The sequence below is a fragment of the Carettochelys insculpta genome, chromosome 5 (assembly GCF_033958435.1).
Source record: "Carettochelys insculpta isolate YL-2023 chromosome 5, ASM3395843v1, whole genome shotgun sequence".
Lineage (NCBI taxonomy): Eukaryota > Metazoa > Chordata > Testudines > Carettochelyidae > Carettochelys > Carettochelys insculpta.
Window position 1 is genome coordinate 115,794,113 of NC_134141.1, and position 288,358 is coordinate 116,082,470.

The following is a 288,358-nucleotide window of genomic DNA, read 5'->3' on the forward strand; positions in this document are numbered from 1 at the left end:
TGGTATGGCACTCCCAAGTGTACCACCTTCCTCCTGGTACTGGGGTGGAGCCTGTATTTGGGTGCTTAAATGGGAGCAGAGTGTCTGGAAAATCTGGCCTCAACTAAAGGTGTTGAACAGCGTTCCCTCGAATTTTCCCACCCATGGGCGTAATAAATTTTGTTATGGGCACAAAAGCAGGGGTGCTCAAAGTGGGGGGTGCTCAAAGTGGGGGGCACAACATTTTGTAAGGGGGGCACAGTGCAATCCTCTCCCTGCCCCCCTACGGCTTCTGCTGCCTCACCAGCCATCTGCTTTCTCCTGCGCAGCCTCCGTTGCTGCTGTTGCCAAGGGAGTGCCTCTGCCACCACTGGGCCAATCACAACACACAGAGACCCTGAGTCAAGCGGCGGGGACAGCTGGCGAGTTCCCAGCTTGGTAAGGTACCTTCCCACAGTCCCTCCTTGGTGCCCTCCTGGGGTCCTCCCCGAACACCTCCCCCTTCAGAACACCCCCAGTGGACCCATCACCCCTCTTCCTGAGTGCCTCCCCTGCATCCTTTCCTGTGGTCCTCCCGCAGATTGTGGGCGGGGTTGCAAAAAATGGGGCCTGATGTAAAATGTTTGCTAACCCCTGCTCTAAGGCATGTGCAGGGGTGCACCACCAGCAGAAACACATGCTGCCTGCTGTGGGTGGCTGTGGGAGTTCTGCTAATCAGCTGGGCGGCACCAGAATCTCACCTGGGCTCTCAGCTTACAGGGAACACTGGTATGGAACACTTACCTGATTTCTTCTTAAAAATCTTTCAGGTGCATAGCTGGACACCAGAACATAGAGGGGTCAGTTCTGCCCTGCTTTGTACCCCTTGCAACTCCACAAATACCTGATTACTCCTTGGGGAATTCTGTATCCAAAAACTAAAAATTGTGCACACTGTATCTTGGAATTCTGTAAAATTCTGCATGTTTCATTTGTCAGAATGGCGTAACGTATTTGTGCCGGTTTCGACTACAATTCAGGCAACAAAAAAAGATTCGGGAAAATTTTTTTGACAGGCTCCGTACCAGGTTTATTAACACAGAACTCAGAGTAATAATTCACTTAAACTACAATACAGAACTGTATTTCCCACAGCCCTCAGAAGCAGTACAGAGACTTGTGGGAGCCAGGGGAAATGCAGAAGCTGAAGCAGAGGGAAGAAATTCCCAGGAGGGAGTGTGTGTGTGAACTTGGAAAGTGGTAGAGTGTAGATGAAGAAGGATAGAACAAGTATTTGGGGGAGGAAGCAGGGAGGGATGGTATGGAAGCCTCTCCCCCTGCAGACCTTGGTGGCCCCCAAGCCTCTCTCATTCAGTCAGGCACATCTGCCTCTGTCCCCATGTGTCCCTGCACCCCTACTCAGCCACCTCTGTCCCCCCATGTGTCCCTGCACCCCATCCCCACTTACATTCAGCCCCTGCTCTAGTCTGTCCCTCCACTAGCTCTTTTGAACTCCATTCTGTGACTGCCAGCAACCCCATGTACTGAATGATGTCCATCCCTCCATGCAACTGGCCTTGTGGGAAGGCTGTTGTGAGAAGACAGCCTCTTTCTCTTCCCTATCTGCAGATGGGGCTACTCCTGCCAGGGACTGGCTGCTTTCTGCTTTGGTGCCACAGTGGTCCCAGATGGGTGAAAGGAGGAACTGCAACACCTTTCTGTTAGAGAATATATATTATCTTCTGGAAAAACAATCTCCATGGCTTCTGAATTCTCTGCATGCACAGTGGCACACAATTCCCCCAGGAGGATTATCAGGTGGGCTGCATACACTGTGTGTGTGGACAGAATTTGTGTAACCCACACACCTGCCAGGTGTGGTTCACTGGTGGCCCAGAGTTCTTTCCTCTTGAGGGGTCATATTCTGCCTTCCACCTCAATGATCCCAATTTAAAAAATCCACTGTAAACTGGATCTAACTCTAACGGTCTCATTCTGAAAAGTTCTGATCTTTTATGGAAAAGTCTATTGAATTTAATATGAATGGTGTCAACAGGGCGTTATAGAAATTGCTTTGAAACTTAATCGAAATTGAGAGAATGGATTTTTTTCTATAGGGATTTTAGGTTTCAAACATCCAATAGAATTGTTTAGTGGGTATATATGTCTCCATTAAATTTCACATGATGATTAATTTAAAAAGCCAAGAGAAGGGTATCACATCTATTATATTATGTAGGATTTTTTTCATAAGAGGAGGGTTAACTAAAACAACTTCCCATTGACTGCTGTAGAAATTGCCACTGTTTAGCACCTGTCAGGATCAGCACTTATTTTAGGAGATAAGGAGTGTTACAGTGGAATGAAATTGATGGTGAGGATGGGTGGTGTTAGCATATAAAAAAGAGATCACCCCTAGGAGGGAATGTGTCAATATCTGCCAAAACTTCAAGAAGAAGGTGCACCACAGACAGAAGGCATGGGCTTGGTGATCTCAAGAGAGGTGTCTGATGCTTAATGGGGTGGAAAGCAATATCATGATGCATCCTTACAGCCAGATTCTGCACTAAAGAGCAGAAGGTACTGATTGTGCAATGTTATGCAGCAACCGACAAGGCAGCTGTGGAATGTAAAACAGACTTCTTTGAGAAACTACGAAGTGGTGTGTACCAGAAAGCAAAGAAAGATATCTTGATTTTGATGGGCCACTTCAGTGTGAAAATAGGAAGCATGAATACAGGCAGAAAACAGACCATGGGAAAAGAAGGCTTAGGCAACATGAATTAAATTGGAGAACACTTCCGTGACTTTTATTCCTTCAGCAGATTGGTGATAGGCGGTAGTGCTTTTCCCACACAAAAGAATCCATAAAGTCATTTGGGTTTCACCGGACCACCAGTCAGAAAACCAGATTGATCACATCTGTATCAGCAGTTCTTTCAGAAAGTAGATGCAGGACATCTGTGCTAGAAAAGGAGAAGGTGTAGATTCAGACCACCATCTGGTCATGATAAAACTCAAGTTCAAGCTTATGAGGTACACCACAAAAGTGACCACGCTGGGACTGAGATTCAACATGGAGCAACTGAAAGATGTAGAGACAAGAGCTAGTTTCCAAGTGGAGCTGTCCAACAAATAAGCACTTCTGACAAACTTCATCCTGAAAGAGGCTACCGGGGAACACAGCAAAACAGCCTTGAAAGAGACCTGCGATAAAACATTGGCAAAAAAGACAAGATGTCACAAAGAATGAATCACAGCAGAAACTCTGAGAAATGTGAAGGAATGAAAGAACAGAAAAGCAGTGGTTAACAACAGCAAAACAAGAGCAGCCAAGGTGGAAGCTCAGAGACTGTATTCAGAAGCCAACAGAGAAGTTAGAAAGGCCGTAAAATGGGACAATAAGAACTTTGTGGAAAACCTTGCATAACAAGTGGAACAAGCTGCAGGATGGAGAATCCTGAAAGAGCTGTATGACATCACATGGAAGCTAACTGGGCCACCATGTACAATAGATCAGCCAGCATAGGATAAGGAGTGGGAGGTGCTAACAAACCCAAGTGAGCAGTTCAGTAGCTGGAAGGAACACTTTGAAGAGCTACTGAACCGCCCTGCCCACGTGGAACCTCCGGAGTTACCACCTGCAAATATACTGCTGCAAATGAAGAGCAATACCAACAGACCTATAAAAGAAGAAATCAGAAAAGCCATTGCCTATCTGAAAAGTGGAAAAGCACCTGGTCCAGACAGCATCCCCCCAGAAGCAATCAAAGCGGGTAGTGAGACATCCGTCAACATAATTATAACCTATTAAAGAAAATGTGGGACACTGAGGATATCCCACAAGACTGGAAACGTGGCTACCTTACAAAGCTTCTAAAGGAAGGCAACCTGAAGGAATGCAAGAACTGGAGGGGCATCACGTTATTGTCTAGTCTAGGAAAAGTATTCAATAGGATTCTCTTGGAGAGAAGGAAGACAGAAATTGATAGACAGCTCATGGAAGAACAGACTGAATTCCAAAGCAAGATATCTTGGACTGACCACATAACAACTCTCATAGAACACTCACTTGAGTGGAATTCCCTGCTGTACATAACCTTCATAGACTTCGAAAGAGCCTTTTAGAGCTTTGATGGAGACACTTTGTGGAAGCTGCTGCAACACCGAGGCAACTCTTCCAAAATTATTAACCTGCTCTGTTCAGTGTATGAACATGCCAAGTTGTTCGCAATGGTGTCTTGACAAATCTTTCAGCGTACTCCCAGGAATGCGGCAAGAGTGCCTATTGTCACCTTTACTGTTCTTGATCACAATGGATTGGATTATGAACAGGACAGCAGATGGCCATCAATGAGGGATTCAGTGGACGCTTTTCAAACTGCTAGAGGACATTGATTTTGCTGAAGATGTTGCCCTCCTTTCACACCAACATGAAAGCATCGAAGAAAAGGTCACAACACTAGACAAAACCACCTCAATGACTGGACTGAGCATTAACAAGGGAAAGACAAAGACAATGAGGCTCAACCAGTTCAACAACACTACCACATCACTCTGGGATGGGATGTTCTGGAAGATGTGGAGCAGTTCACCTATTTCGGGAGTATTATGGGCACAGAGGGAAGAACAGATAAGGATATCAGTGCCAGGATAGAGGAAGCAACAGCTGCATTCAAGACTCTTGATCCCATATGGAGTTCACAAATAATACCTTTGAAGACAAAGCTGCAGGTGTTCAACACAAATGTGAAAAGTGTGTTCTTGTAAGGACGTGAGACCTGGCATATTAAAAAAGTCTTCAAATCGCAAGCTAGAGACATTCATAAACAGATGCCTCACATACATCCTTCACATCAAATGGCAAGACCTTGTCACAAATGAGAAGCTTTGGAACAGTGCAGGACAAGAACCACTTGACGTTCAAATCAAGAGTAGAAAGTGGGGATGGCTAGGCCAAACTCTCAGAAAACCATCATCCAGCATAGTCCATCAAGCTCTCCAATGGAACCCGCAAGGAAAACGCAAAAGAGGAAGACCTCAGATGATGTGGAGAAGGTCTACTGAGATTGAAGGACAACAGCTGTGATATTCCTGGAGTCTGCTAGAAATTTAGTCCCAAGACAGAATGAAGTGGAGGAGGCTCAGAGTACACGGGTTTAAGTCAAGGAATCTACCAACTCATGTTGCATTATTGTGTTATAGTCTATAGAGTATGTTAATACAACATGAGTTGGTAGGTACTGGTACAGATACACTCCCTCTAGGAATGTTCTGTTTTTTGAAAGGTGAAATATGGTAACCGTAAGGATGAGGATTTGGCTTCACAGTTCTGAATTGGCATCCATCAGTACTGCAAGACAGGTCCTATTCTCATTCTGGCACAACAGTATATAGTGACATTTCCAGATCAAGGGTTGAGGGTTTTGACTGGGCTGTGTTCTGTTTTCACAGCCTTCATTACAGATGCTGTGTGCTGTGTTGTTTTTTAAAAAAAGAAATTACAGGTCACTCCCTCGTAAATCATAGTGGGGAGAGGGGATGAAGCTTCCCAAACAGGAGCCTTGCTACAGTTTCCTGTGTGAAGAGAAAAGAGATGAATGCACGTTGAAAAGGGCAGAGCAGGGAAAGAGGAGGGGTCGAGGCAAAAGAAAGGGTGCGAGTCTGCATTAAACATCAGCTTTGCAATTAGCTATTCTTTCACATCCCCTTTCAGGCTTGGGATTTTCTTGAATTAAACAAGCAGCTAAATTCATTCGCTCTGTGTTCTTAATGGCTGCTTTCAAAGCTTTGAATGTAATTGACACAAAGATGTCGGAGGTCAGATGGTGGTTTTCCAATTGCCTGCTTTATTAAGTTGTTGTAAAATAATCCTCCTCACAGTGGGACTAAACCACAGAAGAGCTCCTCCCTGCTGTGTACATGCGGAGTGTTGATCTGCATGCTTTCAGCTACGCAGGTAAAGCCTCCTGCAAGGAGTGGGTTGCACAACATTTGAGCAGCAAATTCAGCTATAGGGCATTCCTAATTCAAAATAAGTGGCCACACAAAAGGTTTACACCAGTTTAACTAAATCAGTTTCTCAACCAATTTAGTTCCAAAGGCACAACTTTAGTAGTCCTCAGTGAGACCAGAACCAGGCCCCATATATGCAGGATGGAGGGTTAAGAATATCAACTCCATATTGAGGTAGATTGTATGTAACTCCGTTCGATTCAGTTCTTATCTCCTTTACACAGCCTTAACTCCAGAATATTTACAGCCATTCAAAAGCAGTCAGAATCAGAGCTTTTGGCTGGAAGTGGGTTCTTATGACTCAGCGGCTACGTCTACCCTAGCCCCAAACTTCGAAATGGCCACGCAAATGTCCATTTTGAAGTTTACTAATGAAGCGCTGAAATGTATATTCAGCGCTTCATTAGCATGTGGGCAGCCGTGGCACTTTGAAATTGATGCACCTCGCTGCTGCGCATCTCGTCCCGACGGGGCTCATTTTCGAAAGGACCCCACCTACTTCGAAGTCCCCTTATTCCCATCAGCACATGGGAATAAGGGGACTTCGAAGTAGGCGGGTTCCTTTGGAAAAGGAGCCCTGTTGGGATGAGCCGCGCGGCGGCGAGCCGCATCAATTTCGAAGTGCCGCAGCCGCCCGCATGCTAATGAAGCGCTGCATATGCATTTCAGCGCTTCATTAGTAAACTTCGAAATGGCCATTTGCGTGGCCATTTCGAAGTTTGGGGCTAGTGTAGACACTGCCAGCGTGTCTTAGCTAACAGATATTTTTGAGCATAAGCTTTCGTGGGCAAAGACCCGCTGCATCTGATGAAAGAGGTCTGTGCCCACAAAAGCTTATGCTCAAAAATATGTTAGTTTAGAAGGTGCCATACGACTTCCCTTTGTTTTTGTGGATACAGACTTACATGGCTACCTCTCTGATACGTGTCTTAGCTGCGGGCTGTATCCCCTGGCATACACTAGCTACAGCTCCATTTGTGAGGTGAGGATGTGGTCCTGTGTTTCCAGCCCATCAGAAACAACGGGCGATGCCTCCAGTTAAATGAGAACTCATTTGGGCCTTATGGTCAGAACTCTGCATTGTGGGGAAGAGGTGGAGGTGTACATCCCCCATGGGGCTGCTAGCAGGCACAATACCTACTGTTTACTGCTACACCTCATAAGCAAGTACCGTGTGCATTCCTCGCTAGAGCTGGCCATGACCCCTCCCTTTTTAATGCTAGCCTCAAGCCAGGTCTACATTAGACCAAAAATATGCAATTCTATATTAGATCTAAAATATGCAATTCTAGCTATGACAAATACATACCTGGAGTTGGTGTATCTCAGATCGATTTTTTTTTCTGGCCATCTGCACAGCAGGACGTCGATGGGAGAAACTCTCTTATCAACTGGCCTTACTCCTCGTGATAATGAGGAGTACCCGGGCCAACTGTAGAGCCATGGTGGTGTGATTTAGTGCATCCCCACTCGGCACGCTAAATCGAACCCTGGAAGGAGTCAGGTTTCTGGTAAGTATAGATATACCTTCATATTGGGATACCAGAACTAGGACTGAATTGTAGAAAGTGCCTAAGAGAGAGTGCAATGGGAAAGAGTCGACTTGTACCCTTCCCCCCTGCACTGGTGCAAGAACGGGCCACACCCGCCTCTTAACTTATTTCTGAAAGCAAAAGTGATTACATATTGCACAGCGTCAGCAGAGCCAGAGGCTAACCACACATTGATTCATGTACCTTCCGGGCTTTTAATGAGCTGTGCGATGTGACAAGACATTAAAAAAATCTCCCAGTGAGTGGAAACTGCATAGAAGGAACAAGGCAGCCTTCTCTTAGCCTCGCACCCCACAGAGCAAGTGTTGTGAGAGACGGCCACATGAACTGGACCTCCAGCTCTGCTTCTCAGAATTCTTCATGAGTCGTCGTTGAGACTTCAACACAGCCGATTATTCCTCAATTTGTTACAACCTGAAAATAAAGACAGATAAAGGCAAAATGTTCTGGGAAGAATGCCAAGCCAAAGGCATTAAATTATTAAGTGATCTGTATCTGGATAATGGATTTACACCCTTTAACTACTTTTAGGGAAAAAAAATAATGTTTTCAAGGCCAGTTTGGGAATTTCTTTAGAAACAGAACCATCCCTTCCTTTTTATTTTATTGGTATAATAATATATAAAACCCCTATAATGGAACCCTGTAAGAGAATATAATCTGCAAATGTCTATATAGGAACTGGAAATTAATAATGTGAAATGATCAACGTATTTTTAAAGGCACTTACAAGTCACTGTGTATTGGGAAAGGTACAACTATTCATCAAAGTAAAGGCTGGGGATAAAATAATTAGAAATCACACAACCATAGCAAGGGAAGATTAGTGCTAAAATTAGAAGCCGTAAAGTTGTTTTTAGACTATATTTCAGTCTGAGCAGAGTGTTTTATTGTATGGTGTTATTTAAGAACAGGCAGAGCAAGAGGTATGAATTGTCCAGATTTAGTTGTGGTAGGATAAGAGTTCTATTGACATTTTTATTTCAGATGATCTATGATTGAAATCCTGGGATGTCATGTAATTTAATTATTTTTCCAATGTTTGGTCTTGAGGGGAGGTAGAATGGTTTCTCTTGGCTTCAGGAGGGCTAGGTTCAGTGCTTGGTGATGCCACAGATTTCTTTTGTAACCTTAGGCAAGTCACTTAATCTCTTTGTACCAAAGTTTCCTCTGTGTAAAGACGGATGAAGATAATACATTATTTCTCCCACCCCTTGTGTATCTTTGTGCAGAAACTGCCACTTGCTGTGTTTGGACACCAGGAGATCGCTGATCCCATTTGAGTTTCTGTGTGCTATTGTAAATACTGCTACTGATAATGAGGCGGCTCTCATTTACATTGATTTTATATGTATGTTACTCCATGGACTTCAATAGACCGACATCTGATTTACACCAGTGCCAGTGGGCTCAGAATAAAGCTTATTGACTGGTATCGTGGACAGCTGTTTACAATGTTTCCCATTTCAGAAAGTTTCTGTTTCTTATAGCTGAATCCTGTGGGACAAGCCTTTAATTTTTGGGGACTATAAAACCTTTCATAGATTCTAGATTATAAAGCCAGGAGAAAACATTGTGATCATCTGCTCTGACTTCCTCCCAAACTCAGGGCATGGAACTTCCCCCAGAACAATTTCTAGAGCAGAACTTTTAGAACACAAAAGCCCGGTCTTGATTTAAAACTTGCCACTGATAGCAAATCTATCATGACTCTTGGTAAATTATTTCACTGGTTATGCTTGCTCTCAAAAATGTGTACCATGCTTCTAGTCTGAATTTGCCCAGCTTCACATGGGGAATTAGGTGTAACATTTTAACAAGAGGATAGACACTCTGCATTGGGAATGGTATTTCAAAGGGGTCTTAGCTATTTAGGATCCTGTCAGGTAAAGCCAGCAGAACTGAGTAGGTGAAAAGTCCTCCTCCACTCCTTCCGATGTAATGGCTTTTGATCTTTATATCCTTGCACCACTCCTTGTTTGTACACTAGGGAGTGGCACTAGCTTGTTAGTGCTGGGTGGGGAGGATAGATTGGGAGGGGTGCTAGGAAGTAAGGAAAAACTGCCAACTGGCATAATGCAGAAGCTAAAATCATAGCCTCCCAGTTCCAAGGTTAAAAAAAATCAGCAAAGAAATGCATGAAATCTTAATCTCCAGTAACTGTAACTTGTAGCTTCTTTTTCAGAGAGCCAAGGACTGATGTCCAGGAGCAGGTTCACAGGCATTTCTGTATCTACCTCCCATGCACAGTTACTGCAACAGCACATGCAGTCCCATGATTTGCACTTCCAGTTGGGGAGCGCAGACCCATCTCTGCAGAGCTGTCCTTAGCCAGATGCTGAATATGCAGTTGCGTAGGGCACACAAAAAATTGGGATACTACTGAGTCTTAATGTCCACCCACGCTCCTCTTCTGTTCTGTGGTTTTGCTTCCTCTGGAGGGGATCGAGTTAATTTAACAGTGAAGAAGCCAGCCAGACCTATTAGCAGAACATCGAACCTGTGAAAGAGCCATTGAAGTGGCAATGAAGCCACTTAACAGGTGTTTGCCAACCCCAGGTCTATACTGTCAGTTTCTGCATTTACTGGGTGGTAAGCCTCACCCTTCCTGACTGAGCTAACCTTGTTATCCCCAGCCTTGCTCTGGCTTATTTATACCTGGCCCTGCAGATTTCCATGACCAGCATCTGATGAAGTGAGTCTGTGCTCACAAAAGCTCATGCTCAAAACTTTTCTGTTAGTCTATAAGGTACCACAGGACCCTTCGTTGCTGCATTTACTGTGTTAGTCAAGAGGACCTTAGTCTAAAATTTGTTTTAAAACTATTTCATGAGTGTGTTGCTGAAGACTTTAAAATCACACCTCTAAAAATTGTGTCTCCCACCCCCTGCCCCAGCTGCCATCGGGCATGGGCACCAGTGTAGAGGTATTGCATAGGGCCCCATGAATCCTAGGGATGGCCCTGCATTTTATGTATGTCAGTCATGGTGTGTATGCGCAGTCCATCACAGTGTGCTTAGATTTCCAGAAAGCCTTTGACAAGGTCCCTCACTCAAGGCTCTTCAATAAAGTAAGTTGTTATAGGATAAGGGGGAAGGGCCTCTCATGGACTGACAATTGATTAAAAGACAGGAAACAAAGGGTGGGAATAAATGGTCAGTTTTCAGAATGGAGAGTGGTAACGAGCGGTGACCACCAGTGGTCTGCACTGGGAGCAATCCAATTCATCCTATTTGTAAATGATATGAAGAAAGGGGTAAACAGTGAGATGACAAAATTTGCAGATGATACTAAACTGCTCAAGACGGTTAAGAACAAAGACTGGGAAGGGCTTCAGAAAGCTCTCACAAAACTAAGTGATTGGGCAACAAAATGGCAATGAAATTTAATGGTGGTCAATGTAAAGTAATGGATGTTGGGAAAAATAATCCCAACTATGCATACAAAATGATTGGAAGTAATTTAGCTATAACTACTCAAGAAAGAGATCTTGGAGTCATTGTGGATAGTTCTCTAAAAACATCCACTCAACGTGCAGCAGCAGTCAAAAAAAGCAAACAGAATGTTAAACATCATTAAAAAGAGAGAGAATATCTTATTGCTTCTATATAAATCCGTGGTACGCCTACATCTTGAATACTGTGTACATATGTGGTCACCTCATCTCAAAAAAGCTATATTGGTATTGGAAAAGGTTCAGAAAAGGATAACAAAAATGATCAGGGGTTTGGAATGGGTGCCGTATGAAGAGAGATTAAAAAGGCTGGGACTTTGCAGCTTAGAAAAGAGGAGTCTAAGCGTGGATATGATAGAAGTCTGTAAAATCATGGCTGGTGTGGAAAAAGCAAATAAGGAGAAGTGATTTATTTGATCCCAGGATATAAGAACTAGTGGTCACCGAATGAAATTAATGGGCAGCAGGTTTAAAACTCACAAAAGGAGTTTCTTCACACAGAGCACAGTTTTTGCCAGAAGATGTTTGGAAGACCAGGACTTGAACAGGGTTCAAAAAAGAGGTAGATAAACTCATTAAGGTTAGGTCCCTCGGTGGCTATTAGCCAGGATGGGTAGGAATGGTGTCCCTAGCCTCTGTTTGATTTAGGCTGGAAATGGATGACAGGAGAGGGGTCATTCACTGATTACCTGTTTTGTTCACTCCCTCTGGAGCATCTGGCATTGGCCACTGTTAGAGGACAGGATACTGGATTAGATGGACCTCAGGTCTGACCCCGCATAGCCATTATATTTGTATTCATAAGGGTGTCACTCTGCAGTATGTGAACAGTCCCACTGAGTTCAGAATTCCATAAAACTGCTAAGTAGAATTATCCCTCACTGACTTCAATGGGACATCTCACCTCCCTACATGTGTCTTTATGCTTTGCTGGATGAAGCCCTTATGCTCTAAAAGGTAGACACAAAAAAGGTAGAGTTCAGTGGGAAAAGCCAGAGGTGGAGAAGAATTAATAGTTTGAGGAAAGAGAAGTTTTTGTTTTGCTTTTTTTTAAATGAAAGTTAGGTAACATGGAGAACAGCTAAGTGCCCATGTTGGTTGCATAGTGAACCAAACACTAGCCTGATGCTATCATCCACTGCAGTAGGTGTATATTTTGTTTTGTGTATAGCCTCTGTTGGAGAAGGGCAGGGGAACATATTAGCTAGATGGTCGCTAAGCACCAAGCAGTTGCTCTTGGCATTGGGCTCATTCAGTGAGATCCAAAACACAGCCTGGTTTGGAACGAGGGCTTGTGTAATGCGTGGCTGCCAGCCTGTGAGTTTCTTCGAGAAACATCGGGGCGGTCCTGCGTTAGCAGAGGGGAGAGCAGGTGTTTCTCCAGCCTGGCTGTGGTAAAGCTGTTGACAATGGGGTTGTGATTTATTTATTTGTTTTGCTTCACAAGAACTTGTCTTCCACCAGAGTCGGGCCTTCAGACTGTACGTATCTGATACAAAAGTTGCCTGTTTCCAAATTGAGACCGATAGCTGTTGTCAAACCCTCTCGACGCAGCTCACTTGTCTGCATTAGTAACTTACCTGCTCTCAGCCTCTACAAGCCCAGAACGTCAGGCGGTCCACTGACTATGCCCTCACACCTGCCTCCTCCCATTTGCAACTGGAGATTCATGGGAACATCTCAGCTTGAGCCAGTGATCCAGGAGGACAGTAGCAGCCCTCTCTAAGGTACCCTGGACGCCACATTCTTAGGGTGCTTTACATTAAACCTGGCCCATTGAATTGCAATGGACTGGAGGCCTGTGCAGAGGTGATGTGTGCCGTGGGAGATGCCAGGAGAACCCAGTGGCACTGTGCACCAGCAAAATGGTGTTGTTACCGACATTACTGTTTATTTTATTTGTTAGGTCTGCACTGTCCTGACTCATGGGCATAGGCATGGCTCTCCAGGCTACCTAGAGGTCACCATGATCCAGCTTTCTACCTGTTGGCTTACTGTCACCAGGTATCAGTGGGGTGCCTTGAAGCTCAGCTCAGATAGACATCACCAGACTTGGGCCTGAATTGGTTGAACACCAGAGCTCCTGACTGGTCTGCTCCCATTATTAAAGGCAGAAGGAGGAACAGGGAGCTAACCCAGTGCTGCCAGATCCTGTCTCCTGACCTGAGCCTCTGGCTTCCTGACTCGATCTGATTCCCGGTATCTCACTCTTGATTCCAGAGTTCAGCTCCTAGTTCTGAATCCCAGCAGCTGTGTGGCCCTACACAAACTATTAGGCCCAGCCACCTGTCTTCTGGTCCTGACAACAACCATGGGCTTATCTCTGTGGGGGTTGTGGCTCTGAGGACAGCCCCTGGTGTTGAAGGGCCAGATGGTGGCTGTTCCCTAAACAACTCTACAAGGGGAAGGACACTCTTCCTCTGCCCTCTTACATCCTCCAGCGGAAGACAGCTAGTGGCTTCAGTGGAGTAACACAGAAGAATCAAGACCTACCTGATAGTGCCAGTGGACGATGTAAAGCCACAGACACTTATTTTCATGAATTCGGGATGCAGTCACATACCTTTCAAGTGGATTACCACCATGCAGGCGTAGCAGCAAGTGTCAGGACAAGCAGCCTCATTGCAGGTCATCCAGGTGCTCTTTAACTCATCCTGCTGTGTTCTAAAAGCAGGTGCAGAGGCAGTGGTGTTAAGTATAAGCCAATCAATTTTTCCCTTGGGCGGAAGAGAGGAGAAGGTGCTCTGTGCAGAGCAAGTACAGCAAGGTTGCAACATTTGCGAGTTTAACATTCACGAATTCAATTATTCATGGATGCTGGATTCCTCTGTGTGATACCGGCAGAGGAAGGTGTCTCATCTGGCCCCTCCATCATGGGTCCCCCAAAGCCCCCTGCTGGCCATCACTCCAGGTGGGGGTCCCGCTCCAGCATATGTGGCAGTTGCAGTGGTGCCGACATGACCCATATCACAGTGGCAGCTGCCAGTCCCGGCCCAGCCTATATAAAGTGGGGCACCCGACCCTGCCTACAGCTAGGGGCACAGCCTGGCCACTGACCGACTTCCCACGGCCCCGCTGCCAGGCTCCTCCTGCCTCTACTGCTGCCTAGAGCTGCCCGGGAGCCTGCCAAATTCCACTCCCCCAGCCAGGGTAAAATGGGATAATATTATGTATGTGAAATGATATCCTCAAAATTCAGCATTGGTGAGGGTTTTCAAAACCAAACCCTCGCAAATGTTGCGATCCCACTGTGTTCACTAACAAACATTAGGGATGGGCTGAAGAGATGGATGATTCAGTTTAAGGCTTGGGTACAGATAAGGTAGAGTCAAGATCATCTGCAACCAAAACCTTGTAAGGGCACCAGCTAGTTCATGACATGGACTGGAGAATAGTCATGTTCCAGCTGTAATTCTCATTTAGACCATAGCCATCAGGGATCCATATGTGTGTATCAAGCAGTGACTTGATTGCAGTGTGTAAGTACTTTCACAGTGAGAAATATGGCATACTAAAAGACTCTTCAATGTAATACAGGTTGAACCTCTCTAATCTGGAACTCTCTCGTCGGCAACATCCATAATCTGGCATGATTTTACTTAGCTGGACAACCACTTATCATATGCGTGACCAAGTTTCCCACAGTCCCTAAAGTTTGTTTCCAGCCACCAGTCCTGGCTCTCAGTGGTCTGTGTTGTTATTTAGCTGTAATTTACCCCTAAATGTTGTCTAAGAGCCCAGTAAGCAGTGGAAATGTTGGTAATGTGCTAGGCCATACTGGCCTCCCATGGTCCAGCATATTCTTTCATCTGGCACCAGTTAGGTCCCACAGATGATGGATTAGAGAGGTTCAACCTGTAGAGAAATGCATAACAAGAACCAAATGGCTGAAAGTTTCAAGCCAGAGAAATTTCTGTTGGAAATGGCACAATTTTTTTTTTTACGCTGAGTGTGATTAAACATTGAAAGCTAATAAAGGGAAGTAGTGATTTTTCCATCTCTTGATAGCTTCAGCTCAAGACTGGATGCCTTTCTGGAAGATACGCTTTTTCAAACCACAAATTATGGGACTCAATGCAGGCATTACTGGGAGATGTTACTGGCTGCCACCGATATACAGAAAGCCAGATTAGCTCATGTAATGATCCCTGTTAGCCTTAAAGTCTGTGTATCTATGTATATTCACATGACCTCTGCATATCTTGGGCATCAACCTCTAGATAGCCAGTGTCCAGCATTGGCTTGGACAACTCATTTGATCTCTCTGCACTTTAGCACCCCACCTTGTAGAATAGTAACAATACCACTTTCCTCTCTCCAAACACTGAATCCTCCTCTGTGCCTGTACGAAGACTCCCTTCCTGGGCCATCATCCTGGTTGGTGTTTCTTGGCACTTTTGTCTTAGCATGATTCTCTTACGTACTTTTCATTGAGTTAAGTTTGACAAAATTGAGTTATTGCCACTCACACATCTCATAAAACTGGAAGAGAGACCTTGAGAGGTCATCTAGTCTAGTCCCCTACCCTCTTCGCAGGACCAAGCACCATCTGTGACTTCTATTTGCCCCGATCCCTAAATGGCCTCCTCAGGAATTGAGCTCACAACCCTGGGTTTAGCAGACCAATGCTCAAACACACTTGAAAGAATTTTTCTGCTAAGTGATGGCATAACCACTAAAATGGAATTTTAGGGGCCTTTAAAAAGTGGGTGTGGCAGAGCTTTGCTAATTCAAGCTAATGACTCCCCGCACAATACTGAATTATGGGAACGAGTGGATGCCTTCAAGAGATATAGATAAAAGAGACATAACAAAACACCCTGTATTGTAATATCAAACAGAGCAGAACTTGGTCTTATGGAATACCTTTCATATTCAGTGTATTTGAAAGCACTTTACCAAGTAATGAGCAGAATGCTGACTGTGTGGCCAAATGGAGCATTCATTATGCGTTTAACAATAGCGCACGCGCACCCTTTAGAAGAAAACCTGTCTCGCTGGGAGAGGGACTATTAGACATTGTGGTTATCCAGAGTACCTTTTTTAAAAAAAATACCATTAGATCCTTAGCATGCATTTGGACAGCCACCAGAGATGGCCAAAAGGGGCTTCAACTGAATGTCTTCCTTGATGGCTGTATGTACAAGGATATCAATGTACATGCATATCAGTGGATCCTTGTGAACATCCCAGTGTGAGAGGGGCTTAGCTGTGAATTTTTCAAGGTTGTATTGTCTCATAAAAGGATGAGACTGAAGGTAAGAAGTTTGTGCCAGGGTTGATGTGACTAAGAGAAGGTTGTGGATGTATGTGATACAAACCCGTAAACAGGCAGATGAAATGTCGGGAGTGGACAATGGAGGCTAGATCTTTTTTTGCCAGAAGCTGGGAGTGAATGACAGAGGTTGGATCACACAGTGATTTAAATTGGGCCAACAGAGGTTCAGGTTGAGCATAGTTAAAACTTCCTAATTGTCCGGGTGGCTAAACACAGGAATAAGTTGCCTAGGGAGGTTATGAAATCTCCAGTGTAGGATATCTTTGAGAGTAGGTTAGACAAACATCTGTCAGGCATGCTCTAGATGGTACATGGTCCTGCCACAAGTGCAGGGACTGAACTTGAAGGAATCTCCAGAGGTCATCTGGTCCTATGATTTTATAATTTCCTGTTCTGGTCATTTCCTCTGAAGCACTTGGCATTGGCCACTCTTGAAAGACTGGTTCCTGAACTAGGTGGACAATTGGTCTGGCCCTATAGGGCCATTCATGTATTGTTATGCTCTTGGGCTTAAACCATTGAGTTCTGTGTCCCACTGTGCCAAATTTGGGGGTTCCATTCCTTGGAAGGTACTGGACACTGGCTGTTTAATAACGCACAAATTCACGTCTCTGTTTAATTAATCCAATGTCAGTTTTCATGACAGGTGAATTGGCTTAACTCCTGGGTCTATTCAATATCTGTTCTCATTTCCGGGCAGCCTTGCAAAGCAGATTCTGAGACTGCATTTGGTGGTGCAGCTCAACCCTCAAAGTCTTTTGTGCGGAGCCTGATACTGTAGTGTATGGCCCTTTAAGAAGCTGAATATGGGAGTCTCATCTTGTCCAGCTGGTTCCCTTTAGACTTGCAGGTGGCAGAGCTGACCGGTCGATAGTTCCCTGGATTGTCCTTTCCTTTGTTAAAGATGGGCACTCCATTTGCCTTTTTCCAGTCATCCAGGACCTCTCCCGATCACAAAGAATTTTCAAAGTTCTCCAAGCACTAAATTCTCCTCTGTGATTGTATGGGGACTCCCTCCATGGGCTCTCCTCCAGGTTAGAGTTTCTTGGCATGACCACAACACAGATAACCACAGCCAGGAAAACCCCTATTTGCAGATATATTCCAACTCTGCATGGATCAATACCTTACATGGGACCCTGGGACTTGAGAGAAATTACATGTTTGGCTTGGAGTCCAAATACGGTCCAAGTAAATGGTCCTACTCTCCTACCTGTTCAGCACAAGGTCTGTAGGAAGGGATCCAGCAAGTTCCCTCCCAGGGATCCAAGGTTTATCCATGCCCCTTTAAAGAAAGGCTACTTCCTTAATGAGGCCATGCAATCAGTCCCTGCCCTCCTGGACTGACAGATTTGTACAGTCTCTTTAGGGTGTTGCGAAGAAGGCCAGGTCGTCCTGCAGGGTTCTCCAGCATTCCTTGGGGATGTCACGTGCCTGCAGGGTCTGGAGGACCCTCTTTGCCAAGCCCTCCCTGGAGCCGTTGCCCGAGCTGCCAGCCAGCCAGGCCTCCAGCCTGGGCAGCCAGCACTGGAGCCCCTCCTCCCGGAGCCGGCGCTCCACGAGCTTGTGCACCCCTCATAAATGGCCCTGCATGGGCTTCTGAGCCGGGGCACTGAGCCCCGGCTGTGGCTGGCCCTGCACGCTCAGGGGCTGTTGGCTGCTGCAGATGATAATAAAAGTGAAGGTAGCACCAGGGCATGGTCAGTGGGGTGGGGTGGGGTGGGGTGGGGCATTCCTCGGGCAGGTCTAGCCAGTACTTTTCCTCTTGGGCAGTAAATTAATCTTTTCTTCCCCCTGATGGGAGTGACAGACACCTCCTCCCCAGATATGGGGTCTGTTCACTGCCAGCTAGCCCAGTGCTGCACCTCGGCCCTCAGAGGGACGGTCTAGCCCCAGCAGGTGGGACGGGTTCATGGGCTCTACGCTGTCAGTCCTGTGGTTTCTCAGGCACCAGGCCAGGGGTGGAGTGCCCACCTGGCCCGCTGCTGCCCCCTGCCGTGTGCAGGGCTGGGGGAGCCAGGCTGAGGGTTTCTTGTTCCTGTGCCCCTGTGCCGGCTGCCCCAATGGGTAGTGATCAATGGCTCTGTGTCTGGTTGGGGGTTGATTCCAAGTGGAGTGCCCCAAGGAACGGTTCTAGGGCCAGTACTGCTCAGCATCTCATTAATGACCCACGGAGCCCGTGCTGAGGTAGTGGTGCTCCTTTCTGGGCAGGCCTGGCACTGATGCCCTGGCAGCCGGGCACCAGGCAGCACGGGGCCATCATGCTCACTGCCACTTGGGAGAGACCTTTGAGCGAAACAGGGAGGCTGGGCACGTGCCTCACCATGGTGGAGATGAAGTGCCCGTCCTGGGAGCCACGTGCCTGAGATGGGGTCTGGGCCCAGTGGGCACTTCCAGCCCGTTCCTGGGATTCTTCTGTCCCTAGTGCAGGACTCTGCCTTTGTCCTTGTTGAACCTCATCAGATTCTTTTGGCCCAATCCCCCATTTTATCTAGGGGCTCTAAAGAGGATGGAGGATGACTGTTGTCAGTGGTGACAGATGGCAGAACAAGGAGCAGTGGTCTCAAGTTACAGAGAGGGATGTCTAGGTTGGATATTAGGAAAAACTGTTTCACCAGGAGTGTGGTGAAGCACTGAAATGCTTTGTCTAGAGAGGTGGTGGAATCTCCATCCCTAGAGATTTGTAAATCCTGGCTTGACAAAGTCCTGGGTGGGATTTAGTTAGGATTGATCCTGCTTTAGGCAGGGGGCTGGACTAGATGACCTCCTAAGGTATCTTCCAGCCCTAGGATTCTTATTCTATGGGGAGAGGGAAGTGTTCTTCTTCCCAGTTTACAGGTGGGGAACTGAGGTGCAGAGAAGTCAGATGACTTGCCCAAGGTCACCCAAGGAGTCTGTGACATTGCTGGGAATAGACCTTTGATCTCTTTGGTCCTGGTCCCATAACAAATTCCATTAAAACCTCCATTCATCTGCACAGCTTCTGGCTGACACCCTGGTATTGCCTACAACCTGGGGATCTCTCAGCTTAATGTGAGTATCATATGATTGCTGGGAGGGATTGGTGTGGTGTTCACTGTTACAAATCACCAAGCAGGACCCAGACAAACTGCATTTCCATCACCACTCTGTCTCCATTTTGATGCAGCCAGTGTTCACAGAGAGGCAGGGATAAGAGTTTGCCGCATAGCCAGGGCCGTCTGCTGTGCTGTCATCCTGGAGCAGGATGTTGATGATGCACAGACTCTTTTCCTTTCTGTCTGCCTTGGCCTCCTGTTTGGTCAGGTTGGGTTGCTTCCCAAGCGGAGGTGTCTTAAAAGGCTGACATGTGCCAACAGCAGCAAATTCAAGCAGTCTGCCAGCCCCACGCTCATGTAGGTGTTTATGGGATGCCACTTGTAACTGAACACTTTCAGGAAAAGGGGACATAATCTCTTAGCTATCGCTGTGAGCCAATTTAAGAAAAATAGATCCCTGCATGTGATGGCACCGTGATTGATTGAAGCCAACTCAGTGAAGGTGGCAGGCTTGTCATATGTCATGTATTTGACCTCAGAGCCATAGCAAGTGTCTAGATGGAGGTCATCTTGTTTCATATTTGTCCCTTTCAGTTTAAGCTCTCTCCCACCTTACATCCCCAGGGGCTGGGTTCTGCTACCCTTTGCTGGCAGGACTGGCCTTACTCATTGTAGCAGCTGTTGTGAGCTTTTTGGTAGTTCTGGTGCAAGGAATGAATGCTCAGGCATGTAAGCATTCATGAGATTGGGAGCCCTGTTCACGAGACCAGGATACTGTGAAGGATTAAGGAGAGAGGGTGTTAAATCTAATGTCCATTGCAAGACTCCCAGTGACTGTTCTGGGAGAGGGTTCAGGGCCAGAAGTGAAGGTAATTTAGGTGCTCATGGTGGACCGGATAGCCCACCCTCCCCACTAGACTATGGGCAGAATCTTCACATCTGAATCTCATCCTCCCATGTGGAATGAGGATCAGCTGCTTCCTTGGCACTGTTTCGATATTGCCCCTGTACTTAGTGTAGATGTAGCCCTGGACGAGGTCTACATTGACCTGTTCTCACAGCAGCTTCATGCTAATGAGCAGTCTTGCGGTTGCAAACGGGTGCTCATTAGCACAATCCCAGGGCTAATTAGCATAGCCACGCAAGATCTCCCTGCTGGCAGAGGCTGCTGCCAGCATTAAACAGGCTGTATAGACCTGCCTCTGCTGGCTAAAAGCCCCTCTGTCACCAGCTCCTTATGCTCAAATTTTTAGCATGAAGCTGCCAGGAGAATAGGCCAGTGTAGACCTACCTAGCCTTAGAGTCTTGATAACTGTTTCTCTTCTGCAGCAGTTCTCAAGGACATGTACCTCTTTGCTGGGGACTGACTGCAATCCTGCTGTGTTTTCTAACACTCTTAAACATATAGCTTCCATGACAGCCTCACTATTACATATGCACAACTGATGACTAGGTGAGACTTTCCTGATTGGTGCCTATGTAACAAATATATCTCTGTCTATCAGGAGACGGAGAGAACAAGCTAAAGCTAGCATAAGTGATGGTTTAGATTTGATAGATTTATCTTCACGAGTGACAGGACAGATAACTCACCTGTAACGATGCCACTCATGAATTATCCTTCTGGTGTCTCTTCAAGAGTGAAGGTTAATGTTGCACCGTTGCTGACCCATCATTTTAGCTATAGGCTTTATTAGGTTTCTCACGCCTTTTCAGCAATGTTCTTTAGCTTTTTGGATTAGGGGTATTTATATGTTTTCTTGTGTTGAGCAACTGCCTCGTTGTCCATCTACCACCTGTGCTCTTGTTCACTATAAAACCAGAAAAATGAAGAATTATCAAACTTTTAGGGATTTTGTATTGTCACCTGTCACTGTCTTGTCTGAACAACGTCAATGGAAAATGGATGAGCAGGAGTGAAAACCTTAGTGGGATTCACGGGTGCTCTAGCTCATTTCCTTATTCAGAGAATAAAATCATGGCTTGAGGTGCAGTCAGTTTGTTTCTTGAAGCCTGCAGAGCCTCTTAAAGGTTTCTTGGCTGTGATGGCAGAAGCCAGAGTCTCTGTGACCTGATGCGTACATGGGATTAGCAGGTGCAGAGAAACTGTCCTCAAAGGGCAACGCACAGAAGGACTGGGCAGCTGGAAAGCAAAACACAACCTCACCCCAGGCTTGCAGAAGATCTACCCAACAAACGTGATTAGAATGGGAGCGGGGACATGGACCTGAAAGCAGAATCACTAATAGTTAAAAAAAATCAATAACTCTCACATTTTAAAATAAAAAAGCTGCTAACACAAGGGACATTTATACAGTATCAGATAGCAACACAACCTGAATTCCAGCAGGATAAGACATACGAAGCAAAAACCACTCAGGTGTTTCTAGATCCAGATAAGGAAAGCAATTCCCATTTACCCGTAGAAATAAAAAAAGAGGTCCTGATAAAGCACTCCATGACTGGACTGGATTAGGATTCTTGCTGTGAAAATTCATTACTGGCACGCAAAAGAATGTGTATCTCGTAGCAGAGCTAAACTGACTACAAAACAACATTCATCTGGAAAAGAGCTGATTCGTTCAGAATAGATTTCTTTCCAAAGGAGTTGTGGGGAGTTACTCTGTGGAAAAGCTGTATCTCTGCCCTGACATTTATTATGCAAACACGAGTACACCTCTTCAAAACTGGAAAGATTAGTGCATTTCCAAACACTGAATGTTGCTGCTCAAACTGAGTTCAGGCCAGATCATGATATGAGTCATTGTGCTTGATTCCACAAGTACTTACTGACTTTCGTGGACTTCTTGTGTGGTGAGGTACTACTCAATATGAGCATGTGTATTGCAAGCTGGCCCTTTGTACTCTGAGCTCCTTTAAAACAAATCCAGCACAGCATCAGGCTGAAATTTCCATACATATATTTTTGGTAATCTTTTTTGGCAACATAACCAAATGTTTATAACTTTGGAACAGATTTTTAAAGGTATTTAGGTGCCTAGACGGGTATGTAGACTCTTCTGAAAACACCAGTAGGTGCCTACCTGCCTTAAAAAAATCTGGCCCCTAATCCTTACTGAGAGACGAATTTGCCACTAAGTTGAATGGGAAAATTTGCTTCAGTCAGGGCTTTTCACCCACCAGTGACAAGATGTGACCCTTAAACTGAAATTAGTGCTCATCCCCAGGGACTGATGAACTGATCCCCGACTTTTGAGGCACTTAGGCATGTACCTGTGTTTACACAGAGCCCCACTGAATCCAAAAGGATTTGCCCACTGCAACAAACTGTACAGTTTTCTTTTAGCGCACTCCAGGCTGACGGACAGCAATCCCTGTAAGCTGAGCACTTGGGCGGCCACCCAGGAGAGATTCAAATGCCAACCAGCTAACTAGCAGAGTACCCAGAGCAAGCAGCATGTGTTTCTATTGCTGGTGTGCATCTGCACGTACTGTGGTGTACATAACAAAATTTATTCCACACAAGGGTGGAAAAAATAGAGGGAACGCTGCTGACAGAGTTCATGAACAGCTAATAGTGTTACTGTATTACCATGGGACAATGGTAATTATCCAAGGGAGGGAGGGGCTAGAGGGGAAATAGGATATATATGTAAATAAAAAAAAAACTTACATTACTTGGTATTTATCCATTTGCATGAACAAAAGTTCTGTCTCCACTGAAGCCAGTTGTGAAACTCCAGTTGACTTCAATGGCCCAAGGTTGCCCTGAAGATTTTAAACTGCAGCTGGGGTTAACAAGCTTTCCCAACATTTCTGTCCCCAACAAATAAACATCAGCTTTGTGCATGCAGTGAGGTTATTTGTGTGGCTGAATGGAACCATTCGCATACATAAAAGCTTGTTTGCCCCCAAAAATGGGGTAGGCACATGCTTTGCGTCTTCTTCACCTTCAAGAGCTAAACAGAGAGTAGCCGTCATTAATCTCTGTTGCTATTATTTATCAGTTGTGTTTTTATGGTAGTGCCTAAGACCCAGCCAGGAATACCAGCTTGTTGTGCTAGGCGCTGTACAGACACACAGTTCTTCCAGCCCTTATGACAGGATTGCAAAAATATCTGCAGATCATTAAGAAAAGAATAGGATTGGAGTCTCTTAAATGATAGGGACTGAGAGTGTCTGAGGCTGGTTACAGGCTGGGGGAAGGGAGGAGCTTTGCATGGCTTTTTTTGGCTAATACAGGAGCCTCTTGGGATACGTCTTCACTGCCCAGACGATCAACCTGTTTCGATTTCACACCCAGGTGGGGATGCATGAAATCGAACTCTCGGGGGTACACCTCAGTCTCGTGAGGAATAAGGGAGGTCGCTGGGAGAGTTTCTCCCCTCGATCTCCCTCTGTGAGGACAGCCAGTTAAGTCAATTGTAGATAAGTCAGTTCCAGCTATGTAATGGCCGTAGCTGGAAATGCATTTCTACAATCGACTGTAAGACCTAGTGTAGACCTGACCTCAGATTGTTTGTGGGCAGTCTGTGTTTGTTTTCCTTGTGTTGTCCTGTGCAGTGCATGGGGCCTACAGTGCTCCCCCAGGCATGGTTGCCTCGGCATTGCTCCGCTAAAGGGATCTGACCTGATGGTTTTGCAGGTTTAAACAAATTAAGCCCAGCAGCTAGGAAAATATAAATAGCCTGGTGGCACTGTGGTTTTGTTGTCGACATGATAATGACAGCAGCACTTGCTCTGGTTTGTTTTTAAAATCACTCCAAACCTGCCCTTCTATCAGTTGCTTCATCCCCTTTTCTCCCATCTCCTCTTCCTCATTCAGTGTTGAACACTTTTCCTTCTCTCCCGTCCTCTGCTTCCTTGTTCAGTTGCCCGTTTCCTCACCCCTCCTTAGCCAGGCACCTATGTGGGCGGGTTAGCAATCCGAACTGATCACAGAGTAAAACATGGCAATCCCCCTCTCCTGATCTGGGACTGAATGGATACCTTGGATCTCCTCCATTAGTGCTGAGTGTTGCCCTCTAGTTTATAGAATACAATAACAACACCACTGATCCCTTCTAGAGCACTTTTCATCAGTAGATCTCAAAGCCCGTCACTGTCTTTCATGTATTTATCCTCCCAATACCCCTGTGAAGTAAGGAAGTGCTGTTACCATCATATCCTTCCTCTTTATCGTTCACTTGGCAGTTCAAAGCTGACAATAACCCCACTGAGAATTGAAGGACTGACTGTACGGTCCCCAGAGCCAAATTCTGTACAGTTTTGCATCTATCATGAAGACATTTCAGCAAATGGATTGCTAGAGATACTTACCTGAAAGCATGCTGATTCTCCTATCATATCCTCCCAAATAACTTCACGCTCGTTCATGATTTTACATGCTTTGCGCTGGTGGCATTTCAACAAGGAGCATTTGTATAGGGACCAAAGCTAGAGGCCTTATGATTTTTCCTAGTCAGTCTCTGTGTCACATCCCTATTTGTCAGGACAGACAATCAAAGATGCTACATTTCTACCAGAGCCAGGCAACAGCCTTGCAAACAAGCCGCTGGCCTAGCAGCTCATGCCTGCTTTCATTATAAAGGTGCACCAGGTACATTGAAAGAGCTACTAAGGTTTGACCTTTCGGAGCAGAGTTACGCTCAGTGAGATGAATTATGGTTGCCTATCAGAACCCAGAGTGCAGCTCAAACTGGCAAATTTCAGACAACTTTATGTAATGGCAACAGGCAGAATGCAACCTGGGATTTAGGGCATGAATCTCTCTATTGATTGATCTGAAAGTCACCTGGCTCTCAGCTAAGGCTGTAAAAGCAACTCATTCTTTCTCTGTAAGTACTCCAAGTGCCACTACAAGGGACAGTGAACCACACACAGTAGGTGTGTGGGTTACATCTGTACCCAGGGCTGAAGAATAGGGGAATTGGTGTTTGGATTGAAATTTTTGTTCAGGCCCACGTGCAATGTGCACTTTCAATCCAAAGGCCCAAGCGTGTGCTCACTTTCTCCAGTTACACCCACTTTGCAACTCCATTGACTCAGGCTGTGTCTACACTAGAGGGGTTTGTCGACAGAAGGGGCCTCCTGTTAACATAACTCCGGGAGCATCTACACGCATGAAGCATTCTGTTGACAGAGTCTCAACAGAATTCTGCATTTGTCTCAGCAGTGTTATCTCTCGAAAATTTGAGGAATAATGCTTCTGTCGACAGAAGTGCAGCGTAGACACTTGTGTCTGTCAACAAAGAAGGCTTCCAGTTCACCAGGCAGCCCTATTTGTAGAGCTTCCGGTCAGCCGTTCTGTCACAGAGGATTGGGCAGTCTGGCTGCTCTTTGTCGACAGAGCAGATTGCTCTGTCCATCTGATTTTGTGTGTAGATGCACTCTATCGACAAATGCTTCTAGTGTAGATGTAACCTCGGTGTCTCAGAATGGTGTTCAAGGCCTGCTAGGCAGGTAGCTGGAAGCATAGTTCTGACTTAATGGACTCAGGCAACCATGGCTGGTGAATCGTGCGGCTGTACTTGTCCAATTCTGAGGATGCTTCTAACAGCCATGTAATTGTCAGTACAGTTGTGTGGATGGAGATGACTGTGGGCAGATCTCTTGTTGTATTGATCAGATTTCTGCTTCTGTATGTTGTCTGCAGCATCTGTATCTGCTTATATATGATCTGCTGACATATATCTACTTTGAGTTGCTAAACAAACATCTATGCATTCAGTTGGCTCCAATGAACTGAGTGAGTATGATAGGCGCTGTAAACTTTATGAGGGCCTGTGGTGTTTATGGTAACAATTTAAATTGGCTTGCCGATCAGAGCACTTTTAGAAAAGAGAGTCATTTTGATGTGCTGCAGAATGCAACATGGTAATTTTCACTATTATGTAGATGCTATCAACATTAAGGAACAAAGCAGGTGCTCCTTGGAGGACTGGTTTTAATGCATTCAGTTTTTATAGTTCATACACAATTATCTAATGACTTTTCCTGCTGGCTGTTCCCTTCGTTAAATGATTGTTTGCTTACTTCTGTGGTGGGAGTGCTGAGCTATCCTATTCAGGTTTAGGACTCTGTTGTTCTAAGTGCTGTATAAAAACACAGGAAGAAATGATCTCTAAGAGCCCATGGCTCCAATCCTGTAATCAATAGCACACAGCAGACTGCTAGGCCTGCATCGAGCCCCTATCACTTCAGTCGGGCTCCACTGAGGTGCAGCAAAAGTAGGATCAAAGCCTAAGAAATAAATCGCTAACAAATTCCCATAAATGCCTGGGGGAAAATGCAGAGATCTGTTACCATGATAAATAGTTATACCCAAGGTAACTAAAAGCAAATGACCAAGTCACAGCACACACTGAAATTCATTTTCAAACTGTTCTTGAGAGCTGGCTTTTGAGAAGGTTATTTAGTGTTCAGCTCCCATTCTGTGGCTTAAACTATGTCACTGGACTCACTGGATGGTACCTTCCTGTTCAAGTGCTCATTATTATTCATTGCTGTTAATCCTGGACCATTGATACCTACAGTGATAAGATGCTTGATTTCTGTTGTAGGTAGTAACCCTGAGTTGGCAGAGGGCTGGTGTATGAGACATAGTACAGGTTGAACCTCTCTAGTCCAACATCCTTGGGACCTGACCGGTGCCAAACAAGAAAATTTGCTGGACCAAGGGAGGTCAGTATTGCACATTACCAATACTTCCACTGCTTACTCGGCTCTCAGAAGACACCTGGGCTAAATTACAACTAAACAACCACTCAGAACACTGAGAGTCAGGACTCATGGTTTCAAGCAAATTTAATGGGACCATGAAATACTTGACCACACCCGTGATAACAAACCATGAGTAACTCAAACTATACCAGATTATGGATGTTGCTGGAGGAGAGACTTCCAGATTAGAGAGGTTCAACCTGTAGGTCTTTACACTCAATGTGCAGCAGCTTCGCTCTACAGGGTATATCATACAAATGGAGGAGTCAGGAATCCTTAAGCAACTCCTTTATGGTGAACTCTCCGAGGGCAAAAGGAATCAAGGTGGGCCTCGCAAGAGGTATAAAGACTGCGTGAAAGCCAACATTGCTCATGCTTAATTAAAGCCAAAGCAGCTACAGCAGCATGCAGAAGACGGAACCGGCTGGCATGCTCTTGTACAATGCATGTATGACAACTTCAAAGAGCAGCAACACATATGCCTGATGGATGCTCGTGAGAGGAGAAAAGCAACAGCAGCAGTCACACCGACAGCCAGGACAGTTCCCTTGCCCCTGCTGCGAACGCCCCTGCTGTTCAAGGCTTGGACTGCTCAGCCACGTGCAAGTCCACAACCGATGAACATGTGTAAGTTCAAGACGTCATCTTCGGACACAAGGGACCACCAAGAGCAGAAGCAATCCAAAAACTAACAGACTGTTAGGAACCATTTGGAATGGGACAGATAATAAGACAGTAAATATCATAATGCCACTATGTAAATCCATGGTATGCCCACACCTTGAATACTGAGTGCAGTTCTAATCACTCCATCTCAAAAAAGATACATGAGAAATGGAAAAAAATACAAAGAAAGAGGACAAAAATGATGAGGGCCATGGAACAGCTTCCATACGAGGAGAGATTAATAAGACTGGGACAGTTCAGCTTGGAAAAGAGACAACTAAGAGGGATGTGATGGTGATCTATAAAATTGTGAGTGGGGGTGGAGGAAGGGAGTAAGGAAGTACTGTTTGCCTCTTCACATAACACAAGAACCAGGGGTCACTCAATGGAATTAATAGCAGCAGATTTAAAACAACCGTCTGCACACAACACACAATTACCCTCAAAAACTTGTTGCCCGGAGATAACTGTGAAGGCAAAAAGCACAACCTGTTGCAAAAAAGAGTGAGAGAATTTCATGGAGAATAGGTCCACTAATGGCTATTCTCCAAGATGGTCAGGGATGTACAGGCTTGCAAACTTTGGTTGGACGAATTCCTGGAGGTTTCACCATGTGATGTGAGCTTTAATTAAAAATTAAGCTTTAATTCCAGGAAACTCCATGCCAGTCCTGGGGGGCTGGCAACTCTAGATGCAGTCCTGTGCTCTGGGTGTTCCTCATCCTCTGACTGTTTTATAGTGGGAGTGGATGACAAGAGAGAGCTCACTTGATAAATGCTGTTCTGTTCATTTTGTCTGAAGCACCTGGCAATGGCCCCTCTCAGAAGATAGGATACTGGGCAAGATGCATCACTGATCTGTCTCACTATGGCCGTTCTTGTGTTTATGTCTACCAGAGAGGTTTATTTAAAAGATAAGAAAGATCTCTCTGTCAGAGAGTGATTTGTGAGGTTTGTCTGGGTGTAAGTAACCAGCTTCTCAGTGGCAGGCCGGCTTCCTTTTTTACATTAGCTAATGCATCTATACATTTTGCAATAACGTGCTGTGTGTTTGTGCACATGTTCTGTTCCCCTTTGCTAGATTAAATCAGTATTGCTCGGTTGCATGTGGTCATAAGCTTTTTACTGCAAGTACCTGAAGAAGATCCTCCTCTTTGTATCTGGAGCAGGAGAATTTGAATTTTATTCCTTCTGGCACCAGGAGACTTCCAGATTCCCTAGGTCCTGCAGCCTAGCAAAAATCATGACACCCTACACCACCATCAACTTTTCGGTGTATTAAAACAGAGCCTTTCATCTCCTTCCCAGCTCTGAAATTAGCAAATTAAATTACCACATTTATCAGCCAGTTATGGATTGTAACACCAACAGACCTGGGTCATCAGCTGAAGGATTGAACCTGTGACCTTAGGGGATAAAGAACTATGCTCTAACAGATGAGCTAAATGTCAGCTGGTGCTCAGCCATGGCTGAGACTTCACTCTTCCCAGTACATAGTCTCGGTGCCCCTGGGGTAACAGATACCTAAGTTACACAGCCAAGCTACAAAGAGTACTGGAAACTGTCCCTTACTTTATCATGGGGAGAGTTCCATTGTCTTTTGCAGGTTTGTGCAGTAGCCGTTCCCTCCAGCTGTTCATGTCAGGTGGGGCACAGATCCATAGGTCCAATGCTCCAACAACTGCAGAGGCTTCAGTGCCTCTGCTTTATGTTGTAAGCATCCTTCCATGACTCCACCTGAGTGAGACACCTGAGAGTGACTTGCGTACCCAAAGGGAACTGTGCACCTCTGCCTCCTCCAAACTGCAGCAACTCTCAGCCAGCACAGGGAATGCAGCACACGGAAAGTTTGTTAGCTGCCTGGAACATAGCGTAGAAAGTCCTTGATTACCATAGACAACAGAAAGTCAGAGCTTGGTCCATCTCAGTCAGAACAGAGCGAAGCACCCTCTTTTCCCCCACCAGGAGAGTCTTCCCCCAGCCAGCACCTTCCCACTAACTGCATGTCCCCTGAAGTCCTTTGTTCTTGTTCCCTGACAAACCCAGTCACGTGGCCCTCCACCTCAGCCCTGTGTTCTCCAGCTGCTTAAACATGGCTGCCATTGTTAGCTGCTAAGGGCCAAATATCCCAGCACTTGCAGGGAACATTGTCTGCCTAACTGGGACATCCATGGGCATGAGGCCAAGGCCCCAGATAGGTGGCTGTCAGTCATGCCTGGGTCTGCAAAGAATAAATAACCTTTTCCCACCACCTAGTTATTCATGCAGCAAATAAGGGAAGCTGAGGCATACAGACCATTCATGTAAAATATTACTGATTGTCACTTTGTCACAGGCGGCAGAACATTTCAGAGTTCAGTGTGCTAATGAGAGACAAAGGCTTCCCTTGTAGCAGTTCTATAGTGGGAAGCGTAGCTCTTACATTGCACATTAATGAGGCATTCAGAGTCAAAAGAAGTTAATTAGAAACCTGACACTGCCTCCAGTAGGGTGTGTGTGGTTCATCCAGAAGCCACCCCAGGGTAGCTAAAGGGGATATGGTGGCTACAAAAGAAGACACAATAGAGCCTGTTTACTTTAAATCTTATCATCTCCTTCAGACTCTTAAGAACATAACAGAGCATGTTACTGGGGTGTCTGAAAGCAAAGGGCATCAGTCAGAAACCATCCCATTCTGGAAGGGCAGCAGGAAGCCGTGTCTCTTTTGTCCGGCTGGCTGTGCTCTTGTTTGGTAGTTCCTCAGAGATGCTGGTTTGTTTGTTCTCTTCAGAAAACTTCCAGATCAACTCTCATAACATAGGTCGTGTGGCACATCTATTTAGAATAGAACCATAATGCACCACAGCCTCTTGTTATCCCAATAGTTTTTTTATATGATCTTTTAAGAGGCTCCTTCTGGAGTACAAAGAGCGAGCCTGGACTTCATGGAGCGAACCATTTTGTCTGTGGGGATTGTAGCTAGGACTTTTGTCAGCCCAAATAGAAGTTTGTGTCTCTTGCGCGAAAGGAGAATTCTCCTTTAAGCCTACCAGGTGTTATAGTTGCTGTGGTCAGACACTAGAGGAAAACCTGGCATGAAATCCTGACCTTGTTCAAACCAGTGGAGATTTTCACGTTTTTTTCAGTCGGGTTAGGATTTCACCCAAGAATCTCATGCACCTAACCAGTCCATTGCAGGTCTCTGCTGACTTCAATGGGAGTTTTGCCTGAGTAGCAACCGTAGTAATAAGACCTGTGGTTATGTTGACAATGGACCATATTAAGTTTTTTGCCCTTTTTTTGTCGCCTTCTGCTATTTAGCACCAAATGAGCCATTAGTCCTGAGCAGAGTGGTTACTCATCAGCTAATGATCTGAAATGGGGCTGGGGCTGGGAAAGGGGGTCGGGCTGTAAGTGCACAAGGTCAGAAGAGCTCCAGATTCTCAAAAAGGAACTGCACCATTAGTGGCAGAGAAAGGCTGGCTCTTGCCATCCGGTTAGACCACTGGCTTTACAGTCTTCACTGTTAGAACCTGGAATATGCAGGGGGACATGGTGCAAACAGCAATTCAATATAAAAGTTACCTGTGACTACTTGCTTACTACATAAATAAATATGCAGTAATTATTTACGACCTTAGCTACATGACAAGGGACTATAGAGCTCACTGAAGATACTACTGGGGTTCTGTTTCCTTTTCAGTACTTGAACTTGCATACACTATAATGATCTCACACATTATATCAAATATTTAAAATGTTTGAAGCCCCTTATCTTTCTTTTCTGGGACATTACCCTGTTTGCAAATTTGCAGAGAAAATGAATTTTGGATTATTCCGTAAGACAATGTCCCACAGAGGCTGGTCCAGGATTTCAGTAAAAGAGGCAGGAGAACTGTTAGAATGATCAAAATGAACTGGGAAATGTACATAAGCAGTCTCAGTGTTTTGCTGTCTCAACACCTGAGTCTGATTCTCTGACTCTACTTACAGATTCATCTTTTATATTTTGTTGACATCTTCTAATTTAAAAATTTAGCAAATATGAAAGTATAAAATTTTATCTGCCCTTGTCAGATGAAAATAATTAGATTAAGCACGGTACCTGACTATTTTCCCTATCATTTGAGTGACTCCAATTTGGCTGCTTTCTGTTAGATCCCAGAGCAATACTAACTGTGTTGTATTTTGATCAATTATTAAAACATGCTGTTAGAAAGGAAAAAATTACCCTCCTGTTCAAATTCAAATTTCAGGCTATGTTTGGGCTCCAGTCTTCAGCCTATCTGTAGAGCCCTGTGCTGATACAAAATTTGTATCTGCAGCTGAATCTGTATCCTCAGAAATGAACTGTGGATGTCCACGGATAGAAAGCAGATAACTGCAAATTTGTAGAGTCCTAGATACAAAATTTGTATTTGCATCTGCAGCCCATATCTTCACAAATGAGTCACTGATACCCACGTCCATATCCGTGGATGCAGATACCTGCAGATACTTGCAGATTTGCAGGGCTCTACCAAACTGGATGTCCATTCTTAATCCACTTCTAGTTTTTAATTAGTTTTGCTATCATAGCTGCCATTTTAGCTGTTACACTGGGGACCTTCAGAAACCCATAGCCGGGTTTCACAAAACAGTGTAACAAGCAGTAAATGGAAAAGATTTTTCCGTGAAAAAATATTGTTTGTTTTAGTGAAGATATTTGTATTCTTATCAGGCCAGATTTTGAAAAAGATCAGAAGTGCGAGAAAAGTTTGCTTCCAAAAGTGTACCGGTGGTTGCGCATGCGAATCAAGTAAATGTACATGCAGCAGCTAGTTGGGAAAGACACTAGGGCCCTGAATTAGGGAAACATTGAAACCTATGAAAGCAATGGGATTTCAGCACCTAGTTCAAGTGAAGATAATATAATTGCGCACACATGGTTCCAGCTACTATGTGGTTTGCTCATTTCTGTGATTTCCACTTCAGCGTAACTACTGTCCACTTAGCGTGCCCTGAATTAACGCCTGCCTCTGTATATTCCATTAGTTAATCTAGCAATTTGGTTACCTGTCCAATCTAATCTAATTACTCTGTGTCTATGGCCTGTAGGTGTTTTGTTCTCTGTTTTGAAATAAAGCATCGATATCTTGATAACAGGAGTGCAACTTTTGCACGTTATTGGTGAACTGTTCGCTGCTATTGAGCCACGTTTTGCCTTTCTCTTATCTTCACCATGGTATTATTAAAACAATCACCAACGTAAACTCCCTGGCTTATCCCAACACCATGGTAATTATATTCACTGATGAAATACTACATTTAAATAATGGCAGGCAACACTGAGTTTAGCAAAAGCCAGAGTATTCAAAGCTAGGTGTCGCTTGAGTGGTGGATGGATCTTTGGCTAATGTAACCCACTGGTGTGGTACAGATCCTCTGGTGTGGCTGATCTGCAAAGGATATGAGTCTGTTGCAGCCCCAAGAAGGTTAGTTGAAATGAGAGCAGCTTTTGCATTTAGTTCTGGAGGTCCCCAGTGTAACAGCCGCTGTTGTACTAACCCTCCTCATAGAAGTGGATTATGTCCTGATAACATGTTGGAGATGCCCATGTTAATTCAAGCCCTGGCCTTTTGTTATTTCACACTGGAACATGGCATCCAACTAATAAGTATTGCTGGCATTTGCTGCTGTTGGGTTTATTTTGATTTATATTGTAGTAGTGCAAAGAGACTCCAGTCATCCCATTGTAGTAGGCACTATACACACACAGCCCCGCGCAATTCAGAATCCAAGAAGGAGCTTATGTGTGCCACAGTCTTCACACTGAAGTGAATGTAGTTCCAGGTGTGTGACCATATTTCCTGCAGTGTTGCATGTTTTGATATCGGGCACCAGACTATGAGGGTTGAGGCTAATGTTGCAGGAAATGCCAGACCAGTTTGAGAAGCACCTCGGAGTCCATTCTGTGGTGCTACTAGGTAATTTCATGCTACAAAACTGCAAGTTTAGTTGTGGAGCACAAAGAAGAATAAGAAGTCAGGAATCAGCTGATTTGGGCATTGAACACATGATCCACAAGGCAATGGGCATGCAATGGTACTGTATCTTTACAATAAAAAAGTGCTTTCGTGAAGTTGGGGTGAACGTAACAAGGGTCTCCTATGGTGGTGTAAATCTCAGATGGCCTGATATGATCATGTAAATCAGGAGTAACTTCACTGTGGCCAATAGAGCTAAAACAGATTATATCGAAATCAGGCCTTCATCCTTAGCCAGGTTCCCAGGCTACTTGCAGAGTGAAGTGCTCTTCAGTGGAACCAAGTGGTGGCAGAATGTAGCCATCAGGCTGAGAACTTCTCAACAAGTTGTTAAATCAGGTCTGATTTTTTTATGCTTCTGAATTTTTCAGGAGATGGTCAAAGCTGCAAAGGGAACATCTGTATGAGATTTGAAGCCAAGACGTGGGGAATAGTGAGTATAAATTCTTGCTATTTTGAAGTTGTTTGTCTGCTAGAAGAGTTGGGGGCTTTTGGAAACAGGACAAGTGGCTTTGCCAGGATGGAGTTACTGTTGTGACTTTTTAGCCATTCTTGGGGCCTGATCTTGCAAGGTACTAAACATCCTCTATGACAATGTTTCTCAAACAGGGGGATGTGTATCCTGGGGGGTAAACCAAGGTCTTCCAGGTGGCACATCAACTCATCTAGACATGTGCCCAGTTTTACAACAGGCTACATAAAAAACACTAGTAAAGTCAGTGCAATCTAAAAGTTCATTCAGTGACTTGTTTGTACTGCTTCATATGCCTTACACTGAAAGGTAGGTACAGTATTTCTATTCCAATTCATTTATTTGATAGTAAGATGGTAGAAAGTCAGCAAGTTTTCAGTAATAGTCTGCTGTGATATTTTTGCATACAACAAACGAGCAGTCATGTGGCACTTTAAAGGCTAACAAAATAATTTATTAGGTGATGAGCTTCTGTGGGCAGACCCACTTCTTCAGATTGGGAGAAGTGGGTCTGCCCCATGGAAGCTCATCACCAGCTAAACAATTTTGTTAGCCTTTAAAATGCTACACGACTGCTTGTTTGTTTTGTTAGAATACAGACTAACACGGCTACCTGCCTGACACTATATTTTTGTGTATTTTTGTAAGTAGTTTTAAAGTGGAGTGTCACTTGGTGGTACGCAAAACAAATCTGACTCCGGGAAAGAGTACATGCTCTGGACAGGTTCAATGGCACTTGCTTCAAGATCTCAGATTACCTTAGGACCATGTTTCTCAACTGGTGGTTCATGCGCCCTTGGGGGCATGCGAGAGAAAGTCTGAGGACACTTAAAATTTATTTTTAAAAAGGGGTGCAGCACTTTATTAAAAAGGCTGAGAAAAACTGTTCTATGGGACACTGAACACTGTCAGTCACTGTGGACCTCAATGGGAGTCATGGGTATGCAGTGTGAGCCTGTCTGGGACAATGAGTCAGCAAAAGCCAAAACCCTTCCAAAAAGAACAACATATTTTTCAAAAAATGTCATGTGACTGAACTGCAACGTGTTGCTTTCCGTCAATCTGTTGAGAATATTATCATGCGTCATATATGCACATATTTCCTCTTATGTGGTAACTTTATCTGTAAGAAGCAGACACAGCTATTTTACCATCTATAAAGATCTATGTTATGCCAAAGGATTTCTGTTTAACACTTTGATGAGTGACTCACAGTTTACTTATGCCTGGCCCTCATGCAGACCTCTCTGTTGACAACGAACCCAACATTCACTGATAGAAAGAAAGGGTCTCAGGATTTTACAGTTTAAATGAGCTGATGAGTATGTGGCAGATTCTCTGGTGGTGTAAATTGGTGTTGCTCCATTGAACTGAGCTACACTGATTTGTACCAGCTAAGGCTCTGACCCCATATGTCACCACACAGCAGGATTGATGACCTTGTTACTTGCATGAGATGAATCCTGAGAAGTACTCACTCCTCTCTGAGTCCTTTTGTAACAGCTGGCCAGGTCCTAATGTCCTATGTCGGGGCCTCATTCTACCATCCTTCCACATGCTGCAAGGTGCCATCACTCCTGGAGTAGTTCTGGGTTAGAATGGTCCCTGTGTTGCATAGATGTACAAGGGCACCAGGGGGAGTCAGAACTCCCCATGCGCACCTGCAGGAGCTGCTTGGACCTTAGGTCTGGATGGGCGCGTCTATATTAGCCAGCTACTTCAAAGTAGCCGGCACAACGTTGAAATGGCACGCGTCGCATCTACATGTGCCGTGTGCTACTTCAACGTTGAAATTGACGTTAGGCGGCTAGACATCGAAATCGCTATTCCCATCCGAAGATAGGAATAGCATCCTACTTTGACATTGAACGTCGAAGTAGGGCATGTGTAGATGATCTGCATCCCACTACTTCAAAATAGTGGGGTCCTCCATGGCGGCCATCAGCTGAGGGGTTGAGAGACTCTCTGTCCAGCCCCTGTAGGGCTCTATGGTCACTGCGTGCAGCAGCCCTTAGCCCAGGGCTTCTGGCTGCTGCTGCTGCTGCAGCTGGGGGTCCATGCTGCGTTCACAGGGTTTGCAACCGGTTGTTGGCTTTGTGGATCTCATGCTGTGGAGGCCGAGTGTGTCTGGGAAGGGCCCTTTAAGGGAGCGGCTTGGTGCTTTGCTGGCCCCTTATTTCGACGGGGAGCACTTGTGTGTGTGGACGCTCCGTATTTCCTTCCAGGGCGGCTCCTTTCGACGTTCTCCGTCGCTACTTCGATGATGAACATCGACGGCACCAGCCCTGGAGGACGTGTGGATGGTATGCGTCAAAGTAGCCTATTTTGATGTTCTTACGTTGAAATAGGCTACTTTGATGTAGTGTGCTAGTGTAGACGTAGCTGATGTGGAGTAAGTGGGCGCTGTGTTTACCAATGAGCAATGAGTGACTGAAATTTCCCCTCCATCCAAGCACAGGGGAGGCAGGAGGGGTATGGAATTGGGGCAGGACAGGTTGCCCTGAGCTGGTGCAGCGCACCGAGCGGCATAGGGGAGGAGCAAATTCCTACTCTCCAACCTCCTTTCCTCCAAGCAAGCTCTGGGATGCTCCTGTGACTGTGCAGCAATGTGAGTGTGGCATAATTTCACCCATATAAAGGAATGGAGTAAGGAATTAATGGTTATGAGTAAAGTGGGAGGCAGGAGTCGGCCCTGCGCTTTCCTCTGCCTTTACTTAGGCCATCTGCATATTGAAGAAAATGGGAGTGTGCTTAATGCTGAGAGCCCCACAGGTTCATCCTAGGGAAATACCCACAAGGAGAGAGTTGTGGGGAGGGGAGAGGGAAAAACATTAACAGGAGCCTATTCTGGGTTTTTCTGGGTTGCACTGTCCAGGGTGGAGTTTGTCCATTTGTTTCGGAATGGATAGAGGCCCTGCCCCTAACCTCATGGATCCCCTGGCATCCAGTCCACAGATATCCAGGGTCATTCATGAGGGAGGGCTCAGGATCTGGCCAGTCACTGTAACAAGAGTTGCAGATGATGCTCAGAACCTGTCAGGATTTGCATGGGTTTGTTCTCTTGTCAAGGCTGTTCCCCACTCTGACACAGCAAACTCTTGGGGCCCACAAGAGACCTTAAAAATACCTTGCCTTTAGAGGCACCTGCTTAAAAGCTTCCCAAGGCCACAGCCCTCCTGGCCTTGGGAAGTAGCTGCCACCACCCATGTGAGAAAACCCCCTCTTGAAAATCCAGGAAGACACACTTGGGATTCTCCCTACGGGGTAACCCCCAGCTCTTAACCCTCCCTCAGAAGAGAGCTTGAAAACAAAGAAAAAATAAACCAACTGCAGTCCCTGATAGCTGACCTTTCAGTCCACAGGCATGCATCCATGCAGACCCTTCTCTACCACACAGGAATCAAATCATTGTGTTCCAAAAGGTGATTTGTTAACAAAACAAAAAGATATGCTTGATAAAGCATACTTGGTTGCTAGGTGTAACCCAGGCTCCAAGCTATTCACAGAAGCAGGTGGCCCCAGACCTGGCTGGGCAGGCAGGCAGCTTGCCTGTGAAATCAGCTGAGCTGCTGGCTGGGAGCCGGTAAATCTCCCAGCCCTGCCTCTGGCCCCTGCACCCGACATAACCCAAACCCTTTGCCCGTTCTCCTGTATCCATAGCCCCTCCCAGACCCTGCAACTCAGCCATCTGTTCCAGGTCACAGCCCCCTCCCGCCCTACATCGCAGCTGAAACCCCTGCACCACAATCCCTTATCCCAAGCTCCCTTCTGCACCCAACCTCCATCCCAGACCCTGCACCCCCTCCCTTAATGTCATGGTCCTAGCCTACTTTCCCAATTCTTTGAGTGTCCCCCTCTCCCGCAATCAAAAATTATTGCCCACACCTATCTTAACCCCTTTCTTTAAGGTGGGATTGGTGACACTTCCCACTGTCACAGGCATGTAAAGGTAAATGAATTAATAGATGCGAGGCACTCACATACCACAGTTATGTGAGAACATAGATAAAGAAGCAATTTCCTCAGTGGGACTAAGCTGATTTATGCCAGATGAGGCCTTCTCCCTTAGCTGAAATAGGCAACAAGCAATCATAAAATCCTGAGAGTGGGTTCATCCTATTAGACATACATTTATACTGGAGTTCACATTAAATAATTGGCATTCGCTGGCATATTTGACTTGGATACTGTTTAAACTATTCATCAGTCTTTATAATCATCTCAGGAACCTTTTCTGGGTTTCCATGTGTTTATTTTGCCTGGGGTCTGCAAATCTCTCCGAATAGATTTTTCTCCTGCAACCTCTGCAACCTCGTTCATATTTTTTCTCCTTCTCAAAGGAGCCCTTTCAGTCTCCTTACAATTTACAGAGACATTTCAGTAAGCTGCGACACAGGCTTTCTGCTGATGGATATGTGATCTGTCCTGTCTCTGCTTCCGCTATTCCCTCTTTTTTTTTTTTGGTGGAGTCCCCATGAGAAGTAAAACTCTAATTTGCTGCGAAGAAATAGAATCGTTATCTAGATTGAAATAATTTCTTTTTCCAGCCCACAAACTGATAAAACATCAAATTGGTGGAGTTTTCTTATCAGCTCATAGAATTTGTAGGACACAAAATAATGACCTGTCAACTTGCCTCGAGCAGGCCAGTTCAGCAGCTCTGCACCAGTTACACAGACCTTACCATGAAATGTAGGACAAAATCAAGGGCTGTCTTGATGGCATTTTAATAAGGATATTTAAGAGAACTTCTGAAAAAGCCTCACAACTGGATGGGTAATGTGAGAGCTGAGATTTTATTACAACTTATTATTTTGGTACCTTTAGGCTACTGTATTTACACTAGAATCTGCACTCATTTTAAGACAGTTGCATATCTTGCGTGTTCAGGATTTACTAACTGGAGAGAAATATGCTGGCTTGAGTTACTGGAGCCGTTACTTTTCAATTTGATGACAAACTGGCTGCTGGTAACCCAAGTGTAAGTTTGAACACTATTAGCGCCCGATTCTGAAAATTTCCAGGCAAACTTTTGTCCACTCATTTAGACTCTACCAGTTTTGGGGAGCGCTGCGCCAAGGGCCTAATTTCCATCAGGGCAGAGGGACCCAAAACTTAATTTGAAGTTAAATAGTTGTCCAGAGGCTCAGCCAGCTCCAAAAAGTGTCAAGCCCGAGCCCTTGGAAAGTGAAAGAGCCTAAATTGCCAGATGTGCCTGAAACCTTTGCTCACTAAAGTAGCCTCTATAGAAGCACTCCCATTGAAGTCAGACTCCCAGGAGTAAGGACCACTCACACATGAGAGAGTTTGCAGGATCTGGCCCTCCTGATGTGTGCTTTGATGTAATGCCGTGGCGGAAGACTGGCTTGGATACTGATCGCTGGGAAGCTGGTGTAAAACAGCTCATCCCCTTTTGCACAGACCTGTTAGAAACAGGACTAGGTTATCATGAACCTGGTATTTAATTGGCACTAGCAGAGTCTTCACAGAGGAGTTACACTGCAACGCTTCAGTGCGAGCTGCGGCTCACTCCCCCATCATCTGTGTTGCAGGACTGTGTAGCTGTGCCTTAAGGCATCATCTCCCTGGCAAAACAGGTAGAATTGCTCAACCGGCAATGGTTGCAAGACCCCTGACCTAATTTACAATCTGAAGGCATGTTGGAGATGGATGGACATACCCCACAGGAGCATGGCTAAAAACCTCAGGCTGCATCTACACTACGAGAAAAATTGGAATTTAAGGCAGTTAGCTCAATATTACCACATGATTGTCTTCACTGTAAAGACCATTAGCTCGATTTAGGGAGCACTAATATTGGTATCATAACATCATTGGAACCAGCTGGGTGTAGTGCCAAGTTCCAATCTGAAAGTTTCAATAAAGGCCAGTGTGGAAGCACCATGTCTTAAAATTGAATTAATTAATTTAAAATTTATTGAATTTATTATTGAATTTATTAGCCTCCCATAGGTAACCCACAATGTCTCTCAATGCTCCGCTCTGGCCACTTCCCATCTCCACTGCTGTCTAGGTGCACAGGAATTAGGTAACAGGAAGACCATGAATTTCAATTCAGGACCAGGAATCCTGTGGCTGTGGGGTCATGTTTGTCTGAGAGGCTGAGAAATGTCTTTCTTTCTTTGCTATTTGTGCTGTGAGCGAATCTACCCACTACAAATAGCCCCAGCATGGAGTTTGTGGTTCTGTCTCTACCTCTGCTAGCTGAGCACTTGGTATTTTTTTATGCGCTGCCTGGGAGGTATAAGGGGCTGATGACAGAGGCGGGGTTAGCCAGCAGAGGCTTATGCAGATGGCCTCTGTACTGCCAGCACCCCCTCTCTCGACAGCAAAATCTCGCGCAGCTGTGCTAATTAGCCGTGCGAGTTTGCAAACGATCAACCCCTTGCAATTTCTAGAAACCTCATTAGCATAGCGCTGCCAGCAGCAGCACTGTGCTAAGCACCCATTTAGACATGGCTGACGTGAACATTCTGGGGAAATCTAAAGCCATTAGTAACAGAGAGGAAGCCATGCTAGTCTATACACTATCAAAACAAAAAGCAGTCAAGTAGCACTTTAAAGACTAGCAAAATAGTTTATTAGGTGAGCTTTCGTGGGACAGACCCACTTCTACAGACCATAGCCAGACCAGAACAGACTCAATATTTAAGGCACAGAGAACCAAAAACAGTAAGCAAGGAGGACAAATCAGAAAAAGATATGATTACCTTGATTATCTTTTTCTGATTTGTCCTCGCTTACTTTTTTTTGTTCTCTGTGCCTTAAATATTGAGTCTGTTCTGGTCTGGCTATGGTCTGAAGAAGTGGGTCTGTCCCATGAAAGCTCACCTAATAAACTATTTTGCTAGTCTTTAAAGTGCTACTTGACTGCTTTTTGTTTTGATAAAGCCATTAGCTCGTGCTTTCTGAGGAGGGTCTGGGCATTGATGTCAGTGGGAGCAGAGTGCTTTCTCTAGTTCCCAGAATCAACCCCCTACCCTGCCCTGCAGTGTTAGTCCCCAACAGAGCAGCTCCTTGCTCTAATTAGAATTGTTCATTCAGATAAGGCAAAGTGCATTGGGCTGGAATTTCACCCCTGCACGTCAAGACTCTCTGTGTGTGTGTGTGTGTGTGAATTTGGCGGTCAGATATATTTTTTGTATTTACCTGGACATGCTTGTTGTAGCATGGTAGCACCTACAGTCCCATCCTGGCTACGTCTACACTAGCCAAAAACTTCGAAATGGCCATGCAAATGGCCATTTTGAAGTTTACTAATGAAGCGCTGAAATACATATTCAGCGCCTCATTAGCACGTGGGCGTCTGCAGCACTCAAAATTGACGCGGCTTGCCGCCACACGCCTCGTCCAGACGGGGCTCCTTTTTGAAAGGACCCCGGCTACTTCGAAGTCCCCTTATTCCCATCTGCTCATAGTAATAAGGGGACTTCGAAGTAGGCGGGGTCCTTTCGAAAAGGAGCCCCGTTGGGACGAGCTGCGCGGCGGCAAGCCTCATCAATTTCAAAGTGCTGCGGCCGCCCGCATGCTCATGAGGCACTGAATATGTATTTCAGCGCTTCATTAGTAAACTTTGAAATGGCCATTTGCATGTCCATTTCGAAGTTTTTGGCTAGTGTAGACATGGCCCCTGTGTTGCATACTGAGAGACGGTCCCTGCCACAGTGAGCTTACACTGTAAACAGACAAATCTGAGGAAGTATTATTATCCCCATTTCACAGATAGAGGTGCTCAAGGTAAGTCCCTACTGCAAAAGACCCCTGTAGCATCAAGTCTCAGAGCTGGCTTAACAGACTTGGGCTTGAGGCTCAAAATGGCAGCATAGAGCAGTGATTCCCAACCTTTTCAGTAACACAGCACCCTTCAATGAGACCAATAATTCTATGACATATCCAATTTTTTTAGCTGAATCGATTGCTTGTAAGGGTCACATTCACTCACATTTACTGTATTTCCAGTCTTGCTAGAAAGGTTTGCAACATAGCAGTGCATACAACAAGCTGAACAGGGGTTTAGAGCATTAATGTTTCAAATCCACCACAGAACACATCATCTTTGACAGGTTGAAGAAATGGTGGGTGAATGACTGTGCGCCATGCTAGGAACATTGCGTAATTAAGTAACTGCTGTGGACCAAAAGTCCTAGGCCCCATCCCTTCTACACTTGGCCCTGCCCCTTCCAGTGCACACAACCAGGCACTCCTCCCACTTTGCCCTGGGGCATTCAGCACCTTTTGGCACTACTATATGTAAACATTCCCTTAGTTAGCGAGAGATTAATTAATTGGCCACACACAGCCTGCAACAGAGGTCTTCTGCTGTCCCAGGTCCTTGAAGTCCCACCTTGTCCTGTAACCACAAGGCCTACTTTCCACTTGCACTGCTCTGTCTGAGATTAAGGATATGCCACCATTGCATATAGTGGCAGAACTCCCATTGGTCCCCAGGATTATGCCCTAATATAGGAAAGGAAATGTGCAAAAATGTAGCTTAAAAAAGAAAACAAATCTCAGCTGGACAGGCTCCTACTATGAATTACTCCAGCCCCCAACCAGCACAATGTAAAGCAAAAAAGAAGAGGAACTCTGGAAAGGGTCAGTTCTTACTGCTCAGTTGGTCAGCTGTCTAGAGAGCCAATTTCTGCAGCTTTCTGTGACATGGCTGATCCCTCGGTAACATCTGACTGAATAGAACTGTAAGTGTTTAAACTGTATTGATAGAAATGGCTGTTTTATCCTATGTGCCTGAGATTTCAGCCCATCAGACACGAAGCAGGTCAAGATTCTCATGTCATTGTGTTGCATTACAGAGAAGAGAACAGAATACTCTTGTTAAAAGTGGGGATTTAAAAGAGACTCTTCTTTAGGCACAAAACTTTCAAGTTGCACAATGCATCAAAGAACCTTAGTCTGTATATGGAAGGGGGTGAAAGACATTGCCTAATATTTTGACAGAATGAATAATAAGCATCCTGAGTGTCTGGAAGCTAATTTAGAAGTGTAGATTGCCCTGTGGGTTCCCAGTCTGAACTGCTCCCCAAAAGAGTCTCCTAGCAAAAGAAAATGCATTTGGAGACCAAATTTTCTCCCATTAAATGCCCCCTTTTTGAATGTCTCCTGGTAAGAGTTACTTATGAAAAGATTAAATAAAGTCTGTGCTGGAAACGGCATGTTTCATAAGAAAGTCCAGAGCTGGTAGGGACTCTGCATCTTCCATGCTCCTCCCCGCATTTCTTTTTGTTCCCTAAATATTGAAAGCTTTCCATGCAATGTGCTGTAATAATGTCCTTACGATGCAAAGGTACATATTAATATGCAGAGGCAGAGGCAAGTTCTTATTCTTCTCAGACACTTCATTCTTAAGGGACGAAGAGGTGTCGTGGGAGAAGAAACTCACCCTACCAGCATAGTCTTTGCTCTTGTTTCAGAGGAGGCTCCATTGTTTTGTTCAGACGCAGTACAGGATAACCTGTTGCTCTGTGCAGCAGGAGTTGGAAATCTTGCACAAAGCCAAAAGTACCAATTACACTTCAAGGCTACGTCTACACATGCACGCTACATCGAAATAGCTTATTTAGATCTAGCGACATTGAAATAGTCTATTTCGATGAATAATGTCTACATATCCTCCAGCGCTGGCAACGTCGACGTTGAACGTCGACGTTGGGCAGCACCACATCGAAATAGGCGCTGCGAGGGAACGTCTACACGCCAAAGTAGCACACATCGAAATAAGGGTGCCAGGAACAGCTGCAGACAGGGTCACAGGGCAGACTCAACAGCAAGCCACTCCCTTAAAGGGCCCCTCCCAGACACAGTTGCACTACACAACACAAGATCCACAGAGCCGACAACTGGTTGCAGACCCTGTGCATGCAGCATGGATCCCCAGCTGCAGCAGCAGCAGCCAGAAGCCCTGGGCTAAGGGCTGCTGCACACGATGACCATAGAGCCCCGCAGGGGCTGGAGAGAGAGCGTCTCTCAACCCCTCAGCTGATGGCTGCCATGGCGGACCCCGCTATTTCGATGGTGTGGGACGCAGATTGTCTACACATGCCCTACTTCGACGTTCAACTTCGAAGTAGGGCGCTATTGCCATCCCCTCATGGGGTTAGTGACTTCGACATCTCACCACCTAACGTCGATTTCAACTTCGAAATAGCGCCCAACACGTGTAGCCGTGACGGGCGCTATTTCGAAGTTGGCGCCGCTACTTCGAAGTAGCGTGCATGTGTAGACACAGCCCAAGTGTTGCTGTTGTGCAGAAAATGCCTTTTAAACAATAAACTGTTCCAGGGACCCTTATGAGAGGAAGCATTCTGTACCTACAGTACCCAACCATGCAGTCGAACTACCCATGACAGCTGAGGTTTTGGCCCCTGGGCAATGGCCCATACAATCCATTGAGGCTGAATGAAACTTGGGTGGGTTTTGAGTAGGCTTGAATTTCACCTGATATCTGGAGACTTCAGGGGGCCCAATCCAGCTCTTGCTGAATTCAGTGGAAATCTCTCCACTGACACCAGTGGGATTGGAAGTCATGGAGTGTTTTGTCAGTGGTACTAGAAGAATCAGGATCTGGACCTAAAAATGAGGAGAGTAGAGCCCTTCCTTTCTGAACCCTTAAAAATAGTTTACCTCCTGTGTGTGATTCAAGTCCCCGGGAGCCCAATCCTGTGAGATGCTGAATTTCCTGAGCCCCCATAATACTATGGGACTGGGATCTGTGTGCCTCTGGGGCCACACATGTCTCAGAGGACTAATGCTTGTGAGAGGAAGCCTGGATGGAATCCCTGATACCACCAATCAGAATGTTGTGTTAATATCCAGATGTGAGCTAGGTAAGTAGCATGAGCTAGAGGCTTGCTGATGGGATTACGGAGATTACCTTGTTGGGGCTGCCAGTTGGAAATGGGATGGGATTGGTAACGAGGGGAAGCTGGTACAGTCCCGCCACAGTCCACTGAACATCGCAGAACTGCCCCCAAGAGCCTCTGCCTTTTTGACAGCAGAGGCATGGATGGAACGGGCCCCAGAGACTGAACTAACCTTTCACCTCTGGGGGTTGGAGTTGAGACACGTTGGGGCCACCACATGGGGGAAACTCACATTCTTGCTCAGCGAGCAGAGGGCATCCATCTCCAGCATTGTCAGTGAAGTCTCTTTCCTGAGCCTTTAAAATTATACCCTGAAATGTGTCTGGGGAAGAAGGGCAAGTGCAGGGGGAAGGATTGCTATCTCTCCATCAGCAAACATGGAGGCTGCACAATTGTATGACCTGGGCAAGCCACAAAAATATCAAGGAAAAGTGGAATCTACAGGTCTGATCCCCATTTTCCCTTGCAGAACTGAGGGGCTGCTCCAAGCCAGCTCCATTTCCTGCTGCCCTCGCTTGTCACATCAAACTTTATTTTTACCATCTGTGGAGACATAGTTAAATTTTAGTGCTCACTTATCTCCTTCTCCCCCAGGCCACAATTAATTGAGGCCAGGAGGCTGGCAGGCCTGCTCAGGCAATATTTACAAGAAGAAGGGAATGTTAATGGGTCACTTGTGGATGGGGGAGCTGCTGCAGGTGGGAGGTGACAGTTGGCAAGGGAGGAAATCTTTGGAACCTTTCACAGGCCCCGGAGTGATTAAAATCTCGGAGAATTAGGCTTTTTATAGCAATGAATTAAAACCTGCTCCTCACATTAAAATTCTAGTGCTGGGTCTCTTGTTTCTTTGGGACTCTTCTGGTGGCTGAGTAGCAGTGAGGCTGTGATATGAAAGAGAACAAGGAGTCCAGGAGATTGCGGGGTGGAGGGGAGAACTAAAGCTAAAGGGGCTTTTCGAAGTTATAAACTCCTCCAGTGCTGCAAAATTTGAATGTGGGCACTCATGAGGAAATGACAGCTACTCCTCTCCCAGCTCAACCTGGCAACACTGTGCAACTGATTATTATTTAAAGAGACAAGAGGGGTGAAGTAATATACCTTCTGCTGGTGCGAGAGATGGGCTTTTTGAGTTACACAGAGCTCTTCTTCTAGTCTGAGAAAGGTACTTAGAGTTAACACGTTGCAAGAGACCATTCAAAATGAAGTGGACCATTAATACTCTTGCAGTCCTAGGACAAAGGAGGGTAAGAGATTTACAGGTTGTCATGATGAGACATAAAACCAGGATCTCAACCCAGTCCATGATTTCTAGTGTCTATCAAAGTTATGGATTTAAGCTCCCAGGCTAATCTCTTGAGGATGAGGACAGAGAGGTCAGGTATGGAGTGAACATTTTATGAAGCGTGTTTGACCCGCAGGAGATAGGGGGTTTCTTTGCCTTGTGTCATGTTCTGCCTGAGTTTAGCTGAGAGTGAGGCAATTGTCTTATTTTCCTGACATTGATTGTATAAGGGCGTTTAGTACGCTGGATGAGGTACACTGCACATTGTAATACAACATGCAAAGAACCCATACATCTTGAAAGGTGTGTTGTGAGGGTGGTTGATCATTGAGGTAGAACTGCAGGTTTTGCATCTCTTGTTTGGGCAGGAGCTGGTGCTGCTTTGAGTTGGTGTTTCCTGGTCTGCTTAAGGAGCTCACTGAAAAAAATCTTGAAATCAGTAATAGGATTATAAGGAATATCTGGCATGGGTGGGTGAAGAACAAATCATGCCAAACCAACCGCATTGTCTTCTTTGGGAGGGCTATTGGCCTAACGGATGGAGGGAAGCAGTAGATGTGATATATCTTGATTTTGGTGATGTTTAGGAGGTACTCTTACATGGCAGTCTCATAAGTAAAGTGTGCTCGAGGTGAATTCACTATAATGAGGGTCAGGAGGGTCAAAAGCCACCGCAGATCGGGGCACAAAGTGTGTGTGGGCTGTTCCACACCCTGGAAGGAGCGGAGCCTCAGGCAGAAGTGGGGTGGAGGGGTGGGGCTCAAGGGCAGTCAGCCCTTAGTGCCACCTGGAACACGGCACTGTCCCCCTTAGCAGCCTTCAGAAGCTGCACGGAATGAGGCTTTCGTGGCATTTCAAAGGGGCTGGCGCTCCCAGACACCACTATTGCTACTGCAGCAGCAGAGGAAGCTGTGAGCTCTGGGCCCCTTTGAAAGGCCGGGCCCCTAGCAGTTGCCCCATTTGCCCTTCCTGTTGGCAGGCGAGGTGTGCAACTGGTTGAAAGACCCCACTCTCAGAAGAGTTATCAATGGCTGGCTCTCAAACAGGGAGGGTATACATAGTGGTGTCCTGCAGGAGTCAATCCTGACTCTAGTACGATTCAATATTTTTGTTAATGCCTTAAACAACAGAATGGAGAGTGCACTTATAAAACTAGCAGTTGATGCCAGACTGGGTGGGGTTGAATTCAAAAGGGCCCTGCCAAATTGGAGAATTTGGTTTCAAATCAAGAAGATGAAATTCAGTGTAAATAAGTGCAAAGTAATGAACTTAGAAAGGAAAAATTAAAAGCACAACTGCAAAATGGGGAATAGCCAGGTTGCTGATAGTACCAGTGAAAGGTACCTGGGGGCTATAGTGAACCACAAATTGAATATAAACCAAAAATGTGATGGAGTTGCAAAAAAGGGTCATGTCAGTTCTGGAGTATTGTGACAGGAACGTCAGATGGAAGACACAGGAGATAATTGTCATGCTCGACTCAGCACTGGTGAGCCTTTTGGCAACAAAACAGAGTGTTTACGCTTCAGTGTGACTTTTTGTCAGGAGAAACACCCATTTTTGGTGACAAAATCTTCCACCCCTAGGAGATCCTTTTTTAATTTTCTCCTCCTTTTGTTGTCAAAAAAGAGCCAGTGTAAACAACTGCTATTTGTTTTGTCGACAGAACTGGCCTCCTGGGCCATGTCCACACGGCCCTTTAGCACAGCATTGCTGCCAGCAGCACTATGCTAATGACAGTTCTAGAAATTGCAAATGGAGGTCCATTTGGAAACTCACATGGCTAATTAGCATAGCCATGCGAGATTTTGCGGTCAGCAGAGGGGGGTGCCAGCAGTACAGAGGCCGTGTGGATGTGCCTCTGCCGGCTAACCCCACCTCTGTCACGAGCTCCTTATGCTTGCTGAGAGATCTCAGGGACTCCCAAGATGCACAGGGATCAACTTTGCCTTCCCACAACACTGCAGTGTGGGATACATACTCACAGTGCACTGCTTACACTGTGGATGACGGTGTCCCTAATGTGGACATGATCTCTTGACAGAGGGGAGGGAGTGTGAACACCCTCTGGCAATTTTTGTTTGTTGACTTGTGTGTCGACATAAGTATAGTCAACAAAACTTGGTAGTGTAGACATAGCCTGAGAATCTTTTTCTTTCCATACTCCAGGAAAGCCTTCCGTGGCAAGTCCTTGCAAAACTACATTTTCCCTGTATGTCTGGACCAGAATTAATCCATAGTTCCATAATGCAGCATTGGGCTTGCATTTGTATTTCAAATCCTACATTCAGGGCTTAACCCAAAGCCCACCAAAATCAATGGGTGTTCTTTGGAGAAGCGAAAGAAAATTACATCACCTTTTATTTGTGATGACAAGTGACCCTTACCCTTGGCACTTTCAGATTCCTGGGCTGAGCACAAGGGTGCCGTTTCCCTCTCAGGTTGGCCAGTAGCACAGTTGTCATTACCAGGATTTGACGTGCTGGGTGAAGGAATCCTCACATAAGTGCACGAGAGAGATCAGGGCTCGTTCCAAAGGTTGATAAACACTGTCAGCTCCTTTTTGGGTTTGGAGCTCTGCCGGAAGATCCTGCTAAGAGGGTTACAGTTTGAAGCCAGGTGGGGTCTGAAGTAATTGTGTTTTGTAATGGTTTGCCAGGTCCCACAACCCAGTTAAGATTTTATTCTTCAAAACCTCTTTTGATCTCTCAGTATTATGTGCGGCGGGCAGGGCGTGAAATAGCCTCCAGGAGAGACCCACAGCAGCCAGGGGCCTGGGAGTGGTTACGGGTCTGGTCACCACGTGAAGGTTACTAGTGCCTCATACTGGCTTTGTGGACAGGACTGCGCTTTAGTACTCTTGTTTGTCTTGGATGGAGAGGAGTTGATTAGCCTGCCCGTGGCAGAAGAGATCAGTTTTCTGATGTTCTCAGCTGGGGAAGAGGATCTTATGGGACGGGAAAGACCATGAGGAAACAGAGTACAGAGGCCTGCCTGTTACTGCTAACTAACAACAGTCCAAGGAGGCTTAGACTCAGGTTTGAGTTTGAGGCAGAGTTGCATGCTATGCCTTGCATATCAGTACTGCCGAGGGCCCAGAGCCTATTGAAATCAATGGGAACTTTAGGGGCTCAGCACTTTTGAATATCAGGCCAACTGATGTATCAGCGCTTCATAATCCAGCCTGAGTATCTGGTCTGACTCGTGGCCAGGATAGGTTCTGAGCTGTGACTCAATCACAACTCAAGTCCCAGCTTTTCTGTCTGTGCCTGCTCAGTGTTGATAGCTGATGTATAGGGGATTGGAATTTACACCAGTGGTGGGCAACCTGCAACCGTGTGGCCCCTGGGGTTCCACCTGTGGCCTGCGTGTCCCATCTGCCTCACTCCCAATTCCTCCCAGCACTTCGAGAGAACCAGGAATCTGTTATTCACACTCTGTTGATGCTCCTCTCCTGCCCTCCATCCTGCAGCTTAAATGCTGCAAATCAGCTGCTGAGAGGGGAGTAAGAACTGTGGGTCTCAAGTGTCCTGATGTGTTAGAGAAATGGGGGAAGAGGGTTAGGGAGATGCATGGGCTGCAGGTGGACCCCAGCCCTACCGCTGCCAACCATGCAGCCCACTGAGACGGGAGGGCCACTTATGCTGCCCATACCCTAATCTGGGTTGCCCATGGCTGCTCTAGACCGGACCCATTTCCACCTCTGTCTGCTCAACAGTGGGCTGCTCGTGCATATTTCTCTATCACCCTGACTAAAGGCACACACAAGAAATCGCTGTATCTGTGTGAGCCAGCATCAGTCCATCTCCCTCTAATCTGTCTTCTGATCTGATGTCCCCACAGATGTAACTGGACAAGCTTCCTTTGACTTCCGTAGTTCACAATAAGCCCCCATGAGTATACGTATTGCGTTCATTTTATTTCAAACGGAGGTAGCTCGTTAGCAGAACTGGTCAAAGTTTCTTCATTCATGTAGGGTTTTTTTTTTTTCTAACCAAAAATGCTTCCAAACTCACTTGAAAATGTTCACAACAAATTGATCAAAATGGGGGCTGGGGGTTTGACCAAAAACAAAGGCTGATTTTTTTCAGTTTTTGATACAATATTTTATTTTGTGATAATAAGTTTAAGTTTTGAAGAGAAACAAATTTTTTTTATTGAAAACTAATTTTTTTTGTTACTGAATTTTTTTTTTTTAAGAAATCTTGACTCTTTTGTGGTTTGGTTTTCATTGCTATGTTTGCCCATGCCCTCTCTATGCAAAACCATGTGTCAGGAATGGTTTAAAAATATGGCGTTCCTCTAGGCAGTCTGTGTAGGTTGTCATCTTATTTATCTTGTGAGGATCCAGTGATGGCAACACACAGACTTAGTTACTGTAATTTCTTCTTTGCTGAATTACTATTGAGGCTGATTCACTGTACAGCTTTGTGCAGAATGCAGCTTTGATGATTACTCTTTGGTTCTCTGCTTGTTCTTTACACTGGCTGCCTGTTCAGTAGCAGATTCAGTTTTTAAATTAGTCTCACTGGTTTATAAGGGTCTGAATACGACTTGCTCCAATTACATCAGAGACCTCCTCCTCAAGCATCCACTTGGTGGGTTTTGGCAAACATATACTACAAAGTGTTAAGAGGATCCACCATTGTATCTGGAGTCAAAAGCAAATCAGGCTTCTGTTCCAGCAGGGCAGACGACACAAGATTCCCAAAACTCAGCTCATTCCATCTCTTTCCACTTTTATAAAACACCAAAACCTGTTTTATCCCCACCAGGGAGTTTTAAATCGATCACTGTTGTTGCTGTTTTATTGTGTGGGTTTTATTTCATTTTGTTTATCCATCTTGTTTGTAATTTGGTAATGTGCTTTGATCACTAAATGAGAAATTGTTTTATGCTTGTCATTCAGTACACTGGGTGCTTTTGTCAAGAGGATGCTTTGCTATTGTTATTATAAACGTCTTTATTTGCAAGTTTGGCACTGTCAATCAAGGATTGAACAAAGACCGGGAATGGCTGGCCAACTACAAAAGCAGTTTCTACTCTCTTGGTTTTCGCACCTCCACTTGAGCTGCTGGAAAAGGGCCACATCCTTCCTGACTGAACTGACCTTGTCAAATCTGGCCTTCCTCTTGATTGGTACTCCCTACTTTTCATAAGCCTGTATATTTATACCTCCCTCTGGAATCTCCATTCCAATGCATCTGACTAAGGGGGTCTTTGCCCACGAAAGCTTATAGTCCAAAAATCTATTAGTCTATAAGGTGTCACAGGACTTCTTGTTGTTTTTGCAGATACAGACTAACACAGCTACCTCTCAGATATTAATATTAAAAAATTCTATAAAAATAATTGGCCTTTTTTGATCAGCTTTGCTCTTTAGGGTTTTGTTTTGTGGAGTTTAGTTATTCCAGAATAAATACAATACAGACTTGGAAAGCTCCAGTCTCCATTGTGCTGCACATTGGAAGTTCCATTTCAAGATATGGGGGTGGTGGGGCAGCCGGCAGGGAAATCTTCCTTAGTCTTAGCAAAATTATTCACTTCCTGGTGTGAATGCCAATAATTATCTTGTGGGCTTTTACAAGCCTGTGTTTGCTTTGTCTTGGTGCTGCAGAATATGTAAATATCTCTATGCTATTGCCTATTGAGAGTTTTCAAAGACGGTTTCGGTTGAAAAGTCTACCTAAAAACTGGAGGGGCCGGGCAGGAAATGCCCTTTGAAATCCTGTTAACATACAATTGTTAACAAACGATTTACACACTCAAGGAAGTGTCCCTTTCTTATAAGCTGGGTGCTGAATCAAAGCTTTTCAAGTGATGCTTTTACGAACTAGATAATGGAGTGGCATTTTATTTTCTGCTTTAATCCATTATGGTAGTGTACAGAGGAACAGCTATCTGATAGATTTTAAAAGACCAGAGCGAGAGAGCCAAACCACTTCCTTTTTTATTTCTCTGAAGCAAATTGTGTGTTTTGGACAGACACCAGGCTCCTGGCACTGAAAATGCAAATTGTGCGCAGCAGAAGGGCAACAGCATGTGCAGCTCTGAATAGCACTGTAATGGGGCGTTCTGGTCCGTCTTCGGAGGGGTCATAGCCAATGGGGAAAAAGCCATTTGCACCAGGTGGCCTGTTGGTGTGTGTTCTCCCTGCAGATGTTGCCGTTAAAGGGACCACCTTATGTCACAGGAGATGTATAACGTCCCACTAGTGAGGATACTGCTCAGTAGAGAAAGGTGCTTGGGATTACGACATGGGCATCTTGCTTCAGTTCCCATGTGTGCCTCTGCTTTCCCAGCTGAGCTTGTATAAGTCTCTTCCTCCCTGATCTAATAAAGTACTTAAAGTTGTGTATATTTAAGCGCTTTACTGGGTTGGCCCCTTTGCCTCTATACACTGCATTTCCCCACCTGTGAAATGGGGATACTACTCAACTACCTCACAGGGATGTTGCGAGAATAATTCCCGTCCTGGTTTTGCATGGCTCAGTTAGTATGGTTATGGGGCCATGCAAGCAGATAGGCAGATGTTAGTCAGACATCAGAAACCACATTTGGATTTGAACTGGTGAGAAAAAGGCTTCCTGGTGTATTTACCAATCCCCACAGCCACTCACTCTCCCACATCCGCTGTTTTTAACTCCAAGCATTATCATCCCTGGTTGCTGTGAGTTGCATGTCATCCCAGGTACCTAGGACATGTCAACAAGGACATAAGTGTGACATATCTAGGCGCTGGAGTTAGTTTCCCTTGCCTCTTCCGTCTTCCTGGCAGCAAGTTGTTGCAGGAGCAAGACTGTTCAGGTAGCTTCTAACCCACAGAAATGAGGCGGGGCCTGTTCTCCCACATCACTGTTGCAGCTTTTCCCAAAAACTCTAAACAGTGGAGAATAGAGAGAATGATCTACCTTTTCTAACATGCCATTCAGGGTTGCCTGTAACTGTTAGCCAGAGTATCTGTTCAGAGGAACCCAGAGAGCAGTTGGCTGCTGGCTCAGGAAAGAAACAAGAAACTTTGGGAACCAGAAAAGGGGCATTCATCCTGTTGAGGCTCATCCTTCCTAATTCTTTGTTTCCTTGAAAAGCCCAGCACTTAGCTGTTTTCTTGAATGAACCCAGTGTCTGTGCCTCGAAAAACAACTCAGGACGGTGAAAAATAAGAGCTGCAACTGTCTTTTGTCTGGTCTGAAATGCTTCCCCTGGCCCGCTTTAACTTGCATCTGTGACCCATCTGTACTGTAAAATCTTATTTGTGGGTGCATATATACACACATACATATGTATACATACACCCCCAGCCCCCCCGTAAATCCCTGTTAAGCACAGTCATCCAAGGGCTTGATCCTGCAGCCCTAAGGGCGGTCGAAGCCAGCTAGACTGATCCATGAGGAAAGGCTACTTAGTGCCTAAGGTTTTCAGGATTGGGGCCAGGGAGCTCTACTGAGAGAGCTGATCACAAGCCAAAGAACCGGAAAGTTTTAAGCAGAGATTTAAAGAGGGGAAGTGACTCAGTAACTTGGAAGGAAGTAAAGACAGAGGAGAGGAGGGTGGAGAGAAAGAGTTCCAGATAGACGGAGGGTGGCAGGGATGGGTGGGCAGCCTGAATGAAAGAGTGGCCCCTCCCTCAGCTGTGGGAACGGGCTGGAAGGGACCATCTGGCAGCCAGGACTGGAAGGTCAGTGTGTGAGAGGTGGAGGAGATGAACATGACCTTGGGGAGACTCCCCCATAACAAACCTCTTCATAGCGTGGGTGAACCACATCTGAAAAGGGAGATTGTCTCTCAGGCCACCTCCTCTCCCTTTCACCATTGCATAATAACCCGGGGCCCACCCCAGAAATTGCCTGGATGGAAAAGCAGTATTCGAAAAGCACAGTGTAGTTTAGCTGTCTTCTAATGCAGTTAAGCAGCTGGAAATGAGGAGAACTGGCACCATGTCAGTAACCATCTCTGCAAGGATTGTCCGCAGATGAAGGGCAATGAGAATAATTATGGGCCTGGAAAAACACTCGTATGAATAAGAGACTGAGCAGATTGCAGTCGTTTACCTTAGAAAGGAAACGAAGGAGAGGGGATGTAAGTGTGCCTAAAATAAAAAATGATCTAGAGAAGGTCGGGTGGAAGCTTCTGTTCTTCCTGTCTTGTAACACAGGAACAAGGGGACTTCTGATGAAATGGAAAGGCAGTAAATTAAATGCTCATATCAGAAGATACTTCTTCACCCAGCATGTAATTGGACTGGGGAATATCACTGCCACAAGCTGCCATTAAAAGGCAAGAACTTATTACAGGATGCACCTCCCAAACCTGGGATTCTCTGGGCTGGCAGTGTGTTGTCATAATGTTACTGTACCAGAGAGCCTGGGCTGGGAGGCTGTTAGGAGGTGGTCCAGCAGATGAAAGCCCTGCTGGGCAGGAGCCCAGTAACAGGGGAGCTGGTGACCCTGTGCAGGGGAGCTCAGCAGGGCTTGTGTACCCAGGGCTGGTGCCATGGGGCCAGAGCCACATTGGCAACCAGCTAGGAGCACAGCTGGCGCCCCCAGGGTCAGGGCTGTGAGCAACAGCAACTGGTGCTGGTGCCCCTGCAGGGCCAGGGGTAGGGCTGGGTCTGGCAGCCCAGCTGTGTCTGGAGCTGGCCTCCACATGGCTGGCAGCTGGGGCCATGTCTGGCAGCCCAGCCACATCCAGGGTGAGGGTCAGAGTCCAGGACCATGCCAAAGGTAAGGGGGCTACTGGGGCAGGCTGTGGGAAGCCGTAGGCAGGGGACCTCCCTACATCGATCAGATTCCCTTGTTCAAGACTGATCAGGTCCTCAGGGTGCTGGACGAGAGTGGTGCAAGCGGAAAGATTCAAAGAGAGATTGGATACAAGTCAAATATCCAGAGCTGTTAATTACTGTAGAGAGAGTTTTGGAAGGGGTGAGTATTAAATTTGTGCTTCCAGGTTTAAACAGATCTCTAACTGTTGAAAGTCTCATCCTAATCTTTATGAGGGCAAAGCATCCCACCTCCACTGTGAAGTTTCTTGCGCCTTTCCCTAAAGTGTGCAGTGGTGGCAAAGATGCTAGATTAGACGGAGGAAGGGTCAGATACATGTACAGCAATTCCTATTTTCCCTCACTGTGCAGGGCCCCAGCTGCCTGCATACCAAAATGAGAAAAATCTCTGCTACAAAGAATTTGGAAGCCCAGGGGGCAGTTTTGAAGTGGACTCTGGGATGGATAGGAAGCCAGCAAAAAGGAACGGAGATAACTCCTACACTGAGAGAGTAAAGCGGCTGGGACAGCCTGAAGATTAAACAGAAGAAAAAAGTACAGCAGGAAGGCCATATAATGAGGAACTGTAGTAATCAAGGTGAAAGAAGATTAAAGCACAAGTAATGTTTCAGCAGAGACAGGCTCACGAGAAGGAGAGAGTCTGGCAGTGCTCCAGAGGAGATAATAGGCAGATTTACTGACCAAAAAGAGGTAGGAAACTAAGATGAAATAATATTGGAGGTCAGGAATGACCCCAAGGTTTTGGATTTGATTTAAAGTTAAAATCTGAATGAAGATGGCAGGGAGATGGGATACAAAATGTGAATTTTCTTTAATAGACAGATTTTTAAAAATATAAAGTTATGTTTGATATTCCAAAAGTCTAGAGCTGAGATCTACAGGTTGCACAGTAGCAGGAATGGGTGGGGTATATTTTATTTAGAAATGAGCCTGAACCACCATCCTTTCATCTGAACTTTAAGATGGTTCGGATCCCAATCTGAATTGTGCAAGTGGCTTTTATCTGTAGGATGGTCCTGAAAGGGAACCTGGAACCCATGATGCTCAGGTCCAGATGCAAATGTAGTGATTTGGATTGAGCTCTAGGTCTCAGAGTTAGCAGAGAAGACACTTGGCCATTTCCCTATGTGTCTCATCTTGTCTGGGCATAGCTCAGGGGATATTTTTGTTTGTTATTGTTTCTCTTTTCTTACAGCGGCAGAACAAACTGTTCGAGCTTGCCACAAGCAAACAGGAGGGGCAGACGAGTTCAGTGGGGCAAAACTTGTAGTTGTGCAGCTTTCTGCCTGACAAACAGTGTACTGCCAGCCTAGAACACCCCAAGCGCGGGCACTGAGGAAATGAGGAAACAGCCACCACCAGGCAAAGAGATGCACTAGGACAAAGGGAGGTTGGGAATGAGGCAGCAATCATTGATGGCCTGATGACAAGACAATACATGGGGCTGTGAGCTCTATTAATTTCTATTAGAATAACCAGGCCTACTGATAGGAGGTGGAGGGGAAAGAAAAAAAGAGGGCAGTTGTCCCAGGGCTCAGCGCTGCAGCTAGCTCTGGAACCCTTTAAAGCACCAGAGCAGTATTGTTCCACCACTCTGTGTGGCTCTGAGGGAGGGGGCCAGCATCACAGTATGGGTGAGGCTTAGGGCTGACAGCCCTAGGCCCTGCCCCTTCCGCCCTTGGTCCCTCACCTTCTGGGGGCCCAGCACCAGGCCATCTTGCCCCGGGGCCCTTGGTGGCTGTCAGGCCCCCTGAGAATAACTAGGAACTAAGATAAAGGTTGTTTACACTTAGGAGGAGTTACTTTCTCTAGGTTAAATTTAGACCTCTCCTCTCTCATTAGCAACCACTTTTAGGAATAGATCGTACTAGAACATGGTTTCCCAAACAGGGGGGCCTGAGAAAGATCTGGCCTTTGTTTCCGGCTCTCAGCCCCTGCCATTTTACGTGGGCGACCCGGCTCAGCTGCTATAAAAAGCAGGCAGCTGGCAAAGGCCCACATGGAGCTAGCTGCCTCTGCCAAAGGTGAGTGAGTGTGGGTTGAGGGGGAGGAGGAGGATGGAGTTAGATGAGGGGCTGGTGGTGCCAGGATTTGGGGATGGGAGGGGCTCAGGCAGGCAGCTCACAGGTGGCTGGCCCACACTAAAAAGGAGGTCGGGGGCATGAGGGTTTCTCAAAAATCAAATAGGGGGTGTGATGCCAAAAAGTTTGGGAGCCACTGTACTAGAAAGAGAGGTCAGGACGTTAGGGTTTGGGAGACCTGCATTGTTGCTTTGCTACAGAGTTCCTCTGTGATCTTGGGCAAGTCCCTTAGCTTCTGTCATGCTTTCCTACCTCACCGATGTCCTGTGGGGATGAAATACATTGTGAGGTGCTTAGGCACCATGGTAATGAGAACCATTATGTATCTTAATAGATTTGGTGGTTTTGTCCCTAATGCCCCAAATTCAGCCTCAAGGCCTGGATGGAGCAGCAAGTCCCTTGAACAGCTGGTCTTCCTCCCAGACTGGCTCCTCATATACTACTCCTCTCCTGGTGGTGGTTAAAAAACCTCTCTCCCTTTCTGCATTCAAAATGCAGTTGCAAAGGTTACAGAATGAGAAAAGAATGTAGCTCCCTTTCATGAAACTCCTCAGGCTACTGTAATTTTGAAATAGCAAACTGATCCAGCACTCTAGATTTGAATAGCTGCAGGTTAAAAAAGTGGATGGAGATTTGATCCAAATATAGTCTCTGCCTTCCAGGGGGCCATCCATTGTGAAAAGTTAGTCACTTGTGGACCTCACCTTTAAAAATCAAATTTGTGGTTCATAGAGTGATGACAGCCTAAGGTTTGATCATTCTGTTGGCCATCACAGTTGGTGTTCTGCTTACAGAAGCTGACAACTTCTAGGCTATGTCTAGATTACAGTGATTTGTTGACAGAGGTTTGCGTCTGAAGATATCTTCCAACAAAACTTCTGTTGACAGATTGCGGCCAAACTGCCAAGCGGATCACAAGAATGATCGGCTCTGTTGACAGAGAGCAGCCGGACTGCTCTCTCGACAAAACGGCCAATCAGAAGCACAGTAGACAGGGATGCCCAGCGTCCTGGAAGCCCTGTCTGTCAACAGAGGGCCTCCCAGAATGTCCAGACCAGCTTTCTGTCAACAGATCTCTGTCAGAGGCATTATGCCTCATGGGGAGCAGGATAAGACCGTTGACAAAAGTGCTGCGTTCTGTTGATTTACTGTCAACATAATGCCTTTGGAATCTGGACGTTCCCCTGGTTTTGGTGACAAACTAACGTTTACTCTAGGGTAGACATAGCCCTAATGTTTCAGAAGCAACAGACATCCTCTTTCTCCGACCATTCCTACATTTCACGTTCCTTACCAATAGTGTGCTATATAGGCTAAGGAAATGATTCGCTCACAAACTGACTCAGCAGATTGGATCACCCTTACTTAATCTCCATGAGTAAAAATGTTATTAGCCACAAAGGGTGTGTCTCCACAGCAAAGTTATTTTGCAGTAATGGCTGCTATGCTGAAATAACTTTGAAGGTGTCTACACAGCAAAATCGCTATTTCAAAATAATTTTGAAATAGCGGATGGCTTAGTTCAAATTCTGTAAACCTCATTGTCTGAGAAACAGTGCCTATTGTGAAATAGATATTTTGGAATAAGGGCTGTATAGACAGGGAAGAGGGGCTATTTCAAAATAAGCTATTCTGGAGTAGTTTATTCCAAAATAATGCTACCATATAGACATAGAACACTGGTTGCAAGTGCCTCTCTTTTATGTGCTTCCGGGGCTCTAATCCAAAATAGGCTCTATTATGTGTGGGGACCCAATTTCAGAATAAGTTTTGCTTATTTTGGAGCTTTCCTGTAGTGTGGATGCATTATTCCAAAACAGTTTATTTTGGAATAATAACTCCAAAATAAAGTATTCTGGACTAACTCTAGTGTAGACATGCCCAAAATGTCCCAGTCCTTTGGAAAATCTAAAGCCCACAATGATGAATAGTTTGGTGAAGAGCATTTCCTATGTATTTGTTTTACATAGACCAGTCTTTAATCTAGTTTAATCTAATGACCAAGTGCTCTTGTTCTAGATAACTGCAAGGGGCCGTCACTACGCCCCTCATAACTTTGCATGGCTCAAAGAAATGCCCAATAATTTTTCTCCCAACCTCAGTTTTGTTCCTCATCCTTTCATCATGAAACTCTGGAAATCTTTACTTCCCTTCCCCGAATATTTTCAGTCCCTGCTACTTCTTTCTTAAGATGGGACAGAACTGGACACACATCACTGTACGGTTCTAACTCCTCACAGTTTTTAACCAATTCATCCTTTCAACAGCCCTGCAAGGTAGGAATTGCTTTTGCCACCATTTTACAGAGAAGGAACAGAGTGACTAATGCCCTGAAAACAAAAGGAGATAGGCACCTAAATACTTTTGAAGATCTATTTCTAAGTGACTTGTCCAAGGTCACACAATAAGTCTGTGGCAAAGCAAGGAACTGGTCCTGGGTCTTCAGAGTCACATGGAAACATACTAACCACTGCCTCCTTGTTTCACAGATGGAAAAAAAAATGCAGAGTTTAAGGGACTAGCTCATGGTCACACAGTGAGCAAGGAGCAGAATCAGAAATGGATTCTAAGCTGAGTCCCCTGGTATACCTACTAGAGTGGCTATGCTGTTTCTCTGTCTGAAGTATGAGACATTCTTCAGAATAATAATACTTCGCCTTCTGTAGCTTTTTATATCCAGGGATTTCAATGGGCTTTAAAAATATAATTAACTTAACCTCCAAATATACCTCTGGGGTACATAGTAGATGAATAATAGTATTCCAATTTTAAGGATGGTGACAGGGAAACTGAGGCACAAAGGCATAAGCAATTTGCACAAGGCCATATTGTGAGATTTTGGTGGTACCACCCAGATAACTTCACTTCCTAACCCCAGGAGCATCCCACCCACCGCTCTCTCTCAGGCCAATTTGCCATATTTTCATGCTACCAAATTGCTTTTTCGGAAGCTGAAGGTGATAACAAGAGGTCTCTGTCATTATAGGAGCACTGGCAAAAAAACATTTGCTGAACATTTGTCCACATGTGGGACAGGACATCTGAAAGAACTGTCCCTCCTACAGATTGGCCTAATTGATACAGCTCAGGGGCTGGCCATCAAAATAGCAAGAAAAGCCATTTTCTTCCAATCTGGAAAAACACTCTGTGTCTCAACAGCTGCAATGCATGTGATTATGTGATAGTCCTTAACAAATAACATCAAACCATAGTCTTTGTAACTCCTGCTTCAGCACACTGTGGCAAGGGCCACCCAAGCCCCAGGTCAGGTTGTTCTCTTCAGTCTCTCACCCCTTTTCCCCCAGGGGCTGGGGCTTACAATGGGTTTCCAGAGCAGGGAGCCCACCCCACTGCTCTAGGGACCCCCTCCTATGCTGTCCTGGGTCCAAAGTTGGTCTGCCTTGTTCTCAGGTTAAGCTCTCTAAATTTATCTTTCCTACACATCTCATCCAGTCCTCCCTTTCTCTCTCCTCTTCTAACTGTGGAGAGTTTTTAGAGGCCTCTTATCAAGCCAGTAGTGGAGTCAGCTGGCCCCAATTTGGCTGAGCCAGCTCCCACACAGCTGCTTGTAATTGCCCTGCTTGTATTTGGCAGGTCCTTCTGCCTTTCTCCCCCTCTGGCCTAGCCCTGCCACAGTGATTTGGAATGCAGTACTTGTTTACTGCAGAATGTTCACAAACTTTTTACATATTCTGTTTCATCACACTTCACGTGTGCACTAACAGAGAGAAAGCCGTGCTAGTCTATATATTACCCCACCATCAACTTATGCCTCGCCTACTCCACGCGAGAGATACAGTTCCTAGACACTACAGTACAAATCAAGGATGGCCTGATTGGTACCACACTCTACCGGAAACCCACTGATCGCTATACTTAACCTACACGCTTCTAGCTTCCATCCTGCACACACAACTAGATCCATTGTTTACAGTCAAGCCCTTAGGTACAATCACGTTTGCTCTGATCCTACTGACAGAGACCGAAAACTACAAGATCTTTACCAAATATTCATAAACCTGAATTACCCACCAGGAGAAATAAACAAACAAATCGACATGGCCAGACAAATACCCAGAGACCAGCTACTCCAAGGTAGGCCCAAAAAAGCCAAGAACAGAACACCACTGGTCATTACCTACAGCCCCCAACTCAAACCACTGCAATGCATTATTAAAGACCTACAACCTATCCTTAATTAGGAAGCCACACTCCAGAAGGCCCAAGGTGACAAGCCTGTTCTCTCCTACAGGCAACCTCCCAACCTTCTGAGGATTCTCACCCACAATCACAGTTTATACCGCAGGAACACCAGTTCTGGAACTTTTCCTTGCAGCAAAGCTCGTTGCCAGCTTTGTCCACATGTCTATTTTGGAGATACCATCACTGGATGTAACCAGGTTAGTCACAGAATCACAGGCACATTCTCATGTTCCTCAACTAACATCATATATGGCATCATGTGCCAACGATGCCCAGATGCTTTGTATATTGGACAGACTTCAAACTCTCTTAGACAAAGAATTAATGGGCACAAAACAGACATGAAAACACACCTAATCCACAAACAGGTCAGCCAGCATTTTAATGGAGTGGACCATTCTGTTAATGACCTGAAGGTTTGTGTCTAACTGAAGAGGAATTTTCACAGTACTTTGGAAAGAGAGGCTGCTGAACTCTCTTTTATATTCACATTCGACACATTAACACATGGTTTGAACTGGGATGAGAATTTTTTAGGTCATTATAGGGGCTCTTTTGCATACTTGGCTTAATCTAATTCTTGACTCCCCTCCCCCCCACTTCTGCCCCTTTACTCTCTGATTTGCTCACCTAGGCTGTGTCTACACGTGCACGCTACTTCGAAGTAGCGGCAGTAACTTCGAAATAGCGCCCGTCACGTCTACACGTGTTGGGCGCTATTTCGAAGTTGAAATCGACGTTAGGCGGCGAGACGTCGAAGTCGCTAACCCCATGAGGGGATGGGAATAGCGCCCTACTTCGACGTTCAACATCGAAGTAGGGACGTGTAGACGATCCGCGTCCCGCAACATCGAAATAGCGGGGTCCTCCATGGCGGCCATCAGCTGGGGGGTTGAGAGATACTCTCTCTCCAGCCCTTGCGGGGCTCTGTGGTCACCGTGGGCAGCAGCCCTTAGCCCAGGGCTTCTGGCTGCTGCTGCTGCAGCTGGGGGTCCGTGCTGCATATACAGGGTCTGCAACTAGTTGTTGGCTCTGTGTATCTTGCACTGTTTAATGAAAGTGTGTCTGGGAGGGGCCCTTTAAGGGAGCGACTTGCTGTTGAGTCCGCCCCGTGACCCTGTCTGCAGCTGTGCCTGGCTCCCTTATTTCGATGTGTGCTACTTTGCCGTGTAGACGTTCCCTCGCTGTGCCTATTTCGATGTTGGGCTGAGCAACGTCGAAGTTGAACATCGACGTTGCCAGCCCTGGAGGACGTGTAGACGTTATTCATCGAAATAGCCTATTTCGATGTCGCAACATCGAAATAAGCTATTTCGAAGTTGGGTGCACGTGTAGACGTAGCCCTAGATAATATTTTTCTGATCTGTCAACCTTGATTACTATTTTTGTTTCTCTATGCCTTAAATATTGAGTCTGTTCTGGTATTGCTATCATCTGAAGAAGTGGGTCTGCCCCACAAAAGCTTATCACCTAATAAATTTTTCTGTTAGTCTTTAAAGGTCTATGAGACTGCTTTTTTGTTTTGACTTCACGTGTGTGTAATAGCCTTGAGGCAGGATCAAACCTGGGACATCTGGAGCTTAGTGCAAGTGCCTCTACAGCTTGAGCTAAAGGCCAGCTAACTCTCAACTGGGGCTATAGGGGACACTTATTCTTTCTCTGTGAAGTGGCATGGGTCCCACTATGTGGGACAGTGAACCACATATAGGTGTGTGGGTTATATTTGTACCACTGTCCTCTTGACTTTCACTCCCGAACCTTCTCTCTCTCTGCAGGGTGCCAGGGGGAGTTATTCAAAGTTTTGAGATCACACGTCATTTGCTATTTAGATATAGTTTATTTTTGCTTTTAGACATTCACCATTTTGTGGAGAATAATCAGGAGGTTTTTTTTTTTAACTTTGCAATTATAGCATTGGGAGCCGCAAAGAAATCCTTAAAGAGCTGCATTTGGCTCCAAAGCCGCAGGTTGCAGACCCCTGGTACAGCCAAACCTCTGCAATGATTAGATTGCTGAACATTTGCTGAATCCGAAATCCTGTCAAAATAGGAAGAAGCCCAGATCAGTTATGTGTAGCATAAAGTAACTAAAGCTATCAAAAAGGTCTAGCTTATTCCTCTAGCTAATGATCAGGTATTAGAATTGACTTCTTTGTGGTTTGTAAGATTTTGAGCCAAAGACATCTCACAACATCGGGGAGAATGGATGGGAGATGTAGCAATAATGTACATCTATAATGCATCTGATTGTAGTTTAGTTTTTCTCCCTGCTGTGGCCATGCCCATTATTTCATAAGTGGAGGAGTTTTTGAATGTTAGTTCGGAGCAGCAGGGCTGCAATGATAAGAGACAGATTATGTATAGAATGGTACTGTTACCTTCTGCCACATATGCCAGTAAAGGAACGGGGGCCTTTTCTTCTTTCTTTAAATACAAATGGAAAATTGGGAATTTAAAAATCAAATTAGAGCACAGAGGAGCTCAATAAATTGTTGGGGCTACAAGACGCGCAGGAGTGAAATGGAGTAATTAAAATACATATTATTTAATAGGCCAGCCTGGAATGCTATTATGCCGGGCATCAGTGACTCATTTTCATTTCACTGAGACGAGGCTACAGTTGTGCACAAGCATGATGAACGAGCACTTTTGGCTTCTTCTTTGAGAGGTGGCATAATATGTGCAGTCAGCACCCGAGTGCCTTCCTTGCAGTTAAAATCAGGCCCTCAAGGAGCAATCAGAGGGAAATCTTCAGGGAGCACCTCACATGGACTACAAAGTTAAGCATAGGGAAGAAGGACCTGCAGTCTAGCTTCCCTGGCCTGGCTGGTCTTGAGCTGTACTCTGCCTTGGCATTATGCAGGAAGATGCCATAGCTTTACAGCTGCTTCCTCTCATGGTGCTCTGGCTTCACCCTCTTTGGGATTTAACTGCAGTGAGGTTTTTGCTTTTGAGGCCAGATTCTGTGGTCATAAATAACTGTGTAGGCCCAGCCCTTCCACAGAAGCCAATGGATTTACCTCAGAATTAGGCACTGCTTAAGGTAAGAATTAGGCCCTACCTAACCTTAGTCCCATAAAAGCAGAGGCACAACTGCTATGATTAAAGTAAGGCATCTGCTTCACTATCTAAAATATGCTTTAGTCAAACACAGGATATTGGGCTCAACACAAGAGTACTGATGACGTTCTGTGACCTGGAGGAGGTCAGACCACATGATTTAATGGTCCCTTTTGGCCTTAGTCTATGAATCAACGGAGCTGAACTGGAGCATTCCATCGCAACTTCTGATTGTACTAAATCCAGTACACTTTGAGACTCATTCGCCAGTCTGTGGGTGTGTTGCCAGAGTAAGAACTGTAACAAAGGGGAGCTTGTCCTCTGCAGACGTTTTTTCTCTCCTCTGTATAATTTGTTCTGGTCCTGTAGTCCAATCCTGGCCTAGAACAGAGGAAGAAATGTTCTGTCTCTCAAAGCTTAAGTCACAGCTGAATGAAGTTGCAGCTAGCTCCCTTGTAACATGGCTCAGTCAGAAGACTGGAGCTTTAGCTGTGTGAAAATGTGTAGGAGAGGCTAAGAAAAACATTCCAGCTTAAGCCGAGAGATTGGGGTGAGGGCGTGGGTCGGAGCATAGTGGGGAGAGCAGAAGAAGAGGGTTGAGGTAATATCTTTTTTAGTGTTTGTGGTTCCATTGCATTCCTAAATCTGCCTTCTCATGAATTAGGCTATGGGGACTGGCAGAGAAAGAAGAGGTGGGGTGAGCCAGTCCAAACCAGCCTGACAGCAAAAGGGGCGTTTCCTTGGCAAGGCTTTCACCAACCATCCAGGCGCTGTGAACCCTCCGAAAATCTGCTATAAAACTCAGGCATTTAAAGGGACACACCATCAAGTTAATGTCAGCTCAAACTCTGGAGAGAGAGAGAGAGAGAACCTGAGAATCAGTCCAGAGATGTTTCTATTTATTTAATTAGCCAGGGCAACCACTTTTTAAATGGTTTTGGCTTTGCAGTGCTTGCAGACAAGCCTACAGTAGTGCTTGGGAACCAGCAAGATGGGATGCAAAAGGGGAAACTGCCTTGTTTATTTTCCTTGGCCAACCTGAGAGGAACACACAGTTGCATTGTTAACCCGAAATGTAATGTCAAAAATCTTTAAGGAGCAGAGCATTTTTCACCAGTCAATCTCAAAAGGCTAGATCTTGCCACCATAATGCAGGCTTGCTGGTTCCATAACTTGTCCTGTCCGAGCCCAAGAGAAAGTCAGGACTTGTTCAGCATGATTGTGGATTTTGTAGTGGGGCCCTGTGTGCTTCACAGCAGTGGGAAAGCATGGTCGGCTCCTTTTGTGGCTGGGGAAATGGAAGCACAGAGTTGGTACGGCAAAATTTTTCACCAAGCGACCGCTGATTTTCAGGTGCCTCAGTTTAGGGGGATTTTAACTTTGGGGGTGTTCAAAATAAGAGACAACCAGCATCAGCAACCACTTTTTCGTGGAACATGTGGGCGTCTGTGGTTTTCTCAAGGCCAGAGAAAGTTTAGGGATAGCGTGATGGAATGTGTGACCAGGCGTGGCAGAATGGAATCAGTGTGATTTTTCTCAGCAGAGGAGATGGGGGTTTTATAATGTCTTGGAATGAGATACGGCTTTGATTTAATGTCTTGTCTCCTGAATGGACCTTCAATGCTGACAACACATGCTAATGTCTTGTTCCAATGTGGTGGATAGTTGAGGTCACTTTGGGTTAAATGTCTGGGAGTCAAATGGCTGACACTGCTTTGTCCTTGAAGCAAAAGCCCTTCAAGGAGCCCTTGGGTGAGATTTGGAACTGAGAGTTTTCAGTCATTGTTTAGTTGCAAAGTCACATGTAAATGCAAGGCAAGGAGAGTGTGATGCTATTAGCCAGAGTTCATATACAGAGCATCAGGAAGTTGTATAGAGCCCTCGGTGAACTCTTAATGCTCGAGGACACATCTCGGAGATCAGGTACAATTCTGAACAGCCCTTTAAAAATGCCAGCACATGAAAAATACATTGGGGCCAAATTCACCCCTGATGTAACTTCATTGGCTTCAGTGGAAGAACCGGAGTGGTGATGAATGAACATAGGAATAATTAATGTTTTGCATTTCTGCAGAACTTTTCTCCAAGGCCTCTGCTAGCATCAGCTAATTACACAACACAGCTGGGGCTGGGCAAACCCTGCAGGGTTCAGTTAGTGAACCAAACCCTACTAATCACTGCATAAAGGTTGCAAGTGAATCCACTCCTACCCTTAGTCCTTCAGGAGACCATCCTGTCTGCCTTTCTCCTCTCTGAAATATGCTAACTCTGTGACACCTGGGAAGGGCCACTGTCAGAAGACAAGACACTGGGCTAGACAGACCATTGGTGCTCTTTATGTCCTTGGTACCACTCTCCCTTCCAATGGCCGTGGGCACAGTAGCCCTCTTATTAAATGAAGAGGATGCTATCTGCCTGCCTTCTATATCGTGGGAAGATTCAGGGCTGAGGCCATTCTGTGTCTGCATGTATACACGTGCGCGCACACACGTGCACACATGCACACGCACGCACGCACACACACACACAAAATCCAAGGGTCCTCTTGTGACATTAATTTACCTTACCCCTCCCTCAATAAAGTCCTCCATCTCCCACTGCAGCAGTGCTGTGCAGAGCAGCAGAGGCAAGAAGTGTCCCATGAGTAGCTGCTGAGCTACCTGAGAAACCTTCAGGAGCTGAGAAAAGAAGACAGGTTTGGGGGGCTTACGTCGTCACACATGTAAAAGGTTGTCAAAAGAGGGCAGTGATCAGTTGTTTTTCATGTCCACCAAAAATAGAACAAGAAATAATCTACTTAGTTTGCATTAAGGGAAATTTAAGTTGGATATTAGGGAAAACTATCTAACAGAGTGGGTGTGTCTACACTAGGAACTAACATCAAAGTTAACTTCGAAGTTAGGAGCTACTTCGAAGTAGCCTGCAGAGTGTCTGCAGAAATCTTCCCTTACTTCAAAGTTAACTTCAGAGTAGGGAGCCCAACTTCAAAGTCCTTACTCCATTCCCAGGAATGGAGTAGTACCCTACTTTGAAGTTTAACTTTGAAGTAGGGTGTGTGTAGACACTCAATTTCAAAGTCCTGCTTCAAAGTTGTACTTCGGAGTAAGGAATGTTGAAGTTATTTTTGTATTGTAGACATGGCCTAAGGATAGTTAAGTACTGGAACAGGTTACCAAGCAAGGTTATGGCATCCTCAACTATTAGAAGTTTGAAAAACAGGCTAGACAAAAACCTGTGCAGGAGGCTCTTGCTATACAAAAGTTACATCTACACTACAAGCTACAGGTGTGATTCTCCTGCTCATGTAAACATGCTTCCACTAGCTCTCAGCAGTCTAGCTTGAATAAAAATAGCAGTGTATCCAGAGTAGCACAGATTGGTATATACCCTAACCTTTCCCTTGTTTGTTGCGTAGGGATCGTTGGGCAATTGGAGATGAGGGCATTTGTTCTATGGGAATGGGAAAAGAAAGAGGGATGGAGCCCTATATTCTCTTGGTTAAAAAGACAGACATGTTAAGAACTATCTGAAATTTCCATTGAAATGTTCTACCAAACTCAATCTAAGGGCCTTTGTATCGTCATCATGTGTAGGAGAGATTTTTGGGGGTCTATGGAAAACCCCTTGGCAAGTGGAACATGTGGCATTAGCAAACACGTTTTGCTGGGTCACCAGATGAAATTAATGGGTACCTTGTTTAAAACTAACAAAAGGAAGTTTTTGTTCATGCAGTGCATGGTCTGCCTGCAGAACTCCTGGCTAGAGGACGTTGTGAAGACCACACTTTAACAGGATTCAAAAAAGAGCTAGATAAACTCATGGAGGTTAGGTCCATCTGTGACTGTGGGCCAGGATGGGTAGGAATGGCGTCCCTAGCCTCTGTCAGAAGATGGAAATGGATGACAGGAGAGGAATCACTCAGAGACTACCCTTTCACTCCCTCTGGGGCATCAGGCATTGGCCACTGTAGGAACACAAGGTACGGAGATAGATGGATCTTTGGTCTGGCCCAGTAAGGCCGTTCTTATGTTCTTCCCTTCAGAACCTGCCTAGCACTGAACACTTGTTCTTTAGCTTACAGAATAGAGGGTCATGTTTAGATTTCAAGCCCTGCTGTTAGTCCATGTAGGGTTTATATTTAGAAACCTGCAGAAGGAGAGTCTGGCAGCTTGTTCCTTTTAGCCCCAATGCTTGGCTTATGTTTTCAAGGTTCTCTTTGAAAGGAAAAGGGGTTAGCGACTTACTCTATGGCCACAGGCTTCATAGGTTCCCAGGGTTGAACTGGGTACCATATAAGTAACAAATCCTAATCAAATGAAGTGATCTGGCCGTGAGATGTCATATAGAAAGCCAGGAAGTGAATGTAGGTTCTCTTTGAGCCTGCAGAAAATGAGGGGGATTTCTCCAGGAGGCAGCTTGAACTTTAACTTTACAGCTTGCTTCCCTTTAATCGCCATGGTGCGGTTCCAAGGTTCCCACCCATTCCAGGAAGGTGAAATTGTAGCAAGACTGGAGACGGAGTATGAATGAAGTCAAACAAAGGGCTGCCAGGGTGGGTTCCTAATGTTTAGATTGTGACTTTAAATTACGGCCTCTGAGCACCAGAACTGAACAATGCCTTAAATGTGATGGAGCATGCACAGCCCATAGGAAACAATATTGTAAGAGCTAGTCCACACCCAGGGATAAAGATAAAAAAAAGATCTGTGTTTATACTATAAATAATGTACATTTCATGCACGCTGTGCTAATATAACATCTAAACAGTATTCCTATATTTCCATCCATTGTCAAACCATGCTGGGAGGAATATTAAGACTGGCAGAAATTTTGTTAGGAACTCTTCATAATGTATGACTGTAAAATGAAGATCTGGAAAGCATGTCTCATAGTGAGAGACTAGAGATGCTTCGACTATTTCATTTACCTCAGAGAAGGTTAAGAGGTGACTTGATCATAGTCTACAAGAACCTACATGGGGAAGTGTGCTAATTGGCAAAGGCATGAGATCTTGTGGTTGGAAGCTGAAGCTAGAGAAATTCAAACTAGAAATAAGATGCAAATGCTCAAGAGTGGGGGTCATTGGCCGTTAAAGCAAGTTATCATTCTTTGTCATCTAAAGTCTTTACATCTAGGCTGGACTGTTATTATTTCATTGTATATTGTGGCATCATGGAGCCCCAATCACGGTGCCTACTGTACAAACGTGGAACAAAAGGATTATGTTTCCAAAAGAGAAGCTCTAGTTCAGGGGTGAGCAAATGTTTTGCGTCAGGCCCCAGTTTTCATCCCTGCCGTTAGAAGGTGCCCCCCCAACCCCACAGCCTGTCTGATATAATCCAAACTGGCAGAAATTTCAGTTATGTTCATATAAATATTTAAAGAAAAATCTTCTCAGCACATGTAAGAAAATAAGTATGTACAATGTAAAAACTTTATTGATCGGTATATAAATGTGAATGAACATACATAAAAACAGTAACCTATTTCAACATTTTAATGAGCTGGATAATCCTAAAACCCAGCAGCTGATTGGGCTGCGCCCCTCCGCTTATGAAATTTCACAACCTCCGAGGGGCCCTGCCCCCCCGCTCTAGTTCATACAGAAGTCATGAGCTTGATGAAGAAATTATTGGGTGAAGTCCTTTGACCTGTGTTATCCAGGAGGTCAGATTAGGTGGTCATCATGGTCCTTTCTAACCTTAAAATCTGTGTATGCATAAATAAAATAACACTATGTTTTATAGAGAAGATTTCCTGCAAATTGAAATCACTGTGTAGAGTTAATTAATACAAGTTAACAAGTTAAATACTGAATAATGAGAGGGATATTTAGACATTTGGAGAAGAGAGGAGAGAGATTATCAGACATTTGAAAAAATGTGGAGGGGTTTTGAGGCATAGAAGGCAAACATTGCAATAGATCAGGCACGAGCAAACTTTTTAAGTCAGGCCCCACTTTTCATCCGTGCAATTAGCTGAGCCCCTCCAACCTGTCTAATGTCATCCAAACCCAGGAAAATTTTCATTATGTTCTTAGGGAAAAAGAAACCCTTTCACCACATGTAAGAAAATCAGTCTGTAGCATGTAAAAATTTCATTAATTGGTATATAAATATGAATACATGTACATAAAAACAGTAACATATTTCAGCACTTTTAAAGAGATGGATGAGTCTGAGACCCAGCAGCCAATTGCGTTGCAACCCTTTATGAAATTTAATGCCCACCCAGAATACACGCCCCCCCAGGTTGCACGCCCCTGCAGTAGAGAATGCTCTTTTACCAACAGACGGAAGATTGTGGCTATTTAGCATACTGAATATTGTTAGGCTTTGAACAATTGGATTTGTATCTGTAATTATTCATAACCATTGATTTCTCTGTATATACAAAAACCAACAAAATTTACATTGATAGTGATAATGAATTTTACAGATAGTCAAAGCGAGAAAATACAACTTGGGAACTGATTTTTGTTTTATATATTTTTACATGAGATATGGACAATTTATGTTTCAATGATTATAAAGCTTTAACTTTTTCAATCTCTGAATTTCACCTACTGTCATTAAATAATTATTGTCTGGCCCTCTGTCTTCTGAGTCCCCTTATAATCTGCCACCTGGGTGATAATTAAAATTGATTGAAAAAAAATAAAAATGCTTAAAGCCCATTATTTGGTGAAGCTCTGAAAATGTAAATGGATAAAAATAAAAAAGCTTAAAATAGCATTGATATTAACCACTGAAATTATTAAAGAATAAAAATAGAAGAGCTATTCCTATTATAAAATGCTCTTGGAAATAGAGGAGATAAAAGTGTGGATTTTTCCAAGGGAAGAAGAAATGACCCAAAATGTCAATTTCAACTGAAAGAACATACAAGTTCACCATTTTCATTTTTCACATTGTGTGTTATTGCAGTTTGCCAGGCAGCTCGGCAGGGTCAGGGAACAGATAATGAATCTGCAGAAATGCAGTTATTTGTATAGCTGAGCCCATTAGAGCTAAGATTCTGTCAACTTTTCCATATGAAAGGGCATTTTAGACAGGGTTGTGGCTGGGACATAAATAGTTGAATTTTAGACAGAAACACAGTAAGTTCTGAGCACATTTAAAACATGATATTGAGGTGGAAATCAAGTTGACTGTATTTTTAATAGTGGAGAAGCAAATAAAAAATGTTTGCCTCTAGCCATTAATGTGAAATTCTGCAGGCTTCTACAGCCTAATCCATAGCCCATGGAAGTCAGTGGGAGTTTTTCCATTTATTCTAGTGAGTTTGGATCAGGTCCGTATTTCATAACAGAGAACAGCTGCTTGTCTACTGAGTAACAGTCTAGGCCTGAGCATAGGACTAGTAGCTGGGGGACTTCTGAGTTCTTATTTGAACTCTGATACTGATTCCCCTTGGGGGGCCCCTTGACGTTGGATTGTCCTTGCATGGAGAGGGTGGAGTGGGCAGAAAAGCAAAGAGCTGCCCTCTCAACTTGTGCAAAGGTCAGAGAGAATCCACTGTCCTCTGCATTCAGAGGAGTTGTGATTCATGAGCAGGTGAGCTGATAGCCTCCCTGGGCATGGTGGGGGACCTAGCTCTGTGCTCCTGGAAGAGGTGGGGCCTTTGGCAGAAAGGGTGGGGCTGGGGCAGCAGGCCCTCCGCGCCCCCTGGACCACGCCCCCAAGTACAGTCTGCAGCATACCACTGGGGCTGTGCAACATGCCACGCAGCTCTCTGGTAGCGATGTGGTGGCCACTGGGAGCCCCAGATCCCTTTGAATCGCCTGCTGCCAGGCCATTTATCCCCTTTGCTGCCCCTCCCCTGCCATCAGTGGTCCTGTTCATGAGATATGCCATATTCCAAAGCTGCATGTAACAGCTCGTTGGGAAGCAGTGGGCTTGGGGGCCCTTACAAAGGCTACAGGACTGTGTCGTCCATTGGCAGGAAGGAAGACCTTTTGCTTAAGGCTCTAGCGGTGGGACTAAGGAGATTGGAGTTCATGTTCTGGCACTACTGCAGCTTTAAAAATATAATTGATCTCCACATGTGGGTGTGGGAGGGAATTTTCCCCCAAGGTCAGATTGGCAGTGGCCTGGCTGGACAGCAGGGGGTTCGCCTTCCTCTGCAGCATGGGGCGAGGGCCACTTCCCTGGGTTATCTGGATATATCTCATTGAATCAGAACTGGCGCTAAATATGACCAGACTAAACAATTACTTAAGGCCTCAGGAAGCTGCAGGGGGCCCCCTATGAATTCTTAGTATGTGTTGGGAGGCAAAACATCTTGTTGTAGAGCCCCCCGTGGACTAGCATTGGCACTGCACTTGTGTCAGAGGCCTCAGGCAGCGGTGTGTTGTCTCCCTGTGGCCTAATAGATTAGTGTCCTGTGAGCTTCAGCACTTTGGGGTAACTTCAGTTGTTGGGTTTAGTGTGTGGGAGCTGCGTAGTGCTGGTGACCTTTGCTGTACAGAACATCAGACTTAATGATCTGGTGCCCCCCTTTTTCCTTGATCTCTAACTCTGACTGCCTGTGTGATGTTAGGCAAGTCACTTAACTTCTCTGTGCTGTGGTCCCCATTTGTGAAGTGGGGTAGTGATGCACTGGTTCTCCTGCTCTTTGTCAGTCTCCTCTGTTAGAGGATGAAGTATTTGGCATGGAGTATGGCTGCTGGTTATGATCAAGGTCTGCGGCAATGGAGTCTCTTGCTGCTGCCGTCATGAGAGTTACGAGTAGCACTAATAATGTATGCCCTCCTCTAAAATTAATCTGTATTAAAATTAGCCACTTTCAGTAGCACCCACACACTATGCTGGTGCTGTATGCACACAAATAGAAGTGGTTTCTCCGCTCTGAAGTTCTTATCTTCTGGGGAAAAAATAAAAAGAGACTACCGTACTTTAAGCTTTAGCAGCAAACAGAAAGAAGAGGCTCTGCCTTAAGGAATTTATAATCTTGCAAGTAATCAAGCAATAGATCCCATAATTATATTTAAGTATTCACTTAAGCAGCTATCTATGCATTCGTTTGATTTATATAGCATATTAGGGGGAGCAGCCATTGTTACCACTCTTCTCTGCGATACAGCCCTCACACTGTTATCCAAATGTTTTTGGGGCTCTGACTGCAGTTCTGCACAGTGACCTGAGCACAATCTTCAGGGCAGGGTTTCCACATCTGCTGGGTGGTTTGTGGAGTGGGGAAAAAGATTTCTCTCAAGGATGAATGTAATTTGTGATGCTCAGACTTTGTGATGTATCAACGTTCCTCATGCTGCCGTGTACGGTGTACAGTATGCAGTACGCAGGGATGGGCTGCCCTCAGACTGTGCAGAGGTTTCCTTTGGTAATCACTCTGACCCGGGTTCAGAAAAGTGCTTTAGCTCATATTTAACTTGAAGCCCATGTTCAAGTCCTTTCTTGGAGCAGTGCCTCAAATTTCTGAAAACTTATCAGGCCTCTGAGCTAGCTGTGTCTGTAGAATGTCCTCTCTCCACAGGCCATCTCGGATTGTGTTGTACCTAAACAACACACAATATCCTCGTAGCACCTGAGAAGGGCTGCAGAGAGAGACTTCACCGGACTGGGGGCTAGGAGGAGCCGGCTCCAGGTTCCCCATAAGGGGCAGAGCTTCAGGCAGAAGTGGAGAGGTTGGTGCTATCCTTCCACAGCCAGACTTTTGGCACCACCAGGCTGCAGGGTATGTGCCACAAAGGTCTCCAGCAGCCATTTAAATGGCAAGCGGCTGATGCTACCGTGAGGTAAAATTCACAAAACATCACCGGACCAAACTGTGGAGAATCAAAAATTTCAGAAAGCAATTTTTTAAGGTCCTCCCCTCTGCCATGAAATGTTTTGTTCTGAAAATTCCCACAAAACAAAACAAAACAAAACAAATGTTGAAAAAATAATTTCCACAAGAAGATTTTACTTTTGGCAAGGCCTATTTTCCAGTTAAATAAAGCTGCGTTGCATAATTTTCAATCAACTCTACTCTGCTGCCAACATACAGGGAAGTTTAAGTAAACTTAAGCTCTAGGACCCCATAGGACTGCACTGATGTCACTGACAGCTTTTTGCATTACCTCGCTAGTTTTAGAAAACTATATTACTTTCCTAAGTGCTGTTTCTTATGCAAATGAACCACCTATAGATAGGATCTGGCAGTGCACTTTGGTTCTTCCTTCTGCTACTGTATTTCATTCCATGCTGTAAGTACTTTAGTCTCTTGCAAAAGTCCTTTATAAATTGGAAGACCAGTTAACTCTTGAGTAGGCTGACTGCCAAAATGACAAATCAATTGTGTGAAAAAAATCAAAGTTGCTTCCATTTTTCAGGATTCAAAATTGACTCATTTTCTGTATTACATGATATTTTTGTGATATCTTTTATCTTCATCATTTTTATATTTTTTCATTAACCAACTCTTCTATTTTCAGTATGAAAACATGGTTTGTTTGTTTTTTTCCAGATGAAAATGTTTTGCTAGTGATTTTGATAAAAATATTAACTAGAGTCATAAAATTATCAATTAAATTAATTCAATTAATTTTAAATTTCAAGCAATTTTAATTCAATTAATGTTTACATTTTTAAATCAATTAAAACAGAATGGAAGATGTTATGAAAATAGAAAATTGCAGTAAAGAAAGTAATTTTTTATTAACAGGTCAGAGGAAAAGCCTATTTTTTGACCAAAAAAAAATCGCTTTTCTCCTCTGTTTCTGTGTTGCTCCATCCACTGTGATTTCCACCTTAGTCCTCATTGCTCACTTTTATCTAGCAAATGACTCTCAGTCCAGCCCTCTTTGGCCCCAGCTTCCAGTACTAAGAAAATGAGAATGGTTTCCAGAAGAACTGAGGACACGTGAAGTGCTCGCTTTCTCTGCCCATGTGCCATGGGATTGTGCCAATAGGAAAGTGGGTTCAGTGAATTTGATCCTGCATTGTTTGTGCATTCCACACTCCCATTAGGAATCAGTGTTGACATAGGGTGTGCAAAGGAGTGCTGGGCTGGGTTTGTTCTTAAGGTGCTGGGTGGTGGTGGCGGCTTGTGATACAGGTAGATGAACTAGATGATCTGATGGTCTGTTGTGGACTTAAGCTCTAAGCTTTGTGACTCTGCAGCAGTTGGCAGTTTCTGTTCCTCTCCACCACAGGCCTGGGGTGGCGTTTACTGGATGATGCCCAAGTTTTGCTTTTGCCTTATCTGGGGCCAAGCATCTTGTTAGCACTGACTTCACTTATTAATTTACCCAGACACTCCCTAGAAACTGGGTGGTCAGAGAAATTACAGATAGGGATTTGGGTGTGGGGATGGAAGCCATCTCATTTTTTTCTTTAAAAGGAGAGAGCATACAGTAAGTGTTTGAAAAGTCAAATTGGTCTCAGCAACAACCTGCTCAAATCAATGCCTTGAAAGCTGCCAGGTTGCCATGTGGATATTTGCCACTTGGTTTCACCTCTTAACTTAGAAGACCCGGTATACAAATTTTAATTAGACTAAAGCTGTGATTTGTGGAGGTCGGGGGGCAGTTATATGTGTAAACCAGCAATCCAAAGCATGTTGTGTGTATACTGCTAATTCTCTGTTTCAAAAATATCCTCAAAAGAAAAATCTGTTTCTCCTTGTCTTCATAGTATTTTAGGATAGATAAAAAAGTGTATCTGTGTCATATTTGGCTTGATACACCGAAACTCATACAACTTACAACTGTAAGGTAATGATATAATTGTAATAATAGGAATATAAAGGATACAAGTATCTATTTTATTGGCAATGGTTCTGTTCTGAGAAGTCTTGCTCGGGTGAGCCACATGTACATCCACTCTAGATCAAAAAAGCAGTCAGAATGCTAGGAATCATTAAAAAAGGGATAGAGAATAAGACTGAATATTTTATTGCTTCTCTATAAATCCCTGGTATGCCTACACTGCATACAGATGTGGTCACCTCATCTCAAAAAAGCTATATTGGCATTGGAAAAGGTTCAGAAAAGGACAACAAAAATGATTAGGGGTTTGCAGCAGGTGCCGTATGAAGAAAGATTAAAAAGACTGGGACTTTTCAGCTTAGAAAAAAAGAGACTAAGGAGGGATACGATAGAGGTCTATAAAATCACGACTGGTATGGAAAAAGTGAATAAGGAAAAGTTATTTACTTGTTTCCATAACAAGAGAACTAAGAGTCACCAGATGAAATTAATGGGGAGCAGGTTTAAAGCTAACAAAAGGACGGTTTTGCTCACACAGCGCATGGTAGGCCTGTGGAACTACTTGCTGGAGGAGTTTGTGAAGACCAAGACTTTAACAGAGTTAATAAAAATACTCGATCAATTCATGGAGGTTAGGTCCATCAGTGGCTATTAGCCAGGATGGGTGGAACTGGTGCTCCTAGCCTCTGTTTGCCAGAGCTTGGAAATGGATGACAGGAGAGGGATCATTCAGTAATTACCTTTTCTGTTTACTCCCTCTGGGGCATCTGGCATTGGCTGCTGTCAGAAGACAGGATACTGGACTAGATGGACCTTTGGTCTGACCCAGTGTGGCCGTTCTTATGTTCTTAGGTACTAGAGGCAGTGTGGTCTAGTGGCTAAGGCCCTGCATTGACAGCAAAGAGATGGAGGTTTTATTCCTGACTTTGTGTGCCTTGGTGCAAGCTGCTTCGCCTTGGTTTACGTCTTCTTTCCTCCCTAACTCTGTCTGTGTTGCATATTCAGACTGTAAACCAGCCAGTGCAGACTTTTGTCTTACTACACATTAGTGCAGTGCCTGGCACATTGGGGTCTGATCTCAGCTGAGACCTGTAGGTGCTGCTGTGAGACATTGTATTGGGTTTAGGATGCAGGGGCTAGCAGCCTCTAGGTACAGGTGTTAGACCAGATGGTCCCTTCTAGCCTTAAATCCTATGACCCTATGATACAAATAAATAATAATAATGGGGTGGTTTGTCTCTCACACTGGGGTAAATCAAGAGTGATTCTAGTGAGATGGAAATCAGACCCTAAGGCTGCCAACATTGTATTTATAAATAGTATCCCCACCCCAACCCTTTTCCCAATATTATTATCATTATTATTTTCATCATCACAATAGATAATAATAATAATAATAATCAGCTTTACTCACCTACATATGACCAGCGTACTTATCGCTGCTTTTTGCAGCACTTAGCAATGTCTGACCTTGTTGTGCAGAGACAAAAACACTAAGGAACTTCCCATGGGCCTGCCCACAGAAGTCAACCTCACCTGAGCAAAATAATGCTGGGTTGGTGTTTAATTCATCAGAATGGAGCTGATGCTGCACAGCCTTCTGCACAAATGGATATTATTCTGTGGTGGCTTTTGTACGTTGGACACAGTGTGGATTTGATTGTCAGTGATGTCATTCCTTTATTGACAGTGCCCTGGAAATTCAGGTACCTAATTGTTCTCTCTTTGCGTCTCTTATTTTACTATACCTAAATTCCATTAATGGCTGAAAGAAACTCCAGGCAGTGCATTTGGAGGGGAGTACTGTAACTATTGATGGCTAAAGTCACAGTCTTCCACCTCATGCCTTACTGATCACCTGAGTGGTGAGATAATCTCCCAGACCAGTACTGCCTGTCGGGTCTTTTTGGCTAAATAACTGCATTTGTGCTCTCCTTACCTTTGCTTCCCTAACCCCTGTGCAGACTAATGCACATTATTTGGTGCTTGAAGTTATCTCCAGATGCTATGAAGAAGAGATGAAAACATCTCATCCTACCAGTTTTGCTTTGTTTTGGCTAGTTTTACCTTTGAAAATGAAACCCTCCAAAAAGTAGAACCCACCAGAGAACTCTGATTTTGGATTCTGAACTGGTGTGAATGAGGACAACTCTAGTAACTCCCCTGGAGTGGAGTAAAGACAGGCGAGGATCTGACCCAAAGGGTGTCAGGCATAAACTGTATGCTGGATCAATAAACATCACTTTTTAAAAAACACAGAGAATCTGTCAAAGGAACTGAATTTACTTGTTTTGAAACTGAAGCATGAAAAGCTTGATAAAATTGGTACATATCCCACACACTGGTTAGACTTTAATAGTACAGGTGGACAGCAAGGGCTCCGTGCCAAATACTTTTGGTTTAAAGGGAGTGGTGGGAGTGAATTCTCATAACCGCTCCTTGTGAGGCTTAACTTTCCTCACACAAATCAATGACAATCTCCATTCTGCTGCAGACACTCACGGAGCAACGCTGGCAGTTTCCCATTAAAACAAAGCGGCGAGTTTTAGGAGACTACGCAAGGTGGGGGAATAACAAGAGGAGAAAAAGGTGGGTTGGATGCTGTACTTTTCCATGCTGTGGCGGGTTTCCAAAAGATCTGCTTTTCCTTGTGGTGTTTGTGGCTTATTTAATCAAAGGAAAGCAGTCTGAATTTCATTGCCCAAGCTTATCTAGTTCGTTTCAAAAAGATCTCCAGTATGCCTAGAGCTCTGTAACATTTTTCGGTTGCTGTCCTTTGTTATGATGTCTCGCAGCTTACATGAATTTTAATTAGTATTCAAACCAGAACCTGTGATTCTCTTTCTGATTTACTTGTTCAGCTCCTGGACTCTTTTCCAAGCATGGAGATCTTGGCTGCACATCTAGACACATATAATGCAATGTCTCAATTTGTGTGGGTTTTGCAAGTCTGGTTCAGATTTTTTTTTATCAGAATTAAAAAGAATCTTTTTGCTTCTCCTGTTGGTTAGGCAGGCGAGGTCTGAGCACAGGCAAAGCGTGTAAAATGACTGACATTTTTATTTTATTTTTATTAATTTTTGTGACTTTTGCTTGTTTAATATTTCTAAGGAAAAAAATCCCATAAAATCCTTTAAATATCATAGTAAACTGAATAGTTATGGAATAATTGCCATCAAGTGCTTATTTGGAACGTAATTCTTATTATACAATTGGTTGTTACAGCTTTAGTGAAGTTCACACTGATCTGCTTTCTGTTGTCTGTGTAGAAAGCAGTAATTGTGTGCAGAAAACAAGTACTTTATCCTAAAACCTTGAGTCCTCCCTGTTTGGAAACTCAGGTTAAAATACTAGTGAGTGTCTCTATGGATCTTTTTAATTCTTTTTCAGCTAGTCTGATGTTTATATGCCTCCAATGCTGTGTTACAGAGTTAACTTTTTTGTTGTTTATTTTCTATGTGCAAGTCAAAGTGCTGTTTTGAAGGGTTCAAAATTCCTCCCAAACCTGGTAACAGGAATAAGCTATACCAGACTTTGTGATGAGGGTAATTCCCATAGCTGTGCGGTATATAATTTTCCATGTAGCTGCATGATTTCTTTCCTATTATGTTTGAGATGTCTTCAGTTAAAGCAGTATTTGGCTATTTAAAGGTTTTATTTGCAGTGCTGAGTTATCTTTGAGTCCTTTGTCTCTTTTGTATGAACTGTGCTTGCATAGACACAAACCAGTTCAGAAATGTCTTAGTTATATGATTGTGCAGCGAAATAGAATTTTTTCTGCTTCTGTATAAGCATACTACTACTATGGTCTAATCCCTCTAGCTATAATATTATGGGGGAATGTAAATGGTTATGATCTATTTTTTTTCTTTATTGGATTATGAAGCTGTTAGTGACTTGTAATATGGTAAAGGGACTGCAAAAGCACCCTTACATTTTGTCTGTGCCAGTATACCTCAGCCTTTATGGATCTTTTCTAAGCAGAGCCACTTCTGTGTGTTTTCGTGAAGTAATGAAGGTCCATTAGGGGATAGTTATTCAACAGACTGTGGTGGTCTGCACATTACCCAGTCAAATTTGCATCATGTTCCTCGGAAATGAAGATTTCAGTAATGATGAAACTTACAGTTGAAAACCTTTCTTGAGTTCTGATGCCAGATTTGTTACACCCTGAGACAAACTCTCACCTGAGATAAATTGGCATAATTCAGTATGGTCCTATGATAATTTACCCTGGCTCAAGATCTGCCACAGGATGTCCCAGGCAGGTCACTCTTCTCCATGCATCTGTTTCTCTTTCTGTGAAATGTAGGTAATAATAAATACTGAGCTATTTCTTAATGACGTTGTGAGAGTGAATTTTAGATAATTAATCTTTGTGTCGAGGATGACTATAGAACAGCTGGTGCACTGGGGACATCCGTCTCCTTCCTCCCATGCAAGCTGGTATTAGAGATCATTTGGAAAGATGCTTGCTTACTTGCAGAGCTATGACTTATCAAGAGTTGAACTGTGCATATCCAAACACTGTGTATGGATTTACTTGCCACAGGAGACTGCAGCCATTAGCAGTGTATATGCAAATCATCCCATAAAATTATATTTGCATACTAGCTAATACTATTCAGATTGAACAGGTCAGTTTTCCCAATTGTCCTGGAGCCCACCCTGTGAATTCCAACATCTAGACTAGATGCAGTTGGCTTGGTTCAAAGCAGAACTCATTACCGATGTACTGGGGTCACAAATTTGCATGTCATTCAGAGACACATGGAAAAATACTGACACTTAGCTCTCAACGCCTGAGCTTGCAAACTTTTTTTCATGTAAGTAGTCTTTGTTAATGCAAGTAGTTTTGTTGACATAAATAGCCTGGGGGGATAGAGACCATCCTTGTGTTTGTACAGCACCTAGCACAATGAGGTCCTGGTCCACTACTGGGGCTAATAGGTACAGCAGTAACACAACTAATAACAAGAATACTCACAGAAGAAAGAGGCTGCTTCTGTGAATAAGGACTTGCAGAATCAGACCTTTATTGTTTGCATTAATCGTTTGTTTCTTTTCTTAGGGCAAGTCTGTGCCAATATTAACTCTAGTTTTTGCCATCTATGGGCAGAATAAATTTTATTATGTGCACAAAGGCATGTTCAGATGTGCACCACCAATAGAAACACATTCTGCCAGTTGTGCGAGGCTGTGGGCACACTGCTAATCAGGTGGGTGGCATTTGAATCTCTTCTGGGTGGCTGCCCAAGCATTCACCTTACAGGGAACACTGGTCTACCCTACAAGATGACGTTGACTTAAGTTATGTCAGTATACAACCTGTGCAATAGTGAAATTGCTTTTGTACATCCACTCTGCTTTCCTTCTTTGCTTGTGTCCGTGGTACATGTCCTCACCAGGCATGCCTGGACCAATTGTATTGTCAGTGTGGGGACTTGTGGGATGGCTTCTAAAAGGCATTAATAGTCCCTGTCAGCAATTCAGTGTCTACACCGACACTGTGTCAACCGATCTCCATAGACCTAAGCACTCCATCTCCCACAGAGCCAGTGTCATTGGCAAGAGCTACATTTTAGTGTAGACACTCACAGAGTTAGGTTGACATAAGCTGCCTTATGTCAGCCTAATTCTGCAGCGTAGCCCAGCCGTCACTTGCACCACTCAATCACTTACACCTGTACAAAATGCAGCCATTCTCACTGGGCAGGCTTTGGCATCCGCTTTGCATGTTCTCTGCACAGGTGACTAATGACTAATCAAGGTACCAGGGAGTAAGGAATCTTACCCTACATGTTTAAACACTTTATGAACATTTAATCATGTAAGGATAAGTTCCACTGAAAATCCTATGGGAGTTAGACACCATCTACCCATCTAACTCCCAGGGATCCCTTTGAAAATCTTATCCAACATAAATGTTTAAATGAGAGATTTTATATTCTGTATATTATATAAGTTATATATTAAATATGCATTATATATTTACATTTCTAAAATAAATATTATATGTAATAAATGACAAAATATTGAACAATTTTTAAAGCAAAGAGGTCATTTTTCCAATTTTGTAGTTACTGTGCTATTCCAAAAATATGTCACCAATGTAAAGACTTCCATAGTACAAGAATCTCACAAATCAAATAACAGATAGAGTTCAAGATAACAAACAGAAGGTCATAAACTAGGTCCTGCCTTAATGAACTTGGGTGTGGGATGATTTTAGCAAACATTGACATGACTGATGTACTGAAATCTCCTGATGTTTCAATCTGACACTGTCTCACTGGGTTTTCGGCTCCGTTCTAGCTCAGGGAACTCCTGGTGATTTTCAAAATAATTGGTAATAAATATTGTGGCTTGTTTTGCTTGACATCGCTGGAATCACAATGTGTTTTACATGTTCCACTGAATCTGATCCTAAAACAAATTGAAGTAGCAGTGTGCTCAATCTTGGCTTTAATTTTAAAGGTCTAATCCTGCAAGCCTAATTCAAGAGAGATGCCCCATTCGCTCAGCTAAATAAGGATCACTCAAGTGACTAAGAGTTACAGAATGAGGCCTTAATGCTGTGCTGAATAATAAGCACAGGCTTTATTTTGCATGGACAATCAATTTCTGTTATGAGGGCAATTTAAGCCAGCACACTGAAGGTCAATAGATCAGGTTACACTTCATTTTAAATTCAATGATGCTAAGAAAGTTTTATTTTTTCTCCCTTTTATATATAAAATTAATGCAAGGAGAAGGTTAGGCAGCATACAGCAGGGTCTCTTCTATGTTTACAGTAGTTACAGATGTACAATTGCACAGAAATATTTTCTGTGTTCTGATCCAGCTGCACCATAGTACAGGTTTGGGCAGTGAGATGGCTGGATGGTTTATTTTCTTTTGACTGTGAGCTTTCTAGACGAATAGGGGAAGGGATCGGATGCTGGCTGTTTCTGCCCAGAGCAATTGGAGGCACTTTTGTATTACTCAGAGCTCTTGTATTTCTCACTGTGGGCTCAAGAGTAACTTCCACATTTTTAAAAAAGAAATCACTGCAGAGCACAACTTTCTTAAAAATGTATGTAGCTTCTCTAATCAACTGACTGGTTCCTGGCAATTGTAAGCTCTTTCCCATGGTAAGTTCCTCTCCCTCTGGTGGTTCTTGAGAGGAGCAGGCTCCTGTGTCCTCAGCTCGTCTCTGGGAGCCAGAGACCAGAAGAGCGTCAGAGCTGCAGGGCTTGGTTCATACTGGTGTTTGCTGGGGCAGAGAACAAACATAGGCTGCTCAGCTGGGAGGGTCAGGCTGTGTGAACTAGGGATATAGAATCCCATTTAATTGGTTAATCAGCCCACAGCCTCCTCAGATGCCCCATCTGTCCAGTCCCCCACCCATAGTGTACCAGGGACCCAGGCTGCTCCAGCCTGGAAAAGCAGTGCTGGGCCCTGGCTCACCATAGACAAGAGGACTGCAACTCAGCCAGAGCAGCCCCTTCCTGTCCAGCCACGCCATCCCACGCCAGCCACAGGGACTGCTCTGGCTGGGCTGGAGAGCCCCAGCTCGCAGTGGGTGGGGTGGGGGCTACTCCATCCCCTATTGGTTAACCAGTTAAACATTAATATCTCCAGTATGAACTTAAATCCCCACCTCATTTTTTGTCAACCCCCACCTGCATCCCTGGAACCAGAAAGCTGTGGCATCTGTCTCCTGATCGTTGCTGCCTGTTGGGAGCATTCATTTTGCTGCTGCTTCCTGCTTGGTCAGAGCTGTAAAAAGTCAGACCTTCAGAGTTACGGCTGCTTCTCCCTGGTGCTGCGCAGGTGCTGAGGAGGAAGAGGGAATATTTCCTTTTGTGGTGGCCCTGAGCAGTGTGTCTGCATGTACGCGGAGAGGATCAGACTATATTCCAGCCCAGGGTTCTCAACCTTTTTCTCTCTGAGAAAACCCACTCCCCACCCAAACGTGCTTTAAAAATTCCACAGCCTAGTTGTGTTACAACAGCCAGTTTTCTTCTGTAAAAGCCACGGCCAGTGTCAAGGGCAGCAAGCAGGGCAAATGCCTGAAACCCCACAGCTCATGGATCCCTACAAAACTACATTGCTCAGTCTTCAACTTCAGCCCAGAGAGCAAAAGTAGAGCCCCAGGAAGTTGGGCTTCAGCTTTCTGCGCCGCCAGAGATTCTGTCCCTGGTCCTGCTAGACAGCCCCCTAAAATCTGCTCATGGCCTGCCAGGGGGCCCCACACCTCTGTTGAGAACCACTGTTCCAGACTCCGCAGAAGACCCTGAGGATTTGGCCAGGAGACCATGGCTCTCTCTCTGATGGACTATCTTCCATCCCTCCCCACACTGCCCCCAGATATACACATTTGGGGAGTTGCCACCTATTGCCCACTGATGACCCAGCCCCAGAAGGTAGAGGAGAGCATAGGGCTAACCTAAAGACAGAAGCACAGAAATCCTGACACTGACTGGGCGGAGACAGGGTGGAGAGATGGAGGTTTGCCAGCTTTTCAGCTATGCAAACAGCCCGCACCCATGTTAGCTGAAGTTTCTGTTTATTCTTGCTAAGGCTATTCCCAGGGTATCTGGGCATCTGTCGAAAAAGGAGGTTGAGGATCTCCAACCCTAGACTCCATTTCAGTGGGGCTGTTAGATCTGCTAGGACCTTCTGAGTTCTAGTCGTGACTCTGACATTGCCTTTACGGCGTGGGAGAAGTCACTTAGCCTCTCTTCTGTCAAGTCCCGACAAGAGCTAGGCAGCGCCTGTGCTGCGACAGCTGCTTGTAATGATAATTCTCACCATCTCAGTGCAGGGTGAATAAAAATTAGTGATTTTTTGGGAAAAAAATAAAATGTATTTTTCATATCTTAATTGCTTCTCCTATTAAAGTTGGATTTTGGGTGTCATTTAAATCGTAATGCTTTTCTTTTTAAAAATAAACCTGTTTGAATTAAAGTCTGAATTTAATACAAAATATGTTAAGGCCTAAAATTTGTCATAATCTCTTAAATTATTTAAATAAAAAATAAATGTGCTGAATTCACAGGCCTCCTTCAAAAACTGGGGGTCAGAATCAGGGAAAAAAACACTGAACTCTTAAGGTCAAGCTTTATAAAGATGGCACAATAAGTCACCTACTCTATTAAAGGATTGATCCTGTGGGGAACACAAGGGCTGTGATACAATAGTACACAAGAGACTGGCAAAGTCATCACAGGCGCTGGGACCCACCCTTGACTCAAGTTGCTGCCATCACGTATCTCCTCAGGATCATGTACTGAGGCCAGCTGGGTGGTCTCACACTCGTATTTCATAGCTCCCCACTACCTGAGCTCTGATTGTCTCAGTTGTCATATAATGAATATTTCTGACTCCTCCTCCACCATGGAAAGTTACTTTCTAATACATGGAAATACACTGATCTGTCCGGTGGCTACTAGGCTTTGCTTCTGGATGGCAGAGAAAGTAAATAAGGAAATGTTATTTTCCTCTTCTTATAGCACAGGAACTGAGGTCACTGAAGGAAATTAACAGGCAGGAGTTTAAAACAAAAGGAAGTGTTTCTTCACACAATGCACAACCTGTGGAACTCTTTGCTTGAGGATGTTGTGAAGGCCAATATTATAACAGCGTTAAAAAAGAAAAAAACAGGAAAAAAAACCACCTAGATGAATTCATGAAGGATAGGTCCATCAGTGGCTATCAACCAAGATGGCCATGGAGGGTGTTCCTACCCTCTGATTGCTGGAGGCTGGGAATGGGTGGCAGGGAATGGATCACTTATTGATTGCCTAATTAAGTTAATTCCCTCTGGGGCGTCTGGCACTGGCCACTGCTGGAAGACAGGATACTGGCCTAGATGGACCTTTGGTCTGATCAAGGATGACCGTTCTTATGGCACAGGGCTCTTCCAGCACATGGACTTGTTCTGCCTCCTTGCACTTACACAGACAGAGGAGGCACACAGCCATGAGTTTTTCAACTGCCTTCCTCTGGCTCTAAACAAACATAACACTGCTGTGCAAAAGGCACGTAGCTTACACCAGCAGAAGTCTTGGATTGTTGCTAGCTCTTTTGTTTTACTGGGGATGGGGTGGATGGGGGATTTCATGTACCAAGGGAGAATGAGTCATTTGAGCAATGCTGGTGTCAAAGCAGGACACGAGGAAGAAGCAGCAGCATTCTTCAGGGTGCAGCCTCTAGTACTGATTTCAACACCTGGGAAGTGAAAGAAAACACACTGCTATGTCTGCAGGTCATAAAGAAGACCCTGTTTAGACATATTTTCGACAAATTCCTCTACCTCTGGGTAGAAAGGAACCTGTGCCAAATCTTACAGTGCAACAAAGACATACAAGATCTGTTTGTCAGAATGAAACATTATAAAAATGCTGTTCAGAAGGCAATGGCTTTGAAGATGATGATGTGGACATGTTTGAACAACCTGGACCAACTGGTTAGTAAACTTATTTTTGCGGACTGCCTGCTATGTCTTACTCTGTTAGTAAAGGATCGTTTTGATTGCTGTCTTGTGTTTATGTTTTGGGTGGATTGCTTATGAATTACAAAATGTTTGTGCTGACATTTAATTGGTATGTTAGTTTGCTGTGGGAATATTTATCAATTCCATTTTTATTGCTGGACTTCTGAAATTACTTTTATTGCTCCTTATAATTAGACATCCTAACTGAAAATTTCCTGCTTTAAAAATTAAGTTTTATTAGACATTTATGAATTTTAACATTTAAAAAAAATTCAAACTGCTTAGTATGCTCCTAGAGATGAAGTTTTAAATACATTTAGATAATCCCTGTAATTTATTTTCTTTAGAAAACTGGCTTTAGAATAAATTATATCACTTAAACAGTGTCACAAACAGCTTCTGTTGAAGGAGTCTTTCATTTAGCATTTATTTTCTTCAAAGCAGTGCATTGAGTAATACTTTATGAGTGAAAGTAACCTCTTAACATTTTGTTTCAGAGTCAAGTGTAGACCTAAAGGGTTCGGACTAGCCATTATGTGCAATGTCCATGGAGAGTGTTGCAACTAAACACATGCCAGATAGTAAATTATCTGTATTTTTTAATGAATTCCTCATCCAATAAAACCATGGAGGAATTTGTAATTAAGACCAGCACATTCCAGCAAGACTCCATAGGTGAAAAAAGATTGTTCAATTCATTTATTCAACAAATTCTCCTCTTTGTTTTTGTTCAGAACAAACATTTCATTGACATGGTTCAATAGTTACACCCAGGCTACATTCCACCCCGCTGCTGGAAGGTTACTGGATACACTGTGGTAGAAAGAAATTGAACCACGTGCAAAAGACATTGATGGAAAATTCGGTAATCTGAGTCTCAATGAGTAGAGCAATATATATAATGACCCAGTAATGTGCTTGTGTGACAGTAGAAAATAGGATTGGCTGTATTACAGAAATGATACATCAGGAGAGGCCTATGCAGCTGAATGCTAAAGTGAAGTAGTAGTAAAAGCTATAACGAACTGTGAGCAAAAATCCAAGTGTAAAGTGCATTAAGCTTTGTCACAAACAATGCTGGAAATGTGACAAACCTTAAAAAAATCTAGAAGATAAAGAAGGGCACCTGAAATTTACAACATATCAGTATGATGCTCATTTGATGCATTTTTTAGCCAAAGACTTAAGTACAGATGGAGGAATAAAGGAGAACATTGTTAAAATTGCAGTATTCTTCTATAACAAGCACTTTGCTTCACATTTAATGAGGGCAACAGGAGAACACAAACTAAATCTCCCATGAGATACATGGTGTAATTCAGAGGTTGACTGTTTTCAACTGTTTATTAAGAACTTGCCTATTCCGATGAAAGTTTGTGGAGAAAATTGTGACAATAGAACTATCACTGCAAAAATAGTCAAATCAGGCTAAAGAGAAAGGTGGAAGACACACTGAAATCTGTTTCCGTAGCCTTAGGCAAACAGTACGATTGCTGCTGTATTGCTGATATCGTTGAAATTTGGAAAGAACTTCAAGAGAAGGCAAAGAAAGAAAAACCCAACAACAAAGTGAAGTTGCAGGCAGTAAAGGAGCAGATGGATCAAGCATTTATTCCAGCTCAGTTTCTTGCCAATATTCTCAACCCAAAATACCAGAGTAGACGCCTAACTCCTGAAGCAGACAATACTGCTATGACATGGGGATCTTAATCACCCATCAACCATGCCAAGCCGAACTGATTGCAGTGCTGAAGGTGAGCCACTCAAGTAGTACATGTTGGCTGATCATGGTTCCACAGAACGGATGGAAGTCACTAGCTAAGCAGGCTGGCACCACAGTCTGTTGAGGGGCTAAACCAGCTTTTCTCAGCAATAGCCTCTTCTACTGCAGGCACAGAAGGAATGTGAAGTCTCAGAGTTGAGAAGTAGACTGGGAGTTGAAAAAACAGAATAACTTGTCTTTCTCCTCCCATCAGTGAATAAAAGGGAGTATGGAGGGGATGAAATTTAGGAGATTTCTAAGTTTGAAGGACTGTCTGAGTAATTTACGAGACCATTGTCTCGTTTTCAAGAGACTTAGTCTGGTCACTTTCAGTGTATTTGAAATTTTTCCCTGACTGATCTAAAATATTGGTTTGATTCACGGACTGCAGCTAACCTCCCGGTTACTTTATTAAATCATTTAGTTGTAAGTGTGAGACATGTTTTGATAAGAGACATTTGTGTATCTAAAATATTTAATGTACTTTTATGTAATTGCAAGTAAATGCTCCATGTTTAGTGTGTTTAATTGAGTTCCACTTACCATCCGAATGCAGTTTGACACAAATCATGAGCAATAAGCTAATTATCTAGTAAATTGGCAAAGTTATTCAATATTTTTGAACATCTAGAAATGTGCAACTAATGAGAATCTGAAAATGCTAAACTATATAATTGCTTAAATAAACATATAGTAATATAGCATACTCTCCTAGGCAGCAAAAAGGTGTACCAAATCTAGTGCAAAGGTTATAAATCAATAAATCATTGTATTTAATGGTTATATCAGTCAATATAAAAAATAATTGAAGTACAGCCAGAAAAGTTAATCAAAACTGATGATTTAGGTCAAGCTTTGCACTTGGTGATTTAAATCACTGATTTAAATTGCTTTGATTTAAATTAGTCTACCCTGTCTTGCTGTCACCTTGTGCTCCCTTGCCACCCCTCAGCTGTTTATCAAATCCACCTGTTGTTTCTTGTCTTACAGTTCAGTCAGAAACTCCTTGGATTGGAAACTATCTCTTCATTGTGTATTTGAACACAGCCTGGCTCTGTGGGGTCTCAACCCGTCATTCAGTCACTAGGTTCTAGTGCAATGCAAAGATTGTTATTATTATTAATAATAATAAATAATCATAATCAGCATCAGCATCTGGCCTCTTATGGGGGTGCAGACAAAATTCAGTGTTGATAAGTACAAAATTATGCAGATTGGAAAAAATAATCCTAACTATTTGTACAAAATGACAGGTTATAAATTAGCTGTCATCTCTCAAGAAAGATAGCTTGAATTCATAATGGATAGCTCGCTAAAAACATCTGTTCTATGTACAGTTGCAATCAAAAAAAGCAAACAGAAAGTTAAGAGTCGTTACAAAAGGGAGAGACAGTAAGACAACTTCATGGTGCCACTAGATACATCCATGGTATGCTCTCACCTTGCATACTGTCTGCAGTTGTGGTCGCAAAAAAAGGTAGAGTAGAATTGGAAAGATGCAAAGAAGGGCAATGAAAATGACAAGGGCAATGGAATAGCTTCCATACTGAGAGAGATTGAAAGGCTGGATGGTTCAGTATATCAAAGAGACAGCTCAAGAGGTATATGATGGAAATCTATATAAGGTTAGGAGTAATGTGGAGAAAGTGGGTAGGGAAGAGTTATTTGCCCATTCATATAACACAAAACCCAGGAGTCAACCAAGGAAATTAATAGGCAGCAGGTTTAAACAAAAGGAAGTATTTCTTCACACCATGTACAGTCAATTTGTGGAAGTCCTTGCTGGAGGATAGTGTGAAACCAAAAGTATAACTAGGTGCAATAAAGAATTAGACAGGGTTCATGGAAGTCAGGTCCACTGGTCACTGTTATCCATTGTCAAAGATCCAACATCATGCTCTGGGTGTCCCTAAGCCAGTGACTGCCTCAGACTGGGACTGAACAACAGGGGATGGATCACTTAGAACTGCCGTTTATATTCATTCCCTCTGAAACATCTGGCACTGGCCACTGTCGTAAGACAGGATACTGGTCTATGGTTGGACATTAGAAAAAATTATTTCACTAGGAGGATGGTAGAACACTGGAATGGGTTACCTAATCAGGTGGTGGAATCTCCATCCTTAGAGGTTTTTAAAGTGAAGCTTGACAAGCTTGGCTGGAATGATTTGATTGAGGTTTGTCCTGCTTTGAGCAGGGAGTTGGAGTAGATGTGCTTCTGAGGCATCTTTGAACTCTAATCTTCTGTGATTCTATGAGAGAAAGTCAAGGGGTTATAGCCAGAGCCTAGAATTTAGACTTGGTTTCCAGTCTCAGCTCTTCTACTGATGTCCTGTGTGACTTAGGCCAAGTCACTTTCCCTGTTGGGTTCCTCAGGTATAAAATGGGAGATTTCCCTTCATCACCGGAGTATTGTGGGCATAAATAGGTTGCAGATTGTGAGGTGCTCAAATAGTACAGTTATAGGGGCTGTACAGAGGCCTGTGATAGAGCACCTTTGTGACTCATTACCACTCATTACCAGGCTGTTCCTGATTTCTGGGAATGGGTTTGTCATTTGTAGGTTTTCACGACAAAATCAGAGCTGGTCAAAAATGAGAAACCAGTGTGTGAATATTTTGTGGGAAATTTGGTCCCTTTTTTCTTTCCAACAGACTTCTATATTAGCTATTTTCCTAGCCCCTCTATTTGCTCATAGTGTTAAATGCCAGGAGAGACTACCAGTTTATGTAGTCTGACCTGTACATCACAGGCTACCAAGTACACCCAGCACCTTCACAAGAAATGTCCCTCAGAACATGATCACTATGTTTTTCACCACCTAAAGTAGACAGTGTGGGCCAATGTAATTCCTCTAGATTTTCAGCAGTGCAACTGAGAGCAGAATCTCTGACAGTGTTGTGTTACAAGTTATTTGCAAGTAGACCATGAGGTTTTTGAAGCCCTGTTTTCCAGATCTTTGGTAGCTGAAATTCGTTCTGGCTTCCAGATTTCAAATTCACTACTTCACAAGCTTTGTTTTTCGGAACCCCAATTTCATACAGAGAGCCCTGGAAACCTTAATAGCATGAAGGGTAAGTCTATACTAGGGAAATAAGTTGATTTCAGATACGCAATTCTAGCTATGGCATTTGCGTAGCCAGAATCGACATATCAGAATAGCATTACTTCCCAAGTGAAATCCAAGCCTCTTTAGTCTTGCATCGATGTCCCTCACTCAACAATAGTGGGGACTGAAGGGGTCAATGGCCGGGCTCTGAGAGGTCGATTTTTTCACGTCTTCACCAGACATACAAAATCAAACTGCAGAAGATTGAGCTTAGTGCATCAATCTTCTGGTAAGTGTAGACAAGGCCTAAGATTTATTTGTGTGAAAAAATGTACCCAAACAGATCTCCTTCCTTATATTACTGACAGTATTGTAGGTGTTAAAATCTAATTTACTTTCCATAAATACTTTCAGTGGGCTGCAATCACTCCTGTTCCCAGTGGACAAATGGAGAAACCCCACCTCCTCTGACACAAATGAAGAGTCACGACAGAGGGCCCAAGGACTGGATGGACATAAAGACTGAACAGTCCCCTGGCCCTGATTTGTTTGCCAATGCTTCAGCAAAATGAAGGTGCTCAGAACCTTGCAGGAGGCACTCAGGACCTTGCAGAAGTGGATCCAAGGAGTCCTAGAGTAACATATGAAGCAGCCAGTTGGAAGCATTTTGAATGGATTTCTTTAAGCAGAGATCAGTTATAAACATACTCCCCTCCAGCTTTATCAAAAGTGTTTCGAACAGTGGTCTTTGTTCTGACGCTCTGACTCACGCTGAGTAGCAAACCACCCTATTGTGGGAATATTTGCAGATTAAAGCACTACTTAGCATGAGTCAATGCAACAGAACTTTGGCCCTATCTTTAGTGATATCAGAGGGTGATATACGGGGTAAAAGTAACTTAAATTTTTTTGCAGGTACTGTCCTATTGCAACCCAGGTCCCTGCCAGCTCTTTAAATAGCTCCCTGCTGGCTTTTGCCACAGCTCAGCCAGGTCTTGCCAGCTGGGGGAACACCCACTTACTTTCTCTCCTGGCAGTAGAGTCAAGTGCTCAGAGTTGGAAATCTTAGAGTCTCTTCCCAGCCCTGAAATGGGCTAATTTCTTGATCTTGGGCAAAGGACCATGGTAACTACCTGGGCTGCTGGCCAACACAGCACAGGTATTGGGATTTTATGGAGTGCGTCCTGCATCATGTCTATCATATTTGGCTGAGCTAGAACACGTCTTTTAGAGACATCTTGTCTTGATTTAAAAAAACTTAAAGGGGTAGATGATCCACTGTTTACTTTGGTAGCTAGTTCCAAGGATTAATTGTCCTCGCTGTTAAAAGTTTGCACCTTTCTTCTACTCTGAATATGCCTAATGTTGGTGTCCAGGCAACAGATCTTGTTAACCTTCTAGAGCCCTCCTCTAGATTTAAAAATAGCCTTGCCTCAGTTTATCTTGCCTGTAAAATCAATCTAATACCTATTGTGACAGACCCAAACAATCTGGCTGCAGTAATCTGGTAGGAGGTAAATATACTGGCCACTGGGGCTACGTCTACACGTGCAGCCAACATCGAAATAGTCTATTTCGATGAATAACGTCTACACGTCCTCCAGGGCCGGCAACGTCGATGTTCAACTTCGACGTTGCTCAGCCCAACATCGAAATAGGCGCAGCAAGGGAACGTCTACACATCAAAGTAGCACACATCAAAATAGGGATGCCAGGCACAGCTGCAGACAGGGTCACAGGGCGGACTCAACAGCCAGCCGCTCCCTTAAAGGGCCCCTCCCAGACACAGTTGCACTAAACAACACAAGATACACAGAGCTGACAACTGGTTGCAGACCCTGTGCCTGCAGCATAGATCCCCAGCTGCCGCAGAAGCAGCCAGAAGCCCTGGGCTAAGGGCTGCTGCCCACGGTGACCATAGAGCCCTGCAGGGGCTGGAGAGAGAGCATCTCTCAACCCCCCAGCTGATGGCCGCCATGGAGGACCCAGCAATTTCGACGTTGCGGGACGCGGATCGTCTACACGGTCCCTACTTCGACGTTGAACGTCAAAGTAGGGCGCTATTCCTATCTCCTCATGAGGTTAGCGACTTCGACGTCTCGCCGCCTAGCGTCGAAGTTAACTTCGAAATAGCGCCCGACGCGTGTAGACGCGACGGGCGCTATTTCGAAGTTGGTGCCGCTACTTCGAAGTAGCGTGCACGTGTAGACGCAGCTTGGATGAATAGTTTCCTGTTCCGTGAGTGACCAGGGCAGGGGCTGCTGCAGGGCAGTGAGAAATCTGTAGAACCACTTAAGTTAGGCAGACACCATAAGACACTTGGAGGGCAAACATGGTCAGAAGAAAGGTGCTGGGAGGGTCGTATGGGGAAGAGGCTCAGGGAAGAGCGTTAGCTCTGGTAGTGGAGGACAAACTAGCTGTTGCTTCCTCCATTAGGACCCATGGCCTGGATTCCAGAGTAGGTGGTGGGCCCAGGTTCCCTCAACCCTGCCAATATCGCTGCAAAGAGACTTCCTGAGAGGGAATATGGAGATTAGGGAGGCTTCTCATCCCAAATCCATTGACTGACCTACGATGAAGGTGGCACAGTAGGCTGTGACTGTTACCTCCAGAAAGAGAGAGCAGCTATGCTGAGGGTCACAGTATGCCTCTAATGCAAGCCCTAACCACGTAGAAGCGCAAGCTCCCCAAGGTGAAGCTGGAGCTTTGCCACACTACCTTTTGGAGATGTTGTACAGCGTGAAAGGAGCTTGGAGATCCTTTTGAAAAAAAAATTAGTAAAGCAAATACCCAGTGTGATGATATTAAAATATAGCCATAAATGTCCTGCAGATACTATATTTTTATGTTTACAGTAGTGGAGAGGCGGGATTGTTTTTAAAATATTCTACCCTTTCATGTGCACACCGGCACTTTCAAAACACTTTCATTGCAATTAATTATAGTGTAATTAAAGCAGAGCGATGATGCTAACTGGGGGGCAAAATCTTGTGAAACAAAATAGTGCTTGGGTTGATTTTGTAATTGCTCTGGTTTCCCCAGGTACAAATTAGAGCATCGGGATTTTTAATTTACAGGAGACACGTATACACAAATAAGTTAGGGTGAGGCTGCTGCTTGCTCTGCATGCCTCTGCAAGGGAGCAGTGGGTGGAGAGCGTCTCCTTTCCCCTTCCCTCCTTGTGAGAGCTACCTGTGTTGGTCACAGAGTGCTGAGCTGCTGGATAGGGAGTGACCAAGATTTGACTTTCTCCATGCAGCCCACTATTAATTGGATAGTGCAAATGAGTCAGCACGGAGTGGGAAGTACTCCTGGTTACCCTTCCCATCTCCCACCCACTACCCCTGGACAAGAGCGTACTGAATTGGGACTCTGCATGGCATTTAGATCCTGGGTCTGTTCCTCAGTGGCGCTGTTCCGGCCCATGCTGTAGACAGCATTGTGATGTGTTCTTGCTTGTACCAGGCAGGTGGTACTGCTTAGCCTCAGAATACCTTCTCTTACTGCAGAATACAGCCCGGGGTTCCAGACTGGGCCTGTCTAACCTTTCTGTCCAGCCCACCGTGGCTCCCAGTAATAGGAGAAACTACTAGAACAGGGGTCAGCAGCCGCATGTGGCTCTTTGGTTGCCCCCTTGCAATCTTTGAGCTGCTAAAAGTCCCTCAGCACAGTGGGATGCTCCTGCTCCTGGAAGCAGCCAGCTGCTACTTGCATGTTTCTGCATGCCCCTGACGGGGAGAGGGCGGAGTCATGTGCTGCCCCCGCCGCTAACACCATCCTCACAGCTTTCATCAGCTGCAAATTGGTCAAGGGGAGCTGTGGGTGCGGTGCTTGTGGGCAGGGGCAGTATGGGAGGCCTGCTGTCTCCTCCCACCAAAGGGCCTGCAGAGACAGATAAGTAGCAGCCAGCTGCTTCTAAGTGCAGTGTGGGGCCATGGCATGCAGGCAGCCTGAGCCCTGCTCTGCTGTGGGCCAGAGCTACCTGTGGTCAGTGCCTCCCAGCCAGAGCCTGCACCTTACACCCTGTCCCACACGCAAGCTCCCTCCCAGGCCTTGCATCCCCTCCTGCAGCCCAATCCCCTGCCCTAGTCCAGAGATCCCTGCTGCACCAAATTCCCTCCCATCGCCTGCACCCTTCATCCTTTCCTTCACCCTAATAGTTAGTGGTTCAAGTGTTGACCTTATAAACCCAGGGTTATGAGCTTCATCCTTGAGGGGGCCTTCCAAGGGGCTGGGGCAGGTTAGATTAAAAAAAATTTTCAAGGATGGCGATAGATCCTGCTGCGATGGCAGAGGACTGAACTTGATGACCTCTCAAGGTCCCTTCCAGCTCTGTGAAATATGTGGAGCTCCATATTTAAAAAAAAAAAAAAAAAGCTGCATCAGCCTGGAGCTCCCTACAGAGCCTGCACCTCCTCCTACATCCCAATCTCTTGCCACAACCTGGATTTTCCTGCTGCACCAACACCCTCCCGGACCCTACACTTCCTCCATTAATATAGTTGAAATGTGCAGCCTGCGACAACTTACCAAAATTTGTGAAGTGCCCCCCTCCCCACCACCCATGAAAATTACTGCCCAGCCTGTCTTACTGCCTCCAGAAAGTTCCCGGCTGATACACATGCTGAGTTTCTGCTACAGGGGTTTACTACACCTCAGGTGGATGACTGCAGCGAAATTCTTATTAGTCTATGGGCTGGAGCTGCGATAAAGCTGAGCTGTAGTGCCCTGACTCATTTGTTACAGGTGGTTTGCCAAGGGAATTAAAAGAGGTAGTTCCCTTTTCTGCTTCTTTAAGGAGGACTGAAAGCTTCATTTTAAAGATTCTTTCTCTCTGCCTCTTCTTTCTGGTAAGTCAGGAATCTCAAGCCAAGCCTTCCCTGGTTTTGCTGGAGGTCTCCGGGGAGGCTTTCCGGGGAGGCTTCAGTGAAATGGTGTGGGCACTTTCGCAGCTTTAATTAAAAGGCCTGGAATTTTGACTTTTGAATGCAGAGATATTTCCTCCCAGCTGTTGGTAAGACATTTGAGTTAGATAGTTATTAACAAACAAGACACAGGGTTGCAGCTCCCAATGTCTCAAAATAATGAGTCACATCCATAGAAATCATAAGGTTGGTTTTAAAGCCCTGAGATTTATCAAATAATAAATATAGGGCTCTTTTTATTTGCCTTGGAGCCCTGGAACATTCAGGGTTCCCGTTTTCAAGCTCTTGTCTGCAGCCTAGAAGGTTAAAAACTTCTTTGTTTGGTGAAAGCTGAGATTCTACAGCAGTGTTTCCCAAATGGAGTTCCATGGAACCCTGCGATTCCGCAAAGTGAAAAAAAGGGTTCGGCAAGAAAATTTCATTACAGTAGCTGACTCCTCGACCTGCCACCACTGAAATGATATTTACATAGATGGAGATATACCTATTTCGTAGAGCTGGAAGGGACCTTCAGAGGTCATTGAGTCCAGTCCCCTGCCCTCGGGGCAGGACCTATCACCATTCCTGGCAGACTTTTCTTAATCTGTTTGCCCCAGATTCCTAAATGGCCCCCTCAAGGGTTGAACTCACAACCGTGGGTTTAGCAGGCTCAAGCCAGTGAGCTGTCCGTCATTTTAGTAGAACTAAATTTAGTTGGTTTAATGGCCGGCAGGACAGTGGGAAGGATCTGGTCGTTAAACCAAGTGAATTTAGTTCCATTATTTCGGTGGTGGCAGGGGAGGGAGCTGCAGAGAGCCCCTCACTTGCCCTGCTGCCCGAGCAGCCACGTCCCTCCGGATGGTGTGGCTTGGCTCACCTCTGCCAACGGAACACCTCCACTCCAGCCTGCCTTCCACTGGGTGCACGTGGCCACCTGGCATAGGCCCAGCAGCCGCTGGCATGGATGAATTAGTCCCGGGGGCCAGTTTGGGGCTGAGATGGGTTTAAACCTGTGGATGGCAGGGGCAGGTTGGGGGCTAGGGTTAAGCCTGGGGATGGAGGGGCACGTTTGCGGGATGGGGGAGAAAGCTTGGGGTTAGCAGGATGGATTTGGGGTCTGGGGGCTGAGGTCGGTAAAGCCTGGAGATGGGGAGGCAGGTTTGGGGGCTGAGAGTGGTAGAGCCTGGGAATGGGGTTCTGCAAAAATTCTTTTGCGTTGAAAAGAATTCCATGGCCAAATAAAATTGGGAAACTGCTCTATGATAATAATGTGATTCTGGCAGCTGAGTGAAAAACACCAAAGGAAAAACTCTAAATATTGTGAGAATCACAATTAAATTGTGAGAACCAGTGACCCTGAGTTTAAATCAGTGTACATAAATAATAACTTCCCCTTTCAGATGCTCAGGTTTCGCTTCCTTGGTGCTAGTGACATCAGACTCCTCCTGCTGGTTCTCCAGTCATCTGTAGAGTCTTCTGAGATGGGGGAAAAACCCACTTGCAATTTTTGATGAAACAGACAAAGAGGAAAACGATTCTATTTTCCCCTTTGCAAAAGTAATCTTGTGCCAGGGAAAAGAGTCTCCAAAACCTTTCCCTTCTAGGTCACCATCGTATGTGAGCTAAGTTGGCAGTGATTAAACCTATTGCTGGCTAGTGGCTGGATGATTTCCATGGTCTTGATCCTGTAGTAGGTGGCCTCAGCACAGTCTCCCACCTTCCTGCCTTTCCCCTCCCCCGTGATTATTACTGAGTCATAGACTCAGCACGGCTAAGAGCTTTAGGTCTGAATGAGCCCAGGTGCTGAACAATCCACTCCCCCAGAGGTGGTTGGCAAGGTGGTATAAGGATGCCTTCAGTGCCAGAGTCTGCATTGTACTCACCTTGTGTGCAAATGTGGAACGTGAGTCGCCAGGGCTGACAACCTGGCACCTGTTAGGAATACTAAATCTACAATACGAATTTAAAGCCCTCACGCTGATTAATTGGAGCCCGCGATGCTCTTATCCTGGTTTCAAAGTAATTGTCTCTCTTGTCCACAATTTTCTCTCCTTACATTTCGCTGCATATTTATTAGGCTTTGTGAGGCTATCTGCAGCCACATTAAACCAATTTACTTCTTGAAATGTCTGACCTTTGATCTGCCAGCCGGATCCTTTCAGAGGCAGTAGAAGAGCCTTTAATAATGTGCTACATGAAAGACTGGTCCTGAGTTCTGTCAGTTTCAAAACCTGATCTGGTTAGTAAAGTACTGACTGCATCACTTATTTCCTAGTGCCCATCCCTGTTATTTTTGTGCTAGTGGGCTGTTTTCCCTCTCTTTCTGGGGTCTTACAGCAACCTGTGATCTCATGTTTCATAAAACGAATAATTGGTCCAAATGCTGGTGGGTGGATGCACAGACAGCGTGTATAATTCAAGCAGTTTGCTGATCACTTTCACCAGCTCGAGGCCTCCAGAGGAGGTAGAGGCGTGACGCGCATTTCTCTTTAAATGCACGCAATGTTCATGTTGCATTTAAAGCCCCTTCCTCAGCATGAGTGCTGGAAGGCCTCAGTCACTGCCCCCTCCCTTGGACCCTGCAGCCTGCTGCAGTTCTGAGCCTGCCCAGCACAGCTGGGAAGTGCAGAAAAGGGATGAGGCTGTGGCAAATGATGATACTCTAATAACATCCATCTGTAGATCTCAAAGTGTGTTACAAAGGAGGTAGAATGGGGCACAGCGACTTGTGTGACTTGCTCAACATCCTACATCAAGGTGGGGGAGGAGCCAGATATATAAATCGTGTCTCCCGACTTCCAGTCCCCTGTGCGATCCATTAGACCACATGACCTTTCACAGTTCTTGGGCTCGCAGGCCCGTCAACACAGGAGAGAAATTGCCCTGGGCCCTGGCAATTCTAACAGGGCCAGAATGCCCAGCCACTGCCACTTCTATGGTGGCAGTGGCAGAGCTGGAGCCTTGGGCCCTGTAAATCACTGCCCCCAGCTCACCAGAGCACTGCGCCACATGGCTCTGAGAGCTGGGGAGGAGGCCAGTACCACCGTCTGGGTCATGTTACCCCACCCCTTCTGCTTGAGACCACACCCATTCCAGGGGGTGGAGCCAGGCCCCTCCCCCACAGCTTGCCCATGGAACCCATGGAAGCAGTCAGCTTTTGTTGGGTTGCTAAGGAGAACATTGTGTTTAACCCATTTCAGGGGGACATAAAGACAGGGGCTCTTTGCACCTACTCCTTTCCTTGTGGAGGAGTCCAGGGGCATTATTTAGAGGTTCCCATCTGTATAACTCAGGTGATAGAACATCCCTGAAATGATTCCTAGAGCAGATCTTTTAGCAAAACACCCAGTCTTGATTTTAAAAGCATCTGTGATGGGGACTTCACCATCATCCTGGCAAAGCGTGCCAATGCTTAATTACCTTCCGTGTCAAAAACTTATGCCTTATTTCCAGCGGTCTGAACTGTCTAGCTTTAATTTCAGACCTCTAGATTGAGTTATACCTTCTACTGCTAGACTGAAGATCCCTATGAGCAGATAGAAATTCTCCATGTAGGTGCTTAGAGACTGGGTTCATATTACCTTTAAACTTTCTCTTTGCTAATCTAAATAGATGGGAGTTCCTGGATTCTGTCACTTTAAGGTGTGTGTACTAATCCTTTAATCTTTCTCTTGGCTCTGAACCCACTCCGGTGTGTCCACACCCTTCCTGGATTGTGAGCACTAAAGCAGGACACAATATTCCAGAAGTGGTTCCCCCAATGCCCTAAACAGCATTAGAATAGCCTCTCTGACCATTCCTCTCTGATCTAGAGTCACCTCTTTTATTATCATTCGTTGCTTGTGTTATAACAATGCACGGAGGCCCTAACAGATACAAGGATCTTCTTGTGTGAAGACTGTACGCACACACATTCACACAGAGTGGGAGAGAGCCAAAGAGCTTACATTCAATGTAGACAAGATGGACAACATGGGAGCGGGACCAGGGCTTAGCAATTTGGCAAAGGCTGTGCAGCACTTCAGTAACACAGTTGGCGATGGGAACCTGGGTGCCCACACCGGTGCCAGTGTTCCAGGTAATCTGAGCACTTGGGCAGCCACCCAAGAGAGATTCAGGTGCTGTCCAGCTGTTTATGAAGGCACTGGCCACCACGCCCCGTGGGCGGCATGTGTTTCTACTGGGGATGCACATCTGCACATGCCTAGGTGCATGTAACAAAATTTATTCTGCCCCGGATGGAAAAAAATTAGAGGGAACATTAACCAATGCGCTCACATTCCCACTCATGCTGCTGGTCCATCTGCTTTTGCTCTGCATCTGTCCCTGTGGTGTACTGCTGCTGTGAACAGTCTTTACTCTCATGGGCAAGGGCTGCAAGATCAGGTGCTTTCCCAGTGTTGCGGGAAATGTGTTACTGATACTGGTACTATTTATTTTGTGGTGTCCGTGCCTTCCACTGCACAGCTCACCACCCCCATCATAACATTGCAGGCCCACCAGTAGCAATTCTGAGCCCCAGGGCAGAACTGTGAGTGTCCCCCCCATGCATGCACACATGGCTGCTGTCTACCTACCCAGGGACCTTCCAACCGCGCTGCCGGGAGCACTGTTCTGGCACAATCAGGGCATCCACATGCCTGCCAGGCGGCTTTTGCCAATAGTGGGACTGCGCCATGCATTTAGGAGCCCTGCACCCAGCCCTGCCCGTTTAAAAGTGCCAGTGCTGCCTGTCACTGTGGCTACCACCACAGCAATAGTAGCCTGGAGCGGGTCCCTAGTCTCTTTTAAATCACCTGGGCCCCTGGGCTCTTGTTCACTTTCCCTCCTGTCATCAGGCCTATAACTCTGAAACAGCTGATGCCAAAACATTATTTTCTCATTTCTAGAGCTCCATAGGAGTATAGGTGCTCAACAGGAGAGCTAACGACAGACTGCCCACCCTGCTAAGCTTGCACTTTAACTAAAGACACGGCCCGATTTTCAGGGGAGTGAATCAGTGCAGCTCCGTTGGTCTCAGCCCAGCTATGCCAGTTTCCACGAGCTAAAGACTGGCCCCAGCTCTTCAAGCATGGACACTGTGGGCCCCAGTTTGGGATTTCCTGCACCTTTTGCAGTCATTTCCACTCCTGTGGCTTGGGGTAAAATAGCACTAAATTGGAATGGTGGCTCGGTGCTGATTTTGTACTGGTTTGAATGGCTGCATGCTATACAGGCAATCGACTCGGCTCCCAGGTCTTATATATTTGTACAGCCCCTAACACAAAGAGAGCCAGCTTCTCACTGGGACTTCTGGCTGCAACCACAAGGCAAACCGATGAATAGCAATAGGAAGGGATAGTAATACGGAGGGGGTGGGGGGAAGGGGTAGGAAGAAGGTAAGGACTATGCCACCACTGTGTCCATGTCACGTGGCAGGCTGGTCTATTCATCTTGGAGACTATGGCTAATGTAAAGGTTTAATATTAAGGGCTAAATGTTCACCTGTGCCAACCAGACAGTCCTGGGGGCAGCTGAATGCCAGTTCAGCTCCTCGCAAAAACTAAAACAGCCACAGAGCTGGAGCACTGCCCTGACTTGCACAAGCTCAGGGGCTGTTGTGCAGGCAGAAAGTGCATCTAGGACCAGCCTTAGTTGTATTGATTTGTTTGGAATGACAAGATCATGCACTTGTTTTCACCTCCGCTGCCTCCATGTAGAAGACAGTCACAGCTCCCTGGGCGCTCTTTGCATGGATGGTGGGTATAATACATCTGCTCGGCTCCGAGCCTGATAGCACAGCTAGGGCTGCTCCAGCCAGGGCTTGGATCGATTGGCCAGCTGGGGTTCCTCCAGTTGTGGTTCAGGTCAGTCATTCTGCTGGGGCCAGCCCAGGGCTCCTCTGATGGTGTGGAGATGTATCGCTAGGAGCTTCTCCAGCTGATGGGAGCTGGGGAGGGAGGGGACTCTGGTTGTCCAGCGGCAGGGGGTGGAGCCTTGTGTGGAAGGGGTGGGGCCATTGGGTTAGCCTCCCAGAAGGAAGGGGTCCAGCCGCTGCCTATGGTTCCTTGTAACGTTTATCTGCCAAGGTGGAACATGGCACTACGTTCGCTTGTAACGTTATCATTGAATTCACGTGGCAGTTGGGTATTCTTGGAACCAATGAAGAATTTCAGGACCACGCACTCCAGCCTGTGTCTGTGGCTGCTCTGTGCCCAGAGATGGAGAGACAAAAAAAATCCCTTTCTTTTGGAGAGCTCAGTGGATCAGATTCTGCTCTTGAACACCATGTGGCCTCAGCAGGGTGTTTCTTTAAATGGTCAGTCACAGCTATCATTATGGCCTGTTTATGGAAGAGTGCGGTGCAGCCTCTGAAGCTTCTCTTCACACACCCTCAGCTTCCTGCTCCAGTGACTGAAAAAATCCTGTAAGAGTGTCAAGGCACCATCCTTGTCATTACCCCTTCCAAGTGGGCTGTGCAGAGTGCACTCACCAGCTTTGGACCTGCAAGGCTATCACTGTGATTATTCTTGGGCTCTGTAACGTTTAATTGTGTTGCGTAGTCTGGTCAGGGCTTGCTCATGCTCCGAAATGACATGTCTGATGTGCTCCCATTCTGTTGCATAACGCAGAGATCAATGCTGATCTTGTGGGAATCGGTTGTGAAACTGATGTCGATTTCAGCAAGTGCAAAATAAAGCCAGGAAGTTTAATCACAGCAACTATGGTTGCTAACACCTGCTTGGATCTCCAGTACATCACACTCTCTGGCAACATGTTGTACAGCAACTCCACATTTCACTCAGCATGGTGCAACACAGTAGGTGGCAATTTGGAAGGGAACTGGAGAGAGGTGTGCAACTATATCTCAGATGTGATCTTGTCCTGCCTTTGAAACTCTGGCATTTATTTTTCACTATTTCTTGTCATCTCTCCCACGGGACCCCAGCTGTTACTTGCTTTTGCAAAATGATGGCAGGGCTCTGATAAATTCAGAATGCATTAGAATGCTGGAGACTCTTCCATCCCGTTTTGTCTTACAGCAGTGGCCTTTCGTATGCCGTATGGGGAGGGACTTGCCCCTGCCATCCCTAGCTCGTGGAATGCCGCAGCATCCAAGCAGCTGTGAAATACTGCATTTCAGGGGGAGAGAGAGCCATCTGGACAGCTTTCTAGCACATCTGTGCTGACTGGTGTCGCTCTGCAAGGGTCTGATTGCCCGTCCTCTAGGATTCGAGTTAAGAAATTATGGTAATGTCTGCAATCAAAATGGGAAGTGGAAGGGAGGGAGAAAGAAAAGCAAGGCAGCTTGGAGGTGTGGGAAAGAGGCGGATGCTTTCAGAACCATATGAATTCTGATCAAAAAATGGTTCATGTTGGAGGCCATGTCCTAGGCTTTTTTGTCAGCATTCAGCCTAGGAAGCAAACAGAATGTTAATGGTGAATTACTAAGCAGTTTCTACATGGACATGCACCTAAAATAACTGGGGTGAGTGTTGGAGAGGGACCCAAGCTGCTGAATCCAGCTAGATCCTGGGGTGATTTTTTAAAATCCTAAATTTCGAGGGCTCTTTGGATCCAGGGCTCTTGTTCAGGCCCACCTCAGCATGAGGCAGCGTTGTCTTTTGTGTTTATCGTTGTCCACATGCCCGGCAGAGTCCTGGGGTCGGAGCTGAAAGGGGGCTCAGAGTTTATATTCTGACAGCTGCACCTCCAGATGCATCTCTGGTGTCTGCATGGGAATTCAGACAGGTTTGTGGGCCGGCCCTGTGACCAGACCAGCCAACTGGGGAGGAGTTGCCCCCAGGCCCAGTATTTCAAAGGGGCCCAGAGCTCCAGCTGCTGCTGCTGCTACCTAGGCAACATTTTAATACTGTAGCAGCATTGCTGTAGCTGCACAGGGCTGAGTGACTGCCCTAGGCCCCACCCCTTCTGCTCTTGGCTCTGCCCCATCCAGGGAACAGAGCCAGGCCCCTCTCCCACCTTGCCCAAGGGCCCACCACGGCTGTTGGTACTGCTGCCTGTGACATGATCTGCATAGGGAGCAAACCTTGCTGCCACCAGAAAGAGAGGGAAGGGAGGAACTCCATGAGGGACTCCACATTGAAATGTCCCTCAGTCTGATTATGGTGGTTGTAACCGCATAAAGGGGCCAATCTGAGCCAATGTAATTCCTCTGAATTTTCAGCTCTGTAACTGAGAGCAGAATCTGACCCAGTACAGTGACAATGTAGAGTTACAATCGTGCCAGTAAACCAAGAGTTTTTTGAAGGCCTGTTCTCCAGCTTTTTGGGAGCCGAAATTTGTTCTGGCTTGTGGATTTCAAATTCACTTCTAAACAACATTCATTCTTCCAGAACTCCAATTTTATACAAGATCGAGATATCCCTGGGAACCTTTGTAGCATTAAGATTTACCAGTATGGAAAACTGTAACAAAACAGATCTCCAACCTCATATCGCTGACAGCATCTCAGGTGTTAACATATAATTTACTTCTCCCCTTTAATGCCAATAGTATACTTTTGTCTCAGCTTGTCCAATGGAAACAGACAGTGCGGAGTGATGAGTCTGCTTAGTTTCAGATCAATTTTACTTTCGGCTTTCCTAGAGTTTAGGGCCAGAAGGGGTCACTGGAGACCCTCTGATTGGATCTCCTAACACAGGCAGTTCAATTTCACCCACTTAGGTCTGTATGGAGCCGAATCATTTGCCATTCTTTCCTTGTTCTAACGCGGTGTTTGGGTTGCAAACACATGTGTGAACATTCGTGTTCGGTGAGGTGAAGCTGCCAGGAGGCAGCGCTGGCATGTCTCCTGAACAAATAGCATTGATGTGAGATGTGAAGTCTTTTTACTGCAGTAGCAGCAGTTGGTGAAAACAGTGCAGAACTTCTCAAATGCTGCCTGCCTGTATCAAATGATGCATCTTTAAAGGAGAGAAAGACACACACACACCACACACAGAGCCCTTTGTCATGTCTTAAGGAAAACTTGAGTTGTACAGTAAACAGGCTCACATTTCCTCATGGGAGAGAACATGGCTTGTTAGAGATGGCTCCTTACGAGAAGAGAAGAGCAAGGGGCAAGTTGATAGCAGCCTTCAACTTCCGGAAAAGGGTCTTTAAAGAGAATGGAGAGAGACTGTTCTCAGTGGTGACAGATTGCAGAACATGGAGCAATGGTCTCAAGTTGCAGTGGGGAAGTATGGGTTGGATATGAGGAAAAACTATTTCACCAAGAGGGTGGTGAAGCACTGGAATATGTTGCCTAGAGAGGTAGTGGAATCTGCATCCCTAGAGGTTTTTAAGTCCCAGTTTGACAAAGTCCTGGCTGGGATAATTTAGTTGGGTTGATCCTGCTTTGGGCAGGGGGCTGGACTTGATGACCTTCTGAAGTCCATTCCAGCCCTAGGATTCTATGAAGCCAAGGAGAATCTTACATCTAATCAAAACTTCTGGAGGATTTAGGTGAGCAGCATACAATTACAGTACTGAAATATGACTAGGACACTGAGTCCAGCTATGGGCCAGATCCTCACCTGATATAAATCTGAATAGCACCTTTGATACCAATAAATGCTAATTAACCCCAGCTGTGGATCTAATCCAGCGGACCTAATGTCCTCCAGCTAGAGTGGTCACTAGGTAGCTCTGTAAGAGGAAAGAAGAGAGGATGGATCCTGTGGTTAAGTCTTGGGACACTGTTTGATATCCTTCTCCCCTTGGAACACTGGAGTGAGTCACTTAACTTCTCTGCGCCTCAGTTATTGATCTGTAAAATGGGCATAATAGCACCGCACTACCTCACCAGGATGTGGTGAGAATGAAGCTCTGAGATGCTCTGAGATGCTCGAGATGCTATGGTATTGAGGCCATTAGAAAGATCTTTGAAAGACAGCAGACTTTTGCAAACTCTGTGTAAATCTCCTATAACAAGAGTATGCTTTCCAAGATACCAGATTCCATTGTACTGGTGCTAGGTAATTGATAAGGGCCTGTTCTTTTTTCTGAAATATTCCATTGTAGCTATTTCCCCTCCCTGCTCAGCAGGTAGAATTCGCCTTGTACTTGTAACGCAGACAGGGTCATTATAACTTTCTGTGTCGATTTAGCAGCATCCTTTCTAAAGATGTAAGTGTGCATATGAATAGAATGAGTACGAAGAGAAAATGCTTCCCTTGGATACTAAAATGGGTTTTATAACTCTTAAAATTAGATAACTATAATAAATGCCAATGCATTTTTTGTGGGGGAAAAAAAAGTGCCAGTACTTAGCCGATTCCTCATCCCCTCCCCCAAGCCAGTCTCATGGCTGGGGCTGCCGAGGTGCTGGTACTTAGTACCAGCAAGTACCGGCACAAAGAAAGCACCAACAAATACTATTGCAGCCCCAGTTCAGCAAAGCACTAAAGCACATGTTTAAGTATGTGAGTAGTCACATGGACTCTACAGTGTAATTTCCTTGGGTGAGACTACTCACATGCCTAAAGTTAAGTATGTGTTTAAATGCTTTGCTGAATCAGGGCATTTGTGTGCATCAGCACAGGCCTGATAATGTCAGGAGACAAATAGTTGGGGCATTGCTTTTGACATGTTAGCCTTGCAGGTTCACGAATGGAAATGTGAATGAAAGGGAGTGCAGTCAATCTGTTTTCATACTCACTGGGAATAACTGTGCACACAAGTGCCTAAATAATCCCAGTGCTCTCTTGTGCTTGCAAAGTGCTATTTGCACTGGCAGTCTTGATCAGTGGAGTGTATGCCTATTAGGGGCACAAATGCATAAAGGTTTATGCAGTCCCAAGCCCTGGAAAGCAATCCCGCCTCCAGGACTGCTTTCTGATGTTGCTCAGCATAGCTGCGTCTACACGTGCACGCTACTTCGAAGTAGCGGCACCAACTTCGACGTTAGGCGGCGAGACGTCGAAGTCGCTAACCTCATGAGGAGATAGGAATAGCGCCCTACTTCGACGTTCAACGTCGAAGTAGGGACCGTGTAGACGATCCGCGTCCCGCAACGTCGAAATTGCTGGGTCCTCCATGGCGGCCATCAGCTGGGGGGTTGAGAGATGCTCTCTCTCCAGCCCCTGTGGGGCTCTATGGTCACCGTGGGCAGCAGCCCTTAGCCCAGGGCTTCTGGCTGCTTCTGCGGCAGCTGGGGATCTATGCTGCAGGCACAGGGTCTGCAACCAGTTCTCAGCTCTGTGTATCTTGTGTTGTTTAGTGCAACTGTGTCTGGGAGGGGCCCTTTAAGGGAGCGGCTTGCTGTTGAGTCTGCCCTGTGACCCTGTCTGCAGCTGTGCCTGGCATCCCTATTTCGATGTGTGCTACTTTGACGTGTAGACGTTCCCTCGCTGCGCCTATTTCGATGTTGGGCTGAGCAACGTCGAAGTTGAACATCGACGTTGCTGGCCCTGGAGGACGTGTAGACGTTATTCATCGAAATAGACTATTTCGATGTCGGCTGCACGTGTAGACGTAGCCCATATGTGGCATTGTCATTTTCTGACTTCCATGTTGACTGAACATTTGTAGATACAAGAAACATATTTGGAAAAGTTAAAAATGTTGCTTTATGGACAGGACCAAACCCTTTCTCAAGGAGACCACAACCGGCTTATGCTGTTTCAAATTAAATTGACATAAGACTCCCAAAAGCAGCAGCCAAAGCTTCACCCATTTCTCTCGTCACTATAATTAAAACTGAAGTTTCGTGTCTGGATCTAGCATTCTGCCTTTCCTTAAGAGCATCTAATCTTTTCAGAACCATTTTCTGTTGCTATCTTCAGCCTATCTAAAGCCTTCTCCTCTGTGTAGTGAAATACAGTGGCTGTCTTAACCAGCTCCACATCCTCTTCATTTTCCACAAAGACAGAAGGCAAATAACAGCTTAGCAAATCCACCCTGTCTGAATTTCCCTGACTCCAATTCACTGCTATCATTCTGAGTGTGCCACTTTCCCTCTTCGCGGCCCGCCTATTGCAGGGAGATTGCAAGGAACCTTTTTTGTTTGCTGAGCAGTTCCCTGCAATCTGCTGCTTGTTATTTATTTTGGGCTCCTTTTAAGGCTTTTCACTTGCTGCTACTTATTTTTACTTCTCTCCCAAGCTCTGATCTTTCCAGACTGGTTGTGTTTTTGTGGTTTAGGCTGATTTTTGCTGTGCATTCTGACTGTACTCCCTTCCTTAGCTGAGATTCTAAAAGGGGCAAGTTTCAGTTACAAACCTCTTCAACTTTTCCCACTTTTCTGAAGCTGATCTCTGCAGGCTGTTTGGGATTCCAGGGCAGTGTATTGCTTGTAAAGAAAACTCCCAGAGTATCTCTACACTTATGGGAAGATCGAGGCGTTGCTAGTCCATCCTCCGGAGTTCAGTTTAGCACACCTAGTGGGGATGCGCTAAATCAAACTGGCATGGTGCCACTGTCGAGCCTGGTACTCATGGCAGTGGTGAGGAGTAAGGAAGTACAACCCCTCACTGTGGATGGTGGCAAAAATCGATTTTAGATGAGTCCACGCCAGCGATGCAGTTCTTGTAGCTAGATTTGCGTATCTAAAATCGGTTTTACTTCCTCATGCAGATCTGGCCCTAGTGATGTCACTGTACTCGAAGCTCCCACTGACGTCAATGGGTCAGACCCCGACATCTCTGCTCATTTTTCTGCTTGGCCACATTCTGGTAAAATCCCACTGACATCTCTGAATCCCAGAAATGTATCAGTGAAACAGCTCCCGAACTGGCGCTGTTGTTTTTGATCTTGCTCTAGGTCTGTTCATTGTAGGTCAAAATTCAGCCCTGTGCAGAGGGCCGGTGGAAGATTGTCTGATAGTTAAGGAAGCAAACTGTGACTCAGAAGTAAGTTCGTGCTACCTGTGTAGTGTTGGAGAACTCACTTCCCTCTCTGTTCCTCAGTTCCTCATTTGTACAAGGGAGATAGTATTTTTTTTTCACCCAACCTTTGTTTATCATGTTTATTTTGATTGTAAATTCCTAGGGGCAGAGATCACGGTCTACTCTGGGTTTTGTGATTGTGCCCTGTCTAGCACAATGAGGCACATCCTAATTTGTTTCCTTTAAGTGTTTCAGCAATATGCACACTTATTAAAGCTACCTTTATACATATTACGAAGGTTATGCATAGTTCCTATTGTCCCATTCAGTCGCTATAGAATTAAAAGTCCCCCTTCCCTGACCATAATCCAGATTCTGGGGATTCTTGCAGGACTTTGTTATCTGTACAAACAGTGCTGATCTCTTTGTGCTAAATGTCCTGCAGGCACACAGCAACCTCCAGGAATCTTCTGACTAACCCCGCTGTCCTGAAGTTCTCTCCAAATTACCCCTGCTGCATCAGCCGCAAACATGATTGAATTTGTTTCTGTAGACGCCATCTGCTTTGCTGATACGGCAACAAGCGCGCCTCTTGCTTTACATTGCCTGTCCCATTGGTCAGCTTTGAACTTGGTATTTTCAGCCTTTAGTCATTTCCTGGTTCGACCCTGCCTCCTGTTCCAGTAATATCATTCTGAGCCTTGGAAACACATAACTACAGTTTCAGCAGCCTTTAGTTACTTATGCTGATTGGAATGTACGGCACCAGCCTCCTTTCCCCTCTCCTTTCCCCAGGAACCGAGGGCTCACAACCTCCTACATTAGTAAACTGGAATTTTGACGGATCCTTTGTCAACTTCTCTTCTTTCTCATCACTATATGTTACTTTTAATTAGTGGGTGAATTTAAGTTTAAGCCTCAAATCTGTTTTTTTTTCCACAAGTAGATGATAAAAAATCATAAACATTAGAACATTCTCTTGAGTTTTTTCTCCTTCTAAGACATGTTTTTCTGCTGCAGATATAATCCTGGAGCTGCAGGTTTAATTAGCGTTTTCGTGAACATCACTTTGCAATTCCATTGTGTTTTGGGGGAAAATAATCAGGATCTTTCTTAATATTAAACTGATCCTTTCCCAGTTGTCTTTTAATAGCAAAGATGTTCTACTCTCTTTATCCCTTAAGAACAAATTGATTCTGCTCCAATTACCCCTTAGTACCTAATGGGTTGCATTTCCATTGCCTCTTAATAAACTGATTCTGCTTCCATTCCCCCTTAGCGCTAAATGGGATTCTGCACCTTTTATTCCTAAACAGCAAATTCTGCATCCACCAACTTTAGTGGAGATAGATTTAGACCTAAACAGCGTAAGATACTTGGGCCTGGGATCTTATCTGGGTGTCTACAAGGTGTAACACAAGCATGTGGGGTGGTATAAATAATTATAATCAAAATCAATTACAAATATATTTTTCCTTAAGTGTAGGTTTTCAAAAGATGAAAATAGTGACTCTCAGCTTCAAAGAAATGTAGGGCTGGAAGTGACCAGATGAGGTCATTTAGTCCATCTCCCTAGCTGGAGTTAGGGCAAAGTTACCTAGACTATCTGTAACAATTGTTTGTATAATCGCTTCTTAAAAACCCACGGTGAGGGGGATTCTGCAACCTCCCTTGGTAATCTGGTCCAGTGATTGTATATCTTCGTAATTAGAAAGTTTTTCTAAATTTCCCTCATTGCAAATTTAGTGGATTGCATTTTGTCCTATCTTCAGAGGACATGGCAGATAATGGATTACCGTCCTCTTTATAAACAGCAATGGATTTATTTGAAAACTGGGATCAGGTCACCCCTCTGTCTCTTTTTCTCAAGATTACATATGCCCAGGTCATGTTTTCTTTACAGATCAGGTTAAATCTTTTATTATTTTATTCTCTTTCTTCCAGACTCTCTACAATTTGCCTGGACAAAGTACTGCAGTTGAACCCTCACCATTGCCTGTTAGAGCAGAGCAATGCTAAACACTCCTTTATGGCTTAAACATAATTAGGGGTGAACACAGCATGGCTTCCTCCATGGAACAGAAAAATTGCATAAAATACTGAAGTTGTTCAGATTTGCCCCAAAGTAGGTTCAAGTTAAGACACATCTTCAGAGTTTTTTTTTTTAAATGCCTCTGAAAATAGGAATGTTTTCTGTTTCAGACGAAGCATTTGCAAGTTCTTAAACAGGGCTAGCTTTTAATTGTAGGAGATTCTGGGTGTGTGCTGACCATTATAGAATTCCCACATCCTGAGGGTGGCGTGAGGTGTGGTGTAGTTGATTGCCTCACAATGCATTTTAAAGGGGTGTTATTACACTACAGCTGGACACCCTCCCATATCGCACTATATTTTATTAGAAATGGGTCTAGACCAACATCCCAATTTCAAGCAGCCGTAAAGTTGTGAGGAATTCAGATCTAAATCCAAAATTAGCAGCCCAGATGCATCTCTGCTTTCATATGAAATCTTTGTAGCAAACATCACTCACAAAAGCCTCAAATATTTTACCCTGGAGAAGAATCAAGTATAGCCCAACTCCAATGTGGGAGCAGAGAGTGACTTAGCACCTGGCCAAAGATGCACAGAACCTTACAGGTACTGCCTAAGGGATTACACTTGCATAGTTACATCTCTTATGTGAAATCCGCATAAGCATCTAAAGACATAGGTTAAGATGACCTAACCCCCAGCCTAGACAGTGTTATGTCTACAGAAGAGTTCTTCTAACAACCAGGCTAATATGCCTTTCCGGGAGAACCCCTCCCACAGCTGTAGTAAGCATCTATGCTGAAGCACTACAGCATAGTAACTGCAGTGCTGCAGCTGTGCCGCTATAGGAGTTTAAGTGTAGACACAGCCTAAGTAAGCACAGAGTGGTCTCCTTGGGAAAAGAAGCCACAAAGTCCACTAGGGACTTAGAAGTTCTTTGATTTTAAGTGGAGGGTGGTTAGATGACCAAGAATCCTCGAGGATTACACACACGGGGTGATATTTACTGTTACACAGAAGGCTAATAATGAGGGCCCTAATCTGAGGATTTGAGTTGGATGTAGAAAGGGCATAATCCTTGCGATGGCCTCCTGTATTTCACTGATTGAAAAATCTCTGACACTGACTCATTGTGTGGCCTTAAGTAAGTCACCTAACCTGCCTTCCCCATTTTCCTTGTCTTTGAAGTGGGGATAATAGCACTGACCTATCTGTCTCATTGAGAAATGGTGAGGATTAATTACCTGTGCTTGCAAAGTACTTTGAACGTGTAGAGCACTGTGTCATTGCTGCATGCTATTACTGCATTGAAGGCCTACCAACTGAATAAGGACTGTTCGTGCAAGTTATGGCTTGTGGGATGAGTCTAGCCTGAAATTAGGGCCGGAAGAGGTCATCCAGTTGGACCTCTTGCATTCCTACACATTACTTCATTGCCACTAATGTCTCATGCGTCCTGGTCTTAAAATTCTACAGGGATAGGGACTCAGCCATCTCTGCCAATCCATTCCCATCTTCAGTTACCTTCCGAAAGATGTTCTTCAGTGTCCTGGCTCTCTCTTCTTTACCGCCAGGTTATTAGTCCTTGGCTCGCCACCCAATTCTGACTCTGCAGATGATTTTATTAGACTAATTTTTAAGCAGTGTGGGGGATGTTATTTAAATGAAATACATCCAAGGCAAATTTGTGGGAAAGTCGTCACCTTCTCTGTGCCACCTGATTAAATGGGGGGTGAGAGATGCAACTCCCTTATTAAAATAGTATCATTTCTCGCTCAGATAGGAACCGGGGATGCTTTAATGACTGGGCTCATTAGACGGACTTTCCACTTAAAATGTCTGTCTGGCAATTAAGGCTGAAAAAAAGCATGACTGATGACCACACCTTCTGTGACTTAATGGGGAATCTGAAGGCTGATCTTATTATCACACTGATACAGTCTGTGATAAAAAAGAATTTAAGATACTCTCCTGAGATTTATTTGTCCATTAAGAAGTTGCCAGTGGAAGGTTAAGAGTACTTGTAAGGTCACAGCTGCACAGAGTACAATAATAAATGCTTAGAAGTGGTGTGGTCTGTTGGATATTTCCATCAGACAGGGATTCACTCATTGGGTGTGCTGAGTGACCGTGGGGAAATCATTTCACCTCTGTTGTGCCTTCTTCTGTCTGTCTGGTCTGTTTAGACTGTAAGATGTTTGAGGCAAGGGTTCTGTTTTAGTGCCTAACACAATGGAGCCCTGATCTCACCATTGCAATATAAATAATTATAAGTGCTCACCAGCTGAAAAGTACAGCACTCCAGAGTCCGGACATGCAGGATTACAGAAGAAGAAATTTTCATTTACACCTATTAGTCAACTAGAAGAAATTGCTGCAAATAAATACAAGAGGTCAATTCCCCAGCTGGCGTAAATTTGGGTAGCTATATTAACTCTAATGGAACTACATTGATTGGTACCATGTTTGGATCTAGCCCAACAGCCTGTGGAGGGATCCCTGTAACAGTCTAGTTCAATGAGAATTTTTGCAGATTTTTCTATGTTGATAATGAGAGGCATTGTGACCATTGCAATCCAAGGGATTAAAATAGACACAAGCAGAAGCTCCCTTTAGCGGGGGCCAGGGAGAGGAAAATCTGTTTGTTACCTTTGTGTCTTTAGATGGATTTTTTTCCTTAGCAATGATACTTGTACATTTTTTTTAAAATGTTGCTAAGTCATACACATGTTGTATAAAATGCACAAGCACTGGTAAATGGGGCTGAGAAGACAATCTCACAGAAAACTACTTGTTTGCTTTAAAAGAAAGGCCAGGGGTTTGAATTGTATGAAAAGGCTTGGTCTTCACTAGGAAGGTAAGTCAATTGCAGATATGCAATTCTCATTAGGCCAATTGCGTAGCTAGAATCAACTTATCCGCAATCGACTTACCTGCCCTTCCTCACTGAAGAAGGTTGATGGGAGAGTTTCTGCCATCAATCTCCCTTACTCCTTGCAGTGGTCGACTGCTGACCCCGATAGGTCGATTTCATGCATCCCTACCAAGTGCGCAAATTCAAACCCTGGGAGATCAATCCTGAGCGGGTCCATCTTCCGGGTAACATAGACATGGCCCAAGTCTCGTCCGAATATGGGGCTTAGCTCCTAAACCACTTAAGGAAATTTGAAGACCCTTTGTGAGGTAGATGACTGTTACACTTACAATTTTCAATGCACTGGACAACCACTAACTGACTGACCCTCCCTGCCCTTGCGTAAGAGATTGATGTGTTGTAATTTCATATTCAGAGACTGAGAAGTCAAAGAAAAGGGTTAACAGCCTTATTTTCAGACATGCTGGGCACCTGCAACGCCAGCTGATGTCAGTGGAGGCTCAGCATGTATGAAAATGAGCGCATAAGTCACTTACCCAGGGCAGGTCTTCCGTTCAAGGACAGATCAATCTAAGCTACGCAATATGAGTTCCATCAATAGCCTAAATCAACTTGACGTAGCTTAGATCTCCTTGCCATTGCTGCAGGGGGTCGACAAGTGCCATTGTCTGTTGGATGACAGAGCAAAGGCAACATCAGTGCAAGGTCTCTGCTACTTGTCTGGCAATGTGCCTTCTCTGTGATGTAGAAAAAATATCGCTCATGTGGCTCCACTGAGGTGGCAACATGGGTACCCATGCAATGAGGGGTTTTGTGCCAAAGTCGTTCTACCTTGGCTGAGAGGTCCTGGAGGACATCCAGCTGTGGCAATTTTCACTCATTCCTGGGCAGTGTCTGATATGAACCAGAGACAATGTGTTGAATGTTTTATTTCCCTGAGACAAACAAAATCCAAAGCCCATTCAGAAAGGCTGGAGTCTGACACATCGGAGCTCAATGTACATATCAAAACATAGGCTCCCACCTAGGGCTGGTTGTCACGTTGCTGTCATTAGGTTGCCACATCCCATCAATGATTTTAAAACTACCTTAGCAGCGGCTTGGATGGCTCGGGGGTTTGGGACCTGGCTTTGAAACTTTAAGCTCACAGTTCTGATGAGGGTGAAATTTTTCTCTGTGCCTCTCAGCTCAGTTTCCTTTGTGCCAAACTAGGATTGGGAAAGTCTGAAAATGAGCAACACATAGATTTGAAGAAACAATAAATAATCAGATCTCAGGGTGTCATGTTTGTACCTTTTACAGCATCCATGTGAAGTGACTGTCCTTACCTTCAAGGCCATGTGTAATTTTCCCTGTTTTCGTCTCCTTTTACCTGATCCTTACATGATTCTAATCTCACCTTACTGCTCCCTTCCTCTTTCCCACCCTACTTTCTATCTTCATTTATGCTGGGTTTGAAATGGTCATTTCTTGTCCACTGGGCAGCTGCTCTTACCCTCTTGCAATCCTTCCTTAGGAGGCAACTGTATTGCTTGTCTGGTAATGTTGGGGCTTGAGAACTATATGTGGCCTGCTCAGTGATAAGGATTAATACCTGTCTTTCCTCCCAAACTGCAGCCTTGCCTTCTCTTATGCCAGTCTATCCAAGCTTGATCTTTTTCCCTTAGACCATAATGTCTTGAAAGCAGGAAACACCTTATTGTTGTGTTGTACAGCACTGAGCAGACCAGCGGGCCCTGACTTTTGCAGTATGCATAATAAACGAGAAATCATAGGCAAAAGGACATTTCAGGAAGAATGTGCAGAGTGGTTTGTTTATTTTTATGTGAAAAGGGCTGAAAAGTCTCAGTTTTATCATTCAGTAGTTCTTTTTCTCAGCAATTCACAGTCATAAGCAAAGTACAGTTTGCAAGAATACTGTGAGTTAACAATAACACTTGGGCTGAAATCCTGGCTCCATTGAAGTCAATGGCAAAATTCCCAATGACTTCAAAGGCATAAGGAGTTTTGCCCCAGATCTTTCTCAGAGCTATATTTTGGTCTGAAGTTAGGAACATGCACACAAAAATGCACAAACCGTTTTGTAGACTCACTGGCATGCCGGTAGCCACTGAAATTTCTGTCATAAACAAAGTAAGCAGTCCGGTAGTACCTTAAAGACTAACCATTTTATTTATTAGGTAATGAGCTTTCATGGGAAAGACCCACTTCTTCAGATTCTGGAGCTTTCCCACAAAAGCTCATTACCTAATAAATAAAATGGTCAGTCTTTAAGGTGCTGCAGAACTGCTAGCTTTGTTTTGTGAATATAGAGACTAACCCAGCTACCCCTCTGAGACTATTTGTCATAAATAAGTAAACAGTAAGCTAGCTAGGAAGGAAAATTGTAACAAGGAGATGTGAAAACCTGTACTCACCCATTCATCTGTAAAATACACAGCAAATTTTACACCTCTGTTTGCAATTTCTACCACTGTCTTACAGAGCAAATAGATTTGGTGATTGTAAGGGTAAATGTGATGATTTTACAAGGCTAATCTGAGGTTCCAGGTCTGATGGGGAAGACATAAAATGGCAGCAACAAAATAGATGTTGAAACATTACACAAAAAAGCTACTCGCATTTGTTTGGTCTCACCACAGTGCAAAAGTTTGGTTTCCACAGATGCATCTCTGACAGAGCCCTTAATAGGGCATGGAATGGTGAACGAAGCAATTCAGTTGTCTGGCAAGGGCTAGAAAAAGTTTAGTGACATTTATATCGTAGCAACCCAGAGATTTGGGGGAAAACGTCCAGAAGCCAGAGGTTACAGTGATCTGGCTGATAGTGCCAAAAAGTTGTTTGGTGGCTTATGTGAAATGTCAGTGGGCTTGGTTCATTTACACGTCACAACAACCAACACTATAATAGAAACCACTGTTAACATTCTCAGCAAAGAAACAAGCAGCTAAAGTGGCCATGACAGTAATAAAGCAGCTCAAGCTGTACAATTCAAGAAATGCTTCCTTCAGTAAGGAAAGGCAGGAGCATGAACGGCTCCTTGAAGTCCACAAGAGCCCTGTGTGAATCTGCTTTGATTGGGAAGAGCTAGATACAAGAGTGAAGGGGAGGAAAGATGACATAGGACCATGGACTGCGATTCAGAAGCCATGGGTTCAGTTGTTGGCTCAGCCATAGATGCCCTGTGTGACCTTGGCCAAGTCTCTTAATCTGTCTTGTGCCTCAGTTCCCTATCCGCAATACGCGGATAATACTGCCCTGCTTCACAGAGGGAAGGATGGGATGAAACCCATTGATTGTGAAGTGATGCTGTCCAAATAAATATATAGATTGATGAGAGCAATAGAACACCCTAAAATAAATTGAAGCACCCTCCCACCCCTCTGTGGGTGCTGTCATCACTTGTGCTGTTCATGTGCTGCAGATGTAAACAGAAGATTTCTGTCTCCACATTGTCAGTCCATCACCTTTCACAAGCTCTGAACACAAAAGGAATAACAAGGAAATAAAAGAAACACTGTAGCCCAGAAAGCCATTCTCTGTATTTCACAATTATATAAATTATACCCTTCCCTTACCCTTTAATCACTGGGCACATAAAATGAGCTTGCAGCAGAATCAAATCCTTCCCATTAAAGTTTCAGAGCAGAAATATACGCCCCGTCTGCCTGTTTAGCAAGCAGCACTGGCCAACAGCATTTTGCTAAAAATCTACCGCAGGATTTTTCTCTTTCAGGGCTAGTCACTCCTTCTATTTTCCATCCAGGGAGAAATGTACTTTTACAATTGGCTTTACCTTTATTACCTCGGCAATCTTTCAAGGTTTACTTGGTGTTTCCAAACCCAGGGTGGATGCTCTCATATGCCCATGCACAGTAGATAAATGTGGAAAAAGGAGGCAATAAAAGTCCAGTTAAGGCTCCATTGTGGCTCTTGGAAGGGCCAGGTCTCTGCGACTGAGACAAGGCGTAGACGGTGCTTGTGAAGTGAAGGCTGGCAGGAATTAATTATTGACGTTGTGCACCATATATTTGTATTACACTTGCATCTCGGGGCTCATGAACGCTACCCCATTCAGGCTAAACAAAACATTTGTTCACTATCGGCAACCATCCAGGTGCGCTGTGTTTTTTCTAGTCTTTGCCTGGCTGGGTTTTGTAAGTTCTTTGGGACAGAGACTGGCTCTGTCAGCATCTGACACAGAAATGTGCATGCTATTGGTAACTGACACATTCTACATCTTCTATCGCTGCTCATACTGCTGCGAATGATCACTGTAACCCACTGGTGAGTGGGTGTTAGTAGTCCCCATCTGGGCTGATCTGAAGGGGTTGGGAGTCTTTCACTGCCCCTGTTTGAAAGCAACAGCTCTTTAGCTCGGCAGCTCACCTTTTTAGTTTTGGAAAAAGTGGTTCCGTTCTTAGTGGGGTGGCTACTCATGTGTTCCCAGAACTCAGGACATTCCAATATTTCTGGGATTAAGTTCACCTCCTCCAGCATGCCCTACTGTCCCCAGGCTTGACTTGGCACACACAGTACAGTACCTGGAGGATACTGTTTTATAGTGTATGCCTTTCTATCCCTACTGGCCTGACAGTGCATGTACATCTTGCCAGCTAGGGTGGAGCAGTTTGTTCTTCGAGATGGGGTCCACCAGCTGATATGGATAAAATCATGGCCTCGGTTATTCACTATCGGACAGAGCACAAAACTCCCCAAAAGAGGTCTGTCTGTTTTAAAACTGGACTACTGGCATGTTCATCCTTCGTGTGTTGACCAAGATGGCGGCCATCACAGAAATCATAGCTCATCTGTGGCAGTTGAGGACTCTGGTTGCTCTGATTGGGTAACATGTGGTGGGCATCTGAGTCTCTTTTAAAGAACTCAGACTCCATTATTTACAGGAATTTCTCTGAGGTCCTTCAGAGAGCTGGGCTGGACAACTTGTGCAATCCCTGAATTTGTGCGGGCAGGTTGCATGACTCATTAAGCCTCCCAATACCCAGAGGCGCTGTTACTTCATGGGGCAATGGGTACCAATGTGACGGCTGAATGTATGAAGCTGCAAGTTGTGGGAGACAGTCATTTTTCCCTTTGGTAAGATGGCCTCCACTAATTCAGATTTATCCCCAAAGGCCTTTCTTATGTCTGTTTTCCATAAGTGTATGTATAACTGTGAGTTGATGTAAGACTCAAGCAATTTACTAGTTTCCTAGTCTCCTTTTTTAAAATAGGAACTCATTCAATGGCATTCAAAGCAGAAGGACTTTAAAGGGTCAGGCCTGCATGTTTTTATCTTCAGGCATAGAGATTTACACATGCACTCCCACTGCTGTTAAGATTGCCTGCTGGAAGTGTAAATCAGATTCCATTATATTAGACTCCATATATTCCAGAGTGCTCATGTGAGACACAAAAGAGATATATTGGTGATTTGTCTTTGGCTTTTAAAGGCTGAATTGGTTATAAGTATTCAGTCAAATATGGAATTCTGGTTACCTTCCTGAAGCTTCAGTATGGAAGAGACTTTTTTTACCATCTGGAGCAAGCAGCTATTTGGTTTAATGTAAAGTCAACCTTTATTGTTAAGCATAACATGAAAATACAATACAGGAAACCACCTTAAAATACACCAAGAAATGCAGTGCTGAAGAAGAGCATTCAGTCATGTGCAGTCTGCATTCACGACATACAAAAGTAGACAAACAGGCACAGCATTGAGGAATTTACATATATTTAACTACTCCACATAGTTTCATGTATCAGCTGCTTTTAGCAGGCTGGGGTCAGACCTGAAGCTTAAAAAGTCATGTACCCAGTAATGTGAATACCTTGCCAGTAACTGTGTTTATTTCCTACTCAAAGATGTCATTTGGGAGATGGGCTGGAAAGCGGCCTTACCTGGTTATCTGACAAAACCTATGCAAATAAGCCTTTCAAAGATCCTGCTACCCCAGAAAATGTCTGGGATCCCTACCCAACAAAATATCTCCTGTTTTTCTGGAGCTGTGTGTGCAGTTGTCTCTCCCAGACCCTCCAGAAAAACTGCTTCAGACATAGGCAACTGTGTAAAGGCTTAATCCAGTACTCATTGTCTTGAGGGATTCCTGCCTTGGACCTTTAATTCCTAATTGAATGGTCCCCATGCCTGCGGGTTGGCCTGTCTGCCCTTAACCCCTGCACCGGCTTTTTAGTAAATTATCAGAAATGCCTCTTGATAGAGACAAACTGCGAACTACCACTCTTGGTCACAATTTTGCAACCTCCATGGGGATGTATATGCGTGAGCGAAAGCAGAGTTTGGCAACCAGCTTAACTAATGGGTTCTTCTGTGGCAATAACAGCGCACCTCAGTCCTCGAGTGAACTGGGAACATCCCAGTCTAAGACATGAGGTAAAGGACTTAGGCTGATTCAACAAGGCTCATGAACCAGACGCATGACTAAATGCTTTTCTCTTGATCCTGCCTCTCTGAATTCAGTGGGAATGTGAACCTGAACTCTGGTGGAAGCAGGCTCAGCGTCCGTATGCCCAAATTCTGAAGTTGCTTGGGGACTTGAATATTGTTTAGGAAGCAGAGGGCAAGTGAGGCTATCAAAGGTAGCTGTATATTGCTCTGTAATAGATCATTAAGTTCCACAGCTTATCACACACTTCTGCAGCTTGTCACATGAACAGCCCTTCTTCATATGAGGTGTGTTTAAAAAGTGGAAGTCAAATCCTAGTGAGGAAAATAGAAAGGAACATAAACACTCCCAAATTAAGTGTCATAATGTAGTAAGAAAACCCAAAAAAGATTTTGAGGAACAGCTAGCCAAAAATTCAAAAAACGATAGTAAAATGTTTTTTAAATACATTAGAAGCAGGAAGCCCGCTAAAAAAGCAGTGGGGCCCTTGGACGATAAAGATATAAAAGGAGCGATCAAGGAAGACGGTGCCATTGCGGAGCGATTAAATGATTTCTTTGCTTCAGTCTCCACGGCTGAGGATGTTACAGAGGTTCCTAAATCTGAGCCAGCCTTTTTAGGTGACAAATCTGAGGAACTCACTCAGATTGAAGTGACATTAGAGGAGGTTTTGGAGTTAATTGATAAGCTGAATAGTAACAAGTCTCCAGGACCAGACGGCATTCACCCAAGGGTTCTGAAAGAACTCAAATGTGAAATTGCGGAGTTATTAACAGTGGTTTGTAACCTATCCTTTAAATCCACTTTGGTACCAAATGACTGGAAGACGGCCAATATAACGCCAATATTTAAAAAAGGCTCTAGAGGAGACCCTGGCAATTATAGACCAATAAGTTTAACATCAGTACCAGGCAAATTAGTAGAAACACTAGTAAAGAATAAAATTGCAAGGCACGTAGAAGAGCACGAATTGTTGGGCAAAAGTCAGCATGGTTTCTGCAGAGGGAAGTCATGTCTAACTAATCTATTAGAATTCTTTGAAGGGGTTAATAAACATGCGGACAAGGGGCACCCAGTGGACATAATATACCTAGATTTCCAGAAAGCCTTTGACACGGTCCCACACCAAAGGCTTTTATGTAAATTAGGTGGTCATGGGATAGGAGGAAAGATCCTTTCATAGATCAGGACTTGGTTAAAAGACAGAAAACAAAGGGTGGGAATAAATGGTAAATTTTCACAATGGAGGAGGGTAACTAGTGGTGTTCCCCAGGGGTCAGTCCTGGGACCGATCCTGTTCAACTTGTTCATCAATGATCTAGAAAATGAGGTAAGCAGTGAGGTGGCCAAGTTTGCAGATGACACCAAGTTGTTCAGGACAGTCAAAACCAAAAGGGATTGTGAAGAACTACAAAAAGATCTCAGCAAACTGAGTGATTGGGCAGCAAAATGGCAAATGAAATTTAATGTGGGTAAGTGTAAGGTAATGCATGTTGGAAAAAATAACCCAAATTACACGTACTACGTGATGGGGTCAAATTTAGCTATGACAGATCAGGAAAGGGATCTTGGAGTTATAGTGGATAGTTCTCTGAAGACATCCACGCAGTGTGCAGCGGCAGTTAGTAAGGCAAATAGGATGTTAGGAATTATTAAAAAAGGGATCGATAATAAGACAAAAGATATCATACTTCCCCTATATAAAACTATGGTACGCCCACATCTTGAGTACTGCGTGCAGATGTGGTCTCCTCACCTCAAAAAAGATATATTGGCATTACAAAAGGTTCAGAAAAGGGCGATTAAGATGATTAGGGGCTTGGAACGGGTCCCATATGGGGAGAGGCTAGAGAGACTGGGACTTTTCAGTTTGGAAAAAAGGCAATTGAGGGGCGATATGATAGAGGTATATAAAATCATGAATGGTGTGGAGAAAGTGAATATAGAAAAATTATTTACCTTTTCCCATAATACAAGAACTAGGGGACACCAAATGAAATTGATGGGTAGAAGGTTCAAAACTAATAAAAGGAAATTTTTCTTCACACAGCGCACAGTCAACCTGTGGAACTCCTTGCCCGAGGAGGCTGTGAAGGCCAGGACTCTATTAGGGTTTAAAAAAGAGCTTGATAAATTTTTGCAGGTTAGGTCCATAAATGGCTATTAGCCAGGGATAAAGTATGGTGCCCTAGCCTTCAGAACAAGGGCAGGAGATGGATGGCAGGAGATGAATCACTTGATCATTGTCTTCTGTTCTCCTTCTCTGGGGCACCTGGCATTGGCCACCATCGGCAGATGGGATGCTGGGCTGGATGGACCTTTGGTCTGACCCAGTATGGCCATTCTTATGTTCTTATGTTCTTATGTGTATGGGTGTGTGGCATTGTTTAGTTTGATTTGAGTGTTGCAGAGCCAGGGTAAGGGAGATCATTTTTGTTATTGCACCAACTTCTGTTGGTTAGCAAGGCAAGTTAGTGAGCTTACAGCATGCTCCTTCTGGAAAAGGTGCTCAGAGAATAAGTACCCCGTGTGGCCGCAAAGTTAGTGATGTACGTGTGTTCAAGGCATCTGCTCAAGATGGGGAGGAGGGCCACACCACCTCCAACCTAGCCCAGCCTCCTGCCTGTCATGAGTGGGAGAGGAATGGCCAGAACCCAGCAACTCTCCCCTTGCTCAAATGCTGCCACGGGCTGGGCAGCCTGGCCCTGGAGCCCCCCTGCCATGACCTGCCTTCCAAGACCTTGCCTCAGTCCAGTCCTAGAGCCCCCCTGCTGTGGCTTGGCTCCAGAGCTCCCCCCGATAGCCCTGCACCCCACCCTCTGCTCCAGCCCCATCCAGAGCCCACAATCCCAGCCAGAGCCCTTGATCCTAACCTTCTGATCCAGCCCTTATCCCTCAACCCCAGCCCCAGCCTGGAGTCCACACACCCAGCTGGAGCCCTCACACTCCTGCACCCCAACCCTCTGCCCCGTGCCGGAGCCCCTTCCCACACTCAGAACCCCTTTCCCCAACCCCACCACATGAATTTTGTTATATGCACCAATAGGAGGGAGATGTGTCTCACATCACCTCCCTATTGGTGCATAGATCAAAATTGTTTCTGCTCAGGGGTGGGAAAAATAGAGAGAACACAACTTAGAGGCCAGGTCTACGCTATACACTTGCTGTGGTATGACTACATCACTTGGGTAAAATCCGCACCCCTGAATGACATAGTTATACTGACTCTACCTCACTGACATTGCGACTTCCTCTTGCAGAGGTGGAGTTACTAAGCTAACAGATCTCTCTCCCATCTGTTTAGAGGGTAAGTTTCTAGTGAGGGCCTGCCCTGGGTGTCACAGCCAAATGCAAGGTGGAACAGATTGTTTAGCATGCATAGTTAACACATATTTCAAGGAAAAAGTAGTCCAGTAGCACTTTAAAGACTAACAAAATAATTTATTAGGTGATGAGATTTCATGGGACAGACCCACTTCTTCAGACCATAGGTTTGTCCCACGAAAGCTCATCGCCTAATAAATTATTTTGTTAGTCTTTAAAGTGCTACTGGACTGCTTTTTTGTTTTGATAGAATATAGACTAACACAGCTATCTCTCTGTTACTGTATTTCAAGGAGCCATTCAAGCAAGTGACAGGGAGAGCATCTGGGGAAGAGGGGGTTAATAGGCTGTTGATTGTTGTAATAAGCCATAAATCCAGTGTTTCTATTCTGGCCATGATTTTTAATTTCTAGCAAAGTTATGAATTTAAGCCCCCAGACTCCTGTTTTGAAGATGGTGTGTAGATTTCTTATGAGGATCAGGATTAAGAGGTCTGATACAGAGCAATCACTTTGGGAAAAGTGTTCACGCACAGCTGATAGGGTGGTTTGGCCTAGTTAACATTTTGCATGTGAGTTCATTTGAGTGTATAGTGATCATCTGATTTCATCCAGATGGCTGTTATTGGGGCATTTATTGCACTGGATGAAGTACAAGACATGGTGTGATAAGCATGTGTAGAATTCATGAATCTTGAAAGGTGCACTAGGTGGGAGTGTGGGTGTAATCATGGTCACAACGGACATATGTCTGCATGCTTTGCATCTGTTGTCCTGGCAGCATCTGGTACTGGTTTGAGTTGGCATTGCGTGGTCTGTTTGCAGCTTGCTTCTCCTGATGAGCTTGAAGAGGTTGGGCTTGTCTGAAGCTCAGCAGAGGCACGTACAGGAGTTTTGTTCCCATCAAGGGTGGGTTGCCATTGTTCAGTTATATCCTGTATGTGGTCCAGTGCAAGGTGGTAGGTGACTGCAAGCAGTGTGCGGTCAGAGGGGGCTTTATTTTCGTGCTGAAGCAGGTTTGCCCTCAGTATTTGGGTAGGTCATCTCATGATACAATCAGCTTCTCTGGTAGAGGATCTTTGCTTGGTGAAGACTGTTTTAAGAGATTTACAGATGCACTTACACTGCTGTTAAAGTTGCCTGCTGGAAGTGGAAATCATATTCCTTTATATTAGACCAGGGTGGGCAACCTGTTAGCAGCTAAGAGCGATGGATAGAGTGCAAAGAGTCACGTATTATCTATCTATCTATCTATCTATCTATCAAGATAGAGACAGAGATAGAGACAGGTATATAGAAATAAATATATAATACATGGCTCAGTGCCCTCCCTCTCTCCCAAACTAGGCATCCCCAGCCCCCCCCCACTCTAACCCAATCCCCATCCCCTCCTCCAGAACCAAGCACCCCCAGCTCCCCACTGTAAGCCAACCTCCCACCCCTCCCCCCAAGCCAGACACCCCCAGCCTCTCCACTAACTGAATGCCTTCCCTGTCCCGCAGAGCCAGTCACCCCCAGCCCCCCCACAGTCTAACTTGATGCCAGCAGCTCACCAGAGCCGCCACACACTTCTCCCACCAAACGCTGCGGCGAGTGCACAGAGTGGCGGACAGCACTGCCAGCGTGCAGCTCCAAGGAGGCGCTGAATTTAATGGCTCAAAGAGCCATATGTGGCTCGAGAGCCACGGCTGGCCACCCTTGCATTGGGCTCTGTATATTCCAAAGAGCTCATGTGAGGCATCAGAAAAGATACACTGATGATTTTGCTTTGGCTAAATTGTACATCCTGCGCTTTCTCCTCACAGCTTATTGAGTGGTTTCTGAGTGTCTAGTTGTCGATAACAGATTTCTTGGTGCATTTGGAGTGGTTACTGGGTTTGTAAACTTACATGTGGTAATCTACATGATTTCTTGAATATTCTATAACATATGGATTGTATAATCTATGAATTTCTTGTTCAATTGCTGGAACTGATTATTGTGTCCAGGAAGTTGTTAGCAGTGTGGAAGTGTAACGGAGAGAGTTTAATGGACAGATAATGGTTGTTGAAGTTGTGGGGGAAATCTCTGAATTTTGCACATATATATGTGTAGATTTAATGGTGTGTAAGTGTGTATAAGTCATTGTAAATATGTATGTATGCATGTATAGTATACATATAATCAAACACCCACACACATTATACTCAAATATATTGTACACACCCACAAAGCAATTAAGTTAATTTTTCTCTTTGGAACATTTTTCTATTACTATACAACCAGTATTATACTCTGCACATTGGAAAGCACTGAAATGATTCAGGACTTTTTTCAGGGTACAATAAGTGCGGTCTAAGGCTAGTGCATATATTTTGTAACACACAACCTGTCCACAGATAGGTGCCTATAACTCCCATTGATCTCACATGAATCAAAGAGTAGGATTTGCAAATATGTATCTGTAATTTGCATATGTATACAGCACTTTAAAAACAAAGCACAGGCCTTCATGATTTTGGTGGTTCCTCTTGATGAAAAACAAAGGAAAATCAATTAAAATCATAAAATCATGGACTACAAGAGCTGGAAGGGACCTCAAGAGGTCATCAGATCCAGTACCCTACACTTCTGGCAGGATTAAGCACTATCTAGATCATCCCTGACAGGTGTTTGTCTACCCTGCCCTATAAAATCTCCAATGATGGAGAGTCCACAAACTGCTAGGCAATCTATTCTGGTGCTTAATGTTTTAAAGATTATTGTGTTCACAGGGGGGCAAAATAAAACAGTAAACTTGCATTAGAAATATCATAGAGTGATGGCCAGATAAATGGATGGGAGGATAGATTTGTCCAAATATCTCATTTTATGATGACTCTTCCTCTACTTCCTCATCAAGAGAGAATTCATTGTAATATACTTAAACCAAAGGCAAAACTATCTGTCCTGAGATGGAAGTCACAAGACACTGAATAATAATAATAATAGATAGATAGATAGATAGATGAGGTGAAATACTGATACTTTTGCACCCAGGACAAAAGCCATACCAAGGAATTACCTGTATTCTTGTCGAGTTGTAGTGATATCGTTCGTGCAGGACATTCTGAATGTCATTGTTCCCCAAATACATGCAACACATTCTTTACCCCTCGCGAGGCATTTTGTAGAGAGCATGGGTCAGACAGGTTCACTGTTCCAAGCACATGACACAGGGTAGTGATGTTTCACATGCTCACAACGTGCAGAGCTTTCCATTTCGTTTTTTCCTCATGCCAACATTTTATGCTTCTGAATTTCTTTTAGTGAAGGTCACCAAAAGCCTTGCACCTTGACAATTCTAGCTGTAGAAGCAAAGGATCAAATGATGTTTAAATGGTGTAAGTCACATTACACAGTGATGGCCTAGAGAGTCTACAGGTTGTCTGTACCCGGAAGCTATCCAAGTATAGTTGAAGTGATACACTCCTCCTAGTGCAGTTATACTGTTATGAAAGAGCTATACTTGCATAGCTATTCCCTTGTAGGAGAGGGAATAAACTACAGCACTATACGGTACCTTTAGAGCAATGTAACTGTGTCCATACAAGGCACTCTGTCCACCCAAAGTGGCATACTTCTAGATGTGCAGAACATTTGGCTCTTCATATAGTTAGATGCTAAGGCTCTAATTCTTCATACAGAGCCTTGAGCCTTGCGCCCTGCTGATTTCAAAGGGGCCGTCTTCTCTGAATTCATTTGTTGGATCAGGACACAAGTTGGTGTTGTAAAAGACATCGCTATGTTCTTGGGAGACCTTAGTGAGTTAAGGTTAAGTATTTTGGGGTGTCCATTGTGTTCAGGGTAGGTTTATGTATTATTAGGGGCTGGGATTGTTTGTAACCTCTCAAGGGGCAGAGTTGGCAGATGTGAGACCTGTGGAGTCAAAAGATTTTACTGAACAATGTGCCAGACAAGAATGGACTTGTGGGAAAAATATGAAGTAGTTTTTCTGGGAAATATCTAGGGAGAGGTGAGTGCAAATGACCCCCACCAGTTATGAAAAAAAAATACAAGCTATGTCCTGAAGAGCCTTGGTCTGCCAGTCTCTTGTAAGATGAGGCCAAGATCTAAGATGGAAGCTATACAAAAGAAAGAGTGAACTACTTGTGCTTGCTCTGGTTCTGAATGGGAGATGGTTATGAACTTTTAACTAGAGGGGAAACCCAGCTATGGGTTGTGAAGGACTAACAACTGCCAGAGCCTGAGGCTGGAGTTGGGATGTTCTCTGGTAAGCTTTACATGCGTGTGTGTAGTTTTTTCTTGTTTTTAAATATGCTTTGCTATAATATTTCACCAGGGCTGTGTCTACACTACAAATATAACTTCGAAGTTGCTTACTTCAAAGTACAACTTCGAAGTTGAGTGTCTACACACACCCTACTTCCAAGCTAAACTTCGAAGTAGAGCACTACTCAGTTCCCGGGAATGGAGTAAGGACTTTGAAGTTGGGCTCCCTACTTTGAAGTTAACTTCAAAGTAAAGGAAAAATGTGTGTAGACTCTCTGCTGGCTACTTTGAAGTAGTGCCTAACTTCGAAGTTAAGTTCAAAGTTAGTTCCTAGTGTAGACGCACCCCATATAAATAAATGTGCTTGCCTAGTAAGAGTTTTGTAGTAACATGTAATTATGTAATAATTCCTGAGGTGGTCTGGCTTGCTGGAGATAAAACAGTTGTAGACAGCTCTGTCGGAAAGGACTGAGTTGTGGGTAGCTGTCCCAGAAAGGTGACAGCTGAAGTGCCAGCAACCTAGACTGAGCACAGGGGATCACAGATGGAGAATAAAGCAGTTGACAAGAAATGTGACGGGTTTAACTTCCTTACTTTCAGTGATGCCAGTTTAAACCCAGACTAAGAGCTATTCTGGAATAGCTTATTCCAAAATAACACCGCAACACACAAAATGCATTTCAAAATAGCACTTCGTTATTTCAAAATACAGCATCTACACCCACAGGCTACGTCTACACTACAGCAATCTGTCGACAGAAGTCACTGTCAGAAGAGACCTACTTGCAAAACTTCTGTCGACAGATTGCATCTACACATAAAAACAGGTCGAACAAGCAATCCACTCTGTCGACAGCAGCCAGATTGCGCTGCCCTCTCTCAACAGAATGGCTGACTGGAAGCTCTGCAAACAGGGCTGACCCGTGAACCAGAAGCCCTGTCTGTCAACAAAGGAGCCCCGGAACGTCAACACTGCACTTTTGTTGACAGAACTCTGTTGACAGAAGCGTTATTCCTCAACACGGAGAGGGATAACACTGTGGTGGAAAGTGCTCTGTTTTGTCCAGACTGTGTCGACAAAACGCCTTTTGTGTATAGATGCTCCCTGAGTTTTGTTGACAAAAGCCCACGTTTGTCGCCAACACTCTGCGGTATAGTCATGGCCATAGAGACTATTTTGCAATAGAGCCAAATGGGCGCACTATTGATTTTTTCAAAATATGCACTATTCCCTGTGTACACGGCTATTTTGAAATAGGTCAAAATAGGCGCTATTCCTCGTGGAATAAGGTTTATGTCAAAAAAAGCGAACTGGTATTTTGAAATTATTTTGAAATAGTGGCTGCATTGTGTAGACACCAGCAAAGATATTTCAAAATAAGGGCTGTTATTTTGAAATAACTTTGCTGTGTAGACCTATCCTAACTTCATTTAAAGCACAGAAGCCACTCCGTATTTTCCCCAGTGTAAGTGAAAGAAAAAGAGAGCCCAACAAAGCTAGAAGAAGGTGTGAATTATGTCAGTTTAAAAGCCTTTAGACTTGTTGGGTCAGATTCTGGCCATCGTTCGTGTAAATCTGGAGTGTCACCATTGATTGTGAGACTTGCTTGCTATCCCCTCTGAATCTAGCCTTCAGACATCCAAGCAATTTCCACTTCCCTCTACAACATTTTACCATGGAGCCTTTTGTGATCCATTCTAACTGATGTTGTATATATATTTATGTTGTGGTACCGCACATGTGATTTAATCTGACATTGTAATGACAGTGTGGTGAGTTCAGAATGTAGTGGTTAATAGAGCTGATGCGGGGTGCGGGAGCCATTATCTTGTCCTGGGAAGGATCCAGACAAAATTCAAATGCCATTGGCAGTCCTAGGGTTCCATGTGGAAACTGTCTGGGATTCAACATAGGTCAAAATGAATCAGCAAGACTGTCTTTGTGTTCTACCAGAAAGGCAGCTTCTTTGTCTGTAAGGCCAGATTCTTCTAAAGCATCGAGAGCAGGTTTTGCTGCTTTCTTGCACTCAGGAACCATGACATGAATGGCCCCGTGAAGATCCTCTGTCTGTTCACAGCATGGGGTGAGAAGGACTGCGAGTTAAACCTGAACTTCAGCCAAGTGCATTTTTTCACTCTGTTAGTTTACAATGCCATATTTCAGGGTCATTTGCCAATTCCATTATAAACCTCATTTACAGCTCAGCTGTTTTAAAACTCAACAAGCTAAAAGTTGGCATATGCTACTTGTCAGCTGGGGTGCACACAGGTCTTCCTTTAAAAATGGCTTGGAGGGCCCAATTCTGCAATACCCTGCTCCTGCAAGTAATCCTTCCTCATGTGAGTAATCCCACTGATTTTCAATTTCTTGTTTGAGTTGGCAATGCAAGAGCAGGGCTTTAGATTTATCCCCCACCATCAGTTCTAGATTGTCTAAAAATAATTCTCAGGATGCTTTTACTTCTTGACCGTCAGTAGCTATGCATCCAGCACTATCAGCACTTCATTGTGTGAGTCATCCTTACTTACAGAAATAGTCCCAATGAGTTAAAGAAACTGTTCTAATTCAGAAGAGATTGCAGATGTGGGGCTAAAGCAACAGCTTAGCTATACTTTTGGCTCTCCATGGTTTAAGTATTCAAACCGGGGCCTTCCTCAGAGGAGCAGCCAGGGTATAACTGAGCTCAAAACTGCCCTATCATCTTTAGCTAAATCACACTGTAAATTTGGGGATGGAATAACGGGGCTCCTTAAGACAGGGACCATCCATTGGTCCTTCATCCACTATATGAGGTTATAAACATTATACAAACCAAAGGGCAGGCTGGAATCAGCAAGTCAATTGTCTACAGAGAGCTCATTAGTTGATCTGTGCAGGCCCGCTGATGTGGGCTCAGGGGTCCTATGTTTCAAAAGGGCCTGGGGATGGAGGTTGCCACAGCTGTTACCATGGCATGACCTTAGTGCATCCATATTGACTGTTCCTGCTCACCTTCCTCCCCTCCAAGTGTTTCAAAACGGATTCCCTGAGAACCTGCTCCATGATTTCTCCAGGGACTGAGGTGAGGCTGACCAGTCTGTAGTTCCCTGGGTTCTCCTTCTTCCCTGTACATTTGCCTTTTTCCTGTCATCCAGGATCTCCTCCGATTGCTACAAGTTTTCAAAGATCATGGCCAATGGCTATGAAAGCACATCAGCCCAATGCCCTCACCAACCTCAGATATATTACACCTGGCCCTGTGGACTTGTGTATGTCCAGCTCTTCTAAATAATCCTTAGCCTGCTCTTTCACCACTGAGGGCTGCTCACCTCCTCCCCATATTGTACTGTCTAGCGCAGTGCTCTGGAAGCTGACACTCTCTAAGACCAAGGCAAAAAAAGTATTGCATACTTCAGCTTTTTCCACATCATCTGTTTCTAGGTTACCTTCCCCACTCATTATGGGTCCCACACCTTCCCTGACTTCTTCTTGCTAGCATACTTGTAGAACCTCTTCTTGTCCTTCACATCCCTTACTAGCTGCAACTCCATTTATGCTTTATTTAGCCTTCTTGATTACAACCCTGCATGGTCAAGCAATATATTTATACTTTCCCCTAGTCATCTGTCTAAGTTTCCACTTCTTGTAAGCTTCCTTTTTGCATTTATGCTCACCAAAGATTTCTCTGTTAAGCCAATCTGGTCACCTGCCATATTTGCTATTCTTTCCGCACATTGGGGTGGCTGGTTCCTGCACTCTCAGTAAGGCTTCTTTAAAATACAGCCAGTTGGCCTGGACTCTTTCCCACTTCATACTAGCCTCCCAAGAGGACCCTGCCCATCAGTTCCCTCAGAGATCAAAGTCAGCTTTTCTGAAATCTAGGGTACATATTGTGCTCCTCTATTTTGTTTCTTTTGTCAGAATCCTGAACTCAAACATCTTGTGATCACTGCTTCCTGGGTTGCCACCTACATCTTCTTCACCTACCAATTCCTCGTTGTCTGTGAGTGGCTGGTCAAAAGGAGCCTGTACCCTAGTTGGTTCCTGCGGCTTTTACACCAGGAAATTGTCTCCAACACTCTCCAAAAACTTCCCGGATCATCTGTGCACTGCTGTATTTCTCTTACTGCAGATGTTGGGGTGATTGAAATCCCCTATGAGAACTAGAGCCTGTGATCTGGAAACTTCTGTTAGTTGTTCAGCGAAAGCCTCATCTACCTCACCTTCCTGGTTCGGTGACCTATAGCAGAAACCCACCACAACATCTTTCTTCTCGCTCCCACCTCAAATCTTAACCCAGAGACTCTCAACAGGCTTTTCTCCAGTTTCATACTGGAGCACTCAGCAACCTACTTTCCTCTCACATACTGTGTACCTCAGTCTTTTGTTCCCCATCTGCCCTTCCTGAACAGTTTATACCCGTCTGTGACAGTGCTCCAGTCAGTGAAGGTACGTCGCCAAGTCTCTGTTATTCAAATCACTTCATTGTTTCTTATCTGTGCCTAGACTTCCAATTCTTCCTCTTTGTTTCCCAGGCTTGTTGCATTTGTGTGCGGGCACCTAAGACAAATAGCAATCACCCTCCTTTCTCAGTGTGAACCCCTGTTGCACCATCATCCTTGTGTTTCCTTCCGCTGTCCCACTTCCCCACTTACCTCAGGGCTCACATCACCTTCTCCTAGAGTAGGGATGAGCAAAGTGGGGGGGGCCCCCCTCGGGGGCGGCACATGAAATTTCATAAGGGAGGCACAGCAAGATCGGCTGCTGGGTCTCAGGTCCGTCTATCTCATTAAAAATGTTGAAATATATTACTGGTTTTGTGTCTGTGTATTCATATTTATTTACCAATTAATGAAGATTTTACATTCTGCAGACTTATTTTCTTACACATGCAGAAAGTTTTTTTTTCATATGCACGTAACCATAATTTCTATTAGTTTGGATGACATTAGACAGGTTGGAAGGGCCCTGCTAATTGCAGGGATGAAAAGTGGGACCCGACGTAAAAAGTTTGCTCACCCCTGTCCAAGAGAATCTAATTTAAAGCCCTCCCCTCTAAATTAGCAAGCCTGCCTGCGAAGATGCTCTTCCCCCTCTTTGTTAGGTGGATACCATCTCTTCATAGCAATCCTTCTTCCCTGAACAACATCTCATGGTCACAGGATCCAAAATCCTCTCTCTGACATCACCTGCACAGCCATGCCTTTACAGGTTGAACCCCTCTAATCCAGAACTCTCTCGTCCGGCAACATCCATAATCTGGCACGATTTTTGTTCGGCAGATGACCACTTACCATGGGTGTGGCCAAGTTTCCCACGGTCCCATAAAGTTTGTTTCCAGCTACCAGTCCTGGCTCTCAGTGTTCTGTGCTCTTATTTAGCCTTAATTACCCCTTAATGTCTTCTAAGAGCCCCGTAAGCAGTGGAAGTGTTGGTCATGTGTTAGACAGTCTTGACGTCTCATGATGCAGTAAATTCTCTCATTTGGCGCTGGTCAGGTCCTGAGGGTGCTGGATAAGAGAGGTTCAACCTGTACAACCACAATTTGATGGTTCCTATGTGGGCCTCTTCCAGGTAGGGACCCATCACATGCCACAGTGCATGAATAATAGAATGGTTGACACCGAGACACTTCCTCCCTGTAAATTGGTGGGATGGACCAGCAGAAAATTGGTCCAAAGGGAAAGGAAAAGGAAACTGGAATTTAAGCCCTTCTCTACTGGAGATCTGATAGTGCCATTGCAGCTCATCTCATGGCCTTCTATGGGTACCACATTGATTGGATACACTGCAAGCATGAATATTTTGAGAGCTAAAATTTGCATCATTTAATCCTCTCTGCTGATCACGGTGGTGCAAATGGCTCAGCAGTAATGTGAAGAAGCCAGATGCCGAGGTTCCCCACTGTTTGGTGTGTATTATGTGCCCCCAGTCCACAGAGGCTGTGAGTCTGTCACTGCCTTTAGCACAAGCCAGAGTGGTTCATCCTTGGTGGAGATCTCTGGATCAAGCCTCAGTGTGCTGGCCATGGCATTGCCCGTCACAGCTGTGTCCCCTTGTGAAGCCAAACTGATGCCAGCATTTATAAACGTAGAGCCTGGTTTTGATCTCATGCGTAGTGGTACAAATTAAGAGTAACTCCACCAGATTAGAATCAGGCCATTGCTGTTTTTGAAGGGGAGTCATCAAAATGGATGGGACCCATCACCAATGTTCCCTCCAAACTTTTCCACTTGTGTGCAGATATTTTCCATCTATGTGCAGAATAAAATTCTATGTGCACTGAGGCAGGTGCAAATGTGTAACCACCCATAGAAATAAAAACTGGATGCTCTGCTAATCAGCTGGGAGACATTTGAATTTCTCCTGCGTGGCTGCACAAGTTCAGTGTTTACAGGGAATACTGCTCATGACTAGAGAGTGCAGAAGAATTGTCAGGGAAGTCTAAGTAGGAATAATGGGGTGAAAACTGTGTCCTAGACGACAGGGAACCTTTGCTGATGCAGTAAGATCACTAAAATTTCCCTTCCCAGGGAAGTTGTGGGATCCCTGAATCTGGAGTTTTTCAGACGCATGAAAGAGGAAAGGTCTACAGGGAGTAAGCCTACCCTGGAAGGGGGTGACGTGGATGCATCTTTAAATTCCAAGATTAAGGTGCTGCATTTCTCCTTCCTGCTTGTCTGTGCCTGCCCCGATCCCATATTAAGCCTGCTTGAAGAGTGCATGAGTTTTTGTTTGCATTGGTTCCTGTGCCCCACACCCAGCACTGAAGCAGAGATACCCTCCTCCTCCTCAGTGACTCAGACTGACGGACTGTGAGCAGCCACCATGACGCGTATGCATCTGTTTCTGATTTAATGTATTAACACTCCGACCCTTTTATATTTACTCCCAGAGACCTTCATTTAGCATCTTTTGCTTTGAAGATATTTTTTTCCTTCACTTTTTCTTGGGCCCGCGGGTTATTTTAGAACTGAGTTTTCATGAGGAGAAGAGTGACACGCTGGCCCAGAAAGCTGGCCAAATTCCCTTGGTCCTGTCCACTCTGGAGGGAAGTGAGCCAAACCAGTTTTCCATGGTTAAACTGGGCACATCCTGTAATGTTTTCTGTCAGGAAGTAAACCCACCCAGTGCATGCTGCTAAATAGGATATTTGTGATGTTATTATTATTCCCTTTCCACTTTTTGGCTCTGAAGAGAGGAAAGGCTAGGGAGAGAGACAGAGAGAGCCTTCCTTTCACACAGTTCTGAAGTTAAACTGGACTTCGGAGGAAAGAGTAAGCTTTGCCAAACATGTGAGCAAAGTCCAGTTTTACCCCTCTGTGCCTGATCCATAGAGGATCTGAGTCTGTTACTGGCACTGCCTAAGGAGCCTGGATGTTTAGCTCAAGCTGTAGAGATTTGTGCTGTAGAGGTCCCTGGTTTCAGCCCTAGTGTTGGTTGTGACACAAAAAACATGCCATCCCCCCACCATGCAAAGTCGCTAACCGCAGCTAGCACACCCCTGCTCCTCCCTCTGGGCACAGAGCTCCTGTACCGTCTTGCCATGAGACATAGAATTATAGAATGCTAGGGCTGGGAGGGACCTCAGGAGGTCATTGAGTACAGCCCCCTGCCCAAAGCAGGATCCACGCAACTCAATCACCCTAGCCAGGACTTTGTCAAGCTGGGACATGCAGCCTGGCTTTCCTGCACACTGGCTCCATGCTGTGGGCACATGCCATTTTGAGTGTCTTAGGAGCTGGAGGAACCTGCCCTAAGATGTGTCCAACTTGAACCTCAGGCATGTGCTTTTAAACCCACAGTAATGCCATCAACGACAGTGGTCTCACACCAGCGTTCATGAGATAAGGCTCAGGCTTACTCACTTTAGGCAGTCAGTTATGCAGTGGGCAAGATGATGTGAAAACGTACCTCCCACAACCTCATGACCTACCTTGCGTTTTTGTGCATTCTCACAGACACTTAAGGAGCACAGTAAAACAGTGACCAGGACAGTGAATTTGGACAGTTTATTTCTTGTAGAAGTGTAACTCCCTGGGCAAGCAGCTGGGGAAGTTCTCTTTTTCCCCCTGCTACCTCTCCCACCGCCGCTCCCCCACAGCATATTGCCTGGGAGATGTGTATCACAGAGAGGCTGCGTCTACACGTGCACGCTACTTCGAAGTAGCGGCACTAACTTCGAAATAGCGCCCGTCACGTCTACACGTGTTGGGCGCTATTTCGAAGTTGAAATCGACGTTAGGCGGCGAGACGTCGAAGTCGCTAACCCCATGAGGGGATGGGAATAGCGCCCTACTTCGACGTTCAACATCGAAGTAGGGACGTGTAGACGATCCGCGTCCCGCAACATCGAAATAGCGGGGTCCTCCATGGCGGCCATCAGCTGGGGGGTTGAGAGATACTCTCTCTCCAGCCCTTGCGGGGCTCTGTGGTCACCGTGGGCAGCAGCCCTTAGCCCAGGGCTTCTGGCTGCTGCTGCTGCAGCTGGGGGTCCGTGCTGCATATGCAGGGTCTGCAACTAGTTGTTGGCTCTGTGTATCTTGCACTGTTTAATGAAAGTGTGTCTGGGAGGGGCCCTTTAAGGGAGCGACTTGCTGTTGAGTCCGCCCCGTGACCCTGTCTGCAGCTGTGCCTGGCACCCTTATTTCGATGTGTGCTACTTTGGCGTGTAGACGTTCCCTCGCTGTGCCTATTTCGATGTTGGGCTGAGCAACGTCGAAGTTGAACATCGACGTTGCCAGCCCTGGAGGACGTGTAGACGTTATTCATCGAAATAGCCTATTTCGATGTCGCAACATCGAAATAAGCTATTTCGAAGTTGGGTGCACGTGTAGACGTAGCCAGAGTGTAAGTGCTTTTCCATGAATTTGGATGCTTTGAATAAATGGAACCTCGGTTACAAAGTGTGTGATGCTCACCTCCTTCCAGAGGATGTTATATGCCATCTACCAGCAAAACAGATCTTCAGATAGGGGCTAGATTCTGATCTCAGCTTGATGTAAATGGTAGTCACCTGCGTGGGAAGCTGGCCGGAATGCCACGGTAAATGATGAGTCTTGTGAAAAAGCAATATTGAATCTTTATAGACCAGTTTTGGTTTAAACTGTAACCCGAACAAGAGTACTGCCAGCAGCACAGAGTCCTCTCATACTGTGGTGGCCTATGGGGTAGTAGTGATCCAGAAAGGGCAGTCCATGTGGCTCACACACTGAACTGGGACTCAGGAGATGTGGGATCTATTTCCAGCTCTACCATTGGCCCCCTGGGTGACTGTAAAAATGGCCCTACTGGGTCAGGCCAATGGCTTCTCAAAACCCTGTATCCTGTCTTCTGGTAGTGGCCAGTGCCAGGTGCTTCACAAGGAATGAGCAGAAGAGGGCAGTCAGGGGGTTAGGAATATGCAAAGCTGTTGATGGATCTGTCTTTCATGAACTTACCTAACTCTTTTTGAATTATGCTTTGGCCTTCACAACATCCCCTGGCAATGAGTACCACAGGTTGACTGAGTGTTGTGTTCTGTACTGTTGTAAACCTGCTGCCTATTAATTTCAGTGGGTGACGCCTTTTTCTTGTGTGACATACAGGGTAAATAACACCTTCCTATTCACTTTCTCCACAGCTTTCAGACTTTATATTCTGCTGTCATATACCCCCTTCGTCATTTATTTTCTAAGCTAAACTGTCCTGACCTTTGTAATCTCTCCTCTCATCCCCTAATAATTTTTATACCCTTCTCTGTACCTTTTCCAATTCTAATGTATCTTTTTTAGCGATAGGGTGATCACATCTGCACGCAGTATTCAAGGAGTGGGCACGCTATGGTTTTATATAGTGACACTGATATTTTCTTATTATAGATTCCTTTCCTAATGGTTCCTAACATCCTCTTCGTTTTTTTGACTGCTGCTGCACACTGAGCATGGGTTTTCAGAGAACTGTCCATAATGACTCCAAAGTTTCTTTCCTGAGTGATGACAAGATTATTTAGACTCTTTAATTTTGTATGTATAGTTGTGATTGTTTTCTGACGTGCATTAATTTGCACTTATGAATATTGAATTTCATTTGCCATTTTGTCACCCAGTCTGACAGTTTTGTGAGATCCCTTTATAACTCTTCACAATTACCTTTGGATGTAATATCTTGAGAAGTTCTGTATCATCTGCAAATGTTGCCACCTTAAGGTTCATCCCCTTTTCCAGATCAATTATGAATGTGTTGAATAATGTTTGGCCTACTATGGGTCCTTGGGAGACCCTGCAATTTACCCTTTTCCATTCTGAAAACCAACCATTTATTACTGCCTTTTATTTCCTATATTGTCATCAGCTTCTGAACCCAGAGGGGGCTTTCCTTCTTATTCCATGACTGCTTACTTTGCTTGAGAGCCTTTAGTAGAGGACTTGTTAAAGTCTTTCTGAAAGTCCAGGTGCAGTTTATCAACTGGATCATCCTTGTCCACGTGCAAGATGACTCCCTTAAGAATTCTAATAGACTGGTGAGGCATGCTTTCCCTTTACAAAAGCCATTTTGACTCTTCCCAACACATCATGTTTTCTGTGTCCCAGTTACTCTCTTCATTGCTATTATTTCAACCAATTTGGCTGGTTCTGAAGTTAATCTTTTCCTTGGAAGTAACTGTCAGGATCACCTCTGTAACTTTTGTTGAATGCCATCTGGTCCTGAGGGACTTAGTACTATTTAATTTACCAGTTTGTTCCAAGACCTCCTCTACTGGCACCTCAATCTTAGATGGTTCCTCAGATTTGTCACCTAAACAGGATGAGTTAGGTGTTGAGGTCTGCTCCACCTTCTTTGCACTAAAGACCAGTACAAAGAATTTATTTAGCATGCATTAGCCTGTGTTAGGGACATCAGAAGCTTTGTCATCCTTGAGTGTTTCTTTAGCACCTTGATCTTCCAGTGGTCCCACTGATTGTTTGGTGAGCTTCCTGCTTCTGATGTACTTTAAAATATTGCTGTTAATTTTTGGGTCTTTCACTAGTTGTTCTTCAAATTTTTTTTTGCTTGACAAATTAATCTTCTATATTTGCCAGAATTCATGTTCATTTGTATTTTTCACAGTGGCTGTATCTACACTAGCCCAATTCCTAACAGCAGATAGGAATAAGGGGATTTCAAAGTTGCCGGGGTCCTTTTGTAAAGGAGGCCCATCTGGAAGAGCCATGCAGCAGTGAGCCACATCAATTTCAAAGTGCTGTGATTGCCGGCATTCTGATGAGGTGCTGAATATGTATTTCAGCGCTTCATTAGTAAACTTCAAAATGGCCATTTGCATGGGCATTTTGAAGTTTTCGGCTAGCGTAGACATAGCCAGTAAGATTTGACTTCTAATTTTTAAAACATGCCTTTTTGCCTCTAACTGCTTCTTTCATACTGTTGTTTAGCTATAGTGACATTTTTAATCCTCTTTCAGTTTTTGTTTTATTTGGGATATTCCCTTTGTTTGAGCCTCTATTATGGGGCATTGTAATAGTTTCTTTGGATCTTGCTGGTATCTCATTCTTGGGACTGTTCCTTTCAAGTTCTATTTAACTACCTTTCTCTTTTTTGTGTAATTCTCCTTTTTGAAGTGAACTTCTACATGCTGAGTTTCTTTGGTATTCTCCCAGGAGGACGTTAAATATAATTACATTATGGTCACTTTGATCAAGGGCCGTTTCTACACTTCCTTCGGAAGTGGCATGCTAATACAGGGAGCAAAAGATGCTAGTTAGGCAAATTCCCTGCACCTCATTAGCATAACATCACGTGATTTGGAGTCCGGAAGACAGTTCTCCCGGACTCCAAAATGCCATGTAGAAGAGCAGCCGCTGGGGGTATTCCGGAAGGAAGTCCTTCTTCCGGAGGCCCCTTCTTCCTGAAAAGTTTTGGGAAGAAGGGGCCTCCGCAAAGAGGACTTCCTTCTGGAAGCCTCCCCGCCCCCGGCCCTGGGACCGTGCTTCTACATGGCGTTTTGGAGTGCTGAAGAGTGGTCTTTCAGACTCCAAAACACGTGATGTTATGCTAATGAGATATGGGGAGTTTGCATCTGCGCCTCATTAGCATATTTTGCTCCAAAGGAAGTGGCCTGTGTAGAAACGGCCAAGCTGTTCAGTTATATTCACCTCTTGGACCAGTTAGTTAGGACTAACTGAAGAACCACCTCACCTCTTGTGGCTTCCAGGACTCCAAGAAGCAGTCATTAATTATGTCTAGACATTTTATCTCTACATCTCATCGCAAGATGACATGCTCCCACTCAGTATGGGAACAGCTGAAATCTAAGCTCACTCCAGATGCATGGCCACGCAGTAACCTAACAAGGCCCAGGCAGGAACTCATAGAGCACCACCTCTGTCTGCTGGCCACTGCACAGAGCCTGCAGGGAGCCCTTCTGCCTTCGTGCTGCAGCCAGAGGAGGGACGCTTCTTCCCCAGCTGCAGAAGCTCCATGCTGGGACCTGGCATGGGTCCTCCCCACCCCGACACACAGTGGGTCAGGGGAGAGGGAGAAGTTTGTAATCATTAATTGTTTTCTTTAACGCATAGTTTTTTGTGATATTTCCAAGATGCTGTTATAACAGAAAAGCCAGCTCTCCTCCAATATGCTTTGTTTCTGCGCTGCATTCATTGTTGGCCGATGAAGTTAGAAAACTGGCCTTAATATTAGTCATTAAAACTGAAAAGCAATTAACACTGAGTGATATCATCAATGCTCTGATCAGCTGCATTCACTGGAGGTCACCTGGTGCTTTTTGAAAGAATAGAGATGCTCACTCACCTCCTGTACTGTTCTAATTCCAGTTTGGGTAATTCGATAATGCGCAGCTACATTTCTCCATGCAATTCCAGACAAGCAGGCTACCTTTCTTCATTGACTGTCCTAAACTGCAATGCGTTGCTGGTGTGCATGGTAAAACTAGGCTTCACACTCCACTGCAGGGCTGGCTGCATTTCAGTGGCGGGATAAAAACATGAGGCTGTTTTATAAATAGCTTATACTTTATTTTGAGTTATATGAAGAGAGTTGCTTTCAGGGGGACAGCAAATAGTGCTGCTCAAGCAACATTACTACTACTACTACTACTTAATCCTTGTACTCCACATGGAACATAGGTCATCTACAAGTCTCCTCCGTGTCACTCAGTCTTGGGACACAACTTCTAGCTGGCTCCAGGAGTACCCCAGTTGTTGTCCTTCAATCTCAGTAGACCTTTTCCACGTTGTCTGAGGTCTTCCTTTTTTGCGTTTTCCTTGCTGGTTCCATGTGAGAGCTTGATGGACTATACTGGATGATGGTTTTCTGGGAGTGTGGCCTAGCCACACTTCTCTGGATTGAAACGTCAAGTGGTTCTTGTCCTGCTCTGTTCCAAAGCTCCTCATTTGCTGTGAAGGATGAACCTCAGGCATCTGTTTATGAGTGTCTGAAGCTTGTGATTTGAAGACTTCTTAGTATGCCAGGTCTTACATCCATACAAGAGCACACGCTTCACATTTGTGTTGAAGATCCATAGTTTGGTCTTCATAGATATTATTTGTGAATTCCATATGGGATGGAGAGTCTTGAATGCAGCTGTTGCTTTCCCTATCCTGAGGATCAACCGGTCCAACGACACCATCACACTGGGAGGGGACGATCTGGAAGATGTGGAACAGTTCAAGCAACATTAATTTTGGCATTTCCTGACTCCTGTGTACCTGATTCTGTAACCTTAACAAGAGTGTTCATTTAACATAATGTGCATGTGTGTGTGTGTGTGAGAGAGAGAGAGAGAGAGAGAGATTGAAGTGAGAGTCTGCTCTGAAAAGTGACTGTGTTAAAACAGCACTGTGGTCTTCCATCTTTTTGCAAGTCAGTTGTTCTCATATCAAATATGCTGATTATCTTCTATTAAGGCGTGTTTGAATGTACATCTCAGCCACCTTTGGCCACTCTATGAGAGTCCATGTAGGTCCTTCCCCCAGTGCATCATCACCTGTGACAAAGATCCCACAGGCCAAGTGATGCCTTCAATGACACCTATGCTATTTTTCTACTTCCTCTGTATGTGCCGAGCTGTCACTGGTCTTAGCAAACCATTTTGTCAATGGTGCACAGAAACAGCATGCACAATCAAGATGATGCTGCAGAACCAATTAGCCATTGCAACGACTTGCCTGGGAACATGGTAGATTCTCTATTGCTTGCAGTCATTAAGTGAACAGATTGATGCAGGAATTACTGGGTAAAATTCTGTGATCTGTATTATGCAGGAGATCAGCTTAGATGTCCACAATGGTCTCTTCTGCCTGTAAAAGTGACGAATCTGTGAAAGAAGGAATCAGATTCAGCTTGCTTGCTCGCTCACTCTCTCTCTCAGCTGTGTTGGCTCTGGAGGGTGAACAGGATTGAAGGATAATATACAGTTATTTTTATCTGAATGTTGGCAGATTGGATTCTGGAGAGACACATGAAGAAGCAAGGGTTGAGTGAAAAGGTGCCAGATTTGCTCAGTGACTTTTCAGAGGTGACTTTAACTGTACATCACAAAAAAACAAGCAGTCCTGTAGCACCTTAAAGATTAACAAATTTATCTACTAAGTAATGAGCTTTCATAGGTGAGACCCACTTCTTCAGATTTTCAGACTACTTACCCTGTACTCCAGTGATGCTGGGAGTTCCCATTCCTTGAATACTTTGCCTTCCTGCAAAGTGAATTTAAAGCTCAGGAGAAAGGCAAGGCAGAAGGCCTTTGAAAGTGAAGGACAGGTCGGACATAGACAGTCTGAGGCTGTGTCTACACTACGAGATAAAATCAAATTTAGTAATATTGATTGTGTAACTCTGAAATTTATAAATTCAATTTTGATGATCCTCACCTCCCCATGTGCTCCTCACAAAGTCGACTTATTGCTGCCACACTCAATTTGCAAACATCAACTGTTGCAACAGTGCATTGTGGGAACCTATCCCAGAGTTCCCTCATCCCTGTAGCATTCTGGGTATGTTCACTGGTCTTTGACATCATCCTCCCACTTTGCATTGTCTTCATTCCCCTAGGCTGTGTCTACACGTGCCCCAAACTTCGAAATGGCCATGCAAATGGCCATTTCGAAGCTTACTAATGAAGCGCTGAAATGCATATTCAGCGCTTCATCAGCATGCGGGCGGCAGCGGCGCTTCGAAATTGACGCGCCTTGCCGCCGCGCGGCGTGTCCAGATGGGGCTCCTTTTCAAAAGCACGCCACCTACTTATTCCCATGGGAATAAGGGGACTTCGAAGTAGGTGGCGTGCTTTTGAAAAGGAGCCCCATCTGGACACGCCGCGCGGCGGCAAGGCGCGTCAATTTCGAAGCGCCGCTGCCGCCCGCATGCTGATGAAGCGCTGAATATGCATTTCAGCGCTTCATTAGTAAGCTTCGAAATGGCCATTTGCATGGCCATTTCGAAGTTTGGGGCACGTGTAGACGTAGCCCTAGTGTGTTTGGCAGACGCCCATTTTTCCAGCTGGAAGGAAGGAAAAGTAGGGCATCAACAAAGATGGCAAAGTTAACAGAAATCTCTTTCTTAGTTGATGGAGGAGATTTCCCCCCAGTGGCAGCAAGCCCCCGGATATCTTAGTCACCGGGGAGACTTCCCTATGGTGGTAGAAATGCCCCAAAAATTTTTTTTGGTGGGGGGCCAGTTGAAGTAGTCCCCTTGAATATCTTAGCCACTGGGGGAGACTTGCCCCCAGTGGCTGCAAGCCACTGAAATTCTTTTCTACCCTTAGAGCCCTAACCACACTCAAGCCAGGACATGGTGCTGCCTGGCAGCATGGTCAGCATCGAACAGCAACCATGTACTTTTATTGGGTCGGAGGTTACCCTCGTGATACACAAATATAAACCGCAGAGAAGTTCTCGACCTCTTGTGCAAGCATGACCCCCACAACAGCCTTGTGCAGAAAATAATAACAAGTGTAGAGACAGAATCACGAACTCCGTGCTGGGGTTATTTGTAATGGGTAGATGCGCTCAGAGCGCTAGTAGCAAAGTAAGACAGACATTTCTCCGGCTCTCATGCAAACATGATCCCACAGCCACAGGCTTCCTAGTCCTGATTTGAAATCCTGGCTTTCCTGTTACCTAATTCCTGCGCACCTGGAGAACAGCAGCCAGAGTGGAGCACTGAGGGGTATTCTGGGTGACGTACGGGACACCTCTGGAGGCTAATAAATTCGATTTTAAAACGTGGTGCTTCCACGCAGGCCTTTATTTGAGCTTTTGAATCCGAGCTTGATGCTACACCCAACAGGTGCCGATGATACTGTAATATTGATATTAGTGCTCCCTAAATTGAGCTAACAGTATTTACAGTGAAGACAGTCAAGTGGTAGTATCAAGCTAACTGCCTTAAATTCCAATTTATCTCGTAGTTTGCATGCAGCCATAGTGTAATCTCATCCACACTCCTCTACCAATATGCTTAACCCTGGGCCACGCAAGCCAATGGGCCAATTAGTGATGGAAGCTTTGGTGATGTGACCACACCCGTTAATTATTATTATTGTTATTACATCAGTGTCCATTGGCCTTAGTCACATAAGAAAACAAGGCTCTGCCCCAAAGAGTTACCGTTTAAGGCTACCATCATACACTTGACTCTGTGTGGTTGTTGGACCCCAGGACCCATTCAGGGGGGCTGTGTGTGGGTGCAGAGGCATTCATGTGATAGTGGTCGAAAGACTGGGACTTCAGCAACTAGCATGCAACTGCTAGACTCATTCTGCGCCTATGGCAGATGAGAGGCAGGTTCTGTACTTTCCCCACGGCAGTAGGGTAAGAAAAAGAAAATGGAGCCAAGCATCTCCCCAGCAGAACGGATGTTTTCTCTTCCGGTCTTTCAAATGCATCATTTCATCCAGCTCCATTTCCTCTCCCCCCGCACCCCCAGCAAAAGCTCGGAGCAAAACTCAAAAATTCCTTCTGTTTGACCTAAATAATCGGGTGGATGAGCCATGAGTTTACTACATCCTGCATAGGGGGAAAAAAGATGAACTGATCTTTGTGGGGGGAGGCTGGATAATATTATTACAGGCTCTTTAGTCTGTTCTCTTCTTACCCAGCAATAAAACTTTGTGGTAGTGCATCTAGCAACATGATTATTTGAATGCCGCTTCCCCTCAGCCCACCCCAAATCTGTATTTTTATCGATCCCTTTTAAAAGCTGATTCTCATGCTGTGAGGGGCACCCTGTTTATCCCGTTTATTTTCTCTCTCAGCAGATAAGCAGGCAAACAGGCAGGCAGGGCTTTCTGCACCACCTTCTTGCCTTAAGGGAAAACCAGTAGGAATTAGGGTGGGTGGTTTTAATAACAGGTTATCCTGGAGACAAGATGTTCAGAAGGGAGGGTGCGCAAGGAAATATTTGCAGGTTTGGGTGTTTTGTGCTAACTTCTGAACATCTTTCATAGTGTGTGTTTTAGGATTCCATGCTACTTTTCTAAAAAAATCAAGCAGTCCTGAAGCACCTTAAAGACTAACAAATTTATTATTTATTAGTCATTTCGGTGTTACAGGACTGCTTGGCTTTTGTGAAGCTACAGACTAACATAGCCACCCCTCTCAGACAAGCTACTTTTCTGTGAGGCATAGGATGCATTTTGGGAGGCTGTGGGAAGCTAGGGACAGAGGTAGCTTTGTCCTTTTAGCTTTTGAAGGACAAAGAGACAGCTCCTCCTCTGGTGTAAATGAGTGGTGCTCCAGGCCATGACACAGGTTTATACCCAGTGACCATCTGGCCCATACTTATGAAAATTGTCGTCCAATGTTTGTTTATATCACTTCTGTGGTGCTTGTCTTCTAAGTGTTAAATTAATTATCCACAGCAATGTACGGAGGTGCATGCGCTTAACCCTGTTTGTGCAGAGAGGGCAAACTGAGGCCAGAGAGGTGAACTGACTTGCTTTAGGGCATGTGACAAGTCACTGGCCAATCTAGAAATAGATCCCCAGAGTCCTGGTTCTCATTATCTCCACCCAGACAAAGGCATAGCTAATATTGAATGGGATGACCAGGAAGAATTAAGCACCAGTCAGCATATCTCTTAGAAAGTGACTGCTGCATTTTGACAGATTAGCCTACTCACGCATGCACATCTTAATTGCCTCATTACCAAGAAGCACAAATAAAGATCATACCTTTATAGGATGAGGGGTATAGTGGGGAGCAAAGCAAAGGGACAGGCAGAGTAGGAAAACAACCCCCTCTGCCCAGGGAACAATATAAAGGGGATCATTCAAAAAGTCCATCTCCTTCATCCAGCTGTCAGCTTCAGTGCTGGAGGAGAGGCTTTGGAACGAGGGGCGTATCACAAAATGGGAGAGCCAGAGCAATTGAACGGCTGCTGCTGCTGTTATTTATGAGACACAACCAGTGTTCACAGCATTGCACGGTCAGTGAAGGGTGGTGAACACAGAGCAGCTCCTTGCCCCAAGAGGCAGACCACAGTAGTGCCATACAAACCAAATTGGTGGGACACCGATGATGTGGGATTTGTTCTTCTACCACTTCGACACCTGGGGGTTCTAAACCTGAAACTTGCTGAGGGCATATTTCTAAATCTCTCTAACTGAGAATGATTGATGGCAGGGAGGGTAGGACAGGGGTACGACTCAGCAGAGGAAACCAGCATCAGCAATATTTTCTCCTCAATAGACATTGTTTAGCGAAGAAAGTAAATGAAGTGAATACGAGTGAGCGAAAGAGAAACTCCTCCATTGAAGCTGGGGATTCAGTCCAGATCTCCAACTTCTGGGTATGGACCATAATCTTTCCTCTGGAATTTCACTCCATCTCTCCCAATCAGCCAATTATAGCCTTTCCCTTTAGCACTGGGGCATGGCGAGGGTGCAAGTTGGATTATTTTAACCCCTTGTTCTGTCAGGACCACATAGTGTCAGTATGACTCAGTGGGGCCAACAGCCACCATGGGCCCAAGGGCAAGGCGGGGGGTTGCTCCACACCCCTGGAAGAGGTGGAGCCTCAGGTGAAAGTAGGTGGGGCCAAGGGCAGCCAGACCTTAGCACCCCTCAGAGCACAGCACTGGGTCCTCTCTCAGCCCACAGAAGCTGCATTTCAAAGGGACCCCAGAGCTCCTCCTCACTGCTGGTGCTACTGCAGCAGTGGCAGCAGCCAGGAGCTACGGGCCCCTTTGAAACCCGGGGCCCCTATACATTTACACACACACACACCCATCAGTGGTCCTGGTGTGACTGGGAGTGGGTGGAATTTGAGTGCAAAATGATGGCTCATCTGCTTCCGCTGCAAAATGAGTTGTTCTTCTATGTGGATGATGTTGCAATGCTTTTGAGTTAGCAGTACACGCCGGGAGGCAGGAAGGGAGGTCAGGGTGAGAAGAAATCACAACAAACTTGAGTTTTGCCGGGCAATGTCATGTTGACACTTGCTAGTAGACAAGTTGGGGATGCTATCTCAGGCTCTTTTCTACACTGTGCAGCATTCAGAATGAGTGTGAGTGCTGTGACTAACATCTCGCTCCGCAGGCGCTTTGCCTTGCTGAACAGAATGTATTTGGTAGGATGCGGTCTCGTGGAGGAATATTCGCTGGCGGAAGAACATCTCATGACAAACTGGTTTTCCTCTAATTGCCGTCTTCTCAATAAAAAATGTTCCCCAAATGAAAAAGCTATCTGCTCTCACAGGATCTGAGGGGTAAAATTATAGTAAACAAGAAGCCAGGAAATATAAATTTGGAAAAGGGAATTCTTGGACTTTTTTTTTTTGCAAATAAAATGCTCTGTTTTGTAATAATATTACAGGCAAGCATGCAATTAAGTTTGAAAATTGTAAGCTTCCAGCAAAGGGTCATGCCATTAGAATTGTAAACATTATGTGCTTAAAGAGACAGCATTAGAGATTCCATATTGATCCTGCCTGCCTAGGCTGGACGGATGGTCGAGAAGCAGAATTTGGGCAACTAGGAAGATAGACAACGATTTAAAAAATGAATCCAATCCCACAATCACAGCTGTTGCAGGCATGAGCACAGAGGGATGCTGTGTGATGTTTTATACCCTGCCTATGCTTAGGCTGGGAGCAGATGAGTGAAACAGAGCAGTGCCATGATGCAGTGATGAGGAGTCTCATAGTCTGTCAGCCTTGTCAGTGCTCCCGAGCCAAGCGAAGCCATCTCTGCGGCTTGTAACTGCTAAGACGTGCTGTGCCTTGTACTTGGATTGCTCCCAGCAGCCTTGTATCTCTGCCTAGTGTCTGGCTTTCCAGGATGTAGTCCCCTAACACAATCCCTCATCACTTGACCTCAATAAGACCCCACTCCACTAGCTATTTGTACTTTTCATTAGCTGTACAGGGCTTATGAGACATGGCTAATCAATGCCAATTCCATCCATCAGAGGGCAGTATACCCAAACCCAACTAGCCAGTTCATTCCTCAGCCTCCTTGAAAGAAAAGCAATGGTATATATACATTTTCTTCACATAAGTAAGGAAACAGACCCATTCCAAGTGCCCTTTCACAACACTGAGTAATTTAGTCATCTGAGATTTAATAGGCCCCATTAACAATGAATGTACAGAACACAAGTGGAGTCTCTCATAATCATCTGTTTAGCAAAATCTGCAGAATATCCCAGATTTCCATTTCACCTCTCAGAGGTCAGGCCATTTCTACCCTTACTGCTTCAGCAGAGGTGAAACGTTTATGTTGTCTAATATTAGTGAATTCTGACTTTTTTTGTATTTTTTTAAACAAGAAGTTCTGTGGCATCTTACAGACAAACAGATTTTTTGGAGCATAAGCCTTCGTGGGCATCATGCATCTGATGAAGTGGGTCTTCTCCCATGAAAGCTTATGCTCCAATAAATCTGTTAGTCTATTAGGTGCCACCGGACTTCTCGTTGTCTTTGCAGGTACAGGCTAACACAGCTACATCTCTGATACTTTTATTTTTTAAATCATCCAAATGCTAACAGAGCATTTCTTTCTCTTTCTCTCTGGGGTCTTCTTTTTATGCATTGTTGGGTTTGTATGGCACAATTTACCAGGGAGAGTCAAACATTAAAAAGAGGAGTAGGAAGCAAGCCACCTAAAGAAAATCTTTCAAAGTGTCGACTGCAAAACCGTGATCGTCAGAGCCAAGACATGGGCTTGGCTGTGCTTTCACAAATATAGTTTCTAGGGTGTGGCTGGGGCAGGTTTACAATCATCGGCTTGGCCGGAGTTGTGCGTGCTGAAAGGAGAGACAATCGCTAGTTTTCACCGCCAGGACTGCCTGTGTTTGTGTGGCAGGGTGGGGGGTTTGATTGCTATTGCTCAGAAGGTGATACAAAAGGTTCCCAAGCCAATGTCTGCCTCATTTGAAAAGCTTAGGAACCTCCAGGCAGCGGATGCGTCAGCAGATTAATGGCCCATGGGCTTTCCCATCGCAGGCTTAAATTTCAAACCCAAGCCCAAGCCAGATCAAAGTGACCAGAAATGATTTCCAGCCTGATGGTAGCAATTTCACAGATGGCTCAGGTAGTCCCCACCCAGCTCCCTCTTCAATCAGAATTAAAAAATCCCCCAAGCCACTGTGAAGGCTGGGCGCTGATGCAGCAGACTTGTGATTTCCGAGAGGCCTGGCCTGTGAAGCAGAGGCGGCGAAAGGTACATGGACAGCCAGGGAAAACTGAAGGTCTTCCTGGCATTCAATGTCCTGGCCATGAGAGTGTTCCTGCTGATCTAGCATGGCAGTAAAGCTTCTTTGCATCACTACTAACAGCCCTCTGTGCTTTGGAACCGTGAAACACAGAGTAACGCAAATACGATCAACCACAGTAGATATTATGGCGTCTGCTAAGTTGCCTTTACAAACCCTGTATCTAGTATAAAATAAATGCTGCCTTGCGCCTTCTCAGCAGGAGCATAATGTGCTTTACGAAGAGGGAGAGGTGTTATTTGTCTCAGGGTGTACTTAGGGAAATGTGTTTGACTGGGACATCTAGAGGAAGGGCACAATGTTCTGACTTGGAGGTGCCTTTGATCTACGAGGCGTCTGCGTTAAGTGGCCTGATTTTCAGAACCCTGACAACTGCCCATTCAATGGGCTACTTTTGTCCTAAGGCCAAAGCCTCAGAAGCAGGGCCACAAGTTGGAAGCTGTGAGGGGGTGGGGGTGGGGGAGCTGCAGCTGCCCAGGGACCTGGCAATTTAAAAGGGCTTGAGTCTCCCCCGTGCTGCTGCAGCAGCAGAAGCCTCGGGTCCTTTTAAATTGCCACCAGAGCCCCACTCACCATGTCTCAGACACCCCTGAAGGGCTGGCTGGCTGGCAGAGGTTAACCCTAGCCCTGCTCCTCCTGCCTGAGGTCCTGCCCCTTCCAAGGGCACAAAGCCAGCTTCCCTCCCACCTTGCCTGGGGACCTGGCAAGTCTCTCAAATCCCTGCTTTAGATGCCTAACTCCTATGAGAGGATTGGGGCCCAGTGACATCCCAAGATCACACAGAAAGTTGGTGGCAGAGTGGGGACTAGAAACCAGATCTCCTGGGTCCCAGTGCACTAACCGTACTGCCAGTTAGTGACATGAGGCTGGTTGCATGAAACTGTGGCCTGTGGTGAGAGCTGCCGCCTGCACTCTCTTATCTTCTTTTATTCCAAGTCACTTGGATTTCTGCAGGAGTCAGCCAGAGATCAGTTTGTGAAGCACCTGGAGATGCTAAGAGGAACATTGCTATAGAAGGGCAAAGAACAGATTATTACTTCTGAGATTCAGTGACCATAGGGCCCAACCCTGGCTCAGATGAGTAGTCCCAATGGGGTTTGGACCTATTTACTACAAGCCCTCCTTCACGGCTCAGGGTTCCCAGATGACAATACACCTGTTTACACCAGGGAGAAAATGTAGTCCTGCAACATGTAATCATTATAGAATTAAGCATTTAGGAGCTGAGCTTTTTTGTACTAAAATGATGAATGAGTATCAAGCACTCTTGTAAATAGAGCATTTGGACAGACCAGCTAGAGCTTAACTGGAACGTGGTTATTTTAGGCAGCCTACCCACTATTTTTACAATGTTATAATTTTCTATTATAAAATGTATTTTTCTGTTAAACGCCATGCAATCAGTTTTTGGTCTCTCTCTCCCACTTCCTTTGTGTGTATGCATGCTTTCATTTCTTTAAAGGGGTGACAGTCATAGTTTGGAATATGTGCTGAGGCTGCGGATTCTATTTTTGGATCTGTTATTCTTGGAGAAAACACCCTTTAATTGGGGTGGGGGTGAAAGAGGTGGGAATAGGAGGGGAGCTTTAGGAAGGAAAGCATTTCGCTGAAAACATCAGCTTCAGAACGCTTCCAGCCTCTGTCAGTTCCCCGCGCCCCAGGGCATGAGAATCTTAAGGTCATTTCTAGGATTGGTGTCCCGTATAACAGTGAAAAGCTGCACAGCTGTCAAGCTAGCAGGCTGCGTGAGAGAGCTCTTTTTACAAACTTACCTTTCTTTTTTTTTTCTTTAATTATGGCTCCCCTTCAGCACTGCCAGGATCCTAAAATGTTATCAGCTTTCCTTATGTGCTCTTAGCAAAGCAAAAATGGCATGAAGCTCGAGAGAAATGCAGTGTTAAATGACATCTAGTCTCTTTCCATAAAGTGAGATATAAGTAGTTTCAGGAACATCATATGTCCCTGCTGTTAATTTTTATTGTTTTACAGTCACATTTTCCCACTCCTTCAGTTGTTTTTTCTGTCCCTTGTTGCTACATGAAGAGACATGCACAAATAGCAAAAACTGATGGATTGTGCAGGAAAATCACTAAGACTGATAACGCTCATGAACTAAATAGAGAAAACAAGCTGATATATGTTCTTCCAGTCTCTTTCAGTTCCAGTGATCATAGTGGTTATCAGCTGTAGGTTAAAAAAATTAGACAAGTGTGATTTTTAAGATGATGGTGCCTCTTTAAAACAAAACTTTAAATTGGAATGGGGCAAAGGAAATTTCATTGGCTGTAACTGTTATTAGCATGCCAGTTCCTGAGAGGGAAATCAGCTCTTTGCAACCTCCTGAAAAGCTAGTTACTATCTTACACCTGTTTGAATAACTTGGCAGATTTACTTTTTTTGTGTTGTTTTGTAGCATGTCCTATGGGAGCTATTATTGTGTTAATTCTGAGGAAAGTCAGTTAGCTGAACAGGTATAAGTGCAGAACTATGTAACAAACCAGTTTGTTGCGAACAATAGATATGGATCTTTCTGGATCATACACACATCAAGGAATCTCACATGAGAACCCTTATTCTTTCTGATTTACACTGTGAGCCTCAGTCATTTGAACTAACAAGCCTCTTGTAGCTACTGGTGGTAGTAAGTCCTGTCCTGTTTTCTCTTTTTGGCCAGCTTTTGCAGAACAAAATCACTCTCCCACTCAAATGCACATGCCAATGTGTTACAACAAAAACTTTAATCCTGTACATCAACATTGGCTATGTTTCTAAAAGAGTCACACCGACTAATGGGGCTGATGCAGAAATTCCTGTGTGGGGTTCTATGGCCTGTGGAACACAGAAGGTCAGATTAGATTATCATAATTGTCCGGTTTGGCCTTAAAAATTTCTTAACTGGAAATGAGGGAGCCTGGATTTTATTTCTGGCTCTGACAAAAAGTTACTGTATGATGTACCAGTCACATTCCCTGTTCCTCAGTTTCCAGGGTTGTAAAATGGGGTCAATGGTAGCAGGATTGTACATCCCGAATCACAGATGCTTTTTTAAAGGCCTCTGAGATTCAAGGAGGGGAGAAGTGTCAGCTGGAGCAGGTGCACCACTCCCTGCTGCTCCTGTCACCAGTGCAGTTCTGCTGACTTGGAAGAGCTTTCCCTAGAGCTGAAGCGGCGGGACAGGCACTCTGCTTTCTGAGATGGAGGGAGCTCAGTTCTAACCTCCCCCCACCTCCCCCAGCGGGTTCATTTGGCCACAGCACAGTGACCACAATGAAGTGCTATGCAGCTATGGATTTCTGCTGGGAGTTTGACGCTCTCTGGACAGTGCTTTCTCAGAGGCTGATTGTGGCGTTTGTTTCAGCAGTGAAGAACAGCTCTGCGTGTCAGCAAGAGTTCTGGAGGGCGTGGGTGATCTGCCTGCTCCAAAACAAGCCTTGGAGGGCTGGCTGGCGTTATAAAGGGACTTAGGGCTGGAGTAAGCCCAAAGCCGCTGTTGTGTGCTCAGTAGCAATGTCATCGTTTTCCCAAGGCCTCGGCTTGCCCGCTCCCACAGAGTACCACTAAACAATGGCTTGTTAGGCAGGGGGTGGGCCAGGAGGGGAGCGATAACCACAAGGACTCAGCTGGTTGTTGCTCTTTTCTGGTGGGAGGGGAAAAGCAGCACTGCATGAGATCTGCCCCTCTGAGGGGACGACATGTTGGAAGCCTGATCCCTAGGTTCACTCTAATGCCTTCCTATCCCAGAAAGCACTGTCTGGGGTGCCCAGATCCAGCTGTCCTTCCTCAGGCAAAGCCAACGTCCTGGGACAGCGAGGAGAAGGCATCCTCCCGTCCCCTGCCACACCGACTAACCTCCCTTCAGCCAGCCTCAGCCCTGCCCTCTCAGCTGTGTGACACCAGGAGCAGGAGGTTCTGTGCTGAGTTGGAGTAGCAGGCAGCAGGGACCCTAGTATTCTCCATGGCAGCTGACGAGGTGGTCAACCTAGCGGGTGTGGGGAACCAATGAGGAAGGAGTAGGGGGCTGATAGAAATGGGGGGAAGAAAGAGGAAAAACTTGAGTCTGGGTGGAGGTGGAAGAAGAGACAAGGGGTTGGGGAAACAGGTGGCAAGAGAAAGCCAGTGACATGAGGAGCCAGCGCAGGGTGGGTGGGAAGAAGCGCCTGGAGGAAACCTCTAATCCAGCAGCATTTCTCTGCCTGTCTAGCAACAGGGGAGTGGGGCAGTAGTTCCCTGAGTCGAACTCCCCACCTGTGCTTCTTTGGAAACTGTATGTAAGCTGTAGCTCTAGCCATGCAGTGGGAGTGTTGCTTGACTGAGAACTGCTAGGCTGGGGCCTTGGTGATGAAATGGCAGGAATACTCTCTCTCTTTCTGCTTCATCAGATGCATGATTGGGGCGTGGTTTCAGAGAGGTATTTAAAGAGTGGGGTCCCAGTAAGAGGGAGGGCCAGAGCTGACAAGGTCTATTCAGCAAGGTGGAAATGGCCCAGTATCAACAGTACTTATCAAAAGAGGAAAAAACAAGTCAGATCAGACAGGGGGGTGTGAGCCTTTGTCAGAGTCTAATGGGGAGATATTAGCACTCAGGGCAGAGAAGCTGCCTTTGGAAGCTGCAAGCCACTCCCAATCTCTGTTTAATCCATGGTTAATGGAGTCAGATCTGCAGATAAATTGCAGCTCAGAGATCTGTCTCTCCATTTGATTTTTGAAATTTTTTTGTTTCAGGACTGTCACCCTTAAATCTGCTAATGAATGTCCAGGGAGATTGAAGTGTTCCCCCACAGGCTTCTGTACATTACCATTCCTGATGTCTGATTTATGTCCATTTATTCTTTTACGTAGAGATTGTCCAGTTTGGCCAATGTAAATTGCAGTGGGGCATTGCTGGCTCATGATGGCATATATTATATTAGTAGATGTGCAGATAAAGGAGCCCCTGATGGTACGCTTGATGTTAGGTCCTGTGATGATGTCACTGGTGTAGATATGTGAGCAGAGTTGGTAGTGAGAACTGTTGCAGGGGCTGATTCCAGGCCTAGAGTCACTGGTTTGTGATTTGTAGTGGCTGGTGAGGATTTGTTTAAGGTTGGCAGGCTGTCAGTAGGCGAGGACAGGCCTGCCTCCCAAGGTCTGTGAGAGTGAAAGATCATTGTTCAGGATGGGTTGCAGATCACTGATGATGTGCTGAAGAGGCCTTAGGTGGGGGCTGTATGTGATGGTCAGTGGTGTTCTCTTGTTTTCCTTGCGAGGCCTGTCTTGTAGCAGGTGGCTTCTGGGTACCCATTTGGCTCTGTCAGTCTGTTTCTTCACTTCCTTAGGTGGGTATTGTAGTTTGAGGAAAGCTTGGTAAAGGTCTTGTAGATATTTGCCTCTGTCTGATGGATCAGGGCAAATACGGTTGTACTTTAGTGCCTGGCTGTGAACAATGGATCATGTAGTATGCCCTGGATGGAAGCTGGAGGCGTGTAGATAAGCATAGCTGTCCGTGGGTTTTCGATATAGGGTGGTATTTATGTGACCATTGCTTATCTGCACAGTAGTGTCCAGGAAGTGAATTTCTTGTGTGGACTGGTCCAGGCTAAGGTTGATGGTGGGGTGGAAACTGTTGAAATCACAGTGGAACTCTTCAAGAGCCTACTTCCCCTGGGTCCAGATGATGAAGATGTCATCAATGTAGCGCAGGTACAGCAGAGGCGCTAGGGGACAAGAACTGAGAAAGCGTTGTTCCAGGTCAGCCATAAAAATGTTGGCTTACTGTGGGGACATGCAGGTGCCCACAGCAGTACCACTGATTTGAAGGTATAATTTGTCCCCAAATCTGAAATAGTTGAGGGTGAGGACAAAGTCACAAAGCTCTGCCACCATTTGTGCCTCGATCTCATCAGGAAAAATGTTCCTAACAGCTTGGAGTCCATCTTCATGTGAGATATTGGTATAAAGGGCCTCTGCATCCATGGTGGCCAGGATGGTGGTTTCAGGAAGGTCACCAATGGATTGTAGTATCCTGAGGAAGCCGGTGGTATCTCAAAGAAAGCTGGGGTTGCTGGTAGCATAGGGTCTAAGTAGAGAGTCCACATGTCCAGGCAATCCTGTGATGAGGGTACCAATGCCTGAGATGATGGCGCGTCCGGGATTTCCAGGTTTATGAATCTTGGGTAGCAGGTAGAATAAACCTGGTTTGGGTTCAAGGGGTGTGTCTGTGTAAATCTGTTCCTGTGTTTTTACAGGGACGGTCTTGAGCAGATGCTGTAATTTCTTTGTGTATTCCTCAGTGGGATCCTCGGACAGAGGCCTGTAGAATGTGGTATTGGAGAGTTACCTGGCAGCCTCCTTTTGATAGTCTGTCCTATTCATGATGACAACAGCGCCTCCCTTGTTGGCCTTTTGGATGACAATGTCAGAGTTGTTTCTGAGGCTGCTGATGGTGTTGTGTTCTGCACGGCTGAGGTTATGGGGTTAGTGATGCCGCTTTTCCAAATGGAGAGAGAAATCTCTGAGTTGCAATTTATTTGCAAATTTGACTCCATTAACCATGGATTAAACAGAGACTGGGAGCGGCTCGCAGCTTCCAAAGGCAGTTTCTCTGCTCTGGGTGCTAATATCTCCCCATTAGACTCTGACAAAGGCTCACATCCCCCTGTCTGATCTAACTTGTTTTTTGCTCTTTTGATAAGTACAGTTAATACTGGGCCATTTCCCCCTTGCTGAATAGACCTTGTCAGCTCTGGCGCTGCCTCTTACTGGGACCCAACTCTTTAAATACCCCTCTGAAACCACCCCCCCCACTCATGCATCTGATGAAGTGGGTCTTTGCCCACGAAAGCTTATGCTCCAAAATATCTTTTAGTCTATAAGGTGCCACAGGACTTCTTGTTGTTCTCGAAGCTACAGACTAACATGGCTACCTCTCTGATACTTTTCTCTCTTTCTGTGGCTCGCATTGCTAATGGGTTAACAGAGCCAAAGGGACTCTGTTCCAGAAATCTCTTCTGCATGTGACAGTGTTAATGTATCCCTGGCCAGCTGGAGGAAATGCCTCCTGTTTTCTGGGATACACAAGCGGAGGCTATGTTGGAACCATAGGAAGGAGGAAACATCTGACAGATAACACTCCGAGGACTCCATTAATATCAGGTTTTCAGTTTGGGATGTAGGCTTTTTCTTTCCAAATCCCCTTTTGAAGCACAAGCTGCCTGGGAGTGAGGGAGGCCTTGGAACCGTAGCAGAATGGATTTGATAATACTCTGAGAGACATGTCAGTGACACAGCCGTCATGCCAAGGAGGCAAAGCCTTACGTGTTACACCCCATTCATGCGGCTACTCCATCCTCAGTTCATTGCACTGTTGGTTCTCAGCATGGTGCTTGCCCACAAGCCACATGGTTATACTCCATTACTAATCACAGTTAGCCATGTCTCACCTTTGCCAGCAGCCAAGGCAGGTGCATGGTTGTAGATGTTGGGATCCTTTCACTGGGTTTGCTGCTTAGCCAGTTGTCCAGTCCTCCTCTCTCCCAGCTCCCTGATCAGTAGGACATCTCAAACATTTGGCTGTTTGCCCTCCTTGTGTGTGTTCATTGGATTATCTATCCATGCCAAGGCAGTATGGGACAATTGTGCAGGCAAAGTATGATGTGCGTCACAGTGCTAAAAACAATGCAGGAGAAAGAAACTAGTCATGCCATGTCGATCATAGCATACTGGGCATGCTTTTATTATTCATACTTATGCAGAGAGCAATACAAATGGCCACAGTGCTTGGCAAAACACAGGGAGCTTAGGCAAAACAAACACAGACAATGATTTGGAGCTGGGAAGGTGTGGGAGCCATCACTGGGGAGAAATCAATGGGACAGGATTCAAGCAGTGGGGCTGTAGAGGAGGAGAGAGGGCGAAGGCACAGGAAATTGTTCCAGTCGTAGGGAACCGCCTGAAAGCAGGCAGGAAGCAGAGAGTGGAAAGGGGAGAAGAAGAGAGAGGGCTGAGGGAAGAAAGCGGTGAATACAGGGCGAAGTGGAGACCAGATCGTGAAGGGCTGTGAGGAGCCTGAGGCTATGTCTACATTAGCCTCAAATATCAACTCACTCACGGTCGATCTTCCAGGGTTCAATTTCATGCATCTGGTAGGGACACGCAAAATTGATCTCTCAGGGGTCACAATCAAACCCTGTACGCCTCGCGAGACACAAGGAGTAAGGGAGGTCAGCGGGAGAAACTCTCCCATCAATCTTCTTCAATAAGGACAACCAGGTAAGCTAAGTGCAGATACGCCAATTGTAATTAAGCAATTCCCGTAGTTAGAATTGCCTATCTGTGGTCAACTTACTTTGCCTAGTGTAGACATCACCTGACTCTCACACAGCTGCATAATGTATAGGGAGCTGTGGGAGCAGGAGAGGATTTTGTAGCAGCATTTTGGCGAGAGGAGAAGTGAGAAGTGGGGAAGCAAGAGAGAAGAAGAGGTGAGCATGGCCGAGTCAACTTTACAGATACCCAGAGATCTGCTCTCTAATTTCTTGCTGTTTGTATTTTGTTCTAGGCCTCTAAATGAGAATATGGCCAATGGCATTGAAGATCTTATTGGGATCCCATTCCCAAATCACAGCAGTGAAGTCCTTTGCGGTTTAAATGAACAGCGGCATGATGGCTTTCTCTGTGACGTCATCCTCATTGTCCAGGACCAAGAGTACAGGACCCACAGGTCTGTCCTTGCAGCCTGCAGCAAATACTTTAAAAAACTCTTCACTACTGGCACTTTAACAGACCAGCCCTATGTTTACGAGATTGACTTTGTCAAGCCTGAAGCACTTTCTGCTATCCTAGAGTTTGCCTACACTTCAACCCTCACCATCACCTCCTCCAATGTCAAGCATATCCTCAATGCTGCCAAGATGCTGGAAATCCAGTGCATCATCAATGTATGCCTTGAAATCATGGAGCCTGACAGAGAAGCTGAAGAGGAAGAAGATAAAGAGGATGAAGATGATGAGGATGAGGAAGATGAGGATGAGGATGATGAAGAGGAGGAGGAGGAAGTGGAAGATTTTGTGAATCAGGAGACCCTAGCGGATGTCCAAGAAGTACACTGTCACCAAAGCCCTTCAAAGTCTGACCTTACCGAAGAAACATACACAGAAGCCCCTAGAGACTTCTCAAATCACTACCCAGCCAATAGCTCTGCCAGCCATTTGGGCATGATACGAGACTTTTCCATTGAGTCCCTACTTCGGGAAAATTTGTACCCTAAAACAAACATTCCAGAAAGTCGGACAGCCCTATCTCCATTCACACCAGGCTTCTTTCCCCACCTGTGGCATGGAAATTTCAGTTCCTTTTCTCCGCTGGAAGAGCAGCAGATGGACAATGGCCCTTTGGACCTGGTGATCAAAAAGAGAAAGATTAAGGAGGAGGAGAAGGAGGAACCCCCTCCAGTTCCTTTCCCTAATGACTTCTTCAAGGACATGTTTGTCGGCAATCCAGGAGGTCATTTAGGGCACATTAAGGCAGAAAATGACTATAATGCCTATCTCAACTTTATAAGTGCCACCCACCTGGGAGGAGTGTTCCCTCCATGGCCCCTGGAGGAAGAAAGGAAGATGAAACCCAAGGCATCTCAGCAGTGTCCCATCTGTAACAAAGTCATCATGGGGGCAGGGAAGTTGCCCCGGCACATGAGAACCCACACAGGAGAAAAGCCATATATGTGCACTATCTGTGAAGTTCGTTTTACCAGGTGTGCATCAGTTATTACTGTTGGATTTAGCAAGTCAGCAAAACAAGGGGGCCAACAACCGAATAAAGCACTAATGGATTTATTGAGGCCAGCAATATAGGTTGCTAGTCATACATGCTATTGATAGACACCGCGTCGTATCCATGAGTCCATGGCAGGCTAGGGCTGTAGCAGAAAAGGTGAAAGATCTCAGTAAAGCAGCTCCATGGAGACACAGACGTTAAAGCAATGTTGCCTTTGACTTAAGAGTAAAGTGAAAAACCAGGAAATAGGCCTGAAACAAGGCAAATTGAAGTCAATAGAAAGCTTCCATTGATTGTAGTGAGTTTTGGAATCAGCTGCTAAGTTACCTATATAGCTGCTCACTAGACAAAAGTGTAAATAAAGGTATGTAACATTTCCACCAGGTTATCATTTACCAGCATGGAATCCATGGAGGAAGCACTGCAGAAACAGGTGTGACACATCATTGGATGTTTCTGGCTAAAATGTTTTTGACTGGCTAGATAATCTAGGGATTGTTCCAAAGCTCACTGAAATTAATGGGATTTCTGTTGACTTCATGGAATTTTGATCAGGACCCTAACTATTTGTAATTCACTGGGGGGGCTTGTCTACACTGAATTTTTTTGGGAGGAGGGGCTGGAAAACCCCTTTTTCCAGAAAAAACCCTTGTGTCTACACTTCAAAACTTGTTATTCTGGAATAACAGAGCATTCAAATTGCAATAGTAACTCCACCAAAACAGACAACTTTCTCCATTCCCCCACCCCTTTCAATTTTGAAATTGACTCAGTGTGTACTAAGCAGAGGTAATTATGACTTAATTGGCTGCCATAGAAGCATCCCATCATTTCTCTTATTTCAAAGTTGGGCTTGCTGATGTGAATGCTTAATTTTTAAATACTCTTGCAGAGTGAACATTCTTTTCAGAAATAACTTATTTCAATGTTAGCATGTCAAAATAAGTTACTTCTGAAAAACCCTGCAGTGTAGACATAGTGGGAAGAATGCTAATTAGCACCTGATTAACATTTTTAGCCTGTATGTGTACCACAGCCAGCTACCACATGTTAATCACAACTGTCCTTCTCCATGCTAAGGCTGAGATTGTGTTAGTTATACCACTGTTTGCTGGGCTGATGCAGTGGTGGTGATCCCAGGCTATTTGACAGACAAGGTGGGTGAAATCATATCTTTTATTGGGCTAACTTTCAGCTGGGGAAAGACAAGTTTTTGAGATACGCAGACAGACTTCTCCTTCTTCCTGGCCTTGAAGAAAAGCTCTGTGTAGGTCGAAAGCCAGTCTCATTCACCAGCAGAAGTTGGCCCACTAAAACATATGAGCTCACCTGCCTTCTCTCTCCAATTATAAGGTGTAACTTACCAAGTTTTCTAACAGGGTGCACATTCCCCATGGAGACAAGCATGAAATCAGCAAAGACCAGGTCCAAATTCTGTGGTGATTTGCACCATTGCACTTTTGTTGACCTCACCAGGGCCCCTGGAGGATGTAAATGAGCAGGGATTAAGCCCCTGGTGCTCTAAGTCAGTGACACAGATACTGCACCATGCAGCTGCTCTCTGAAAAACTTGGCCAATTACATACACAAGCAGAGGCAAGCAGATTGCGGGATCTGTTCTTGCTGAGGATAATTAATGTCTAAGAAGTAGAATCTTTGCCATAATAAAGCTTTCTGACAACAGCCTGGTATTTCAGCTTCCAAAGGTGAGGGAGAGAACACCCTGCTAGGCTTGGGTGAGCGAGCTGTTTGAAAATAACATGAACAGTCGGAGGAGCAGAGTGCCTGACAATGGACAGATACCCATGGTGCATCAGCACTCAGCCTGCCTTTTCTTCCTTTGTCCCTGTGATAATATTCAAATACAGTCTGCGCAGACCATGGGGATTGGACCTGAAAGTAAATTTCCATGCCATGCTGCATTAACACAGCTGATACTGCATTTGAATATGTTGCATGTTGTGCCACCCACCAGTGTAGACATTGTGATCTGGCTAACCCTGATGTTTAAAGGGAAAGGCTAATTACCTGCGTGAATTTAGTGAATCCAGGTAATTTGTCCCTACTGCCGGTGTCACCCTATACTTATCTACATGTCAGTGCAACTGAAAAACTCTGAACTGTGAGGACTGGATGCATACAACTTCCATTGCACTACACAACAGGAAACAGTAGTGCAAACTTCCCCATCAAGGCTTACAAATAGGCCTCCCCCTGACTTCTAGGGACTGTTTACATTTTTCATGCCCATCCAGTGTTTGGCCAGCCTTGTGTTTAGACCACTGCCACTAATGCCAATGACTGTCAGGTGTGGTTGGGCTGGTGCTATGTATAACTGCCTGTAGGAAACATGGCTTAGACCCCAGACAGAGTTCTCATGCGCCATCAGACATAACTTGCTCTTATGTCACATTTTTCATCCATTTTATTTATGTTACCGTAACACATGGGAACCCCAGTCATAGACCAGCCTTGTGCTAGGTGCTGTACAAACCATGTATCTCAAAGCACTTTAACAAGCTGATCAGTATCGTTGTCTCCATTTGACACATGGGGAAACAGGTGAAGTGACTTGCCCACAGTCACCTCACCAGCCAGCAGCTGACTGGGGAGTAGAAGCTAAGGGTTCAGCATCCCAGTTATCGTGCTCTGACCACTGGGCTGTACTGCAGAGTGAACCAACAGCCTGCTGCTGAGAAGCTCCATATTGCATTGTCTGTCCTGTGTGCTCTTCCCCTCCTCTCCCCAAACTCGTGCCCCTCTGCAACCAGCTGACAGAGTATCAGAGGCAACTGATCCTAATTCTTATGCTGTAGCTTGTGGCAGCTCATGTGCCATCCTGCTACATTAGAAAAACATCCTGGACCAAATTCTGATCCGGGATGCTCATGTGGTCCCTCCAGTGACTTCAGTGGGAGCTGAGCACACAGCGGAGACAGAATTTGTCCCTTTAGTGAGCAATTCCCGTAAAATGAGAAATGACACTTAATGGTATCTTCATTGTTATTAATCATTTATATTGTGGTAGTAATTAGAGGGCTCAGCCAAGTCTGAGTCCCAGCATTCTGCGTACTGCACATATATTTATATGAGCTTGTTCTCAACTCACTTTAATGGGGATGTAGCTTTTCCAGAAGTTGTGGGGTGTGGTTTCCAAATGTACTCGGCATTGATCTGACTTTGCTCTCATAGAATAGCAGAACTTCCACCAGGGAGACAGAGGGGGCAGTTGCCACAGGGCCCAGCAATTTAAGAGAACCTTTCAAATTGCTGCTGGAGCCTATGTTCTGGGCAGCGCTGAGGGTGTGTCTCATGTGGTGGTAAGGGCTGGATGCCCCTAGCCCTGCCCCTTCCACTTGAGGCCCCACCCTTTCCACCCGAGACCCCACCCCTTCCAGGGAACCAGAGCTAAGGTTGTCTCCCCGCATTGCCCAAGGCCTGGCAAAGTCTGTCACCAGCCCTGTGGAAGACAATGGGTGTTTTCCCATTGGTAACAGAGGCTATGTCTACCCAGCGACTTCTATTTTGGGACACAGGTGTATCCTAAAATAGCAACGCTGTGGCTTTTCACGGCGCTCGAAATAGTGCTGCTGTTTCAAGCGCAGTATTCTGATTCCAGTACCCTTCATCGTAGGACACGTAATGGGACTTTCAGAATGGCTGCTTATTTGGAACTTCGATGCCATTTGGATGGCACCATGTTCGGAATCAGGGATTTTGAAATAATTTACTCAATTTGCATAGCACAAATTGCATAAATTATTTTGAGACCAGCTCACCCTGTAGACATAACCAGAAAGAGTTCGGCCAATGCAGGGTGCTTCCCACCCGCTGCAGTTGGAGGAAGATTAGGCCAGTGCTATGCGCTTTTGCAAAACCTGCCTGTCCAGTGGAAGGTGAAGGGCAGATTTCAGTTTGGGCCGTGAAGGCCTGATTCTGAACATCTTCTGCATGTATAATTCTCGCTGGACTCCGGCCTTATGTGTTTTCTCATGAGCTATGACTACACTGTGCCCTAAACTCGAAATAAGATAGGCAGTTTGCACTATGGCTATGTCAGGATTTGGCGCTGTCTACACAGCACCAAATGTCAAAAAATAGCGCTATTTTGAGGCATCCCCTATTCCTCCTGCAACGAGGAGTGCAGGGATGCCAAAATAGTACACCCATTATTTTGAAAAAACGGGTGCATTTCATAGACACGGAGTAGCGATTTTGGGGTACCTCGGTATCCAGAAATAGCTCTGCAGTGCAGACATAGCCATGTTGTACTGTACACAGTAGTACAGACTGGTTCTGAAGACTGCTTTAGTTTTGTATAACCACCACAAGAGATGGCTCTGATCCAGGACCCAGTTATCCAAGCTTGAGAGTTCAAAGGGGCTTGGATGAATGGTTCTGGTTTTGTCACTCTGTAGTGTCAGGGTTCTGCGTTACATATTCTGCTTTGACACATAGATATTCTATATTACATTACTTCTAAATTCATATACAAAAGCAGAAATTAACTAAAGTGATAGCAAAGAAAGTCAAGAAAAACTATAGCCCTAACCCTGTCTAGAATTATGCAGGTATGTAAATGTACTGCCTTTGATTGCTGTCCCTGTGAATAAAGTTTGCATACCTAAGTTTTTGCAGGATCTGCCCGAAGATCATATTATCTAATCACACAACACTAACAGCTTTTCCCTCTTCCCTCTCTGATGCACTGAATAAAGTGGGGTTTTAAAATCCTTGAGATTTTTGTAAAGAATTTGAAATAGCTTTAACTAATGCAGGTTGTTTTGTTTGTCTGTTACAAAGAAGGCTAGGTGTGTTTTCACTGTAATATTGGTTTAATGTTGACCAGTTGTGATTGATTACCTCTTAAACCCAAACAAGGGTGGTTGTGATATCTCTGAAAGGATTCCTCTGATTCCTGAACAGATATCTGCCAACTGCTGCTACAGCAGTCTGGGAACCCTACAGAACTCAGGGAATCTCCTCCAGCTTAAAATAGATTAAGGCCCCAGTTCTGCAGCTGGAGCAGCCCCCTGCCTTGTTTCTGTGTAAATCCGATTGCAAGAAACAGCTAATTTAATAGTTTTTTTTTTTATGACGATAACTTAGTTTCTAATCTTGTTTTTGAAAGTTTGAAGGACAGGAGGAAACTGCCAACGTGCTAGCTGTCCCATTTCCTGCATTGTTGTAGCCTGCTGGTCCAAGCCAGGTCTTGGCTTCTCAAGGAGAGATTCTTTGTGCCAGAAAGATGCCTTCTTTAGTGTATTGTTGTTACTATTGATGAGGTGGCAGCAAACAAGGCCCTTCTGTGCGAGGTGCGGTATACACACCAAGGTAGACAACTTTGTGTCCCAAAGATTTTCTCATCTAAGGCCTCAGTTCTCCGAAGACTCATGCTTAACTTTACACACTAACTGTTCCCATTGACTTCAAGGGGGACTGTTCACAGGCAAACACCTGCAGAAGTCTGTGCCAGACTCGGGCCTCTTTTAAACCAAGGTGTGTCTGGTGAGTGTGACAAACCAAAGAAGGAAAGGGTGGATAAGACGCATCAGATTCAAGGGTTCCGTAAGTTCTTTGTGCATCTCTCAGACCTTTCAAATGATCTGAGAGAGCTTTAAATGTTAAGAAAGGGGGGAAATGAGAATTTTTGTGTGAATAAAATAGTAAAGCAAACCAATGAAACCCTTCTGCTGTATAAACACTGGCTTCCATTGACACCTGTTAAGGCTGCCAATTTTGGGTGGATGTAGTCACATAGATTTAATCAGATGACATCATCTTTAATTAAAGAGCATTCTTGAGTTTCTGGAGGCTCCAGGCCAATGCTGGAGTGTTGGCAACTGCAACAGCTGTCTATAGCCTATTCCTGTAAGTCACATTATAGAAGCATGTGCTAAACAATCCAGACTGTCTCTTCCTGACAGTCAGTGGACCAAGAGGTGCTGTGGACCCAGGAGCATGGTGGGAGGGAGAGCACAACTTCACATTTAACTGGTTATCTAATTAAACTGGATTTTACATCCCTACCCCCCATCCCAGCTCTTTCTCAGTCTTCCCCACCCCCCAGCTGGTTCTCAGCCCCAGTCTCCCCAGTCAGTCCCAGTTCCCTCCACCCCAACTCCCAGTCTGTTTCCCTCTCTTCTGCCCTCCTACCAGCCTCCAGTCACAGGACAGGTCTTCAACTGACCTTATAGTCTACTGCAGATATGCAATTCCAGCTATGGCAATTGTGTAACTAGAATCGACATATCTGCAGCTGACTGCAAAGTCTGTCCTCGCTGAGGCAGGTCGATGAAAGCATTTCTCCCATCGACCTCACTTATTTCTTGCAAGAGGAAGAATACAGGGGGTCGACTACTGACCCCAAAGAGATCAGTTTCATGCATCTTTACCAGGCTTGTGAAATTGAGCCCTGGAGGATCGATCCATTCTGTGTAGACAAGCCCTTAGTGTCTCCTCTACTTCAGGTTTCTTGTCCCAGTTTACACCCCATCCCCTAGCTCTCCTGCAAAAGCGGCTCCTGTCCCATCTGCATTTGAATCAGGCAACTTCCTCCTCTGCCTCTGCTTAGCAGAGAGGTCCCTGAGAGCACAGTCCTGCTGGGCTCTGGGGAATGCTATTATCTTACGGGAAAATTTGCTGCTAAAATCTTTTTCTGGGGCGCATATATAAATTGCGATTTTTTCAAAGGCTTATTATAGCTCGGCCAGATTTGGGTGGATTTTCACAGGGAAGGCAAAGTGCATGTCCCTGACACAAAGGCGGCCGCCCTGCCAAATTTCAGTCCCTCCTCCAAAGCACAGGGATGCTAGAGCCTTTCAAAGGAAAGGGCAGCCGAATATGTTAAAAATCAATGGCATCTGAAGGAGTGAGTCTGTGCTCACGAAAGCTCATGCTCAAAACTTTTCTGTTAGTCTATAAGGTGCCACAGGACCCTTTGTTGCTGGCAAAACATTGTGTTTTTCCCTAGCCTCATTCTGGGAAACAGCTGCACCATTCTGGCTGGAATGTTTTAAAGCTGCTGGGGACAGACACTCAGGGTGGAAAATTTCACCTCAAGCAGTTAAAGTTTTGCAAAGATAGAGACAACTGACAAAGTATCAGGCAACTATAGCAAACTCCAGCATGGCAATTAGGTTCTGCTGTCAGCGATACTCCTACAATACAATAGAATTTAAAAACAATACAATTTATTTATATATCCATTTTTATAGTCCTATAATTTTTAACCTATCAAGAACCCTTTGCTTTGCACCTTGGGTGCCAGAATTTTATAATATAGACACAGGCAGAGGAAGATACGTGCGGGGGGGGGGGGGGCGGAGCTGCTTCAGCCCAACTGGGGTGGATTGCCCCCTCCCCCACCACAGGCGAGGGTTGCTCTAGCCAGGCTGAAACACCACCCTCCCACTGCAGTGCAGACACCGCAGGTACTGAAGCAGCCCCCTGCCTGTGAGGTGAGGCTAACTAATTAACCATTAAGATCCGTAGTATAGGGCACTGGCTGGGCAAAGACCAAGGATCTGTGGGGAAGAATACTGAAATAGACTAGGGTGCCCCAGGCAAGGGATGGGCAGAGAGAGCCGGTGGGGATGGAGAATGTGAGAGACAGGGATACAAATCAGATGAGGGACAAAGAGGGGGAGAGTGAGATTAACTGGACAAAGATCTGGGGGGTGGTGGGAGCTGGTAATGGCTTAGTGAGGAGACTGGGAGTAGGACTGGGACAGGGAGTCTGAAAGGGTGAGGCTCGCCTGGCTGGGTAAGGAGAATGGGTCTGGAATGAGAAGCCTGAGGAGAGGAGACAGATTGACTAGGTTCCGAGAATGGGACAAAGATAAGCAGCTGGGATAGAGGGTGAACAGGACTGGGCTATACACATGTTGGAGGGGACTGGGCAAAGGAAGTCGCCCTTAGTGGGGAAATGAGCTGAAAATCTGCGCCCTCTAGAGCACGCTGCCATCCAGAGGCTGGCCTAGAACCCAAGATTCCAGAGTTTTATCATTTCACTGCTGTCAGCAAACATCTGTGAGACCCCCCTGGCAGAGAAGCCCACACCTGCTAGCGCTGGTCCCTGTGAGGGTGACAGCTGACTACTGAGGGCCTCACTTGCTAGGCAAAAAAGGAGCAGCTGCACCTCAAGCTTTGGTTTGTCCCTGATTTTCCATAGATTTATATGCTGTATTTTTGTGCTCCCCTCACACATTGCAGGGTATAATATAATCACAGCCATGTTCTATAGGCTGCTGTAACCTGGATCCCTCTCGCTTTCCCTGAGAATTTTTCTGAAATGATGCTGCGGCCAATTACTACTATCAATTACTCTGTTAGCTCAGCCAGCCTTAAGTCTGGCATTTCCTAACCTTCTGAGTGCTTGGCTTTGCAGCCTCAATAATGTTTTTTTAATGTCATTTTTGGTTTTCGGATAGAAACGTTATTTAAATCTTCGTCACATTACAAACGTTTTAGATAAATAAAACCAAAAGGATTTCAGAAATCAGATTTACTTCCTATGCTGAGGCAGTTTGTTTCTCTCATCATCATCATCATCATCATCATCAATAACCGTGGGCTCAGCGCCCATTGGTGTCTGATGCCTCTCTCACTATTTCCTTCCATCTTTCCCTGTCCAGTGCAGAGTGGCCTCCCTTTGGATAATATAAATAGTCTGGGCAATTTTTAGGATCTGACGTTACACTGCAGTGTTGGGGTGTGCAAACATTGCGGGAGAATGTTTATTAATTTAAAAAAATCATGGAAACGTTTCTATTGGTCTTAGACTTTTCCAAAAGGATATATATATTTTTAACAAATAAATGTCATTCAGCTACTAAATCCAATAGGTGCTTTTAAAAATCTCTGATTTTTAAATTCGGAGTTGAACAATGTCCCTTTAATTCGTCTGATGTACAGTAAATCCTTGATTTAACGGACTAATAGGTGGGAAGGATCATCCGTTAATGCCAAAAGTCCGTTATATCCAAATGGTTATACTCTATGATGATGCACTGACCTTTCCAGCCCATCACTCACTTCTGCTCCACCTTTCCTCTTCCTCCCTCCTGCTCCATTCTGACCCTCCCACCCCATCTCCCTCTCCCAAATACTAGGAGAGGAGCTGAATGTTGGCCTGGCTCCTTCCATGTCCTGCAGCTCTTGGCATTGTGGCTTCTCCAGCCCCCAGCTCCGAGCCTCCAAGGCAAAGACAGAGCACAGCCGCCCCAGCCTGCCAGCGGGCAGCAGCCTCTGACACCATGGCAGGCAGCGGCAGCTGGACCCTGACATGCTTCACACACACACGGGGCTGGGGGACGAGAGCTCCTGTGCCCCGCCACAGCCCACCCCCTGGCTCCTCTGGCCCTGGTGGCCTCAGCTGCTATGGTGGCCTCTCCCACCCTGGCGGCCCCAGCCACTCCAACAGCTCCTCCAGCCCTGGTGGCTGCTTTGGTGAGTCTCCAGCATTTATTTGGGGTAAGGGGCTGGCAGGCAGCGTCTGTTATTTCCAAAGTCCGTTATATCAGGGTCCATTAAATCGAAGGTTTACTGTATATGCCAAATTGTAAATCCTTGTGTAAACCTCCTAGACTATTACTGTAAACAGCTAACTAGTGCAAAAGGTACATATCCATATTCTGCAACAATCATTGAAACATTGAAAATGGAACCATCATATTTAAAAACAAGCTCGCGAGACACCTAGTGGTCAGTGGGAGTATAACAGGAGAGGAAAATTTAGCACCATATTCTCATAGAACTGTAGAATTCGAGGGCTAGAAGGGAGCTCAGGTAATTATGTTTTACCAGGAAGTGTTAATCGGCAGTGCCAGTCTCACCAAGTGCAGAGATAGCCATGTTGGTCCCAAGAGATTAGACAGACCAATGGATGAGATAATGGCTTTTACTGGGCCAATGTTGGGTAGTGACAGAGACAAGCTTGTGAGAGTGGCTCGAAAACTTGTCTCTCCCCAACAGTGGTTGGTCCAGTAAAAGGTAATATCTCATCCACCTTGTCTCTCTAACCCCACCAACGTCATCCTATCTCCCAGTGCATGTTAACCTCTGGGTTTGATTACAGGAAATTGTTTAATTTTTTTGTTTTTATCCTTCTCAAATGCATAGTTTTGAAGGTGTAGGAACCACGTGCAGAATTAGAAAGCAGAAGGATGTGATTGTGGGGCTGCAGCAGATCATGAAATATTGTAACTAGAGAACATTAAGTGCGATGTACACTTTAGAACATCAAGGGAAAGGTGGAATGTCATAGACAGCAGTGGTGGTAATAGGGCAGAGTCAAGCCTCTTATTTGTTGCGTGTGTAGCGCTAGGGAGCTGGGGAATTGAACATGGGGCTGTGGGCTTTTCAAGCCTCTACTTCTTGAGCTAAAGGACCCACTAAACTAAGGCTGCTGTGGGTTCGACAATGTGCTGCCCACCTACCCTATAGAAGGTGGAAGTGCTGCATCCTTTAAAAAGCTGCACATGCCATGCTGCAAGCTTCACCTGCCCCACTAGCCACAGCTCGTGGTCATAGAGGTGCTCAGGGTCATTGCTCTGGAGTCCCCCTTCCCTTTCAAATTGACTTTTGCCTCCAGTGGGGCTAGGAAGAAGCAGTCCTTCCCCTGCCCAGGAGCTCACTGACTTGGGAGTCACCTCTGGTTGCTGATGATCAATACTGTACCCTGCCTCTGGGGAACACACTTCTTCCTCAGAGCTCTGAGCCACAGCCAGCCCAGGCAGAGAAAGCTCAGGAGCACAGTTTGAACTTGAAACAAATAGGCAGCACTATGCAGAGCAGTATTGCTATCGCTAGGCAGGGAAAGTCCCTTCTAAAGGGGCAGCTCTGGGGAGCTGAAGTCAAAGGGTGGTGAAGGCTCATGGTATCTCTTGGAAGCTGTTCAGTATTTCACAGAATTGAGCCCAGAAGCTTGTTTGCAGTTGGTGATGCCTGGCACCCGTGGCAAGGGAGTGCTCCATCTCGATATGGTGGATGTGGCTCAGTGGGAGCAACGTGGAAACAGCTGCCGGTGTTACACCTCCCTTGTAGCTAGAGACAGATAGGCAGCAAATGCGCCACTTTCCACCAGCCCTAATGTCTCTGCATAAAGGTAGTGTGAGCATTGTTCCCAGCTAAAATTCTTATACCTGAGTTCCTTAGGCTGGGTTTTGACATCGGTGCAAAGTGGGGACAACACAAAGAAATTTTGCTGTCCCCCTTGCATCTCCTGCACAAGGACCTTGCACAATTGCAACCCCTGAGGTCAGGGGACTGCCCTCATCCTTCTAAAGGGGCAGGGAGGCAACAGGCCATCTGCCCCGGGAAAGCCATCTGCCCCATCCCTGCCTGAGCTGGCACTGGGCTGGTGTGGCTCTGTACTGCCCCCTGCTGGGGCCAGAGGCTAACTGCCCTATTGGTCTTGTGCGTTAGCATGCAGACAGCTATGTGTCTGCTATGGGATGGAGCCTCTTGAAGCCTGCATGGAGCTGAAAGCAACTGGGGCAGATGCACTCGTATGCTGTCGGGAAGCTTAGCCCACTGCTCCCTGATACCGATGTACCCAGTGAATCTATTCACTATCTGCAGGTGAATGAGGAGCAGTCAGGTCAGGATCTGTGGTGATGCTGCCATGGGGGCTTAGATCTGAAGGGGATGAGAATCTTGGATGCCACTGCCATCACATGGGTGGATGTCTGCCATGCCACTGCGTGCTGTGACTTAGGAACCGTAGCTGGGGTGTGAGCTCAGAAGTTAAGATTTAAAGTTAAATGTCTCTGCTTTCCCTGCTCCTGGGCAAAGATGCATGGGTAGTTGGAACTCCCTGATTACAGGACTATTTCTGTGGGACCCATGCCACCAGGGGTGTATCTGCTTGATCTTGGCCAGTAAAGGCTGTTGCAGGGAAGAGACAGAAGTAGGTAGGATTTACTACTGCTCCATGCTAGATGCTCAGGTCTACTCTGATATGTGATGGCTCCACTCCCTGCCTTTACCACTACACCTCTGCTGAGCCTCAGCAGATTGCATTCCTAGTGGTATTTGTGTTAGGAGAGATAGTTCAGTGGTTTGACCATTGGCTTGCTAAATCCAGGGTTGTGAGCTCTAACCTTGAGGTGCCCATTTAGGGATCTGGGGCAATTAGATTTTTTTTTTAAAAAAGTCGGGGAGGGTACTTGGTCCTGCCAAGAGGGCAGGGGACTGGACTTCATGACCTCCCAAGGTCTCTTCCAGCTCTACGAGATGTATATCTCCATATATTTTTATTTTATTTGTTATTTTATTCATAACCCTATAGAAAATGTGGTTTGCAGGAGGGAATAGTGCAGAGATTGGGGTGGAACAAAATCTGATCCACCAGCAGGGCCTGCAGCAATTCCCCAGCTCCTCTATGGTTGTTTTCCAACTTGGGGCTGGAAAAGAAATGCACACCAATGTCAGGCCTTGAGCTTCTGATCCTCCACAAACAGCCTCTCTACAGTGGTATATGCAAAGCTGGCACAGGTTCAGTCCCACAATGTGTAGGTTGTGGAGCTTCACATCTACATACCCTGCCTTTTGGAGCCATGGCTGGTCTGAACTTCAGAGATCTTCTGCAGATGGGTGAAAGTTCACTCTTCTAGAATAGAACAACTAGGTTTTTCCATGCTTTTACACAGGATGCCGTGCAGCTTGTCTCTCCAGTAAACCCACTTTAGTAACTAATCTGTATAGGAAAATACTATTATTATATTAAAGTTACTATTATTAACCATTTATATTAGAATCAGAGTTGGGGGATTTTTGGGTCCCAGACAGGAACTATCTCTGTGAACAGCTGACAGGTGAAGATGAGCAACATGCAGTGGCTGGGGGAGGGAGTCAAGCTGTAAAGCATTTAATATACATATGCAGACACGCTCATTTTTTTAACTTTTGGAATTACCCAAACATCACTCTCCCCCCGCTGCCCCTCCACCTGGCCATTATACGCTGGGTGATTTCTTGGATCCATCAATTGAAGAGATGCGTCTTAGCTGTTTCCTCCTTTTGCATTTAATGAGGAAGTTTCCACTGTCAAATAACCCAAGAGATGCGCATATATCACAAGATTTTGGAAACAGACTTGGAGCCAATTGACCTCCCACGTGGAAAGTGAGGGTGTAGAGTGAAAAAAGCAAAAAACTATGCACAGTATCTGTAGCAAATAGGTGGGCGATGATATAATAATTTGTATTTGTTACAGGGAGGGATGAATTTTAACCTAACTTTCCAGGTTATCACTGCATCTTATGTCTAGTTCCTCAAAGGTGCATACGTGCTTAAGTCCCAGTGAAATCAGTGGGAGTTAGGTGCCTGCATACTTCTGAGGTCTGGGCCTTAGTTGTTCACTGTCCAGAGGAAGATGATGGCAGAGCTAGGATCTGAGCACCAATCTCAGATGATAATCGTAAAACCATCCTTCCTCCCTGGCACTCACCTTTTCAATATTCTGTATGTTTTAAAAAGTAAAGGTTAAATTCAGGGCTTAAAGTAACGGCCCCCCTGTAAGTGTCTGTACTTCAGTGATAACAGGTGACTTTGACTTTTGTTTTGTAGGCAGGACAAACTAAAAATTCACATGCGGAAGCACACAGGAGAAAGGCCATACCTCTGCATACACTGCAATGCCAAATTTGTGCACAACTACGACCTGAAGAACCACATGCGCATTCACACAGGCGTCCGGCCTTACCAGTGTGAATTCTGCTACAAGAGCTTCACTCGTTCAGACCACCTCCATCGCCACATCAAGCGGCAGAGCTGTCGAATCTCCAGGCCCAGAAGGGGGCGCAAGCCCGCAGCCTGGAGGGCGGCCAGTTTGCTGTTTGCACAGAATGGCCAGCCCAATGAGAAAAGCATCCTCATGCCTCCGACTCTGGAGGAGATGAGCAGCCATCTTGGCACCACGGCCATGTGCCTTCCAGGCCCCAGCCCCAAGCACTTCATGAGCGGGGCCAAGAACGCTCTAAACCTGCAAGATCTAGAGAGCCAGTTTGAAGAAACCCAGATGAAGCTGTTTGGGAGGACGCACCTGGATGTGGAAAGGAATGGCAGCATCTTTGCCTTTGCCCTGGGCCATAATGAGACCATCTCGGCACGGCCGTACTTCCCTCTCCCTGACCCTTGGAGCACAGGGTTCAATGGACTGCCCGGACTAAACCACATGACCCCAATTTCTGAGGCTAGCAATTAAACCAGTTCAACCCAACCATGGAATGTGGTACCTTCCGTACCATTCTTAAAAAATGAATGACTCTCTGATTCTCACCGACTGTCTCTCATCATCTCACTCCAAAGAAATGAGTGGTCGCCCATGTAGATGGTGCTATAGGACAGTAGGCAGTGCCACACCCAAGTAGACAATGGACATTCTTCTGAGTGAAGTGCTACCATTGGTATTAGTCTGTGATTGAGGCTTTTGCTAGGAAATAGGGTTTGCATATAATAGTGACTCCACCAGCACAGTCCACTGGAGGTGTTCTTTAAGACCATTGGTAGAGCATTGGCCATACCAGCTGATGAGCCTGTCTCCTCCTAACAGTAGAGCTTTGGTTAGTTCTCAGAACCCAATTTTGAGGGAGTGATAAGGGTCAACCTCCAGACTGCAGATTGCTGGTCTTTTGAATGCTTCATTTGCCATAGTTGGAGGCCAAGACAGTGCTTGTGAAGGAGGTTTCTATTTGTGATACCAGATGGTCAGATGAACACCAGTGAAGATGGAAAAACATTTTTTGCCACTTCTAAGTTCCTTGGGGCTTCTGGGCATAAAAGTTGTGTTTTTAACCCCTTAATCAAACGACAAAAACAGTCTGAAAGTGTCTCCAGATTCTTTGCTGGTGCAAGTGAATGCCGCTCTACACAGCTACAGAGATTTATTACAACTGAGGATCTGGCCAAGGGTCTTTACTGGTTACTGGCAAATATCCCCTGATGGAATTCTGAGCATACAGAGACCCTGCTGTACAGGAGCACCTGGGAAAAGGATTTGGCTGTTGCTCAAAGGATCCTGACTGAAAATTGTTATGCTAAAGAGTCCTCAAAGTAAGACTGTCCCCGAGCTCTAGCAGGAATCATTCTTCAGCATTTGTCAGCTCAGAAATATCGGGCTTCTTACACAAAATATGAGCAACGCCACTGAAAGAAGGCTTTGATGGCAGTGTGCTCCTAGCTTCCTTTTTTACACAGTGGTGAGAACTTCATATTAACAAGCTATTGCAGTTCAGTTGATGCTAATATAGAGACCTGTTTAAGTTTAACCAAGGTTCAAAAATGTAAATTTTAAAAACTAGGTGCGCTCTCTCTTCTTTTCACTGTTATCATTTGGTTTCAGCCGAATGAAAGGAACTGGAGGACCAGTGTTTCTTTCCTTTTTTATTTTATTTTATTTTATTATCTTCAATTCATTCATCAAAGGTGCTGCTCTTTGGTCACAACTCAGTGAAGGGGGTCTGCACTGGGGCAAAGAGGTTGCTACATCCAGGGGACAAAATGAGTACCTTCTGCGACGTCGCTCTCATGTATGGTTCCCTTGTCAAGAAGCACTTCCAACATAAATAATTCCTTTCTGCTTTGAGAACAGAATGATCCTGATGAACGGCCTGATACTAGCTTTCTCCCTCTCCCTCTTTCTCCGCCTCCAAAAAAATAGTTTCACAGAGACCCTCTGTGAAATGAACACTGGGGACTGGAAACAAAACTTTAAAACTGCATCAAACTTTTTGTACATGTACCAACTTCTTATACAAACTAGATTTTGCAGACAACTGGTTATTTCAGATGTTTTTGTCTACAATTTGGAGTCATGTAAAATATCCAAAGATGCTGAGTACTGTATAATCTACAAGAACTTGAAGCAATGTCTGTTTTTATTTTTACTTTTGTTTTTAATTTTTTCCTGTTTGTCTGTGGGGGAAAAACTTTGGAAGTTTTCTATTTATAACTATTTTTATGTGATTGCTTTATGTACAAAAAAAAGGAAGGAAAAAAGATACACAAACAAATTTGCCTTAGTTAATCATGGGACAATCATCCTTAACTTTTGTTGAACTTACAGATTTTTTAAAAAGACAACCTACTTTTGCCTATTTATTAAACAGTATTAATTGAGTCTCTTAAGTTATCAGCAGGACTTGATTCTTGTCTGTGTGGCAAACATTAGAAAGCTACACAGTTCCAGACATTCAACCAATGACAAGCTTTTACAGCAACATTTGAATGCCAGTTTGTTTGCAGAATATACAAATTTGGCTATTTCCAAAGGCTTTTTGCAAGCTTTTCACTCCTTATTTAATTGTTTAGCTGCAGTGTTTATGGTTAGCAGAAACGATTGTCATTACAATAAGAAGTTAAGGTTGATTATCCTGGAATGAGCTCATTTTGGTTGTGTGTAGCTGGCTGAGATCATTTCATGGTGGAAGGAATATAACAGCCTCTATTTCTGCCTTGCAGTTTCTTTACATTTCAATGTGCAGTAATGTCAGGCCACGGGTATATATACAGGCTGAGGGAAACTTTGGAGGGAGCATCTTACTGTGCATTCTCCATAACCTTTCCATAACTCGGTATTGCTCCCCTAATCACGAACTGCATGTCAGCAGTGACTGTTGATGAGGTTCTTTTCAGAGCTCCCTGGGAATCTGAGGCTGATAGCATTTGCAGCAAAACAAAAAAGCACTCATGTAGCACTTTAAAGACTAACAAAACCATCTAAGGCATTTTTTTTTTTAAATCTATTTATCCCAGATCCCTAAAGGGCCTCCTCAGGGATTGAACTCACAACCCTGGACTTCTGATTTCAACTGTTGTGTGATCAAAATCTGGCCTTTTGCTTGGAAGAAAGTAGGTTTGGCTACATTCTCTCTGAACCAATGGTGAGGGATAAGGTGATTAGAATATCAAGTGACAAAAAGCGGAACACTGTTTTCAGTGGGTGGCTGGAGGCAGGTGGGTTATGTGTGTTCCCATTCCTGATGTCCAATTTATGTCCATTTATCCTTTGGCACAGAGACTGTCCGGTTTGTCCAATCAATAAACCTGTAATGGAACACTTTAACCTTCCTGGACAGTCAATAATGGATTTAAAAGTAGCCATTCTTCTATAAAAGAATTTTACCACAGATTACAGAGGTAGATATCTGAACTGGAATTCATTTACAAATTTGACCCCTTTAACCTCAGCCTTCTGGCTTTCATTCATTACAAGTGCAATTTCCCCATCTTTGATATTCATAGAAATGAGACTCATCCTGCTTTAATTTGCTTCATTAGCTGGTCCTACTAGTGGCAAATAACTTTTTTTCTTTCTTTTCTCCTCTCCCTGTCACCTGCCCGTCCATGCTCACTATATAAACCCTGGATTCTGTTTTTCCTCTCTATTTCCTTCTGATGAAAAGAGTTTTACCCACAAAAACTCTTAATCTAATACATTTGTTAGTCTCTAAGGTGCCACAGGATTGCTTGTTATTTGTGCAGCTACAGACTAACACAGCTACCCGTCTGAGACTACTGCCTCTAATACCGGGACAGTCCCGATAATATTGGGGTGTCTGGTCACTCTAGTGAGGTGGCCTTTTCCTCTACTTCTCACTGTTGTTCATTATGTCCCAGATAATGGAGGTACTGAAGCATATGCCTAACTTTAAATACTTGTGTAGCCCCATTAACTTCATTCTTGTCACAGCTGAAAAACGACAGAGCTCTCAATTTTTTAGAGAAGACCAGAAGCCTGAAAAGTGGGACTAAGACATTAAAGACCAAAACCAAGAGAGAGTTTAACATTCCTTATAAAAAGCAGTGACTAGAAATCAGACAGGGAACCACATGCAATTCTGTCCATTTGGTATAACCTCATGTAATTCGCCTTGAGACACCAGATGTTTGAGTACCCAGAAATTCAGCTGATCAGGTGAAACGATAAGTACTAAGTCCTGGTCAGGTTTCCCAGTTGGCCAGAAACTCCAACAAACCGAAAGGAAAACATGCAGGAGTTCTGTTATGTTGCCTGTTCAGACAGCCATTCTCCCTTGGAGCAGAAAGATGTTGGTAAACTGGTCTATAATTCACACACACAAAACATACTTGCACAATATCAGCACACACACACACACACACACACACACACACACACACACACACACACACACACACACACACACACACACACACACACACACGGGAAGTATCATTCCATCAGGCTTAACCTCCTGGTCTGTACTGACGCAGCTAGCTCACACTAGTGCCTGTGCCACAAGGCCCACACTGCTATTTTTAGCACTCAGCTCAAGCCGAGCTGGCCTGTGTCTGTGTACCCAAGCTGGGAGACTTGTTCCCAGCAGCAGTGTAAACATACCCGTTCCAGCCTTCCAGTCTGGAGCCCCCTCAGCTACCATTGTCGGAAGTACAAAAGTAATGTTGGCTCCTTCCTTTTGTCTGTGTGACAAGGCAAAAGAGAGAATTTGCCTTCAGAGTGTTTCATTCTATCCCCACAGGGGAGCAAGATTTTCTTGAAAGACCACACAAATAGGCAGAAACAGAGAAAGAGAGAAGGAGCCGCTCTGCCTTGAGTCCTCTTCCACATTCACTGAGTAGCATACCCGATGGGGTGCACGCAGTGAAGGAACCAATGTTTCCAACTCTCGTTCTCTTACCACAGATCTCAAGCGAGTAGGTGTTTCAGTTGAAGCCCCAGCTCCTGGCGCCAGAAAGTTCTCAGCTTCCCTCAAACCAGGAGATTTATAGTACAATATTCATGCTCTCAGAACAAAGCTGGAAAATGCCTTCGCCCTCAAGGCTCAGAAACCAGGGATTACAAGTCCCCACCTTTTCATGTTCTTTTAAAATCCTTTGCTGTATAAGCCAGACCTGTGATTTGCAGGGGAGGAAGTGGGCCTGTCTGAAAGAATTAAAAATATAGTTCAGGCTAAGCTTGAATGTGGTTACTGTGGGTTCTCCCACTCTCTCTTCCCCCCCAGGGCCACCAGCTTCACTCTGAGAGAAAAACCTGACCACCTCCTGACAGTGCAGTGTATAATACCTGTGACCTGGAAATGCCTTTTTATTTGTTTGTATGTGTTGAACTGATGTTTTACTTGACTTGCACTAATTGCTGTAGAGCAGTATATATTGTTAGATTTCTCTGGTTTATTTTTTTGTTGCAATTCTTATTGGCTAATGAGATGACAGTCCTATAAACATACCAGTTGCACATTTTACACCCCTGGACAAAATAAAATATAACCTGAAACACCCAGTATCCTAGATATGCTGACTGTGGCCACGTTGCATCCCAGTAATCCACCCAGCACTGTGGAAAAGTCTTCTTCCTTTGTTAACACTTAGGGCTTGAGCTTGCAAGTCTTTACGAGGGGTGGAGCTTCCTGTGGGGTGGAGCTTCCTGTGAAGGTGCAATGAGCATTCCATGTGGGCTTCAGTAGAGTTGAGTGCTTGGCATAGTCCCCTACACAGAGGGTTTGGTTCCTCTTAAAATGCTACAGCAGTGAAGCTGTGGCTCTTCAGTGAAGATTTGTTTTATGCTGACCAGAGGGCTTCATCCATTGTTGCACGTATCCCCTGTGCCCCTCTATGAGAAGCAAGAGCATCAACCTAATGCCGTCTGCATTGACAGTTACATTGCTGGAACTGCATCACGCAGTGCTATGGGTTTGCCACATCCCTTATGGAGGTATTTATTCCAATGTAAGTTGCCAGTGTAGATCCAACCTAAATCCCAATCTCCCAGCAGACCAAAAGCCCAGTTCAGAAAGCCAGCCTTACTTGGCAAAGTACCTAAGCATGCACTGAGGTACATTTTTGAATGGAGGGTTCGCTCCCATTCTCCCGTGGGCAGGATACAAAAGGTTCTGGGGAAGGTCTGAATAAGTGTTTCTGAGGGAACCTAAGCACCATCCCCATGTCCACCAGGCCCTCAGACCCATATTTGTAAAGGTAGGTAGGCATTGCTGTGAGAGATGTGCAAGAGTTTGTGAACAAAACTTTTTTTCCCACCAACAAATACAATTTAGAATCAACTAAAACATTTCAGGAACTCATACTGAGTTCATCAAATTGGTTAGGTCAAAAAATCAGGAAAATGTTAAAAAATGCAAATATTTTGTGGCAACATTTGCTTAATGAAATGCTTCAAATTCTCCATATCTTGTTATTCCATATTGTGTGGTCAAATTTGGCACCAATTTTACTTTGTGAAAGGATAAAGCATGTCTAGAAAAGTAATAGATCTGTTCAGTCTGAAACAATTTTTCCCCCCTTTTTTAATTTGCCAAAAATACTGGAAACCATTCATCTTTAAACTCAGCAAACCCTGCAGCTTGGTAGGGATGTAGTTTGGATGGCCCCCAAGGTCCCTTCTAATCCATGCTAGAATGCCAGCTCACACTGAAAGGGGGTTGGTTTTGATTTTTTTAGTTCAGACCCAAAAGCAAAACATCAGTCTCGAGTACTTGGATGCCCCCAAGTGCCTAAGTTACTTTTGAAATGACTTAGGCTCCCAAATCAGTTAGGTGTTGCACTTCTGAATGGAGCAACACCTACATAAAAATACGGGCCTTAGCTCCTTGCTCCCTCTCAAGCCTGCCGGTCACTGCACAGCTGTGCTCTCGTGAATGCAGGCTGAGCATGCCCCATCCTCTGCACATCACTTTTTACTTTGCTCTTCTGCTTCCAACTTACTGGTCCTTACTTACAGTTTAAGGTGGGTCCACGCTTGTTGCAATGTGAAGTTCTTAGCCTTTTTCTGTCTGAGGTGGTGTTGCCAGGCATCCAGTTTTGGAGAAAAACCACCCTGATAAAATGCATTCCTGGTAGCTCCAGTCAGCGCTGCTGAGCAGGACATTAAAAGATCAGAGGCACTCAGGCAGGCTCCCTACCTGCCCTGACTCTGTGCGGCTCCCTGAAGTGGCCGCCATTTCCTTCTGGGTCCAAGGCAGAGGCACAGCCACAAAGTCTCTGAACACTCCCGCTGCCCCAAGGGCTGGAAACCATGGCCAATGGGAGCTGTGGAGGTGGTGCCTTCATATGGGGCAGCATGGGTGCCAGAGGGATATGCTGGTCACTTCCAGGAACTGCCTGAGGTAAGCACCGTCTGGAGCCCACACCCCTCAGCCCCTCCTGCACCGGAACCCCCTAACTGAGCCCCCTCACTCCCTGCTGCATCCATCTCCCTGCCTCAGCCCCGAGCTCCCTGCTGCACCCAAACTCTCAGAGCCCACATCCCCTCCAACACTCTGAACCCTTCAGCTGCAGCCCAGTGCCCACACCTCATTACAGCCCCTCCCCACCCCCAGTTGGAGCCCTTACCCCCGAATATCCTACCCCAGCCCAGAGGCCCCATTGCACCCTGAATCCCTCATTTCTAATTCAGCTGTTTCCCACAGGAGCCATCCTTCTACCAAAAAAACCTCAAAAACCGGACAGCCAATGGAAACAGCTGAATTGGAGCTCATTTGCAAATTCCAGACTATACATTTAGGCCTCACTAAGGATCTAAATTGGCTAACATTCGACAGAGGCAATGTCCCCTCGATGAGATTCACCTCTCCCTGTCAGCTGTGCTGAATGGCCACGAGCACCTTGTCAGCTCCCCCGAATTGACAATGGACAGTAACGTCTTTCTTTTTCTTGCACATACACCTGCCTTTGTATTTCCACGCCAGTCCATCTGAGGAAGCGGGTTTTACCCACAGAAGCTTGTGCCCTAATAAATCCATTCGTCTCTAAGGCACTACAGGGCTCGTCATTGTTTTTTACAGCTACAGATTAACACAGCTACCCAGATTTACTCATCTGTGTTTCCCCACAGCTTCTATAGACTCTTAAACTCACACGCCCCCGTGTGGTGGCCTCATGTTACTTTGCCCACGAAAGCTTATGCTCCAAAATATCTCTCAGTCTGTAAAATGCCACAGGACTTCTTGTTGCTTTTGAAGATACAGACTAACACAGCCACCTCTCTGCTACTTGTCCCCATGCAAGGTGCTGCATTTAGCTGTATTGAGTGGAAATCTATCAACCTCATGAAAAAGTTTGCACAGACACAGACAGATGGACGAAGCGGGTCTTTGCCCACAAAAGCTTATGCTCCAACATATCTGTTAGTCTATAAGGTGCCAAAGGACTTGTTTTTGAAGATACAGACTAACACAGCTACCTCTCTGATACTTGTTACTATACTGCCATTTTAAATAAAGCCTGCAAGATTAATGCCTGTTTCCCAGACAGCTAAAGGGATTGTACTCCCCCCGCCACACACACACCCCCTCCATTTTTGCTATGCTTCCTGAGGTTTTATTTATTACTGGGGAGAAGTTGTTTTGTTTCTCATCATTATGGGCCTCATCTCCCACTGCCCTCCCCGTGGTGTAGCTGTCTGCACCTACCCATGCAAAGAGGATAAAACTAGCTGTATTTAGGCCTCGAGCTGCCAAGGAGGACCTTCAAGGAGCAGGGTTTAACATCACAAGCTACATGAAAATCCAGGCTAAATAGATTTCAAAAAATGTGCAGAAACAGTAGTTTGGATCTTGGAATTTTGGGAGTTTTTCTATGAACTGCTGAGTACTGTCAAGTCCTATTGACTTCATGCTGGGGTCTTGGGCCTGGTCTGTGCTTAAAACACAGGATGACCTAGCTATATTGCTCTGGGCAGCAAAAATTTTTGCATCATGAGCACCATAGATGGTGGGTATCATAGGCTGGGGGGAGGCTGTTCCTCCCCAAACAGCCGGGTATGACCATGCCCACTCTCTGCCACCAGTTTCCCCCTCCTATTTCCCCCTTTTCTGCTGTGGCTGGAGGCCCATCTCCCTGCAAGGTGGGGTTTGGGCCACACCACCTATCCTCCTGATGTGGTGAGCAGCAGCTGCACCACCCGTGCTCCTAGTGCTCCAGGGCTGGAGGAAGTGGTGGCCACATTGTCCACCGTGCTAGTGCTCTGGAGTTCCGGGGAGCTAGTGTGAGCTGAGAGACAGCGACTGTAATGGTAGCGGCTTTGGAGTCCATTGTGGGCAGGGGTTGTGAAAGAAATGGGATCTTGGAAAGGGAAGGGGTGCGGCCATAGGCAGAAGGGGTGAGACCAAGGGTAGCCAGCTTTCAGCACCACCCGGAGTGCAGGGCTGTTCCCTGTCCAGCTCTCATGAACTGTGTGGAGATCTGAGAGAGGAAAGGGGACACGTGTTTGACTGAAGATGGCACATAGCCCTTGAAAGAGTGATGGCAGAGCTGAAGGAAATCAGAACCTCACTGACTTGTGACCCAAGTACAGATTCCATTTCAGCTTGGTTTGAACACCTCACATTTAATTTCTGACATATATCTACCGCTGCTTTCATAGCACTTTTCCTCAGTAGATCTCAACATGCCTTACAAAGGAGGTCAGGACCGCTGGCCCTATTTTACAGATGGGGAAACTAACGTGCAGAGCAGTGGTGTAACTTGATCCAGATTGCTACCCAGCAAGCAGAGCCAGAATAGACCTAGGGGTGATGGAATGGAGAACCTGGGGGCCAAGGCCCCATCACTTTTTACCAGCTGTAAGAGCAAGCGATGTGGGGAGTAGAGGAGAGAAATGAGGGTCTTGTGGGGAAGAGATGGCCTGTGGTGGAGCTTTGGGGGATGAAGCTGGGTATGGTGGGGTGCTAGGAGCTCAAGAAGGTGTATGGCTGCATGCTGGGAGCTCAGGAGGGTGTACAGCTGGGAGCTGGAAGCCAAGGCTGGGTGCTCAGGGACAAGGAGTGGCATGGAAGGTAAAAATCATGGCTTGGGCATCAGTGTCCCTCACACCTTTAGGGAGTAACAGAGAGGAAGCCGTGCTAGTCTATACACTATCAAAACAAAAAGCAGTCAAGTAGCACTTTAAAGACTAACAAAATAGTTTATTAGGTGAGCTTTCGTGGGACAGACCCACTTCTTCAGACCATAGCCAGACCAGAACAGACTCAATATTTTAGGCACAGAGAACGAAAAACAGTAAGCAAGGAGGACAAATCAGAAAAAGATAATCAAGGTGAGCAAATCAGAGAGTGGAGGGGTGCGGGGAAGGTCAAGAATTAGATTGAGCCAAGTATGCAGACGAGCCCCTATAGTGACTCAGAAAGTTCCCATCATGATTTAAACCATGTGTTTAAACCTTTAGGGAGCTTCTACTGCTGCTGGATAGAACCCGTATCTCCTGCATCCCACTCCAGTGCTCAACAGGAAACTCCGTGGAAAAAACATGACTTTCGCATGGCCATAATGCAAAGCCCTCAGTGAGTCCTGCACTGAGCTCACAGCTAGGAAGCATTAGGTGAAGACCATCTACACTCTGAGTTGGTAATAAGGTTCATTTGCTTTCAGTTTTTGCTTAGTGAGGACTCAGCTCTAGAACCAGGCTGGGGGTTCTGTGAAACCATCTCTAGAGGCAGCAGCCAGCAGCTCAGCCTGGTTGGAAGCCAAAGCTGAGGAGTATTTAGGTGGGGGTGGGCGGGGTTTGACTGAGGCTCGAATGGCGCTCGAGTTTCATTCTGCTTGGCTCGGTCAAGCAGCACCAGTGGGAATGCGACAATCCTGCCCCAAGCTGAAAGCCCGTAAAGAAGCAGGAGTCTGTCCCACACTGAATGAAGAGAGAGAAGAATGATGTCTTGTCAGGTGATTTATTGGTGGAAACATTAAAACAAGCACCAAAGGTAGAGTGAACAATATGAGGAGATGAGCCAAATAGCTAACTCAGAAAAAAAGCCATTGCCCTGTGACGTTTTGGTCAGCAGCCTCAGCCATCCTTCCAGAGTAAATCCACAGCAGCTGTGTACAGCAAGCCTGCTGCTCACAGCCTAATTGGGAAGGCATGTTAAAAGTTTAGGGACAGATTCACAATGTGCTCGTGAGGTTTTTGTTTGGCAGGAGCTGATAGTGGTCCAGTTGAAGCCCGGGAGGCAGCAGGCCAGTGCTCTTTTAACTCCCTGCGGGCCACGGAATAAGCTCACTTGTGAGCCATGCTGCATTAACTTAGAGGTTGTCTCTATGGTGGTTGGGAGAAGAAACTTGACAGCTGAGCACAGGTATATCACAGAGCTGGGAGGAGGGCAGGAATTTTGGGACTGAGTCTTGAATGGAGGACCCTGGTGAGTGGGTATATCTGGCTTCTGTGGCTCCCTACGGGAGGCCTTGTAGTCCTACTCCACCTTCACCCCCAAGAAGCTTCTAAGTGACAAGACAGACGCAGCAGGAATTGGCTGAGATTCTTTGACTTCTGTAACGTAGGTCAGGCTAGAGTCAGATGATCATAATGATCCTTTCTGACCATGAAGAATATGCATCTGTATGTCTATTGGGCAGAGTGGTCTTTGAGGGCCTAGTGTCAATATGACACAATAGGAGAAACATGCAGATGTCTTCCAGTCCTACAGCCCTTCCACATGCAATTTGTCCATGTGTGAGCACAGGACTGGGAAGAGGAACTCTGGAGTTCTAATTGCCAATCAGAAGTCCGTTTGGGCAAGACAGTTCATCTTTCTGCCTTAGTTTACTCATGTGTAAAATGGAAAGAATGACCTTACTGAGCTATGAGCATGAGTATATAATAAGTGACCCTGCAGCATTGTTAGCTGATGAGGCTTTAAGAGATGAGTACAGGCTGAACCTCTCTAATCCAGCCACCTATCATCCAGCTAACTCTGTGATCTGGCATGATTTTAGTTAGTTGGATGGCCACTTGTTATGGGTGTTGCCAAGTTTCTCATGGTCCCTAAAAGTTTGTTTACAGCCACCAGTCGTGGCTCTCAGTGTTCTGTGCTGTTCTTAGGCTGTAATTTACCTCTAAATGTCTTCTAAGAACCCAGTAAGCAGTGGAAGTATTGGTAATATGCTACACAATATTGACTCCCCTGTTGTCCAGAAAATTCCCTCATCCGGCACCGCTCAGGTTTTGAAGGTCCTAGACAAGAGAGGTTCAACCTGTATTAGTACTATTGGTTTCAATGACAGTTTCAGGCAATTGCTGTGATGACCCTAAGGTTGTGGTAGGATTTCTGACTGAAAGGGAGGTGGCCAGTGCTATTGTTAATGGAAGCCAGATAGCCATAGGCAAATCTCATTATTAAAACACCCGCATCATGATGAAGTTTGGAAACCCCTGATCTATATCATGTGCTCACATGATTTTCTGTACTGTGAAGTGACTATGAATCCATTGTTCATGTGTTCAGTGGAAAATTTCTCCTTACTTTGGCTTTGGTCACAAAACATGATGAATCAGATTATATGCTGGCAGGTTTCAAAGGAATGGCCTTCACTGGCAGTTGCACTGAAAGATCACGAGTCCTGATGACGCAAGTTGGTGGGGAAACAAAATAAAATAATCTAGCAAAACTAAACAATTCAATAAATCATGCACCAGGAACTTTTATAGAATCTTGACAGTGAGGGAAAACAACTTGTACTTAATCCAGTAAAAGATCAGAGGTGGGATTTAGGGAGTAGAGGGATGCGGCAAGAAGAGATGATGACTGAAGAAGTGGTACTGCAGGGAGGCAAGATGAGGGCTGAGGAAACCTGGAGAGAGAAGATAGTAATGATAGTCAAGAGGCGCACACAGATGGACCTGAGTTTGATTAGCAGAGATGATAGTGAAAGAATCAATTTGTAGCAACAAGGGAAGTCAGTACTCTTCTAAACTAGCTGTTATCATGCTAGAAAGAGATCCTGGAGTCACCATGGGTAATTCTCTGAAAGCTTCTAGTCCTTATGCAGCAGCAATCACAAAGGCTATCAGTATGTTAGGGATTATTAGGACAGGGTTAAAAAAATTAAGCAGAAAATCCCATTATGCCACTGTATAAACCCACGAAATGCCTGCTCCTGAAATACTCCGTCCAGTTTTGGATGAAACATTGCAGAAAACAGAAAGTGGAACTGGGAAAAATTTAGAGAAGGGCAGGTACTTGGTATTAGGTAGCTAAAGAGCCTGTCAAGAACTAACTGTTTAACTCATTATCAGTGAACTGGAAGAAAATATGAAATTACTGCTGGTAGCATGTGTGGGTGACAAAATATGAGCAGAGACATAAATAAGACTGAGACCAGGGCAGTGATATAGAATGGTCACTTGGAAAGCTAGACCCATGTGAACAAAACAGGTTTGCGTGGAACCAAATTCAAGGTCCCACTGTAGCTTCAATGGCTCTTGTCCTGACAAGAATCAATGGACATTCAAATCAAGAGAAGAAAATGGGGATGGGTAGGCCACACTCTCAGAAAGCCATCATCCAGCATAGTCCATCAAGCTCTCAAATGGAACCCAGAAGGAAAACGCAAAAGAGGAAGACCTCCAACAATATTGACTGTGACTGAAGGACAACAACTGGGGTACTGCTGGAGTCAGCTAGAAGTTTTGTCCCAAGACAGAGTGAAGTGGAGGAGACTTGTAGATGACCTGTGCTCCACGCGGAGTACAAAGGTTAAATAGTAGTAGTGGTACTGTAGCTCCGAAGCATCCAGGCCCCGCCCCTGGAATGGGAAATTGTGACTCTGAGAAGGATTTAGGGTCATTCTGGGCAAGCTGCTCAACAGGAGCGCCCAGGGAGATGCTGTGTTGAATATGGCTACAGTCATCACTAGACACATGAGCAGAGGAGTGAGTAGTCAGGGAGGTGACACAGAATCAGGGAGACTGAGATTGGATACTGTAGCCTGGTTGAGGGTCCACATTTTAAAAAGATGTTGAAAAATTGGAGGTGGGGGCAGCACAGCATTGTTCTGAGTGCTGGGATCAAAAGAACCTTCTTGTGAGCTACTGAAAGGAGCCCAACCTGTTCAGCTTCTACAAAGGAAGGCTCAGAGGTGCCTTCATTGAAGTTTCTAAGTGCCTTCTTGGAGAGAAAGCATCAGGTGCTAAAGGGCTGTCTAATGTTGAAAAACAAATAAACAAAAAGCAAAACAAGTGGCTGGAGGGTGAAAACAGAAAAATTTGTATTAGAAATAAGGCACAAATATTTCACAGTGAGGGTGATTCACCAATGGAACATCCATTTCTTAAAGGGAAGAAATCTAGATTGGTCTCTCTTCTGAACGAGCACCTGTAATCCATTCCACTCCATCCCCCACCCACTCCAACACAGGCACACACCTTGCTGAGACAAGAGCAAGTATAACTAGACCATTCCTGCCAGGTGTTTGGCTAGCCTATTTTTAAAAACCTCCAATGATGGGGACTTTGCCACCTCTCCTGCTATCCTACTCAGTACTTAGTTTTTTTCCTAGTGTCTAACCTGAATCTTTCTTTCTGCAGATTAAGATGATTAATACTTGTCCTATCTTCTCCTGACATGGAGGACAATTGATAGCAACCCTTCACATATTTGAGGACTGTTATCAGATTGTCCTCGGTCTTTTTTTCTCAAGACTAAATATGTCCAATTTTTAAGCTAGCTGCATAAGTTAGGTTTTCTAAGCTTTTTATCATTTTTGTTGTTTTCCTTTGGACGTCTTCCATTTTAGCCACATCTTTCCTAAAGGCTGCAGCTGCACTACATTCCACTTTCAGAAGCGGAATACAAATGAATGAGATTGAAAATGCAAAGGAAGCATGAATTCACATATCCTGCACCTCATTTGCATATTATCACATGATCACGCTTCCAGAAGAGGCTTTTCCAGAAGCAAAAGCAGTCGTGTAGAAGATGTTCCTTCAAAAACAAACCCCATTTTTGAAAGAAACCTTCTTCCTATTTTGTTTCAGGAAGAAGGGTTCTTTCGAAAATAGGGTTTGTTTTTGAAGGAACCACATCTGCACATCTGTTTTTGCTTCCGGAAAATCCTCTTCTGGCAGCACAATTGTGCAAGAATATTCAATTGAGGCATGAGATATGTAAATCTGTACTTAATTTACATTTTCAATCTCACATATTTGCATTCCACTTTCTAAAGAAAAATGGAGTGCAGTGGCAGACAAAGTGTGGTACCACCAGTGCTTAGCAGAGGAGCAATCATCTGCTGTGTCTTACATACAAAACTCATGTCAATACACCAGTAATACTAGCATTTTTTTGCAGCTGCATCACAGATTGAGTATGAGCTCATATGAGCTAAACTGCTCAGATCTTTTTGGCAGTACTTCTGCTGTGACAACATATTCTGTCTATGCATTCGCCTTTTCCTTCCTAAGTGACGTACTTTGTACTTGTCTCTGTTGAATTTCATTTCGTTGATTGCAGACCAGATCTCCAATTTGTCAAGGTTACTTTGAATTTTAATCCTGTCCTCCAAAGTCCACGCAACACAGCCCAGAAAACCTGTGAATGAAGGAAATTAGGTTGATTGGGCATAATTTGTTCTTGATAAATCTGTGTTGGGTATTACTCATCACCCTATTACTCTTCAGATGCTTATAAATTGATCGTTAGATACATTTTGCCAGGATCATTTGCCCAGGTTCTCTTTGTTCCTCTCTTAAAAGACAGGCGCTATGTTTACCTTCCTCCAGGCCTCTGAAATCTCACCTGTCTTCCAAGACTTCTTAAATATAAAAGCTCCCAGTTCCAAGATTGTTTCAGCTAGTACCTTATGGCACAGACACTGACTCCATGGATGCTCCAGGAATGGAGGGCCCTCCAGAGAAAAACAGCAACCGTCAGCAAACAAGTTCCCTCACTCCTGTTCCCAGAGCCTGTCATCTCTGCCTTCACTGTGCACATTTACTTCTCCTATCCCTTCCTAGTGCTGTGCACCTGCTGTGAACAGTTTTGCGGCATGCAGGATGCTCCAAGAAGGAGGGGAAGAGAAGGGATGGGGTGTGATCAGGGGAGGGGGCAGGAAGAGGAGAGGCAGGGACTTGGGGAAAGGTGTTGAGTGGGGCAGAATGGGGGTGGGTACTTGGGAGAAAAGGTGGAGTGGGGGGAGAACCTGGGGCATCAAGGGGGAGAGTCAAGCACCCTCTGGGTAGAGAGGAAGTTGGTGCTTCTGCCCTAGAGTAAATGTTGTGACTTACATACAGTTGTCTGTAAATTTTTTGACTTATATAAGCCCTGCTGAGTTATATACAGTTGTCTCATTGAAATAATCCAGCCAGTTTTGACTTGTTGTGCTCTGACATGAAAATGGAGCAAACTAATCTGCACATATTTGTGTCCTTCAGCTCATCTTTTATTTCCAAGAGGGGAAGAAACAGTGGAAGTCAGACACCATAACTTCAAAGGCAAGCTGGGCGGGGAGGAGGTGCCAGCTTGTGAAGATTATTACAGGGGAGATGTTTTCAATTATTTGAAAAGATGAAACATATGGTTTTGCCTACTCAGAAAAGCCCTCTCATAGGTCTCTTCTAAACAAACAAAGGACCATTAGTGAGGGCTGGACGCTGGGATGCACAGTGAAAACTATTTGTGTCATTGGAGGAGTAAAAAAAAAAAACCCTTTATTTTGGCAAATGAGGAAATTCTCCTGTCTAGGGGAACACTTTGTAAGTGAAGTTGCAAGTGTTTCAGAGAGATGCCTTTAAAGTGTGAGGCCACCATTTTCACTGGGTCGGAATATTTCTGACCAAATGTATTTCCATCAGAAAATAATACTTTGAAATGTAAATGTTTTGCAGAAAATTGTAGATTGCTGGAAAATTTCACTCATGGAAGTGGGAGGGGAGGGACATAACAACCCTAGAATGGTTTAATCTAATAACATCAGAATAAAATATTTTTTTCCATATTAAAATGCTTTTGTCACAATTTTTTTAAAAGTATATTATCTTTTTAATGTTTCAGAACTTCGAATACTTGGATCAGAATTTTCTTTCTGACTTTTATTTTGTGGAAGATTTTTGAAATTTTTTTGTTCACTTTTGTAATGGAATTGTTGAATATCCAAAAAACTGGAAAATCTGGTTCCTGTCCAGTTCTGGTCAGCATTATTATCCTCATTCTGTGGATTGAAAAATTAGCAGAGGGCTTAATGATTTGTCTAGCTACCTACAGAATTAGCATGCTGAAGGGATAGGATTTTTCACAAGTGCTTGGCCTAACCCTGCTCCCAGGGAAGTCAATGGTGCTGTTGAAAATTCCACTTAATTTAGTGCAATTAATAACATGATTGATATTGATCAAAACATATTACAGCAACACTGACTGACAGATCTCTGCAAAATAAGCAATTTGTATTTGAAACTGTTCAAGCACCCTTTAATCACCTGTTGTTCAGATGTTTATGCCATTTGACCTAAAGTTCTGGGGTTGCAAGCTCTCTGCTTCCGTGTGTTGATAACCCGAGTTAAGAATGGCTACAGTAAACTTCATTTGCATCAACTTTCTACCCAGAAATCCTCCAATGACATTTTAACAGTCACCATTACCGAATACCTACTCAGAAATAGAGTAGTGGGACCGAACTACAAGTGAGGGATTAAAACTCATCCTTCACAGTAAGGTCTGTACTTTATACTTCACAAATGCTTTATTCAAATGTCTTATGCTTTTGGCTCCCTTTTAGGCTACGTCTACACGTGCAGCCAACATCGAAATAGCTTATTTCGATGTTGCGACATCGAAATAGTCTATTTCGATGAATAACGTCTACACGTCCTCCAGGGCCGGCAACGTCGATGTTCAACTTCGACGTTGCTCAGCCCAACATCGAAATAGGCGCAGCGAGGGAACGTCTACACGTCAAAGTAGCACACATCGAAATAGGGATGCCAGGCACAGCTGCAGACAGGGTCGCAGGGCGGACTCAACAGCCAGCCGCTCCCTTAAAGGGCCCCTCCCAGACACAGTTGCACTAAACAACACAAGATACACAGAGCTGACAACTGGTTGCAGACCCTGTGCCTGCAGCATAGATCCCCAGCTGCCGCAGAAGCAGCCAGAAGCCCTGGGCTAAGGGCTGCTGCCCACGGTGACCATAGAGCCCCGCAGGGGCTGGAGAGAGAGCATCTCTCAACCCCCCAAGCTGATGGCCGCCATGGAGGACCCAGCAATTTCGACGTTGCGGGACGCGGATCGTCTACACGGTCCCTACTTCGACGTTGAACGTCGAAGTAGGGCGCTATTCCTATCTCCTCATGAGGTTAGCGACTTCGACGTCTCGCCGCCTAACGTCGAAGTTGGTGCCGCTACTTCGAAGTAGCGTGCACGTGTAGACGCAGCTTTAGTGAGACTACTGTCTCAAAATTGACTTGGAGAACTTCTTGAAAAATAGCAGAAAAGCTGGATGAACTTTGAGGTTCTGCTGTATGGATATTGGTTTCAGAGGCCAAAAAAGCTAAAGGTGTTTATAAACTCTTGTTGCAATTCATGCTAAGCAGCAAAAGTAGGCTTGGGGTTATTTTAAACAGAGGCTTTGGTTTTACTTGGCAAACACTTAAAAATATGAATTTAAATTAGAATTTTATTCACCGCAAGACATCAAAACAGACATTTATATTGAAACTGCTGAGTGGTTATGCAAAGCAAAGAGTCAAAACTTGTAAGGCTTTTCTCCTTTTGAAGGTAAATACCTGTTTCTCATTTTTGGAACAATCTTGCCCAAATAAAATTAAAGGTATTAATTTTACTCACAGTGCTGATGTGTAGAGCGTATTTAATTATCCTGTTGTTAATATACAGACAAACTGCGGGTGGTTGAGAGCTAGGATAGCAAAGATGGACGAAATACAGCTTTTGGCGATAACTTTTGGCTCACTGGTGCTTGGATCCTGGTTTGCAGTCTGCTTAGTGATATCATATGGTGTGCCTTGTTTAAGGAGAAAAAAGCCAGCTTGGATGAATACAGCATAGCTGACTTCAGGATTTAGTGACAAGCCAAGGGAGTGAGAGATGAGGGGAAGGGGCAGAAGCTAACACAGGGAGAAAAGGGGAAGACCATGAAGGATCTTACTTGCCTCTGCAGTGCTGGTCATTAGATACCCCTCTGATGGCTGATGACTGGATGTCATGATAATGTGTTGATTTTCAGAACTCACAGATGAAAACCGAGTTCTCTTTGGGGGGAAGACATCAGGAGTTCTGCTCATCCCCTCATCTCCCATTCCATTCCATCTCCCAAAATGCTAATACAGTAATTCACTGACAGGACATTTTCCTGAGAGGAAGGTCAGCTGGCCTTAATCTTGTTCAATGTGTCTTTTTAAGGAACCCGAAGGGAGTGAGGCAGGTGAGTGAGGTGGGCCTAATAGTTAATTTTCCTCATTATTTCATCCACCAATTAGGTCTAATATCCATCATGCCAATTTTGGTCTATTAAACTTTCAGTTCCATAGCTTTTGTTTTGACCAAGCACAGTTTCAACAATCCTTGGATTATATCAGAGTGGCCTTTTTGGTTTAGACTAATCCAGCTTCTTTGTCTGGATCTTCTGTATTTGCTACAACAATCACCATCATAAACAACTTGACCTATTTTTCATGGCTATTATAACATCTTACGAACATTTACACACCCTTTAATTTTGAATTCAGAAATGTTGGGGGAAGGAAGGTTGTAAAAAACCTTAAATCACTAGCGTGGGGCTAAGAGTTGGAGGCTCAGAACAGGGCCAGATAGCTCTTCCCAAGAAACTGGAAACTGTCCTGCCTGGGATTGTGGGGATGCTATCCACAACACCAAATTGTGATGTGGATTAATGGATGGGAAAGAGGAAAATGACAAACTAAATGGACATTTGCCTATTGGACAAAGGCCAAGTTAATGGACTACTCCCAAAGTGTGCCTGAAGCAGTGTTTCATTTGTCATTTGTTGGCACTGTCCTCCTATTTCCTCTAACAAAGTTTTTTTTTTCTTATTTCATAGACAGATTCAGTGCTGGCCCATGTAACCTTCCATGGTTCACTGTCCCATGCAGTGGCACTAAGTCCACTTCACAGAGAAAGAATGAGTGTCCTCTAAAGCCTGAGTGGAGAGGCAGTTGGCCTTTAGCTCAAACTGTAAAGGCACCTGCACCAAGGTCCCAAGTATGAGCTTGTTTGAGGGCAGTTATACCTGGACTATGGATGCTACAGCAGCAGAATGAGGGTGTTGTAGCACAATAGTTTAGTTGTTTCCTACAGTGACAGAAATGGTTTTCCCATAGATATAGTTAATTCATCCCTCAGAGGCAGTTCAGGGCGAGTTCATCAGTATTTCCCCTCAGTGATCAATCAAGTACATCCATCCTCAGACACAGCTGTTGGGTCTCTGAGGTTGAGCGACACTCTTGACCAGGGAGTGTCCTGACTGAACAGGTAACTGTCTTTATTGTGTTACTCCCAGAAAAGACAGTCTACCTAAACACACATGCTTCAGAGACTGGTGAAAGTGATTGCTATAGATATAAATTATCACATGGTTCTTTCTAAGTAAGTCTACTTTATTTTTAAGGTACAAAGCATCACAGGGAAAACGTACCCATGCTAATAACCCTACCACAGTTCATTCCTACTGTCACGTGGATTGTGGTAGGAGAAGTCTTTCAACACTTGACTTGGGGTATCCCTGTGGTTACAAGTTCATCAATTTCAGCTCAGACCGAGCATCCAGTCTTCCAAATCTTCAGAAGGCCAAGTTCTTCCAATCCTTCCCTAATGACTGGCGTCCTCTGTGGGCCAGAGATTGCATCTATTGGCTGGATCAAGAAGAAGTCCTCATTGATTGTGGTAACCCCCAATAATTTTCTTTACAGAATGCTTAATTTGAGTTGAAACCTCATCATATGTCATGTCCCCTTTTCTCTGAACTCCCCCAAACCTTCTACTACATGCTTCAGGGATCAGTTTACAACAGTCATAATTTTCATAGTTCTCCCATCCGATAAGAGTGGGTGTGGGAAATATCCAAGGCCTTCATCACAGACAATAGTGAAACCAGATATTTTATCACACTCCCCTTTGCCACTTTATTTAATTCATACCCTAATGCAAAAGCATATTCATGTCGTCTCCCTCCCTAAAGCAAGGAAGTAACCTGGAGTCTGCATCACCTACTGGAACAGGTACCTGAGGACTGAGTCCACCTACTGATATATGGTTCTGCTGGCTCTGTTTCTCCACCTTGATCTGACACTGAGGCTCTTGTCCTTTGTGCTGTCCTCATGCTAACACTGCTCCTCCTTCTCTTCTTTTGCATTCTGCTGCTACTGTTCCCCAGCTGCAAGCTGCTGGATTTCCAGACACAGGATCCCTCTTCGGATGGAGATCCTTCTGCTTCAGCTATTGTTCTGTGCCCCATTCGTGTAGCGGTGGTGTGTTTTGGTCTGGTTGGAACCTAGTTACTGCATCTGTCAGTCTGTTTCCTTCCCTGGCACTGGCTCCAAGGCTCTTCCCCAACAAACATCCCTATCTGCTGGACTCTCTCTCAGGCTGGAGGTTCTCTGCAAACCTGGACCATCATATTCCTCAACTGATTATTAGAATATAGCAAGTTTGCTAGCTATGATTTCATCCTGTCTTCAGCATCAATCCGCCTTTCTCTGTGTAACAGATGATTTTTCTTCAACTGTTTACAATGCACTTTTCCATAGTTTCACTATTCCTTTCCTGAAAAGACTATGGAAAACTGGAGATCTTTTTCTTGGTGGTTTTCCTTCTGGAGTCCTTCCTTTCAAGTTTTTCAGCACACATGCAATTCACTTTGTTACAGATCCCATGCCAGAGAGTAGCTAGGCTGATGGAAGAATTCCTTTGTTGACTATCCAGGTCTTTACTGAATAGTTTCTGAAGGGGGAAAGTTGACCTAGATATGATGTGCTGTAGTGTAAATTTCTAATTTTTCAATCTAGACCCATATTCAGCCTTTATAAATGGGAAGTATCATCTATGAAAAGTGTCTGGGGAAAGTGATTAGTGATCCCAAAAATTTGGGCAGGTCTTGAGCCAGTGGTGTCTGTTAGCCTTAACAGGGATGTTCCCTCCCACCCAATAGTAAGAATATGGCCTTTGTTATTGCTGACAGAAGGGTCACATAAACACTAGGGTAACAGAGGGGTAGTTGTGTTCGTCTGTACTCCAATAAAACAAAGCAGCAGAAATGTAGCACTTTAAAGACTAACAAAATGTTTTGTTCGGTGATGAGCTTTCGTGGGACAGACCCACTTCTTCGGATCAATGTCATTTCTAAGAAGTGGGTCTGTCCATTAAAGCTCGTCACTGAATAAATCATTTTGTTAGTCTATAAACGCTAGGGGGCAGTCTTTGCGTGTCAAGGATGTAACATTGCAAGATTCGACTTTCTTCAAAGATGGTGTTTTCAGCTCTCAAGAAGTGAGCCTAATGATTTCTGAAAAGTTAAAAAATGGGGCTATGCCACTTTCCCCACCTCCATCCTGAAATATTTTTAAAAGTTGTGAAATTGTTTTTTGTTTAATTTTACTAATTCAGATTTTGCGGTCCCTTCCAGCTCTATGAGATGTGTATCTCCATATTATTGTTAGTAGTAGTAGTAGTAGTAGTAGTAGTATTGTCTGCCCTGGCAAACTCCCTGGTGACCAGAGCACTGGCAAAATGATGACTTCCTAAATACTGAGGCTGTGCCACTGGACTAACTGAGATAGAAACAGGTTTTGATTCAGACTCTTTGTCTGCTATACCTTTGTTAATCTGAGGGAGAAGGAGGATCCTCAAAGATATATTGCAGTGGGCGTTGGTCCCAGTCACAGCAATCTGTATAGCTGCTGCAGTGGCAGAGATGCAGGACATGTGTACTTCAAGTAGAACCAGACTTAAGTCTTCACACTCCTGACATAGCTAACTACAAATGGGCGGAAGAACCCATCCATCCCTTTTCGTTGAAACAGTCTGGGTCTCTTTGGCTCCTCATGAGCAGAAAGGGGCACAAGATCTCACCTTTTTTGACCCCGCCCTCTCGTTTGGTCAACTTGCACTTAGCGAAAGTGACTGACGGCCATCACCATACTTTCTTTTCCCCTGCACTGTCACCAGAGAGGCCAGGCCAGCCCTCAGCTGGAACTGCTCTGACTTATGCCGGACAGTAAAAAGCTTTCATGGGCTATGGTACTGGTCAGAGATTGCTGGACTGCACCATCGCTACATCTGGATCCCCTCCCTGGAGCTGCTCGCTGCCACTAACCATATGTGAATAGCTGGGGGTGGCTATGGCAGAGAGACATTTTCCCTCCCATACACACCAGACCTGCAGTTAAAATCCAGCCACACAGTAGGTAAGAGGGAACTGGGCAGTTCCGTGAGATAAAAAAGCTCTAGTGTGTGTCAGAAACTGAACTCCATACTCACTCCATGTGGTGCTCCCAAAGCCATTGTCTCATTCCTTCCATTTCCTGGTTCCTTTCCATACTGTCTTTTCTCTCAGAGTTTTTAACTCCCTATTAGTGAGCTCTTTAAGAGCAACAATTTTTCCGTCCTTGAATGTCTGTGTAATCTAAGGGCCAGGGCCAGTCTTGTGGGGTTCAATGTCATGTGCCTTGTAGAGGGCGCACAAAATCAAACTATCTGGGATCAGCAGTCAATCCATCCTCCTCAGTGTCACAAGGAGTAAGGGAGGTCAATGGGAGAGTTTCTCCCATCGACCTCCCTTTGTGAGGGCAGCCAGGTAAGTTGATAAATTGATTCTAGCTACGCAATTGCTGTAGCTAGAATTGTGTATCTACAATTACTTCAATGCCTGGCATAGACCTGGCCTTTCAGCATACCCAGCAGTGGTTTACACTAACAACAGATTTTAGGCACAGCAATTGTTGCTGGATGGTAAGATTGAGTGGTAGCAAGACAAGGATCTGTTCCCATTATTTAGCCTCCCAGGCTCCAGCTAGAGAGGCGTCACAACATTCTGATCTTATCCAAAGTTTGGGAATGTTCAGCCAGGAGCTCCTGGCGCACAGAGCCATGCATGAGCACAGATGGATGTGCTTGCAACTGTAGCACTGCCTGCCTGAGCCAGTCACTAAGCACACAAAGACCTCCATGCTACTGTAACCTGCGCACCTATGTATGGTTAACTGCCCCATGTAGTGGTACCTAAACTATGTCACAGAGAGAGAACAAGTGTCTTCTACAGCCTAAGCACAGAGCCAGCTGGCCTTTAGCTTGTGCTGTAGTGGTGCCTGCACTAAGCTCTAGAGGTCTGGGGTTCAAGTCCCCCTTATGGGCAGCTACAAGTGGGGGGCTTATCTGGAATTTCAGCTGGGTCTCTGAAGCTTGTGATGTGCTTCCTCAGCTCATGGAAGTATGTAACCTGTACACCTATGTGTGGTTCACTGTTCTATGTAGTGGTACCTAGACCACTTTACAGAGAGAGACTAAGTGTCCTCTACAGCCTTAGCTAAAAGCCAGCTGCCATTTAGCTCATGTTGTAGAGGCACCTGCATGGAGCTCCAAAGGTCCCAGGCTTGAGTCTCCCTGTGGGCAGTTACACTAGCAGAAAAGAGAGCAGTCTTACGTGCTCTGTGGCTGGATTTTAATGGCAGGCAGATTCCTGAGTGAGGGAGGGGTATTGCATGTGCTGTGCTAACCCAGAAGTAGCTGCAGAAGGCTTTAAGCCACAGACACACTCACTGAGTCACAGTTCCTCTGCTCCTGGGGTAGTTTTCTGCTTCCATACACCAACCTTAAATTACTGTCCTTCATTGGGTTGTCTCCCAAACTCAAGCTCAAACTTATTTGCTTGCTGGCCAAAGGGCCACCCATTCCCCACCCCACCTGCTCAGGAGTGAGGTAAGCAGTTGAATAGTTCCAGTTACTCAAATGTCCCAGACAGTGTTCCCTTTACATTTTTCCATCCATGGGTAGAATAAACGTTACGTGCACCCAGGCACGTGTGGAAGTGCACCATGCATAGAAACACATGCCGCTAGCTGTGGGCACTGTGTATGCTCTGCTAATCAGCTGGGTGGCACCTGAATCACTCATGGGTGGCAGCCCAAATACTTATCTTACAGGGAACACTGGTCCCAGGCTCTGATTTCCATTGTTTGTGCAGCATGTCTCTCCTTTCATTAGGCTCATCATCTAGCCCAAAAAGAGGAAGTGTGAAGATGAAACAACACTTGCTGCGGAAGAGCGAACGCTTAGGTTTGATCTTCTGGGGAGCTGTTTTGCACCTGCAAAATAGCGTGTTCTGAAGTTAGTGTTGACCCCGGAACTGCTTGTGAGCTGCATGGACTAAGAAATGCTGATGGGAAGAGCTCTCCTGTCAGCATTCTGCAGGGAGGACAGGGACAAATATGGACAGCGCAGTACTGATTTATTTTTTTTGGTAAGCAATTGGCATACCTATAATTCTGTAGCAGCCGTTGATATTCAAGGTAGGGGGGAACCCAGCTTTGATTAGAAACACTTGGGAAAGTAGGGTACTGCTTATCATAGCAGCAGTACCAGAACCGAGCCATTAATGTTTATAACGTGCTTTGTTGATGAGTAGAACCATGGTAAAAATAAATTTGTTTTACTTTTAAAATTACAGAATGGGTGGCAAAATGTAATGTCCACCTGAGCAGACAGCTTCAACACCAGGTGTCAGCCTGCAGCAATTTGAAGAGGCCACAATATTAAATCCACAAATCAGGGTCTGAAGGAAGAATACAGTTTGGGTTATACTACTACCACTTCACGTAGTGAGTTGTACCATATCCAACGTCAAAGGTTAATGTAATTTTTCTGTTTAATCAGCTGGGATAAGAGATTGCTAAATTTAAACAGTTAAAATTGCCACAATTTAAAATAATGTTCTAAAGGAAGGTAATGAAAAATAAATCTATTCTGAATGTTGGAAAGCGGAACAAGTAATCACTTATCCAAATCATAATTTCATTCATAGTTATTAGATGGCTTTAAATTGCTTGCTCACTGCAGATTAGGGACTTGAAGTAAATGACTGAAATCCTCTTTACAGTCCTGATGCTCGAAATCCTTGGCTACTTCACCATTATTATGCTTTATTTCTGATCCAGCTCTGTGTTCAGGACTTAATCTCAATTCTGTTTTCAAACGAATTCTTCTTTTCTCTTAAACACAATTTCCTACTTTCTGGTTACACTACAGGCATTCCTTTCACTTAAAAAAACAATCTCCAAGGCAAACCCTTCTGCACACATCATGTTTGCTCATTTGAACTGTCCTATCATATTTTGCTAGGTCTGTTACCATGATTTAAATCAGGTGCTCAGCTGTTCACAGTTTGGAGGCCAAACTCACTGATACCATAAATGATATTATCTTTCATGTTTCACATTCGTTTCAGCTTTTTTCTCAACAAGGGTACCTAGAGTTTAAAAAAAAGGGAGGAACTAGCAGGGACAATCATTAGTCTCCACTTGAGCTGATTCTTAATGCTTTGCTGAACTGGCTCCTTCTGTTCCAGACCTGAATGGGAAGTCATTGTTGACTTCCATGATGCATCTGATGAAGCAGGTCTGTGCCCACAAAAGCTTATGCTTCAAAATATCTGTTCGTTTATAAGGTGCCACAAGACTTCTTGTTGACTTCAATGTTACACCAGCTTAGATTGTTAAAATTCTTTCATGGGGTATAATCTAAATTTTCATTGATGTTGCTGTTTATCTGCCATTTATCAGGTACCTCGGGGTAGAGCCCAGTTCTGCAGAGTTTAGGCAATCTGGCACCAGGAAGCCACAGAGCAGAATCTCCAAGGAGCCCTGTGGAGATTGGGTGCTGCAGGAAATACCTAAAGGTTAAGGGTGACAATATTATGACCTGCTGATTGGCCCACACTCACTCTTTAATGCTGGAGGGTGGCTAGCATGGTCAGGCATCTGATTTTTTTAACCAGAACACCCAGTCAAAAGGGATCCTAGTGGCTACAGACCAGGCCATTAAAAATCTGCTCAGAGGCTAAGGCAAGCTTTTTGCCTGCCCTAGGTCTGCACTGCTTCCGCAAAGTGCCTGACATATCCTGTCCCCCCAGGTGGAGGGGTGATCAAGGAATCTTGCATACTGCCCCAACCCCCAATGTCTTTTCTACTGCTGCCATTGGCCAGGAACCATGGCCAGTGACAACCGCAGAGATGGCACCTATGGGTGTGGGCAGTGAATGGACCCTCACACCCCTCACCTAGGAGCCAAATATGGTAGTCATTTCTCGGAGCTACACAGATCCAGAGCAGGCAGGGAGACTGCCTTAGCCCTAACGAAGGGTCCTGTGGCACCTTATAGACTAACAGAAAAGTTTTGAGCATGAGCTTTCGTGAGCACAGACTCACTTCATCAGATGCTGGTCTTGGAAATCTGCAGGGCCAGGTATAAATAAGCCAGAGTAGTTATCCTCACCCTTGCTCTGGCTTATTTATACCTGGCCCTGCAGATTTCCAAGACCAGCATCTGATGAAGTGAGTCTGTGCTCACGAAAGCTCATGCTCAAAACTTTATGTGAGTCTATAAGGTGCCACAGGACCCTTTGTTGCTGTTACAGATCCAGACTAACACGGCTACCCCTCCGATACTTGCCTTAGCCCTGTCAATTAAGAGCTGCCTGAGGTAAGCGCTGCCCTGTCAGATCCTGCACCCCAGTCCTTCTCCTTCACCACAGTCCCGTAAAAGTGAGTGGGGTGGGAGAGAGCAAGCAACGGTGGGAGGGAGGGGGATGGAGTGTGTGTGGTGGTGCGGAGCTTGTTTATACACACCCCCGTACAACTAATGGAAATCAGAATGTGGGGCATTTGAGTGACTGGAACTTTCACCTGCTTACCCCACTCCTGAGCAGGCTGGGGGAGCAAATGGATGGATCAGATCTTTGACTAGCAAGTAAATGAGATTTAGTCAGGGTATGGCAGTCATCCCAATGGGGGATAGTAATTTAAGGGTGGTATGTGGAAGCAAGGCCTTGGATAAGAGACAGGGCAGTGTTGTTTGGTCCATTGGCCTCATCCCAAGTACCCAAGGTTTTGGTGGGAAGTAGCAGAAGCTGAGTGGGTTCCTGAACCTTTATCCCACTGATCATACCAGGGTGAGATGAGTGGTCAGCTTGCTACTGAAGAAGTGCTGGACTGGCCCCCTGCCATGCTGGAACAGGACAGCTTGGTGTTATTTAAGACTATAATTCAGTCATGGTATTTTTAGTAAAAGTCATGGCCAAGTCATAGGCGATAAATAAAACTTCATGGCCCATGATCTGTCTGTGACTTTTACTGAAAAGGTCCATGATTAAATCACAGTCTTAATTAACACCAAGATTTATACTATAAATATGCCTGACTAAATCTCGGGGGGAAGCACTGGGAGATGTCCCGGGGGTGGGGGCCAGGGCCAGAAGCACCAGCTTCCAGGGTCTCTGGTCATCCACTGGGACAGCTGCCCAGGCAGTCCCCACAGCCAGCCACTCCAGTATCACCTGATGTAGCTGGCTGCAGAGACGTCCAACCAGCAGACTGCAGAGCAACTCCAGCAGTGGCTAAGGTGACTGCCCCTGGGATCACCTGAGCAGCTGGCCCTGGAGCTATTTGGGAAGCCACTGCTGAAAGAAAGTCTATAAGGTGCCACAGGACCCTTTGTTGCTGTTACAGATCCAGACTAACACAGCTACCCCTCCAATGCTGAAAGAAAGTCACAGAATCCATGACTTCCGCAATGGACACAGAGTCCTAGTTGTAATCAGCTCCTAAAAACTTTTTCTTTGATTTTTGATTACTTCATTGCGCTTGTTCACTGGAAGCTGCACTACACAGACCGTTTTCCTAATCTGTCCCAGTAGCCTTCCCTGTAGGTCCCAATCCAAGGGCATGAAGCATATGTATAATCTGTGCTATCCTCAACTTTGGACTGCAGAAGGGGAAACTGTAGTACTGAATAGATGGGGGTGGGGGTGGGATATCTGTGTGGGACATGCATTTGATGCATGCCAAGTGGTGTAAAATTCTCCCAGGAGTTTTCATAGTGGTGATACTTTTTCTGTGAAAATAAAGAAATTGCAGAATTCCCTGAAGTTCTTTTCCTCTGTTTTTGTTCTGTCTTTTCTTGACTAGGAAAGGAAGGGTGTTCTTAGCTCGTGAAAGCTAACGTGGTAACTAACACAAGCTGAAATACGGGTAAAGAAAAAATTGTTTTAACTCAGATTAGCAGGGTGAAGGTAAAGACTAGTAGGGAGCCCAAGATTTACATTAACCTGTTAGCTGCAAACTACCTTAACTCACCAAAGATTTTTTTTACCTCCTATTAGTTACATTATCTAGATAATACGAGGTTTTCCAGTGAAGAATGTTATTCAGAAGTCAAGTGTCTGGGGGATATTGTTTAGGCAGCTCCGAGAGGATGACAATTATTAATTTTCCCTTCCATGTACCTGTAAATTAATTGTTTACTATCTGTCCAAAGTTTAAAAAATGTATGGACAAATATGTTTGACCTGCTATTGCCTGAAGCTGGAATTCAGGATGTGACTGACAGTCTTCAAAGATTCATCCAGCCTTCACACGACTGGTCTTTCCTACTTATCCATATGGGCACCAGCGATCCTTCCAAGAATGACCTTGAGTGGCTCACTGTCAAGTCCATGGATCTGGGAAGAAAGATCTAAGAGTTTGGGGTGCAAAGGACGTTCTTGTTTATCCTCCCTATTGGCAGAGAAGGCCCAGGCAGGGACGGTTGAATCGTGGAAGTAAATAGGTGGTTATGCAAGTGGTATCAACAACAAGGTTTGGCTTCTTTGATAATCTAATATTCTAGAAAAGAGAATTACTGTGCTAGGATGGATGGGGTCCATCTATCAAATACTAAGGCTATGTCTACACTACCCCAGAAGATTGACCTGCTGAGGGTCCATCTTCCAGTGTTCAATTTCGCACATCTAGTATGAGCTAGATTGAAACTGATGTGATTATATTGTGCTATTTTAACAAATGCACTGGAATCTATCCCCTCGTCCAGATCATTAATAAAGATGTTGAATAAAACTGGACCCAGAACTGACCGTTGGAGTAATATACTGGCTGCCGACTAGATGTAGAGCCTTTGATCACTACACGTTAAATCCAACACCCTAGCCAGCTTTCTATCCACTTTACAGTCCATTTATCCAATCCATACTTCTTTAACTACCAAAAAAGTACTGTGGGAGGTCATAGCAAAAGCTTTGCTAAAGTCAGGGTAGATGTCCACCACGTTCCAATATCCACAGAGCCAGTTACCTTGTCATAGAGGGAAATCAACTTGGTCAGAAAGATATGGAGTTGTAGTGGATCGCAACCTCAACAGTCAATTTTAGGTTGCATTAACAGACGCATAGCATGCGAGTTACATGAAATGACAGGAGCACTCTACTTGGTGCTGATTGGTTCTCAGCTGGAGTACTGTGTCCAATTTTGGGCATCATTGTATAGAATGGCTATAGAGAAACTGGAAAGGACCCACAGGTGAACGACAAAGAGGATCAAAGGTACGGAATGTAAGTCATCAGAACACAGGCTGAAGGAACTGGGTATGTTTAGTTTAGAGAAGAGGAGACTAAGATGGGGTCTGATAACAGTCTTAAATAGTTGAAAAGCTGCCATAATAACGATAGAGAAAAGTTTTTCTCTTTTGCCACAGAAAGCGGAACAGGAGACAACTACAGTTTAGCACATGTAGATTACATCTCAGGAAAAGCTTCCTGACTTTGAGAGCAGCAGGACAATGCAACAGACACCTCAGGAGGTTATGGAATCTGCTTCACTGGAGGTTTTCAAAAGGAGACTGGATAGCCATCTGTCTTGGATGATTTAGACACAACAAATCCAGCATCTGATCAGGGAGTTAGACTAGATGACCCTCATTTTCCTTTCTAACCTTGTGATTCTATAAAATAGCTCAGTAAGGGGGAGAGGGGAGCATGTAATGAGATGATTCCTAGAAAACTAGCCTGCTAGAAAAGGGTTAGTTGTCAAGTTAAAAAGGCAACAAGAAGTCCTGTGGCACCTTATAGACTAACAGATATTTTTGAACATAAGCTTTCATGAGCAAAGACCCACTTATGCTCCAAAATATCTGTTAGCCTATAAGGTGCCACAGGACTTCTTGTTGTTGTTGAAGATACAGACTAACTCGGCTACTCCTCTGATACTTGTCACCATGCAAGTTAAAAAGAAACTCATTTGGCACCTGGTCTAATTCTCCTTGTAACAGCAGCTATCATTTTAATGGTCAATGCTTTCCTATCATGGCTGGCTTTTCAGCTATTGCTTCATTTCACTCAACTGTTCTTTACTCACCTGGCATTTTTGTTCTTGTGGAATATGTTTTGTGAGATTTCCTTACGCGTGGAGAAATATAAGGCTAGTTAAGAACAGACAAGTGATTAAGCCTTGAGTGGGGTTTAATCCTCTTTAATCACATTTACAGAGCAGGTTGTTCGATATAAGATTAGAGCTATTAAAAGGCGGACTCTAGAGCATATAATTTCTTTATCTAACAAACACTGCTGTTTTTATCTAAATCCAGACTCCGAATGCGTAAGGCCTAAATACAGACGAGAGTGACAATCTGCTCCACGCCTCAAACATCCTGTGGTGTGGTAGCCAATGGTAATGCTCCAGTCTAGCAGTTCACTTCCACTCAGACAGCACAAACACCAGCAATCTGGTGAGTGCCCAGTTGAAGGGAGAGGAAGATCTCACTGCTGCCTCTCACTTCAGTGCTCTCACAGATGGGCAGTTGTAATATGGCCTTAGGTTGGTGGGAAAATTAAAATGCTGTGCAAGTCAAAGGATTCTGAGCGGACCCAGTCATCCTGTAGCATTAGTGAACACTTCTTTAACTGTCTGTGCAGCACTGCTACAAGCCAGGGAGCTCTGGAGCGAAGGGCAGGAAACAGCAGGCGGGAGGTGTAACTGGCACACAGGAAGCTGCATAAGTGTGACAGGAAAGAAGACTGGCTGGAGGTTCTTGGCCTAATGCCTATAGAGAGAGTGCCGTAAAGTTTTATGGGCACACATGACCATCTTTTAGACGGTTTTGTACAGGAGATTCACAATCAACTTCCTGGTATTCAGTAGAACAGGTTTCTCCTCTCTTGATGTTCACAACTCCACATTAGCTGCTGATAATGGACCACATCCTCCGTGGCTGAACTGACCTTGCCAGCTCTGGCCCTCCTCTTGGTTGGGACACCCTCCTTTTCAGGTGCCTATGAATTTAGGCCCTCCTCTGGAACCCCTACTCACGCATCTGATGAAGTGGGTCTTTGCCAACGAAAGCTTATGCTCCAAAATATGTGGTAGGCTATAAGGTGCCACAGGACTTCTTGTTGTTTCTGTTTCAGAGGTAGTGCAGGACTGAGTCAAACCACTGGAATGTGAACATATGGTTCCAGGGAATGTAGTATGTGGTTAGTGTATTGCTAACACCATTCTTCTTTTCCAACTTACAGAAAACACTTCCACTGACTTTCATCACACTTGAGCCTACCAGGTACTGGGCTCTTTCAGCCCCATCTGTGCCTGATACAGGGCAGCCCTTTCCTCTTCCACAACCCTTGGATCAAAGTCTCAGAGGAGGAGCTGTATTATTCTGAAGCTTCACAAATAATAAGCAGCCCTCTAGCACTTTAGAAACTAATACGTTTTCATCTGAGCAAGTGGATTTTACCCATGAAATCTCATAACCCAATAAATTTGGCAGTCTCTCAGGTGCCCCAGGCTGGCTTATGATTTGTTAATTGTTGGATGGGGAAGGAACAGTTCAGTAATGGTTTGTAAAAGGCTTTTGATTACTTGCAAAAGACTGATCGATTACTGATGCTAGCAGAGGAATCAGGGGAGATGTTTACTTTAACCCTAAATCTAAAAAGTCCAGGAGCTTCTGGGAAGGACGCCAAAATGTACTGTGAGAAAAATCACATAGAAGCTGCAGGAAGAATATTTCACCATGGAATATTGGCCCAGAATGCTGCGTGGTTAGTTTGAAAAAGTGGAGAGCCGTGGAGGGACACAATGGCTGCATCTACACCAGCAAGGTCTTTCGAAAGATTTTTTGAAAGAAGGGAGCTCTTTTGAAAGGTCCCGCCGAGTAAATCAGAAGAATGCAGCGCGCCTTTCAAAATTGCTCTTCCTCTCCCATTTCAGGAAGAGTGCCCTCTTTCGGAAGCTTCTCTTGAAACAAAAAGTGTGTGGACACTCCTCAGGCCTTTTTTTTTTTTTTTTGAAAGAGCTGTCCTCATGTGCCTCATTTTTCAATCCTTTGCCAGTTTTTTTCGAGAGAGCAGGGCCTGGGTGGACATTCTGTTTTGAAAGAGCAGATCACTCATTTGATTTGTTTTTTTGTGTGTGGACGCACTCTTTCGAAAGAAGTTCTTTCAGAAGAGATCTTTTGGAAGGGCTTCTTTCGAAAGATTTCTGTAGTTAGACATAGCCAAGAGATATGTCTACACAGCAGCCTTATTTTGAAATAATGCTGCTAAACAAAAATGCATTTCAAAATAGCACTTAGCTATTTAGGAATACAGTATCTACACACAAAGGCTGCGTCTTCCTCCTTGAGGAAGAGGGGCCTTCTGGAAGGAAGGTTTCCTTCTGGAAGATTCCCCACGGGCCACGCGTCCACATGTGTATTTTGGAGTTAGGAAGAGCTTTTTCCGGACTCCGAATCACGTGGCCATATGCCAATGAGGTGCAGAAAATTTACATCTGCACCTCATTAGCATCTTGCCCACTGCTTGTTACCATGATGCTTCCGGAAGAAGCGGCACGTGTAGACGCAGCCATAGAGTCTATTTCCAAATAGAGCCATTGGTCACACCATAGCTTATTACAAAATAGGCTCTATTCCCTCTCTTAATAGCTATTTCGAAATAGGCACTATTCCTTGTAGAATGAGGTTTTTCCAGTTTCGAAGTAAGCCAACCACTATTTCAAAATTATTTCAAAATAGAGGTGTCGTTGTATAGATAGTAGGTAGTTATTTCAAAATAACGGCTGCTATTTTGAAATAACTTTGATTTGTAGACCTACTCATTGATTCACAAGCTAAGTGTCTTAAACTGACAAAACAAAACTTGTGCCTACATTCCTTTGGTGTAGCTATTCCACATTAGAGCAATAAATAAAATAAATCCAGGAAAAAAATCTTCAAAAACAACAAGAGTCCTGTATAACCTTATAGACTAACATATTTTGGAGTAAAAGCTTTCATGGGCAAAGACATGCTTTTAGAGACGCGCTCTTGTAACTTGAAGCCCAGAAATCTTTCAGGTGATGCCTTTTATTGTCGTGGAAATAAGCAGCCTGGTGGCTTCCCTGTTTCAACTATGAATTTAACCAGGCATGTCACAGCTCATGATTCTTAACCATTCACCTTGCTGAATAGACCTTGTCAGCTCTGGCCCGCCCTCTTCCTGGGACTCCAGTCTTTAAATACCCCTCTGAAACCACGCCCTCCCCCGCCACTCATGCATCTGATGAAGCAGGTCTTTGCCCACGAAAGCTTATGCTACAAAATATCTGTTAGTCTATAAGGTGCCACAAGACTGCTTGTTGTTCTCAAAGCTACAGACTAACACAGCTACCTCTCTGATACTTGTAACCATGTCAGTTGCCACTGTATCACTGTAACTCATTAAAGGGCAATACACTATTGATTTTTAAATTATTTTTTAAACTTTTCTGGCAATTCAATCTTCTACCTCCTTCTCTGGTCACAGAGACTCTTTGAAGATATTGTAGAGCTGGGGAAGAAACTGATGACCTGTTTCCAAAAGCTGTTTTTTGCAAACAACTAAGCTTCATTTCCAGATCAGAGCTGAGCATAATGTATGTTGGCTCTGCCTCTGAATGTATCAAGCAGCAGGAGACGATTATGCACTGCCATTATCTGTTAAATAACTGCAAATTACCTGTTACTCACAAATATGCATGCTTCTGCAAGTCTGAGCTTTTACCCTAGAATAGATGGACTTCAGGGGAAAAAAACAGCAAAACAGAAAAAGAGCACCAGAACAGCTTAAAGGGACTGAGTCAATATGTAAAGTAAATTGAAAACACTGTACCCACTGCTATCACTGCTCTGAGATGGTGACTTGAAGAAATTAGAGAGAAAATTAGTTTTCTGTTTTTGGGGTTTTTTTGTTTGGTTGGTTTTGTTCCCTTTGTGCATTTCACATCACTTCATTGCACCTAAAGGATTCCAGAGTTTAGCTGACAAGCAGTTGTTTTGCTTTCATCCATGGTTCCTAAGGCATTTATCATGTACGGTTTTACGGATTCTGCAAGACATGTTAATCAGTTGAAGAGACAGCACAACTGAAAAGAATCAGCAGGCAGTCTCTGTTCAGAGAGAAAGGAGAGGAAGACACCACATCTGCTGCTATTGCTCTTGAACCTGCCCGCTAGCCAGAGCAAAGACAAATCTACAGTAAAAATCTTGGTGGGGTGGGGGGTTAAAAAATCCATACATCTGAGTGGCAAAGGGGAAGGGGGCAATTTCCCTGGGGCCAGAAGCATTAGCAGCTCCAGGCACCTTTGAAGTACTGCACTGGTTCTGCTCCATTGCTCCACACAGCTGTGGGGATGGGGACGGAGTACCACAGTCTGGGCAGTTCTAAGGGCTGACTGCTCCAGCCCTTCCCCTTCCACTCTTGGTCCTGGCCTTCCCAGGGGTGCAGAACTAGGCCCCCTCCTACCTTGCCCTGGTGCCTGTGGTGGCTGTGGACCCTGCTGTCCTCAGGGGAAGAGACAGGGGCGGGAAGAGGCAGAGTGGGGCTGGGAGCTGAGGGATGGGGCCCAGGGGACAGGGCCACAATCCAGGTGCCACTGGAGCCCCCCACTTCTAGAGAGCTTCTGGGTTTCCTACCGCAGTCATACTAGCTACTGTCTCTCAGGGAAGTAGGTTAACTACAGTGATGGGAGAAGCCCTCCCATCACCACAGCGAGTGTCTGTGCTAAAGCACCACAGTGGTGCAGCTGCAGCAGTTCAAGTGTAGCCAACCTAAGAAAGTGCTGTCAGCTGAGGCACTGCAGCTAGCCCCATCACCTTTCCAGCTACTGGGATTTCCGTTGTGACTTTGGGCATATGCCCACCTTCAAAGACATTACAGCATGAAACTTGAGACCCACAACATCGGTATACAGGTTGCATGTCCCAAGTCTGGCACCCTCAGGAGCCGAGTAGTCCCGGATGAGGGGATTTTCTGGATGAGGGGAGGTCAGGGTGGCTGCCTGGGGGGAGGGCCCCCATTCCTACAGGGCTCCCCCTCAAGGCTGCTGGAGTCCCCCCGGTCACGCAGCTGCTCTCTGGTCATGCAAATCCTTTGTTGTGCCACATGAGGGATGTTGCTGACGAGTGAGGACAGGATGAAGGAGTTTGAACCTGTAGTAGAAGAGATAAGACAGTTACCTGGAGATGATTCTTTTGGTTTTACTTTAATTTTCTTCAAAACTACAAGAATCAGCTTCTGGAATAGAGTTGGTTTTTCTTATGCTAGGAGGTCAGAAGAAAGTAGGGTGTCGGATGTAAAACATAACAAATGTGAGAACAACAAGAAGTCCTGTGGCACCTTATCGACTAACAGATATTTTGGAGCATAAGCTTTCCTGGGCAAAGCCCCGCTTTATCATCATTTATCTGATGAAGCAGGTCTTTGCCCATGAAAGCTTATGCTCCAAAATATCTGTTAGTCTATAAGGTGCCACAGGACTTCTTGTTGTTCTCGAAGATCCAGACTAACACGGCTACCTCTCTGATACTTGTAACAAATGTGAAGTTTTCTAAGACTTTACCTTATAATAATGCTGAGCAGTTTGACTACTTACTTCACTACTTACAGTAGCAAAAGGGTTAGAGCAGTGGTTCACAACCTAGAATCTGCAGACCCACCCCCCCACGGGTCTGCGAGGGTTTTGCAGGGGATAGCTGGGTGGGTTGGGGGGGAGAATAAATAAAAATGAGCATAGAAAATAAGTTAAAATACGTTTTAAATAAATTGCAAAGTTACAGTTAATTGTTTATAAATTAAATAACGTCCAATAATGTTATTAATTGCTGTCTGAAAATCTACATGTGGGTTCCTTTTTCATTCAATGAAGCATACATAGTTGCTAGAATTGGCTTTGGTGGGGGGACATGCAAAGGGTTTATGGGGGAGTGTTTGGGGGTCTGAACTAGTGAAAAGGTTGGGAACCACTGGGTTAGAAGAACTCATACATCATGCTGTGAAAGTACAGACACCTATTAGCTCAATTGTAATATGTTTTCAGAACCATCTACCAGGCCCGAAGGTTACCTTACAAACCTAGCAAAGCAGAGCTGTAGCAGGCCCAACCAGTGCTAACTCCAGAGTTCAGATCCAGTTACCATAGAAATGCCACACGTATGGTGGTGGGCTGGAGTCCATGTCCTTCTGTTCCAGAAGTGAGACCTCTGCCATCGGATTTATCTTGTACAATGTTGCAGTAATTTTTAACGTCTGAAGAACTAACGTTATTCTGAGATCCGAATGGCTGAGCAGGGGGGCTTGCTAATGTACGAAGTAGAACCCCAACCAAGTGGATGGTAGTGAAGACAAACTCCACTAAAGATGTACATTGATTTGCAATAGTGCTAGGAAATGTTCCTTTGCAATAAGCATTTACAGCACCTTATGCTGAATGTTTGGCTTTTTCAGGCACAGTTTGCTCTTCTGTTGAGGTCATTGTTCTGTATCTTCCTTTAGTCCGTGTTTCCCAATCTGTGTTCTGTGGAACACTGGTGTTCCATGCAATGTAAATAGGTGTTCTGTGAAAAAAATTTTGATGCTAGAGATATTTTTCCTTCTAAAACATTAAATAAGAAATTGTGTGTATCAAAAATAATAAAGTATTTGAATAGTATTTAGATTGTAGGTATATTAATATTTATAATGCATTCATAATAGTACAGTTATTATGCAACTCGTAACTAAACAGAGATGCAGAAATACTCTTCTCATTAAAAAAAGTCAAATGTTACATATTTTTATTTTCCAGTAGTTTTCATAAATTTGCTACTTCTATGGAAAACACAAAATTTAAAAATATTTTCCAATAGCTAGTTTTGCCTTTAAGCTTTAAGGAAGGACAGTCCTTGTTTTTAACAATATTGTCCTTATATTTTTGTACAAAAGAACGACACTAACCAGCCTTCTTTCGGCTGTTTATATTGATGTTTTGTTTTCGGTTTGTACTTTATTTTTAATTTTTGTACTTAATTATAGAGTTGCGAGCCACCCTCCTGTCACATGGACAGTAGTTGTTTATTCAGACAATTTCCTGTTGTCATTTTTTGTTCTTTGTAAAATAAAAGTCGTCTAAAATACCTCTGTTAAATTAACTTTTGAGCATTACATGCAGAAATTTTTCAGTATGAAACCCCTCTCTCCACCTCTGCACCAGCATGTATGTGTTCTGTCAGTATATTCCAAGCCCAAAAGTGTTCTGTAGTCAAATTAGTTTGGAAAACACTGTTTTAGGTTGTTTCCTTCTGTTTTGTGGGAAGTATACATCTTCCAGCTATTCAAATGCTTTCAGAATGTGTAGCTATTTCTGTAATTATTTGCTGCTCTTGCATTTATTCCAAATGATTGCTGCATGCAGTGTAGTAGTAGTATTGGTCCCAGGATACTAGAGAGACAAGGTGGAATGAGGTACTATCTTGTTTATTGTTTCAGAAGGATAGCCCTATTAGTTTCCTCCCACAAAAACAACTAGGAGTCCTGGAGCACCTTGTTGTTGTTCGCTGATTGTATACTTTTCACAACATGATCATTCTATATCTGGCCTATTAGTCCTCATCTTCAAAAGGAAACCAATAAAACCGTTCTGGATGATAAGCCTGAGAGCTCACATTCATAGCACTGTTAACCACTAAAAATCATGACCTGAACAGAGACACTGGATTTATCACTTAACAATCTATAACTCACTCACGCCCTCTTTTTGTCCTAAAACTGCAGAGGTGTAAATGGGCTAATCTGTCTTCAATGATCTCGTAGAATATGTGCTAACTACTTATGCTAATCAATTTGCTCCACCTTGCATTTAGCTCTTGAGTCTGGGTGTACCTTTCCAGACTTTCAAAACAAAAAGCAGTCAAGTAACACTTTAAAGACTAGCAAAATAATTTATTAGGTGAGCTTTCGTGGGACAGACCCACTTCTTCAGAAAGCTCACCTAATAAATTATTTTGCTAGTCTTTAAAGTGCTACTTAACTGCTTTTTGTTTTGATAGTATATAGACTAGCACGGCTCCCTCTCTGTTACTTTCCAGACATGAAGAAGAGCTCTGTGGCTCAAATGCTTGTCTCTCTCATCACCAGAATTTGATCCAATAAAAAACATCTCACCCACCTTGTCTCTCTGATTGTTGCAACAGATATGTCCTGAATTCATTATCTTTGGCAGCTAAAACGATATGACTTTTAATGTCTGTCTGCAAGCGTGCTAAATTTGCATGAAGAGGCCAACTAGCATATCTTGGCTGGGCCCTGGGCTATAGTTTCAGTTTGTTAAAATACACTTATCATTTATCTTTTAGGAGCAAAGGGCTGACTGCACAAAAAGAGATAGCTACCTGATTTCCTATATTAAGCTCCTATACTGAAGTTTTGGCTCTACACGACAACATTGAACAAAACTCCTGTCTAATCCCTATGGCTATGTCTACACTAGCCAAAAACTTCAAAATGGCCATGCAAATGGCCATTTCGAAGTTTACTAATGAAGCACTGAAATACATATTCAGCACCTCATTAGCATGCGGGCAGCCGTGGCACTTCGAAATTGACGCGGCTTGCCGCCATGCGGCTTGTCCAGATGGGGCTGCTTTTCAAAAGGACCCCAGCTACTTCCAAGTCCCCTTATTCCTATGAGCAGATGGGAATAAGGGGACTTCAGAGTAGCCGGGGTCCTTTCGAATAGGAGCCCCGTCTGGACAAGCCACGCGGTGGCAAGGCGCATCAATTTCGAAGTGCCGCGGCTGCCCGCATGCTATTGAGGCGCTGAATATGTATTTCAGCGCTTCATTAGTAAACTTCGAAATGGCCATTTGCACGGCCATTTCGAAGTTTTTGGCTAGTGTAAACATGGCCTATATGAGCATAAACTTATTAAGCAGCTAAACTTTCAGGGTAAAAATGCCCTGGGTGCTGGGGCAACTGATGTCTGGGGGCGGGGGATGAGGGGATGGGCACAGGGAGGGGCACTCAAAAGAGAAGGGGGGCACCCCATTTAGTAATTAAAATTTTGGTGGGAGCAGAGTGGTCAGAGCAGATCTTCTGAGTGCTGTCACAAGTTCCCTATGCCTGGATGCTTATGCATCTGGGTATGAATATTGCTGCTTTCCTGTTCCCAGGAAGGAGCTGCCCAGACTTGCTATGTCCAGACAAACTCAGCAACCCTAGGGCAGAGCTCCTGGTCCTTGGTCTGTCCCACGAAAGCTCATCACCTAATAAATCATTGTGTTAGTCTGTAAAGTGCTATATGACTGCTGTTTTGTTTTACTTCAGTGTATTCATCTACAATTTCACCCTCTAGGTTACTTCCTCTGTGCCCTCCAAGGTCTCCATGAGGCTCTTGGTGATAGAGTTGGGATCTCCACCAAAGACTGTGTCCAGTTCCTTATAGAAAAGGCAAGTCTTCGGTGGAGCAAGAGAGCATTCATTTACCTCACAGGCCTTATGGGAGGCTTGTCTCAGTTCTTCAATCCTCACTCTGCTCTGCAGTGTGTCCCTCTCATACCCCTTTTCACACAAGGCCCGTGAAATGTGCCCAGACCTGTCCCAGTTCCTACGGGTCATTCGCAGCTAGGACTGGACAGACTCCTTTCCCTATATAGGGATCAGATCAAAAAGCTCCACAGCAGTCCCAAGTGGGGGAGTGTTTTGTGTGATGGCCAGGCATGGGCACCTGGGAAGACTTCATGAAACCACTGCCAACACACGGGAGAGGAGGGGGAGGGAGAGGATTGAAGGGAAGACAAGGCCCAGCTGCTCAGGCAGCAGGAAAAAGAATGTACGTTTGGCAGGGCATGTAAGGAAGTAGGGTGGATAGATGGTCACCTGGCTGCAGGGCAATGGAGTTGAAACTGCTAACTAGAGGGGCTCACTGGGAATTGTGGAGTACGTCCTGGAGGCCAGAATCAGTGACAAAATGCCTCAAGGCATCCACACTGCATGTCCATCAACAGCAGATGGAGGGTTAAAAACAAAAGTCCTCTTTGGCGCTGGAAGTGTGTTTTTTTTGTTTTTTTGGTGACAAAATTCACATCTCAGTGTGCAAGCTTATGCACTTTTGCCAACAAAAATAATTTTTCCTCAACAAAACTTGCCAGCGTAGACAAGCCCTTAGTTTATCCAAGAGAAAGTTAAGATGTGACTTGTTCATGGTCAACAAGTACCTACACGGGGAAAATGACTCTTGAATCTAATAGAAAAAGACATGATCCAATGGCTGGATGCTGAAACTAACTGAAGTCCCCACAGAAATAAGGTGCACATTTTTAATGGGGCATGGATAATTAACAACTGGGACAATTTACCAGGGGAAGTGGTACATCCTCCAGCACTTGAAATCTAGATAGAAGATCCAATGGCATCTAGATGTGGCTGTCATAGACGCACGAACCAAAGCAGGGGACCATATTTTTGAGAGTTGCTGAATTCTTAGAGGACAGTCTTCAGATCTTGTGCCCAAGTTCATACGATGTATTTTAAAAGAAACTACTTAAGTGATCACTCAAAGCAATGTATTCTTGGAAATTGTTGATGTTTGAAAAATAAACAGAATAGTCAAAAGTTGCCACTAAAGTTTTGTACCACTCATAATACAAAGGAAACATGACAAAGAATCCAAACAAGCCAGCTATGTGCACAAAGATTTCTTCCAACCACATCAACTACCCATCTCTCCCAGATGGTATAGAAAATTGGGGTAAATCTCATTTAGACTAATCTATACAAACATATGCTTAATTAGCATAGTTTATTTTACACACTATAAAACAGAAACAGCGTATTGCAATAACTGACTGATCACAGCATAAATTGGTTTATTCTGATCCTTCTGACTGAAGCACAGCCTATTCCTTTATCACATAGACTTCATTGTAACTATTAATTAAATCCAAGTCACTGAAGGGAGCAATAGAAAAGCAATAAAGATGAGATAAAGATTAATCAAGCTAAAACCCTGATCATGCCAAGATTGATGCATATGCTTAATTTTGTGCAGTGGGTAGTCACACTGACTTCAGCAGAACTCCTTATGCATGTAAGCTAAACATGTGCATAATTAGTTGCTGTATTGGGGCCTAATATTATTTCACAAAATATGCTATTGTCCCCTTTGGCCCTGTCTACATACACATTTATATTAGTTTATTAAAGCAGATTTAAGTGAACTGATTGAACACCCCATGTAGAGTGAAATATTTAACAGTAATTTATTTTGGTTTAATATAAACTGGTTTCCAGTTGACTTAAGCTAAAACCAAATAAACTGTTTAAATTGATTTAAAGCGTTCACACATATTGTTGCATTGGTTTCACAAAATAGGGTTGAAATTACACTTTTAATTAATCCAGTATAATATTGTGCATAGCTGTGGCTTTAGGAATAAGTTATGTACATATATTAAGATGGTTGTGTTAATTTATCCATGAGAATTTTACGGTATGAAATATGAATATGAATAGATATACTAAATTATTTTAGAAATATTATGCATTTTAATAGATGCCACCTTTTGCAGATATTATTTACCCTAATAACTTGATATTCAACAATTCATTTCCTTTTTTAGGGTTTACCGTGCATTGTTAGACTCCAATTAGTTTATATTTCAGAACTTCAGTGAAGTAAGTCTTTGTTTTCTAAATGCATAATAATGATGCAATTATTAAAATTAAATATTTTATTATTAATTAATCTGGGCATTTCACATGTCTTAGCAACCTTTGGTTGATAAGAAATTACCTTTCAAGTCTTTCATAGATAACTGAGAGCTTTCCTAATGTCACTTAAGTCCAGTTGGTCATGTCTACATTATAAACTTTGGTTGATACAAGCTGTGTAGTCCAACGGCTGTAGAAGTTTGTGTATCACTCAGATGATTGTCTTCATACTTACCTGCTTGCATCATTGCTGCACATATTAACTTCTAGCGCATATGATGATATAAAGAGCAATTGCATCATGGCTAGATGTCCCAGTGTGCCATATACCTCTTAGGACACATTTACAGTGTTTTGTGAGATAATAACCATTAACATGTGGATTTCTGGAACTAGGGGTCAAGCTCTCTGCATGCAACTTTTTTACCTCATGTTACATTCCACATCCTATAATTCTGATCCATTTTCTAAAAATCCCACAATTCCACATGGCGCTTCTCAGTTGCCTCCTCCTCTGCCAGAATCATGGAGTTTACAGATCTCAGTGAGAAAAACATCCCAATGGCTATAGCTGCACACTGTGTACTGCATAATATATGTGAGGCAAAGGGAGGAAAGCTGCCTCCATGGTAGAAGTGGAGCAGTAGTCTGCTGAATTTGAACAACCAGACATCAGGGCTGGTACAAGAGCCCAGGGGAAGCTATGTATTTGAAGGAAGCTTTAAAAGGCTTGTTTACACAATCAGCCACAATAGTGTTCTGCCATTAGATAATCTCTGTCTAATGTTATAGTCACAGAGAGGTAGCCATAGTAACAGAGAGGAAGCCGTGCTAGTCTATACATGATCAAAACAAAAAGCAGTCAAGTAGCACTTTAAAGACTAGCAAAATAGTCTATTAGGTGAGCTTTCGTGGGACAGACCCACTTCTTCAGACCATAGCCAGACCAGAACAGACTCAATATTTAAGGCACAGAGAACCAAAACTGATTTGTCCTCCTTGCTTACTGTTTTTGGTTCTCTGTGCCTTAAATATTGAGTCTGTTCTGGTCTGGCTATGGTCTGAAGAAGTGGGTCTGTCCCACAAAAGCTCACCTAAAAAACTATTTTGCTAGTCTTTAAAGTGCTACTTGATTGCTTTTTGTTTTGATAGAGGTAACCATGTTAGTATCTCCACAAAACAAAAAAGCAATCCTGTAGCACTTTAAAGACTAACAAAATAATTTATTAGGTGATGAGCTTTCATGGGACCGACCCACTTCTTCAGAACTGGGACATTCAGAACCCCCCTCCCTTTGAAAACAAACGGCCATTTTTCAGAAGGAAATCCCAGAGGGCATTAGTGTCTGGTGGCTATCATTACTCAGAAGAAGAAGAGAAGGAAAGACAGAGTGCATTGTTTTCGAGTGACTACTGCCTCTTCCCCTGTGAAAATACACCAGACAGGAGCCATGCGACCAGGAAAGACTTCGTATTATTCTCAAGGAAAGAAGATACATGGAAAAAGTGGTGGTGTAGTGGCAGTGTATCTGGCTGAAGGAGCCAGGGTTAAAGTAGAGAAAGAGAGAAATCTGTGAGTAGTCACCACATAGAACTGAAGAACTATCTAGGGCAGCGGTCTTCAACCTGTGACCCTGAAGCCACCTGCTGCTCTTTAAGGAGTTCTTTGTGGCTCCCGATGCTATAATTGAAAAGTAAAAAAAAAAAAAAGAAATTAAAAAAAAAATCCTCCTGATTATTTTTGGTATTTCAGTGAACATCTGAAAGCCGAACAATGAACCACTCATAGCTAAATAGCAAATGATATGCGATCTCAAAAAGTTAGATAACTCGCCCTTTAATATGTGCAGTTCAGTGTGGGATACGCATGTGCACTGTTCTTAAAATAGGGGTTACAAAAAGTATGGTTTGACATTAGTTATTAAGGACTGTCTCATATTCACCTGCATTGCATCTCTTGACTTATTGAGTTGTTTACTGAATTCGAAAAAATGTCTCTTCTTGCTCTTTTGGTTGCCGACCCCGATCTAGGGAGTCCATTACAGTGATGTCTCCTACATGAGGTGAGGAGACCCTATTAATTCTAGACTCATTATGAACCCCAAGACTAAATAGGTGAGAAGGAAAGAATGCCATAGGGCTTAGGTCTCTAGTGGCTTCTGGAAGGAGCTTGAGAAGAGAAGGAAAAGTTAAGGAAGCAATCGAAAATAGAGTTGAAGAAAGGATGAAGGAATTCCCTTGCCCCTTCTAGTATAGAAGCTCTAGTGCCAGCAACTGCCTGTGTGCCAGAGGGAAGGGAGAGAGAGAAACCACCAAGTTCCATTCTATCACAGGAATTCCTCCCGCCTGAGCCACATGATTTGGGAAGGACGTATGTGCTCCAGCTGACTGTGCCATGTCAACAGACACCTCAGTTCCCCCCTCCCCCCGTGAAAGAATACCTTTCACAGGACAGCACATTAGGGAGCTGTCAATTCCATATCTCAATGATAATAGTGGTTTAAAACCAAATCACATGCAGAAAGGCAGGGAGGGAATCATGTCAACAGGTACCTCAGTTTCCCCCGCAGTACAAATGCAGCAAACAGGCCACTGCTGAGACTATGCTGCCCTGAGACACATGCTTTGGGAAGGGAGAATACTGAAGCAGTGTGCCTTGGCTGGTGGGGGCCAGCCCGGAAAATTTATGCTGCCCTCTGTGTGGCTAGCTGACACTGCTCCATCACTTGTGTGCCTGGCTGCGGGGGGCAGCCCAGAAAATAGGTGCGGCTGGGGTTGGCACCCCACTACAAAGCTCAGCTGCTTGGGCCACCTGAGGCTCCGGCTGACATGGTGCAGTCACATGATTTCTTATGAGCTATCCCCCTGGCCTGTATTGCCTTACAGGGGCCGGCCAGCCCCCAAAATCTTTGCTGCAGGAGGAGCCCCCCCTCTCCTGGAGCTTGGTGAGCCCTCAGAAAATATGCAGTGCAGAAGCCTTCACCCTGCGCAGTCCAGGACATGCTGCTTTCTGAAAACATTGTCTGCACTGCACTCCACGGCAGCACATGGTGTATTGGGGCAGCACCAAAAACTCATGCCCCAAAAGGGACCAAACCCCAAATAAATCCATCGTACACTGTATAAAAGTTTTACACAAAGTGTGTAAGTTCACCCTCATTATCAGAGAGATGCATGGCGGTTGCTTCCCCCAGGTAACAATTATTCACGCTGGACTTGATATTTTCATTAGCATACAAAGTGGCATTTATGTGATTGCAAGTGAAAACAGACTGATTCCAGCCAAAAGAAAAAAAAACCGCTAATTCACACACATGAAGAAACTTGTTACATGCGAATTCTTATCCTAATTCTGCTACTCGTCTTTTTCCCAAGCTAAAAATCCTCCTAGATTGGACTCAATCCGCCCCACTGTTCAGTCTTAGATGTTTCCGGCAGGCATCTTAGGAGGCAGGTCAGAGGTCTCCTTGTGTCTGGCAACTCCCTCTATTGTCTGATTCTGCCCTTTAGATCACTTTGCCCAGGGCAGGGCTTCTTTTTGCGCAGTTCAAATGTTTGTTATCTTGAGTGGAAAAGTACCAATCTAAAATGGGTTCCAGCATCAGGTGGTCTGCCCACATGTATTTGTAGGATCAACCACATCATTCACAGGTCATTGACTTGTTCACCAAGCCATTAAGTTCATAAAGTACCACTATTATTAGAATATCTGAATTAATAAAACAGCTTCCCATTTAATATTGCTAACTTCACATACAAGACAGATACATGCACAAACACAGAATATACATATTCAGGAGATCACAGGCTCTTGAATGATAAGTTACATGAGCAGCTTTGCTTAAAGTGTGTTTGAGTTATAATGTTCATGTTACTTTTCATAAAGCATGGGCGCAGAGGGGCAGCAATATCATATATGACCCAAACAGGGCTGTTTCTACATTTAGCTATGCTGTTTATAATCACTAGATCACAATCTGCTCCCAGAGCAGAAATCGGAACCATATGGAGCATGCTTTCCCTCTGAAATCAGCTACTCCCAGAGCTGAAATACAAGCAGACCCTGTGGTGGTCTAAAGGTATAAGTTTAAATGCCATGTAATTAAAGATGGGGAAGAAATTTGTTCCCTGTTTAAAAAAAGTTTGAACTTCCCAAAGTTTTCCCATTTTGCACTGGGACAAAACTGAACTTTTGAGGTATTCAAGGAAAAATATGTTAGAAAGGTAAAAATATTCAGTAGTGCAATGGTTAGAACACTTGTGTGGAGAAACAAGGTTTACATCTCTGATTTAGGGACTTACTGGGCTTGTTTAGTTTGGAAAAAAGAAGATTTAAGCGGGGACATGATAGCGGTTTTCAGGTATCTAAAAGGGTGTCAAAAGGAGGAGGAAGAAAACTTGTTCTTCTTGGACTCTGAGGATAGAACAAGAAGCAATGGGCTTAAACTGCAGCACGGGAGGTTTAGGTTGGACATTAGGAAAACGTTACTAACCGTCAGGGTGGTAAAACACTGGAATAAATTGCCTAGGGAGGTTGTGGAATCTCTGTCTCTGGAGATATTTAAGAACAGGTTAGATAAATGTCTATCAGGCATGGTCTAGACAGTACTTGGTCCTGCCATGAGAGCAGGGGGCTGGACTTTATGACCTCTCAAGGTCCCTTACAGTCCTAGCATTCTATGATTCTATGATTGTATCAAAGACTTGGGTGCAAGTACCCTTAACCACTGGCTATTCGCTACTTAGTGGTGAGTCTGTTTCAGTCTCTCCTCTTTGCAATGTTCCACTTTGTACGAGCAATGAAATATTGTTGGAGTTACAGTGATAGACTCTATAGCCTCGTGGTGAGGGCACTCACACGGGTGTGTGAGAACAAGCTTCCCTCGACTGCTCCAATGAATAGTCTAGTGAGTCTCTGTGGATTGTCATACTTTGTTTGTTTGGTTAGCATGCTAGTGTTGGTGGCCTGTGCTATACTTGAGCAAACTATAAACCTTTACCCAGAGAGGAGGTAGAATCTCCATCCCCAGAGGTTTTTAAGTCCCAGCCTGACAAAGTCCTGGCGGGCATGATTTAGTTGGGGTTGATCCTGCTTTAGGTAAGAGGCTGGACTAAATGACCTCCTGAGGTCCCTTCCAGCCCTAAAATCCTATGATTCCAATACTGTATTTAGCTTTTCTAGTTTGGTTATTGAGGGCTGTATCTTTAAGAACAGGGCGTGACAGACTTTGAGCGCAGTCTGGGATACTCACAGGTTTGTCCAGCATGAGACCCCCCCTGTGTGTGCAAGCTTACAAAAAGTCAGAATTTCATTTGACATATTTACCTTTCAAGACAGCAAAGCTCATTCTCAAAGCTGGTACATTTAGGTTTATGGGGGGACTGTATGCATCTGGGCATTGTTAATTAGCTGTACAGCCTTTCACCAGTAGTTCCCTAGTGTAAATTCTGCCCAGTTCAGTCCAGATTAAAAGTGATTTTTTAATATAAACTGTCACTCAGGGAAAAACAGTACCACCCTGCACTCATCCAAAAGATGTGGAGCAGCGCAGCTAGAGGACCAGAGCAAGCTGGGATCACCTTGCTCCACTTGCCCTGTTGCTGCCTGTGAGTGTGTGTGTGGTCGGGGGGGACCCCTGCTGCTGGCACCAACCCCAAGCTCCAACAGTTCCCTGTCCTGCATCACTTGTAGGAGGGGGAAGAGTTGGGCTGAGGACAGAGCAGGGGCAGAAAGAAGCAGGGCCTGGGGTAAAGAGGGGTTCTCGAAGGCCTTCCCTAGGTGAGTTTAGGGGGTCACACAGCTGAGGGGGCCCCTATGCCCCTTAACCAGTCACCTCACTGGGGAGGAATATTAATCCTCATACTTTGGAATTTAAACCAATCTCCAGTGAAGAGCAGGATGAGGAGGGAGGCAGATTATTATAAGAGGAAAACTAGAGGCCCCATTGCATCTATGCTTGAAAGCGCAAGTTGGGCTGCGAAGAAAGTTCTAAACAGAAACTTGTTGTAATAAACATCCAAAGTGTACGGGCTGGGCCCCATGCTGGTTGCAGGAGGAGCTTTGTTGGGGGCTTGGCCTGGTCCCTGCGCTGGCTAGGGGAGGGGCTGGGGCTGGCACGGTGGTAGTGGGGAACATGGTAGATCCTTGCCTGGACAGGCAAATGGACGGACACAGCAAAAATAATATATAAGTTGTAATAACAGTGGGAGATTTACATATTAAGCATTTGGCTGTGGGCAGCATCAGAGAAGAGCTGGACCTTGGGTCTGATCCTGCGCAGCGACACCTGCACTGCTAGGCGGCCCTAGACAAGCGGAGCAGGTGGAGCCCTGGCTCCATCTCCCCTGGCGGTAACTGCCCCCTGTGGGGGGGCTGACACTGCAGGCCCGGGAGCAAGGTGGGAGGGGTACCTGACGCCTTGCCCCCAAAGGGGCATGGCCAAGGGCAAGAGGGGTCTCAGTCAGGCCTAAGAACAGTCAGGTCTCAGCACCCCCTCTGCCATGAGCCCTTCACTCCCGCCAGCCATGCACCCACGGAGCAGCGCTGCGCTGGCACTTCAAAGGCGACCAGGACTCCTGGCCTCTTTGAAGCACTGGGCCCTGGGGCAACTGCCTGCTTTGTTCCCCCCACCGCCGGGGGCAGCCCCATGAAAGGGGGGGTTGCAGCTGCCAGGCCCCAAGCAGGGGGAGGGGCTCCTGGAGCTTGGGCAGGGGTCACAAGGACCCACATGTTCTATGGGTCAATGAGGGGCTGCAGCCCTCGGTGGCACGGGGGTGCCTGTAAGTGGGAGGGGGGGCAGAAGAGCCAACCCTCCTTCTCCCCCACGGAATCTGGGGCCCCCATAGGTTTTGGGGCCCATTCCAGCCGGGGACAACTTTAACTCGTCAGCATCCCTCACTTGACCTGTGCTTGGCCAGAGTGCATGGGAGCAGCCGCACACTGCGGGAGGGCGCCCGCTCGCCTGTGGTGGTTTGAGTAGGGGCGGCGGGGACTATTTCTCTCTGTTGGAATTCGCTACCGCGCGGACGGCTACTAGTCATGTAAATTGAGCTATCCCTTGGCGGAAGGATCAACGATCTCCACCAAAGCTCGGGTTATTCGCTCTTCTTTCAGCGCAACCGCCCCACCAGCGGGGAGTGACACAATTGTAGGCCAATCAGCAAGAGCCGTTCCCCTCGCGCTGATCACGCACTCCGTCGCGAGCTCTTCATCTCAGAGTTTCTCGCGGCCCTTCGCTCATAGGGCGGCCGGCGCGCCAATCGCCACTTTGGGTGGGAGATAGCCTCTCTCACCCAGCCACCGCCCGCTCTCCCTGCAACTGACCTCAGGCGGAACCAACCAACGCGACCGTTCCGTTCGCCGCGTCGCCTTCCTGAACCAATGGCGCGGGGAGGGGGCGGCGGCAAAGAGGAAGCCAGCGAGAGAGCGAGAAGAAGGTAGCGGCGTAGGTAGGCGAAGCAGAGGTTGGTCTTTGGGCGGCACTGGTGTCGGCCGGGCCGGGGATGGCCTCGGCAGGCGGCGCGCGGATGCTGCCTGATGACGCCCGTGTACGTGTGCTTGGGGGGTATGGCTAGGCTCAGGCCTGGAGCTGGCCATGGCAGGGCGCTCCCTTTTGTTGTGGTGGGAGGCGGCGGCTGCTATGGAAGAGGGGGAGGCTTGCGTGGTTGGGGGGGGGGGGGGGGAAGAAATCGGGGGCTCAGGCAGGCCGGGAGTTGCGGGGGGCGATTTGCTCTGGTTCCCGACGGTGGGCCTGGTCCTCTTTTGAGCTTCCCCTCATCTCCCAGATGGTGAAGCGCTTGGGCTAGAGTTGCCAGCTCTGCAGGGCTGCTCTGGAGTCTCCTGGAATCGATTTCAGGCTCCCGCTGAGTTTTCAAAACAATCCTGGAGATTTTCATGGGGTATTTCAAGAAAGTGACATTTTGGGGTGTGGGGCGCGGTGATCTCCTGGAGCATGTTCAGCCCAGGGTTGGCAACCCTAAGTGAGCCCCATTCTTGGTCCCAGGATATAAATACGAGGTGTGGGGGTTGGGCTTGCGACTGCTTTCGTCGCTGAGTACAGTCTGATTTGTGTGGGGCTGGGGTAACAGATCACTATTGCTTATGTGCCCCCGCCCCCTGGAAAAAGTTAGTTTAGACTTTCCCAAAGATTGTCACACAGATTACAAGTGGAACATTACAGTCGGGGAAGTCAATGTTGTGTACAATTGTGAGTGAGCTGAAAATATGGCTGTGGGGATTTCAGTCTTAACTCCGATGGGTGTCACTTAGGGTTTGACCCTGTCTTTCTTGTAGGTAGTGAGTGAATGCTTAACCTCTTCACTTACATTGGTGAATGCATAGATGTTTGCTTACATCTGTACAAGTAATATTGTCTAATTCACAGATAAGCGCCTCATACTCAGTTGGTACGATGACTGATGTGCTGTAATAAGTGCGAATAGTAGTTCTAGCAGTTTTGCAAAAGTCCCACTTTTAGCACTCTGTGTATATGTGTGACAGAAATAACTGAGTAAACTTATTAGTTTATACTCTGTACAGGGTGGTTGTTTGGGATTCAGTTTCCTATCTAAATATCTTGTTTTTGATTCATATTGCTTTGAGAAGCACGAGAGTCCAACAAAGCTTGTAGTTTTTAGAAAAAAAAACTTCTAACAATCACAATGTGGAAGTTTAATGAAGATCTAGTCCAGGTAACTTTAGATACAAACAGCCACCAGACAAATCCTGTTTGTAGAGTGTGGATGACCTGAACATTTCTTAAGCTATTTTATGGAAGTGCTGCAACGTTAATATTTCTCATGCAGTTTTTTTTTTTGCTATAATAAGCAGCTCCTAAGTGTATTCAAAGAATGAAGATAATATCAAGAAGGCATTTAGACACTTTTTTAAATCCTAAGCAAGCTTCTTCTGTCTTATCTAATCAACAGGCTATAGTAAGGACAGTTTGGTTTACAGTTGACAAACTGTTAATGGTGGGGTGGCTGCGGTGTGTAAAATTCAGCAAAATGCATTGTAAAAAAAAAAAAATCCCACAATGTGTATAATTAAGAGCCAGATGCCTTATTTCCCCCAGTAACAGCTCATTCACTTTTCATTCTAAACTGATCAGGTTCCTGTAGTGGAGAGTAAGAGGCACTTTCAATCCAAATAAAATTTCACTTTGCAATGATTTGTAAACCTGCCTTTGTAGATATTTTAGTTCTTCTTCTGGCCTTAGAAAAGGAGACAGTTTTATTTACTTCTTCAGGATATCTTAACATGTTGCATTCACAAAATTATTAGCTATCAAGGGAGGTAAAAATCAATTGTAGCTATTCTGATTATAATCTTAAACTGTGAAAATTGCTGTTGTGATGGTAATTATCATGAGGTTAACTCCTTAGTAAGAGGCAGTATAGAAATGAAATACAGTACTCTGGTTCTCTCCCCCTCCCCCCCTTAAAAACAAAAAGGGCAAACCATCTCATGTTGCACACTTCTAACTCGAAGTCTTATTGCGGATTAGTACTATACTTCACTATCTCCTTCATGAAAATAATTTCATTATGTAAACCCAGTTATAGGATTCTGAATTTAACAGTTTATTGCAAGGTGTTATAGATTACCACTGAACTGGATTTCCTTTTTTTGAAGCCCCATGCAGTTCAGGTTCAGAATTGCAGATTATCAGAAATGGTGTGCAGAAATTCAAACTGAGTGCTTTTGAGAGAATAGCTACAACTCTAACCTTCTCTATGTTGTATGTCAGACTTTTATAATAGGAATAATCAACTTTGAGATTTGTAAGGTCAGATGGTAATTGGAAAGACATTTGTAATGAGTTCAGGTCGGCTGATTTGACCTCTTTCTCTTCTCTCTCTCCAACCCCTTCCCCTTGTTGATTTAATTTGGTCATATAATAAGAATTTCCAAACTGAAGGCCCTGCTGGATCTTTTTCAATCCTCTTATGTCGACTTGATCTTTCGGAAGAGCTGAGCTCCTGTAGTTACCATTGATTTTAATTGAAGCTTGAGAATGCTCAGTATTACCGGAAGCTTGAGAGAAGTAAACTTTCCACATCTTTTTTTCCCAACAAAAGCTTGTGGGGAACCAACCTTGCAGTATATTTGAAGGGTGACAAATTTGAGCTCTGTGCCTGAGGGAGAAGAGAATTCCAAAATCTTTCTGTAAAGAGCATTTACATGATGAAATTTTAATTATTGTAAAAGTATTTTAGATTTTTAAATGTATTAGCACTGCTTTAATGGACTGCATGTGTAAATTCTCTAACTTGAAAGCATCCACTTATGGGACTTACCTGTTAAGTGAGCTTGAAATTATGCTTTTCAGGTTGGATGTAATGCCTCTTATCATAAAGCCAAAAACTGCTTGTGAGCTGTGCTGAGGCAAACAATACCCAGTTTACTTTGCCAGAATATTTGTAACTGTTAAACTGAATTGCTGTAGGTCATGCAATGGAATTACTGGATTTTTTGTAGTAGAACAGAGGGTACAGAAAGTTCTGTTTTCAGTACTATCTGGTCTAGAAGAAACTGAAGTATAGGCAATAATTCTGAAGGCTGACCATTGAAGACAGCTGGGTTCTTTGAAACATCCCTGGAGAAACTGCTCTGTGTAGGCTAGTGTTTCATTCCTTTTTGAGGTTTCACTATGGTTTATAGGTAACTGACAGTATTGCTAATTACACTATATGCTACGAGAGACCCCAGAGGGTCATTGAGAGTGATTTCTTGGTATCTGAGCAGCTTAGGCTGAAAATTTTCACCAACAGATCTTGACTCTGTAGTGGCTGAAGCCTCTTCTTTTCAGGACAATGTGTGTTTGGGGGCATGCAGAAGTTCACTTTTATAACATGAAACCATAAACTGAATTACTTTCCCCGTATCCTTTGGTTACTGTATTTTGTTGGCAGACTTAACTTGTAAGAAGAACTAAGGCCAGGTCTACACTGGGGGAGGGCAAAGATGAACTAAGTTAAGCAACTCCAGCATATAGTAACAGAGAGGAAGCCGTGCTAGTCTATACACTATCAAAACAAAAAGCAGTCAAGTAGCACTTTAAAGACTAGCAAAATAATTTATTAGGTGAGCTTTCGTGGGACAGACCCACTTCTTCAGACCATAGCCAGACCAGAACAGTTCTGATCTGTTCTGGTCTGGCTATGGTCTGAAGAAGTGGGTCTGTCCCACGAAAGCTCACCTAATAAACTATTTTGCTAGTCTTTAAAGTGCTACTTGACTGCTTTTTGTTTTTACTCCAGCTGTGTGAATAGCATAGCTGGAGTCCATGTAAGTTAGACACCAGCACCTTGGCTGCAGGAGGTAAACAGGAGAAACTCTCCCATGAACTTCCTTTACTCCTCGCAACCCCATGGAATGCAGAGGCCGACAGGAGTGGGATCAGCAGTCCATTTAGCTCATCATGACTAGGGATATTAGCTGCTTAACAGGTAAGCCTCACCCTGAACCAGGGGTTCCCAACCTTTTTGGCATCATGCCTCCCTCATTTGATTTTTTGGGAAACCCTCATGCCCCCCACCTCTTCCTTGCCATCGTCCAACCCCCCCCCTTAACAAAAATTCAATATGTAATTTAAAATAAACAAAAGCTTGATATAAAAATGTTGTTTAAAATTAAAAATAAGCCCTAATAGTTTTTCTTGGGGCCCCCCCCCTTGTGAGTGCCTGGTGCAGCCCTAGCTGTCTGAGCCCTCTGCCAACCAGCCCTCTGCTGCCCAAGCTCCCACCAGGGCTAGCCATCTAACCCCATCCTCCTCCTTCCCCCAACCCACACTCACCTTTGCTTATCAGTTACAGTTAACCAGTGGGGATTGGAGCAACACCCCATCCACTGCAGGCAGGGGATGCTCCAGTTGGTTAACCAATTAAACTTAAATGTTTAAACAGTTAACTAATTAAGCAGGCTTTTATATCTCCAAGGTCTACTAGACCTGCTAAATCAATCTCTGGAGCTTCAATCAACTGGTAAGTGTAGACAAACCCTAAGCAGTCACTTATTTGTATTAAGAGTGACAGACAGACAGCTGTTAGTCTGTATTCTATCAAAACACTTGTAGCACTTTTAAAGACTAACAAAGTAATTTATTAGGTAATGAACTTTGGGACAGAGCCACTTCTTTAGATCATAACTTTACCAAAACAGACTCAATATATTGAGTCTGAAGAAGTGGGTCTGTCCCACCAAAGCTCGTCACCTCATAAATTATTTTGTTAGTCTTTAAAGTGCTACACAGCTGCTTTTTTTGCTTTTATTTGTATTAAGGTCTGTTTTGGAAGGGAGTTCAATGAACCCTGCTTAATAGTGGTCAATAATCTATTGGTTGCACAGATGTTAATTTTATGTAATTTAGCAGACTTTTCTTAAGTCTTGATTCCTTTTTTGTTTTAATAACTTTTGTTACTTCTAGTGGCCATTTTAAATGTGTTTCTCTGTTAAAAATAGGTTGCTAAAATACTTCTGTTCTGATAGCAGTCTGTTTAAGGTTATGTCTATACTTAAAAATGATGCAGCTGCACCACTCCAGTATAGACTCTGCCTATCCCAATGTGGAGGGCTCTCGCATTGGCATAGCTAATCCAGCTCCCTGAGAGGGTGGCTTATAAATCAATGTCAGAGTCCATCAGTATCGTGCTTTCTACACAGGCAATAAGGTTGACTTGACAGCGTTGCTCAGGGTTTTTCACATCCTTGACTGACATAGCTAAAGTGACCTAATTTTCTAGTTTAGACCAGAATGAATGCAACTAAACGTGACTCTTGTTCTTTGTCCTGTCCTCAATTTAATACAGCATGAAACTTCATTTCTATCAATACATTAAACTTCCTAATTAACCTTGGCTTTCATCTCTAATTTCCTGAAAGATCTGACAATGCAGCTAATAAAACAACAAAGGAAGAAAGGTTAGGTTTATGTGTTTCATACATTCACTTTATAATAGCCCTTTTGTATTTGAAGAAGAGATCTGTCTTCTAAAATCTTTAACTCCATAATTCCATGGTAGGTGCTTGAATCTCTTATAATGTACCTAGAATGAAGGTATCGAACTTTACAAGCCCTCTTGAAGTGAGTGCTGAGGAAAGCAGGCTGTTTTATTTGTCATGTCTTTTTTGATAAGACGGTGGTGTCTTGAATTCTGCATTGCGAGAGTTTTAACTTGCAAATGATTCTTAAGGCTGTGGAGACATGTCAATACTATATAGGCTTACATGTCAGGTAGATGAAAATATTAGTGTCTTTTGGAGAATAGATTGAAGTGTGACATAGCAGCAGGGATGGGACTGACCTGTTAGCAGGCGCTAATTAGAATCACCCCATGGTGCCAGGAAACCTACAGGAGGACATTCAAGTATCTCAGAGAATGGATGTGCTTTGTAGCCTTGGGCAAGTCACTTAAGTAAACTGTACAATTGAATCATATCTTAACAGAAGATGAGGAATGTGCTTTGAGACTGATAGGAGCTACAAAAGTTCAGTGTTTGTTTATAAGAACAAGTATTTGTGAGGTATATTTAATGCTCCATTATGTAAGAATGCAACATTTGTATTTAAATGTTGGCTATTTAAATTGGTGGCACTTGCAGAATTACGCTGTTAAAATTACCCTTAAGTAAATTGCCTTCAAAGCTGGAGAGGTCTTCCTTAAGCTTCATCAGCTGGTGGGGAAAACTGAGCAGGGACTTCTTGGCTCTGCCAGTTGGGGTATTGAACAATTAGCTATGGTGCTGCTGACCAGGTGGAGCTTGTTGGGAGGAGGACAGCTTTACAACCACTCCCCAACTGTTGGCCTAATTGACTGAAGAGGTGAACTGGGGCTGGAACTGAAACCATTACTCAGTAGGCTGGATTTCTGCTCCCAGCTCTGGGGAGGGTAGGTGTGAAGCTGCTGTGCCTGCCCAGGACATGAGGTGAGCGGGAACGAAGAGGAGGAATTTGAGGCCCTTGCTTAGTACATCAGCCTATTCTTACATGTGTAATTGCTGTTCAAAACCTATGTAGTAGCAGTTTTGTGTTATCTCATGCACACTTCATCTTGTATATGTTAACTAGTGTCCCAGAATTTCAGAAGTAAGAAGGTAGTAGGGAGATAGAAGTGAATGATCTGGCTCTAGGGCTGACTTTTTTTCTCATTGGTAACCAAAAGACGAACAACCGTATTCTGTTCTAGAAGTATGAGGAGTGTCCTTAGGTTAGAAGCTCCTTTTTTTTTTTTTTTCAGACACTTTAATGCAAAAGTCAGTTTTTTACAAGGTAAGGGGAACTTTTAACATTTATGGAAGATTTAACAAAATATTCCCCATGTTTGCAATACAAACATGGCTGTGTGAACATGGAAATCATTTAAGTGACTCCTCAGGGTAAGATGAGGGGGCAAGCCTTTTGCAAGCTTCTTGCTTTTAATACCTTAGTAGCACAATATATATACAAAGAGAGAGAGAATAAACATTTTCCTATGTCGCATGCCTTATTAAGGCTTCAATTTTAATTATTACATAGGCTAACTTAAGTGACTTTCACAGTCCTGTAGCACTTTAAATATTAACAAATGTGTATATATTAGGTAATTTGTTGGTTTTTATGGTGCTGTAGGACTGGTTTTTTTTGTGAAGCTAGAGACTAACATGGCTGCCACTCTGAGGCTGAACTAATTTTAGTCATGGCTTAAATTTATTTAACTTAAATACTTAATTAGGGCAAATTAATACTAAAGGTGACCTGTGAAAGGGACAGGACAGCTGCTGTCTACTCCCTCCCCCGTTTTAAGTGAAAGAGTTCTAAAACTTGAAGTCTACTTCTTGCATCAGAAGGTGAGGCTTTTCCTAGTGTGGTCTCCTATAAAAGACTGATCATAGAACATGACAACAGTTAATAGTAATCTGAGGAAAATGGACTCTTAGCTTTTCTAAATACATATTTTTTTTTAATTCCACAGTGAGCACCTCCAGAAATGATTTCTCTGAAGACTCAACACCCTTGCCTTATTATTTAAGGGTATGTCTACACTAGTACTTACTGCAGTCTGGCTTATATTACACTGTCTTGAGCAGTATTGTAGACAATGCTTTGTTGGAGGGAGTGTTTTGTACTCATAGTTACTGCTGCTCTTGGTGCTGGAGTAGCTAAATTTACTTGGTTACATTAGAGCAGTGGTTCTTAACCTGGGGTGCATGCACTCCTTGGGGGTGCAAGACATGCCAGATTTTTTTAGAAGGTAAATCATCGAAAACACAAATTAAGCACAGGCACGTAAGTACAGCTATATTGTTTAATCGAACCTATGTATGGATTATTATACATTTTTAATGATTACTGTAATATACTAACAAATCTTATTTTAAAGTTTTTCAGCTAATTGTAGTGAAATTATCTCGCTGCAAAATAGGGTGTAGCATCATGTTCTGGGGTATTTTTTTGATGCATGTGCAGGTTATGATGGTGTGGCAGAGCAATGGCTTTGTTTTGAATTCAGTTAGCTACTAACTTACTGCATCGGTTACAGTTTACTTCCACACTGAAGCGCCGCAAAATCTCTTGGTAACACTTTCATGTTTTTGTACGCCTACTGTACTATTTGTGGTGAGTAATGACATAAAACTATTTTACATATATGTAACATGCATTTAAAGGTGTATAAGTCCCCCCATTTCCATTTTTGATAAGGAGTGTTCAAATGTATTTTGAGATCCAAAGGGATGCAGGCTGCAGTAAAGGTTAGGAACCACTGCATTAGAGTAATTGTTCTCAACCTTTCTAGACTACTGTATCCCTTTCAGGAGTCTTTCATCTTGTCTTGTACTGCCCCAAGTTTCACCTCACTTGAAATACTTTCCTACAAAAATGTCACAGAATGCTAACTGAAAAATTGCTTGCTTTCTCATTTTTACCATATAATAAAATGAGAAGCTAATTGTATGTATTTTTAAATTGGAATATAGATATTGTACTTTGATTCCAGTGTGTATCAGTATTTCGTAACTAGAGGTATGTGTACCTTTGGGAGTACACTGAGGTCTTCCAGGGAGCACATCAACTCACCTGGATATTTGCCTGGTTATACAACGGTTTACATTAAAAACACTAGTAAAGTCAGTACAATCTAAAAGTTCATTCAGGCAATGACTTGTTTCTACTGCTTCATATGCCTTATGCTGAAATGTAAGTACAGTATTTGTTTTAATTCATTTATTTGATAAGATATAAAATCAGCAAATTTTCAGTAGTAGTCTTCTCTGATATTTTTGCATGTTTTTTGTAAGTAAGCAGTTTAAGTGAGGTATAACTTGTTGATATGCTCGGCCCTTGTATGCTGAGTGGAGCTCAGGTCATCTACAAGTCTCTTCCACTTCAGTCTGTCTCCAAGAAAACTTAGCTGACTCCTGGAGTACCTCAGCTGTTCTTCAATCTCAGATCTTCTCCACATTGTCAGAGGTCTTCCTCTTTTGCCTTTGTCTTGCAGGTTCCGTGTGAGATCTTGATGGACTATGCTGGATGATGGTTTTCTGAGAGTGTCTTAGCCATCCCCACTTCCTTGTCTTGATTTGAACAATAAGTGGTTCTTGTCCTGCTCCTCATTTGTGGCAAAGTCTTGCCATTAGATGCCATGGATGTACCTCAGATATCTATTTGAATGTTTGTAGATTGTGATTTGAAGGCTTTTTAGTATACCAGGTCTCCCATCCCTCCAAGAGCACACTCTTCACGTTTGTGTTGAAGAGCTGCAGTTTTGTCATCACAGGTTTCATTTGTGAACGCTATATGGGATGAGGAGCCTTTAATGCAGCTGTTGCTTTCCCTATCCTGGCATTGATATCCTTATCTGTTCCTCCATTTCTGCCCTCAGTACTCCCCAAGTAGATGAACTGTTCCACATCTTCCAGGTCATCCCATCCCAGTGTGGTGGTGGTGTTGGACTGGTTAATCCTCGTTGTTTTGGTCTTTCCTTTAGTAATGCTCAGTCCAGCCCTTGAGGCAGTTTTATCTAGTGTTGTGACCTTTTCTTTCATGCTTTGCTGTTGGCATGAAAGGAGGGTGACATCGTCAACAAAATCAGTGTCCTCTAGCTATTCGAAAAGTGTCCACTGAATGCCTTCTTATGGCCATATGTTGTCCTGCTCATAATCCAATACATTGTGATCAAGAATGAGAGGTGACAATAGGCACTCTTGTTGTACTCCTGAGTATATGCTGAAGGATTCTGTCAAGACACCATTGTGAACAACTTGGCATGTTAAGGCTTCATACACTGAATGGATCAGGTTAATAATTTTGGATGGGATGCCTCAGTATTGCAGCAGTTCATAACAAGTGTCTCTATCACTGCTGTCAGAAGTTTTTTCAAAGTCTATGAAGGTTATGTACAACGGGGAGTTCCACTCAAGTGACTGTTCTGTGATCACTCTGAGAGTTGCTATTTGGTCAATACAAGATCTCTCCCTTTGGAATTTGGTTTGTTCTTCCATGAGCTGCCTATCAATTTTGGTCTGTCTTCTCTACAAGAGAATCCTATTGAATACTTTTCCTGGAACAGATAGTAATGTGATGCCCCTCCAGTTCTTGCATTCCTTCAGATTGCCTTTCTTTGGAAGCTTGATAAGGTAGCCATGTTTCTAGTCTTGTGGGACCTCTTCAGTGTCCCAAATTTTCCCAGACAGAGTGTGCATCATGTTGACTGATGTCTAACTACCTGCCTTGATTGCTTCTGCAGGGAGGTTTTGTGGACCAGGTGCTTTTCTGCCTTTCAGATGGGGAATGGATTTTCTGATTTCTTCTATAGGTCTGCTGCTGTTAATTTGTAGAGGTATATTTGCAGATGGTAACTCTGGAGGTTCCATATGGACAGAGTGGTTCAGTAGCTCTTCAAAATGTTCCTTCTGTCTACTGTGTTGCTCACTTGGGTTTGCTAGCACATACCCCTCCTTATCCTGTACTGGCTGATCCACTGTGTGCTGTGACCCAGCTAACTTTTGTGTGATGTCATACAGCGCTTTCAAGTTTCTCCATCCTGCAGCTTGTTTGTTGTGCAAGATTTTCCACAAAGTTCTTCTTGTCCCATTTTACAGGCTTTCTAACTTCTCTGTTGGCTTTTTAATTCAGTTTCTGAGCTTCCACCTTGTCTGCTCTTGTTCTGCTGTTGACTGCTGCTTTTCTGTCCTTTTTTCCCTTCACTTGTCTCATAGTTTCTTCTGTGGTCCAGTCTTGGTGATGCTTTGTTCACTTTCCCAGTGTCGTATCACAGGTCTCTTTACAGGCTGTTTTGGTGTGCTCACACATTTGTTCCACAGTAGCATCTTCAGGGATAACGTTTGTCAGAAGTGCATATCTGTTGGACAGCTCCACTTGGACACTCTCTTGTCTCTAAATCCTTCAGCTGCTCAGTGCTGAATCTTGGTCCTGGCTTAGTCACTTCTTTGGTGTATCTCTTGAACTTGAAATAGTGGGATTGTTACTTAGAGGCAAAGAAGAGTATGTAAGATAGTTTGTTCACTATCTACCTTCAATTCACTGTCTTGTAACACAAGAACAAGGGATCTTTCACTGACCTTGAAAGTAGGGATCTGAAATCCCTGTTTAATTAATTGGTTGACAGGTTAGTTGATGGGTTAGATGTTAGATTTAATCAATTAAACAGGGTGAGTGCAGGTCTGGGAAGGCTGTTCCAGCCTGGCTTGTTTGAAGTGGCCTCCCTGCTGTAGAAGGGGGCTGTTCCAGCCAGTCAGGAGCATACCTGGTGCCATTGTGGGCTGGAGCTGCTCTGGCCTCCACTGGTTAACCATAGCTAGAAAGTCTCATCGGTTAAGGGTGAGACTTACCAGTTGCACGTTAACATCCCTGCTTGAAAGGTAGGCTATGTTGGTTTTAGAAGCAGTTAAAATTGGTGATTTTAATTTATTTAAATGGAGTAGGAAACTAGAATGTAAATAATTGATTTCAGTCTCACTTTGCACTGTTGTACTATTGGTCCTCCCTGAAGAGAGGTATTGATTTGCAATTAAATATACCTTTCATGCTAAATTTGGTGCTGCTTTTGGGTTATCTGGACAATACTCACACTTAAGAATCTTAACGTTTACATTTATATGGTAAATGGTGGGTTTTTATTGTTTGTTTGGGTCAGGCTCTTGCTGGATAGAAATTATCACTCAAGTACATGGAAGAAACACTTAAACCTCTTTATTAAATAAATACTAACAGGGCCCACCCCTTTGTGGCAGTTACCAAGCCAGGAGCTGGCTGGCAGCTCCAGCCCTGAGGATCTGGCTGGGACCTGGGAAACCCTGGTAGCCCCAGGGCTGGGAGCTGGCTGGGGTGCGGACCGCTGCCAATAGCTCCAACCATGGGGACCAGGTCGGGGGAAGCTCAGCAGCTCTGGGGCGGGGAGCCTGCAGGGGTGAGGAGCTAAGCTAGCAGCCCTAGGACTGGCAGCTCCAGGCCCGGGGACCTGGCCAGAGTTGGATGGACGATTGACTCTCCTTTTATAATAGTATAGATGCCAAATTAAAAAGTTTATCAAAGATATGTTTTGCATAGCTAGCTAATTGATAAAACAAAGGACTTGCTGAACTGAACATATTGGTCATGTTCCTGTAGATCTTATATTTGAGACTACTTTTTGTGTATATGTTGAAAGAGGAAAATATTTCCTATCTTTATGCTCCCTGTTGATTTTTCTTAGCTTTTGAATGAACTCATCATTTGAGTTGAGCCAGTTAAATAAACTGAAATGAAGAAATTGTTTTGGCACCTGCTGCAAAGTATGACTCTCAAAATAGGTGCTTTAGTACTTCCACAAGAGTTAGTTTGTGGTGCTTAGACTGTGACTCTCAGCAATTCCGTGGCTTGACTTTTATGAAAACTTTGGCAGCAAACATATTGTTCGTTGTTTATTAGTATGGCATGTTTAGATTTTAACTTGAGTTGTGTGTTTCTTAGCTAGTTTTAGATGTATTTAATTTTAAAAAGCCTGTATTTGGTTCAGATGGGTGAGTTGAACCTTATACTTTTGTTCAGACTGCTGAAAGGTGACAAATTTAAAAAAATATTATTAAAGGAAATCATTTCATAATGTGCAAGAGCCCTAGAATTCTCTGCTGCAGAATATCCAGGCCAAGAGTTTGGAAAGAATCTGAGGGAATGGAGCTATATCTGAGTATTACCTTATCATCATCATCATCATCATCATCATCAACCATGGGCTCAGTGCCTGTTGTGTCTGATGCCTCTCACTGTTTCCTTCCATCTTTCCCTGTCAAGCGTGTAGTGGTTTAGTTTCTGTAGACTAGTCTCTCACTAATTTACTACATCATCTCCTCATTCTCTGTGGAGTCTGCCTCTCCTATTCAAACCATCCATTATGCCGAATACCAGGGTCTTGATTTTTTTCATTTGTCATTCATTCTGCCCATATATCTGAGTAGCTGTAGCTTCCATTGTATAGTCTTCTGCAGTAGGTTCTCTTTTGTCTGTATCTTCCTATATAATTCCTCATTGGTGACCACTGGCATCCATCCTCTTCTCAGGATCTTTCTATAACAATGCCTCTTGAATGCCAATATCCTTCTCTTCAAATCTTCGTTATCATCCATGTCTCACATCCGTACAACACGCTGCTGAATACACACGTTTTCAGTATGCTCAGCTTTGTTCCTAAGCTAATCGCTTTGCTTTTTCAGATCTTATGTATCGCCTTCAAACTCACTCCTACTTTTGCTATTCTAGTCCTTGTTTCCCTCTTACAGTCAAGATCATATGTAATGTTGCTCCCCAGGTATGTGAACTTCTCTACATTCTCTAATTCAACTTATCTACACTGATCTTCCTTCCTGTTTCCCTATCTCCAAATACCATTATTTTTGTTCTATGTTCATAATCAGTCCGTACCACTTCCCTTTCTCATTTAGCACCTGCACAGTTTTTGCTAGCTTCTCCTAATACTCCTCAATGATAACTACTATCATCTGAGAGCCTCAAGTTAATTCTTTTCCCATGCACAGATATCCCTTCTGCCTCTTCCTTGATCTTGTCCATCGTTCTTTCTAGATGCGTGATGAAGATATTTGATGAGATTGGATCTTCTTGTCTCGTACCTCTGCTTGTTCTAAACTGCCGTCTCAGCTCTCTGGCAGTTCTCACTGCTTGCCTCTGCGTTGTCATTTATATCGTTCAACAGTGTCAGTCTGCTATCCACTCCATACGACTCCAACACCACCCAAGTTAGTTTCTGAGCTATACCATCAAATGCTTTCTGAAAATCAACAAAGTAAATGTAGATATTCTTGTTCTTTCATCAAGCTTTCTCCACTATCAGTCTTAGTGCCTGTGTCTGCTGTACGGTACTTCTATCTTTCCTGAACCCCTCTTGCTCGTCTGCTAGATATTCTTTTATCTGTGATCTTAGTATCATCATCAGCACCTTGCCTAGATGACTCATTAGGGCAATTGTTCTGTAGCTCTTGCACTCCAATGTACTTCTTTTCTTGTGTATTGTCACTAGCACGGATATTGTCCATTCCTTAGGTGGCTTCCCTTTCTTCCATGCTATATTAGTCGGCATATTTCCTGAATCATACTTTCTCCATCGTGTTTGATCATCTGTCCCGTGATCTTATCATTTCCAGAGCTCTTGTTTGTTTTTTCTTTGTTACACTGCTTTTTCTGCTTCCTCCTTCAAAATATCATTCTCACTCTTGATTCTCAGTGGAGATATCTTTTTTTTCAGTTCTTCGATCAGTCTCTGAGACACTCGGTTTCAACTGTGTTGTATAGATAAGCACAGTATCTTGTCCATCACCCCACAATCTTCTCCTTGTTCATGAGCACCTCTTTGCTGTCATTTTTGATTGCCAGCTGCCACTTCCTCTTAGTATTCCTAGTCATTTTATACACCTCCTTGATCTTACATTTGCCATAAAACCTCTCTGTATCTCCACACTGCTCCTCTAACTTTTTGTCTTATCCTTTCTGGCCGCTTTCCATACTGCATTGCATTTCACCCTATATTGATGATCTGCCCTCTTGGAAACATCCCTTTTGGTCTTCGGTGCTCTCTTCTGTTGGACCAACTTCAGTGTCTCCTGCATAATCTACTTATTGATCTTTTCTTCTTTTGGAACAGTCTCTGCTCAATTGCCTCTTCTGTTGCCGTGGGTATCCCTTCAACTCTCTTATCTAGGTCATTCTGTGGCCACATTCCTAATCTTGTCTTTGAGCGCTGCTCTGTACCTGTTCCCTATTTCTTCCTCACCTAGCCTTGTCACGTCTCTTCTCTTCTTAAACTGTGTCTTACACTTGCTCTTGAGTTTCCTCTTGATGTTTGCAGTCACTAGACTGTGGTCAGTCTATATCCACTCATTGTACTGATACTACCCATCTTCTTATCAAAATCATATCTGTCATCTTCTTGGACTTCCCATCATTCGATCTCCATGCCTGCTTCCTACTGTCCTTTTGTTGGAATTTCATGTTGCAGGTTACCATCTCATGCTTCATAGTAAACTCTAGTAGTTTCTCACCTCATTCTTTTTTTGTTTCATGTCCGAACCTTCCCATGATGCTCTCCCAACCTTCATTATCTGTTCCAACCTTCGTATTACAATCTTCTCCAATGATCATTCTCTTTGCTCTCTTCCAGTGTCTGTCAAGTCTTTATAGAATAGCTTAATCTCGTCCTCTGTACTGTCCAACATGGGTGCATACACCTGAATGACCGAGACGTTGAACAGTTTTGCTTCCGTCCTCGCTACCATCATTCTTGCACTCACCAGTTTGCATCCTAATAATAATGCTCCTCTAGCTCTTTGTCTAAGAAGGAGTCAGACGCCTGCCTCATGCTTCGTTTTGTTCCCTGATCAAATGACTTTGCAGCTGCACATCTCTCCCTATGCCATCCAGCGAATCTCTGCCAGTCCAAGTATGTCACCTCAGTATCTCTCCATCTTCTTCTGAAGCAGCTCTCACTTTCCAGTCACCCACAGTGTTCAGACGGTCCATATTCCAAGTGATAGCGTATGTGTTAGTTGTCGTTTTCTTTCAGTAGACAGCTTATTGACCCAGCCCCAGCTTGATTTGGTGTAGCAGACCGTGTTTATCCAGGAGATGTCCGAGCTGGCATCTTTTATCATTTAGTTGTACTGCATCAGATTTCATTTTCAGTTAAAGCCTGTGGCTTCTGACTTCATTAGTGTGATTTATTCACAAGACATCTGTCCTTAGGAAAATCACAAACTTGTTGGGCCCCCTTCCCCCGCGACCCCAAAACCATGAGTTGGTTCAGTATTTATGTGGATTGTCCAAAATTACTAAACATAATACAAGTTGAACCTCTCGAGTCCAGCACCCTTGGGATCTGACAGTTGCCAAATGAGAGAATTTGCTCGACCACGGGTGGTCAGTATTGTCTAGTACCAGTACCAATACTTCCACTGCTTCCTTGGCTCTTAGAAGACATTTAGGGGTAAATTACAGCTAAATAACAGCACAGAACTGAAAGTCAGGACTGGTAGCTGTAAACAAACTGTGGGACCTTGTGGCCACCCCCATAAGTGGTCATTTGGATAACTAAAATGGTGCTGGACTACAGATGTTGCCAGGCAAGAGCGCCACACTAGAGGTTCCATTTGTAACGATTCTTAACTTTTGTAATACAACAGCAGTTACAAAATAATCAAGGCGGAGTGACCACTAAGTCAGGCATGCATTTCAGTGTCCTTTCCAGTCTTGCGGCCATGTTGAACCCGCAGTCTGTTATCCGCTATCAGTTCAGAAAGAAGTTATCATATGAAAGACCATGGCAATGTCTACACTAGCCAAAAACTTAGAAATGGCCACGCAAATGGCCATTTCGAAGTTTACTAATGAAGCGCTGAAATACACATTCAGCACTTGGTTAGCATGCGGGCGGCCGCAGCACTTCGAAATTGATGCGCCTGGCCGCCGCGCGGCTTGTCCCGACGGGGCTCCTTTTCGAAAGGACCCCGCCTACTTCGAAGTCCCCTTATTCCCATGAGCAGATGGGAATAAGGGGACTTCGAAGTAGGCGGGGTCCTTTCGAAAAGGACCCCCATCTGGACGAGCTGCGTGGCAGCGAGCCGCGTCAATTTTGAAGTGCCGTGGCCGCCTGCATGCTAACCAAGTGCTGAATGTGTATTTCAGCGCTTCATTAGTAAACTTCGAAATGGCCATTTGCGTGGCCATTTCTAAGTTTTTGGCTAGTGTAGACATGGTCCATATGATGCAAAAGCATATCTAACTACTCTTGGAAACACCAGAGGACAAAAGCTTGGATTATGTGCAAATAAAGTTATTGGTATCATTGCCCATGTTTAAACACTTCAGGTAGCTTGCAGAAAAGCAGTATTACACCTCCTCCCCCTTATGAGGAAGATTTTTATAAAAAAAAAAAAAAAAAAAAAAAAAAAAGTCCCATTGACAGCATCTCTTCTGCAGGTAAAATAGATAGCTATTTAAATATTCTGGTATGGCAGTAAATAGCTAGCTAAAGAATTGGCAGAAGACTTTTTTTCCAGGCAGCAATGATCAAGTGACATGTCCAAGTCATGTATTAAACAAGTGAAATCTTATTCCAAGATGTGCAAAATACTCACCTTGGTATAGGTTTTACTGTCAAATTTATCATCATTTAAAGTGAACAAACGAATTGGGTTTGTATAATCTGCTCTGTGTGGAGAATTATTTTAGTAGAACTCACGAGTGACTCCTTTAAAACTCCATTGGATTTAATAAACTGCTACCTTTTAAAATGAAAGTAAGTAAACTTTTTCATATTTGGTACCTCTGAGACCAGCAGGCTGCTGGATACAGAAGTATTGCAGGTAATAAGTGGGCTCCCTTGCTACCAGCTCAGACAGTGGGGATGCACTACAGCAGCACGCCCCTCCCAGAAGCCCTTGGCAGTCCAGTTCCCGGAGCAGCCATGCAGCCTGCTCCACGCTCCCGACTGGGGCTCAGCAGGTCAGTGGGGGGAGGTGGAGGAATGGGAGGTGCAGTGGTGACTCTGATTCAGCTCGTTGCTATTCCTGCCAGGGCTCCCGCTGTGTCAGGACCCAGCTGAGCTGCCTGGAGGGGGTGTGTGGAGATGGAGGGGCTGCTTTCTGTGCTCTGGTCGCTTGTCCTGCTGCACTCCCTGCCGGTGCTCAGCAGCCCGTAGCCTAGGTGCTTGATGTAGCGCCTGGCGGCAGTGATGGTTATTTGAGAGTATTGGTTGAATGTAGTCACTTTTTAAAAACATAGTTTTAACAAGCAGTATCACCAGGGAAAACTAAGTCTGATGAAGAACCGAACTGATTTCTGCACAAGTCGTTGATTTAGAACTGACGTTTTTTCTATTTTTAAAAACCCTTACCTATTTTAAACTACAGAGAACAGACGTGTACTGCATATTTTGACTTCAGAAAAGTGCTCTGCAACCAGTGTGCCACAAAGTGGCACTTAGTATGCCATGAAACTTTGGGGGAAAAAAATTGAATATGTTGAGGTGGCCAACACATGGCTTTTGAGCAGCATGCGGCTCTTTGAGCCATTAAATGCAGCTCCTTCTCAGTGCTGTCTGCTGCTCTGCACACGCGCCCCACCACTTGGTGGGAGAATCATGTGGTGGCTCTGGTGAGTCACTGGCATCAAATGCGGGGGGTGGGGCATGGGGAGCCTGGCTCTGGGGGAAGCGGGGGGGATTGGGATAAATGGGGAGCTGGGGGTGCCTGGCTCTGGGGGAGTGGGAAGGGATTCGTAAAATATATTGGGTGTCCTGTGAAATTCTAACATGCTGAAGTGTGCCACAAGGTGATAAAGGTTGCTGTGCATTGCCATACATGCATTGTGTGGATTTGAATGGAGGATATGGCTTACATATTAGAAGAAGGGAAAACTTGTTACCTGATTGGAATCTAGTCTTTGAAATTATCACAGAAAGTTTAAAAAATAGTTTAAAAAACACTTGAATTTCTGAGTATGTATACTGAAGTGTCCCCAAGGTATGCATCATTTAGGGGTAATGAGCCTTACCAAGGCATCCGCCCCACTAAAAATTAGTTGCTAACTTATTGTTTTTCTTTCCTAGATTGCATACGGCAGCTAACTTGTCGGACACAGTGTGCTGTATCAGAGAACATGTCCTCCATCTTGCCATTCACTCCACCAGTAGTGAAAAGACTGCTGGGGTGGAAGAAGTCAGCTGGTGGTTCTGGAGGGGCTGGTGGTGGTGGTGAGCAGAATGGTCAAGAGGAAAAATGGTGTGAGAAGGCAGTGAAAAGCTTAGTCAAGAAGCTCAAGAAGACAGGACAATTAGATGAGCTTGAGAAAGCAATCACCACTCAGAACTGCAATACAAAATGTGTTACAATACCAAGGTAGGTGCTGTCTGGTTTTGAATTTACTTGAAACTGTTTATCAGGTGACTGATCAGACACCTAACAAGTCACCCCTATAGAAAGTATTAACTGTGTAAGAACATGTTTTAAAATATTTAACTTCAAAAGCAGTAGCTGAACTTGGGCTTACAATGTGGTTTTTAAAACTTACAGCTGAATGTTAGTCTCTAGATGGTCAGTAAGACACATTTTAGAATTACTGTCTTGATTCCCACTTATGCAGAATGGTTCTGTGAGCTCTTAGTTTGTAGCATTTTCTTTCTGATTCTTTCAGTTAACAGCCCTGGAGGACCCTACAGAACCTGCACTTCCAGTGTAAAATTCTGTTTTTCCTTGGTCAACACTTCAGTCAGCTACTCATGTGTAAAGGTCATCTTTAGATATATGGTAAATTCCTGTCAATTATATGGTCTGCAGCCCTCTATCCCTCTCTTGGATGAGAGAACTCATATGCCCTGAAGCATTTTACTATGACACAACTTAATGTATTCCTTATTCTTTCATAAGGAAAGCAGTTATTTTACTTGGAGTACATCTCCCTGTGCTGTATGATGTCGTGTAGGTGAAATTACTTTCTCTCTGAGTTTCATAGAGCAGCTGCTATGAATAAAGTTGAGAGAGGATTATATTTGGTTGTAGATGCTACTCTGTTCTTCTGCAGATCCCAATTGTGCATAGTACCATTGAGGCACGTACATTATTTCCATTTCTTTTCTGAAAGTAAATATGGGAGCACGGCAGAGAAACCTTGTTTTTCTTGTTCTGAAAACTTATTACAGGATCTTACGAAATGGGAGCGATTTTAAGACTAAGGAACTTCTAAGGCAAGAGTGTTGCTGCTGTTTTTTGAGATACTGAATTCTGTTCAGTTAGGACTAATGTGCTAGGTATAACTTAAAACTGTATACCAACCTTATTGCTCAGTAGAACTTTAATGCCTGGCTTTCACGTTTCAACTGGAGATTATAGCTGTTATGCAGTAATAGATTTTATATCCCTTGTCACATATGGGATAGCCTTTTGGGAAAAGATGCTTACCTTTTAGTCATACTCTCTCTTCCAGACATGCCCCACCCCCACCTTCATCCTTTCTTTCCTACAGCATCTCACTTCTGTGGATTTAATTCTTCACCTGCTTCATTGTGCAATCTAGTCTACTGAAATTAAATACATACTAGAGACATGAGTGTTCATTCTAGGCTTTAGTAGGATGGGTATAGTTCATACCTCATGGCATAATTAGGGTCTTTTAGGATGTCCATTTGCACAATGATCTGCTAACGTTTGGAAAGTTTTTTTTGTCACAGAAATTTAGAATTTTTTTTGAAAGACAGATTCGTCAAAATCTGATTCTGCCATATAGGTCTATGCTGATAAAAGGCTGAATTCAACTCTTAGCCAAATTGTTAATCTTTGACACAACTCTGGCAGATTTCTAGGAGTCTTGACTCTTAGACATAAGCACAGCTGTCCATACATCTTGACCTAGCATTGGAACCCTATAAATATGCAAATATCCACTTTGGATGCAGATAGCTGCAAAAATGAACCATGGATATGGATGCAGATACCAATTTTATATCCATTAATCAGTGCTTGATGGAAATAACACAGTAACATTAGATGCAAAATACCTAAGTACAGCAAAGTAGCTTGTGCTGGTGGGGGGAATGATACTGCTATAAATGACTAAATTTCTTTTAAGTAATCTTAAACGAATCAATGAATAAATATGCAAGAGAATCTTGAACTATAAATTTCTGTGTGAATAAGTATAGTGGTAGGAATATGCTAATGACCACTTGACCCTGATGGTAACTGTCGCGTGCTCCTGGGTATTAGAGAGGCTACAGAAAACGGAACACCCCATAATAATGTGGCATTTCAGTGTTCCCATACTGACTCTGTAAATATCCCATTAGGATAGGGTGCAGGAAATGATTCTATAATGCCATTAATGACTACTGCTTGGTGCAGCTGGTTCTGGAATCAGGGAGCACAATTCTTGATTTTAGTCCTGTGTGGAGCATGGGATCTGGCATGAGAGGTGAAGATAGCTGAACCATTCATGCTGTAATTACATTTAACATCCTTGGTTGACTAGATTTAGTTTCAAAAAGGGGAACAACCACATAAAGAAGATTCTAGTTCAATGGAAATTAAATGTCTGTCTGAACTGCATGGAATTACTTTAGGAATACCATAATAGAGTCTTAAACTACATGTGTACCCCAAATTAAAAAGAGTGCAGAGGATCAATACCATCACCATGGCTAAACAGAGTAAAAGAGGTGGTTGAAGACAAAAAGACATCTTTTTCAAATTGGACTGCAAATCATACTAAAGAAAATAGAAAGAAACACAGACTCTGGCAATTCAAGTGAGACAGTATAATTAGGCAGACAGAAAAAAGAATTTTGAAGAGCGACTAGCGAAAGATGCAAATTAGCAATTCTTTCCCCATAAGTACATCTGAATCAGAAAGATTGCTGGAGCAGGCCACCACGCAGTTTGAGGTGCTAAAGTAGGGCCGGGCAAAATACAGCTCTGGCCCCCGGATGCAGGAGGGAGCCTCAGGCAGCCTCTGTGTCTGCCTGCCCCTCCCTCCCCATGCTGCTCAGAGAAGTGGCTTTAGGGCTTTGTTTTTTCAATCAGCTGGGCAGACAACTGGGAGCTGGTCAAGGAAGTCTGGCCAGAGACCGCCCCCGCACCACCCGAGCCTTCCTTCTCCCACCCCTACTTAACCCTAATCCTTTGTCTCCCTTATATACCCAGACCCTGGACCCCAGTCCCAAGTCACCTTGGACCCCAGTCCCTTACTCCATGCTCCCTTCTGCACCCAACCTCCTCTCTGGCCGCCCCGCATCTCCTCCACTTGACATCATGGAAGCATGTGGTCCTTGGCCACTCTCCAAATTTTTGCAGTGTCCCCTCTGCCACTATCAAAAAATTATTGCTCACCCTGTGCGAAAGCATCATTCAAAGAAGATGAGGCTTGTGTGGAGAAGCAAAATTAACTTTTCCGTAGATTTTTTTCATAGGGTATGTAGTAAAGCCTCGTCCTTCCCAATCCTCTGAGCCCTTTTTGTAGGTAACATCTGTCCCAGTCCCAGATTGAGGTGTTGATGAGGGTTTGGAACAAATTATACAGTAATAAAACACTAGGACCAGATGGTGTTCACCCAAGAGTTCTGAAAGAATTAAAATATGAAATTGCAAAACTGTGTTAAGTAACCTGTCGTTTAAATCAGCTTTGGTACCAGCTGACTTGAAGATAACTAGTCTGATGCCAATTGAAAAAAACAATACAGTAGGGTCTCAACGTTTGCGAGGGCTCTATGTTCAGAACCCTTGCAAATGTTGATTTTCGTGAAGCGGGGGGACTCGGAGCCCCGGGGAGGCAGCAGCCCTGGGGAAGCGAGGCCATTTGCGAATGTGACACTTGCGGATGTTGAGACTCTAATCTTTGAGGTGATCCTGGCAATTGCAGGATAGTAAGCGTAACTTCAGCACCAGGCAAATTAGTGGAAACTGACAAAGAGCAGAATTTCAGACACTTAGATGACTACAGATGGTTGAAGTGTTTGTGTTCCTTTTATGTAGGGAGTCATGCCTTGCCAATTTTAAAACTTTCGTGGCTGTTAACAAGCACATGAACAAGGGAGATCCAAATGTCATTGTGATGTTGACTTTCAGAAGGTAAAGTCCTTCATCTAAGGCTCTAAACAAAGTAAGCAGTTATGGGATTAAAGGGAAGCACCTATCATAGATTAGTAACTGATTGGAAACAAAGGATAGTAAGTGGTCCATTCTCGGAATGGAGATGGTTAATTAGCAAGGTACTTCAAGGATCGGTGATGGTACCAAGTGTCCTTCAACATATTGATAAATGACCTAGAAAAGAGGGTGAACTTTGTACAATCTGCAAACTCCCACCTCAAAGTTACTCAAGATAGTTAAGTCCAAAGCAAACTGTCAAGAGATACAAAGGGAGCTCCCGGAATGAGGTGACAAGGTAATAGATGACACTGAGATGGTAAATGCAAAGTAATGCACTTTGGAAAATATAATTCAAAATAGTCTAAATTTAGCTGTTACGACTCAGATCCTAGAGTTGTGTTTAGTTCTATGAAAATGTCTGCTGAATTTGCATCATAAGTCAAAAACATAAATGTTAAGAACTATTGGGAAAGGTCTGGCCAACATACATAGCAGAGGGACATTGCTGCAGCAGACTGGGTAGTCGTTTTGCCGAAGGATGAATGGACACAAATCAGACATCAGGAATTTGGATACACGAACCCATCAGTGAGCATTTCAATGGAACAGGCCATAGCATTAAAGATCTGAAAATCTGCATCATGAAACAGAGACTTAAGCGCTAGATTACAAAGGGATACATCTGACCTGTAGTATATTTTCAAGTTCAACACTTGTTTCCTAGGTCTCAGTAGAGATAGCAGCAATCAAAGGTCCTGTGGCACCTTTATAGACTAACAGAAAAGTTTTGAGCATGAGCTTTGGTGAGCAAAGACTCACTTCATCAAGTGCCATTCTGATAACAATTACTTATCAAAGATTGGGAAACTGTTCTTGTTGTTTGTAGTGATCTCAGGTAAGTCACTTAGCTTAATAGACACTTGTAGTAAGTAATTTCTTGACTCCCCCCCCCTCCCCGTCCTATGTAGCCAATTTGTCAGTTTTCATTTAATTTTTTTTCTGTTTGTTAAATCTCATTGTGCCAGTTTACTTTCATCAGAATTCCCAGACCTGAAGAAGTGGGCCTATCCCATGAAAGTGCATCACCTAATACATTTTTTTTGTTAGCCTTTTAAGTGCTAAAATAGAGAACCATGTTATATGGACTGCTGGTCTGACCCAGTGTGGCTATTCCCATATTCTTAAATCTTTTCCCTTAAGCAGTTGTCAAATCAAACTGAAGTGGAATCTCTGTATTGCGCCTGTTCAGCTGGCATATTCAGAATGTCTCGAGTCTGTTATTCAGAGTACTGATTTTGTGATATTTTTGGGTTTTCTAAACATAAGTTTTCTTATGCAAAATGTATCTAACATGGGGGCATTATTTGTCTTAAGAGATGAATAGGAGCTGATCCAAGACAAGACATTGCTTATTTTCTAAAGTACAGTTGAACAGGACTTGCTTGCATTTGTAATGTGTAAGTAGAATAAAGATCAGACCACTAATGTATACTTCATGAAACTGAATCTACTAAAACACAAAGGTGAAAGCATTTGAGCCATATCAGTTGGGAGGCTGAACTTATTCAGAAAGAGCTGCTTAAATGGGAGCTGTTTACCACCCACCTTGAGCCCCAAAAGTCATAATTGAGGAAGGGAGGGAGCCATCCTAGTTAAAAAAAATTCCAGTTTTATCCAGATCATTGAAGTCGGCTGTTTGGCATAATAGTGAGTGAATGGTGTACATAACAAATGTAAGAAAGGAGAAGTTGATTAGAAATTGGGAATTCATGAAGGACCCCGTAGAGAGAGCTGATACTACTCCATAGTAATACTTGCACAGTTTCTTCTAACAAAGACATTGGAAATATTTTGTTTACTCCAAATACCTTTTGGTTTGGCACGTGTAGTTGGCATGGTTGGGCAGTTGGTCATAGCAGTGGAGAGATGCTGTTTGTGCTTGGTGGGTAATTGGGGTGGGGCAAGTGTTTCAAAAATATGCTGCTCAATAAAGGGAGGAGGGATTTGGAGTCCAGGACCTCTGGACAGTGGAATTCAGTTGTCAATTCACATTGTGTTACTGCTGCTGAAGGGTTCTTAAGTCTGACGATAGTAACGGTGTGTACAGTAGTGCTACATTGACCATGCCTCACTTCTACTTTGAGAGCTGGTCTTAGTCTGTCAGTGTAAAAGGGTATTTATGTCAGTGGGAGATGCATTGAAATGTAGGAATGTGTTTTCAAGGTCAGTGCAAGATGGCTTATATCAGCCTAACTTTGTAGTGCAGACCAGGTTGAATTAAATAACTGATCTTTGTATCAAAAGGCTAGATATACTTTTAGTATATTAATGGCTCCTGCAAAGATTAAAATTGGTTCCATCTGATCTGTCAAGGTAGATGTGTACAATAAACCCTCGAGATACGGCCAACTGAGTTGTGTGTGTCTTGGATTAATGTGACTGCTGCCCCTGAAGGAGCAGAGAAACCTACTCCTGCCAGTGGCAGCAGCTGAGAGTCAGGCTCTCAGCTGCTGTCACCAAGAGGAGTGGGGAAACTGAGGGCACCAGTTCTCATCAGTTTCCCAGCTCCCACTGACTGGAGCCAGGAAACTGACCAGGACTGGTGCCCTCATCAGTTTCTTGGCTCCCACAGGAGTAGTGTGGGAAATGTGACTTCCTATGGGGGTTGTGAGAATGCAACCCCTGTGTAAGTTGGGGGATCTGCTGTATTTAATAAACATATTTCACATAAATATAATATATAATGTTCAGTGAAAAGCTGTTCAATGAACTTTAATTACATCAGTGTAAGAAGGGTTGTTCTGAGAAAGCAGGAACATGTGAAATGCATGTTGGGGGTTACACAGAGGGGATTCTTAGACATGGGTAATTATTAAAGCTAGTGTCTGACCAAAACGGAATCCTTTGTACAAGTGTTAGCTATATCCGAAATCAAACTCTTAACAAAACATAACACAAGGTAAATAGTTTTCCTTTTAGATATGGGAATATGCCATTTTATTTAGAGGTAGTTTGCACTATGCTGCAAGTGTGGTAATAGGTTACAAAGAGGAATAGGCAAATCTGAAATATTAGCATTCAAAACATAGGATTGCTGCTAGGATACCGTCGGGCTGTCAAAACTATTTGACTAAATAAACTTGAGAGACGTAGAAAAAGTAAGAACGTTTGTTTTCCAGGATTTAGTCTTGAGTTTTCTAAACTATGGACCAGCAGAATGCATGGCACCATCAACATGCTTGATTAAAGCAAGCTGGTGTTTCTCAAATGGAGAGTCTCAAGATGAATCAGAGTAGAAACCTACGGTTGAAGATCATAAAACCTGCATTGCTTGTGTTCTTGTTCCACAGCATTATAGTAGGTTCCATGTCTTTTGAGATTACATAGGATTGTAAGGGAGTGTCAGGCAGTCTGATACAAGCTCAAAAATAAAAGACCAGCTTCTTCACGTGAGGATTTCTCTGCAAGTAGAAACCTACTTCAGTTTGTTTGCATTGGCTGGGTTTTAGGGAATACTAGAGGTGCTTTAGAACTGGGAAGGCTTTGAAATGTCTCAGTCAATGGCACTGAAGAATAGCATTTTACAAGGAATCCTGTAAAGATGGATAGTAAGGCTCTTGTAGGATTCTCTTAATTTTGTGTAAGAAGTTACAGTGAAAGCTTTATTATCTGGCACTAAAGGGGAATGCTGGTTGCTGGTTAATTGAATGTGCTGGATAACAAAGGTTATTGCTTTGCTCCCCACCTTTCTACCAGCAGATCCAGCTCCTGGCAGCTTGAGGAAGAAGGAGGCACCTGCTGATATCTGCCAGCATTGCTTCAATGTCTGTTAGCAAAGTGCCAGATGATAAAGCTTCTACTCTACTACTAAGCCTCTGTTTCAGAAGACAATCTCCCACATCTATATTTGGGTGAGGAGTGTGAATGATCGCAAGCTTTGTGAAGTAGAAAAATCTAGGTATCCCGAAGCGTTCCAGCACCACATTTATCTTGAATCTCCAAACACATACCCTTGTCTTCCAGGCACAGATGTTAATTCGTTATGATACCGGAATGCCATAGTAAATTGTTTTACCTCCTATTCTGTGAAGTCTTCTCTTTATGCAAAATGTTTTGTGGTTGTTTCTGTGGAAGCTTAATCCATTGTGTTGTATTTCCAGTATATCCTATGCAAGGGTTCATTTGCTAAGAATGGTAGAATCTGCATTTGCTCTCTAGGGCATGGATGAATTCTGAGAACAAAAGGATTTTGGCAATAGGTATCAAATCTTAGTGTAAACAAGAAGTTCTCAAGAATATCATGTATTCAGATATTACTCTATGCCAGTAGTTTCCAGTGTCTCCGACATTGCAAGCTTTATCCCTTTCCACTGTGGAACCCTTTGCTCTCTTGCTGTGATACATCCCTTCCTTGATCAGTATTGCAGTTGAGGGAGAGGAAGAAAGGTAGGCTTGTCACTCCATTGCCAGCTGTTTACTGTCTCTGGTAGCTGACTTCCAGGATGAGAGCCTGTGTCTGTTCATGTGGAGAAGTGTCTGGAGCAAGCATTGATGATAGGTTACAATTTTGTCACATAATTTTAGCTGGTTTCATTGTAGGTGGTGAGGAAGCACAAGTCAAAGGAGGTTGTCTCTGAACAGATGTGGCTGGAGAGAGAGACCCCGTGGAGGAGTGGGGTGAAATATACACAGCTGATGAGCAAGCCCCTATTGGTCTCTGGGGAAGGGTGGAGAGATGCGTGGCTAGTGAGCTAACCCCACTTGACCTGCAGGGAATATACACACAGGTAATGAGGGAGCAACACCTTTCCTCTGTGAGAGGGAGAGATGCACAGCTGGTGAGCAAGCTCACCTTGGCCCATTTGGGTGCAGGAGGTGGAGATGCACAGCTGGCAAGCAAACGCTCCCCATACTCCTCCCAAGGTATATGGGGGAGGGACGCATGCAACAGGGGTGCAATATCACCCTGGCTACACAGAGGCTGGTGCAGAACAAGCATGGCTGGTGAATGAGTGTTGTCTTGGCCCTGGGGAGAGGACTCGATTTTTTTTTTTAATACATTTCTGGTGCCTCGTCTCAATCTCTATCTATGGAGGGACAAATGTGCCAAGATAGTGGGGCACTGGGGTGATGTAGACCATGTTGTAATTCTTAACTGTAATTTCTAGCTGGGAATACAGGAGCTGATGTAGGCATCATGGACGTCTTAAAAATTGATTACTGTGAACATGCTGAAGTTGCAGCTTTATTGATTAGTGAAAGTCATATATGAACAAGGACAGAGTGTTATTTGGCAAGAAAGAATCTTTACAATTAAACACAAAACTGCCATGTAAACTTCTGGTTCTATGTGCCAATTCACAGTGTAGCAGTGAAGAAACATGCTTAATTTTAGTGACGTTCACAATTTTTTTGTTTCAGCCTTCAAGTGCCTGATTTCACTTCTACTGGCGCTCTCTCATTCAGTTCATTTAGGGGGCTTTCTTAGTAAATGGTAAGATGGTGTTGGATCCCTTTTAAGTTGGATTTGTTTTCAAGTGAATGTTCTTACGGGTGCTCAGCTCCAGGGGGTGATGCATCCCAGCACTGTTGACCAGAGATCTTTGGTAGCAGTGCCTAGGCAGGATGCACGTGTGCAATTAGTGTTTCATGATGATGTCCTAATCAGTCTGTGTGCCTGCCTCCAACCATCCTTGGCTGAAGATGGAACATGGAGTAGTGGCTGTACCTCTTCCATAATTGAGCTAAAAACACATCTAAGTTCTCCTCTTTACTTAGGAAAACCAGTTTTGTTCGCTTTTTCAAAATGATAATATTTCTTTCCCTGTTTCCACTTTTATCCTTCAAGAAGTAGCTCATGGGGTGGATCTACAACATGCAGGGCTCCTTTGGGATTAAAAAGTGCAGCTCCTGCAAGGACTCTCTACTGCATTCCAACAGACATCCCACTGCATCAAATCCTAGGACTAGAAGAGACCTCAGGAAGTCAAAGTCCAGCCTCCTGCCCAAAGCAGGACCAACCCTAACTAAATTATTTAATTCAGGACCTTGTCAAGCCAGGATTTAAAAACCTCCAGGGATGGAGATTCTACCACCTCCCAAGGTAATCCATTTGAATGCTTCACCACCCTCCTAGTAAAATAATTTTTCCTAATATTCAACCGACAGCTACCCTCTGCAACTTGAGGCCATTGTTCCTCATTCTGTCATCTGTCACTACTGGGGACGGGGTGTCTCATCTTCTTTGGAACCTCCCTTCAGGTAGTTAAAGGCTGCTATCAATTCTTCCATCCCAAGTGCAGGACTGCACTTATCTTTGACCTTCATCAGATTTCTTTTGATCCAATTTGTCTAGGTCATTGTGGACCCTACCCTACCCTCCAGTGTATCTGCCTGTCCCCCTAGTTTAGTGTCATTCACAAACTTGCTGAAGATGAAATCCACCTCTTTAACCAGGTCATTAATAAAGATGAGCAAAACCAGCCGTAGAACCATCTTTGCGGCACTCTGCTTGAAACCATCTGCCAACCAGACATTGAGCCATTTGATCGCTAGCCTTTGAACACAACAATTTAGCCAGCTTTCTATCTGTCTTAGTCCATTTATCCAATCCATACTTCCTTAACTTGCTGACAAGAATTATTGGAGATCATATCTCAGGCTTTGCTGAAGTCAAGTTACATTACTTCTACAGACTTCCCCATGTCCACAGAGCCAGTTGTCTAATCATAGAAGGCAATCAGGTTTGTCAGGCATGACTCGCCCTTGGTGAATCCATGTTGACTATTCCTGATTGCTTTCCTTTCTAAGTGCTTCAAAATGGATTCTTTGAGGATCACTTCCATGATTTTTCCAGGGACTGAGCTGAGGCTGATTGGTCTGTAGTTCCCAGATTGTCTTCCATCCCTTTGTAAAGATGAGCACTACATTTACCTTTTTTTCAAATCATCTGGGACCTTCCCTCAATCTCCACAGATTTTCAAAGATGTTGGCCTAAGGCTCTGCTGTGACCTCTGGCACTCCCTCCACACCATCAGATGCATTATATCCGGCCTCATGGATTCGTGTATGTCTAGCTTTTCTAAATAGTTCTCAACCTGTTTTCTCCACTGAGGGCTATCCATCTCTCTTCCATTCTGTTCATTGCAACACTCTGTGAGCTGACTTTGTCTGGGAAAACAGAAGCAAAAAAAGCATCAAGTATTTCAGCTTTTCCTACATAATCCGTTGGTAGAATACCTGCCGCCTTCTCACACCCTCCATGATCGCCATGTTATTGCCAATATTCCAGGAGAAACACTTCTTGTTACCCTTCATGTTGATTGCTTTTTGCAGGTCCAGTTGTGCTTTGGTCTTCCTGATAACACACCTGCATTCTCAAGCAATATATTTATACTTGCTCTAGTCATCTATCCCAAGTTGCCACTTCATATTAGCATCCTTTTTGTGTCTAAGATTGCGGAAGATTTTACTGCTGAGTCAAGCTGGCTGCTTTTCTTACTGAGCATTGGGATGGCTTATTCCAGGGCCTTCAGTTGTCTTTAAAATACTGCCAGCTCTCTGAACTCCTTTCCCCTTTGTTAGCATCCCAGGGAGTCTTCGGGAGTCAAGTCTGTTTTGCTTAATTCTAGGATGTGTAATTGCCTTGGCAAACACACGTTCTTGTGAAGTGCATCCATTTGCAATAAGCTTCCTATGAAGACCAGAGCATGCATCTGAAAATGATACTTAAGGAGAAATCTGTCCAACCTCTCGCAGAGGTGGGTGCACCTAATCCTTCTCCTTTGTGGTCAGAACCAAGCAAGAGTACAACTCAGCCCCATCATGAGAAGAGGAAGAGAGCGTCACCTCTCCACAGAGGAACCCATGTTTAATTATAGTATAGATATTTGGGCTTGGGCTGAAACCAGGGCTCTAGGGCTTGCTAGATGAGTGTCTAATTGCAGTATATGCAATACATATCTCAGGCTGCAGTTCCACTTGTGCAGAACCTCCTTCTGAGCATAGACCCGTCTTTCCTCATAGCAGAGGCCTTAACCTAATAACAAGGCCTGCTTCCAGTTTTTATAGGTAATCTTCCATAGTGTCACTAAATGATGGACATTCAGTCTAAGATTTAAAAAAAAAAAAAAAAAAAAAGGCAGAGAAGGAAGCCTCACTTTAGAGTCAAACCAAAATCCATAATCGTATGTACATAGCTCTCCAATCATCAAATCCCAGCTTTGAGGAAGCATATCAAGTAGATACCAGTAAACATCAAAGTTCAGAACTGCAGTTGGAGGAATGCTAGGTGCTGACTTGAGAAATTAATGCTAGCGTCAGTGTCTTCAGTCTCCTCTGCCTTCCTTGCGGTAATTTTTTTGTTTTAAAGCTTAGTAGCCCCTCAAGAAAGGGTAGGGCTATGTTGGGTGTCCAAGGCTCAGAGTGGAAACACCTGGTATTGAATTGTGTTTTGAAATTTGAGTCAGATGCATACAACTTTCATTAAATAAATAACATCTTTTCTATCAATTAGGTCTTTTGATTTCCTGTCTTCTGCCTGGGTAACCATTCACATAATCTGTTGTCTAGAGTTAGATGTTTTGTCTCCATGAAGCATTTCTGATTCATTGGAATATTAGTGCTTAAACTCGCCTGTATGTAACGGGAATATGAGTTTCTCTTGGTTTTTATCTTCCTTGATCATTCACTGTTGTAATTGCAGCTTTTAATTATGTATTTCTCTATACCTCTGTGTATTTGCCAACTACCAGTCTGGAGCAACTTATAATAGGGTTTTCAGCCTGCTGAAGTAAAGCTTAGGTGGTATGGAATGAGGAATTGGACTTGACAGTGCTCCGATTGGCTGCAATTGGCCAATGGGAGCAGCAGGGGTAAAAGCCCCTCAGGCAGTGCTCTCTTGTGGTGCTGTTCCCTCTGCTGGCAGGAGGCGGAATGACAACATGCTCAGTGATTCCTCCCTGGCCAGGCAGAGTCCATGGGCCTGATCCGGTCTTCGCTTGCCTGGCTCCGACTTGAGGCTAGCTGTCCCCTCCCTACCGTAGTGGGGAGCTGGTGCTCGTGTTCTAAATTTGCAGCGGGGGGATCATAGGGTTGGAGTACCAGCATGGCTCCTCACTGCAGGGGGGGTGATGAACCCTCAGTCTCGTGGGCTGGACCCAGACAAGCTGCAGGTCTGTAGTTTTCCCCAGCCTAGATGTATTAAGTGAAACTGCGTTCAGATACAAGTAGTAGTGCCTTCCTGTGATCTCTTACACTTTTTCTGTTTTGATTTGTGCAATGTGTGGCTGTAGTCAAGGTTCTGACCTGGTCTGTTAGCTGAAACTGTTGAATCCTTTGTTTTACTGTTTAGGGTTACAGCCTCATGTAACATCATTATTCACATAGTCCTGCAAAAAAGGAAGTTTTGATGTTTAATAATCAGGCTTAAGATCTTGCTATTCAGGAAGTCATGTGATTTAACCACAGCATCTGCTGCTGAATTCATAGTCTGAGGCTAGAAGGGGCCAGTGTGGTCATCTAGTCCAGTGGTTCTCAACCTTTCCTGATTACTATATCCCTTTCAGGAGTCTGGCTTTCATCTCGGCTGTTGCTGAGTTTCATTTCACTGAACTACTTGCTTAGAGAATCAGACATCAAAATACAGAATTGTCAGTGTAGTCTTACTGAAAAGTTGTTTACTTTTACCATAGAATTATAAAATTGACTAGAATATAAATATTGTATATACGTTTCAGTTAAAGTATTGACTTCACTAGTGCTTTTTTATGTAGCCTTTGGTAGAACTAGGCAGATATCTAGTTGATTTGATGTTACACTAGACCTTTGCATACCCTTAGGAGTACCATGGTTGAGAACCACTGCTCAGGTCAAGCTGCTGTGCCATGCAATCAAGACATTACAAGTAAGATGAGCTAACACATCAAATATGTTTTAAATCTGTGAGTTAGCATTTAGCTGTCTTGTACTCTTCACATAAAAGCTTGTATTTTGAGTCAATAGAGAGCCGGGATCTGATATTTCATAGTAAAATTGACCATTTTTCTGTCTCAAAGGCAAATAAACAGCAACTGGTGTTACGTTGAAGTATTATTATTGCTACTACTGCCTCAGGGAAGACTCCTATTTGAAAAACTCCCAACTTATCCTCAGGCTTAGAACTTCACCTGGGAGATATATGAGGATCAACAGTTCCAAAGACAGTGTGTTCAGAGATAGGAGAAAAAAATAAACGTATCTATTTGACTGACAGTATGACCTTCTGAAAATACAAAGGAATTGCCAATGTCTAAATGTTTGGAAGTGTCTAGGTATAAGAAAACATATAACGGCTCCACTTGTGATTACTTTAGACTGTGTCTACGCAACAAGCTGAGCATCTGCAAATACCCTACTTGAAAGTTAAACTTTGAAAAAGGGCACTATTCCATTCCTGAGAATGGAGTAAGGACTTCGAAGTTGGGCTCCCTTCTTCAAAGTAAGGGAAAAGGTGTAGACTCTCTGTTGGCTACTTCGATGTAGTGCTTAACTTTGAAGTTAGTTCCTAGTGTAGATGCACCCTTAGTGTCAAGTGTCTTCCTGATAAATGCAGGGGAGTTGTACTGTAGGTAGGAAGAAGTGTAGATGCAGCTTCAAGCTGTGACTAATATAAGGTCACTTTGTCACTCAGATTGCCTTCATGCTAACAGTGCTTTAAAGCCTGTACAGGAGCCCCAAATTAGCTGATTAGCAATTGGTTATTTTGTTGCAATTTAAGATTAGATCCTTATTTTCAATGTGTGTGTACTAAATTACTACCTGTATCATAGCCTCAACCATGCACTTGGCCTGATATTAAGAACTAGTGCATACAGGATTCTTATATTTTATTCAACTCTGCAATGAAAACCAGATCCTCAGTTTGTCTTGGTACCATAACAAACTTGTGAATTAGCTATGCTTAGGAGTTTTGCTTTTGTTTCAGTGGGTGGCTGTTGTTTTTGTCAAATCTTCCCAACTCTGTAGCTCCAGGGGCATATTCTCCTGTTCTTCAACTTACGTCATATGTGCCGTCACGTGCCAACAGTGCCCACGCACTATGTATATTGGGCAGACTGCAAACACTCTTCACCAAAGCATTAATGGACACAGAGCAGACATAAAAAAAATCTCCAAATACACACACCTGTCAGCCAGCACTTTTAATGGAGCGGGCCATTTTTGTTAAATACCTGAGAGTTTCTGTTCTGGAGAAAAGAGACTTTAACAACCATCTACAGAGAGAATGTTTGGAACTAACATTCACATTCAAATTCAACACATTAACGTGGTTTGAACAGGGACAGCAATTACGTAACTTAATATAAGGACTCTTTCACATACTTGATCTAACACTTAACTTCACCACCCCTCATCCCCCTCTTTCTCCTCTTCTATCTGATTTGCCAACCTTGACAACAAGTTTTCTGATTCGTCAACTGTGTTAACAATTTTTAGACCTCTATGCATTATTTGAGTCTGTTCTGGTAAGGCAAAAGATCTGAAGAAATGGGTCTGTCCCACAAAAGCTCATCACCTAATAAATTATTTTGTTAGTCTTTTTAAAGTGCTACATGACTGCTTTTTTTGCTCCATAAATGTTAGGAAAAGTCTATACTAGAAATACTACATCAGTGTAGCTGCAGTGAGGCAGGTGGTCCGCTGTAGCACATCATATGAAGACCCTCTGCTGACTGGAAGGAGCTCTCCCATGGGCATAAGTCCACACCCATGAGCTCTGGTAGGAGAAGCTTCCCTGTTTGACGTACTGTTGTCCACTCTGGTGCTTAGGTTGGTGAGCTTGTGTTGGTGAGGAGGATGGCTTATTCACATCCCTGAGTGATGTAAATTGTACTGAAGTAAATGGTAATGTAGACCTGGCCTTAAGCTAAAAGGAGTTCTAGTGTAAACAAGGCACTGATACTTTTACCTCTAGGAAATACTGCAAACACACCAACGACTTGGGCCTTGCAGTCTGTGTTTTTGAAAATCTTCTCCAGTATATGTTTGCTAAGAGAAACTTAGCCTAAGTCTACACTTCCATTTTACTGTGCTTCTGCTTGCTGGCTTGGGGATGGGGAAACTTCACCCCTTGCATTCCCTTTCCTTCAAAGTGCAGCAAGTTACAGTGGGTTCTTTGCAGCGCCGCAAAAGGCGCCCCCAGCACTTCGAGTCACACTTCCAGTGCTGTTAGCTGCTCCCCTTTTTGGAGGTGGTTTACTTAGGCCAAGTCTACATTATGGTGAAAAGTCAACTTAAGTGCAACTCCAGCTATGACAGTTGGGTAGTTGGAGTTGATGTTATCATAGGTGGATATTTTTCTGGCCATCCCCACAGTGGGAGGTTGATGGCAGAAACTTTCCTGTCAATCTCCCTTTCTCCTCGCCACAGTCGGGAGTACCAGAGTCAACAGTAGAGCCCTGATAATTCCAGTTAGAGCATCTGCACTGGGCATGCTAAATTGAACCCTGGAAGATGTTCTGCGTTAAGTCAATCTTCCAGTAAGTATAAACATACCCTTGGAACGATGGGCGAGAGCTCATGCTATGGCCATACTTTCACGTGAAAGCGCTGCTGCAGCAGTGCTTTAATTTTTAAAAGTGTAGACAAAGCCTTAGAACACTGTCTGATCCTTTTTTAAACCTCAGTCATTTGACTGCTTGGCTACCATTGGTTTAGTTGCAATATTCACTGATGGAAAACATTGGAGTTCACTGAACTCCTATCATCATGAAAGACTTAAATCTGTTTTCCTGTTATTCAGCATTGTGTGAAAAAGGTCAACAGGATATAAAAGAACAACTATAAGCTGCAGTGTAGTCACACTTCATTGTATGTTTTTAAGTTTTATATAAGAACAATCAGGTTGGGGAAATATTGTCCTTGGAAGAATGCAACGTATTAATGGGAGTTCAGAGTTCATGCAGAAGCCAATCCAAAAATCTTTTGTACAGGTTCTTTGTTTAAAGAACTTATATAGTATTCTTCAGCACCAGTTTAAGAATTAAAAGTTGTTCCTAGTTTAGGTCTTGTGTTAATTGTTGAAGCTTCTTGTCTTTAATTGTGGAAATGAGAATGAGGGCACTTCATTGTTAGAGTGGGGCAGTCCTGGGGACAGCTCTACCCCTCCTCATCTCCATCTTTCCCCTTCCCCCTGGAAAGTTAGGAGGTGGGAAGCTGGAGCAGACCTGCCCCCGCCTCCTGTGTGGCTGGTGCCTGGGGCTGCTTCTCTGCTGTGAGCTCAGTTTGGCTGCTCATGCATTTGAACCTCTGACTGCATACAGTCCCTGCCCCTGAGTGTTTTTCGATCTTTCTGAGCTGAGCACACTCCTTTTTGAGCAATAAATTTAGTTGTGCCCCTGCCCCCTCAGTTAAGATGAGCGGCATGTTAAGGTGGGAGTGGAAGGGGCACTCCCTCCCCTGGCCTTGCTGTCTGAAGCAGGACCAAGTCCTGTCCCTCTGCTCTGCCCTCAGATATAAATCCAACTACAACTGTGCCAGAGCCCGGTGGGGCAGAAGGCTCAAACCCTCAGTGGCTGAAGCCCAGAACCCTGAGAACGGCTCCCCCCACCACACCCCTTTTCTGGTCCCTGGTGTTTTTATAACATTGGGGAGGAGTGGCTCAAAGAAAAAAGTTTGACCATCTGTGCTAGGAAATAGACTTTAAGGTAACCTGAAATAAGGCTCTTAAACAGGGGTGTCCAACCTTTTTATTGTCAGGACCTACTTGTCAATTTTTTTTTTTTACATATTTCAGAGGCTGAACACAAAATAGCCCCAAACCACTTCCCCAGGCTTAAACCCCTTACAGCGCCAAACCCATCCTCCAGGCTTAGGACCCCTCCACGCTGCAGCCCCAAACCACTCCCCCAGGCTTAAAGTCCTCCACAGCCCCAAACTGCCCCCTGCCCACCCTCAGGCTTAACTCCCCCTTGTAGCCCCAGACCACTCTGCCACCGGACCCGTGGTTCTGTGTTCTGTGGCAGCCAGGCCTGTGGGCTGGATAAAAAGGCTCTGTGGGCTGCCTGTTGGACACCCCTGCTCTTAGAGCAAAATACTGATACAGGGGTTTTCAATCTAGTGAAAACCACAAATGTCAAGGCCTAGGACTGTCATTGATCTGAGAGGTAACTGTCTCCTGTTTCCTGTTGGTTTGGAGTCCGCCCGCACCAGCTAACTTTAGTTTGTGTGAGCTAATTTATAATCGGTGGCACAGATTTTTAATTCTTCTAAACAGGGCAAAGGTTGATGAAGTGACATGTAATCTCTTTTCAGCTGCTGATGGCCTTCTATTAAAATACAAAAGCCAGCTCCCCTAACTACCTGGTGTTAAGAAAAGACAAACTACTACATAGGGATATAAATGGTTAACTGGCAAGGCTACCCCTTAATGGATGAGGCTTACTGTTACAGTTAACCATTGGGGACTGGAGCAGCCCTGCAGGGCCTGCTGTGAGCAGGGGTGCTCTAGCCTATGGTCTTATCTGGGGTGGGGTGAGGGTTCTCCAGCCAAGCCAGACTGGAGGAGCCATCCAGTCTCTGTCCCTATTCCTTCCTGCATGTTTAATAGGCTAACCAGTTAAACTTAACATTTAACTGGTTAACTAATTAAACAGGATTCTACATCCCTACTAATATGTAGGTTTATCAAGGACTCTGAGCAGATGACTAAAATGCCACTTCTAAAAGGACTCTAAATGTATTTCCACAAGTACAGATTGTTGACACTATTTTAAGCATTTAGATAGGGTAGGGCTGAGGACTCTGAACATCTTAAAATTAATGTATTCTATACTCCTACCCTGTGAGGTAGGAAAGGATTACTCTCACTTCTAGAGGTACAGAATTTGTGCAATAGACTACCTTGCTTAAGGCTACGTCGCATGTCTGTGGTAGAGCAGGAATTGAACCAAGATCTCTGAAGTTCAGTTCATGATCTGAGCCTCAGTGCCTTCATCCTACTTTGAACCCTCTCCCCAGTTATGCTAAGCTGAAGATCTTCTGATTCTGAGATTGTCGGGTTGCTGGAAGTAAAACTAAATTAGCCCATGACATGCTCTTTCAGTAGCTACCAAGAGTTCCATAAGAGCTGTTGTGGTTGTCAGGGCACAGAGAATGTCCCTAGCAAATGGAAAATGGCATTAGGTAGTGTCTCTCTTCTAGCAGATCTAATTTAGCATTTTATTTACAAGATAAAATTAATGAAAAGTTCATGACCTCTTGATAGGAAAAATCGGTGAGAATATGAATTAGATTTATAGGATGTGGCATTTTGATGCACTGGCCTTTTTGTGTTGCAGAAACTTTGTAAACCATAGTGTATATAGTTCTAACGTGAACCTAAAGTTAAAGGCCTTGCTCTGAGCAAAGCTGAAGCCATGTATAGCTACCCACAGTCATTAACTTTTGTAATGTCCCTTTGGCCGTGTCTACACTAGCCCTAAACTTCGAAATGGCCACGCAAATGGCCGTTTCGAAGTTTACTAATGAAGCGCTGAAATGCATATTCAGAGCTTCATTAGCATGCGGGCGGCCGCAGCACTTCGAAATTGATGCGCCTCGCCACCGCGCGGCTCTTCCCGACGGGGCTGCTTTTTGAAAGGACCCCGCCTACTTCGAAGTCCCTTAAGGACTTAGTAAACTTCGAAACTTCATTAGTAAATTTCGAAATGGCCATTTGCGTGGCCATTTCGAAGTTTGGGGCTAGTGTAGACGTAGCCTTTGAGTGGTGATGGTGCTAGCTCTGGAGTGTGGTGCAGGGACATTTAATTACCCCACTACTGTTCTAAAGTACACCACTCTTTAAGACAGTGTTCTAGTTTACTTTCTGTGTTGCACAGGCTTCATTTGGACTTGAGGCTGCTTACCTGTACAAATCACTGTATGTCCCATGAAGATCAATTTCATGCTGTTTTCAGAGACTGACTTTTTTTTGAGTTGTCTGGGACATGACATAACCAAAGACAGAGGCTGATGGCCCTTATGGGAAACTAGGAGCTCCAAGACCAGCAAACGGTCATTGTGAATGCTTTCTCATATGACCTGGTGGCTGGCTGAGTATCTGTCTGAGATGTTACTTGACCAACAAGCAGCAACAGGATTTAAAACTGAAGGGTCGGTATAATGAGTGGGATAAAACCATAGTTTTCAGCTCAGAGCAGAAAAAGTGAGCACTGGACTATTCTTAGGACTATCTTTTACCCAGAGATGCTGTTGGGTAGCGTGGAAGCACCAGTGGTGGCTGACTAGGAGAATGTTGTTGCTGGTGCCCTGAATGGACCACAGCTTAAGAAGCTGGAGCAGAAGAGACTAGACATTGCATGAGGATCTCAGTCTACCTTCAGATAGTAAGGCTTGAGAGAGTGGCTCATCTGTGTTGTCAGGAGTTTGGATACTTGGGTCCTTCAGTCTGGATATGCAACTTTTTATGTAAGCGGGATGATTTTGCACAGTTTTTTTGAGTGGTCTGTTCTTGAGTTCTTATGCTCTCCAGTAGCTCCTTTAATTCATAATATTGCTCCTCCTCCAATGTGAAGTTGTCCTCAGTCCATTCAGTCTTTACCCCTCAGAGTTGGCTTATCCTATGGAGACTTCCCTTTCATGTGTATGGGTTGCTGAGCGACAATTTATAAAGAGGTATAAAAAGGCATATTGAGATTAAGGTAGGAGTTTATGCCTCATACAGAGTTTTTCTTTTCTTGCTGTACGTTTTGGTTTTTAGAAGTTACACTGACTGCTATGAACAAAGTATTCAGCGTATATGTTTAGCCAGTATGAGGAACAAGGGGATATAATTAGCATCCATCTATTCTTCTTGGAATTAAATTTCATTATCTTGCTATTTAATGTATGAAAATAGACCTAACCAGGATTTCTGTACAGGAGGTGATCAAATAAGAATAATAATGGCACTGCTTTATGCCTGTTGCCAGATGTGATGTAGGCATTTATAAATTCAATAGAACACAGGTTGATTAGAGTTACTGTCTTATCTCAACTCTTTGCCATTATACCAAACTCAAAGCAACTTCTCCAGCACTGCAATCAAATTTTAGAGCAATGCACTGATACAGTTGGTACAACTAACAAATCAGCTTTTCTATTTCTGACAGTTGTCTTCTGCCTCTTAGACCCCCCATTATGGACTCCTCCACAAAAATGCATGAAGACTGTATTTGCTTGCAGCTAGTAACTGTTAATGTGAACAAAATGGCAGTGACAAGCTGTATTTCCATTCTACTATTGAAGTATAGTACCTGTATGTCCCAACTCCTTACAGAGAGAGTAAGGACATTAGAATTCACAATCTCTGGCCAACGAGTACCCTTCAGGAAAGAGTGTAATAAACTTCAACAGGCTGTTTTCGATAAGTCACTAATATTGGAAATGGATAGGATGCTACTGTGGTTAGCTGATTCTTTGTTTCCCTTGCTGCTCCTGAACCATGGGTGACTATGGTGTGGAGACAGGCAGACTAGATTCACAGTGATGGAAAAAATTGTGAACCTAATTTTTGGGAAACTTAAGAGCCTGTGAAAACTATTCCTGGGATTTAGAAGACTGAGTGTACAGGCTCAGGATACACAATGATGGTCACCTCCAATAGATGTAAGTTCAGGGATGTTAGGGAAATGATAGAACACTGTTTCAGGAACAAGAGCAATACAAACAGACAACACCACAAATGAGTACTACTGTGGTGTCCAGCACGCTTGCCACAAGACACGTGTGGCTACTTTGAATGAGTAGTACATTTTTGGAAAATGTGTCTAGTTTACTTTCGCTGCTGCTTCAGAACTGGTTGGACATCACGGTCTACAGGAGTACCATCAGCCCTTGTGTCTCCTAAATATTGCCACTTCAGCTAAAGACTATACCTACTGCCTGTTTAAACTGTCGCTACTCCAGCTCCTTCAGTCATTCTGCTTCTTCACAAGATGGATTAGAAAAGTGGAACTCATTTATGCCTTTCATGAATGTTTGAGATCTACCATACATTATAGTATACTTAACTTATTTGGTGTAGTAGCTGTCCTGCAATTTCCTAATATACAACATTTCTTGACAAGAGGTTCTGTATAGCTTTCACCCAAAGTAAGTTCTGTTCTAATACCAAAACCACCGTATTCTTGCACTGCAGCACATTATAGCTAAAGTATATGATACAGAAATGCTTGAAATCAAGTCAAATGCTGCCACCACATCTGTCTAATGGCTGCATGTACTGCTATCAATTAGTGTTGATTATATTGTCACTTCTGACCATTTACTCCACGTTCTTCGTGCAGATTGATCTATATATCACTTTGGGTATGCACAGAACATGTCAACACTATGCTGTCTGCAGGCTCTTCCAAAAGTAATAGCAAGGTGGCAAGTCCTGTTCCCTTGCTTCATAATTTGTAGTTTTGGAACTTATGTTAAAGTTGCTACTTGGTGGTAATTTCATAAAGTCCTAAAGGATGGTGGCAGCTGGATCTTTTTCATGCTTCCTACTATTGGCATGCTAAGAACTACTTCAGGTTGTTTGGGTGTGCCAGCTGCTGTATTTTTCCTCTCTGCTTGCTTATTTCTGCTGCTTATGTTTTAGTTGGTTATTTTTTCCACTAGCTTCTAGTCCTAAAGACTCCTATTAAGTTCAGATTTTCTTGCGTCTTGCCATTTAATAACACTGCCCTTTATACTTTGTTTTAGGGATGTGTGTGTACTCCGGTTCGTACAACATGTCCAAGAATCCTCCATGCTAAATTTAGGGATTTTAACTTTACATTATACTTGACCAGTTACTGAAATCTTCCCCCCGCCAATCCCCCAACTGTATGATCACAAACCAAACAGCATGAGCCTTTTTGTAGGATGCTTACTAGTTATTTACTTGAACAAATTATTATGCTTATAGCTGATGCATGTGCAGATACTTAAATTGCCTATTAGGTGTTTCTGAAAGTCCCTGTAACTTTCTGTCCCTTTTTTTCAAATAAAAGACAATGTATTCTGTCTTGAAATTTTTGAAACCCCCTCTTGTCCTCCCCACTCCATCATAATTTAATTCCTGACTAATGGTCTCGGTCACATTTTCCTGAAACACTGGCTGGTGGGGTATGACCCTTCTAGATTATTTGGATTATGATCAGGTTTTAAAGACAGATTATCTACATACGTTCTGTTCCACTCCGGAACTTATTAGGATATGTAGACTCTGGCAAAAACTACATTGTCATCTCAATACTAATCACTCCTTCCTGTATATCGAATAATGCAAATAAATTTCTGAAACATGATGTAGGGCAGAAGTATCCCTGCCAGCCTCGGTGAACGACCAGAGGTAACTTTGTCCAGCTTACTAGTTGAGGTCAAACCACAACTGTCCTCACCTAGTATCCATATTTGCTGCTAAATCATTCACTATATTCCAACCAGAAACTACTCTCTTCCAGTCCATTACCCTTTTACAAGCCACAGATTGCAGCCTCTCCTTTTGATGTGACTTGTTCCACTGATTCAAACTAGTGGTAGTTTCCTTATGTCCAAATTTAGACAGTACAGGCAACAAGAAGCTTTTCTTTTCTAGTTAGATTCTTCCTTAACCCACTCTTCCCTTACTACACTTTCCTCACTGATAGAAACAGCTGCAGCATTCTGTTGCAAATTTCTGGAAGCTTTATTGCAATTGTTGCCTCCATTTGGACAGTCTTTTGCTAGAAAAAACTTCATTTGGAACTCCAGTTTCCATTTAGGAGGGAATGATGAAATGGCAGGGCTGAAAGCATGCTGCAAGTGTTAATAGAGTGAAAGTCACATTTAGAGGGTGTCACTGCACTGGCCACTGTCAGTTTTGGTCAGAGGGGGAGGCAGCTTTTGCAGATCTCTGGGAAGAGATTGAGGCACCCAAAGATCCTCAACAGAAACATGTATTGGATTCCAAGTTAAAGAGCGTAGATTTAGAGCTGAAGGGATGTAATGGTTTATCAACCACATCTGTTCTGTGGTCAGTTCAGGTGTTTAGTTATACAGGATCAGATTGTTTCTACTATGGTTTTCTAGCTTAACCACTTGGAATCCCCATTCCTTCTGATGCAGAAGAAGCAGGTCCCAAAGAGGGCTTGCCATGCGGACTAGCTAAAATGGACTTACCAGCAGTTGACCTATAATGGCTGTCTGCACAGAAGAAGGTTGACAGGAGCATTTTTGCCATCTACCTTCCTTAATCCTCAACGCTTGCGAGGAGGTATGGGTCAGCTTTGACCCTGGAAAGCTCCGTTTTGTGTATGCATAAAACAAAATCACAGAAGATTGACCCTGAGTGGGTCAGTCTTGTGCAGTGATGTGGCTTTAGGCTAGAAGATACTTGGAAAAATCTCTAAAATATAGCCAATTTTAAAACCGTAAGGAAACCAGCTCAGTTCTTGTGTGTTTGCAGCTACATTTCTGACTAGTAGTCATTATGAAGCCTTGTTAAAATACACATGTAAGCAGTTATACTCTTTATAGCCCACTATGTGGATATTTTTTATTAAGGTACCAGAGTGTGTCTTTCGGTTTTAGTTTAAATTCCTTCCCAAGAGTCAGACTAAAACCAAAAGGTACTTGTACTGGAGTATGTCCACCTGGATGCTAGTGCTATATTGGTTTTAAATTCATACTTTAGGTTATAACTAGACAGAAGAGTCCTCAAGTAACTGTAAAGGGAAGAGGGAAGTGCTAGAATAGTGCATGCACAGATTTGAAGTTGAGATTTGGGAAACATTTTACATTACCCCCTTTAAGAGTCATGTCACGGGGGTGGTAACAGACCTGTAGAAAACCAGGTGATCTTAAAGTTATTGTGGACTTTTGACTAACTTGTATCTCTACTCTTATGGGGAATGTGGGAGTGAAACCAACTAATATTGAAAAAGGCTGTTCAAATCTAAGTGGCCAAAATATGGATCACTAAAGCAGTGGAGTGTTTGGTCATAGCTCTCTTTGAAATGCTTATTAAAAACAAATCACGTTTCTGGTACAGATGATGAAGCCCATACCAAGCTTCAATAATTGGTGTTAGACTGTAGTAGGCCTTCTAAAGGAACAAATGCCTTGCAATAATGTGGTAGATCTTTTTCCCAGAAATTCCCTGTTCACCAAGATTGAGGGTTCTTTTGTTCCAAAAGATGATGTGGGAAGCCTGACACAGTGAAAACGCAGGACTAGCCTGGAATGGACCAACATCATCTGTTCTGGATGAAATCTCTGGGTTGAGTACAAAAAAGGGGAAGTCCTCTGGATGCCACTTTAGTGGTACATCAGTGTAGGTTTAGCAATAGTAACGTGGCAGTGCTGATTCACTCTATTGATCATAGCAGCTGGTTCCAAGGAAGGGCCATCCTTGCAAGCCAGGGGTTTCCTTGACTGCATTTGGTATTTGTACCAGAGCCTCTACATCAGAGCCTTGTCACAGATAGATGGAGCTGAGGTGAATACCCAGTATAAGGTAGCCCTAAAGCTCATGTTGATGTTACCTCTGTTCTAAGCAAATGTGTGTTCTGCATTTTAATGGGAAACATACTGCTGGCACTCTTTCACTTGAAGGATAGGGGACTTGATAACCGTTGCAACTAAGTGTTTTTACTTTTTGAATAAAAGCCTCTTTCACTCAGTGAAGAGGTCCCAGGATTCATTGCAAACTAGCTCCATAGATGATCAGTCAGGAAGGGCTTTTTGCTTGATATCTGTTGACTAGTACTGTTTCCAAGCCACTTGGAATATAAAGTTGTTGGCTCATCCCAACAGTTGTGGAGATTTAGTCTTTTTTGCCATTTAGACTAAAGTTGTGCCTGCATTTTATCATGCTCTGAGGAAGTCCATAAGGTTTAGTTTAAGATTTTAAACATTGCTGCTGTACTTGAAAGAGCCACATCTCAAAGATAACCCACTCCATTCATAAAGACTTCATATGTCACTTAATATCCAGCACATGGTATGTGCTAATAAGTGTCTTTTGGCCAAGATGCCTTGGTCTAATCTTACATGCAGTACTCATGCATATTAAAAGCACTGATCTAGCCTAAAGACTGCAAAATTTCATTAGGAAAGTGTCTACATGATCATTAAACCAAAGGTGATTCTTCATTCGGATTCTTCCTCTTGTAACTTTTTTCTATGATATCGATACTAAATAAACTTTTCAATACATTGGAGGAGAGTTGGTTGTAGAAGCTGTGTATGTGAATTGTGGGTGGTTTCAGTTTGTTTATGCGAAATAGAGTGCCTACATAAACCATTTGCGCAAAAATGTAGCATCCACCTTTATTTTTAAACTGTTCATTAGGACTTACCTCTGAATTATTATAGGATAAGTTTCAATAATTTTAATAGTTAAAACTTCAGAATCTCAAACTTTGATATTTAGAAATCCAGTGTTTCCAAACTTTTATTCAATCTATGATAGCATTTTAAAGGTGTATTAACATGAAAAACTACATCAGTCAAATTTCAGACTTCTTTCATATTTCATGCTTGGCATTTCAAAGCACTGTATCCAAATACTAATATTCTCATGTTTCTAGTGTGCAGCAAGGGCTGTTTTGTTTTTATAGATGGAATTGTTGACTTTCAAAGGTTGTAGAAAGTCTGATACAGCTGGGCATGGAACACTGAATAGCTTTCCCAGAAACATGCTAACTGGTGTGCATCAGCACACTGTGTCATCTTCACTTAAAACTATTGTAATTTATTATTGTAAAGTCCTTTTCCCCCCAACTTCTACAGTTCATTAAAATCTCAGAAATGAATTAGCACACGAAAAAAATCTTCCATAGAATGTTAAGGAAAGGAAGTGATGTTTGTCCCTGGCTCTACTGCTTGCTTATCGTTTTGGTGGTCGTTAGGGCTACTTTAGAGCTCTTGTCAACCTGTTTTCTCTGCGTACACTGTGGTAGTAGGAAATAGTATTTGATACATTTTTAATTTAGATTTCTCAGTTTTCTGTAATTGTTATAACAGCAAGACAGGTACACTTCTGAAACAAGCTGACATTTTTCTAACTTAGAAAAAGCAGTAACCTAATAATAGATTGGTACTGACATGGTGATGTCTAAAAGTTGTTCTCCTTTTGCAGTGGTAGTTCAAATTAAGATACACATGGCCTTACTTCATGAACTCCATAAATACGTTTAAAACATTAGTTTTTTAAAAGTAAAACTTGTTTGCAGCCAGGTTGATAAAGTTTTGCGTGTTTTAAGGGGCATTACCACTATGCTGATTTCTTCAACCCAGAGAAATTGTTCACCTTTTAAAAACATTGCCATTTACCTTGAGTCACATGTTCCATTTTATTGGCCTCCTTCACATAGAAAATAGAGCATTTGTGTTTAATTTTAACTGATATCTAATGCTATATTTTCTATGTGAAAGGAAGTATTATGTACATTTTTCCATGTTTTTGCATCATGGTGTTTTGAATAACCATGTTTCCATATTCACATCAATTTTTTTGTTTTGTTTTGTTTTCAATTTATGCACAGCACTTGCTCTGAAATTTGGGGACTGAGTACACCAAATACGATAGATCAGTGGGATACAACAGGCCTTTACAGCTTCTCTGAACAAACCAGGTGAATATGCTGCCCTCTGTCTCATCATAGAGATCTTGTGGGAGGGATTGGCTTTGGAGGGTCTATAGAGGGATGCTTTTGCTGTAAATTCTACTAAAATGCTTCCTAGTCCTCATTTATGGGTACAGCATTCTAAAACAATTGCTTGCCACTATTTTTTTTAAAAAAAGTTCTCAGCTGATGTTTTGACCAATGAAAATTTCTAATTCTGGAACATCCTCTTTTTACACCAGTGCCATTGAAAGAGTGGGAAGACATTGAAAAATCAAGCACTAATGTGTTTTATAACTACCAGCTTAGCACACTTAATTCCTTAGGCCTGATCTTACAAAGTTTTTAAGTAGCTTTGTATGCCATAGACTTTTGATCTAGTAGTATGTTACCTGATCAGTGAGATTTAAGGAATTATTGTTTAAAAAAATTAGGCTTTTTTATTTTTTCATGTCACCTTTACTTTGTGTATTGAGGTTTGTCTCTCCCATCCCATAAGTCATAAACATCTGCATTTGTGTAAGCTTATGCAGTCTGTCTTAAAACTAGCAAAACACTTTCAACTGGTAGCAAGGTACATCAATAGTCAAGTATATAGTTAAATTACACACTTTTTCAAGATGTTTTGATGCCTTTTGCGTTACTGTCACATTGCCATGTGGATCACCTCAGCAGCTGGCTGCTTTAGGGTTACTTGCAGTCCTCTGGAAGGTACTCTGCTTACAATCCATGCTACCGTGTAATTCTGAGGGGAAGATACTAAGGGAGTGTTAATGGTGTGCATGTCAAAGGCATATGAAGTTAGTCACTTTATGTGCTTAGAGCTGTAATGGCTTTTTAATGAATCCCAAACTCATTGGCACTAACTTATTTTAGAGCTTCAACAAGCTTCTTTAAAAGTACTACCACCTGAAGTTCTGCAGCAAGAGCAGTTTAAAGTGTTTTCTGAGGGGGTAGAGATTACTCTTAACTCCCACCCTTTTGATTATGATGGTTAAGACACAGTCAGTAAATATTTTGAATATCTTCCCTATATAGATCTCTTGATGGCCGTCTACAAGTATCTCATCGTAAAGGATTACCACATGTTATTTATTGCCGCTTGTGGCGCTGGCCAGATCTTCACAGTCATCATGAACTTAAGGCAATTGAAAACTGTGAATATGCTTTTAATCTTAAAAAGGATGAAGTATGTGTAAACCCTTACCACTACCAGAGAGTGGAGACACCAGGTAGGAAGACTTGAGTTAAACATATTTAAAGATGCTTCAGTACATTTCCCTGAAAACTCTTAATAGATTAGCTGGAGTTTGTTAGTAATATTTAAGATGTAAAAGTGAGCAGAGAAGGGTTTTCCATTCTGTATTGCCAAAGTGGAAAAAATGCCATGGATTTTTGCAAACTCAAATAATTGAAATATTAGGCAACTTTTCAACTGTGGTACTATAGTAAAACTTAAGTGTATATGTTTGTGTTTTTGTGTTGGAGATTTTTAAACTGATAACTCCCAACTTGGCATGTTGTGCAATACATCTGCGTTTGACTCTTGAAATCACAAATTACCATGTTCAGAGTTGGTTGACATGGAGGAGTACTGAACAGGCTCTTTACCAATCTGATGCTTCTGAGAACTGATTTAGAACTATTCTGTAATTTGCCTAAGTTTCAAAACACCTCAGCAGATCTTAAGAGCTGGTTTTTGTAGCACATAAAGTAAGATGGATATTTACTGGATCTTGCTAATGTTATATATTCTACTTTCCTAGTTTTGCCTCCTGTGCTAGTGCCACGACATACTGAGATTCTAACAGAACTTCCACCTCTTGATGATTATACTCATTCCATTCCTGAAAACACTAACTTTCCAACTGGAATTGAACCACAGAGCAATTATATACCAGGTAGCTCTTTTTTTTTTTTTTTTTTTTTTTTTTCAAATACTCACTGTTTATATTAGTGGTTAATGTCCATTCAATAAGTCAAAGATGAGTATTAAATTTGTAATTGTTCAGATTACTAGAAAGGCAAAATCTAAACTTCAAAGTGAGTTGTTTTTTTTTGTGGTTATAATAATTCTAGTGGAAATATTTATAAAATATGCTTTTACTAAACCAATCATCTTTGTTAAAATGCAAGCTTTTTTTTCCCTAATTGGGCGATATCTCTGATTTGAGGTGCTATTGAGGAGAAGTAGTCTAACTTGGTAAATGACCTGGAGAGCAGGCAGGGTGAAATGGCAAAATTAGTAGACAATACAAAATAATTTCATATAGTTTGACTGCTAAGTTACAAAGGGTTCTAATGCTACTGGGTAAAAAAACAGCAGATGAAATTAATTTTTGGTATGTGCAAAGTAATGGACGTTGGAAAACATCCCACTTGTATGTACTAGGTGATGGGATCTGAATTAGCTGTTACCACTCAAGAAAGATCATGAAGTCATTGTGGATGGTTCTATGAAAGCACTTTTTCAGTGAGCAGCCCCCACAACTTGAATACTGCATACAGATCCAATGCTTTATCTCAAAGATATTTTTAGAATTAGAAAAGGTACACCAGGGAAACACAACTGGTTGTGGCAAGGGTAGGAATCCTTTTCTGGGTCGGATCACACGAGTGAGTACAAAAAAAAAAAAAAAAAAGGCCCTCCAGAACACCACTTCTCTCTTGATGTGGTCCTGGGCTGTAAAGCAAAATAGACACTTCTCTCATCCCCCTTGCACACCAGGCCCAGAGCGTTAGGTGGGTGATACATTTTGTGGGCTGCTTTGGGGTGGAGTCAAAAATGAGGGGTTCAGTGTAGAAGTGGGCTTGAAGTGTGGCGTCTAGAAGGATCAGGGGCCATGGCCGGATCCAGCTTTGTCTTGCCTGATCCTGGCCTGTGAGGCTTGGGACTCCCCCACCTCGCCCTGCTGTGGGCCAGATGCCGTTTCCCACCCCTGGATTATGGGTATAAAACGGCTTGGAAAGGAAGAGACACTAAAACAACTGAGACTGCTCAAGTCTTGAAAGAGAGGACTGATGGGGAAGAGGGAGTACGGAGATATGGTAGAAGTCTGTAAACTCATGACTTGTGGGGAGGGGGAAGTGTGTTGTGTGAGGGGGTAGGTAGAACTAATTCTTACCAAATTAATAGGCATCAAGTTTTAAAATGAACAAGTTCTTCATTCAGTCCAGTCAACCAGTGGATCTATTTGCTATGGGATGTTGTGAAATCCAAAAGTGTAACTGGATTCACAAAAGAATTTAGATAACTTCATGGTCAGAGGATGTAACCCCATGTTCTGGATATCCATAAATCTGACTGCCAAATGATGGGATTGGATCATGTGGACTATATGTCCTGTTATGGCTTCATGTATTCTAAAGTTTCTGCAAGTGCAAAGACTTAACGTAAGAACGGCCATACTGGGTCAGACCAAAGGTCCATCTAGTGCAGTATCCTGTCTGCCGACAGTAGCCAATGCCACGTGCCCCAGAGGAGGTGAGCCAAAGACAACAATCAAGCAATTTGTCTCCTGCCATCCATCTCCTGCCTTCGACAAAAGGCTAGGCACCATACCTTACCCCTTGCTAATAGCCATCTATAGAAGCCATAGAGGCTTCAGTTTTCAAACTCTGGTAATGAGGGTCTTCAGTATCAACCTTCAGCTTTTTTGGACTGCTTTGATGCTAGGTAGGGGGAATCTGTGTTCTAAGGCAAAGACAATGTACAAAATATTTGAATGACGAAAGTTGAAGGTTACTGATGTTAACTATAGATGTTAGCTCAACTGTAATGAATGAGTTAGAAGTGGGAACAGTCTGCTTTCACAGTGGCTTGCTTTAAAAAAAAGAAACAAAACAAAACAAAAAAACCTTTCTGGACAAGTGTTTCTTGAAACCATTCTATTAACTGCTACCATTGTGTAGTGTAAATGTGCAAGTAGATACCTTATGTACTTAATTGTGTGCAAAGAGAGCATTTTAAATCCTCTTGCCACTCTGAAATTTTAAACTTCACTTCTAGTATCAAAAACCCTCTTAAAACGTGTCATTACATAAGGAACAGATTGAAATTTTCTTAAAAAAAATGAAGGTTAGTTAAGTATAAGAATTTTTGTGGTGCTTTGAAAACCAGGTGTAAGCACTTGAGCTGACACACATAATATTGACACAATTTGTTTGCTCTTTACAGAAACGCCACCACCAGGATACATCAGTGAAGATGGAGAAACAAGTGACCAGCAGTTGAACCAAAGCATGGATACAGGTAAAACACATTCATCTCTTCCCTACATGTTCAGAGGTGGAACTTCTAGATGTGGTCATCTAACACAATTGGATGACTTCTTTCAACTGTCAGAGGGGTAGCTGTGTTAGTCTGTAGCTTCGAGAACACCAAGAAGCCTTCTGGAAGGAAGTCCTCCTTCTGGAGTTCCCTTCTTCCCAAAAATTTCTTCCCTTTTCCTCCCACTGAGGAGGACTACTTGGCAGAGTGCGATTGTAACAACTGCTATTTCCCTTCCATCCCCAGTAAAAAATGGTTGATAGGTTTTGACTGCATATTTTGCATCATTGCTCAATTAGTTTCAATTTATTTGGTTTAAATCTTTTCCATTTGTGTGTTAATGGGTACATTTTAAACCGTGTAGAATACTTTATAATATTTACAACGGTACAAAGCAGACTGAGCTCTCTATCAGCCAAATGCCTAGTGTTGTTTTAAAACTATTCAGTTTTGAACAATTTCAGAATCATGTTAACACATTTGACTTTTTGGATCTTTTATTCCATTTACATTAACAAACCACCTTTTCACCAAAAATCATGGTGGCATTCCCATGGTATATACAAGCATATTGCTCCAATCTTTTTTTATACTTCTGAAATTTCTGTACCAGTTTAGTCTGAACAGTAACTACTCACTTGTACATCTGTACATTTTCAGAGGAACAATCTTATTTCAGGTAGTTTTAAGGATGAGTCATACTGGGGTATACTTGCTAATATCTGGACCATCCTGCGTAGATAGTCGAGCAATCACATTTATCGATATTTTAAACTAAGGATTAGAGATTCCATTTTAATATGGAAAACTGTTTGCAAGATATCAAAGTGTTTGTAGCTCATTTAAAAAAAAAAGTAATTTCCTAGTATAATGCTAGCATACGGAGAAGTATAGTCATTTGTAATCTAAATGAAACACTTTTATTTTAAATTTTATGAATTATTTCTACAGGATCTCCAGCAGAACTATCTCCTAGTACTCTCTCCCCAGTTAATCATAGCCTGGGTAAGCTGGAAATTAATGGTTTTCTAAATTATGTGCTTTTCACATACATATCAACTGAAGTCTTTTTCCTTTTGGGGGGCTTTGGGGTGTGGGTGGCTGGTCATGCACAAAAGGATGGAATCTGATTGTAGGAGGCACTGTTATGGTTAGCTCTTGTTAATTGTCTTAGTGAAAACTCACATTTAATTGCCAAGATGTTATATCCAAAAACAGTGAGGTACTCCTTTTTGTTGTAACTGATGGGGACTTTGCAAAGGGAAATGGTGGATTTGCTGAGAGCATGCAAGAATAATGGACATAGGAAGGGGAATTTTATTTAAGAATAAAATATGTCAGTTGGTAGCTGTAATGTTTCCATATAGGTATGACTCCAGCACTGTAGGAGCTGCCTACTCATGACCTCTATCATGCTGCTGCTTTAATATGCTGATACACCTGCAAAATATTGTCACCTGCAGCTGAGGGTACACCCGCTCCCACCAGCATTGCTTTGCTGCGGAGTCGTCAGCTTTTGTCTGTGGAGCCATTAGAAACAATTAAAGGATCGCACAAATACTTGGTTTTCCAAGGGATGGGGAAGGGCATATGACTGGAAAATCAGAGAAGCTATATTGGGAAGAGCAATGGAATATGAATATGGAAATAGAGAGAATAACTCTGGGGGGTGATTCAGGAGGTACAAGGAAATATTTGGGTGGCGAAGAAGAGGATAAAAGGGAAAAACTTAACAAGTACATGGGACGGTGTAGAAATGCAGGGGTTTCTTCTGAAGACTCCATATTCTTACCAGTATCCCTGTGCTTTGGGTATTCAGCAAATTGTCAACTGACACTCAACTGGATAAAGTTTTACCCCAGTCTTTATTTCTTTAGTTATGAATAGCATTTGCTCCAATCTGAGTAAGCAATTATCATGTGAGGGTGTGCCCTTGTCTGCAATAAAGGGTTTAGAAATGGGAGAGGCACATGAAAAAAGTAGTTTGAAGGGACGTGAGCCTGTTTGTGCTGGAGATAAACACTCCATGATAAAAGTGTACAAAATGGTTTACACTTTGAAGATACGTCTGTTAGCTTCTCATAATACGAGGAAGAAAGGATATTTAAATTTTGAAAAGTTTTAAAACCAATAAGGTACTACCTGTTGATATGGGTGACAGGAGTAGCCCAGAAGTTACAGTACATACTTGAAAGGAAGGGAGAGGTGGGGTGGTCGTGCTAGTGAAGAGATACTCAAAACACTTGCTTCAGGACATAACTACCAATAATTAGGGGTTGGATTAAGAGGAAACTTTGTTGGGGGGTGGGGGAAGATGGGGGTGCACATGGGTGTGTGGACAGACTACCCCATAAATATTTTTCTGTAGCATGTTACTTGCCACTCACTGAGAGAATGCTGGACTGGATAGACAAGTGGCCTAATCCAGTATGTTTTTATGTTCCTATGCAGAATATGGTCTATGAGGAAGAAATTCTCTGCATGATCTGTGGAAGTTGAATACATAATTACTGATTGATTATAGCTCATGAGCTACTGCCAAAGCAAATCAGTTTGAATCAATAAACATATATCTAAACATTGGTTTCATTATCACAGGAATGCTGACTCTCTTTTTTTCAGACCTACAGCCAGTTACTTATTCAGAGCCTGCATTTTGGTGTTCAATAGCATATTACGAACTGAATCAGAGAGTGGGAGAAACCTTCCATGCGTCACAACCTTCATTGACAGTAGATGGTTTCACAGATCCATCAAATTCAGAAAGATTTTGTCTCGGTTTGCTCTCCAACGTTAACAGAAATGCCACGGTGGAAATGACAAGGCGACACATAGGTATATTCTCAAATTTTCTAATGATCTCTTTAAGGGTAATGGCACTTAGCAATAATGACCCAGGTCTGTTCTGTATATTGCAACTTAAATTGGATCAACACATCAACAGAAAAATATAGTGCTGATTTAATAAATGAAACAAGCAACATTTAACGAAACAACATTTAACAGTACTGAATTGTTGTATTTTTGCCAAGCTTTAGAACGTAAAATGACAATTTACTACTTCCAGCTAATTCTGAAAGCAGTCTTTTACTGTGCTGATTGGACATGATTGTTAAAGATTTCACAGGAACAATTATTGACGTGTACAACATACCATCTCAGATAACAAGCAGTCCTGTAGCACCATAAAGACAAACAAATTTATTAGGTATTGAGCTTTCATGGGTAAGACCCACTTCATTTTTGTCTGTGGTCTTTCAACAGAAGTATTTTAGGGAGTTGGAAGACTTCCAAAACTGCGTCTTCCATTGTGCTGGATTTCAGTGTGCATTTTTTGGTGAAATATTTCGTGTTCAAATCAAAAACTTCAAAAAACAATTATAGCTAAAAAGTCAGTTTTTGAAAACCTGGATTTTTGGGCACTACCAACATACAACTTAATTGCTCAAGCAAAATGGTTACTAGAAAAAATTCACTTGGGGACCCCCATAGTAGAAGTTCTCAAACGTTTGTATTGGTGACCCCTGTCACATTACAAGCCTAAGGGTGACCTCCCCACTTTATATTTAACACTATTATAAATGTCGGAGGCTAAACTGGGTTTGGGTTGGAGGCTGACAGATCTTGACACACACACACACACCCCACATGAAACCTCTCAAGTCCCCTGAGAAGTCACAATCCCCAGTTTTAGAATTGCTGCCATAGGACAATAAATTTTATTTTCTTGTAGCTTTTTCAGAAAAAATAAGATCACTTTCCAAAGTGAGTGTCCTTGTTGAATGAGCTATTACATTAGAAATAGCTTGCCATTAAAATAACTGTGTGTTATGGTTCATAAATAATTCAGTTCATTTTTTTCTTTAGACAAGAGAGCTAGTTTATATGGAAGTACAAGCAGGATTGGGCAGCCTTTTCATATGAGCTAAATGGAGTCCTGTGGTATCTTTGCCAAAGGAGCAAAAGTATCTTGGGGTAGGGGTAGGGCAAGTGTCTGTGCAGTGTGAGGGAAGGCCTTGGATGTGTGGGTAAGGAGTAGACTATCCATGAGCCTTAACTTCAGAGTACTGTAGCATATGCTACTTTCCCTGTCATGCTCGTATTTGTACGAAAATGAACAAGATTTTATGTTTGGTTTTTTTTTAATTTCAAGTATTGCTTGGAGAGAGAATGGGAGGAGTTAACATTGCCTTCAAACTTTGATTCTGATTGCTTTATCTCAAAGTATTGAATAGAAGGAAAAAGTTCTGTCCTATTCCTGACAAATTCTTTCTTCTCACAAAGAACACCACATTCTGGGTTTGGGGAGGAGGAATTATTCTTAAACCATATCCTGCTCTCACTACAAGTATCAGCTGGCAGTATGGCCATGGTGCCTGCTTAACTGATTCAACTTGCAGTTTAAGTGAAGCTTCTATTAATCTTGTTTCAGGAAGGGGAGTGCGTCTGTATTATATTGGCGGGGAAGTTTTTGCTGAGTGCCTAAGCGATAGCGCAATCTTTGTTCAGAGCCCCAATTGTAATCAAAGATACGGCTGGCATCCTGCAACAGTGTGCAAAATTCCACCAGGTAAGAGCACAAGTATAAGGCATACTGATCAAGAAGTAGATTAAATGCATTTTCTTCGTGTTAGCTTCTAGAAGTTGGTTCTTCACATTGCTCTTATAAGAATCCTACAAGTATACATAGGCTGTAGTTTTCTGAACTTTTTTCCTTTTCATAGGATGCAATCTGAAGATCTTTAATAACCAAGAATTTGCTGCTCTTCTGGCTCAATCTGTGAATCAGGGTTTTGAAGCAGTGTATCAACTAACTAGAATGTGTACCATAAGAATGAGTTTTGTTAAAGGATGGGGGGCTGAATACAGGTATGAAACATTAAGTTTTACTTTTTAACTTTTAATCCATTTTTGTCCCTTTCTTCTTGTGCTCTAATGCCTTAGCCTGAAAGGCAGATGGCTAGGCTGCCACCATTAAGAATACATTGTCAGATAAAATGAGAATGCAACTGTTTTCATTATGCATCAATGTAAATTTGTCTTGCATAACAGGAATATAGGAATTCTGCTAAATGTGGGATAAGCTAGGTATTAGTTTGCTTTTTACATCTGATCATGCTTACCAAGGTGCAACTACCCTCTCCACTGTCTAGTGACTTGGAGGTGTGTGCTGTGATTACTTGCTTTTTGTGAGATTTACATAAAGCCATTGTCTCAGTGATGCTCCACATGAGCTGCTTAGCTCCTTAACTGTCAGTATAGGTAAATGAGTTAAAATTGAGAGCCAAAACTTGAAGGATACAGAGCTTCATAAAGAGAGAATGGTGTTCAGAAAGTTGCAGTGCTGTGGAGTTTGGGGTCTCTTGTTGAAAGGATGTGTGAGTTTTAGATGGTTAATAAAACTTTGGGTCTGCATGATCTATGTGGAGCTGTTGGTAGAATGGCTCCTTACTAAAAAGGAAAGGATTTTGAACTAGTTTCTCTGCATCTGTTGGACAGTGTTTAAATTCTTGGTGCATATAGGTAATAAACAGGATGAAGGGGAAGGTACTGAGGTTGAAACTAATCCATGTGTAATAACAAATTGACCCATTGCCAGTTATGGGCCAATTAATTATTTGAGACTATCTGTAGTTAAAAGTAAAAAATAGCCATGTGTATAAATGATTGGTCTTGGAGAAGTCTCTTTGCATTGTCTGTAATACTTTAAATTATGAAATTTGTAGGTGAAACTTAAAGTGGTGTGGTTAAGGCAGGAGGATATTTACATGATGATCTTGTTTGTGGTCTGAGGTAAATTCTGCTTAATATGTTGATCAGCCTTATAAAACTTGCAGGGATGTAATTTTAGGAGGCTCAAGATGGCTGGCTTTTACCTCAAACTGTAGAGGCTCATGCACTAAACTCCAGAGAGCTGTCCCCCTGGTAAGGGACAGCCTTCCCCTGAGAAGAGCGCGCTCTAATTATAGAGGAAAAAATTATTTATTCACGCCAGATTGGTGCTGGACCAGTTGAACAGTGTCCCTGCAGTTTCTGATGCCCCGGATGACAGCGTTAAATATATTAGGGGTTTGATTTGGGTCGCTGGACCTTTTGAGTAAAATTACTTTAAGTGAGACTAAAATGATGAGATCCTTACTAGATCAAATACAGGAGTTGAGGAGTGTCAGGTGAATACCAAATTATCATCTTTGGTTTTTACCAATGGTGTTTTTTGATAATTTACTAAGGCTGCGTCTACACTACAGAAATAACTTTGAAGTTGAGCATCTACACGCGTCCTACTTCGAAGTTAAACTTTTAAGTAGGGCTCTGCTCCTTTCCTGGGAATGGAGTACGGACTTCGAAGTTGGGCTCCCTGCTTGACTTCGAAGTTAACTTTGAAGTAAGGGAAAAATGTGTGTAGACTCTCCACTGGCTACTTTAATGTAGTGCCCAACTTTGAAGTTAACTTTGATGTTAGTTGCTAGGGTAGATGCACCCTAAGAGATTTCTTTAATCCAGATTTGAAGTACTTGGACACCTTGGATGATCTTTAATAAATTATTTGGATTATTTTAATTTTTTTTACTGGACGTGACTGCAGACTGGCTGCAGAGTAACCAGGAAAGGGCAGGTTTAACCACTAACAAAAACTTGGATTAACACATTTCCATCTGGTGGGTGGTACGGCTGTTTTGGTAAATATAATGTTCTTGTTCTTTGCCTGACATGTAGGTTTATATTAAAGCCCATGTTGCATAAATCCAAAGAAAGAGTTGTACATCCCAGAGTAGAACACAGGAACTCACGGTCCAATTTTAATACCTTGTATTTAAAGAAAAGTAGTTCATTTGAGGAGATAGTACAGGCTAGAATAGGTGGGATCAAATCTTTTATATAGCTAAAAAAGGGAGCTTTAACTTTGAAAGGACAGTTAAATGATGGCTGCTCAAAAAGTAGAGATCTGAGCCCATTGGACAAATCAAAATTAGAGGAAAAACCTATAGATTTTGAAGGGATAGGGCTAAGAGGAGGTGTTATGGAGTGTGGTGAATAGGACTGAGATGGTGGGGCATAAGAACTTTTCTTTTTAAAGAGAGCGTCTGCCTGAATGGATTTTATTTGATTGGGATGAGAGAAGATTTTTATGTGAAAAGCATTTTGTACTGCATCATAGAATGAAGATGGTCAAGTTGTACAGAGCATGCACTGGTAGAGGGTGGGCACTGCCTCATTTTGGTGTCATACAGGAAATAAAATCACAATAAATATCACCTTGGTCTGTTGGGATGCTGGTCTGACTTTTTTCTGCTTTTTTATATAAATAAAGCTAGAAAAAAAACACATCTGGTTGTGGTGGTACTGGTGACAAAAGTACAAGGCATCAGGTTGCTTGCTTAACTGCTGGCATTTGTGCATTCCTGGTGCAGAGTGTAAATACCAGGGGTAGAAAAATTCTGTAAAAACGGACTTAGCAGCTTTGGATGCAGTCCTGGGTCAGGAAAACTCTTATGGATTTCACAGAGAATCTGGTCTCCACCCATTTTAGGCCAGAGACCTGTGAAGTGAAATAAATGCTTCTCTGGGGTAATGTTCCCTCTCATTTTCCCCATCCATATGGGCAATACATGTGTGTCAAGGCCTCTGTGAGTGTACACCACAAGTTGAAACAACCTGGCTCTTGGCACTCTGCTAATAAGCTGTGCGGCATGTGAATCTCTCCCAAGTGGCTGGAAAAATGCACGGCTTACAGGGAACATTGTTCTTGGGTATAGTATGTACAGTACATTGATATCCCCTTTTTTTGCTTAAAAATTACTTGAACCTCTTGAATATCAGGACTCTAAGATAGGAGTGGTGAGGTTTTACAGATAGTTACTTCAGAAATTTAACAAAGCTTCAGCAGCTTTGTGGCTTTTTTTTTTTGAAGTCCCATAAATAAAAAGCTTGCCATGTAGAAAAATAGATTAGGTATTGTGTAAAATGTTTAAGTTCGCAGAAATTACAATACACTTCAGAGAAGCTACAGGAAATCAGCAGAGATGATGTTTGGTGTTTCTGTAAGACAACATTTACTCTGTTTAACCACACGCTCAGTTGTGACGCACTTGTTTCTGACAATCTAGCACAGCTTCCTTAATTTTTTTTTTCTGCAGCAACTTTTATAATCCACAGATCTTACTCTTCTTTCGGTGACATTAATACTGCTACTTATTTATTTTGGCTCTAGTTCTATGTCAAGTTCCAGCCAAATACATGTGCAAACCTTTTGAAAACTTGGGAGTTACTTATGCCTTTTCCCATATGTTTAATGTCACCTGCAAGACTTTTTTTTATATTTTAACATTAGTGACTCTCTGAAGTTTAATTATTCTCATGACTAAAGTGTAGGTAACAGCTTGAGTTGTAGGGTGGACACTCTTGTCTTAAAAATAAATCTGTATACAAGTAAATCTGATCTCCACGTTCACCAAGATTAAACTGGCATTGTGGCTTTTGCTCCAGTTGGTGCATTAAAAGGACATACATGTGTAACTTAAGGGTCCATATTAATCTAGTGCATATTTGCAAAGAATCTGTAAGAAGTTTCATTATTGTAATGCTTGAGTCATTTTGTTTTTTGGGAACATTCTTAGTGCTTTCCCAAAATCTCTCGCAAACTCCTTTTCTCTTTATTTTCCAGACGGCAAACAGTAACAAGCACTCCTTGCTGGATTGAACTTCATCTGAATGGACCTCTACAATGGTTGGACAAAGTATTGACTCAAATGGGCTCTCCTTCAGTACGCTGCTCCAGCATGTCATAAAACACCTTCCTCCATTACCATTGGGCTAAATATCAAGTCCAGTCAACAGACTTAATATAACAGCTCGTCTGTCTTAGTATTTGTGTGTGGTTCCCATGAACTGTTTACTATTCAAAAAGTTTTTTTTCCAAAAAAAAACAAAAAAAAAAAAAACAGCACTTGAGGTCTCATCTGTTTAAAGCACCTTGTGGATTCTGTTTCCTGTACTCTGATACTAGGTGAAAATTTAGTGTATAGAAACACCTTCTGAAGGAGGAAGGGACAGTTTTAAAGAACTCTGTTAATGGTGTTTTCATCGGGTGTATAATTGAGTGTCCTAAAGGTTTATCAATAACATGAATAGATGTGTATATGTACAGGTAATGTATCATGATCTCCAATATCACAGTATTGTGCTGTTCTAAATATTTAGTTCCCATAAACAGGTGTGTGCTCTTTTTAATTCTGGGCAAACTTCTGATAAAAATTGCAAGTTCTCTCTAATCCTATATTATTTTTTATATTTTTTATATATGCAGGTTTTAAAGTTGTCCATAGAAAAGAGACAAGGAAAAAAAATGCACACTTTCCATGTAGAAAAAAAGCTTAACTTTTTAATACCGTCTTTGAAATCCCTCTGTTGAAAAGGGAAATAAATGTCCGAGTTTCATCTCTGAAATCTTAAAATACTTTGTATGCTTAATGGGGCCCAAAATGAATTTATATTTATAAATTCTTAGTTTGTCCATCACTAGAAGCCTAATTCTCACAATCCCCATCCAAAGTAAAGCATCTGTTGCCGGCAACAGATGCAGGGAGCCTGCTGGCACTGAGGCGTTTGACTTTTTTTGAGAGCAAATGCTTTCTTTTATAAATTCATTTTATAATATGTTTACACAAGTCCATTCGACCTGTTAGCTGTTGGCTTGCCCCTTACACCTATGTTTTCAATAGATATCACTTAAATCTTGAGTTTAATTTTTGAACCCAAATAACTTTAAGCAGTGGTCCCCAGGGATAAACTAGACTTTTCCATGTTGGTTTTAAGTAGATGCAGCTTTTAAAAATATTTAGTGATGGAATGTAAATTCCTTGATCTGAGTGGCTTTGTATGGCTTAGTTACATACCAGATCATATGCATTCATTATGAAATAATGAGCCTTGTAAAAGTAGGTGCTTCTGCAAAACCTATAGGATAGCGGTTGCTGAGGTATGACCAGCAAAGGGGGAGTTTTAGGTTCTTCAATACAGTGCATGTTATTGTGAACCCTTGGACACTACATCTGCACCATACTAAAAATATTCTGAATTATATTCTACAAATAAGTCTGGGTTGGGGATGGGTTGGGAAACTGTATAGAAGGGTTATTCTGACTTGAAAAATATACATCTTACTAACAATCTTGTGATCTAGCTGTCTGTCATTCTTTTGTTATTGTGGCAGTAGCGGGATTGCCTTTTGTCTGTCTCCCCCCCCCCCCCATGTTTCATTCATTACACTAGTACTGTACTTTGTAAGTACAGCTAGTGATAACTTAGCTTTGAGAACAAAATGTGGCCAGTGTTACAGCTTCTAATTAGTTGACTGAATTGAAGATAGTGATGGATATTTTTATGCCGTAATGAATAGGGCATATAAGCAATACCAAAAATTAAGCCTTGAAAAATGTGGGGCAGGCAATTTTTAAAAATTGGAAATGCATTTACCAGTTTGTGGTAGTTTTACCAGTAGATTAATGTATTGGTAGAACTTGTGAACCTAAGAAATAAGCTTCATGCGTGTTGCATTTGCCTAATATGTGAATACACTAATAAAAATTCTAATTCTCATTGTTGTTTTTATTAATGTTTGCCAGCCATATCCCTCACCTACTTTACTTAGTGAGTGATCTTATGGAAGTGAAGTCCTTCCAGACTCAACATATGCCCTGGCCCAAACTTGCTCTAATTCACTTCAGTCTTCTGCCCTACCTCCCCTTCTGGGAGAAAATATAGCAATGCAAAATTACCATCATGTATTGTATTGAGGGCAGGACAGAATTCCAGGAAATCCATGTAAATGGCAGGGTGATTCTCTGAAATTAGCTAGAGATGTATTGGACAGTTTATGGTAAATCTGAGATCTTTTATTGAGCCAACTGTCATACTTAATCATATTTTGTATTGTTTGCTTAGAGCTTCCAGGTTTCTTTTTAGTCTCCATTAACATTGAAAACTTTCCAAACTCTAGATAAAAGGGAAAATGACTTTTTATGGTAAATACAAATTGGATTTTAACATCTCTTGAAAAAGACAAGTATTAGCTGAGAAATAGCTAGAGAAGAGCAACTCTGAGTGAAAGGTTAAAAATGTGTTTGCTGTCACTTAAACTTAGGAGCAGTCTGAAACCTGGATTAAGCTGTGTGACAGGATGCTGCAGTCATTTGCTGTGACTTGTGTTTTTGTTCCTTCATTTTGAGCAGTAGTCTTTTTTTTTTTTTTTTTTTTTTTTTTGTGGGGGTGGGGTGTACATGATCCCATTTAGTGTACAAAAAGGAAATCTACAAATACTTACCAGTTGACATAGGGAGCTGAAATAAAAGTTTGCATCTGATGAAGCGGGTCTTTGCCCACGAATGCTTATGCTCCACAATATATTATTCTAAAGGTGCCACAGGACTTCTCATTGTTTTTGTTGAAATGAACATTTGGACTTTCACGCACAACGTGATTCAAATAGCTGGAGCTGGCACTTGAAGAAAAACATCAAATATCCTACATTCCAATTTAACTTGTAAGCACTTACAACACAACTTTATCTGGGCCTGTGTTTCCCCTGCCTTTGTACAGGTTGAACCTTTCTAATCTGGCACCGTTAGAACCTGACCAATGCCAGATGAGAGAATTTGTCATTATTGTCTAACGACATTACCAACACTTCCACTACTTACTGGGCTCTTAGAAGATATTTAGGAGTAAATTACAACAAAATAATGGCATGGAACGCTGAGAGCCAGGACTGGTTGCTGGAAACAACTCTTACGGGACTACTGGAAACTTAGCCACACCCAAAGTGGTATATTCAGCTAACTCAAACGATTCCAGATTACGGATGTCGAATGAGTGTGTTCTGGGTTAGAGAGGTTCATCCTGTATATGGTGTCTATTGATTATAGTAAAATTCTAGTAAACTTTTCATCAGGGACTTTCACTGTAGCTTTCCAGGGCATCTTGCTACAGACAAGTCAGTTTAACTTTTGTGCCAGGAAAGATAATGAAGCACATAATTAAGGAATTTGTCTGCAAACATCTGGAAGAAAATAAGGTGATAGGTAACAGCCACCATGGATTTGTAAGGAACAAATCATGCCAGACCAATCTGATAGCCTTTTTTTGACAGCATAACAAGCCTTGTAGATAAAGGGAGAAGCAGTAGCTGTGGTGTACCTAGAATTTATTAAGGCATTTGACATGGTCTCGCATGATCTTATCAATAAACTAAGCAAATACAACTTAGATGGGGCTGCTATAAGGTGGGTGCATAACTGGCTGGATAACCATTTTCAGAGAGTGGTTATTAATGGTTTGCGGTCATGCTGGAAGGGCATAACAAGTGGGGTTCCACAGGGATCTGTTTTGGGATTGGTTCTATTCAATATTTCATCAATGATTTAGATATTGGCACAGAGAATATGCTTATTAAACTTGCAGATGATGCCAAGCTGGGAGGGGTTGCAACTGCTTTGAAGGATAAGCTCATCATTCAAAATTATCTGGACAAACTGGAGAAATGGTTTGAGGTAAACAGGATGAAGCTTAGTAAGGACAAATGCAAAGTACTCCACTTAGGAAGAAATAATCAGCTTCATACAGAGAGACTGGGAAGCGACTGTCTAGGAAGGAGTACTGTGGAAAGGGATTTAGGGGTCATAGTAGACCACAAGCTAACTATGAATCAACAGTGTGGTGCTGTTGCAAAAAATAAAAAACAAACACACACATGATTCTGGGATGCGTTAACATGAGTGTTGAGAGCAAGACATAAGTCATTCTTCTGCTCTACTCAGTGCTCGTTAGGCCTTAATTGGAGCATTGTATCCAGTTCTGGGCACCACATTTCAAGAAAGATGTGGAAAAATTGGAGAAGGTCCAAAGAAGAGCAGGAAGAGTGATTAAAGGTCTAGCGAACATGAGCTATGAGGGAAGACTGAAAGAACTGGGTTTGTTTAGTTTAGGAAAGAAAACCTGATAGCAGTTTTCAAGTCCCTCAAAGAGGGTTACAAGGAAGAGGGAGAAAAATTGTTCTGCTTGGCCTTTGAGGATAGGACAAGGAGCAATGGGCTTAAATTGCAACAAGGGAAATTTAGATTAGACATTAAGAAAAACTTCCTACCTGTCAGGGTGGTTAAACACTGGAATGAGTTACCTAGGGGGGTTGTGGAATCTCTGTTGCTGAAGATACTGAAGAGCAGGTTAGACAGACACCTATCAGGGATGGTCTCGCTGGTGTGTGGTCCTGCTGACAGGGCAGGGACCTGGACTTAATGACCTTTTTGTGGTGCTTTCCGGTTCTAGTGTTCTATGATTCTAGTCCTTAGGAAATCTTTTTAGTGGTATGTCAACACAGTCCATGGCAAGTGAGCCTCCTAGCATGAGTTGACTGATTCAGGCTCGCATGTATGCTCCGAAAAAAACATACCTGTATAGACAATGCTTTGAAGTTGCAGCTCTGGTTGAGGATTAAGCTTCAGAGCCCAAGCTGAAGCTTCAGAGCACTGTCTACACTGGCATTTTTAAAACATCCATGTAAGTCCTACAAGACAAAATCTGTTGATCCAGGCTGGAAGCTTACTGCTTCAGGCTGTGTGGATGCAGGCCCTGAGTGCCATTATAATGCAAATAATTTGGAGCATGGAATAGTTTTAATGCAGTGCTTTGACTGCAAGACACTGAAGGCATTTTCTTTTTTGCCTAAAGGCACAGCTTGCAGATGCCAGTCATTGTGCCTTAACACCTGAACATGTAGATTTTTGTAAGGTCACCCATTGCAGTAGAATCTGCCCTCCTTCTTATGTGTAAGAGAGTAGTATTAGTCTATTAAATAAAAGTCTAGTTTGTGTGTGTGTGTGTGTGTGTGTGTATATAATATATATATACACACACACATACACACACACATAAATTAGACTTCTTTTAACAGGCTAAAGTACACACCCACCCACCCACCCACACACACCCCCATTAAGCATTTATTTTCAAGAATCCAACAACCTGTGACTGCATTTTGAGGAGTCTGAAGTTTATCACGGTATACTGAACCCAAAGTTTAGAACTATTGAGGAAAGGTGGCGTGTTTTAATCTTTTGATCTTTCAAACTTAGTGGTGGGTGCAGCTTCTTTTCAAACAGTGTAGTGAGGTTTCATT

At 43.9% G+C, this 288,358-nt stretch overlaps 2 protein-coding genes across 7 annotated transcripts; both read left to right on the forward strand.

Moving 5' to 3' along the window:
- The first annotated feature begins 306 nt into the window (after nucleotides 1-306).
- Nucleotides 307-173,650, forward strand: ZBTB7C (zinc finger and BTB domain containing 7C). The gene is made up of 4 exons (XM_074994354.1): nucleotides 307-417; nucleotides 34,000-34,061; nucleotides 158,225-159,418; nucleotides 173,014-173,650. The coding sequence occupies exons 3-4, from the start codon at nucleotides 158,241-158,243 to the stop codon at nucleotides 173,648-173,650; spliced, it is 1,815 nt and encodes a 604-aa protein (XP_074850455.1). The 5' UTR covers nucleotides 307-417; nucleotides 34,000-34,061; nucleotides 158,225-158,240.
- Nucleotides 173,651-223,543: 49,893 nt separating this feature from the next.
- Nucleotides 223,544-284,803, forward strand: SMAD2 (SMAD family member 2). 6 transcript variants are annotated; one of them, XM_074995807.1, is made up of 12 exons: nucleotides 223,592-223,643; nucleotides 231,147-231,205; nucleotides 242,286-242,574; nucleotides 269,835-269,924; nucleotides 270,954-271,147; nucleotides 271,682-271,816; nucleotides 274,093-274,167; nucleotides 275,137-275,190; nucleotides 276,808-277,020; nucleotides 278,618-278,755; nucleotides 278,910-279,054; nucleotides 282,851-284,803. In XM_074995807.1, exons 3-12 carry the CDS (start codon nucleotides 242,336-242,338, stop codon nucleotides 282,972-282,974), a joined length of 1,407 nt encoding a protein of 468 aa, XP_074851908.1. In that variant the 5' UTR covers nucleotides 223,592-223,643; nucleotides 231,147-231,205; nucleotides 242,286-242,335; the 3' UTR covers nucleotides 282,975-284,803. The 6 variants fall into 6 exon arrangements, with proteins under 6 accessions (XP_074851910.1, XP_074851911.1, XP_074851908.1 ...); XM_074995806.1 differs by having other exon boundaries at nucleotides 223,594-223,658; XM_074995808.1 differs by lacking the exon at nucleotides 223,592-223,643 and adding an exon at nucleotides 223,681-223,742.
- The last annotated feature ends 3,555 nt before the right edge of the window (nucleotides 284,804-288,358 follow it).

Excerpts from the sequence above, each read along its gene's own strand:
- ZBTB7C (XM_074994354.1), top strand. The coding sequence starts at position 158,241 with ATGGCCAATGGCATTGAAGATCTTATTGGGATCCCATTCCCAAATCAC. Across the intron at positions 159,419-173,013 it reads TGTGAAGTTCGTTTTACCAG|GCAGGACAAACTAAAAATTC; the intron begins GTGTGCATCAGT and ends TTTGTTTTGTAG.
- SMAD2 (XM_074995809.1), top strand. The coding sequence starts at position 242,336 with ATGTCCTCCATCTTGCCATTCACTCCACCAGTAGTGAAAAGACTGCTG. Across the intron at positions 278,756-278,909 it reads AGTGTGCAAAATTCCACCAG|GATGCAATCTGAAGATCTTT; the intron begins GTAAGAGCACAA and ends TCCTTTTCATAG. Across the intron at positions 279,055-282,850 it reads GGATGGGGGGCTGAATACAG|ACGGCAAACAGTAACAAGCA; the intron begins GTATGAAACATT and ends TTTATTTTCCAG.